The sequence below is a fragment of the Anomaloglossus baeobatrachus genome, chromosome 7, assembly GCF_048569485.1.
Source record: "Anomaloglossus baeobatrachus isolate aAnoBae1 chromosome 7, aAnoBae1.hap1, whole genome shotgun sequence".
NCBI classification, from domain to species: domain Eukaryota; kingdom Metazoa; phylum Chordata; class Amphibia; order Anura; family Aromobatidae; genus Anomaloglossus; species Anomaloglossus baeobatrachus.
Genome location: NC_134359.1, coordinates 107810010 through 108098367, shown reverse-complemented (window position 1 = coordinate 108098367; position 288358 = coordinate 107810010). Strand labels below are relative to the sequence as shown.

The 288358-nt window shown below is 46.0% G+C and overlaps 2 protein-coding genes across 3 annotated transcripts; both read right to left on the bottom strand.

The window, feature by feature from the left end:
• Window positions 1–47081: 47081 nt before the first annotated feature.
• PTTG1IP (PTTG1 interacting protein) lies at window positions 47082–82654 on the bottom strand. Its single transcript, XM_075317576.1, has 7 exons — window positions 82501–82654; window positions 69497–69549; window positions 62554–62662; window positions 58940–59045; window positions 58739–58804; window positions 56567–56613; window positions 47082–49822 (listed from the first exon to the last, which is right to left on the bottom strand). Exons 1-7 carry the CDS (start codon window positions 82568–82570, stop codon window positions 49779–49781), a joined length of 495 nt encoding a protein of 164 aa, XP_075173691.1. The 5' UTR covers window positions 82571–82654; the 3' UTR covers window positions 47082–49778.
• A 19208-nt stretch (window positions 82655–101862) lies between these two features.
• Window positions 101863–280856, bottom strand: ITGB2 (integrin subunit beta 2). Of its 2 annotated transcripts, none has more exons than XM_075317574.1 (16): window positions 280790–280856; window positions 219806–219866; window positions 197462–197553; window positions 184329–184509; window positions 181115–181285; window positions 159218–159459; window positions 158358–158513; window positions 156052–156147; window positions 152027–152116; window positions 134025–134165; window positions 132380–132564; window positions 122798–123042; window positions 113106–113316; window positions 108004–108209; window positions 106421–106587; window positions 101863–103921 (listed from the first exon to the last, which is right to left on the bottom strand). In XM_075317574.1, exons 2-16 carry the CDS (start codon window positions 219861–219863, stop codon window positions 103856–103858), a joined length of 2307 nt encoding a protein of 768 aa, XP_075173689.1. In that variant the 5' UTR covers window positions 219864–219866; window positions 280790–280856; the 3' UTR covers window positions 101863–103855. The 2 variants fall into 2 exon arrangements, with proteins under 2 accessions (XP_075173689.1, XP_075173690.1); XM_075317575.1 differs by lacking the exon at window positions 280790–280856 and adding an exon at window positions 260495–260606.
• Between the last annotated feature and the right edge of the window lie 7502 nt (window positions 280857–288358).

The window sequence follows — 288358 nt, the reverse complement described above, 5'->3', positions numbered from 1 at the left end:
GAAAAAAACGCACTGTGTGAACTTACCCTTATTCTCACCTGTTCTCTGTTCCTGCACTGTCCTTACCTTACCAGTCCGCAGGCTCACAGACCCCTCCATGATCTCGTCCGGTGCACGGAGCCGCCGCTGCAGGATGCCATCGTGGCTTTACTGCAGTTAAATGGCTTTGCGGCGCCGTAAAGCATTTAACTACAGTAAAGCTATGAAGTCACCTGCAGCGGCAGCTCCGTGCAGAGGACGGGATCACTGAGGGGTCTGTGTCCTGCGGTCTGGAAGAAGCGGATGGAGGGAATGAGGAGGAGAGGTGAGAATGTTTTGGGTTTTTTTTTTTTCTTCGGCTCTGCTGAGCGCTTACCTGCAGCTCCCCCACCTCAGTCCTGACACTGGCCGCACTATTCACATGTACGCGCGTCTGACAGATGCGCGTACATTTGAATAGTGGCACGGTCTGCAGGACAGGTATGGGACTTCCGCAGTGCAGGACCTGTGGTGACATCACATCACATCACATGACTGTGATGTCACCATAGGTCCTTCTGCAGCCGAGCAAATTGCAGCGATAGAACAGAACTTGCGCTATCGCTGCAATTTGTGATTGAATAGCTGGGGGGCCCATCACAGCGTGGGGGCCCTGCCCAGTCTGCCCGCACACGCCGCCGGCCAGAAAAAACGGCGGCCGGACGGCGCTATACACTGCCCCACCCCTGCACTATATAAGGCACAGGGGCCCACTGAGGGCCCGGGGCCTGCCGGGGGATTCCCCGGTACCCCGGCGGGCCAGACAGAGCCTGGGATCCCTGTGTAGAGGCTTGTAACTCTGTACCCCAGAACCTCAATGACCTGAGGGCCGTCCTTCATGAAGAGTGGGATGTCACGCCTCAGCAGATAATAACTCCACTTGTGAATAGCATGAGACGTAGTTATCAAGCTGTAGTTGATGCTCAAGGCCACATGATAACTTATTGAGACATTGACTGTTTTTAAGCGGGGGTATATCCACCACTACTGTTGTTTTTTGTTTCAATAAATTGTTTGAGATGAGGAAATCACCATTGCATTCTTCTACCTAAACACCCTATCTTCATGATAGAATATCATTGTAGAGTGAGCTTTTTATGCTTTCCATAAAGTTCACCTAAAAGCCAAATATCCTGACCATGACTTTTTCTGAGTAATATATATTTTTATATATATATGTGCCGCCCCCGCATCAGCAGCCTGGATGCTCGGATCCGTATCTGCGGTTGCTCGAGGGGTCTGAGGACCCGGGGGTTGGGGTCGGGTGTGTGACGGGGTGTACAGCAGAGCAAGGAGAGACAACAGGCCGAGGAACGATCCAACAGGTTTATTCACAAGAACACTGGAACAGCACACGATAAGTCCACGTAAAACAGATTCGGGGGCCCTTCCCGACAATCCTCGGACCGGATTACAAAGCAATCGTCCTTACAGTAGTCCAAAGAGTTCCACACAATCCCACGGGCCGCCACACAGGCCTAGCTCCGTCCGTGTCCACAGCCACACAGGCTGGAGCTCCTGCTCCCTTCAAGTTTCAGCTCACTCTGCCTGAATCTCCCAGGTAAGCAGAGTTTACACTAGTTGGACTCTAGGCCCACCTCCCCCTACTCCCAGGGATGGAAGTGCCTCAAGAGGATATAACCTTGCATTTTAGGGGGTGATTACCTACAACAATAGAAATGTACACAGAAGTAGTTCAAATAAGACAATGAACCCAGCTTGAAATAGGAATCTGTACAGCATATACAGTGAGAGGGTAAATTACATCTTCACAATCCCTCCCCCTCCCAACTTGTGTACGTACTAGGGACCTCTACAGGTCACTGGTTAAGTACACACAGGCAGAGCGTTACTTACATGTGGCTTCATGCAGCCACGAATTGGCATCGTAGCTCTCCCACATCATTGCCCAGGAGAACAGCTGCAGGCAGACCACCCATCACCCCAACCACACATCGCCTGACCCCAAAACCAAAGCTCAGATCCACAGTGGCTGTGGGAATAGTCCTCTATTGTCCACCAGCCAGTTCAATGACAATCCCAGGTCCTCTATGGATTGCCTCAGGCCGAACCACTCGGGGATCAGCCAGTGTGAGGAAAGCACCCGAGTCACAAAATCCAACAAGTCTCTGTCCATCCAGCACAACCTCCTGCAAGTGCTTACCTCGATGAGCAGAAGTCGTCATAACTGCAGGTCGCACCCCGTAAACTCCTGGTGGTGCAACATAGGGGGCTGAGTCACTAGGCCAGTCCTCACATAGCGGTGCCACATCTTCCTCCATGGCGCTGGGCTGTAAATAATTAACAATCCGATTGGGCGCAGGATCAGTCCTCATTTGAACAGCTGGGCAGGAGACTTGCCGATGCCCTGGCTGTCCACATTGATAGCATCTGAGCTGGGTCTCCCTCCATCCAAGGCGTCCTCTTGGGTAAGGGGTAGGGGAACTTGGAGGCCGACTCCCACCTGAAGGTGCTGTAGGGGTTTGAGGATGATTCCTCCATGGGCTGGCTGGGCATGAGGCCTGCAAATGCCCGGGATGCCTACAAACATAACACCTGCGCTCTGTTACTTCCTCTCCCCGGCGTATTCCAGAAAGTGCAGTAGAAGCAACTGAAGGCACATTAACACGGGTATCAACATGTGGTGGCTTAGAGGAACGGGGAACAATGGGGGCAGAATAACTGGGGGCATCCGGTGTTGTGGAGCTGTTAGGCGTCTCTCCATCCTCCAACAAAACCCTCCACTGAGGCTTGATAGTGAGCACCTCATCAGCTAGAGCAGCAGCTTCCTCCACTGTCGCTGGTTTTCTCTCACGCACCCATTCCCGGATCTCAGCGGGGCACTGGGCAAAGAATTGTTCTTTTAGGATGACCTGGAGGAAGGTCTGCCAAGTTAAGGCTCCCTCTCCCTCCAGCCAGCGATGGCACACTTGTTTCAGTCTGTGGGCAAACATCTTGAAAGACACTTCTCCATCACAGGCTAATGTACGGAACTTAGTCCTATAAGTATCTGGGGTCACGGCATAATGTTCCAGAATGGTCTGTTTTATCTCCCCATACTCACAATTCCACTGAGGGTCCATAGCTCTATAGGCGTCGGCAGCTCCACCCTCCAAGAGGCCCACCAGGTGTCTGACTCGCTCTCTTTCTGGGACTTCCATTAATCTACACTGATGCTCAAAGTCCTGGAAGAAGCCCTCAATGTCACCAGCAGCCTCATTAAACTGCTTGAAGTCTTTGCGGGACACTCTGGGAAGTTCCCTCATGATGGGTGCTGGGGTTACAGTCTGTCTGGAACCTCTCGCGGCTTCCACAGCGAGCTGCTTATCCAGCAATGCCATCTCCTCCATCCTGCGCTCCTTCTCTTCAGCTCCACGCATGGCCTCCCTCTTATCTTCTATGGTGGCCTCATCTCCAAGCAGTGCCATCTTTTCCTTGTACCACACAACCCATTGACTTTTTTGGGTATTCACCTCCGGCTCCCGTCTTTGCTCCCCTTGCTGTGGAAATTGTTCCTCGGTGCCATCTTGCAGGCAAGCGTGTTCCAATGCCTCAATTAGTTGCTCCTTAGAGAGTCCTTTGTAGCCGACACCTAATTCACGGGCCTTTGTTTGTAGACTCGCCACAGTCCAGTTCCTGTATCCTGAGGTTCTGGTTTCAGACGTCGATTGGCTGTTGTCCTCCATTTCTTCTGCTCTGATCCCGCCGCTGCCACCAGTTTGTGACGGGGTGTACAGCAGAGCAAGGAGAGACAACAGGCCGAGGAACGATCCAACAGGTTTATTCACAAGAACACTGGAACAGCACACGATAAGTCCACGTAAAACAGATTTGGGGGCCCTTCCCGACAATCCTCGGACCGGATTACAAAGCAATCGTCCTTACAGTAGTCCAAAGAGTTCCACACAATCCCACGGGCCGCCACACAGGCCTAGCTCCGTCCGTGTCCACAGCCACACAGGCTGGAGCTCCTGCTCCCTTCAAGTTTCAGCTCACTCTGCCTGAATCTCCCAGGTAAGCAGAGTTTACACTAGTTGGACTCTAGGCCCACCTCCCCCTACTCCCAGGGATGGAAGTGCCTCAAGAGGATATAACCTTGCATTTTAGGGGGTGATTACCTACAACAATAGAAATGTACACAGAAGTAGTTCAAATAAGACAATGAACCCAGCTTGAAATAGGAATCTGTACAGCATATACAGTGAGAGGGTAAATTACATCTTCACAGGGTGGCCACTCAAATAAAAGGGGAATATTTACATGGGGTTGTTTGGTTAAAGTTCGTGACGCCACCCGTGGTGTGTGGTAAGGGTGAAGTACCACCGCTGCAGCTGGGAGTACCCGGTAGCAATGGAGTGGGCAGCCAGGTGTTTACCCCTCCATGGGTAGGGGGGATGCCCCGAGACTCGGTGATGGTGTCGGGGAGGTGCTATCGGGCCGGTAAGGGTTAATTGCGTACTCAGTCCAATAACGCTGATGCTGACAACCATGGTAAACCAAAGTTCTTGATGCCACTGCAGCAGGGAGGGAGCACGCCTGGATCCCGTGCCCGTTGGTGTTGCTTGTTAGCCTGTGACCTTAACCTTGGCACCTCTTTACTGTAGTTGGTCCTTTTTAGCATGGAACTAAACGGGTGCCGCTCATCAGTGTGGCTAACTGGGTGAGCTTGCTCTCAGGGTTCACGCTTGGGATTTTCTGGACTATGCAGTCGGAAAGTCCTATCTCCCTCGTTTCGCTAGTACCCCGATTTTGGAGCAGGTGGAGAACGGATCTTGAAGGTTCCGTCCTCGTCGGGTAAATTACCAGGACGCCTGAAGCTACTTCCTGGCCTAGGGTCCACTTACCCCATTGTGCCCTGGCCCCTGCCCGGCGATGGCATAAGGCTGCCGGCTGTCCTCCTCGACAGTCCGTGCCCCTTGTCACGATCTCCTGCGACCGGGGTCCAGCTCCTACCAGGCCCAGACCAACGTCTGCCACCTAGTAGTAACAAGGAGCCCAGCTCCTGACCTCCTCTCACTTTCACCTCCAACACTACACTGACTGTCTCCTGACACTCCTGACCCCCCCTTAACCAACCCCCCAAGTGGCCAACCCTATTCCCTTCAGGCTGTCCACTGGTGTGTCTGGTGGGTGTGGTGCAGAGTGTTCCTAGGATTTTGATTAGCTTGTTCTTAGCAACACCAAAGGTCAGGGACCCGTAATCAAGGAGGAGGTGGATACCATGCAGAAGGGCAGATTGCACAATACCCTGTGATGACCTGATAGGCCAGGGCGTCACATATATATATATATATATATATATATATATATGTATATATACACGCAAACATAAATATTATTCTACATACTCTGACATAATTGCTGACGGCACTGTGGCGTTATGATGCTACTATATTAGCTTTACTAAAAAAAAAACAAGGAGAAAAATTGTATGAAAAATACCCTGAATATAAATAAATAAATTGCAAGTGCTTAATAACAGGGTACTTAGTGTATACATTTTTGCAAAAAGGTAAAAAGCTGTCTCACCTCGTCACGGTGTACCCATCTGAGACAGTCCCTAACCTACTGAAGTTAAAAACATTATCAATACCTGACTTGTGTCATGTCAGAACTCCAATATGGATGGTGACAAGTGGTTAGCTGTGTCCCAAATAAAATACACAGCAATGTGAGACGCAATCAGCTGTTCAGTCTCAGTACTAGGAGGGCTGCACCCCCAACTTGCAACCAAGCAAGAAAACATACAAAAAACACAAAAACCTGAGCTGAAACAATGTTCAGTAAACATGCAACATTAAGCATGTGAATTGCAGCCTTAAGACTAGAAAAAACCAAGGAGAAAAATTGTATGAAAAATACCCTGAATATAAATAAATAAATTGCAAGTGCTTAATAACAGGGTACTTAGTGTATACATTTTTGCAAAAAGGTAAAAAGCTGTCTCACCTCGTCACGGTGTACCCATCTGAGACAGTCCCTAACCTACTGAAGTTAAAAACATATATATACACGCAAACATAAATATTATTCTACATACTCTGACATAATTGCTGACGGCACTGTGGCGTTATGATGCTACTATATTAGCTTTACTGTCCATTCTCTATCCCATCTGAAGGGCTGGTTGAGCTGGGACCAATATGCCAGCTCTAACCTGAAGGTAAATTAAAAGTGAGTGACCAATTTGAATAATTAGATTGCTTTGTCTAAAGTTACAACATTATTGTGCAATTCAGGTGGCCACCACAAGAGGGAGCCCATGAAAGGTTGATTCTGATGAAGTGACCATTTTAGAATTATTATTATAATTTTGTCAGCTCTTTATAACAAAGACAAAACTGGCTCTAGCTGTATATTTAGATAAATAATCAATTTTAATATGTCCCTTAAAATGCACATAAAGTTGTTTAGTCCGCTGATTTCAATAAAAGCTGACCTGCTTTATCTTTATTCATGTTTATTTTTCCAGTTATTAAAAACAAGGAATGCACAAATTTAAACATACACGTCATTAAATAAAAAATTGATGCTAGAGGGGAAAGGGTTAAAAAATGCGCTGCTGTGAAAAAGAAACTGAAGTATCTGCAGGATGTGATCTTTATTTCTACGCGTTTCGGAGGCACAACCCTGTCGCGGGCGGGGAGGGCGCTGCGCTCACCACGCTCGGGTCCGGCGCTCCTGCTGCTGCTGCTCGGTGGCTCGAGCGGTGGGCCGGATCCGGGGACTCGAGCGGCGCTCCTCGCCCGTGAGTGAAAAGGGGATGGTTTGGTTTGGGGATGTTGTCCGTGACGCCACCCACGGTTGTGGTGAAGTTGGGACACCACCGCTGCTCTGGACGGGGATCCCGGGAGTGATGGGAGCAGCCGAGATGTTTTTCTCTCCCCTCCGTGGGTAGGGGGATTTGGTGGCCCCGGGGCCCGATGATGGTGACTGAAAGGTGGATAGCGGGGTTTGGTGAGGTGCAGGGTCGCGGGAGGGTAGCGCGGTGCCAGACGGCACGATGGTACTCACTCAGCCAATGACGTAAACGGAGTCTCTGGTAAAACAAACGGCTGGATGGACGGGTCCCGCAGCCGGCTGCGATGGCCACTCCCGGTAGGTTGGCGGGGACTGTCTCTCCCTGCACCTGTGTTGTGTTGTCGGCTTCGATGGCTTCCCACCGGTAACCCGCTCCCCAGCGGTGTATTTGCCAGAGGAGCCCCTTTATGCCCGCAGGCTCTGGCCCTGGGAACTCTAGCTGTGGCGGTAGCTGTATTTCCCTTCACGGTTGAGCGGTTGCCTTCAGTCGGGTCTTTGCTGCTGGGAAACCCCGGAGGTTCCCGTCGCTGATGGATTTGACCGGTTTAACGGCGACTCCAAGCCTGGTCGGGGTCCGTAGGCCCTGCCGAATGGTGCTGGCTTCTCTTCGCTCCCCGGTCCGGTACCGGCAGGCCACCGCCCGTCCCCGGTCCTTACAGTTGTGCGTCAATCGGCCTCGCCTGCAGACGGTCACCACCGTCTGCCAACCTTGCTGTTTGTGCCCGGGCCACGTACCCGGACACAGCCAGTCTGCTCCACTACCACTTCCCTCCACTCTCAAACTGTTCTCTCCAAAAACTCCCTTCCTTTTCCCGCCTCCAGGACTGTGAACTCCTCGGTGGGTGGGGCCAACCGCCTGGCTCCACCCCACCTGGTGTGGACATCAGCCCCTGGAGGGAGGCAACCAGGATTTGTGTGTGTGACTGATGTGCCTATCCGGGGTGTGGGGTGTGTTGTTGTAGTACCTGTGACGTCCTGGCTTGTCCAGGGCGCCACAACCCCTTCATCAGGTGTAAAAAAAAAAACACAGTATGAAAACACACATTGAAATAAATAAAATCATAACAATGTAAAAAGAAATTATAAAATGAAATTCTAAAAAATGAAGGAGAAAAGGAAGTAAAAAGAGAACAAATAAAGAAAGGAAAGATAGAGAAATAAAATGAAGGGATTCAGACCAGCAGAGGTATGATGGTGTCAGAGGTATGATGGGGTGACTCGATGGAGATGTGCTACAGCACAAGTGGAGTAAAGTGAAATTTATAAAGGGTTCAAGAAAAAGGAACCAGGATACAAATGTAATAGTAAGAAAATATAACTCACGAGAGAGAGTTCAAATAGTGTGAAAAGGAAAAGGGGAAAAGGGAGTGACATTAACTATTAACCCCTGGGCGATTTTTTGTTTTTTGTTCCCCTTCTTCTGAAAGCCATAACTTTTTTATTTTTTTATCAATCTTGCCATATGAGGGCTTGTTTTCTGCGGGATGAGTTGTGCTTTTGAATGAAACCATTAGTTTTACCATATCGTGTACTGGAAAATGTGAAAAAACATTCCAAGTGCAGCGAAATTGCAAAAAAAGTGCAATTGCATGATTATTTTTGCGATATTTTATTCACCATATTCACTATATACTAAAACTGATGTGTTGGTGCGATGCGTCAGGTCGGTATGAGTTCGTAGACACCAAACATGTGCAGATTTATTTTTATCTAAGGAGTTGAAAAAATTCTGAAATTTGTCCAAAAAAACAAATGGCACTTTTTGTGCCATTTTCTGAAACCCAGAGCATTTTCATTTTTCGGGATCTGGGACTCAGTGACAGCTTATTTTTTGCGTCTTGAGCTGACGCTTTTAGTTATACCATTTCTGTGCGGATGCTACCTTTTGATCGCCTGTTATTGCATTAAAAAAAATAAAAAATTGGTAACCAAAAAATATAATTTTGGCTTTTGGAATTATTTTCTCGCCACGCCATGTACCGATCAGATTAATTGATTTTATATTTTGATAGATCGGGCATTTCTTAATGCGGCGATATCAAATATGTGTATTTTTATTTTTTTAATTGTTTTATTTTCAATGGGGCAATAGGAAGGTGATTTGAACTTTTAGGGTTTTTTTTATTTTTTCATATTTTTTAAAACTTTTTTTTACATTTTTTATTTATTTTACTAGTCCCCCTAAGGGACTTTATGGATCAGCAGTCTGATCGCTTGTGAATTTCTGTTGATCAGAGATAAGCATACCAAGCTTTAGTGAGAACAATAACCAGGCCATATAATTGCAATACTGAACGACAACAGTGACAATATAATTACAAGTAAGTACATCAGAAAAGCCTGAGGATCAACAGCAGAAAGAGCCGTACGATGAGAACAATCAAACATCCACCATCCCACACAGCCCCTGAAGCTCAAAATATACATTGCCCAAATACACAATGTGTGTCATTAAAGACGTTGGCTCCTACTTTTATATTAATAATCCATCCGTAAGATAGGAAATCTATATCTGATCAGTGAGGGTGATCTAGGTTTTCCAGCACCTACAGGAGAATTCAGTCTGCATAACTCTGGATCTCCATTAAACTGAAGAGGAGCCATGAGACGGAGTCTGGAGACCAAGGCGGGACTGACCACCAGATCTGGAACTACGCCCTGAACGGGAGCTGGGGAGATGGCAGGTTGCAGACTGGTCAGGTGGGTATCCACTGATTTCTTAAAGACTAGCATCCAAGTCTGTGTCTCACGTTGGCGGACAAGCTCCTGTTGTACTCCGATCAATTGCACAGCATTGGAGGCAGCGGGGTTCATGGCCTGGGCAAACTGTTATGTTTGCAAGGTGAGTAAGGGATTAGCGGACCCAATGGGCCACAGCACACAAAGCCCGGAGGGGCTTGACTATGGAAACACACCTGGTTTTCCCCAGAGCCTCTAATGGTGAGGGTGTTTCGCTGCAGGTGTGAGAACTGTTGCCACGTGGGAAGACTGATGCTGCGATGGCGGGACCGACACAGACGGTCTCTGAAGATAGGAACAACACAACTATGGAAGAAAAGAAATGCAAATATGGTCTTACCCGGTATGGGAATTAGTTACAGTGCTAAGTATCGCACTCACCTGATGGAGTTGTGTCAGTCACAACCCCTTTCTGTACATATGCAGGCAGTGGTCAGCAGCGGTCCCGAAGTATAGCAGTTGAGAAAACAGAGGAGAGAAATACGGGTGTAAGCCGCGCTAGAAACCACGAAACCAGATATCTATCTATAAGATAGGAAACACAGCAGCCGTTGTCGTGTATTCGGCTGGTATGGATGGATGCGATAGCAGCAGCCAATGGAGATACTTGTGGCAGCGGGTGTGACGACATGGACTCTTATGGGTTAAAGTTTCTTAAAATCCAGCCAGACAGCATGATAGATTGTCTATAGATGGGGGAGAAGTCCCTCATTGTTTTTACAAGACTCTTGTTGACTCAATGTAATTGTGTTGGCCACTGAAAGCTAGACGTATTGTTCTCCAGACTTTTCCAGTAACCATTGTATTGTAGTTGTGTATTGCTAATGGGATTACCTTAGTAGCCATTGTTGAGTCTGTGACTTGCCGACTCCATGTAGATATACTGAGTCTTTCTATGCACATCATTTAAATGAACATTATCCATGCAGCTTGAAATTCATCCAATGGGAGAAGCAATCTTGTCCAACCAATCGATGAGGGCGCAGTGTATCCTAAGGGAAGGTTATGGCTATAAAAGGGACTTCTTTAAGCCACCAGGGTTGATGAAGGTTGATGGATGCTGATGGATCCAGTCTAAGTTCTTTGGAGCTGACTAGAGGATCAGGATATCTTATGGCTTCAATCTAGGGGCTCTGGTTCCGGTTGGAGACCATATCCACAGCCTAGGGATTTCGACTCCGGCTGCCAGGATTGTAACATCATACCAGGACTACCTAAGGAGGACACTCAGGTTGGGACAGGTCAGTCACCTGTTACAGACATTGCAGACCTCACACAGCTTCCTGAATCTGGCATTATTCCTTTCTCGGTGGGTGCCCGCCAAAAGCAGGGTGCTGCTGGACTGGAGTAAGCGGCCCTGGAAGCTCTGAGACATGGACATTCTAAATCCCTGGTGAGCCAGCGGAAGGGTGAGACTCTGTTGCCTGTTACATTTGTGTGTTTTGCTGGTTATGTGTTATGTGCCGTTAATTGTTTGGGGATCCAATAAAGTCTAATTATTGTGGTTCCCTCACCCTGTGTTGTCTGAGTAGTGTTACGCCCACGGTTAAGGAGGCCGGCGTTCAGTTGGGATGAGCCCTGAGCCACGCTGTCTTTCTAAAGGCGGCGGGTTTTAGTGGACGAGAGCACCCACTGAGCCCCGTGTCTCCACAGTGGGTACTGTGGGAGGAGGCCGGTGTGGATACTTGCAGGAGTGGATATCGTGATAGACGGCTGATGTGAATGGTAGTAGAATCAGCAGTAGATTAGAAGTCCACTGAAACACAAACATGGATCAACAGCAAAATATAGCTCAGTAACAGCAGCAGCGACAGCAGCACTGAAGACCTGAGAACTAGCAACGTAACTCACAGTTGACATGAGAGGCACTTCCAGAACGCACTGGCACTTTAAAAAAAGGGACGTCTGCATGTGCACCCGTCAGGCAGTCTCAGGAGGCCTGTGTAGTGTGTGCAGGCTCTGGGAGACAGAAGCTTGGACCAGGAACAGGGCAGCCATCTCTGGGCGGCTAAGAAGGGGAGACAGCCAGCGTCCAGGCCGGGGAGAGGGGCAGGATACTGTGGGGACACTGGCATGGGCATTACAACTGGGCATGCTACAGGGCTTAATTTTTCTAATTAAAGGGTTTTTTCCAGGTTTGTGGTGAAAGTCTGCAGTCACTCTAGGTCGCAATTCTGAATTTTCACAACTCGCGCACTTAACACTTTTACTATTCTCCCATGCCAGCGGCAAGAGTGGATGGTCATGTGAGTGCAAGTATGAGATTTGCAAAGTTCTGGCCACAGTCTGAGAAGACGTATCCAGGTTCATTAGATTCACCTGTATTGAGCGAGGCCAGGCATGTTTAGTTGGCATGTAATCACATGTATGTAAGTCGCATACTTGCAGTTTTGTGACCTCCCACCCTCACCTTCAGCTCCAGAGAATCCTAACAGCGTGCACCGCACGCGTTGTGAGAATTCAGAAGTTTGCGGTAACATAGAATGACTGCAGAATTTCATCATAAACTTAGACAACTCCTTTAATGCTAACATACAGTGCCTTGCAAAAGTATTCGGCTCCCTTGAATTTTTCAACCTTTCCCACATTTCAAGCTTCAAACATAAAGATAAACATTTTAATGTTATGGTGAAGAATCAACAACAAGTGGGACACAATTGTGAAGTTGAACAAAATTTATTGCTTATTTTCAACTTTTTAAAAAAATAAATAACTGAAAAGTGCGGCGTGCAATATTATTAGTCCCGTTTACTTTCAGTGCAGCAAACTCACTCCAGAAGTTCATTGAGGATCTCTGAATGATCCAATGTTGTCCTAAATGACTGATGATGATAAATATAAGCCACCTGTGTGTAATCAAGTCACCGTATAAATGCACCTGCTCTTTGATAGTCTCAGTGTTGTGTTTAAAGCGCAGATAGCATCTTGAAGACCAAGGAACACAACGGGAAGGTCCATGATACTGTTGTGGAGAAGTTTAAAGCCAGATTTGGTTACAAAAAGATTTCCAAAACTTTATACAACCCAAGAAGCACTGTGCAAGCGATCATATTGAAATGGAAGAAGTATCATACCACTGCAAATCTACCAAGACCCGGCCGTCCATCCAAACTTTCATCTTAAACAAGGAGAAGACTGATCAGAGATGCAGCCAAGAGGTCCATGATCACTTTGGATGAACTGCAGAGATCTACAGCTGAGGTGGGAGAGTCTGTCCATAGAACAACAATCAGTCGTACTCTGTACTAATCTGGCCTTTATGGAAGAGTGGCAAGGAGAAAGCCATTTCTCAAAGATATCCATAAAAAGTGTTGTTTAAAGTTTGCCACAAGCAAATCTGGGAGACACACCAAACATGTGGAAGAAGGTGCTCTGGTCAGATGAAACCAAAATCAAACTATTTGGGCACAATGCCAAACGATATGTTTGGCATATAAGCAACACAGCTCACAGCTCATCACCTTGAACCCACTGTCAAACATGGTGGTGACAGCATCATGGTTTGGGCCTGTTTTTCTTCAGCAGGGGCAGGGAAGATGGTTAAAATTGCAAGGCACTGTAAATAAAACCATAGTAAACCTTGTCTTGTCAGAGGAACAATACTTTATTAATATAGCCATTTATAATGTAATCTTATTGTTACATATATATAGGATCAGAACTAATAATAGCACAAGAATACATCACCAGAACCCCCAGAAGTGCAGAAACATATCACCAGAAACACCAGCAGTATACAAATACATCACAAGAACCAACATCAGTACATAATACATAAATTATAATGTCAGATTTACAATTTATGAACCTACAACTGCAGACCATGCACGAACCACAGTAATGATGAGAATTAGTATCACAAATAATCATTTACATCCAGGTACCTTATAAGTGATCTCTGATGACAATTATTCTTTTTTTCATCTTGTACAACCACTTGTTATGGCTTGGATTTGATCCAGTAGCCTCCTGTGCTGTGGCCAGTTTCCCTCTCAACTGAGCTACAGTCAAGTTCGGTCACTGTCCTGGTTTTTTGATTGATGTTTAAGATCCTCTGTTTGAAATCTCTCTCCAGATAGCATAAAACCGAGTCTTCCTCCTATTCAAAATGTGGCATTATAAGGGGCCATATTTATTGGAAGAATCTGAATTTTAGTTAAAAAGAAGTCCCTTTATACCTCTTTTAGAGAACATGGAATTAATCTGCCCCCAACACACCAATTACATAAATACATAGCTTGAAAAAAGTCCTAGGTCCATCTAAGTTCAATCTTTCTCCACCAATTTTACATTTTGTCACTAAATCATTTGTAACCAACAATGTTGTGTGTACTGAGGAAATCATCCAGTCCTTTTTTAAAATGTTGTTATAGTATCTGCCATTACTACCTCTTGTGGTAGGGCATTCCACAATCTGACTACTCTAACTGTAAAGAACCCTTTCCTACTGTGTTTCCCCAAAAATAAGACACTGTATGATATTAAATTTTTTCCCCCGAAAAATGTGCTAGGGCTTTTTTTTTGGGGTAGGGCTTATTCTCAGGGACACACACGTTGGGGGTAAGTTTAACCCCCCCACATTTTCCCCACAAAAAGGAGACCCCCCTTCAAAGGAGAATCATACTTACCAGACCCCGGGTGTCAGTTTTGCTCCTAGATCCTCTTGCGATCTTCGGCAGACAATCCCAGCAGGTATGCTCCACAGAAGTCCTCCCCTGCTTCTGGCCGGTGCTCACACATATATCAGATCGCATACACACACAATATCCAGTGATATCTATTACTTCCGGCTTGCAGAGGAACCTGGGACACAGTGCAGTGTAGTGCGAGGACTTGTGGTGGAACGCATCGAGGACCTGCGGTGGAATGCATCTGTGCACGATCTGATGTGTGTATGTTCCACCGCAGGTTGTTGATGCGTCCCACTGCAGGTCCTCCCGTTCAGGGTCTGGTGAGTATGATCACTGGGTCTTCTGTCTTCTTTCTTCTCTCTCTTGGGGCTCTCTGCTTTCTATACTGAAGTGTCCTGCAGTATTCTTTAACTTTTTTACCTGCATGGATACTTGAAACTAGGGCTTATTTTCGGGGTAGGGCTTGTTTTTGGGGAAACACAGTAGCTAGCTGCTAGAATCGCCTTTCTGCGAATACCCCCTGGTCCTTAGTGTTGACTTTGGAAGGAATAAGTCATGTACCAGTCCTTTATATTGACCACACATGTATTTATACATATAAATGAGATCTCCTCTGAGACGTCTTTTTTTCTAAGTTAAACATATCTAACTTTTTCAACCACTCATCATATAGGAGGCCTTCCATTCCTTGTAGTAATCTAGTTAGCCGCCTTTGAACTGACTAACTTCTGAATATCATTTTTAAAAAGTGGAGACCAAAACTGTTGTAAGGTCAAATCTATTCTAGATGTGGCCTTACAAGTGATTTATAGAGGGGTAACAATACGTTGAGATCACGGGATCTAATCTCTCTTTTTATACGCCCTAAAATCTTGTTTGCTTTTGCAGCTGCTGCTTGACATTGAGTGCTGCTGCTTAGCTTATTTGTAACCAGAATACCCAATCCTTCTCCTGTTCTGTGGTGTCAAGTTTACTTCCATTTAATGTATACTCAGCAATAGGATTACTCCGTCCTAGGTGCATTACTTTACATTTATCAACATTAAATCTCATTTGCCAAGTATCTGCCCATTCTGACATCTCCAGCTCGTTTTGTAATATTGCACTGTCAAGGTCAGTTTTTAATATCCTACATAGTTTGGTCCCATCCATAAGGTCATTAATAGATTAAAAAGAATCGGTCCTAGTGTGGCGCCCTGGACTAGCCAGGGGCCACAGGTAACAACTCACACACACCCCCACCCCCAGCAGGTCACAGCAGTCATCTCCAGTGAGACCTGATTTCCTTCCTCGGGTTCAAACAGACACACCAGGTGGGCGGAGTCAGGCAGATGGACACGCCCACCGAGGAGTCTAGCTTGTCTCAGGCAGGAAACAACACAGAAAAGTCCAGGCAGAGGAAGGGAGAGGAGGTGTGCAGAGTGGCAGAAGCAGACGGGGGCCTAGGTTGGAGCCTAGGGCCCTCGTGTAGCAGTCAGGCAGACGATAGTGGCCGTCTGCGGGAGCCGGGAAGACAGTCTTGGTGGAACCGTAGGTAGCCGGGGTTGGGCGGTGGCCCACCGGTATCGAACCGGGGAGCCAGCTGGAAACCGGAGCACAGGAGGAGCGTACAAGAAGGTGCATGAAAGGACTTACACTACCAACCTAGGGTCAGGAAAAACACCGCAGCCGTCTGTGGGACTCGTCCATCCAGCCGTTTGTTTTACCAGAGACTCCGTGTACGTTACTGGCTGAGTAAGTACCACCGTGCCGTTTGGCACTGCGCTTCCCCGCGACCCTGCACCTGGCCAAGCCCCGCAACCCACCTCACCGAACCCTGCCATCCACTCTCCAGTTCCCCTCAACCGGGCCCCCCCCGCTCGAGCGTCTTCCCGAGCAGTGGAGGCGCGAAAGCCGAAGCTCCGCCCTTGAAGAGGAGGTGCCGGAGAGACACCAAGGGGGGACGGATGGCGTCTGGCCGCATGTCAACCGCGGCTGTGGAAGCAGGGACGCCAGGACTCTGCAAGTATTTGGTTCCTGGAGCACCGCTGCACGAGATGTCCCGTCCGTCCAGCACCGCTAAAACCTCAGTGCCCATGCCCGCGGCCAACGCCCCGACCGACCCATTACCCCTGTCACTGGTAGCGGAGCTCGCAGCGTCTGCAAGGGAGGGCCCAGACCTGGGGTCCCCAGGCCTTACCTTTGTCACCACCCTGCCACCGGCCCCGGCTTCCATCCCGGCCGCACCGCTGATGACGACGGCCCCGGCAGTCCGCCCGGCCGCAACGGAGATGACAACGGCTCCGGCAGTCCGCCCGGCCGCAACGGCAGCGAAGTACCCATCCCGTTAACAAATCTGGGCCCGTTCCTGGACTGGGGGCAAGGGGTGCTGCCCACTTCTTAGGGGCAGCATCAGGGCCAGGTTGTTTGGGTGGGTGACTGAAGGACCCATTCCGTTGTTATTATTAAAAGTGTTTTATTGTTGTTGCAACGGTTGAAGTGACATGCCTCCCGTAAGGGAAGATTTCTGAACATGCTTGTTTATTTTCTTTTTCAGTTCTGAAAATAAAACCGGTGATGGACGGGCAGCCTGCGGACGGTCTGCATTTAACCAAGGGGGAATGTGGCGCCCTGGACTAGCCAGGGGCCACAGGTAACAACACACACACACACACCCACCCCAAGCAGGTCACAGCAGTCATCTCCAGTGAGACCTGATTTCCTCCCTTGGGTTCAGACAGACACACCAGGTGGGCGGAGTCAGGCAGATGGACACGCCCACCGAGGAGTCTAGCTGGTCTGAGGCAGGAAACAACACAGAAAAGTCCAGGCAGAGGAAGGGAGAGGAGGTGTGCAGAGTGGCAGAAGCAGACGGGGGCCTAGGTTAGAGCCTAGGGCCCTCGTGTAGCAGTCAGGCAGATGATAGTGGCTGTCTGTGGGAGCCGGGAAGACAGTCTTGGTGGAACCGTAGGTAGCCGGGGTTGGGCGGTGGCCCACCGGTACCGAACCGGGGAGCCAGCTGGAAACCGGAGCACAGGAGGAGCGTACAAGAAGGTGCATGAAAGGACTTACACTACCAACCTGGGGTCAGGAAAAACACCGCAGCCGTCTGTGGGACTCGTCCATCCAGCCGTTTGTTTTACCAGAGACTCCGTGTACGTTACTGGCTGAGTAAGTACCACCGTGCCGTCTGGCACTGCGCTTCCCCGCGACCCTGCACCTGGCCAAGCCCCGCAACCCACCTCACAGACAACAACTCCGGGCCCCGGGACTACCAAAATCCCCCTACCCACGGAGGGGAGGAAATCATCCCAGCTGCTCCCCGTCATCACTCCCGGGATCCCCGTACAGAGCAGCGGTGGGGCCCCAACCTCACCACACACCGTGGGTGGCGTCACAAACCGACATCCCAAACACCAACAAACCACCCCTTTCACTCACGGGCGAGGAGTGCCGCTCGAGTCCCCGGATCCGGCCCACTGCTCGAGCCACCGAGTAGCAGCGCCGGACCCGAGTGTGGTGAGCGCAGCGCCCCGCCGCCCGCGACACTAGCACAGATCCCTGCGGTCCCCACTGTTGACTGCTGATGACTCTTTGTTTCCTATCTTTTAGCTAATCCCTTACCCATCTGCTAGTTTCTCCTAGTCTTTTCTTCTTTAGCTTCAGTATAATGCTATTATGTGGTACAATATCAAATGCCTTTGCAAAAATCAAATGAATCTCATCAGCTGCATTACCAATTTCCAGATTTCCACTCTTCTACTGCAATTGAACATTTTCTGAAGAGCGAAAAAAAAAGTGATTTTTTTTTTCTCTTCCTCTTTTATCAAGGTGGTCATCAAGCACTGACCCAAACAATAAGTTTCCTTCACATGGAACTGCAATTTTTTTATTTTTTTTAACCCAGCTCTCTGGGCTGAGCTGGACAGAGCTGCTGACTTGGCAGTAAATCTCCTGTAGAAGCAAACAGCAAGGAACCTGCTTTTTTTTTTTTTTTTTTTAACAGATGTAAGACACTTAAGTAGAGATCGTCAAGAAACTCTTTAATAATTATTATTATGATTAAGCCAAACCAGGAGAGATCTATCCACGCCTGTAGAGGCAATGTTCGGCTTAGACTGCTGCAGACACCTTTATCTTTTTAAATAAACCATCAGCCCTCTCAAGCCTGCTTTACATGTTACAATTAATCGTGCGATTGCATTTGCAATTTTATCGTTTGTGTGGCATGGGCAATTTCTTGCCCGTGTCGCACAATGCTGTAACCCCACGTCACACGTACTTACCTTCCAAATGACCTCGCAGTGGGCGGCGAACATCCACTTCCTGAAGGGGGAGGGACATTCGGCGTCACAGCGACGTCACACAGCGGCCGGCCAATAGAAGCGGAGGGGCGGAGATGAGCGGGACGTAAACATCCCGCCCACCTCCTTCCTTCAGCATTGTTGGCGGCCGCAGGTAAGCTGCAGTTCATCGTTCATGAGGTATCACACGGAGCGATGTGTGCTGCCCCGGGTACGATAAACAACAGGACGTGTGATTTTTAGAAAATGAGCGACGTGTCAGCGATGAACGAGAAGGTGAGTATTTCTGCTCGTTCATAGCTGTCACACGCTACGATATCACTAACGATGCCGGATGTGCGTCACTTACGACGTGACCCCGCCGACATCTCGTTAGAAATATTGTAGCGTGTAAAGCCCGCTTCAGATAACTGTCTTTAAAGAACCACTCCAGCGTTTTTTGTTTTGTTTTTTTTTTATTACACAGCTGGAGTGGTGCTATAAATCTAAGCAGAAATAGGGAGAGACGGCCGGGCTCCGCAGACCCAGGTGCGTACTCACAGGTTTATGGTTGACATAGATGTCAGATCTCCAGCAGACTCCAGTGGTGCTCAGCTAGAACGCAGAAATCCAGTAGTATCTTTAAGGCAGGAAAAGCGGCACGTCACAATGGAGTATTTGCGATATTTTTAATGCGCAATTGTAAGCACAGTTACAGCATTGATGGGTAGGGGGGTGCAGGTACGCCGGACGACGGCTGTTTTGCACTGAAACAGGTGCTTCCACAGGTCCGAATTAGTGATGTCAGCTAACTTCCTTCTTATAAAGGGTGCTGACGAAGTGACTCTAAAAAGCTGAATAGCTGATAACAAATTACAATAGCGTGTCAGGATTGAATACATAGAAAATTATTCACTAAACTTAGAGAAATGGCAAAAGGACATAGTACACACAAATATCAACAGACTTACTGAGCCGCTATACAAGAAATAATATACAACCATGCTCTTTACAATATATTCTGCGCTACCGCATCGAGAAAATGTTTTTCTCTTTATCTATGTGTAGACCCTCAATAGGGAAAACTACGTGTGTGTGTGTGTGTGTGTGTGTGTGTGTGTGTGTGTGTGTGTGTGTGTGTGTGTGATCTATGTCATTGTCCTTGTTTTTCTCTCTCTGGTGAGAAGAGGGAAAGAGACTGCAAAAAGATACAAGTTTTTGCTTTTTTTTTAATTTCTTACTTTTTTTGTTATCAGCTTGTTTTAAAGAGTGGGGTAATGCCAGGTCAGAACGGGGGAGCAAAAAAAAAAAAAAAAAGAGTAACAACAAAAAAACGATAAAGAACGGAAATAAAATGCGTTCAAGAAATTCCAAGTAATTCCAAGAAAAAACTTCAAGAAAGAGCTTTCTTTTGGGAAAGTTTTTTTATATAAACATTTTTTCTTATCCCAAAAGTATAACCAGAGGAGGAATATAATGCACAGGTGACTTTTTTTTTTTTTACACTACTTATACTTCACTTTTTTATTAATTTTTTTAGTTTTTTTTTAGTTTTTTAGGGGCTTATGCTGATAAAAATACGGACATATCGTTACGATCATTGAGTCCTAAAGGACCCAACGCCTTAACGTCCATAATGACGTTAAAGACGCCAGCAAAAGACAAAACATCTAGATTTCCTGCGTGACATTCTCTGATGTGCTTAATAAGCCTTGGTGACCCTTTGCCTGTGTGAATAGAGTTGTAATGCTCGTGAAAACGGATATATAAACATCGTATAGTTTTTCCTATATAAAAAAAGGAGCAGGGACAAAAAAAAAAATCACATACACGACATATTTCGTCTTACATAAAATAAAATGCTTAAAAGAAAAGTCAGTACCACCAATTTTTAAGACTTTGGCCATCAGATGAAAAGAATAAAAATTACAATCACCACATCTGTAATTACACAAGGGTTGGGCCTGATCTAGCCATGTTCTTTTATGGCTGACTAGTCTGTTCTGTATGAGTATGTCACCTAAGTTTTTGCTTCTTCTGTAAGTTATCAAGGGTCCTTTATTGGCCCTTTGAACTAAATCTGTATCTTCTATTATATGCCAGTGTTTTTTTTATGCTGGAACGGATGAAATTATCCATGGGGCCAAATTTAAAACTAAAAAGGAACCTTTTTGTGTTGTCATCTTTAATTTTGTTTTTTTGTTATTATCAAATGAGGACCTAGAATGAGAGCGGAGCCGTGCTGTCTCAATAATTGATTGTGGATAACCTCTATCCTGCAGCCTGACTGCTAAGTCTGCAAATTGATCTTTGCACATTTTTTCATTATTGTTAATTCTTTTTATGCGAAGAAATTGGCTGAAAGGAAGGGACTGCTTGGTGTGGAATGGGTGATAACTGTCATAATGCAATAATGTATTTTTGGATGTAGATTTTCTGAAAACTTCTCGTAACAATTTACCATTTTCTAATGTTAACTTCACATCTAGAAATTCTAGTGTAGACCCTCCGAATACACTAGTAAATTTCATATTATGGTTATTTGACTCATTCAAAAACTGAACAAAATTGTAAAAATCTGTTTCTGACCCATCCCACACCAAGACGATGGCATCCACGTATCTAAGATACTTTTTTATGTGCCTTAAAAAGGGATTAGTGGCACTATAAATAATAGTATCCTCCATTGAAGCCAAAAACAGATTTGCAAAGGAACATGCTATGGGGGTACCCATCGCGGTACCCCCTCATTGATGGATCCTTTGTTCCCCAAATCTAAATGCGTTTTATTCTAGTATGAGGCTCAACGCTTCTTCTATAAAGTTGGCAACACTGTGCTCCATACCCAGGCCTAGAATTAATTGCTTAATAATCTGAACTCCAAGATCCTGGGGAATTCTGGTGTATAGGCTTTCTATATCAATAGAAGCTAAAGCAAAGCCTTCTTGCCATTCAAATGTATCTATTAGTGTCTTTCACGTATGACAGGATTTTATCTAGCAGCGGGTGAAGGATCCAGTCTACATATTCGGATAAAGGCTCGAAAATAGAGCCAATACCCAAAACTATAGGGCATCCGGGAGGTTTCTCACTGTGCTTGTGAATTTTTGGCAAGCAATACCAATGTGGTTTTTGCAGGTGTAGTGGTAGTAGCTTTTCGGCTGTCATATTTGATAGAATACCATCTGAGACCTTTTTATTAAGGAAAGTTTGAAGTTTCTCCTTGTATCGCCATGTGGGGTCAAATGTTAGGTTTTTTATACGTAGAGGAGTCATCCAATTGTCTATTTGCTATCTCTTTGTATAATTTTTTGGGCCAAAGAACCATACCTCCTCCTTTGTCTGGTCTGCGGATGACAATGTCATCCCAAGACTGAATGGTTTTTAAAGCTTTTTCTTCCGAAGGGGTAAGGTTTTTTTGAGCTATAGGATATCTTAGTGCTTCAATATCTTTTTTTTTTGTACTAAATTGTGAAAGAGATCTATTGCATTACCAGGTACTATGGGAGGGAGGAAAGAGGATTTTATACCTCCCTGAAAAGATGGAATAGTACGCTCAGCCATTATGCTGTGTCCAGTAGCCCCAAAATTTTCGTCACTTAATTCCGACAGCAGTAACGTGTCATTTCTAATGTCCCCAAAAGAACTTATTGGACCAAAGAATCCTAATGGACCTATGGTCACAGGATTTTCTCCCGTTTTTTCATTATATGATTGGAGTTTGCCTTTATTGCTGTAAAATTTGGCTAGGTGTAACTTACGACAGCTTTTAAATAAATTGATTTGAAAATCTGAAAAGTTAAAAGTCTCTGGTATGCAATAATTCAGTCCTTTATTTAGTAAGGTAATCGTATTAGTGTCCAAAGTATGAGATGATAGGTTCCAGATGATATTTTCCTTTGGGATATCGATCTCTTTTCTCGCCAAGATACTTGCTTTTTCTTGTCCATGAAGGGACTTTTTCCTACCCCTTCCTCTCCTTGTCCTCTTTCCAAAGGGGCTGATATAGAGGTACTGGCCATAAGGGTTGCATTCATCTTTCTCGTTGGTGGTGGAAGATCCTCTACCCCACTAGAATCCGAATGTCCAAGCATTTTTCCTTTCACTCTGGTTCTGTTTAAATTATCTTTTTTTAGATTTTTTGTTATAATTAAACGAAGATGAAAAGTTTTTGGGCATTTTTTTCCAGGAAAAAATCCGTTGCAATTCGTAATCGGATTTATCTCGTAAAAAAAAAAAATTCCCGCTTCCTCTCTTTTATCTGAGTTTGTAATGGAATTATTTCTTCATCGTTCCTTATGGGAGACCCAGACCATGGGTGTATAGCTTCTGCCTCCGGAGTACACACAAAGTACTACACTCAAACGTGTAGCTCCTCCCTCCTAGCATATACACCCCCTGGTAGCCAGTCCTAGCCAGTTTCAATGCTTTGTGTTCAGGAGGTCACACACACACATGCATTCTCTGATTTTTGATTTTTTTGATTTCAAAGATTTGGAAGAAAAGCGGGTCCAATCTGGACTCCCGGCATGTCCCTTCTCACCCCACTGTGTCGGCGGTGCTGTTAAGGTTGATTTTACAAGGCTGGAGCCTTCACATGCCGTGCTCCTTCACCATCCTCTGAGGCTCTGGCTTGAAGTGGGAGCCATCACGGTTCTCACTGCTTTGCAGGAGACCGGTCTCCATCCGCAGCCCTTTCAGGACCCTGCCGGACGGAGCGATCACTCCTCAGGGACCTGGCCCTGCGTCTCATAAGCTAAGTATTGAGACGTTATTCAGGGGTCCCTTGTACATTTATTGTGGGGAGTTGTGCTATTTCACCTTGTTGTGATTTCCGGCCGGTTCTCTGGTTTTTACCCGAGAACCGCGCCGATGGTGCCTGTTTGCCAGCCGCAGTGTTAAATCTAGGCCCCGGCTTCGCCTGAGGCCTAGTTTCGATTTCACTGCCCCTGCATGTCAGTCATGCAGAGGGACAGTGCGGCTCCGCCCAGCGGCTGTTCGGCACAGGGGAGAGACACTCCTCTCTGAGGAAAGATTCCCTCTCCTGTATCTCTCCTTGGCCCTCCGGATCCCGTTCTTAGAGTAGGCCCCGCCCCCTCTCCTCGCTCCGGCGCCATTTTTTCAGCGTCCTTATGCCATGTCTGTACAGCGATCGGCGCTGACTGCAGCATCTCTCTGGGGCTCCGGGCTGTGGGATCTGGAGGGCACAGAGACAATGTCAAAACAGTCTGGCAAGCCACAACCTCCGGTTGTGGGCCTGCTTATATACTGCTTATATACCGCTTATATACTGCTTATCTACTGCTTATATACTGCAATACTCTGCTGGGGGTCATTCTGGCTCAGAGCCCCCACTTCAGCAGCATGTCTCACACGAGAAGTAAGGCTGCAAGGCTCAATAGGCACTGCATGTAGGCTCGTACTGCCTGTACCGAGCACATAACCACATTGTGATTCCTGCTCTAGCATGGTGGTGCCTCAGCCTGGAGTCTCATCCCCAGTGGTCCCTCCGGCTGCTCCGGCTCCGGTGGCTGAACCCCCGGCTTGGGTAGAATCCCTCTCTCCATGGGACACCTGTCCCGGACTCTGCTGAGCATGCATTAGCCCCCTTCTCAGGGCGCCTCTGCTGCTACAGCTCGCTCAGCGAGGCCCACAGAGGATTCTTCTTCTGGTCTCAGACCCCGTCCTCCTCACAGGAGAAGCAGGGTCCCCTCTCCTTCCTCGTCCCGCGGCTTTGATTCAACGAGCTGACTCGCAGGACGAAGAGGATCCCGTTACTGGGGGCTCGGACGCTTTCCATGTCCCCCATTGATCGGTCCGAGGGTGACGCAGATATTAGTGTTTCGTTTGCGTACATTAATTCTGTACTGGACCTCAATCCGCCAGTATCAGAGGAGCAACCCTCTCTGGCAAAAAGGCACCAGTTTACCTTGCCTAAGAGAACAAGGAGTGTGTTCCTTAACCACTCCAGTTTTCAGGCCACTGTGACCAAGCCCAGGGTCTGCTCTGACAAACGCTTCCCAAAGCGTGGTTCTGATAACCGTTTTCCCTTTCCACCAGAGGTGGTCAAGGAGTGGGCTCATTCACCAAAGGTGGACCCTCCGGTGTTTAGACTCTCAGCCTGGACCGTTGTATCAGTGGCTGATGGCACCTCACTTAAGGTTTTGCTGTCCGCCAGGTTGTCCTTCTGGCCAAATCTGTATGGAGGCGGCAGGGGCCTCGTTCTCCCCATCTTTTGCAGCAGTGCGGGCTTTCAAAGCCATCTCTGCTTCTCTAGAGGAGATGCATTCCCTCACAGGGACTCTATGCCCGAAATGGTTGCCTTAACTTCCAGACTTCAGTCTTTTCATCCTATGCCATGTCTGCCATGCTGGAGACTCTCACCGCTCTGCGGTGGCCTCGGCTAATTCCCTCGTTATCCGCAGGCTCCTGTGGCTTCGAGAGTGGAAGGCAGATGCTTCTAAAGAAGTTCCTTGCTGGGCTCCCTTTTGCTGGGACCAGACTATTCGGGAACAACTGGATGAAATTATTAAGGAAGCTCTTGGCGGGAAGAGTACTTCCATGCCACAAACCTAAACCAGGAAACCTCTCAAGGGCAGGAATCAGTCGAGGTTTCGTTCCTTTCGTTCCTCCATCTGATCGTTCTCTAAGCCCTCGGCCTCGTCCACTAGCTCAGCCAAGGATCGTAAACCCAACTGGCGCACAAAGCCGCGTCCTCAGAAGACCGCAGGAGCTGGTGCCACTAAGTCAGCCTCCTCCTGGCTATCTGGCCATGCCAGCAACGTCCTTGGTCGGTGGCAGGCTCTCCCACCTTGGCGACGTGTGGTTTCAGCACGTCTCCCATCAGTGGGTGCGGGATACCATCTCCCACGACTACAGGATAGAATTCTATCCAGCCCGCCAAACAGATTTTTTCTGTCAACTGCCCCCTGCTCCAAGGCCGCCGCCTTCTCACAGGCCGTGGCATTCTTGCAGGCCAATGGAGTAATTGTACCGGTTCCCGACTGGGAACGGTTCTGAGATTTCTACTTAAATCTATTCCTAGTCCCCGAAAAGGGGCGGTGCCTTCCGACCTGGATCTTAAGCTTCTCATCAAGCATGTTCAGGTGCGGCATTTTCGCATGGAGTCTCTGCGATCAATCAATGACCCAAGGAGATTCCCTAGCATCCATCGACATCAGAGATGCCTATCTGCATGTGCCAATCGCAGTTTCACACCAGCGTTGGCTACGTTTTGCAATCGGAGTGGTCCAATTCGTGGCTCTTCCCTTGGGGTTAGCCACGGCCCCTCGAGTATTCTCAGGGTCGAGGCAGCTGTGATTGCAGTCCTGCACCTCTAGGGGTTGGCAGTGATCCTTTTGTCCTGGACGGCCTTCTAGTCAGGGCTTCATCCAGTGCAGACTGTTAGCGGAGTGCCTCGCTCACTCTCGCCACTCTAGCCAATTCGGGTGGCTTGTCATTCTGTCCAAGTCCACTCTGACTTCGACCCAGAAGTTCACGTACCCAGGGACGCAATTCGAGACTCTGTCGGCACTTGTGAAGCTGCCCTTAGTCAAACAGCAGTCCCTCCTCTGGCGGCCGACGTTGTTCCATCAGGCACCTGATACAGGTGCTGGATCAGATGGTGGTGTCAATGGAAGCGATTCCCTTGCCCAGTTCCATCTGCGTCCTCTGCAGCTGGACATTTTCCGCTGTTGGAACAAGCGGACTTCCTCCTTCCTCGGGGTGGTGGCTTCGCCACAGACCAGGGGCTCGTTTCAGTGGTGGCTTCGGCCCCTCTGTCTCAGGGACGCTCCTTCCTGGCCCCGTCCCGGGTGATCCTCACCAGGATGCTAGTCTATCCGGCTGGGGAGCAGTATATCTCCACCATGGAGCGCAGGGCACTTGGACTCCATCCGAATCAGCCCTCTGGATCAATGTGCTGGAAATCAGAGCTGTGTTTCTAGCTCTCCTAGCCTTTCACCATCTGTTGGCGGCCAGGCACATTCGAGTCCAGTCAGACAACGCAACAGCGTTTGCCTACATCAACCTCCAGGGCGGGACACTCAGCCGCCTGGCAATGTTGAAGGTTCAACGCATTCTTCAGTGGCCGGAGGACTCCTAGTCCACCATATCCGCAGTCCACATCCCAGACGTGGTAAACTGGGAGGCAGATTATCTCAGCCGTCAAACCGTGGACAGCGGCGAGTGGGCTCTGCATCCGGCAGTGTTTCGGTCAATCTGCCGCAAGTAGGGCTCTCCGGACGTGGATCTTCGCTCCACGATCCTCAGGCTTTTGCAGCAGACACACTGGTTCAAGATTGGTCCCAGCTTCGTCTGTCTTACGTGTTTCACCCTCTAGCTCTTGCCCAGAGTCCTGCGCAAGATCAGAATAGAGGGCCGTCGGGTCATTCTCATTGCTCCAGACTGACCCAGGCGAGCTTGGTACCCTGACCTGCTTCATCTGTCCGTAGAGGTGCCATGGCATCTCCCGGACTGTCCAGACCTTCTCTCACGAGGTCCGTCTTTCCGCCAGAATCCTGCGGCTCTCAGGTTGACGGCGTGGCTTTTGAGTCCTGGATCTTGACGACTTCTGGTATCTCTCCTGAAGTCATCTCCACTATGACTCGGGCTCGGAAGTATCCTTTGGCCTTTTTGCCCTGCCGACCCTCCTGTCCCTTCTACAGTCCGGTCTGCAGCTAGGGCTATCCCTCAATTTCCTCAAGGGACAGGTCTCGGCTCTGTCAGTGTTGTGCCAGCGGCGTATCGCCCGGCTGGCTCAGGTGCGCTCCTTCATGCAGGGCGCATCTCACATCATTCCGCCTTACCGGCGGCCTTTGGAGCCCTGGGACCTTAATCCGGTCCTCACGGCTTCCGGAAACCCCCCTTTGAGCCTCTTAGGGAGGTTTCTTTGTTTCGTCTTTCACAGAAAGTGGTCTTTCTAGTGGCCATAACTTCCCTTAAGAGAGTCTCTGTTTTGGCTGCACTCTCTTCAGAGTCACCCCTTTTTTGGTTTTTCATCAAGACAAGGTGGTTCTCCGTCCGACTCCAGACTTCTCCCTAAGGTGGTTGCTGCTTCCACCTTAACCGGGACATTTCCCTGCCTTCCTTTTGTCCGGCTCCTGTTCATCGCTTTGAAAAGGCGTTGCATACTCTGGATCTGGTGCGGGCGCTCCGGATTTATGTGTCTTGCACCGCTGTTCTTAGGCGGTGCACCTTTCTTTTGTGCTGACCACTGGTCAGCGTAAGGGTCTCTCGGCATCTAAGCCGACCCTGGCTCGTTGGATTAGGTCGGCCATTTCCGATACCTACTAGTGTACTCAAGTGCCTCTCCCGCCGGGGATCAAGGCACACTTGACCAGAGCTGTCGGTGCCTCTTAGGTTTTCAGGCCCAGGCTACGGCTCAGCAGGTCTGTCAGACTGCCACTTGGATTAGTCTGCATACCTTTTCGAAGCACTGCCAAGTGCATGCTCATGCTTCGGCAGATGCGAGTTTGGGCAGACGCATCCTTCAGGCGGCTGTCGCCCATTTGTGAAGTTAGGTTTTGCCTACTTCTCAGTTTTTCTGTTTATTCCCACCCATGGACTGCTTTGGAACGTCCCTTGGTCTGGGTCTCCCATAAGGAACGATGAAGAAAAAGAGAATTTTGTTACTTACCGTAAATTCTTTTTCTTATAGTTCCGACATGGGAGACCCAGCACCCTCCCTGTTGCCTGTTGGCAGGTTTCTTGTTCCGTGTGTTTTCACCGGCTGTTGTTGTTGTAGACAGAGGTTCCGGTTGTTCCGGGTTTTGCTCTATCTCTACTTGTGGGTGGATGTCCTCCTTCAGCTTTTGCACTAAACTGGCTAGGACTGGCTACCAGGGGGTGTATATGCTAGGAGGGAGGAGCTACACGTTTGAGTGTAGTACTTTGTGTGACCTCCGGAGGCAGAAGCTATACACCCATGGTTTGGGTCTCCCATGTCAGAACTATAAGAAAAAGAATTTACGGTAAGTAACAAAATTCTCTTTTTTTTTGTCCAATTTGTTCAGAAAAGATGTATATTCTTCTTTGGACAATCTATTTTCTAGCTCTCTGCATAATCTCAGGAGCTCATCTGTGATAAGCATGTGTTCGGATTCATTCTTTTTAAGTACCAGATCCAAAAAACTTAATGAACACTCCTGTTGGACTTGCTCCCATTCAGATTTAAACACTGTGTCATCTTGATAAAATGAGATGTTCTTTAATACACGCAGACCCCTGGGTACTCTATGACAATCTCTATAAGCCCTTAAAGACTGTACTGTCCAAAAAAGCCCCATCTCTCTTTCTGCCAGACTTCCTATTTTCATTTCCAGGCTTTTATTGCCCAAGGTCACTGTATCCTTAGCGCTATTGCAACAAGTAAAGAATGTAGCTGCATCCTCCCCGTAAGTATATTAATATTATCTGAATCCGTTATACAGGTGTCCACAACTTTCATTATGTTTTTTCAAAATACACCTGTTTTTTTGCAGAGGCGAGCTGCATGCTCCACAGCCAGACAAAGTCAATGCAAGCAGAAATAGGGAGAGACGGCCGGGCAACGCAGACTCAGGTGCGTACTCACAATTGTTATCTATGTGTAGACCCTAAATAGGGAAAACTACGTGTGTGTGTGTGTGTGTGTGTGTGTGTGTGTGTGTGTGTGTGTGTGTGTGTGTGTGTGTGTGTGTGTGTGTCATTGTTTTTCTCTCTCTGGTGAGAAGAGGGAAAGAGACCGCAAAAAGATATAATTTTTTGTTTTTTTTTAATTTTTTACTTTTTTTGTTGTCAGATTGTTTTAAAGAGTGGGGTAACTCCAGGTCAGAACGGGGGAGCAAAAAAAAAAAAAAAAAGTAACAACAAAAAGAACGGAAATAAAATGCGTTTAAGAAAGTAATTACAAGAAAAAAACTTCAAGAAAGAGCTTTCTTTTGGGAAAGTTTTTTTTTAATATATATATAAAATTCTAGGTCCTCATTTGATAATAACAAAAACCAGAAAATTAAAGATGACAACACAAAAAGGTTCCTTTTTAGTTTTAAATTTGGCCCCATGGATAATTTCATCCGTTCCAGTATAAAAAAAAAACACTGGCATATAATAGAAGAAGATACAGATTTAGTTCAAAGGGCCAATAAAGGACCCTTGATAACTTACAAAAGAAGCAAAAACTTAGGTGACATACTCATACAGAACAGACTAGTCAGCCATAAAAGAACATGGCTAGATCAGGCCCAACCCTTGGGTAATTACAGATGTGGTGATTGTAATTTTTGTTCTTTTCATCTGACGGCCAAAGTCTTAAAAATTGGTGGTACTGACTTTTCTGTTAAGCATTTTATTTCATGTAAGATGAAATATGTCATGTATGTGATTTTTTTTTGTCCCTGCTCCTTTTTTTTTATAAAGGAAAAACTATACGATGTTTATATATCCGTTTTCGTGAGCATTACAACTCTATTCACACAGGCAAAGGGTCACCAAGGCTTATTAAGAACATCAGAGAATGTCACGCAGGAAATCCAGACGTTTTGTCTTTTGCTGGCGTCTTTAAGCTGAGTTTTTGTCCAAAGTTCTGCCACAAAAAGGCTGCAGTTTGAACTGCATAGTGGGCACAAGAAACCCAAATTCCCATAGACTTTGCTTGAAAAGCAGAACACATCTATTTTGGCATTAAACGCTGCAGTTGAAAAAGCAGCAAAAAAGCAGGTAAAAAGCAACGTGGACACATAGCCTTAAAGTCACTTCGTGTAATAGGGGAGGGGATACTCATAGGCAACTTCTGCAAAAGGAGTTGCGGCTCATTATGGACGTTAAGGCGTTGGGTCCTTTAGGACTCAATGATCGTAACGAAATGTCCGTATTTTTATCAGCAGAAGCCCCTAAAAAACTAAAAAAAAAAATAAAAAAGTGAAGTATAAGTAGTGTAAAAAAAAAAAGTCGCCTGTGCATGATATTCCTCCTCTGGTTATACTTTTGGGATAAGAAAAAATGTTTATATAAAAAAAACTTTCCCAAAAGAAAGCTCTTTCTTGAAGTTTTTTCTTGTAATTACTTGGAATTTCTTGAACGCATTTTATTTCCGTTCTTTTTCGTCTTTTTCATTTTTTTGTTGTTACTCTTTTTTATTTTGCTCCCCCGTTCTGACCTGGAGTTACCCCACTCTTTAAAACAATCTGATAACAAAAAAAGTAAAAAATTAAAAAAAGCAAAACATTATATCTTTTTGCGGTCTCTTTCCCTCTTCTCACCAGAAAGAGAAAAACAAGGACAAAGACATAGATCTCACACACGTAGTTTTCCCTATTTAGGGTCTACACATAGACATATGAATTACAACAATATTTATAGCCACAACAGTTTGCCCCCTTGCCATAGTGATAGTTCTGCTTCACATAACTTTTTTTTTTTTACTGCACTATTCTATGTCCTGTTGTGTATAAATATGTGACTCTTCAGATTTTGTGTTATACCATGCCTGATGAAGAGACCGGAGTAGTCTGGAAAGCTTGCTATTATTACCATCTTTTCAGTTAGCCATTAAAAGGTATCAACCACTGAGGACTCTCTGTTCTTTTGAACAATTTTTTCATCTCTACTGGCTAACACGGTACAAAGATATATTTTACCTGTACACATAAATAAAGAGAAAAAAAAATTCTCGATGCGGTAACGCAGTACATATTGTAAAGAGCACGGTTGTATATTTTTTCTTGTATAACGGCTCAGTAAGTCTGTTGATATTTGTGTGTACTATGTCCTTTTGCCATTTCTCTAAAGGCCACTTTACACACAGAGATAAATCTGTGGCAGATCTGTGGTTGCAGTGAAATTGTGGACAATCAGTGCCAGGTTTGTGGCTGTGTACAAATGGAACAATATGTCAATGATTTCACTGCAACCACAAATCTGCCAAAGATTTATCTCTGCGTGTAAAGTGGCCTTAAGTTTAGTGAATAATTTTCTATGTATTCAATCCTGACACGCGATTGTAATTTGTTATCAGCTTATTCAGCTTTTTAGATTCACTTTGTCAGCACCCTTTATAAGAAGGAAGTTAGCTGACGTCACTAATTCGAACTTGTGGAAGCACCTGTTTCAGTGCGAAACAGCCGTCGTCCGGCGTACCTGCACCCCTCCTCCCGATCAATGCTGTAACTGTGCTTATAATTGCGCATTAAAAATATCGCAAATACTCCATTGTGAAGTGCCGCTTTTCCTGCCTTAAAGATACTAGTGCTTTAAATCTTAAGTCGCTTGCCCACTGTCTTATACTCATCATTCGGCGTCTTCATCTATTTTCACAGACACACTCCCATCGGTACCAGGCAATTTTTGACCTGACGCAGCTCCAGTGTGTCATGGAGTGTACTGGAAGTCCCTCTTTAATACAGAAACCCTCCCTTTTGGCTCTCATAGACTTGCATTGAAAGCTTCTGATGAAACTTCCCACTTCCCGCCTGCCAGAAGTTACAAGCATAAGATGGCGCTGTGGGACTGGAGAGACAGTGAAAAAGAATGAAACCGCTGGAGGGTAAGTATAAGACAGGGAATAGGGGACTAAGGCTGGGTTCACACATAGCGACAGCGACAATGACGTCGCTGTTACGTCACCATTTTCTGTGACATAACAGCGACCTAGTAAGTCGCTGTTATGATCGCTGCTTAGCTGTCAAACACAGCGACGCAGCAGCGATCATAACGTCGCTACATGTGCAGAGAGCAGGGAGCCGCGCACACTGCTTAGCACTGGCTCCCTGCTTTCCTAGCTACAGTACACATCGGGTTAATTACACGATGTGTACTGCAGCTACATGTGCAGAGAGCAGGGAGCTGGCACTGGCAGCGTGAGAGCGGCGGAGGCTGGTAACGAAGGTAAATATCGGGTAACCACCTTGGTTACCCGATGTTTACCCTGGTTACAGCTTACGGCAGCTGCCAGATGCAGACTCCTGCTCTCTGCTTACTTCATTTCGTCGCTCTCCTCGCTGTCACACACAGCGATCTGTGCGTCACAGCGGGAGAGCGACGACCAAAAACAACAAACCAAGGCTGTGTGTAACGAGCAGCGATCTCGCAGCAGGGGCCAGATCGCTGCTCAGTGTCACACACAGAGAGATCGCTAATGAGGTCACTGTTGCTTCACCAAAACCGTGACGTAGCAGCGATTTCGGTAGCGATCTCGCTATGTGTGAAGCACCCCTTAGATTTAAAGCAACACTCCAGGGATGAAAAAAAAACAAAAAACACGTTGCAGTGGTGCTTTAAAATATACTTTTGCTATCAGGAGTTGGACATCAAATTGGTACTTTTTTTTTTATCCGTTGAAAAATTAACTTGTCTATTTTTTGGGAATCTTTATGAATAAAAGACTCAATTATTTTATGTACCAGAATGCGCCTCCAGATAGATCCCTTCAAACATTAGGTCTTGTACTAATCTATCTTCTTCAGATTCTTTAACTTTCATAGTTGTTCTTACAGCTTTTACAAGTTGATCAGTGTCTTCTGGAAAGACTGGTTTACCCACATTGGCGACGCTATCTGAGGGCAAGGAATCTGAATCAAATTCCAATGTCACTTTCTACCAGCAGGTCCTCATCAGATAAAACCTAGATTGAGCAGGGGCCAGCCAGTGGAAAATGATTTTAGAGAGCTACTTCCTTAAAAAGGTTGTGCAGCCATAGGCTACACGTCTGCAGTCCCTCTATGTGTCACTCTACATAACTGCAGACTTGTGAATCCTCACATCTCACCCACTGTGCACTGTGAGGATTATTTGGTGCTGGGAGCGGTTATATGACTGCAGTTTGCATACTTCAGGCCACAATCGGACTAGTCTGTATTGGTCTTGCTCAATATACTTGCATTGAGCGAGGCCTCAACCATGTAATCGGCACAAGATCACATTCATGCAAATCACATATTTGCAGTCACGCGTCGGTGATGGAGAATCCTCACAGTAAATTCGATGTGATGATTCACAAGTCTGTAGTCACAGTGACACAGAGTGACTGCAGACTTAATGTCTAAGGCTGGACAAACCCTTTAATTATGGTTTTCAGACATTCACAGTGTTGGAGATTTCTCGGCAAGTAGTTTTTTTTTTATCCATGAACAAGAGGATTTTTGTACTTACTGTAAAATCCCGTTCTCGCAGCCTTCATTAGGTGACACATGAAAGCCATGGTTTCACGCTGCTGCCACCTGGAGGCTGACACTAAATTACAACTACGAAAAAACGGTTGCTCATCAGCAGGATACACCCACCTACTGACAATCAAGCTATCCAGTTAGTGAAAAAAAGCAGTAGAAGCAGAAAATATTTTATTTTTTTATCAGGCTAATTTGATTGGATGATCTACATATAGAACTACTCTGAAGTTGCAGGAATCAAATATTGTTGGTACATCGATATATTAATTGTACCTAACTGAACTGTCAGTCAACTGAATAGTGGAGAGCTTTAATATAACCCCTGATGAACCTCATATTGTTAGAGGGGAAACGTGTCGGGTATTGTATTCCCCACAGATGTTATCTTTAAGGAAACATCTATTGTTGGGGACTGTTTTCGGTCTTCTTTTTTCCTAAATATTAATATCTCCTCTTGCGACATCAAGAGGTGGAATGTTTTAGGATATTTCTGATTTTCTTTATCCTTTTAGAAAATCATCAACTTTGGAAGGTTTGACCAAATGACCTAACAAAGATAAACACCAGCAAAGACGGACGGTATTGACTGGACTACACAGTATTACACATTTGACAGAATGCACTGGTCATTCTTGCTGAAATAGGGGTTTATAGGGACTACGCTGTGCTTTTTTTGCACTAAGAATTTTGTAGGTTTACATGAGTAAATTGGGAATTTCTCCCAATTGTGTAGATATCCCCTCCCCCCCTCCCTTTTTTTTCATCAGTTTCCTTTTTGGTACCAATACCATTGTTATCTTGTTTGTTAATGCACACATGATTTGTATGGGTTTTAAAAATGTAATAATAAAGGTATTTTTTATGAGTTTTTTGTCAATTCTGTGAGCATCTGCGAGAAGGTTGTCCACTTCCATGTACCATAATTTTCTGGGCCAGTCTAGGTTAGGGTCATAAGGATGAAGAAAATGCCTTCTTACTTGATCTTCTTGAACACTTTGGGTAGCAGAGGTAGAAGCAGAAAGAGATAAGGAAGGGAAAACTGAGATCAATGCCAGATCATCGGATGCGACCACTAAAGGATTACGAGCTCTGGACATGAACCGGGGCATCTTGTGATTGTTTGAGTGCCATCAGATTGATGTCTGGAGTGTAAGGCGGGCTTTGCACGTTGCGACATCGCAAGCCGATGCTGCGATGTCGCACGCGATAGTCCCCGCCCCCGTCGCAGGTACGATATCGTGTGATAGCTGGCGTAGCGAAAATTATTGCTACGCCAGCTTCACACGCACTCACCCGCTCAGGTTGTGGATTTTATGACTATTAATAAAGTACGTGTTTTTAAGGGTTATATATAGTTTGGTATGCAACACCCCCTTTACATATATTTGTATGCACCCTTTTTGTCCAGTACGCCACTGAATTTAGATTGGTTATAAACACATTTGACTGTACGTCTGATCCTCGGTCAAATATGGTGAGGGATCTGTGTGTTGACCCATCTGGCATTTTTGTATTACAGGACACGCAAGCAAAGTAGACAGCCAGTGATGGCTGGCATGAGCGTCTTTTTTTGAGCCAGATATGGTTAAAAGAAGACTACAGAAGTAGGGGTATGCGAGAAGAGGTTAATAGGTGCCAGGAATAAGTAAGTCTTTCTGGGAACCGATGTGTAGGATCCCAGGGCAGGCAGACTACCAGTGCTGCTGACCTCAAGAGCAGAGATAAGGAGTGCTGGAGGAGAGAGCTTAGTAACAGGAGCTGAGAAAACCATGCAACACTGCAGCTTACAGAAATTGATAATGACTCGAAAGGAGGAGGGGCAGAAATACTGCGGTAATCATCAATTCGATTGTCTGATTGGACAAGGAGGGAGGGGGTGTGATGCATCAACTCAACTAAGCCGCAAACTGAAGCTAGGAAATAAATTTGACTACTGACTCCAGAAGGCAACAGGTGACTAGGAGAGGGGTACAGACTGAAGCAAGGAAAGATAAAGATGGGGGGGGGGGGGTGTGTAGAAGATAAAACAGAAGGAAAAAAGGAGAAAAAGGAAGAAACCTGGGAATGTTGCTGGGAAGGTAGGGTAGATAGCGCAACGCAGCGGGATGGTGGGAGAAGATCCACGCGTCAGTCTTGAAGATTGGATCCTGGATTCTTTGCCGTCCATGTTTTGTATCCAAGGAGATAATCTTCGCTCCATAAAAGTGTCTGGATATCGGGATGAGGCAGGCAGGAGAAAAAAGGCTTGTTTGCCAGTATGCAGGTATAGACTGCTGAAGAGGAGCAGACCTTTAGTTGTAATTCTTAGTTTCATCCTCCAGGTGGCAGCTGTAAACCCAATTGTTTTCCTATGTCCCCATTGAAGAGGCCAAGAAATGTGGGTATCTTATATGTGAAAGTCTATATCTCACTGTAAAAATTTCCAGGTGACTGTTTTTGTTATTGGGAAAAAGGTGTAAAACTAACAAAAAAAAAGGTTAAGTATACATTACATGAGTAACAAACAAGTAGCTTGTAATAACTCACCAATCCCTGATGCAGGATCATCCCTTGAGCATTGTACTAGTGGTACAATGATACTGCAAAGTGATCTCAGCGTGGGAATCTGTCTGCTATAGTACCATCTCAAGAAGACTCTATGGCTAAAAGGTAGAGGTACCGGTAATCAAAGTGTCTGAAGGGAGGGGGGAAAAAAAACAACAAAAAAAAAAAACTTACAAGAACACTGGCCAATGATTCTACAATGCAATCTGTTGTTAAATTCAGCGTTACATAATAACCGGTTACATGAGATAACAAGCTTACATCACTTCCAGTCCGGTATCAAAACAAACCTTCCAGACCACAAGTACACTATACATGACTGCAACAGAGCGTAGCCAATGGCTCTGCCACCACTTCTTGTATTGGAGACAACACAAGGACCCGGGTTCCATTCCAATCCAAACCGAAAGTATGTATCACATGGCCACAACAACAACATCCAATGATCAGCCACCAGGACAGGGGGAAGGAAAAGCTTGCTAAATTCTGCAACACATGCTTAGGTCTCTTTCACACATCCGTATATTTTAATGCACGTCTGTGGCGGCCCGTGGGGCAGGTCAGTATGTTTGCCCGTGTGTATGTTCTCCATGACATCCGAAAACCCATTGACTTTAATGTGTCTTCGAGTGTCTGTGTCTCCGGTACTTGTGGAAACAGACACCACGAGTACCAGAAACACGGACATGTGAAGGGGGCCTTAGAAGTAGTAACTCACACAGCTGAGGCAATCAAGAAATGAAGGCAATCCTGGATTCACAGTTATAGAGCATGTCCCCAGACATGTGCTATGTAGCAAGTCTTAGTGTACATTAAGAATATACAGTGGAAATTTCTGCACAAAAAAAAAAAAAAAAAACAAAAACATTTTTTTGACATGAAAACCTAGAAAAAAAAAAGTTTTATTTTTTCTCCCTATTAATTTGAAACTGCTTCAAATCTGCAAAGGAAAAAAAAAAAAAGCACCATGTGCTTGTGATTTTAGAAAGCTCATTCATTTTGCTGGTACTGTAAACTATAGTATTTTGGTGCAGAAATTTCTGCTGCAAATACAGTGGGGAAAAAAGGGAATTTTGTTTACTTACCGTAAATTCCTTTTCTTCTAGCTCCTATTGGGAGACCCAGACAATTAGGGTGTATAGCTTCTGCCTCTGGAGGCCACACAAAGTATTACACTTTTAAAAAAGTGTAACCCCTCCCCTCTGCCTATACACCCTCCCGTGGACCACGGGCTCCTCAGTTTGGTGCAAAAGCAGGAAGGAGAAAACTTATAAATTGGTCTAGGGTAAATTCAATCCGAAGGATGTTCGGAGAACTGAAGACCATGAACCAAAAGAACAAATCAACATCAACAACATGTGTACACAAAAGAACAACCAGCCCGAAGGGCACAGGGGCGGGTGCTGGGTCTCCCAATAGGAGCTAGAAGAAAAGGAATTTACGGTAAGTAAACAAAATTCCCTTTTTCTTTGTCACTCCATTGGGAGACCCAGACAATTGGGACGTCCAAGAGCAGTCCCTGGGTGGGTAAAGCAATATCTCAATAAAAAGAGCCGAAAACGGCCCCCTCTTACAGGTGGGCAACCGCCGCCTGGAGGACTTGCCTACCTAGACTGGCGTCTGCCGAAGCATAGGCATGCACTTGATAGTGCTTCGTGAAAGTGTGCAGACTAGACCACGTAGCTGTCTGACACACCTGCTGAGCCGTCGCCCGGTGCCGCAATGCCCAGGACGCTCCTACGGCTCTGGTAGAATGGGCTTTCAACCCTGAAGGGAGCGGAAGCCCAGAAGTACGGTAGGCCTCGAGAATCGGTTCCTTGATCCACCGAGCCAAGGTTGACTTGGAGGCCTGAGAGCCCTTACGCTGGCCCGCGACAAGGACAAAGAGCGCGTCTGAACGGCGCAGGGGCGCCGTGCGAGACACGTAGAACCGGAGTGCTCTCACTAGATCCAAAGAGTGCAAATCCTTTTCACACTGGTGAATTGGATTAGGGCAAAAGGAAGGCAAGGAGATATCCTGATTTAGATGAAAAGGGGATACCACCTTAGGGAGAAATTCCGGGACAGGACGCAGAACCACCTTATCCTGGTGGAAAACCAGGAAGGGAGCTTTGCATGACAGCGCTGCAAGCTCAGACACTCTCCGAAGTGATGTGACTGCCACCAGGAAGGCCACCTTCTGAGAAAGACGGGAGAGAGAGACATCCCGCAGCGGCTCAAAAGGCGGCTTTTGAAGAGCCGTCAGGACCCTGTTAAGATCCCAAGGTTCCAACGGACGTTTGTAAGGTGGGACCATGTGGCAAACCCCCTGCAGGAACGTGTGGACCTGCGGAAGCCTGGCTAGACGCGTTTGAAAAAACACGGAGAGCGCCGACACTTGGCCCTTGAGAGAGCCGAGGGACAAACCCTTGTCCATTCCAGATTGTAGGAATGAAAGAAATGTGGGTAAGGCAAACGGCCATGGAGGAAAACCGTTATCAGAGCACCAGGATAAGAAGATTTGCCAAGACCTGTAATAGATCTTGGCGGACGTTGGCTTCCTGGCTTGTCTCATGGTGGCAATTACATCCTGAGATAACCCTGAAGACGCTAGGAGCCAGGACTCAATGGCCACACAGTCAGGTTGAGGGCCACAGAATTCAGATGGAAAAACGGGCCTTGTGACAGCAAGTCTGGGCGGTCTGGAAGTGCCCACGGTTGACCCACCGTGAGATGCCACAGATCCGGATACCACGACCGCCTCGGCCAGTCTGGAGCGACGAGAATGGCGCGACGGCAGTCGGACCGGATCTTGCGTAGTACCCTGGGCAGCATCGCCAGAGGGGGAAACACATATGGCAGTCGGAAACTGCGACCAATCCTGGGCCAAAGCGTCCGCTGCCAGAGCTCTGTGATCCTGAGACCGTGCCATGAAGGCCGGGACCTTGTTGTTGTGTCGTGACGCCATGAGATCGACGTCCGGCGTTCCCCAGCGGCGACAGATCTCTCGAAACACGTCTGGGTGAAGAGACCATTCCCCCGCGTCCATGCCCTGACGACTGAGAAAATCTGCTTCCCAGTTTTCTACGCCCGGGATGTGAACTGCGGAGATGGTGGAGTCTGTGACTTCCACCCACTGCAGAATCCGCCGGACTTCCTGGAAGGCTTGACGACTGCGAGTGCCGCCTTGGTGGTTGATGTAGGCGACGGCAGTGGCGTTGTCTGACTGGATTCGGATCTGCCTGCCCTCCAGCCACCGATGGAAAGCCAATAGGGCTAGATATACTGCCCTTATCTCCAGGATATTGATCTGAAGGGACGATTCTATTGGTGTCCAGGTTCCTTGAGCCCTGTGGTGGAGAAAAACCGCTCCCCAACCTGACAGGCTCGCGTCCGTGGTGACCACAGCCCAGGTTGGGGGAAGGAAGGATTTTCCCCGGGACAGGGATGTGGGTAGGAGCCACCACTGAAGTGATGTTTTGGTTGCGAGGGAAAGAGAGATGTTCTTGTCGAGGGAAGCCGAACTCTTGTCCCATTTGCGAAGAATGTCCCATTGGAGTGGCCGTAGATGGAATTGAGCGAACGGCACTGCCTCCATAGCTGCAACGATCTTCCCCAGGAAGTGCATGAGGCGCCTTAAGGGGTGTGATTGACTCCGAAGAAGTGACTGCACTCCCGCCTGCAGAGAAAGCGGTTTGTCCTGCGGTAGCTTGACTAACGCTGGCTGGGTATGAAACTCCATCCCGAGGTAAGTCAGTGATTGGGTCGGCGTCAACTTGGATTTCGGGAAATTGATGATCCACCCGAACTGCTGGAGAGTCGCCAGAGTGACGGTAAGACTTCGTTGACATGCCACCCGAGAAGGGGCCCTGACTAGGAGATCGTCCAAGTAAGAGATCACCAAGTGGCCCTGAGAGTGCAGGACCACCACGACGGATGCCATGACTTTGGTGAAAACCCGTGGGGCTGTCGCCAGGCCGAAAGGCAATGCCATGAACTGGAGGTGTTCGTCCCCGATGGCGAAACGCAGGAAACGTTGATGTTCGGGTGCGATCGGCACATGGAGCTAAGCATCTTTGATGTCGATCGATGCTAGGAAGTCTCCTTGTGACATCGAGGCGATGACCGAGCGGAGAGATTCCATCCGAAACCGTCTGGTTGTCACATGTCTGTTGAGCAGCTTGAGGTCCAGAACGGGACGGAATGACCAGTCCTTTTTTGGCACCACGAACAAGTTGGAGTAAAATCCGCGACCACGTTCCTGAAGGGGAACGGGAATCACAACTCCTATCTTTAGAGCGTCCACTGCCTGAAAAAGTGCGTCGGCCTGTGCGGGGGGTGGGGAGGTTCTGAAGAAACGAGCCGTAGGTCGAGAGCTGAACTCTATCCTGTAACCATGAGACAGAATGTCTCTCACCCATCGGTCTTGAACGTGTGGCCACCAGGCGTCACCAAAGCGGGAGAGCCTGCCACCGACCGAGGATGTGGCTAGATGAGGCCGAGAGTCATGTGGAGGCCGTCTTGGAGGCAGTGTCTCCCGCGGCCTTTTGGGGGCGTGACTTGGACCGCCACGCATAGGAGTTCCTCTGGCCTTTCTCCGGCCGGTTGGACGAAGAGGATTGGGTCTTGGCGGAGGGACGAAAGGACCGAAACCTCGATTGGATTTTCCTCTGCTGAGGTCTCTTAGGTTTGGACTGGGGTAAGGAGGAGTCCTTTCCCGAGGATTCCTTAATAATCTCATCCAACCGTTCGCCAAACAAACGGTCGCCAGAAAAAGGCAAACCAGTTAAGAACCTTTTGGAAGCAGAGTCTGCTTTCCATTCGCGCAGCCACATGGCCCTGCGGACTGCCACGGAGTTAGCGGATGCCACAGCCGTACGGCTAGCGGAGTCCAGGACGTTCATGCCGTAGGACGAAAATGCTGATGCCCGAGAGGTCAAAGGAAGAAACATGCGGAGCAGAATTCCGCGTGACGGCATTAATCTCAGTCAGACATGCCGAGATTGCTTGGAGAGCTTACACGGCCGCAAAGGCCGGGGCGAAAGACGCGCCCGTGGCCTCATAAATAGACTTCACCAAGAGCTCTGTCTGTCAGTGGCATCCTTCAGGGATGAGCCATCGGCAACAGACACAACGGACCTAGCAGCCAATCTAGAGACTGGAGGATCCACCTTGGGGGAGTGTGCCCAGCCCTTAACGACTTCAGGTGGAAAGGGATAATGCGTGTCAGTGTGCCGTTTAGCAAAGCGCTTGTCCGGAACCGCTCTGGGTTTCTGGACAGCGTCCCTGAAATTAGAGTGATCAAAAAACGTATTGCGCGTACGTTTGGGGAATCGAAATTGGTGTTTCTCCTGCTGAGAAGCCAGCTCCTCTGCAGGAGGAGGTGGGGGTGAGAGATCCAACACCTGGTTGATGGACGAGATAAGATCATTTACTAAGGCGTCCCCCTCAGGGGCATCAAGGTTAAGGGTGAAGTCAGGGTCAGAGCCCTGAGCTCCCACGTCCACCTCGTCTTCCTGAGAGTCCTCAAGCTGGGATCCAGAGCAGCGTGAGGAGGCCGGGGAAGAGTCCCAGCGAGGCCGCTTAGCCAGCCTGGGGCTGCGATCCGGGCAGTAGTCCTCCGCCTGGGACCTAGGGGCTATCCTGGGAGCGCGCTGCGGCGCGGACCGAGAAGGGCCTGGAGGAGACAAACTAACAGGGGCCGGGGCCTGTGAAGGGCCCGGTCTGGACTGCAATGCCTCAAGGAGCTTAGATGACCATTTGTCCATAGACTGTGCAATGGATTGAGAAAGTGACTGGGAGAGTGTCTCAGCGAAAGAGGCCAACGACGGTGACTCTGTCCCTGCAGACTGCTCAGGGGGAGCAGGGGGATCTACATGAGCCGAGGGGCCCACAAGTGCCCGAGGCTCCGGCTGAGCAAGCGTGGCAGGAGTCGAGCATTGATCACAGTGAGGGTAGGTGGATCCCGCAGGCAACATAGCCCCACAAGAGGTACAGGCCGCGAAAAAAATCTGTGCCTTAGTAGCTTTGCTCCTTGTGGACGACATGCTGTTGTCTCTTAGGAGAGTGACCACTGAGGGTATATGGGAAAAGGGTATACAGCCTTTCCGAACAGATATATATATATCTATATCTATATATATCCCGGCACCCTAGGGGGACCAGCACCGGGTGACCGGTGTGGCTTACCAACCGCTAACGAGCGGAGTGTGTCCTCCAGATTCCCTGTCGTGGATCCCCCGGAGCTGCAGAGCTTTGCCGCTGAGTAGCATCCACCGGCACCTAATATACACCCTAATTGTCTGGGTCTCCCAATGGAGCGACAAAGAAATAAACATTTGATATAATGCCGATTTTGCCAGTTATCCTACCTACAAAGATTGGAGAGGTCTCTAATTTTTATCACAGGTACACTACAACTGTGACAGACAGAATCCTCTTAAAAAAAAAAAAAATAATAATATCCAGAAAAATCACATTGTATGATTTTTTAAATAATTAATTTGCATGAAATAAGTATTTGATCCCCTACCAACTAGCAAGAATTCTGGCTCCCAAAGACTTTTTTTTTTTCTTTTTCTTTAAGAAGCATTCCTACTCTGCACCATTACCTGTATTAATTCCACTTGTTTGAACTAATTACCTGTATAAAAGACACGAGTCCACACACAATCACAGTGCAATCTCTCCACCATGGTCAAGACCAAACAGGACAAAATTGTAGACCTGCAACCTGCACAGGGCTGGGATGGGCTACAGTACAATAGGCAAGCAGCTTGGTGAGAAAGCAACAACTGTTGGTTATACAACTGTTATTAGAAAATAGAAGAAACACAAGATGACTATCAATCTTACTCAGTCTGGGGCTCCATTCAGGATCTCGCCTAGTGGGGTAAGAATGATTCTGAGAAAGGTCAGGAATCAGCCTAGAATTACACGGGAGAACCTGGACAGACCTGGGAGCAGTTTTAAAGATTACAGTTAGTAACACACTATGCAGTCATGGATTAAAATCCTGCAGGGCAAGCAAGGTCCCCCTGCTCATGCCAGTACAAGTCAAGGCCCGTTTGAAGCTTGCTAATGATCATCAGGATGGTCCAGAGGAGGCATGTGAGAAGGTCATGTGTATAGATGAGACCAAAACAGATCTTTTTGGAATCCACTCCACTCACAGTGTTTGTACTCATCCTTCTTCCTCCAATCCCAAAAATACTGCCCCAACTGTGAAGCATGGGGTGGAAACATCACACTTTGGGGGTGCTTGTCTTCAAACGGGACAGGATTTACTGCACTGTATTGAAGGGAGGATGGAGGGGGTCATGTATTGTGAGATTTTGCCCAACAACCTTCTTCCTTTGGAAAGAGCATTGAAAATGGGTAGTGGCTGGTCTTCCAGCCTAACAATGACCAGAAACACACAGTCAGGGCAACTAAGGAGTGGCTTTGTAAGAAACATTTCAAGGTCCTGGAATAGCCTAGCCAGTCTCCAGACCTGAAACCAATAGAAAATCTTTGGGGGGAGCTGAAACTCAAAGTTGCACAGTGACAGCCCCAAAACCTGAAAAATCTGTATGGAGGAGTGAGCCAAAATCCCTGCTGCAGTGTATGCAAACTTGGTCAAGAACTAAAGGAAACGTTTGACCTCTGTAATTGCAAACAAAGGTTTCTGTACCAAATATTAGGTTCCGTTTTTAGATTGTATCTAATGCTTATTTCATGCAATAAAATGCAATTTAAAATTCATACAATGTGATGATTAACTGGATTTTTTTTTTTTATTGTTGTCACAGTTGCAGTGTACCTATAATAAAAATTACAGGCCTCTCCATTCTTTGTAGGTGGGAAAAATTGCAAGATCAGCAAAGTATCAAATACTTATTTTCCCCACTGTACTTAAAGCACAGCACTCCAGCATATATTTATTTCAGCACTGGAGCAGTGCATAAATTCAAGTACCCTGCCTTAAAGTCACTTTTCACCATCATCTTTTGGGTTTGGTTCCACTTGCGTTTTGCACGGGTGAGTTCAATCCGATAAACCATTGGATTGCTCTCTCTAGTGCAAAACTATGGGGCAGTGTCCATCTGCGATTGATTTATCATGCCATAGTGGCATGTGGAATGGATCACAGCATGCTGCATTTGGCAGCGAGTCTCAGCTCACGCACCCCCATAAGCCTATGGGAGTGTGTGAAACATCGCACTGCACTCGCATGTAATCCGAGTGCAGTGTGATATACACAGAGACAGGCAGCGGAGATGGAGAGAAAGTGCTCCCTCCCTTTTCTCCGCACCAGTGATTTGATCGCAAGATCGCATCACAGTCGCATGACCTCGGCTGACATAACCAGCAGACGGTCATTAGCATACCGCTTCCGATGCACTCACCTCAGAAGCTATACGCTAGTGGAACCGTACTCTTTACCGGAGTTGTTTGCATCAGTCTCCAGCGATCAGAAGTCAATACAAGTCTACGAAAGCCTCATTCTAGCTCTCAGATGCATTGGGAGCTTGTGACGCAACGACTGACTTTCAGCCAGTTGGAATCTACAGGTACAAGATAGCGCTGTAGAACTAGAGCGTTAGTATAATACAGGGAGCAGGGTACTTACAATTAAAGATGCCAGTTCAGAGCTAAAAACAAAAAGAAACACCCAAGTGTTGTTTGTTTTAATGCGTGCACATAGCATTAGTGTAGCCATTCCAGGATTCCTACAGTGACAGTAAACCAGAGGGGAATTGGGAGCTTTATGTTGTCTGTCCCTGTGGCTGATTATACTCTCTGGTGTTGCCAAATTTCTAGCCTAGTGCAGAGTCCACACAAATACTGAATATGTGAATGTGGCCTGGAAAAGAAAAGAAAAAAAAAAAAATATATATATAAAAAAAAAAAATTATATTATAAAATTATATGTATATATTCTCATAGAATGGTAGAGTTGGAAGGGACCTCAAGGGCCATCAGGTCCACCCCCCCTGCGAGTGCAGGCTTTCCTAAATCACCCCAGCTATATGTTTATCCAGTTTCCACTTGAAGATTTCCATTGAGGACGAGCTCACCGCCTCCCGTGGTAGCTTGTACCACTCCGACTACCCTCACTGTCAGAAAGTGAGTGAGTGAGTGAGTGAGTGTGTGTGAGTGTGAGTGTGAGTGTGAGTGTGAGTGTGAGTGTGTGTGTGTGTGTGTGTGTGTGTGTGTGTGTGTGTGTGTGTGTGTGTGTGTGTAAAAATTATATAATAAAGTTTTATTTCCATAGCGCCAACATATTCCTCAGCGCTTTACAATTCAGAGGGGACATGTACAGGCAATTTGAGACAATAGAAGAAAAAACAAAACAAAATTAAGATAGCAGGAGGAGTGAGTGCCCTGCTTGTAAGTTTACAGTCTATGAGGAAATAGAAGAGGCACAAAAGGTGAATGGGAGGGGGGTGGGGGGAGCTTGTTATACATGGTCCAGCCATCGATTTAATAGGGTATTCAAAATCAGCTGCATGAACCAGTCATTGGCCAGAATTTATACAGGTACAGGGGGACAAGAATTGGAAGGAATTTATTTTGTTATGAATAGCAGAAAGGGTCTATATTAGATGAGGGAGGTGAGGTGATAGGCTAGTCTAAAGAAATGTGTTTTTAGGGCCCGCTTAAAAAGGTGTGGCTGTTGGGAATTAAATCGGATTGCTCTTGGTAGTGTGTTCCAGAGCATAGGCGCAGTTCGTGAGAAATCTTGAAGACGGGAGTGGGAGGTTCAAATTGTTGAGGATGTCAGTCTTAGGTCATTAGCAGAGCAGAGGGCACGGGTGGGGTGATAGAGATGAGGGAGGAGATGTAGGGGGGTGCGGAACCGTGGACAGCTTTGTGAGTGAGAGTGATAAGTTTATACTGGATTCTGTAGTGGATAGGCAACTAGTGCAATGACTGGCAAAGAGCAGAGGCATCAGTGAAGCGGTTGCAGAGGAAAATTATCCTGGCTGCGGCATTCAACTATAGAAGTATTGTTTGGTTAAGAAAGACCCGTTTAAAAGACACCTCTAGAATGAGGAAATTGTGTGTGACAAGTCATTATTATAGGTCATTTACAGGAAAAATGCAGAATCACAATGAATTTACAACCATATGTAGGCCCCAGAGAAGTCTATGGGTGCAGTAATACAAATCAGTACAAGGATGTTATGGTGGAAACCTGAAGGGGGCATATGGATAGGTCTGGCCTAAAAACTGAATATCTTTGAGCCAATATTGCTTCCAGAGATCTTTTGAAAAGTGTTGTAGCCAAGCTACATTTTTAGATTATGTGCTCCTCACCAGTTCTAGTTATAAAGGGATGATCAATTTTAGATATATTTAGGAAAAAGATTTAGTATAAGTTATAATTTACAACGCCGCTCATTAACGATTGACAGCTTTGACAGCAGGAGTGTTAAGGAAAAGTGTCAAACCTCATGTATTTAAAAGGGCATCTGTCAGTAGGATTAACCCTCCTAAGCCATCTATATGGGCAGCTAGGTGATAGGAAGCAGAATAAAGGGACACCTTGATATCTGCAATCTGAGGTCTTATTCCAAATTACATATGTAAATGAGTGGTTAAAATCTACAGGTTGTACACAGCTCTCACTGGCAATCTGCCTCCAGAGCTTACTTTAAATGAAAAGGGGTGTTAACAGTACGGGATCTGATTTTTAGAAGAGATACATTACAATTATTTAACAAACTGTATATGATCCTGTAAATGATAGCTTCTGAGTTAAAAAAAAAAACAAACAAAAAACACACGGACCGCAGACAGATGACATGGGAGTGGAAAAAAAAACATTTCTCCCATTTTCCTGGATGAAAATTGGACAGATTTTTTAGATTTCTTATGCGGTTATTTGAGCTTGGCCTAAATATGGATATTTTATAGGTCAACTACTTCGTAACGTACATCGGAGGAGATTCAGTCTGCGATAAATAACAAACTGCACATCGTTTTGTTCTTTTTTATTAGGTTTTAAATTAAAAAAAAAAATATCCATGAAAAATTACAATAAAGGTATTCATAAAAGTAATCAAATCTGCTATATCAAGAAGTGTTAGTGTTACATTAACATTGCAGCACGTTAATGCATTTTGATCAGGTTACTTATCGCACAAGTTATATTTTTTGTTACAGCTCACGTTCAGGATGTGTATAAACCATCAGATCTAAGGTTAGAAAAACACATTACATTCATATTACAGAGTAAAAAGTGGCAAGTGAAGAAAAAGCTTGCAGTATAGACCTTTTCATAAATAGGGCTACATATGGCACTTCTATAATAAGGCACAGCAGTGTACCCACCTAGGAAATCAGAAATAAAGGCAGCATTTATTCAACATCTATGAAACAGTATTTGGCTTAAGTTATATTTCCCTGAACAATGTGTACCTGGGGGTTAGGACTCATCACAAGGTCATGGACATGGCTGCAACCAGTCCATGTGTTTTTGGCCAGGAAACAAAAGATAACAATCAGCAGAGGGAAAGTAGAAAACTATAAGGCACTGATGAGATAGGATATTTGTGTGCATCATCATGCATTACAAGATATTGCAAAATGAGCAAACTTTAGCATTTTACTGACCCTAACTCACCCATAATAAGGTCACTTTTTTGGTGGGGGGGTGGCGTAACATCGCTCTGATTTTTTATTTTTTTTATAAGGACACAGGAGCTAAAGATCATTAATGTCCACAGAACCAAGACATTTTGCTGCAATAGTTGGATTTCTTACCTATACCCATGTGATCTCTACTTAATAGGTCATTTTTGAAAAAGCTGAATCTGTCACAAGTAGTGTTGAGAGAGTAGTTGACCATTTGTACTCTCAGTGCTTTTAGCGAGTACTGTCCACTACTCAAAAAAAAATTTAAGCATAGTGGGCACAATGAAAGACAATGGGAAATACTCACTAAGTAGTGAGTAACCTGAAAGCCATACGTTTTGTGCGAGTAGCGAATAGTACGGCTTTTGGGTTACTCGATACTTAGCGAGTATTTCCCATTGACTTACATTGCGCCCACTAATCGTAATGAATATGCAAGTAGCGGACAGTACTCACTAACAGCATAGCTCGTACGAATAGCTAACTACTCGCAAAACACTAGTCACAAGCTCTCACTTTTTTTTAATAAAGGAGTTGATCGGCGCTAGGAAAGAATTTGCTTAGGCTTGGGCTTCAGTCATCCCCTTGGATCCGGCAAATAGGAACATCAAAGGAGACAGGTTTTCATCGCCGCGCTTGTCACCACTCCTTCACCTCCTCTCCTCCTATTTGGCCTTTCCGTCCACAGGCTCTCCTTTTTATCCCCTTGGATCCAGCACAGGCGGCTGTGGTCAAAAGAAACAGTGTTCCAATATCTGATGTTATGCCGTCCCAGTCTTCTGTGGATCAGTCACATCCGGACGGTGTAGTCACAGCTTCTAGAGTTGGTGTTGACCATCAGAGCAACCTGTATGGATTCATGGGATGGGTGGGATGACAGCAATCAAGTATGCCTCAATTGGTTTCTAAAAACTCATGCCAGAAAAACAAAAACCTCCTTTAATAAAATGACCTTCCTTAATGGGGTATTTTCAGCTATGAACATTAGCCCTCATCAGTAGGATAGGAGATAGCTTCCCAATAGCTGGGGTCCACAGAAATCTGGAAAACGGGGGCTCAAAACAGCTCCAGCCAAATGGAGCGGTGGTTGATCATGTGTGCTGCCACTCCACTCATTCTATTGGTAGTGCCAAAAATCAGCCAAGCGCAGCGGTTAGCCATCACCAGCAGTTCCATTAGAAATGGATGGCGAGGCAGTGCACGCTGACCACCACAGCATTCATCCGGAGCTCTTTTATAGCCTCAGCGGTTAGACCTTCTGCAAAGAGGAAGTCATCCACCATTTCCACACATGGGTTCTAGCTTTCAAAGTGGGAATACCCTTTAAGTTGACCATAAATCGTGGATTTTAGTTGACAATTCAGTGAACTAAGGCCCCATTTCAAAGTGTTTACTTTCTGGTGTTAAACACTTAGTGCAAAATTTTTGCATAACACGGGGTTGCACAATAAATGTGCAACTCACCGATTTCACACCAGTTTCAGTTATCACTGACATAAAAGGGCATAGCTGTGGCATGGAGATGCACGCTCGACTAATTCATGACCAGCTGTTGTGCATCTTATAGCAGAAATCTTACTCCAGTCCCTGACAAATATGCAAGGTTCATATCTCATTCAATTCAACATTTTTCAGGGATTAAGAAGAACAACAACAAAAACAAAAGCGCAGTATATAAGGAATGCGCACAGTGGTTACTAATAAACGAAATGGAGTGTTCAAAGTTAAAAAAAAAAAAAAAAAAAACACAAACCAGAAAACAAAACCCTGAAATATTTAAATCAAGTCAAGGGTGACAAGGATTTGCAAAACTGAAATTGGGTAAGGAACATGCATTTGTAAAGCTGCTGGTAAAGCCAACCTAACATCTCAGCAGGAAAGAAGGGATGGGTGATCTGACGTTAGGGAAGGTGCTTTCACAGTAGGTCCTATCATAAGGGGAGGATTGGTCACAGCTGGAGAAAAAAGTGGGTTCACACAGTATGTAGAAACTGTGGCTTTTACAAAGTGAAATCCTTAAGGCCGGAAATGTTCAGAACTTAACTGTCAAATTTGGAGTAGGGATTATCTTCCTTAAACAAACCTGCAATTAAAAAGGGGAAGAGAAGATAGTTATGGTTCCTCTATAACAAAGTACAGTGAGAATTAGTGCATCGGGAATATCCATGTGCATCTCAAAAAATTAGAACATCAAAAAGTTAATTTCCGTAATTCAATACAAAAAAGGGAAACACTTTAGAGTCATTACAGAGGATCTATTTCAAGTGTTTATTTCTGTTAATGTTGATGATTATGGCTTATAGCCAATGAAAACCCAAAAATAATCTCAGTAAATTTGAATAATTACCAGAAAATACCTGCAAAGGCTTCCTAAGAGTTTAAAATGGTCCCTTAGTAAGGTTCGGTAGGCTACACAATCATAGGGAAGACTGCTGGCTTGACAGATGTGGAATTGGCCAATGACTGCCTTCGGAACAATGAGGGTAAGCTACAAAAGGACATTGCTAAAGAAGCTTGCTGTTCACAGAGTGCTGTATCCAAGCATATTAATGAAAAGTTGAGTGGAAGGAAAAAGTGGGGTAGGAAAAGGTGCACAAGCAACAGGAATAACCGCAGCCTTGATAGGATTGTTAAGAGGAGGCCATTCACAAATTTGAGGGAGATTCACAAGGTGTGGACTGCTGCTGGATTCAGTGCTTCAAGAGCCACCACACAGACGTATCCAGAACATGGCCTACAAATGTCACATTCCTTGTGTCAAACCACTCATGACCAATAGACAACGCCAGAAGCGTCTTACTTGGGCCAAAGAGAAAAAGAACTGGACTGTTGCTCAGTAGTCCAAGGTGTAAATTTTGCATTTCTTTTGGAAATCGCGGTTTCAGTCTAGAGGAAGAGTGGAGAGGCCACAATCCAAGCTGTTTGAGGTCTAGTGGGAAGTTTCAACAATCAGTGATGGTTTCGGGAGCCATGTCATCTGCTTGTGTAGGTCCACTGTTTTATCAAGACCAAAGTCAGCGCAGCCATCTACCAGGAAATTTTAAAGCATGTTATGCTTCCCTCTGCCGACAAGCTTACCAATACCTGGTTTAATAATCACAGCAGCATCACTGTGCTTAATTTGCCAGCAAACTCGCTTGACCTAAACTATCAAAAAGATGAGACACCAGAGCCAACAATGCAGACGAGCTGAAGGCTGCTATCAAAGCAACCTGGGTGTGACGACATGGACTCTCATGGGTTAAAGTTTCTTAAAATCCAGCCAGACAGCATGATAGATTGTCTATAGATGGGGGAGAAGTCCCTCATTGAGTCAACAAGAGTCTTGTAAAAACAATGTAATTGTGTTGGCCACTGAAAGCCAGACGTATTGTTCTCCAGACTTTTTCAGTAATCATTGTATTGTAGTTGTGTATTGATAATGTAATTACCTTAGTAGCCATTGTCTAGTCTGTGACTTGCCGACTCCATGTAGATATACTGAGTCTTTCTATGCACATCATTTAAATGAACATTATCCATGCAGCTTGAAATTCATCCAATGGGAGAAGCAATCTTGTCCAACCAATCGATGAGGGCGCAGTGTATCCTAAGGGAAGGTTATGGCTATAAAAGGGACTTCTTTAAGCCACCAGGGTTGATGAAGGTTGATGGATGCTGATGGATCCAGTCTAAGCTCTTTGGAGCTGACTAGAGGATCAGGATATCTTATGGCTTCAATCTAGGGACTCCGGATCCGGTTGGAGACCATATCCACAGCCTAGGGATTTCGACTCCGGCTGCCAGGATTTTAACATCAAACCAGGACTACCTAAGGAGGACACTCAGGTTGGGACAGTTCAGTCACCTGTTACAGACTTTGCAGACCTCAGACAGCTTGGAACCTGTGAGGCATGGACATTCTAAATCCCTGGTGAGCCAGCGGAAGGGTGAGACTCTGTTGCCTGTTACATTTGTGTGTTTTGCTGGTTATGTGCCGTTAATTGTTTGGGGATCCAATAAAGTCTAATTATTGTGGTTCCCTCACCCTGTGTTGTCTGAGTAGTGTTATGCCCACGGTTAGGGAGGCCGGCGTTCAGTTGGGATGAGTCCTGAGCCACGCTGTCTTTCTAAAGGCGGCGGGTTTTAGTGGACGAGAGCACCCACTGAGCCCCGTGTCTCCACAATTGGTGGCAGCAGTGGGATACTACTCAGCCTGGTTTACCCAGGGGAGCTGCAGTGGACTGGTGTTTTCGGACACCGTCCAGGGCTCAACAACCAGGGAGGCACATAAGCATACCCAGCAGGCCATAGGGGAGGCATTCAGATTTCGGACGCTGCCATGTCCAACCCCACCAGTTCAGCCATGGGACAAGGACCAGAGAGGAGATACGACCGCAGCAGTAAATGGATGCTACAGGATCTGTGCCAGATGCGAAAGATTGACTACAGGAACACTGACACTCTGTCAGACTTGATCCGGAAATTAGTCTGTTGGGATGCCCAGAATGATGCAGAGGATGATGAGGACACTGCCGTTGTGGTATCAGAGGAGGTAAACCCTGTATCTCATCCTAGATCCAGTGACAATCTGGAAACAAACCAAACCTAAGCAGACCGAGTCAAGGAATTGTTTACTGCATTGGGGCCTGAAGCTTCAAGGGAAGAGAGGGCTGGTGTTCTGCAATTTGTGTTTGGATTTCCAATTTCCTCACCATCAGCACCTACCTCCAGGATAGACCACCACCAAGGGAGTCATCTTCGCTACAGGGATGTGCCAGTGTTTAATGATTCCAGCACTGAGATAGATGAACACTTGCAAAACTTTGAGATGCTAATGCGTATGCACAAGGTGCCCACAGATGAGTGGTCCAAATACCTGTGGACAAGCTTGCCGGTCTGGGCCCAGGAGGCTGTCCGATCACTTGGGCCTCAGGACTACTTGGACTACGGAATTATTAAGGACACTTTGTTGGCCCTTTTTACCATAACACCCGAGAGACATCGCACCAAGTTCCGGACTATGTCTCGCCAAGGTGTCTCGTACGTCGAATTTGGCAGTCAACTCCGACGACACTGTAATCGCTGGCTCGATGGTCGGGCTGCCCACTCCGCTGCTGCCCTCCGGGATGTGTTAGTGCTTGAACAGCTGCTGGAGCAGATGGACCCGGAAATCCGAGAATGGGTAGCTGAAAGGAAGCCCGACACCCCAGAGCAAGCAGCGCAATTGGCTGACGAATTTACAGCCAACCGACCCAGCTGGAGGCCCAATAGGCCCACCGATCTGAGGAGGTCCCTCAACCATGGATCCAAGCGACCCCCACTCACGTGCTGGACTAACTCATTACCCCACAGAAGCCCTAACAAGACAAAGGTTTATCAACAGGGTGGGTGACTTGTCTAACCCACGGCGCTGTTATACGTGTGGGTGCCTTGGACACAAGGCCAAAGAGTGTCTACAAAACCGGGGCCCCATGCCTGGAGCCCGTCTACCAGTCAACATATGCCGAGATGAACCAACAAGACCTGAGGAATGCTACTCCCGAGAAACACCAATAGCTGAGGAAGTGGTTTATCCAGTCCACACCCTACGGCAGGCCGGACACCGTACACCAGCTAACCTCCATCCCCACATCCAGACGGTCCAATTGTGGAGACACGGGGCTCAGTGGGTGCTCTCGTCCACTAAAACCCGCCGCCTTTAGAAAGACAGCGTGGCTCAGGACTCATCCCAACTGAACGCCGGCCTCCCTAACCGTGGGCATAACACTACTCAGACAACACAGGATGAGGGAACCACAATAATTAGACTTTATTGGATCCCCAAACAATTAACGGCACATAACACAACCAGCAAAACACACAAATTTAACAGGCAACAGAGTCTCACCCTTCCGCTGGCTCACCAGGGATTTAGAATGTCCATGCCTCACAGGTTCCAAGCTGTCTGAGGTCTGCAAAGTCTGTAACAGGTGACTGAACTGTCCCAACCTGAGTGTCCTCCTTAGGTAGTCCTAGTTTGATGTTAAAATCCTGGCCGCCGGAGTCGAAATCCCTAGGCTGTGGATATGGTCTCTAACCGGATCCGGAGCCCCTAGATCAGGGGTGGGAAATTAATTTTCCCATGGGGCCGCATGAGAAATTGGGATTGGTTTAGAGGGCCGGACTAATATAATTACGTCAGTTCTACCCAATATATTACATCACTACACCCCCTCCATATACTACACCTGTAATAAACTACACCACTACACCCCTATATACTATACCTGTATTATACTACACTCCCTCCATATACCTGTAATATACTACACCCCCATATACACCTGTTATATAATACACCTCCGATATACTACATCATTACACCCCTATATACTACACCTGTAACATACTACATCACTACACCCCATATACTACACCTCCATATAGCACACCTGTAATATACTACATCACTACATCCCATATAGCACACCTGTAATATACTACAACTCCATATAGTACACCTGTAATATACTACATCACTACACCCCTATATACACCTGTAATATACTACATCACTACACCCCTATATACACCTGTAATATACTACATCACTACACCCCATATACTACACCTCAATATAGCACACCTGTAATATACTACACCTCCATATAGCACACCTGTAATATACTACATCACTACACCCCTATATAGCACACCTGTAATATACTACACCTCCATATAGCACACCTGTAATATACTACATCACTACACCCCTATATAGCACACCTGTAATATACTACACCTCCATATAGCACACCTGTAATATACACCTCCATATAGCACACCTGTAATATACTACACCTCCATATAGCACACCTGTAATATACTACACCTCCATATAGCACACCTGTAATATACTACACCTCCATATAGCACACCTGTAATATACTACATCACTACACCCCTATATAGCACACCTGTAATATACTACGCCTCCATATAGCACACCTGTAATATACTACGGCTCCATATAGCACACCTGTAATATACTACATCACTACACCCCTATATAGCACACCTGTAATATACTACGCCTCCATATAGCACACCTGTAATATACTACACCTCCATATAGCACACCTGTAATATACTACACCTCCATATAGCACACCTGTAATATACTACATCACTACACCCCTATATAGCACACCTGTAATATACTACGCCTCCATATAGCACACCTGTAATATACTACACCTCCATATAGCACACCTGTAATATACTACACCTCCATATAGCACACCTGTAATATACTACACCTCCATATAGCACACCTGTAATATACTACATCACCATACCCCCATATACTACACCACTATATACACCTCCATATAGCACACCTGTAATATACTACACCTGCACCCCCATATCACACACACTGCACCCCCATGTCACACACACTACACCCCCATATGTCACACACCCTGCCCACATATCTCACCCTGCCTGTACCCCAACTTACCCCTCTCAAACACTCTGCACCCCTTCACATCCTTCTGTCAGTCTGCAGCCCTCATATGCCACTCACCCTGCAGCTCCATCTTCCCTCATATGCACTCACCCTGCAGCCCCCCTCCCCCTCATGTCCCCTCTTTTCTTATTACCAGTCATCATGTGTCCACATCTCCTTCAGGATTCACTATCTTGCTTTCTGCCCGGCATCCTGTGTCTCCTCCCACACAGTCACATGGGCGTGACATCATCGCAGGTCCTGGAAGATGAATTATTCCGTCTGCTCTGCTGTGCTGCTCCTTCTCCTGCACTGACTGTGCGGACCTGCACAGGATCTCTCCCTGCTCGGCACGCTGCAGCCCGGCTCCACTGCACCGGCTGAAGACGGGCGGGCCGGTCACAGAGAGCAGGCGGGCCGGATGTGGCCCGCGGGCCGCCCCTTGCCCAGGTCTGCCCTAGATTGAAGCCATAAGATATCCTGACCCTCTAGTCAGCTCCAAAGAGCTTAGACTGGATCCATCAGCATCCATCAACCTTCATCAACCCTGGTGGCTTCAAGAAGTCCCTTTTATAGCCATAACCTTCCCTTAGGATACACTGCGTCCTCATCGATTGGTTGGACAAGATTGCTTCTCCCATTGGATGAATTTCAAACTGCATGGATAATGTTCATTTAAATGATGTGCATAGAAAGACTCAGTATATCTACATGGAGTCGGCAAGTCACAGACTAGACAATGGCTACTAAGGTAATTACATTATCAATACACAACTACAATACAATGATTACTGAAAAAGTCTGGAGAACAATACGTCTAGCTTTCAGTGGCCAACACAATTACATTGAGTCAACAACAGTCTTGTAAAAACAATGAGGGACTTCTCCCCCATCTATAGACAATCTATCATGCTGTCTGGCTGGATTTTAAGAAACTTTAACCCATGAGAGTCCATGTCGTCACACTGGGCTTCCATAACACCTCAGCAGTGGCACAGGCTGATCGCTTCCATGCCACGCCGCATTGATGCAAAAATTCATGCAAAAGGAGCCCCGACCAAGTATTGAGGCATTTACTGTACAGACTTTTCAGTAGGTGCCAACATTTCTGAGTTTAAAACCATTTTTCAGTTGGTCTTCTATAATATTCTAATTTTCTGTGATAATGACTTTTGGGTTTTAATTGGCTGTAAGCCATAATCATCAACATTATCAGAAATAAACACTTGAAATAGATCCCTCTGTGTGTAATGACTCTATATGTTTCCCTTTTTGTATTGAATTGAAATAAAGTAACTTTTTGATGATATTCTAATTTATTAAGATGCACTTGAAAAAAAACAAAAAACACCTTACCGTATTTCTTCCTTATTTCATCATGTCGTGACTTCATCTGGACTCTCCTGAGAACAGAAAAATAGATTCACAATATAATTTGAAGCCACAAACCAACTTGACCCCAATTATTTCCTGTACTATTGACAGAATGGGCACCAGTTACCGTATTTATCGTTTTATAGACGCACCGGATTATAAGACACACCCCTGATTCAGAGCACAAAAAAAAAAAAAAAAAGAAGAAGAGGGGAAAAAATAAATAAATGGGGTTTGTCTTGTAATCTGGTGGAGTCTTACCAGAGGGGGCAGTAGTGGTGGTGGAGGAGTCACAGGAGGCAGGGGCGGTGGGTGTCCCAGAAACTGTAGGCTGTGCTGATGGAGCAGAGGAGACTTGGGCTGCGGTTGCTGTGCTGGGGCAGCTGCACGTGGTGAGGGCTTCAAAGAAATGGCGCCCAGAGTCAGCGCAGATTAAGCTCTAGCTCATTGGCAAGCAGAGATCTCATCTGCGCAAGCGCCATCTCCGGGCCCCATTTTTCTGAAGTCCGTTGGAGGAAGATCAATGGGCTGGAGGCGGCGCATGCGCAGATGAGAGCTTGAGCCGAGAGCTTCATCTGCGCACGCATCGACTCCGGGCGGCATTATTTGAAGTCCTCACCGCCTGACCCACAGAGCCAGTCCAGCAGCTGGAGACACCGCACAGCCGCCGCAGACACCACACAGCCGCCGCAGCATTCCCTCGGCATCTTGCGACCCCTCTTCACCACCCTGGTAAGCTACATTCAGATTATAAAATGCACCCCTCACTTTCCTCCCAAAATTTTGGCAGGAAAAAGTGTGTGTCTTATAATCTGAAAAATACAGTAATTCAAGGCAGTTCATGGTATTTATCATATAAGACCCATCATTTATCCTGTCCTCCCAAGCATGAGCACAATAACAGAGACCATTACCTTCCAGTGAACTCAAATGATGTGATAACTGAGGCGCTACAATCAGTTTTAAAAGGTGTTTTCCACTACTTTGACAACCCCTTCTCATTCCCCTCATTCACCCCTGTAAAAATACCTAAGCCTATACTCCCCTCTTGTGTAGCCACGGTTCCAGTGATACCTAAAACCGCAATTCCAGGGACCACATTACATAGTTCTGACACGCGAGCCCCGTGACCCATCAGCACTCAGCATCTATCTCCCCGCATTCAGATATTTAAGCAGGATACGAGCGCTGCTCTCACTTCCTGCTTAAACTTCCGAAGGTGGAGAGACAGATGCCGGGTGCTGACTGGTCGCAAGGCTCACGTGTTAATGTCACGTGGGCCCCGGGAACGCAGCTTCAGACATCGCTGGGACTGTGGCCACCCCAGAGGAGAATATAGCCTTTTTTATTTTTACAGGAGCAAAAAAAGGGGAATGAGGAGGTTGTCCAAGTAGTGGACAACCCCTTTAACAATTACATTGATCTTCCCCTCTCGAAGAGGGCCCTTTGGTGAAACGCGCGCCAAGGCCCCTCCCCACGCCTGGTCTGCCTCACGCTCTCTCTGCTGTTTTAAACATGTCCCAAGGTACTGTGCTACTTTATTTCAGCTACTGCCAGAGGAAGCACTTTAGGGTGATCTAGTCGTCCTTTGTGTGTCAGACACACCTTCTCTCCCATGGTTTTTACTGTCTGCACATTCACATGTACCTTTTTGCAGGCTATGCTGCAATCTTGTGGCAGCTCTAGGCATTTCCTGTGTTTTTTTTCTGGGCAAGTTGTGTTTTATCTTTCCTTCCCACCACTGTGCACTTATTTTACCTTTTTGTACTAATAAAGATACTTTGTATTTGACATCTAATCTCTCCTGGTCCTCTTTGGCTTGTGCACTCCTGGCACTGTCCTATATTTCATAGGGTATCACAACATTTAGGTTGTCCGTTTCGGACCATTCCTTTTAGGAAAATGCTTTGTAAGTTTGTAGCATTAGAAGATTTTTAGCCTATTGAGGGGGTCCGTGTCATAGCTGGTATGGCTCCATCGATCTGTCTGTTCAAAATAATGGAATCCGTTCCACATATCGGCACTGCAATGCAAATCCTAAACATGTAAAATCGGAAGGTGGGTGATAATCAGTTCCTGATTGTTTCTGTGATACCAAAATACATTTCCACATGTGCCCCCATGTTTTCCCCACATCCATTTTACTTGTCTTACCTCTCTTCCTGACGGACTCTTCTCTCCTCCTTCTCTCTCACAGATTTTTCAGTCTCTAAACTTGAGCTGAAGGGGGGAAAAAAAAATAAAATTAAATGAGATCTTGTCCTATAGTTTATTTACTCCTATGAAGCAATAAAACGCCTCGTCTCCCACCCCTTAGTAGGGCCTTGCCCACCACTACCCTCTAAGGAGGCCTACCTTCTGTTTTTCTTTTTCCTACAACAGCAGCAGCAGCAGAGGATCAGGGACAAAATGATGGTTCCTCCGATCACAGAAAGGGTAATAATCAAAGCTTCAAAATTAACTGAAATAAAGAAAAATATACATTGCTATTAGTACAGAAGTGACCAAAATGCACAAATGATGTGTCTTATGTGAGGAGCAAGTCTGGCAATCAGGAGCATTCACTACACAATTATGTATTACTGTCCCTACTAATGATGAGCGGAATCCCGGAAACCTTAAATGGAGCCTTTAAAAAGGTAGACTAAGGTTAATGGAGTTCCGAGCTGTTGGGACACCTAGAGGCTGTGAAAACTGCAAAGGTTCAAAACATTCAGATGTCCGAGCAGCTGATAACTCCAGGAATCTTAAAGGCTCCCTTAAAATGCTCATTTAACGTTTCCGGGCCTCATAGATACCAGACTGTCAGACTACACTGCCACCGTGTCACAAAGTCCAACACGGAGTTCACCTGAGGTCATTTCTGGTGGTTCTCATGGTAACCTCTGTGTAAGCCGCCAGCTCTGACCTCAGTGCCAGACTATCGGCTTGCCTTGCTTCCATATAACGCAGTCAGACACAGTTCACAGCTGGTGGCTCACACAGAAGGTGCAGTGAAAACTACCATAAGTGACCTCAGGTGAACTCAGTGCTGGACTGTCAAACTTCGCAGCCATCATGACACGCAGTCAGACAGTCCGGCATGGAGTTCACCTAAGGTCCATTCTAACAGGTCCCATGCTACTCTGTGTCCCGAAGGCCGCAGTGAGCGGTCACATGTTCTATGGTCACCGCTCTCCATGGCCTCCAGATGTAGCAGAGCCAGACGTCAGTGTTGATTACGTCTGACCTGCAGGGTTGTTTTGGGGGTTAATAAGTTGGTGAAAGAGGGCTGCTATTTTTAGGCTGGGGAGGGCCCAATAACCAAGGACCTTCTCAGCTTGAAAACACCAGTCGCCAACTGTCTGCTTTATCTGCGCTGGTTGTCAAACCTGGGCAGTGGTCCATGTCAATTTTTTCGTTATTTAAATAATATAAAAGGGGGGAAAAAAACAAAACAAAAAACACAAACAGGGTGGAGGGAGCCTCCATTTTTGATAACCAGCCAAGAGAAAACATACAGCTGGAGGCTGCAGCCCGCAGCTGTCTACTTTACCTGCGCCGATTATCACAAAAAGGCAGGGGACCGCACATCCAAGAGGCGTAATACTCTGACATTGTTCCCAGAAGCAACTGGTGTTTCAGAGATGTATATTGCCCATGCAATTCTTAATCCATTTGAATATTTTTCCGTCCATTTCAGCATTTTTACAGCCCCACCAGACATCCTGGGAGAGTCAACTGGAAAATGATTTGAGTTTCCCATTGACTTTCATTAGATTTGTTACGACTACACAAATAGCATTATTTATCTTGAATATTTTGCAGTATTGTTTTCGTAGTCACCCATCACTAGTCCCCACAGATCATCTCACTCATCCCCACTATAAGTAGCTGTAACAGCGTAGAGCTATTTGATGAGATCAGTGCTAAATTGTAAAGACCACCATGACTTCACATTTATAATAGAAATTCAGGGAAATTAACGATGGAAATAGGAGTTAAGGGGAGTCAGTGGCTGCAAATCCAGGTCCTGTGCCTCTTATAACAAGTCACATGAGAGCACATGAACATTCCTGAGCGCTCAGAACAAGACTTATGCAGCCGGAGGGTAGAGGATCCAGATACCAACAGAAGGATAAGAAGATTGTGCCATTATAACAACACAAAGAACTATAAAGTCAGCTGCACACAAGTGGTAAGATTTTATCCTAAAAGGTACCGTCACACATAACAAGATCACTAGCGAGATCGCAGCTGAGTCACGGTTTCTGTGACGCAGTAGTGATCCCGTTAGCGATCTCGTTATGTGTGACACCTACCAGCGATCAGGCCCCTGCTGTGAGATCTCTAGTCGTTGCAGAATGGTCCAGGCCATTTTCTTCAAAGGCGATGTCCTGCTGGGCAGGACCCATCGCTGTGTGACAGGGTCACAGTGACTGCTGAGATCGTTATACAGGTCGCTACTGCGACCTGTATTGTTCCTGCATCGCTGGTAAGGTCTGACTGTGTGACATCTCACCAGCGATCCCTATCAGGTCGCATCGTTTTCGGGATTGCTGGTAAGTCGTTGTGTGTGATTGGGCCTTAACACTGATATTTAAAAAGGGAATCTATCGCTAGATTTTTTTTTTTGGCTACCCAATTTGAGAGCAGCATGATGTAGGAGCAGAGACCCTGATAACAGCTTTCCGCAGTTTTTATTAAAAACTGTTATCTGCTGCAGCTCTACCAATTCTCTGAATGCTGAGCCCTGTATAACCCCACCGACATCACCGATTGGCAGCTTCACTGTACACAGGCAGAAAATGCCCATCAGTGTTGTGGGCAGAATTATATAGCGTACGATACATGTAGTCCAGAAAGATCACAATCAATGTGTGGGTGGAGTTACACTATCTGGCAGCAGCTTTACTAGTCCTCTCATGATAATCTCCTGATAATAAAACAGTGAATTAAAAAAACCAAAACACTAAGCACCTCAATAAGTGATACATTGCTGGAATCAGCATCTCTGCCCCTACGTTATAGTGTGCCCAGATTAAAAAAAAAAAAAAAAAAAAAAAAAAAAAACCCAAAAAACTTATATTCCCATTAAAACCTTAACAACGGGGCCAATCTCCAATTGTTAGATTTTTTGGGATGTTTAAAGTTTTGGAAATCTTTTTGTAACCAAACCCGACTATAAACTTCTCCCCAACTGTATCACGGACCTGCCTATTGTGTTCCTTGGTCTTCATGATGCCATTTGCGCTTTAAACAGAACACAGACTATCACAGAGCAGGTGCATTTATACGGAGACTTTATTACACACAGGTGGCTTATATTTATCATCATCAGTCATTTAGGACAACATTGGATCATTCAGAGATCCTCAAAGAACTTCTGGAGTGAGTTTGCTGCATTGAAAGAAAAATGGGAACAAATAATATTTCACACCCCAATTTCCAGTTTATTCTTTTTAACAAAAGCTTAAAATAAGCAATACATTTCGTTCAACTTCACAATTGTGTCCCACTTGTTGTTGATCCTTCACCATAACATTAACATTTTTATCTTTATGTTTGAAGCCTGAAATGTGGGAAAAAGGTTGAAAAATCCAAGGGGGCCGGATACTTTCGCAAGGCACTGTATGCTAGTGTATATAGGGATGGTTAGGCAGGGATTAGCAATATGCACCCAGAACTACTCATGGTTCTGGGTGCATATTGGACCTGATAGGTTCTCTTTAAAAGCAAAGATTGAGGACGATCCCAACGAGAAGGGAAAAAGATAAATTGATCCAATGAGTGCAGATGAGAAGTTTTAATCTATAGAAGAAAAAAAAAACCAAAACCAACCATATTATCTGACTCCGCTGGGACTCTCAAAGGGAGAATTTCCCACTGAATACCGGGTTGGTTGCAGCACGGGAATCCACATTTTTGTATTTGGAGTCGTGTCTACAGCACAGCTTTGACAGGTGAGAACACTTCAAATATTTACTCACGCCAGCATATCCCCCAGCGGGCATCCTTCAGTTTACACAGTGATGATGGAGGCAGGATGTGTCTAACAGGATAATCCAGACACTTGCTGTCCGTGTTGCACCACAAACACTAAAAAGAAAACATCAACGTGTAAATTACAGAGCAATCCAACACGAGTTCACAGAGCAGCGATCCTGCCACCCAAGAATGTAATACAACCATGAGCAAGAGCCCGAAACCCAGCTCTCTGACTGGCCTGCCGAGAGAGATCGGCCAAGTCTACTTTTGTACGTTGTGTTGTTCACATTCAGCAATTACACAGGATTAGAAAAAAAAAAATCTGTGAGCAACACAAGAGCTCTGTTCACACTGCAGCTGAGCCTCTGGTATGATAAATACCTTCTATGGCATATGGCTTTGACATATGCCACTGACAAACTCCAAGAGCTACAGCAGGTGGCCAGGAGAAAATAGAAATCAAAACAGGCTCTTGAATGTACGGTGTCACATGTAACAGCCCACATTAGAGTGAGCATCCTGGAGAAAAAAAAAAATAAAATAATACCCAAAGCCCTCAACCTATAAAACTACCTGAACTGAAAAATTTACCTCTCCCCAACCCCACATCTACATAGCCATATTGCTTGTTTTATGCAGGATCGGTTGTAGGAGACCATTGACTTTATTAGATCATAAAAATAACAAGAACACAAATCTTGAAACAATCTTTCAAGAAGTAAAAAAAACCAAACAAACAAAAACCTTGCAATTTTGCCCCTTTTTTTGTTGGGGGGAGGGGCTGGGGGTGTTGGGGAAAAGGAGATAAAATATTTCTCCGCCTATTTCTGAACATGTGTTACCTCCCTCTGAGAATCAGCTATGTTCCCGTGTTGTAGTGAATGTATTCCCTGTCTTTCCTCCTCTCCTGCCCAGGCACTGTGGTATGATCCTGTACGGTCAAACACGACCATTACATAGTACATAGCAGGGACGTATTTATGAAATCTCAGCAAAGGAGCATTATTCTTTTTAACAAAAAATAAAACCACATCCAATTATGAACATTATTCTTCCAAGATCTAGTAACTAAAATGTATTTTGTTAAGGAGTTAAAAAACAGCAGTGGTTAGAGCTAGCTCCGTTAAAGACAGATGTATAGCTTATCCCGACTCTCCTCCATGATGGATATGTGTCAAAGGGGTTGTCTCATCTAAAACAGCAAATCTGTCCTCTATGCGACTTCAGGCTTGAGAATCCTCACAATACACTGCACTGTGAGGATTCTCCAGTGTCAGAGCCGGGAACAGCGGTCATAGCTGCGAGTATATAGGTTATGCATACTCCTGATCAGAATCCAACTAGACAGTTTCCGATGCACTCAATGCAAGCGTAGTGCATGAGGCCGGAAGTCTGGATATCACATACTTGCAGTCACATGACCGCCGTTCCCGGCTCTGACATTGAAGATCCTCACAGCGCGATGGGAGAATTCACAAGGCTGCAGATACATAGTGACTACAGATTTACCATTTTAGACCGGAAAAAATCCTTTATTCAAACAGTATATATTTGATCAGTATTTCCATGCCAAAACACAGGTCAATTTTTCAATTATCGTTTTTCTCTTTAAAAGGGAACCTGTCAGGTGCAATATTCACCCAGAACCACGAGCAGTTTTGTGTGCATATTCCTAATCCCTGCATCTAGTAGTAGAGATAGAGATCTTTAGAAAAAAAGTATTTCTAAAGATCCTTTATGATATGCTAATGAGTGAGGGGACTAGTCGCAAGGGCGTTAGTTCCCCCGACTAGTCCGTCCTGTTAGCATGCCCACAGGGGCATACTAACATGCTACTCAATGCAGCATCACCAGTGGTGATGCATGTACCCGTGTTCGCTCTCTTGAATGCTGGGCACTTCTGGTCATGTGCAGTATGAAGCCGGGTGTATGTGTCCTGGCTTCAGAGAGATCTACTGCGCAAAACCAGAAGTGACGAGACTTCGGATCAGCAGTCACAGCAGACATCGCTTCATCACTGGTGATGCTGCATTGAATAGCATGTTAGCACGCCCCGGTGGGCATACTAACATGTTAATAGGGTGGAATGAGCACAGGAACCAACGCCCTTGCGACTAGTCGCTGGCCTCATTAGCATATCATAAAAGATCTTTAGAAATACTTTTTCTAAAGATCTCTTTATCTATGCTATTGGACACAGGGACGGTTAAAGCAGGGATTAGCAATATGCACCCAGAAATGCTCGTGGTTCTGGATGCATATTGCACCTGACTGGTACACTTTAAGGCTATGTGCGCACTTACCGGATTTTTTGCGGTTTTGCTGCATGTTTCGCTGCACAAAATGTTCATAACATCTCTGCAGTGAATCACCAGCAAATCCTATGGAGAAAAAAAATCCTGTGCGCACTGGGCGGAATTTGACAGCTGCATGTTTTGCTGCGGGATTCCCGCAGCAAAAACAAGTGCATGTCAATTCTTTTCCGCACGTCGCTGCAGGATTTCACTCCATTGACTCCAATGTTAATCATGAAATCCTAGCCTAAGTCCTACTACAGGTTTTGTCATATAAATACTGATAGAAAACACCAAATTACTGATGTTTGAATAAGCCCCTAAAACAGGGAAAGTTTTAGTAAAACGTGAAATTTACTGATCTGATTCTGCACACAACTTGTTACAGACCTTCACCATTGTGCATAGATCTGACCATTGCAATGGTGCGGAGGAGGAGACGTCACTGCACAGGAGATATTGGATCAGGAAATGCACATTTACACAAGACATCATTACAAGCGATGATCGAATACCTCGAATATTCGGCTTCGAGAATATTTGCAGAATAGGTAGCCGCTATTCGCGAATATTTGATGCGCAATGCAAGTCTATGGGAAACCCGAATAACAACTATTCGGAACGATTCGGGCTTCACATATATTGCGCATCGAATAGTCGCATAGCGGCGACCTATTCGTCAGATATTCGCGAAGCTGAATATTTGAGGTATTCGATCATCCCTAATCATTACCATTTGATGATTATGTGCAGGGCCTCTGCGATTTAGCACTGTCACATGCAAAAAAAAAATAAATAAAATCAGCTATATGAAGCACTTCAGGAAACAGCTACTCAGAAAACAGAAGTGAATTCATCAGAAACAGAAGCACAGGGGGGTGGAGCGGAGGGTCCCTATACTGTGTAGCCACTCATTTCTAAACTGTGAAGAGGGTTTTTTGTTGTGTATTTTCACTTCTGTGCGCTAGTCTTGCTATTGCGGTTATCTACAATATGTTTCTAAAGAGAAAAAAAAACAAAACCAAAACGATACAGTGAGATTGAAAATTTACAAAAACATCCATAAAGAACAAGTGCGAGATGCTGATTATAAATCCGCAACAAATAAAGTTATGCAGCAGCTTTTACCCATGGAAAATCAGGCAGACACCTATATTTCGCAACATTGTATCTCAAATTGCACAATACCAATGAAATGCTGATACCCTGATCTGTTGGGGCGGTGAGGACTGGAGTTTTGGAAACACTGCCAGATGAGAGAAAAAAATAAATAAATAAATCTAGCCTTACCACATAGAACAATATTTTTTTTTAACACTAATGTAGACGAATAACTACTAATAGCTATAGTGCATAAAAGCCCATTAAAATGCAAGGAGAACAGACTTTGGCTAATACATTTACATAGCAGGCTTTTCAGGCAGTACTTGAGTCATCAGGGCATGACATGGGCTTGTCTATGCAGATTATTATCTGCCCCAGAGCAGTGGGAATGCCGCCCATACTGGAGGGGTTAATAGGGACTTCAAAAGGTGACCAGGTCATGTGCAAAGACTGTAATCTTTTCTCTTCAGTTATGGGGGTGGGAGTTTCAGCTATTGAGCACATTAGGCTGGTTTCACACTACGTCTTTTTAACATCCGTTAAAAACTTTTTTTAACGGAAGTACGGATCCTGTGCAAATCCGTTTTCACTGCAATGCATTTTCAATGGACTCGCGTCCACCTGCGTTTGCATGCGTTTGCGTCCGTTAGACGCAGGATCCGTCCTTTTGCGTTATTTTGACATGTTTCAAAAACGCAACATGTAGCGTTTTTTTGCTTTGTCAAAATAACGCATCTCACAGGATCCTTCACATTGCGCCGCGAGCTGCAATGCATTTCAATGAGTGCTGGATCCTGCCTAGCAGAATGCGTTCAGTTGCGTTGTAACAGGATCCTGCTTTTGTACTGAGCATGCCCAGAAAGTACTGAGCATGCCCAGAACCAGTCTCCAGTGATCTGTCTATCTCTCTACTCCCTCCCTCACCCCCTCTCTCTCTATCTCTGTCTTTCCCCCTTCCTCTCCTGTCGCTCTCTCCCCTGCCTGAGAGCTGCGGACACTCGTAACCAAGGTAAATATCGCGTAACCACTTCTCTTAGTTACCCGATGTTTACGTTGGTTACGCGTGCAGGCAGCCCTGCTCCTAGCAGCTGCAGACACTCGTAACCAAGATAAATATCGGGTATCCAAGGCCGATGTTTACCTTGGTTACCAGCGTCTGCAGCTGTCAGAAGCCTCCTCCCAGTCTAGTTCCCCTCACTCCCGATCACATGACTCCAATGCCCGCCCCTAAATATCCAGTGCAGGATCCTGCAAAATAACATATGCGTTTGCATACGTTATTTGCTGTAAAAGCAGGATCCGTACTTCCGCTAAAAAAACGTTTTCAGCGGATGTTAAAAAGACGTAGTGTGAAACCAGCCTTACATGCACCAGCCCAGATATTGCAGACCTCTGCTCTACACAGATGTGTGCTGATAGACTTTGCATGTCAATTTCCCATTATCATGCACCTTCTGGTGTCCACTGCAGTCTTCTCACAAAGCTCTACAGATCATATCCGGTGACTTTCCACATTGCTGAATCTTGAATACACATGATGAATGGACAATAAAACAATGTAATAACATAAGAAATTACGCGGTATTTGACTAGTAAAATGATGAGCAAATATCTGCATCTCATAAAAGTCACAGACATAACCTGCATCGTGACCTTTGTACGTACATATGTGCATGTGACTCCCCCCACCCCTGTTGCCATGACAGCCCAGCAAGTGTGACACCCCCGCTGCCGTGACGGCCCAGCAAGTGTGCCCCCCCATCGTTGTGACAGCCCAGCAGACAATACAGGTGCCTGAATAAAGTCCCAGGATTGAGACTATTTCATGCCCACAGTAAGACAACAGGACATACCAACCATCAGGTAGATGATATGCTGGTAGGCAGGTGACGGAGCGGGCTTATTGTTATAAAAGATGCCTGGCCACAATACTGACAGTGCGGCATCTTGTGGGTGTCAACTTTATTCCTCACAGAAGCTTTTAATCATGGAGGGTTCCTGGCACGGCTTCAGCCACCACTCTGTATACAATGAGCCAGGGCTACAAGCACGCCCCGGCATTTGGGATGACAGCCGGATCAGCAGCTTCCATGCAGAGCTGTGTTAGACTAAGGGTACCGTCACACTTTAGCGACGCAGCAGCGATCCCACCAGCGATCTGACCTGGTCAGGATCGCTGCTGCGTCGCTACATGGTCGCTGGTGAGCTGTCAAACAGGCAGATCTCACCAGCGACCAGCCCCCAGCCAGCAGCGACGCATGGAAGCGACGCTGCGCTTGCACGGAGCCGGCGTCTGGAAGCTGCGGACACTGGTAACTAAGATAAACATCGGGTATGGTTACCCGATGTTTACCTTAGTTACCAGCGCACACCACTTAGCTTAGCGTGTGCAGGGAGCAGGAGCCGGCACTGGCAGCGTGAGAGCTGCGGAGGCTGGTAATGAAGGTAAATATCGGGTAACCACCTTGGTTACCCGATGTTTACCTTGGTTACAGCTTACCGCAGGCTGTCAGACGCCGGCTCCTGCTCCCTGCACATTCAGGATTGTTGCTCTCTCGCTGTCACACACAGCGATGTGTGCTTATCAGCGGGAGAGCAACAATAAAAAAAACGAGCAGGGCACGAGTGACACTGAGCAGCAGCACAGCAGGGGCCAGATCGCTGCTCAGTGTCACACACAGCGAGATTGCTAATGAGGTCACAAAAAACGTGACTCAGCAGCGATCTCAGCAGCGATCTCGCTGTGTGTGAAGTACCCCTAAGAGTCGGAGTGCACTCATTGTGGTGATTGTAGCCACACAGACACTGACACCCCCTGAAGAAATAAAGTTAATTTCCTCCCAGACCAAGTCCACATCGTATGTCGCACTATTTCATAATAGTGGAGCAAAAAAAAAAAAAAAAAAACTGTAGTTGTGCCATGGATTGAGGGGAAAAAAAAAAAAAAAAAAAGGCTGATTTAAATTGACAAAAATTGAGGAGGGAATGAACAAAAATAAATCAATTAGCAGGGCCCTTGACAAGTGTTCACATCAATAATGCGTGGCCAAAATGAGGAAAGACTCCAAAGTTGCCTGCATCCCCAGTATCTTTTCCGATTAGTGGGCATGGTGCAACGTGACGTGTATGCCATGACACAACACTGGCATTGTGCCAAGCCTCCAAATCAGAAGAGGAGTCAGGGATTCAGACAGATGCAGTGACCGGGCAGAAGCCCTCCGTGCTGAGCTAGTGGCCGATATTCAACTAAACGAGCTCATTCCCGATCAACTGGCCATGTAAAGTTTACGGGCTGATGGCAGGTTTTATGTGGTGAAGGTTAGCTCATTGTGACAGCGGTGCTGTAAAGATGCACTGGAATCAGTCACAGGAGACTTTATAAACCAGTTAAATTCTAGCACCCAGAAATAAGATTGCGCAGACCGACAAAAATAATTCCTTCAAGTCAGCTGCTAAGATGGGCACCACTTAATAGCAACAAAAGTCTGCACAATACAAGACAAAGCAACTCGACCGAATCCTCCGTGTATCTCACAACACAACTTACCGACACATTATTCAGACAGGTCTCACAGGTGGTGTTTGACATTGAGGAGCATTCTGAAAAACATTAATAAACAGAGTGGTAACTTCACAGCATGGACCTACAAAACACTGACAACAAGATACATATGATTACAAAAAGCGTAATGAACCAGAGTTCCTGCCGCTGTCCTCCTAGAAAAGGCTCTATACCTTGATGGATAGGCCTCAGGACAGGCATCACTGCACACTATCGCAGTCAGTGCCCAGCCTGGGCCACTACTTCATTCATTTTCTGCTGGAGAAAACCAAGTCCAGCACAAGGCGATTTCCTGTAGCCCCCATAGACAACGAATGGAACGGCGGTCAAGCATGTACAAGTCTGCTCCATTTAAGATTGGGATATAATAATCCCCTTAGTAAGGGGTGCTTCACACACAGCGAGCTCGCTACCGAAATCGCTGCTACGGCACGGTTTTGGTGACGCAACAGTGACCTCATTAGCGATCTCGCTGTGTGTGACACTGAGCAGCGATCTGGCCCCTGCTGCGAGATCGCTGCTCGTTACACACAGCCCTGGTTCGTTTTCTTCAAAGGCGCTCTCCCGCTGTGACACACAGATCGCTGTGTGTGACAGCGAGAGAGCGACAAATGAAGCGAGCAGGGAGCAGGAGCCGGCGTCTGGCAGCTGCGGTAAGCTGTAACCAGGTTAAACATCGGGTAACCAAGGTGGTTACCCGATATTTACCTTAGTTACCAGCCTCCGCCGCTCTCAAGCTGCCTGTGCTGCCGGCTCCGGCTCTCTGCACATGTAGCTGCATTACACATCGGGTTAATTAACCCGATGTGTACTGTAGCTAGGAGAGCAAGGAGCCAGCGCTAAGCAGTGTGCGCGGCTCCCTGCTCTCGCGGTTATGATCGCTGCTTCGGCTGCTGTGTTTGACAGCTAAGCAGCGATTATAACAGCGACTTACAAGGTCGCTGTTACGTCACAGAAAATGGTGACGTAACAGCGACGTCGCTGTCGCTTAGTGTGACCCAGCTCTAAGGTTCATTGGGTGCCCTTGGGATCAGCAAGTTATGCCCCTATCCTAAAGAAAACTCCCCCACAGTGTTGCAATTAGTAGGAAAATGAATTTTTGACTGTGGTAAAAAAAATTACTGCGGAGAATACAGATGGCTTAGGCTAGTTTCACACATCCAGCTTTTCGCCGTATCCAACGCACTCCAGTACAGTGTATACAGTACAATGGCAGAGCGACAAGCTACGGTCACATGCTGTCATGTGACCGGAGCATGTGACCCAGAAGTTATTGCTCTGCCATTGTACTGTACTGGAGTAAGCCGAATCCGCCAATCCGGAGAAAAGCCGAATGTGTGAAATGGCACAGCACGCCTACAGATGAGCAGCTATGCCTCACTATACCAATATTAAGCATCTCCATTTGGAATCCTTGTGAAACAACTAATGGCTGGAAAATCAGCAGTGATTATCAGCACATTAATAGCTCAATATTAAACTGGAAATAATGAATTGATTTGGAAGGAGAAGAAACGTTTTGTGCTTTGGATGTCATTATTTCTTTACGTTGCACAACTTCCTTGTGAAATATAACGACACTCATATAAACACGCAGCCAATGACAGTCACCAGACAGGTAACTGTTACATGATTAATAGTGATGAGCGAGCATGCTTGTCACTACTCGGTACTCGCACGAGTATCACTGTACTCGGGCTGCTCGGCGGGGAACGAGTAATCTCGCGATACTCGTGCTTTACTCGTGGTCTTCATTTCTGCATGTTGGCGCTCTTTTGAGAGCCAGCCCTCATGCAGGGATTGGCTGGCAGACCACTGCAATGCCACAGCCCTGTTAGTTGTGGAATTGCAGTGATTGGCCGGCCTGCACAGCGTCACCGAGCCTTTATATAGGCCGGCGCGCTGTGCTCTGCTCACAGCTATTCTGACAGTGAGTGTAGGGAGAGTGTCGCTGATTCAGGGAAAGCTTTGCGGCCCTTTATAGCTTTTTCAGTTGCAGGGCTGCAAACAGTGTGACCAAAAGTCCTTCTCAGGACTATTCTAGTTGTATACAGGCAGGCAGGGTATAGCCAGGTCGGCGTACAGTAGCAGAGTCCTTCTCAGGACTATTGTTGCTATATACAGGCAGGGTATAGCCAGGTCTGAATACAGGCTAGTGACCAAAAGAGTCCTTGTCAGGACTATTGTAGCAGTATACAGGCAGGCAGGCAGGCAGGGTAGTGGTGACCGTATACCAGCCTTCATATCTGGGGCTGGTGTACACAGTGTAAAACAGTCCAGATAGTGTCTGACTTGTCTGTACTGTAATTGTCGCTCCCCAAAAAAACCTGTTAGGTTATTATTGCGTCCGTGCTTGGTTTTTAAAACCGCACGTGTGTGCCTGTTGGTGGCAGCGTACAGGTGCACTGGTGTGCGTTTACCAAACTATTATATAACGCACAAGTGTAGTGTATAATACACGTCAGTCAGCAGTGGCTGATAGTGTCAGAGTTCTTAATTTTTGCTCCTAAAACCTGTGTTAGGTTATTATTGCGTCCGTGCTTGGTTTTTAAAACCGCACGTGTGTGCCTGTTGGTGGCAGCGTACAGGTGCACTGGTGTGCGTTTACCAAACTATTATATAACGCACAAGTGTAGTGTATAATACACGTCAGTCAGCAGTGGCTGATAGTGTCAGAGTTCTTAATTTTTGCTCCTAAAACCTGTGTTAGGTTATTATTGCGTCCGTGCTTGGTTTTTAAAACCGCACGTGTGTGCCTGTTGGTGGCAGCGTACAGGTGCACTGGTGTGCGTTTACCAAACTATTATATAACGCACAAGTGTAGTGTATAATACACGTCAGTCAGCAGTGGCTGATAGTGTCAGAGTTCTTAATTTTTGCTCCTAAAACCTGTGTTAGGTTATTATTGCGTCCGTGCTTGGTTTTTAAAACCGCACGTGTGTGCCTGTTGGTGGCAGCGTACAGGTGCACTGGTGTGCGTTTACCAAACTATTATATAACGCACAAGTGTAGTGTATAATACACGTCAGTCAGCAGTGGCTGATAGTGTCAGAGTTCTTAATTTTTGCTCCTAAAACCTGTGTTAGGTTATTATTGCGTCCGTGCTTGCATTTAAAAACCGCACGTGTGTGCCTGTCGGTGGCAGCGTACAGGTGCACTTGTGTGCAATTTCCAGAAACTTTGATATAACGCACAAGTAGTGAATATACACGTCAGCAGTGCACAGCATTGCAAAATGCGCAAGGGCATTGGCAAGGAACAAGGAAGTGGACGTGATGGTGGTGCAGGCAGAGGCCGAGGTCGTGGGCAAGCTCTAATTTCGCCACAACAAAGGGCCACATCTAGTCGCTCGCACGTCCTGTCCCAAATTCTTGGGGACCGCAGCAGTACACCGCTCTTGAACCAAGACCAGTGTCAACAGGTTGTTAGTTGGATAGCGGATAATGCTTCCAGTCAGATTGGCACCACCACAAACACTCTGTCTTCCACACGGTCAAGTGTCAGTAGCCGTGATACTGCACCGCACATTTCTGAACCTGATCCTCCTTCCTACCACCAGGCTGAGTACACGTCCTCCTCGGACATTAATGATCCCACACTTGGACACTCGGAAGAGCTGTTCACGTTTCCATTCACACATTCTGGCCTCTCGCCAGCTCATATTGAAGTGGGTCATGAGGAGATCGTCTGTACAGATGGCCAAATATTTGAGCAGCCACGTTCTCACGAAGTTGGCAACGTGTCTCAACAAGTGGTGGACGATGATGAGACACAATTGTCAGCAAGTCAGGAGGAGGAGCAGGGTGCGGAAGAGGAAGACGACGTGGTGGATGATCCAGTAACTGACCCAACCTGGCAGGAGGATATGCAGAGCGAGGACAGCAGTGCACAGGGGGAGGGAGGCGTAGCATCACAACAGGCAGTAAGAAGCAGGGTGGTGGCCCCAGGCAGAAGTCAGGCAACCGTTCCCCGGAACAACACGACGACACAAGGTGCCTGTACAAATGTTAGGTCTTCACGAGTCTGGCAGTTTTTTAAGTTGGATCCAGATGATTCAAAAAAGGCCATTTGCAACACCTGCCGTGCCAGCATCAGCAGGGGTACCAAAACTAGCAGCCTGACCACCACCAGCATGATCAGGCACATGTCAGCCAAGCACCCGACTTTGTGGGAAGTACAACAGAGTCGAGGAGCAGTGCTTGCTGATGTCACTGCTACGTCTTCGCTGGTTGTGCATGCGAGCCAATCCTCTGTCCATGCTGCCTGCGAACAAGCCTCCTCCACTCCTGCACCTGCAGTTGCCTACGCAGAAAGAACACCATCATCAAGCACGTCCTTGTCCCAGCGCAGCGTTCAGTTATCCATTCAGCAAACCTTTGAACGCAGGCGCAAATACACTGCCAACACCCCACATGCCACAGTTCTAAATGCTAACATTTCGCGACTGCTTGCGCTGGAAATGTTGCCTTTTAGGCTGGTGGAGACAGAAGCATTCCGTGACCTGATGGCGGCAGCTGTCCCACGTTACTCGGTCCCCAGCCGCCACTATTTCTCCCGGTGTGCCGTCCCCGCGTTGCATAACCACGTGTCACAAAACATCACACGTGCCCTGAACAACGCTGTTTCACCCAAGGTCCACCTAACCACAGACACGTGGACAAGTGCTTGTGGGCAAGGCCGCTACATCTCGTTGACGGCACACTGGGTTAATATTGTGGAAGCTGGGACCCAGTCTGAGCGAGGGACGCAACACGTCCTTCCCACACCAAGGTTTGCAGGCCCTACCTCAGTCAGTGTTTCACCCACACTCTACAGCTCCGGAATGTCATGCTCTTCAGCCTCCTCCTCCTCCTGCGCATCCTCATCCACTGTGCCCTCCACACCAGTCACAAGCTGGAAGCACTGCAGCACTGCCTCGGCGAAGCGGCAACAGGCTGTGCTGAAGCTAATCTGCATAGGTGACAAACCCCACAATGCAGAAGAGCTGTGGACAGCTCTGAAACAGCAGGCAGATCACTGGCTCACACCTCTGAACCTAAAGCCAGGAAAGGTCGTTTGTGACAATGGCCGGAACCTGGTGGCGGCTTTGAGGCGAGGCCAGCTGACACATGTTCCATGCGTGGCCCATGTGCTCAACCTCGTGGTTCAGCGGTTTATAAAGTCATACCCAGAGCTGTCTGATCTGCTGGTAAAAGTTCGCCGCCTGTCTGCACATTTTCGAAAGTCACCTACTGCTTCAGCCGGCCTTGCCGGCTTTCAGCGCCGTTTGCATCTTCCGGCTCACAGACTGGTGTGTGATGTCCCCACGCGTTGGAATTCAACTCTGCACATGTTGGTCAGGATATGTGAGCAGAAGAGGGCAGTTGTTGAGTACCTGCATCACCTAAGCCGTCGGGAAATGGGTCAAACTCCACACATAACACCTGAGGAGTGGAGATGGATGTCAGACCTATGTACCATCCTCCAAAACTTTGAGGACTCCACCAAGATGGTGAGTGGTGATGACGCCATTATTAGCGTCACCATACCGCTACTCTGCCTTCTAAAACGGTCCCTGCTGAAAAACAAACATGATGCATTGCAGGCGGAGCGCGATGAGTTGCAGCAAGAAACAGTAGTGGGTGTGGGTGATAACACACAGCCCAGCCTCGTCTCATCACAACGTGCAGTGGAGGACTATGACGAGGAGGAGGATGAAGACATGGAGCAACTCTCCGGCCAAATTGAGGATATGACATGCACACCAGTCATATCCTCGATTCAGCGTGGCTGGCCAGAGGACAGGGTAGATGAGGAGGAGGAGGAGGAGGAGGAGGAGGAGGAGGACAGCATGTTCAGTCATCTTGTTGGTCAGGCTACTGAAGTCCTGGCTGTTAAGAGTCTGGCGCACATGGCTGACTTTATGGTAAGCTGCCTGTCTCGTGACCCTCGCGTTAAGAACATCTTGGCCGACAATCATTACTGGTTGGTAACACTGTTAGACCCACGCTACAAGGAGAACTTTTTGTCTCTTATTCCCGTGGAGGAGAGGTCAACCAAAATGCAGCAGTTTCGGAAGGCCATACTCACGGAAGTAGGCAAAGCATTCCCCTCACAAAACGCTAGCGGCATAGGTCAGGAATCAGTGGACAACCGAGGCGTACAGCCGAGAGAGGCACAAGTCCAATCCGCCAGAGGTAGGGGAACAGTCTTTAAGATGTGGGACAGTTTTCTCAGCCCCTCACGTACCACAGCCCCTGAGGTGCGGGGTAGTGCCACAAGAAATCCTAAGTTTGCCCAGATGCTGAAGGAGTACCTTGCAGATCGAACAACTGTACTCCGACATTCCTCTGTGCCTTACAATTATTGGGTATCCAAGCTGGACACGTGGCATGAATTGGCTCTCTACGCCTTGGAAGTCCTGGCCTGCCCTGCTGCTAGCGTTTTGTCAGAGCGTGTTTTTAGTGCCGCAGGTGGAATCATTACAGATAAACGCACCCGCCTGTCAACTGAAAATGCTGACAGGCTGACTCTGATAAAGATGAACAAGGGTTGGATTGGGCCAGACTTCACCACACCACCAGCAAATGAGAGCGGAGTTTAAAGTTTGCCATGTACCTCCACTCACCCATGGGTACACTTCTCGACTTTGGATAATCGCTGGACTGCTCCTCCTTCTCCTCATGCGCCATCATGATGACCGTTACAATAGTTAGGTCTTTGTTTCAGGTATACCCCCAGTGGTAAATTTTTTCGCCCATTCTTTGCAGAATGGACATTACAACGACAGGAGACCCGCTCCTTTGCAATGGGAACAATGTTTTGAGGCCCTCATGCACGTCTCTACCCAGGGACAACGTGGAGCCTCCCAATTTTTGGCTGCCCTGCCTAAGGGCTATACTGAAATACACCCACTTCCTTACAATGGGCACTTCAGGTTTACAGGCCATCATGCACGTCTCTATCCAGGGACAATGTGGAGCCTCCCAATTTTTGGCTGCCCTGGCAAAGGGCTATACTAAAATAGACCCACTTCCTTACAATGGGCACTTCAGGTTTACAGGCCATCATGCACGTCTCTATCCAGGGACAATGTGGAGCCTCCCAATTTTTGGCTGCCCTGGCAAAGGGCTATACTGAAATAGACCCACTTCCTTAAAATGGACACTTAATGTTTTGAGGCCATCATGCACGTCTCTACCCAGGGACAATGTGGAGCCTCCCAATTTTTGGCTGCCCTGGCAAAGGGCTATACTAAAATAGACCCACTTCCTTACAATGGGCACTTCAGGTTTACAGGCCATCATGCACGTCTCTATCCAGGGACAATGTGGAGCCTCCCAATTTTTGGCTGCCCTGGCAAAGGGCTATACTGAAATAGACCCACTTCCTTACAATGGGCACTTCAGGTTTACAGGCCATCATGCACGTCTCTATCCAGGGACAATGTGGAGCCTCCCAATTTTTGGCTGCCCTGGCAAAGGGCTATACTGAAATAGACCCACTTCCTTACAATGGGCACTTCAGGTTTACAGGCCATCATGCACGTCTCTATCCAGGGACAATGTGGAGCCTCCCAATTTTTGGCTGCCCTGGCAAAGGGCTATACTGAAATAGACCCACTTTCTTACAATGGGCACTTCAGGTTTACAGGCCATCATGCACGTCTCTATCCAGGGACAATGTGGAGCCTCCCAATTTTTGGCTGCCCTGGCAAAGGGCTATACTAAAATAGACCCACTTCCTTACAATGGGCACTTCAGGTTTACAGGCCATCATGCACGTCTCTATCCAGGGACATTGGTGAACCTCACAATTTTGGACTGCCCTGGCAAAGGAAAATACTACAAAGACTCACTTCCTCAAAATGGGCACATTAGACTCAAGAGGCCTTCATGTACGTCTCTTCTCAGGGACATCGGAGTGCCACACAATGTTTTCACGTAAAATCTTTCATGTATTAATCTCAAAAAGTAACATACACCAGCTCTATCTCACTATTGGGTATGTGCCCTTAACATTTCTGCCATGAAAAATCATTTTGGGGTCATTTTGGAAGGTTTTCTGGTGAGTCCGTAAAAATGGCGTAAAACGCGGACAAAATTGTTCACAGCTGTGACTTTTGAGTGATAAATGCTTCAAGGGGTCTTCCCCATGCTGTTGCCATGTCATTTGAGCACTCTTCTGAGACTTTTGTGCCATTTTTAGGGTTTCTCCATGCTGCCGGGAGGTCATTTCACAAAAATACTCGGGTCTCCCATAGGATAACATTGGGCTCGTTGCTCGGGCCGAGTACACGAGTATCTTGGGAGGCTCGGCCCGAGCTTCGAGCACCCGAGCTTTTTAGTACTCGCTCATCACTAATGATTAACACTATCACTTGATAAAACATCAGGCCAACATTTACAAGTGCCAGCGCGCGGCCAATAAACCTCAGGATTACCATCAGACAAGGTGTGTGTGCAGGGGATGTATGGCCGCTTTATACTTTGCACCTCGCTGGCTGAGTACACAGCCAGTTAATAAGATTAGTTATTTCCCAGCTGGTAAATCAGGGCATAGAATAACAATCACAGCAATGTTTGTTTTGCACTGGCACCAAGAGAAACTCTGAAATAAGCTATTCTAGCTGCAGGAAAAATTACAACCCAGGGGAAGTCACATAGTGAATATACGTAATAAAGGCCAGTCATACACCGCTCTCAGCAAAGTCTGCCATCACCCTAGACTTCACCAAATGCTTCCAAAAGCTTAAAAGGTGGTCTGAAGCCAAACTAGACTTCATTCTAAATCCCCATCTACCATATTTAGGGCTGTAATATAAGCTATTTTCTAACATACATTTGTATTAAAAATTCCCTACTGTTCCCTCACTACACTATAATGGCTTTTCTATTTTTTCCCCTTATTTCCTGTGTGATGATATTTCATTTAATAATCCCAGTGAATGCTGGCCTACTGAAACAAAGAGTCATTGGAGGGCAGAGGCTCCGGTCACTGTCACAGCCCTATTCCCTCCCTAAAACCAAGCGTCATCAGTGGCACTTGTTTCAGGTACTACTCTGCTACTTCCTGCGCTGTGCAATCTGCCCAGTGACAGCATCCGCCAAATTGCCTGCTCAGATCAGTAATAATCTGATGGCCTACAGAGCAGTGTCAGAATACTCAGCATACAGCAGAAAAGCGCAGCCCAGCTAGTGACATCACTAGCCACAGGATGTAGTGTTTCTGGCCATTGAATTGCAGTGATTCAACAGCGCTCACAACCCATGGAGCCAATCATTGTGGTCAGCACCTGCGCCGAGGTAGATGGCACACAGCACTGGGCTCAGTGATTGATTTTTAGCAACGATACCAGTTGTCAATGTGATGTCACCACTGCAGTCAGAACACCAAAACCTGAGTAACGTCAATGAGAGAGAGGACACGCTGGTAAGGCCCGTTTCACACGTCAGTGAAAAACACTGACGTTTTTCACTGGCGTGTAAAACATGCACATGTCCCTCCATGTGCCGTGAATCACGGCACACGTGGGTTGTCTAAGTGCAATCCGGGCTCCGTTCTCCGTGATTGCACTTAGAGATCAACTCACCTGTGCGCGCTCCCGCTCTCCATGGTGCTGATCGCTCCCGCTGTGCAGCATCCGGCCAGCGCTGACCTCCGCAGCTGCTGCTTCCGGGTCGGCTGTGTCGTGCATCATGAATATGCGCGACAGTAATGAGCCGGCTCAGAAGCAGCAGGCTGCACGGGCTGCAGAGAGTGCCGCTGAAGCCGGGTGAGTAAAAATGATTTTTATTTTAAAAGCACGTTTTTTTCTGGCATGTGTTTCACGGATCACACCACTGCGTGGTCCGTGGGACATCAGTGATGCCAGAAAAAAATGGACATGTCTCCGTGCGGCAATCACGGACACGTGTGAACGCTGCACGGAGACATGGTCAGTGAAACATCACTGACGTGTGAGCAGACCCATTCATTATAATGGGTCTGTAAGCACAAACGTACCAGAATCACTGACGTGTGAAAGGGGCCTAAGAGTGTTTGGGGTCCAAGTTCTTGAAAGTGGGAAACCTCTTTAAGGCCAAGGTCCCATGTTTGTATAGTCTTCCTGCAAGAGAATTGGGCCGATTATGTAAAAAACATTGATCCAAGGGTCAGCATAGTGTGATCAGATTCTCTCAGATGACACTGTGTGGGAAAGAACATTTCTCCTTGTTCTTCATTCCCTGAGTTTGCAGAAATCAAATTCACCTTGGATGTCACCAGAGTGTAGTCCGATGAATTCCACGCACCTACAGACTTGAATGGGTGTACACTGTCCAATATGCGGAGCCACTCACAGCATGGTGAGCTTATTTTCTCACACCGAATAGGCATAAGTAAAAAAGAAGCGCTGATGGCACTGCTCTGTAGTAGAACAATGGGCCGAGTGGTGTCCGATAAAACATCAAAGAGCCCTTGGACATGATTTACGCTTGGGTGGGTGAGCCCCAAGGCTATGCTCACTTTTGCATTGACACTGTTACAATCAGGAAACATGGCCCATTGCTGTATCTGCTGCAGAGGCCGATACCACAGGAGCTCAATGGACAGCGTGGACTAAGGTTGACAACTTCTGCTCAAAGGAGACTCCAACACAGATGTGAACACAGCCTTTAGATAATCTGAAAATTATCTCATAGGCAAGCTCGCTCAAATTATAGGTTTATATCAAAACCGCCGGCGTTCACCAAAGAGAACAACACTCATCCTATTTATTGATGGCATATTGTGTAAACAAAAGAATGTGCCGCAGAAAATGTGCTGCTGTGTGGGGACAATACACTTGTACTAATGATCATTCTGCCCCATTATTCTTGGCCAGAATGTGTAACTGAGCAGTGAAGATCGGTGCTGAAAGCGGCATCTACATCCTGGGCCCCTGTATGTTCAAGTAAAGGGATATTCTGACACCGGATTCAAGTTAGTCTGCAGTTTGGCTTTAGCAATTAGATTTTCATTCATCTATCGTGCACCAACTGTTCCAAAACCAACTGATCATACATCATTTTTTTTATTTTTTTCTACCCTGGACCACAAGTACTCAAAATGAACATCTCAATGTACTGAATAATATTTGCAAAAAAAAAAAAAAATGTTCAACTATGTATAGTTCAGAAGTTATTCACGTAAATTACTTATTTATGTATGTTAGGCTAGTTTCACACTTGCGTTGAACGCTGCGTTGTGTGATGGATGCAACGGATAGGCTGCATATAGTGGCACAACGGATCATACAAAACAACGGAATCTGCTTTTTTTTTCCTTTACAGTTTAAACTTTTTTTTTTCTAAACAGTTTACACTTTACTGGCGGCAGACTATTGTGAACGATCAGCTGATAGCTCACAGCAGCCGGCCGCCGGGTGATCAGCTGATCGCTCACAGCAGCCGGACGCCGAGAATGTGTGTGGGGGGCGGAGTGCGGGATGGGTGAAGCCGAGCGGGGGCATGGCGCTGAGGACGTCAGTGCCGGGGACTGCATGGCTGGGGACAGGTGAGAGTGTGTGAGTGCGCGCACACAAATGCGGAGTGGAGTGCGGGAGGGGGCAGAGCCAAGGGGGGGAAGTATCGGGCTCCCTGCACACGTAGCCAGGGTAAATATCGGGTAACTAAGCAAAGCACTTTGCTTGGTTACCCAATATATACCTTGGTTACCAGCGTACACCGCTTAGCACTGGCTCCGTGCACACGTAGCCAGGGTAAATTTTGGGTAAGTAAGCAAAGCTCTTTGCTTAGTAACCCGATGTGTACCCTGGTTAATGTGCAGGGAGCCAGAGAGAGCACGCGCAGCAAAATCCTAAGGATTCCGCTGCTCAAAAAAATATTACATGCTGCGTTCCTTCTGCCCGGCGGAAGCAACGCAGCGTCGGCCAGCGGAAGCATCAGTCCGGTCCATCAGTCGTCCATACAAGTCTATGTGAAGCAGCGGAATCCGTTAACGGATTCCGCTGTTTTCCAAAACGGCAGATTGTGACTGAAGGAAAAAAAACGCAAAAGGTGAAACTAGCCTTAACGGATACTTGGAAGAGTTTCACCAGTAACTTACTAGCACTATCATAATGTACTTTATGACCAGAATGTTGTGAACTAAATCCAGCAAGACATTTTGATGATAGTACAAGTTACTGGTGAAACTCTACCAAGTTTGTGTCAACATACATAAATAAGCGATTTACGAGAATAACTTCTGAACTATACATAGTTGATAATTTTTTTTGGCAAATATTATTCAGGACATTGAGATGTTCCATACAGAACCTTGAGACATTCATTTTCAGTACTTGTGACCGGGGTACCTTAATCCAAATAAAAATGATGTATGATCAGTTGGTTTTGGCACAGTTGGTGCATCATAGATGAATGAAAATCTAATCGCTAAAGCTGAACTGCAGACTGACTTTAATACGGTTATTCCCACCTACAGAAGTCATGAGCAGGTCTGACCCCAAGAGCGGAGCTTTATAGTCCGGTCCAGTGCCCGGCCGCCCCGCTCTCAGGATTAGAGGGGCCCAGGAACCCACAGGTGTTACCCTCCGGGTGAGGACAGGTAAAGCTGGCGTACCCCTATGACAGCAGGGATGTACAGGTACAGCTGTGAGCACAAGACACCACTCACGTTACGGGAGCACTTCACTTGGGGTCTCCTAGTGGAGGGACAATCAGAGACCACCCTGGGGTATGCCAGGTATTAGTGAGGGTCTGCTCCAGGGTCCATGAGTGGTGTGTACAGCTGGAGCCCCATACGTCTGTCACCCCGTATCCTCCCACACAACTGAGCACAGGGCGCCCCCTGCACAGCACGGCTGACCGCAGTATTACACCCCACAGTCAGTACACACGCGTCTGCCGTCCCTGAGCCTTCACTACGCATACTGGGAGTAGTCACGGGGCACGTAGCACAGCCGCCAAGTCCTGGGACCTGCGGTACCGCAAGAGGCAGCAGAGGCTCACATTCACACTGACACCCACCTGTTGCGGCGGCAAATGCGGCTGCGGCCAGCAGGACACACAGCACGGGCAGCAGCCGGCGGAGAGACATCCTCAGGCACCAGCAACGTCCTCCTTCTGCCAAACCGACCCGTTTACAACACGTGATCCGACCTCACTGGTGACGTCACCAATGCTTCCACAGCCCCGGCCCCGCCCCCTTACGAGCGCCCATCACTTCCTCCACCACACTGAAGCCGCGGGGAGGTCAGGTGGTCCCTAAGCCCCGCCCACACTGGAAACTCATGAAAACAAAACAAACCATTCCCCGCTGTGCGCGACAAGGGCGTAAAGTGCGAAGGGAAAGTGACAGAAACTCGCGGACAATCCGACCACCGTGTCAGAGCGGGCGGCTCTCACACAAGACGCGCCACCAAATACACTCGGGACAGCTAGTCTGTCAGAAATACGTTGTGGCCTAAGAAACAGAAACTTGCATTGACGTCTATAGCAAGTGGCAGGCTGTAATGCGACACTGTAGGGAATCATTGGTTGCGGTGCAGCAGTGCGGCTCCACAACCGCAGTCACCAAGCACCAGTGGAAGCGTCTATGGCTGACACCTGCAGGACAAATCACCGCTCTGCAGTATGTCAGCACGGACTATTGTCAGCATATTCTCCCCCCACCACTCCAAAAACAATAAAAATAGATCCGGTCAATAGGTCATATCAGCTCCAAAGTGGATCACACCGCGCTCAGGTACTGGAGCCGGCACTATGGCGGAAGAGGACGCAGGGCGATGCTGCCACCTGCCGGCCCCACCGGGTATGCCATCCCCAGATCCCCTGCTCTGCGGCTCCAACAAGGCGGCAGGAATACAGCACAGTCCTAGTGTATGAGCTCATGTTCACATTTGCAGCTTTTTGTTTTTATACAGTACGTGCCTTTTTGCTGTTTTTTTTGTACAACGTTTTTATCCATATATTCATATGGAAAGTTCTGCAATACTACTGAATAAATTGCTATGCTGCTTTCACACATCAGTTTTTTGCCATCAGGCACAATCCGGCAGAAACATGAAAAAACGCATCCGGCGTCTGTTGACGCCGGATGCGTTTTCCCCCTCATAGACTTCCATTAGCGTCGGATGGTCTTGCATTCCATCCGGCTTTCGCCAGATCCAGCAACATTTTCTTGTCCGGCGGCCGGATGGAGCGTTGAGGTGAATGTTTTTTGTCTCCATCAAAAAGCTGCATCGCGCCGCGTGTTTTATAGTGGAATCCTATGGACGCCAGATCTGGCGTAGTACGGCAAAAACGGATTATGGCCGCCGGATCCGTTTTTTTTTAACTGAGCATGCTCTGTATCAAAACGGATCCGTCAAAAAACGGAAGAAACGGATGGATCAGTCGCATCAGTTTTTTCCGTTTTTTCGCCAGATCCGTCGCATCACTTTTTTCACCGGATCATGCCTGATGGCAAAAAACTGATGTGTGAAAGTAGCCTTAGCAAGAATGCAGTAGAGCTCAAAATACGTGCAGAAAAAAAGTGTGCGCATGAGATTTCAGAGATCTGATTCATTTTTATGGTGCTGAAAACGCAGCATACAGTAGAACCTCAGATTATGAGTATCCTAGTGTGCGAGTATTTCGCTATACGAGCAAAGCTTGCTGTAAATTTGTAACTCAATTTGAGCAATGCTTTGCTGTACGAGCAAATACTCACTGCACACACTTCTGGGTCCGTACTTTCACTGCGCTCTGACCCGCTCTTGCAGTCCACACACACACACATATATTATGCTCATCTACCCTCCATTCCGTCGGTGGCCTCTTCCCTGGTTTTTGTAGTCCGCAGGTATGTGGGTCTGTTAACCATTGCGACTGATGCAGGGGCTGGCACCGTCAGTGCTTTCCAAAGGCAGCGCGCTGACCAATCACTGGCAAGCAGCTCATGCATATGACGTCTGCAGCTGAAGTGCTGAAAACGGCAGCTCCTGCATCAGTCGCAATGGTTACCGGATACACATACCTGCGGACTACAAGAACCAGGGAAGAGGCCGCCGAGGGAACGGAGGATAAGTGAGAATAATATGTGTCTGTGCATGTGGGGAATGGCACATTAGGGGACCAGGATGGGACATTGATACATGTTGTGTAACAAATTGTCTGAGTTTCAATTATTTCCTATGGGAAATTTTGCTTTGCTAGATGAGTAACTTGGTTTACATGCACACTCCCAGAATGGATTGTTCTCATAAACCAAGGTTCCACTGTATTCTATGCACTACACCATATGTGAACATAACTTAAAAGTTTCATTTCGCCAGGGCCGATTTTAGACAAAGTGGGACCCTGGGCAAAAATGTAAAGTGTGGCTCTAAATGCTCACATATTGCTCCATCACACTCAAACGTTTAGATTACATGTTATGTGTGCAGACATGAAAATGATTGCGAGCGACAATATTATGTGATTCGTTTCTTGTTTCCGATCTCTTTACACACAATGAAAAAGAATGATGGGCACAAAACAATCACTAGTAGATCACTCTGTCCCCATGGATGTCACATTATCAGCGCTCCTGCAGTCTGCAGCGGGCGATGATGTGCTGCAGAGAAAAGGATTTTTGTTCCACCATAAACAATTCAATGACCTGGTGTATAAGCAGCAATTTACTCGTTCATCGGGCGATTGCTCCCATGTCTACACTCTACACCTATGAACTCTCGTCTGCATTGCCGAGATTTTATAAATGTGGATACTACACACACAGTATGTGACACAAACATTGTATGTTACACACACATGAATACACAGAGCACATACATACATATTTATGCGCGCACACAGACATGTATACACTGAGCATATATATATTTGTGCGTCACATACACATTATACATTGAGCACATACATGCATATTTATGCGCACACACATGAATACACTGACCACATACACACATATTTGTGCGTCACATACACATTATACAATGCAGACATACATGCATATTTATGCACACAGACATATACACTGAGCACGTACACACATATTTGTGCGTCACATACACATTATACATTGCTGACATACATGCATATTTATGCGCACAGACATATACACTGAGCACATACACACATATTTTTGCGCCACATACGTATGTATACATTGAGCACATACACATATTTAAGCGCGCACACACAAGTATACATTGAGCACATACACATATTTATGCGTGCACACACATGTATATACTGAGCACATACACACATTTATGCACACACACGTATACACTGAGCACATACACACATTTATGCTCACAAACATGTATACACTGAGCACATACACACATATCTGTGCGCCAAATACACATATACACTGAGCACATGCACATATATTTGTGCGCCACATACACATATAAACATTGAGCACACACATATTTATGTGTGCACACACACAGGTATACAGCTCTGGCAAAAATTAAGAGACCACTGCAAAATTGTCAGCTTTTCAGATTTTTCTTTTTATAGGTATATTATTTGAGTAAAATGTAAATTGTTCTTTAATTCTATAAACTACTGACGACGTTTACGAATTTCCAAGGAATATATTTTGTATTTATTTTCTGAAAATGAGAAATGGTCAAAATAACAAAAAAAATGCATTGCTTTCAGACCTCAAATAATGCAAAGAAAACAAGTTCATAATCATTTAGAAACAGCAATACTAATGTTTTAACTCAGGAAGAGTTCAGAAATCAATATTTTGTGGAATAACCATGATTGTTAATCACAGCTTTCATGCGTTTTGGCATGCTTTCCACCAGTCTGTCACACTGCTTTTGGGTGACCTTATGCCAGTCCTGGTGCAAAAATGTAAGCATTTTCTTTGTTTGATGGCTTGTGACTATCCATCTTCCTTTTGATTACATTCCAGAGGTTTTCAGGGGGTTCATGTCTGTAGATTGGGCTGGCCATGACAGGGTTTTGATGTGGTGTCCTTCATCTACACATTGGCTGACTTAGCTGTGTGGCATGGCGCATTGTCCTGCTGGAAAAAAACAGTCCTCAGAGTTGAGGAACATTGCCTGAGCAGAAGGAAGCAACTGTTTTTCCAGGATAACCTTGTGTGCGGCTTTATTAATACGTCCTTCGCAAAGTTTAATCTGCCCAATTCCAGCCTTCCTGAAGCATCCGCAGATCATCACCGATCCTCCATCAAATTTTACAGTGGGTGCAAGACACTGTCGTTGATACGCCTCTACAGGTCTCCCTGTAACCATTAGAATGAGGACTGTTTTTTCCAGCAGAACAATGCGCCATGCCACACAGCTAGGTCAATCAATGTGTGCATGAAGGACACCACATCAAAACCCTGATTGTGGCTGGGATCAGGAGTTTAAATGACAGGCATTCAATATGGGTAGATAAAAAATTACATCCGATAGTAAATTGTATGGTGGTTCGTATTAAAGAAACTAAACATTTGTTGTCTAATATCAAGAATGTTACTTGATTGCACGATTATTCATGGATAACATTTGATGTTATTTCTCTCTACTCCTGTATTCTGCATAAATTGGCTGTAGCAGCTATAAGTGAGGCTTTGTTTCAGATCAACTTACTGTATATTCAGCTGACACTAATACATTTATTATCATGGTAGTCCAACATTTACTGATTACAAATTATTGTAAATTTGATGTATCATACTATCTATAGGTGCAAGGTTGTCCAATGGGGCAAAATTTTCGCCCTCATTGGCTAATATTTACATGGCTCAGTGGGAAAACAATTTGTATACAGTCTGATAAATCCATATCTAGAGTATCTGGTGTGGTGGGGGAGATACATCGATGATGTCATTATTATATGACGTGGTTCAATCGATGTGTCCCCCCACACACCTTTGTCTGATTTTATTGATTATTTGAATGAAAATCGGACAAATATTAGATTTACCTTTGAGGTTCATGGTGAGGAAGATCCTTATTTGGATGTTGTCATGACAGGTAATGCAGAGTTAGGCAGTATTCACACTACCCTGTTTCGGAAACCAATTAGTGGCAATTCCGTTGTACACGTGTATAGTTGTCATCCTCCGCATGTGATACGGAATTTGCCCGTAGGGGAGTTGATGCGGGCTAAAAGATTATGTTCCACGGATCAGACACTAACCAAAGAAAATCAAAGGATTGAAAGGGGGTTAAAGAATAGGGGTTATAAGAAACGGATGCTGCAAAGGGTGGATACTTTGGTGAAGGATAGAACTAGGGATTCTTTGCTTGGTCATGAAAATAGAGTAGTTAGGACTAATACACATAATATACCTACATTTTCAACTGCCTATAGTGTGGATTATAATAACATTGTCGTATTCAGGCTATCGTTGTGTTCCCAGACGGGTCAGAACACTAGGGAATACTCTGTCCCCAAGTCTCTTTGTTGGTGCAGAAAGGAGACCCACATGGTTTATACAAAAAGGGTGTTATAAGTGTGAACGGAGAAAGTGCACCTTGTGTGGATATATGGAGAAAAAAAATGAATTTTATAATAATGTCACTAATAAGATATATTTGATTAAAGCATTTGTTAATTGCAACATCACGCATGTTGCTTATATGGAAACGTGTGTGGTGTGCAATAAGTACTACATAGGGTGCACTGTAAGACCCCTTAAGAAGAGGATTGGTGAGCACGGCTGCTAAGCCTGTTAGTGCTGTAAATCAACGAGGATGGTTGGGACTTTCTAGGCATTTTCATGATTTTCATGGAGATGTGAGTTCCCTTAGGGTTAAAGGCATAGAGAAGATTGGAAAGCCGGCCCGTGGTTGGGGCTGGGAGAGCACTGTTAAGTGTCGCGAGGCTTATTAGATAATCAAGTTGGGAGCCAGAGTCCCTACGGGGCTAAATTATCGCAGTGACATTAGCTACTTTTATTAAAAATGTTTTTTTCCCCACAATGAAATACATATAGTGTTTGAACTGGTAATATAGAAATGTCTTTTACAAACTATTTGAGTGGATAAATAGGCGACGGTTTATGTAGGCGTCATGAGTTTTGGTAGGCTGTCTCATATTTAAATTGCAATGAAGGATAATTAACTTTGTCAAGTGACCAGTGTACATGGTTTTACTTAACAGAATGGGTATATAAGGATGGTTTTATGTATTGTTCATATGCCTATGATTAAGAACTTTGGTCGAAACGCATCAGGAATTTAGAGGCTGCGTCCCCACATGAATTTTTATTCTTGACATGGAAATAAAATATTGAATATTTTAATGATGAGACGCCCGGTGCTGGAATTTTCTCCTGTTTCATTATACTCCCTAGAGCTATATGTCCCCTACCTTAGTGCTGTATATCCCACAGAGCTGTATGTCCCCCCAGACCAGTATGTCCCCCACACCAGTGCTGTATACCCGCCGAGAGCTGTATGTCCCCCCATCCCAGTGCTGTTTTCCTCTCCCAGAACTGTATGTCCCCCACCTCTGTGCTGTATAACCCCCAGAGCTGTGTCTCCCCACCCCCAGTATTGTATACCAGTCCCAGAGCTGTATGTCCACCACCCCAGTGCTGTATAACCCCCCAGAGCTGTATGTCTCCCACACGATGCTGCATACCCCCAGAGCTGTATGTCCACCCACACCATTGCGGTATACACCTCCAGAGCTGTATGTACCTCACCCCATTGCTGTATACAGCCCCAGAGCTGTATGTTCTCCCCACCCCAGTGATGTTTACCCCAGAGCTATATGCGCCCTACCCCAGTGTTGAATGTCCCCCAGAGCTGTATGTCCCCGCACGCAAGTGTTGTATACTCGCCAGAGCTCTTTATCCTCCCACCCCCGAGCGAAAGAGTCTTAGTTGGCCCCATGCGCATGCACAAATGCATACTCATACAGGCATACATATACATACTGTATTTAAAGACAAATTCACAAAAATACATATAAACAGGCATAAATATATACACAGTCATACACACATCATACATGCACACATACAGTTAATATAGGGAAGCCAGCAGCAGCCTCACTCACCTCCCCCGCTTGTCTCTGTCCAGCTCCTCCCAGGCATGTGGCTGTGCAGGGACCGCTGCTTGATGGCCTCCACTAACAGACATGGTCATGCACAATTCACACTGACACTGCTGTATATACATCACAGTGGGGCTGGGGACATATACATTACTGGGTAGGGGGCATACAGCTCTGGGGGGGAATTAGCAATGAGGTTGTACACTTGCACCCTTTATTGCCTTTCATGTAGCACGAAAGGGTGTTTTTAGCCTTGTTTATCCTAATAAATAAATAGTAAAAAAAAACAACTGTGTAGCGTCCCACCTATTTTTGATAACCAGACAAGGTAAAGCAGACAGCTGTGGACTTATATTATAAGGCTGTGTCACGCTGGTTTCTTTCCAGTGAGACTCTTCCTCATTTAATTGGACGTTTTTTCCTTTTAGCACCTGAAGGGTTAATGCTTCTTTTGCAAGTATGCTTAGAGGCATTCCCTCAGGTGCTCTAAGTTATTTATTAGGCTGGACCTTTAAAAGGTTCCAGCATCCTTCACACAGGGCTGGTTATTTTCTCTTCACAGTTGATAGAGAAAGCCTGTGTGTTTGGTCATTTTATATCCTAGTTCGTGTAGCCTTCTGCAAACAAGGTGAAGTTTGCAGAAGCGACGTTATTTTGTTGTTTTTCTTTATTTTATTCTTTTTTTGTGCTGTTCCCTGCAGTTGTCCCGTAGAACAGGTAGGGGGACCCTAGACCAGGGTCCGTGTAGGAGACAAGGACAGGTCGGAGGGTAATGCTTCGCTACTTTCAAGTGTACCCGTGGCTTGAGGGCAAGTCAGGCTTCTCCAGCTTACAGGGTCAGAGAAGCCCCTGTTCCTGGGTAGCGGTCAATATGTGTGACAGGCTGGAAATGTCCATGGATATTGGCCTTTTCCCAGCCTAAAAAGACAGCCAGTAACTGCTCCAGAATTGGTGTATCTATTAGATGTCATTTCTGGCACTTTGCCCGGCTCTACTCAATTGCCTTGGTGCGCTGGCGATCTGGGTAATATTTTGGGGGGTTGATGTCAGCTATGTAATGTCAGCTGGCATCAAGCCTATAGATTAGTAATGCAGAGACGTCTATTAGACACCCCTAATACTAACCCAGTAAGTGTAAAATTAAGAAAACACACACAGAAAAAATTGTTTATTTGAAGAAAGATCCTCCCACACCTCCTTGCTCTCCAATTTATTTAAATCCACGGAGATTCAACGTAATTCATGGTGTATTGGTTCCACGAATCGGTACTTCAACATATGGAGCCTCATTCAGAGCCTGCTAGGACATAAGTGTGAGGATTTTGTATACTGGAAGCTGCAATGCAGGCTTTGAATCAAAAGGCAGATTGTACTTAGACATACAGATACATCTGTACATAGCAGCTTATTTCTATGTACCTGTATTCTGGTGGTGATGAAAGTCAGAGGTTTTTGTTCCTATAAGATTACTAAAAAGTAATGAAAATCAATTATAAAAATATAATATATATCACTGAAGGCAGGTGAGGGGGGGCTTTTTACTTCGAGCCACACAATACCCTCCCATATGCCAAGTCATGGACAGAAGCTCTCGACGCATTTCGTCTCAGCTTAAAAAATGTTTGGAGATGATTAAACTTGTTTCTTTCTGTTTTGCTCTTCCAGAGACTTCCAAGATTCATAATGTCTTTCATAAGTCTTTGTTGAAAAAGTATGTTGAACCGGTAGTGCCCATGGCTGCGCCTCCTGATCCAAGAATTATCCTCCTGACCATAACCTTCCCACTTGACCAGGTACTGGTGCTTCCGTCTAGTAAGACGGGAATCCAAAATCTTCTCCACTACATATTCCAGATCCCCTTCGACCAACATAGGATCTCCTCCACTATATCAGTACTCTGGTGTTACTGGAATCCAAGCAAAACACAAATATAGAGGAAGGACTGACATTAATACTAAGCATGACAAAACAAAAATACATTGCAGAATATGGAGCAAGGTACACAGACATTACCAGCAGGGAATGATCCAACTCCACCCCTAACTCCACACAAGCAAAACCAGGAGACAAGCCTTAGTACCACAAAAATAAAACAACAAGAAAATGGAAAGAAACCAGCAAGAGGCGCAAAGACAAAACCTATTTGCAAGGAGTTCAGGTAGAAATAGAAGATAGGGCAGGCTCCAGAATGTCCACAGCACCACAGGAGACAACATTGATCACCGGCCCAGACCATGAGAACACTACTCAGTTATATAGGCCCTGTCTGAGCAGCCTGATTTCCAATCATCATCAGCTGTCTGGCTTCTGTTAAACGGACCAACTCTACTACCAGCACTGGTCACAAGAGGGAGCACCAAACCGGAACCCAGTGCAAATGTGTGTTCACAACAGCTATCTTATACATGGAGGACTATGGGGTGCATTATAATACATGGACGACTATGGGGTGCATTATAATACATGGAGAACTGGGGGGGGGGCATTATAAAACCTGCAGGACTATGGGAGATGCATTATAATATATGGAGGACTATGGGGTTCATTATAATACATTGAGGACTATGAGGGTGCATTCTAATATATGAAGGGTTATGTGGGACCCATTATACTATATGGAAGTATATGTGGGGGCCATTTATAGCATTTGGAGAGCTATATACAAAGGGGGGAGAAAGCTAAAAGCATGGGAAGGGAAAGTTTTGTGCAGAGGAAAAGAGTCTCTTTCCCTCAGCACCCAGCTTTCCCATGCTTTGCTATACATATTTCCCTCAGCACCCAGCTTTCCCATGCTCTATCATGGGAAAGCTGGGTGCTGAGGGAAAGATGTATAGCAGGCCATGGAAAAGCTGTGTGCTGAGGGAACGATGTATAGCAGAGCATGGGTATGGTGCGTGCTGAGGACAAGATGGATATCAGAACAGCTGGGTGCTGATAGAAAGAGGGATTTCAGATCATGGGAAACATTTGTGCTGAGGGAAAGAGCCAAGTGTTAGCGAGACTACCCTGTACCCAGAGTGTCCGCATCATTATCCCGTACCCAGAGTGTCGGTGTACGGTTAAGGGGCCCAGGTCCAAACTTTGCACCGGGGCCCATCAAACACTGGTTACGCCCTGGTAACAGCAAATATAATAAACTTAGCTGGTCTTTATCTGACTGACTTGGCAGTATGGCTTTAACTCCAAGCAGGATCCACATTAGAATATAGTCAGCAGAGAAGACTAGCAAGTGGAATGTATAAATGGCACATCTGCAATGGGATAGAGCAGACTAAATGACAATGGAAAACACCTGCTGACTGAAAAGAATGAAACAAAGGGAAAAGATAATCAGCACACTGACAGAGACTGAATCTGCTGTGGCTCAGCGGAGAAGGAAGCCGATCATGCAACACAGGGTCTGGCCTCCACAGCTCACACATTCAACATTCCCAGTAACTAGGCCTCCAGAGGCTCACCCATTTAACCTCTCTTGTAATTCTGCCTACTTGCCTCTATAGCCCATGCATTCAACCATATCTCTTTAACCATTTACTGAATTGTCCATATCCCTGTAACTGCTCACACAGTTTTCCCTCAGACCGTATCACCAGTGCAGTTATTTTCTTTGTTAATTGAGTTTCTTATTCTGTGTTAGAGATCACATCCTACTGTTCTTCTGTCTCTTAGATGTGGTTGTAAGCCAGGTCAGCTAGCTCTGCACGTCTGACCTGACAAAGGTCCATGCGATGATTCCTCTCCTGTCCTGGCCTCAGGGACTTTTAATTTCTAACTGCAACACAGCTTGTAACATGATGACCTTGTGCCTCTTCCTTCTTCTCCCCACCCCAGGAACTAATTCTCTTTACCACAGTTCCTGCTCTTAAAACTCACAGATGGCGGTGTTTGTTCACACAAGTATCGCTTGTGCCATTTCTAATGTATGAACAATCCACTTCCTTACATTACGTGAGCACTTTATGAATAAAAAAACCCAGTCTGCAATAATTCAGAAAATGTCATAATGCCAAAACACCACTGTATTAATGCATTCTCTTTTAAAGGGGGTATCCAAGCATCGGGTTAAAGTCTGCAGTCAGTCTATGTGATTGCAGACTGGTGAATCCTCAAAGTACTGGTGGGTGCAATTTGCATACATGCGGGCATGTGCCGACTATATGTGCTCAGCCTTGCTCAAAATATGTGAATTGAGACCAAAATAAAATAGCCGGCATCTGTGTTTAACAGTCTTGACTACAGCTGAGCTCCGACCACTACTGTTAACCATTTAGATGCTGCTTTCAATCTCTCATGTACATTTAAATAGCAGGTGTAGTATACCAGCAGGGGGAGCCGGAACTCCTAGTATACGCAGCGTGGTGCTGAATCCACTAGGCATCACTAGCTCCACCTGTGGATCCAACTGGGACAATCGTGCGAAACGAAGTCAGAGCCAGGAGATCACGCTTTACCAGGTAGGAGGCGGAGTCAGAGTAAAGGGAGAGCCAGGTCAGAAGCAGAGAGGTATCGTCAGAGACCGGAGGACAACTATACTGGAGTCAGTAACAAGCTGAAGAGAGCATGTAGTAGTAGGGGAACACAGAGACGGAAGAACAGAAAAAGGGCTGGAGAGGGAGGACGGACACAGTCAGGAGGACGGGCGTCAAGAAAGACGGATGCAGTAAGGAGGCTGGGAGTCAGAGAGTACGGATGCAGTCAAGAGGATTGGAGTCATGGAGGACAGACACAGTAAGGAGGTCGGGAGTCAGGGAGGGTAGACAAGGTATACAAGGTAGACGGGCAGGATCAGGCAAACTTATGGGGACCAGCAAACACACTGCAGAGCAGAACTATAACTGGTGCTGATCCAGTGGGAATGACACCATGATAAGGCACCGTGATCCTGGAAACGAGGCACGATGGGATAGGCTTCTCCCACCGGCCACGCTCCGGAAAACACTAACCGCCAGAACAGACACCAAATGACAACTCTGCAACAGCAGAGATAGACATGAATCGTGACAGCAGGGTTGCTGATCCTTGCTTTGACATTCTCTGCTTTTTCTTCTTTACAATGCAGCATGTTTTTATGGTCGAGCATCATAGGAAAGAGAATGCAAACACCCACAGACAGAGAAAACCTGTGGTATACGCCCAGTTAGTTGAAGGGCAAATTTGCATCTTTGTTACCAGGGGCAATAACTATGGATTTGAGGGATAAAAAAGAAAAACTATTCCGTAATCAGTAGAGAGGCATCAACTTGAGGACGTACTAAATTTAAGTTAAATAATCAAGTGAAAGGTCCTATCTTAAGATCTTGTCTCAACATAATTATTAGTTAAAATCGTAAAGTGCTTGTAAAAAAAACCAACATTCCAATTTAAATCCTATTAAAAATTCTCTCTGTTAACAAGAACAGAGGGCTTTTTCATTTTAATTGTTTATTGCTTGTTGTCTAGGTTACTGGCCGCCGCTGCTGTCATAGAATATCTTGACTTTAAATTACAAATTTTGTCTTCTTGCAGCTTTTGGGCTTCACTTAGGGAGCTTACTGAGTACTACTATAAACAGAGAACATAGTAAGCTTTTAGGATCCCATCACTTATGGCTGCAGGCAACTATATTTTTAACATTTACATCTGTTTGGAAATTTGTAGCAGAAAAATCTATATTCATCATTTATAAACTACTAGCTATAGTACTCGGCGTTGCCAGGGATAGTAACTAAGTATCTCTCTGTCTTTCTCACTCTCCCTCTCTCTCACTCTCCCTCTCCGTCTGTCTCCCTCTCGGTCTGTGTGTGTGTGTGTGTGTGTGTCTATGTGTGTGTCTGTGTATGTCTGTGTCTCTGTCTCGCTCTCTTTGTATTTGTCTCTGTGTGTCTGTGTGTTAGACTGTGTGTCTCTGTGCATGTGTTACTGTGTGTGTGTCTCTGTATCAGTCTGTGTGTTTCTGTCTGTCTGTGTGTGTCTGTGTGCCTAACTGTGCGTCTCTGTGTGTGCATCTGTGTATGCGTCTGTGTGTGCTTCTCTGTATCACTGTGTGTCTGTTTGCCTCTGTGTGTATCTCTCTGTCTCTGTGTGTCTGTATGTATGTGTGTCTCTCTCTGTGTGTGTCTGTCTCTCTTTCTCTGTGTGTGTCTCTGTCTCTGTGTGTATGCCTGTACCGATATATTCCCTCACACATAAGCTGTCTTATACTAAGACTTCTACTTTGTTCCTATAGCAACTAATCAGAGCTCCTATTAATGACCTGTAACTCCCAGCTCCATTGACTTTAATGTAAGCAGTTTTTAGTGAATAACTGTAAAGTGCGGGGTTAAATTTTCCCCTCAAAACATAGTCTATGATGTTCCCTAAGTCAAATCAGGTGGCTGTGCAAAATTATGTGATTGTAAATGCGACGGTGCGGATTCCTTTAGCAGACATACACACATACATACATATATACACTCAGCTTTATATACAGTATTAGACTAGCTGTAGTACCCGATAGTAACTGTCTCTCTGTCTCTCTACTAGTCGCTGTCTGTCTGTCTCTGTCTGTCTGTTTCTGTGTCTGTCTCTGTGTGTCTGTATCAGTCTCTCTGTTTGTATCTCTCTCTCTCTACTCTGTGTCTGTCTGTTTCTCTCTGTCTGTCAATCTCGTTCCAGGTCTGTCTCGTTCCCCGTCTGTCTCGTTCCCCGTCTGTCTCGTTCCCCGTCTGTCTCGTTCCCCGTCTGTCTCGTTCCCCGTCTGTCTCGTTCCCCGTCTGTCTCGTTCCCCGTCTGTCTCGTTCCCCGTCTGTCTCGTTCCCCGTCTGTCTCGTTCCCCGTCTGTCTCGTTCCCCGTCTGTCTCGTTCCCCGTCTGTCTCGTTCCCCGTCTGTCTCGTTCCCCGTCTGTCTCGTTTCCCATCTGTCTCGTTCCCTGTCTGTCTCTGTCTCTTTCCATGACTCTTTACTTGTCTATGTCTTTTTCCCTGTCTCTTCACTTGTATCTGTCTCTTTCCCTGTCTCTTCACTTGTATCTATCTTTTTCCCTGTCTCTTTACTTGTCTCTGTCTCTTTCTCCGTCTGTCTCTTTCCCCAGTCTGTCTCTTTCCCCGTCTGTCTCTGTCTCTTTCCCTGTTTCTTTACTGGTCTCTGTCTCTTTCCCTGTCTCTTTCCTTGTTTCTGTCTCTTTCCCTGTCTGTCTCTGTCTGTCTCTCTGTCTCTTTCCTTGTCTGCCTGACTCTTTCTCTCTGCCTGTCTCTTTCCCTGTCTGTCTGCCTCTGTCTGTCTCTTTGACTGTGTGTCTCTCTCTCTGTCTCTCTCTATCCGTCTCCCCACCGACATCTTATTACCTCACACATAAGCTTCTTATACTAACAATTTATTTTCTTGCTATAGCAACCAATTATAGTTCCTATTAATAACCTAATAGCTTTCAGCTCCATTGACTTTAATGGAGGCAGGTTTTTTGGAGAATAACTGTGAAGCGCGGGGTTAAATTTTCCCATCAAAACAGTCTATGACGTTCCCTGAGTCACGTAGGGTGTCTGTGCAAAATTTTGTGATTGTAAATGTGACGGTGTGGATTCCTTTAGCGGACATACACCCACACATACACACATACATACACTCAGCTTTATATATTAGATTGACACAGAAAGTTAAAAGTTATATTGTGTTAAAAAGTAGACAGTCACTTTAGTATAAAATAAACTTTATTAAAAGAAATTGACATCAATTTCTCACTGGTGGGACTTAAAACGGTTTGGAAATTTGTAACAGAAAAATCTATATCCATCATTTATAAACTACCAGCTGTAGTACTTGGCGTTGCCCGGGATAGTAACTAAGTGTCTCTCTCACTCTCCCTCTCTGTCTGTCTGTCTCTCTGCCTCTGTGTGTGTCTCTGTATGTGCACCCTCTCTGTGTGTCTCTGTCTGCGCGTGTCTCTGTCTGTGCGTGATTCTGTCTGCGCGTGTCTGTCTGCGCGTCTGTGTGTCTGTCTCTCTGTCTCTGTGTGTTTCTCTGTCTGTCTCTGTGTGTGTCTGTCTCTACATATATATTACCTCACACATAAAGCTGTCTTAGGCCCCTTTCATACGCCAGTGTTTAAACAGGTGCAAGTCACATATACCGGTATGGACAACCGTGTGACGTCTGTGTTTGCATACGTGGTACTGTTAAAAAATGCATGATACTGAAATTAATGGTTTTTAATGTGTAAAAGATGGGTAAAGCCTGAAAAATTATAGCTATAGAAAGATAGAACAGATAAAATAGATAGATAGATGGAACAGATAAAAATAGATATAATGAAAGAAAATAAGAAAGAACATATATACAGTGCCTACAAGTAGTATTCAACCCCCTGCAGATTTAGCAGGTTTGATAAGATGCAAATAAGTTAGAGCCTGCAAACTTCAAACAAGAGCAGGATTTATTAACAGATGCATAAATCTTACAAACCAACAAGTTATGTTGCTCAGTTAAATTTTAATACATTTTCAACTTAAAAGTGTGGGTCAATTATTATTCAACCCCTAGGTTTAATATTTTGTGGAATAACCCTTGTTTGCAATTACAGCTAATAATCGTCTTTTATAAGACCTGATCAGGCCAGCACAGGTCTCTGGAGTTATCTTGGCCCACTCCTCCATGCAGATCTTCTCCAAGCTATCTAGGTTCTTTGGGTGTCTCATGTGGACTTTAATCTTGAGCTCCTTTCACAAGTTTTCAATTGGGTTAAGGTCAGGAGACTGACTAGGCCACTGCAACACCTTGATTTTTTCCCTCTTGAACCAGGCCTTGGTTTTCTTGGCTGTGTGCTTTGGGTCGTTGTCTTGTTCGAAGATGAAATGACGACCCATCTTAAGATCCTTGATGGAGGAGCGGAGGTTCTTGGCCAAAATCTCCAGGTAGGCCATGCTATCCATCTTCCCATGGATGCGGACCAGATGGCCAGGCCCCTTGGCTGAGAAACAGCCCCACAGCATGATGCTGCCACCACCATGCTTGACTGTAGGGATGGTATTCTTGGGGTCGTATGCAGTGCCATCCAGTCTCCAAACGTCACGTGTGTGGTTGGCACCAAATATCTCGATCTTGGTCTCATCAGACCAAAGAACCTTGAACCAGTCTGTCTCAGAGTCCTCCAAGTGATCATGAGCAAACTGTAGACGAGCCTTGACATGACGCTTTGAAAGTAAAGGTACCTTACGGGCTCGTCTGGAACGGAGACCATTGCGGTGGAGTACGTTACTTATGGTATTGACTGAAACCAATGTCCCCACTGCCATGAGATCTTCCCGGAGCTCCTTCCTTGTTGTCCTTGGGTTAGCCTTGACTCTTCGGACAAGCCTGGCCTCGGCACGGGTGGAAACTTTCAAAGGCTGTCCAGGCCGTGGAAGGCTAACAGTAGTTCCATAAGCCTTCCACTTCCGGATGATGCTCCCAACAGTGGAGACAGGTAGACCCAACTCCTTGGAAAGGGTTTTGTACCCCTTGCCAGCCTTGTGACCCTCCACGATCTTGTCTCTGATGGCCTTGGAATGCTCCTTTGTCTTTCTCATGTTGACCAAGTATGAGTGCTGTTCACAAGTTTGGGGAGGGTCTTAATTAGTCAGAAAAGGCTGGAAAAAGAGATAATTAATCCAAACATGTGAAGCTCATTGTTCTTTGTGCCTGAAATACTTCTTAATACTTTAGGGGAACCAAACAGAATTCTGGTGGTTTGAGGGGTTGAATAATAAATGACCCTCTGAATAAACTTTTCACAATTTAAAAAAAAAATAAAAAAAGAAATAACATTTTTTTGCTGCAGTGCATTTCACACTTCCAGGCTGATCTACAGTCCAAATGTCACAATGCCAAGTTAATTCCGAATGTGTAAACCTGCTAAATCTGCAGGGGGTTGAATACTACTTGTAGGCACTGTATAGAGATAGCTAGCTTGGCCAGCTGTTTTACAGCATTTTAATTTTTTAATTTAAAAAAAATAAATGACGTGGGGCTCCCCCCAATTTTCATATCCAGCACAGGAACAGCAGGAGTTGCAGGCTGCAACCCTCGGCTCTCTGTTGTACCTTGGCTAGTTATTAAAAATAGAGGAGATCCCACGCTTCTGTTGTAAATCTTTAGATTTCTTTTGTTTAAAAAATGATGTGGGGTCCCCTCCATTTTTCCTTAAACCAGCCAAGGTACAGCAGACAACTCGGGGTTGATATTATGATAGATCCACCAATTTTGGTGCTGGAACCAGCTCTTCCCATTGCCCTGGTGCGGAGGCAAACGGGGTAATATTTGTGGGGTTGATACCAGCTCCAGCCGGCATCAAGCCCTGGTATTGGTAATGGGTGGCGTCTAGCAGACACCACCATTACTAATCCAGTAGTTGAAAGGAGAATGAAGAAGTTTAATTGAACAAAATAAACCCTTGCCTTCAGTCCTCATTCACCAGTTTGTTTCATCAATTTGCTGATGTCTCCAGCACTGCTGCTGCTTCCAGCTCCTCAGTGCAGTGCATATGCAATGAGTGTAATGAGCAGGGGTCGGAAGTAAGTGACAGCAGCACCGAAGACTGCAGCACTGGAGACAAGTGAGTATGGAAAATCATTTTTTTCAAAGACACGTGTTTTCTCCGGTACGTGTCATACTGATGTCACACAGATCACATCAGTGTGCAATCCGTGTGACACCCATGCTGCTGGAGAAAAGAACGGACATGTCTCCATCTGTGCGTGTGGTACCACATGGGGTCACACGGTCCATATGAAAACACGGCCGTGTAACACCATAGAATGACATGAGTACGTGTGGCATCCATGTTAAAAATGGATGTTACACGTACCTGAAACACAAACGTCTGAAACCGGCCTTATACTAAGAATGTCCTTCATTGCCTATAGCAACCAATCACAGCTCCTATTTCTGACCTGTAGCTCCCAGCTCCATTGACTTTAATATAAAGAGTTTTTTGGTGGATAACTGTAAAGCACGGGGTTAAGTTTTCTTCTCAAAATGTAGTCTATGACGTTCCCTGAGTCACATGAAGCGTCTGCGCAAAATTATGTGATTGTAAATATGACGGTGCAGATTCCTTTAGTGGACACACATACTGTCAGTGTTCCGGGGTTCCAGGTTGCTTCTGAATGATCTTGCCCTTTGTTAAAATGGAGTTTCTGTTCTGTGTGTCCTACTTCTGGTTCATCTGCTTAAAAACCCGCCCATAAGCTTAGTCTAGTTGCTTGAGTATACTGCTTCCTGTCTGCTCCTGCTCAGCTGCTCTCGTTACCTGGTTGCCTTTCCGGATCCTTGTGAATTACCTGCGGATTACTTGTAAGGGGTAGTTTGCACGCTGCGACATCGCTAACCGATTGTAGAGATGCCGAGCGTGATAGTCCACGCCCCCGTCGCACATGCGATCTCTTGTGATAGCTGCCATAGCGAACATTTTCGCTACGGCAGCTTCACACGCACTTACCTGCCCCCTCACATGGCAGACGGCCAATAGAAGCGGAGGGGCGGAGATGAGCGGGACGTAAACATCCCGCCCACCTTCTTCCTTCCTCATTGCAGGCAGGACGCAGGTAAGGAGATGTTCCTCGCTCCTGCGGCTTCATACACAGTGATGTGTGCTGCCGCAGGAACGAGGAACAACATCGTACCTGTCGCTGCAGCGAAATTATGAAAATGACCGACACTACACAGATCACCGATTTACAACGCTTTTGCGATCGTTTATCGGTGCATCTAGGCTTTACACGTTGCGACGTCATTACTGGCGCCGGATGTGCGTCATCGCAGTAGCGATGTCGCAACGTGCAAAGTACCCCTAAGGCTGGTCTCAGGTTAACTCCAGGCAGTATTGCTTCTGCTTTTACCAGCGGCTCGGACATCCCAATTGTATGTAAGCGATACTTACCGGTTAGATACATTGTGACTATCTTTCCGAAACTGTACCCATATTTACTCTTTCTGCTAAGAATGTGTTTGGACTTATTGAACTTGGCCAGGACCATTTAATACATTATTCTTGTGGATCAAAACCAGGGACTTATCACCCGGTCACACCGGTGTGAGGACTTGTGCCACAAACTTTGTTCATTCGGATCTACGTTACCTGGACTACTTATTTACTGGACTATATTCGTAAGGACTGTGCTCAGCGGTATATACTGTGCTTGTGTTTGTTTCTGTGTTCTATATAATGTGTACATATTGTTGGCTGTGTATTATAGAAATTCCTTGCACCAAGAACCCGTCTCTGCTCTTCATTGCCCTAAGCGATCAGAATCCTCAAGTTCATACAATAGTATTACACATACACACATACATACGCACATAAACTCAGCTTTATATATTAGATTAACACAGAAAGTTAAAAGTTATATTGTGTAGACATTCACTTTAGTATAAAACAAACTTTATTAAAAAAATTGAAATCAATTTCTCACTGGTGGGACTTAAAACCCATCTTAAAATTCAATGAAATATAGTTAAACAGGTCTGGCTACCGTACATATACAAGGATGTAATAAAACGAATAAGACAGAAGCAATAGCATATTTCACAAAAAATAATAGACATATCCATCACGTCAGATGCTGTATATCCCGGGCATATGGACTAGCCATCCATGGAGCCCACATCTTATTAAAGCAGCCTTAATGGCCTCCAATAAAATTAACCCCAGCCACAACAGTGGCGATATGTGGAGCTAGACTTTTCTAAAAGCTACATGTATTCGAGCAGCTAGCAGTATAAACTGAGCCAATTTAAAGGTTGGATTCTACATATTTCAAGGTTTGCCCCTTTAAATAAATAGCTGGTAACTTAGGAAATTTACCTTCTGTAACTTCCTCTAATACTGTATGTCACTATTCTAGAATAAAAATTAGCTTTTAATCGGGCAGGACCACCATATGTGGTACACTGTACGCCTTTCCAGCCAATCAAGAACATAAGCCCTTTCTAGTAAAGGGAATCTGTCATCAGGTTTTTGCTACCTCATCTGAGAGTAGTATGATGTAGACAAAGAGATCCTGAATCCAACGATGTATCACTTAAATTAGATGGTGCAGCTGTTCTGAAACAATCAGAATTCTTAGGGGTACTTTGCACACTACGATATCGCAGGTGCGATGTCGGTGGGGTCAAATCGAAAGTGACGTACATCCGGCGTCGCTGTCGACATCGCAGTATGTGAATCCTTTTACAGACGATTAACGAGCGCAAAAGCATTGTTATCGTATGATCGGTGTAGGGTCCGACATTTCCATAATTTTGCAGCAGTGACGGTATGATGTTGTTCCTCGTTCCAGCAGGCAGCACACATCGCTGTGTGTGAAGCCGTAGGAGCAAGGAACATCACCTTACCTGTGTCCCGGCTGCTATGCGGAAGGAAGGAGGTGGGTGGGATGTTTACGTCCCGTTCATCTCCGCCCCTCCGCTCCTATTGGCCGCTTGCCTGTGACGTCGCTGTGACGCCGCACGACCCGCCCCCTTAGGAAGGAGGCGGTTCGCCGGCCAGAGCGACGTCGCAGGGCAGGTAAGTGCATGTGAAGCTGCCGTAGCGATAATGTTCGCTACGGCAGCAATCACAAGATATCGCTGCTGCGACGGGGGCGGGGACTATCGCGCTCAGCATCGCAAGCATCATCTTGCGATGTCGTAGTGTGCAAAGTACCCTTTAGATTTGGCCATCTAGCAGAGCTGGGAGAGCTTTCCCACCAACATTAGGCTCCCTATAGAGAGTGTACATTGACAGTGAGGTGTCAATCAGAGAAGGGAGCTTGCCGGACTGCCATGTGCATGACATTGTAGTCAAAGCAATGAGAAGTCCTGCTGCTTAAACAAACATAGAAAATAAACAATAGATTGGACCTCAACAAAACAGGCATCCCTTAATTCTCTGTGTTAAACCTTGCAGCATGCTGTCTTCACCTTACATAGCAAAAACCTGCTGACAGATTTCCTTTAAAGAAGTCAAACAACTACCTTTGGTGAACATCATTTTAAAGGGTTTTTCTAGTTAAAAAAAAAGGATTATGAATATATACTCTAAATACCTTTAATTAGTAAATCACGCACGGTCACATCAATGGAGCTTCCTACTGCACATACTCACAGGCACTTGTTCTATTAACAGTCTACGACATGTGTAACAAATGTCGGCAATGTTAATGTACTCCAGTGATTACCTCCTTAGGAAAAATTAATGTGACTCGCTAATTAAAGGTAGTTAAGAATTTATTCATTATAACATTTTCCTTTTTTTTCTTATTCCCGGAGAACTCCTTTAAATAACAAAAATCCTTCAATAAAATAAAAATATATATATAAATTATATACATATTTAAAGCAAAAAGGCAGTAAAGCATTCTCTTGTGCTTGCTGTTAGATACTGAATCATTCGCCATCGAAGTTCGGATTCTTCACAGTGGTAGTAGCAGTAGTAAAAATGGGATTCACATTCTAAATAAAGAGAAAATAGAAACAAAGTATGAAACAGGCACAGTATATTATAGAGTACCACTGATATGGAGACTCTATACAGTTATTCTTGTTCTTTAAGAAATTCAAAGGGTTGTCTCTAAAATAACATTGACTGATTATTGGGGCCGGCAACAATTACTTGAATGGGGTTCCAACACAAAACTTTGTAGCTTAGGAGATTCCACAATGGATCCAGCATGTGGGGATGTTACGTTGCAGCTACATTGCATATAAGTATTGAGAAATGAAGTATTCTTCTAAAAATATTGTTACACTAATTCTAATAGAACTTTTTACAAGTACTTTTGGGCAAAAAATGGCCAAATATAGCCCAATCACATGGTTAAAAAAAGTACTACTAAGTACTCATTACTTATCAAGGCATCCTTACTTTGTAAAGATTCCCTCCCAGTGATTTTTCCCCCTAAACGTGTAATTGTTAGTGTACTGTAGTGTCAGTATACTTCCTATGTACCATCTTATAAGGTATCCATTACTGTTCCGGTCATCTTCTGAGTTACTTGATGGAAATTCAGACTATCTTGATCACACTGCACTATATGTATGAGCCGGATGTCTTTTTTCCAATGCAAGCCTATGGAACCTTGTTCGACGCTTGTCGTACATTATAAAAGCCACTTTGGGTCACATAGAGCACAGTATGACCTGAAAAGCCTGAAGAGCCATCATGTGACTCAGAAGACAATCGGAACAACGCTGGATGCTGGAGAATACTGACACTACAGTACACACACTTAAACAGGATTAGGGGAAAAAAGTAATGGCAGAGCTTCTTTAATAAAGTAGAGTATTATTATAATACCAGCATAGGTTTTGGAGGGTTAATTGAAAGAAGATGTTTCACTAAGTAAACTTTTATGCATTCATTCTGGAACTGCTATTAATTCCTGTGTATTACTGGATATACAGTTGTTTTTCAAAGAATTTCAACTTTTAGATCTTCCAAGGAGACTTTAAAAGCACTCATACACATTAGATCTCAATCTGGTAAACTTGCTGATATTGTCGGGATCTGCCCACTAGCCAATCTAATGGGTATGGGGGCTTCCCGACTCATCCCTGGCATTATTTCTGGAGAAATACAAATTAATCACTTTAAATCCTTTGTTCTTTCGGATATAAGCTTCTCTCCTTTCCTAAAAACACATGAACACTCAGATAAGCTTGCATGGCTGAGCGCTCCTAAGTATTTGAGTGCTGACTGAGGTAGAGGTCGGCTGATCGGCATAAGCATCGTTTGGCTGAAAGCCATCAAATGTGTATGACCAGCTTAAGTTCCAAGACCATCTAAAAACATGTAAAAACATGTAAGCCACACCTAACTTACACCTTCATTGGATTGCTAATATATTTGAAATAAATGTATTTCATCCTGATACCGGACTGAAACCTTTACCAAGTTCCAAACCAAGAATTGGGCATGGTGAAATCCTTCTGCCATTGTTAGACATGATTTTAGATTTTTGGACAGCAAATTCCAAAAAATCAACCAAGTTTTGTGTACGCTCATGAGACAATTTTCAGGCACAATCTATACATGTATCTTAGGGGCACTTTGCACACTACGACAATCTATACATGTATCTTAGGGGCACTTTGCACACTACGACATCGCAGGTAACACGCATGCCCCATAGTATTGTATATGCCCTGAATAACATGTATGCCCCCCCCCCAGAAAAGTGTATGCACTCCAGTCATGTCTGTGCCCCCCCAGTAATGTCTATGTCCCAAGCCTCTCCTGTGATGTATATACGGCAGTCTTAGGGGTACTTTACACACTACGATATCGCAGGTGCGATGTCGGTGGGGTCAAATCGAAAGTGACGCACATCCGGCGTCGCTGTCCACATCATAGTGTGTAAAGCATTTTTGATACGATTAACGAGCACAAAAGCGCCGTAATCGTATCATCGGAAATTCACATGATTTGGGAAAGACCGATGTTACGATGTTGTTCCTCGTTCCAGCAGGCAGCACACATCGCTGTGTGTGAAGCCACAGGAGCGAGGAACATCTCCTTACCTGCGTCCCGGCTGCAATGAGGTTGGCCGCCTGCCGTGTGACGTCGCTATGACTCCGCACGACCAGGCCAGGGCGACGTCACAGGGCAGGTGAGTGCATGTGAAGCTGCCATAGCGATAATGTTCGCTACAGCAGCTATCACCATGATATCGCAGTTGCGACGGGGGCGGGGACTATCACGCTCGGCATCGCAGCATCAGCTTGCGATGTCATAGTGTGCAAAGGGCCCCTTAGCGTTGGAGCTGATAACATGGGGAAGGCATCAATGTGTTAAATTGTAATATGTAGTAAAATTCAGACTTTTCTGTAGATTAAAGTGGTCCTCTGACACAAAGCAGGCTGCGTCTACACATCCACACGGAGAGTTACAGTATAGCTTTCTCTAATTTTGGTTTATAGTTATTGGCAAATCTAGAAGCTTTTTCACGTTACCTTGTCCCACTTGACTTGCTGCTTTTCTTTTTCGAAGCGCTGCCACTCTTTTCTGTCTTTAACTTCTGTGATCAGTTTCCATATGATAAGACAGACGACTCCAATTAGAATGACACCTGCAATGGTACCCCCTACAATCGCAAAGATGTTGGGTGCTTCGGGACATTCTGTGAATTAATTAAAAATAATAAATTATAGATTATCCAGTTGGTTACTGGAGAATATTTTTCAAACCAAAATTTAGAGTAATGTGAAAAACGGGTTTATGGAAAATCTGCATACTTAGACAATGCATCTCCTGCTCCAGCATCACTATGGATTTCTTCTTTCTAGTCTCAAACTTGTGACTTTGCATGTCAGTGTTTAATCCCTATGCTGTTACCATCCCTCCACTTTAGGAAGTGAAGTTTTCTGGGAGAAAGAACCCACATTTTATAGACTGTGCTGTGGAGGTAAGACAGCATCTTCCATTCCCACATGTGGCTGCACTGCCACGAAATGCAGGGTCAGGCACTGTTATTAGCATGCCAGTAAATGTAAATGTTATAAGCACTTTTTAATGAGGGTTTTGGGAGTATTTGGAACTAAACTTCTTTACTTTTTTATTACTGGATGGTTTGCTCCATTGCACTTTGTTAATTCATCAGCACAAACAGTGGCTAAGAATACTGTTTTCCGCATGAGCCTGAGGCACACACCTGCTGGGACAAAGATTTGAACATGGCCGCCAGCAAGCTACTGTGAACCGTTTCCTTTGTAAGTGTGGTGAGTGGCGCATGAACATGTCAGGATTATCTGAGATTTGGGGGAAGAGTTCGATGTTGTAACTGTGATGTTGGTGATTTTTGTCTCTGTACTGTTACCCATCTAAGAATATAAGAATAACCATTCAATAAATCCCAAGTTGTCAGGGTTCTTAAGGAGTGCTACTATAGTGCCTACTGGTCATCTGTTACATGAACTGAATCAGTGGAGGCAAAAATTAGCCTCCATGAATGCTAGAATTTACTATAGCATGGGAGCATGTAGGGTTTCTTTGATTTTGCGCATTACCACTTCAAGGGAATCTGAGTGCTGATGCCTGAGAATAGTGCTGTAACTTATAGTAGGTATCAAGATCACGTAAATTGTCTGAAAGAACTACTTCAAGATACAAGATAGCTGTCTGTGAGGGGGCATTGAAAGCTACCTTGAGTGTTTACTGTGCTGCATTGTGTAAGACATAGAGGCTTTGTTTAGGTGAAGGAAGTGCAGCTGGGGAGATTGCCAGCAGGCTTCTACAAGTTTCACAAATACAAAGTAAAGTGTGTCAGGTATCATGGTGTCATCCATCAATGTGTACCAACCGTCTACCTTTGTACAAGTCAGTTGCCTCATGTGAACTTCTGTAACTACCATGCATGTTGCCTTCTGAAAAACTCTAACTTGAAACATCTCTATTTAAACAAATAGAAACCTTTATTCCCCAAGAATCCTCTATTGATACGGTAGAAGCAATGACATAACAACACTAAACACATTAAGGGAATAAATAGTTCTGCAATTCTGTTATAGTCTTTACAAGGGTAGAACTTATTGTTTACCTCTTTTTAAAGTGTATCGTATGGAGAAATTGTTTCGACCATCCTCCTCATGTAAGTAATACTGCATCCAACAGTTCTCAGAATCTTTCTCTTTGCAAATTGGTTGTTCAGTGATGTCCTCCACTTGTGAGACTTTGGCTCCAGAACAAATATCTATGCAGTTCTCAGAATTCTTTCCTTTTTGAATATGACATTCAACACAAGGCCTATAATATGAAAAAGGCAAGCTTTTAAAACATGTGATCCTGAAATTATCAAGTTTACTTAAACATATATTAAAAAAAAAATCTATCCTTAAAAGATATATAGATGATTATGATCAACTTTCAACTAATTAAAAGCTATCCCATCAGTAATAATACTTGCTTTATCTCTTTTACATTTTTTACTTCCTGTTTGATATTATCCTTTATAGATGTAATGCAGAATGATGGGACCAGACCCGCTGCACGCTACCAAACGCAATGTATTGGTTGCACTTGGCGCTAGCTGTCGCACTGCCGCACACCTTTAAGGGTCGGGGATATTCTTCACCTGCCTGACGGTCCTGGCGAGGGGGGACTTTAACAGAGCCCTTCCCAGGCAGCAAACAGTGCAGCAGCTGGTGACCGGGCACACAGCGGAAGGTGGGAAAAGCATACCAAGAAAATAACGTAACGGAAAAGGAAACGAAACATAAGGCTGAAACCTCAGCAAAAACAAAAGGGAGCTGAACCCAGCTAACCAAAGTAAGGGCTGAAACACAGCAGGAACTAAAGAGAAAGCTGAACCAGAGCTATAATCAAGGAGAAGCTGTAGCTCACAGCAGGTGAAGCATATTAGGAAAACCACAAAGTACTAGCGCAAGCAAACCAACAACCACCCACAATACTGAATTAATCAGCAACTAAGGGAGGCAGATTGCAGGTTTGTATCTGCCTCCTAGAGCTCATGTGACTCTCTGAGGCAACGTTCATTTCCCAACCTCTATTCACAGAACATCAGAAGGAGAGGAGAAGAGTGGATTGGAGGGAACCTCCCACCATCTGACTGTGTCAGAGAATACAACGTCCCTAATCTGTTAGCAATAGCTCACACCAGGGGATCCATCGTCCCAGGGCCCCTGAGTGACACCATTACTAGAAACAGCTGCGTCCCGCCTCCCAGCGACCCCCAGGCTATGATGTGCTTGGTCAGAGTGGGCACTCATGCAAGCTCCTCCCTGATGGCAACACCCCACCACTCGTAACCAGTGAAGGGTGACGGGTGAACCATCGGGGAGCCAGACCACGTGAAGGAGCGCAGCGGACCCATTCAAGTGCAGAACCACCAGACCTGACAATAGACATGTAAAAGTTGTTTATGGGGTTCTCATTGAAGAGCAATCAGAAAACGAAGTAATCAACAGTAGTGATGAGCGATCACTACCATGCTCTGGTGTTCAGTACTCAAAACTAGCATGTCAGATACTCGGACAGGCTCGACTCGAGTACAGAGTATAATGGAAATCATTGGGAAATGCAAGCATTTTTCTAAAAGATCTTGTGGAAAAATTCTCGAATTTCCCATTGACTTCCATTTATATTTGGTACTGGAGTTGAGCCTGTCCATAAGGCCTCCCTGCTCGTTTTGAGTACAGAGCATGGTAGTGTTCGCTCATAATCAACTTGCTCATAATCAACAGTAGTTGTATCTAAATGAGATAACCAGCTTCAAATGATCACAAATTATCTTCACCTTGTAATATGCAGTGAATGTGTTACACCTTCACTGTACAGACCAGGAGGGTTTTTGTTTTCTATCAACACTTTCACTTGCAGCAGCCCCAGATTTTGTTCCATCAGTCACAGACGGCTCCATTGCTTTCAGTTCTGGAACATATTAAAGCCTTAAAGCCCTGTCACACACAGAGATAAATCTTTGTCAGATCTGTGGTTGCAGTGAAATTGTGGACAATCAGTGCCAGGTTTGTGGCTGTGTACAAATGGAGCAATATATCCATGATTTCAGTGCAACCACAGATCTGACAAAGATTTCTCTCTGTGTGTGACGGGGCCTTTAGTGTCGTCCATCTCTTACAATGTACAGGCATTTTACTTTCAGGACCAAAACTCACGCAACGTCCACTGTGACCTCATCATGACTTCTCAGAGGGCTGAAGATCCTGCATAGCTCACACAACTAAGTGTTGTCTCCACTCAGAAACTGAGATCTTACACAGCCTATACCAGTAGGCACTTATAAAAGCACGCCACTCTGCAATGTCTCAAACTCTGAGTCTATGTCAGAACATCAGTTGACTCAAAGCGCAGCCTTAGTCAGGCACCCTATGATTTGCTCCTGCCTTCAGCCTTTTGAGACTCTCAGAATAGATAAGGCAAAGCCAATGAAAGGTCTTCCAAGTGCCTAATGTAGTGTGGCAAACGTTGGCCTATAACGAATTCTCTGGTGCCTCCTATCAGTGATGTGGTGCACCATATGTCTACATCAACGTCAAGCTCTTAAGCATTTTTTTCAACAAGTTGACAGCAATCAAACTATCCTCTCTGCTATCAGTTACTACGATAGTATCTGATGGTGATACTGCGCACCGCAACCCACCAGCTTATCAAAGCTCAGCACAAAAGTTGCACAGAGAGCGCAGGATAAAGCAGAACATGACCAGACGCAAACCTCACACATCATGTATACAAGGAAGCAACATGACAACACAAACACATGCATCACTCTACCAGCCTCTCAGGCTCCCTTATATCAGGACCTTTTATCAGGGTTGTCTGGGAATAAACAGTTGATTACATAACTCTAGGATAGGTCAACAATAAGTAATCGATGGCGGTTTGAAATCTACTCCAGCAGTGGCTGAAGTTTTTACTGTTCACTGCCGAGTACTGCAGTGTATCCCTCATTCACTCACGGAAGGTGGTTGTCATGCGCTGTCTGGTTCTGCACATGCAAATTATTCCTACACCATCAGACTCTGTTCACATTGCAGAGTCCAATATTCAGCCTGGTTTCTCTTAAGTGCTCAGCTCGACTGGGAGTCAGCTGAGTTGTTTCAATCTTCTCAGCCCATGTAGGAGTTAATCCTTTTTGAGCAGTGTGCAACCCCTCTGAGAACCGGGTTGCTAATTACCATCTTCAGTTGGTCTCTTCCTATTTAAGGCTGAGGTGTGTAGTAAGAGCCTGCCGAAGATAGTATCAGTGATCCCGGTCTTAGTGGTTCTCACTATATGGTGAACAACAGTTGCTTTGTTGCGTGGTGTGAACGTTTCCCTGTTGTGAGTTTTTTCCCTACCCATTTCTTTATTCCCCAAGTACGCATATTGCCTCTCCTTTATATCTGAGTGCAGTGTGTACAAGGTTTCGTTCTCCCTTGTTTGTGTCTTTTCTGTGGGGTTTTGTTGCTGGGTTTCCGACTCGCTCCCATGGCTGGCGGGAGTAAGATCAGGGCTGGACAGGAGACAGGTCCAGGTTGGGGACCTGGGCCGTCCTACCTTCAAAGGTAACCCTGGGGTGAGGGAGAGCATAGGGGGCCCCAGTCTTAGAGCCAGCTTAGGAACCCCTGGTCTGTCAGTACTACCCTGTGACAGTGGTCTTCTGTCTCCCTGCCAGGGCATGTTCAGGGAATCCTGTCACCAGAATTTTCGCTGTTAAACTAAATGAATCCCCTTCTGCAGCTCCTGGGCTGCATTCTATAAAGGTTCATCTTGCTACTGGTCCCCCTTTCAGACCTAAATAACAACTTTATAAAATATTACCTTTTGCTATGATAATGAGGTTTGCTGGCCCCGTGGGCGGGCTGTATTTCGTCAGTTATTCCCCCTCCTGCCGCTATTCGCCGTCCCCCAGTGTTCATTTACATAGATGAGGCAGCCGCCCTCATTTTACGCAGTGCTCCAGAAGTCTCGGGCATGCGCAGTGGCACTATCGCGGGACTGAGAACTGTTTTCAAATCGCGAGCGCCGTTGATGTTATTGCGCAGGCGCGAGATTATGGGCGGCTACTTGGATGATGCTGGTGATTGTCATCATAACTGACGAAATACAACCCGCCCACAGGGTCAGCAAACCTCATTACCATAGAAAAAAGTAATATTTTATAAAGTTGTTATTTAGATCTGAAAGGGGGCCAGTAGTAAGAGGAACCTTTATAGAATGCAGCCCATGAGCTGCAGAAGGGGTTTCTTTTAGTTTAATAGCGAAAATTCTGGTGACAGGTTCCCTTTAAATCTTTGGTGTAATTTTGAGGCAATGTATGGAGCCATGCTCAAGTGTGAATCTATAAAGGATACGCTAAAACATTTTCTTCCTGTAGCAATTGCTTTTGACTTTGGCTTTAAAAACTGCACGAGAAACTGATTAAAAAACTGCGTGCATGATTCAAGCCTAATGATTGGTTAAGATGTTGTTGCAGACAAACTGCAGCAAAATTGATGAAGTTTTTGTAGCGATTTTAGAAAACTGTTGCAAATGAAAAACACACATGTGCACACTAAATGTGAAGCCACCCTTACTGGAGTTCCTCCTTGTACAAGGAGTGATTATGAAAATTATATTATACTGGATAATTACTCAGAACACAATGTCCTAATGTAATATTACATTTCTTCCAAATTGGAGCTTCAGGCTTATTTATCCTTTAAATATGAAAACATATGTTCTGATCTTTACAATTAGTCATATTACTGAATGGTGGTTTAGAGTTCTATGTACGTAACACTAAAGGACCCACATTGTGTTAAAAAATGAATAGGGCACATGATAATAAAGGTGTTTCTCAGAAGAACCAACCAGATCACGGAACTTTTTTATTTGACTGATTATTATGGCCATAGAGTGCACTGTAAGTCAAAATAATGTCTCCTATACATATGGAGCTTAGATATTACAAATTGTATTGTGCATTCTCTTATATCTGTTTCTGGGAAGCATGTGCCTGAAGAAGGTGGATATTACTGCTCGGACATAATGGTTGCCATACCAGTTTTCCCTTATTTTTTCTACAGGAGTATACACTGCATAATGGCTGAAAAGGGATTTCTAAAAATTGATGGAGGTCTAAGGGATTTTAAACACAAAGGATATAAACGTCTCTACAAGGCAGTAATGCTACATGCTTACCCAAAGCGTCGACACTGAGAAGGGCATCCAGGACAAGTCTTGCAGTCTGGTGCTATATAACCTCCATCACATTTACACCTATTGCATTCACACTCCCCGCGGCCACTGCATATGGTTCCATTCTTCATGCAGCTATCTGTAGATTTTTTGCACTGACATCCAGGCCCATCATAGCCAACAAAGCAGGTGCAAACACCACAGTTACAGGTTCCTGGAAAATAAAAAGAAACAGGTACAGACTAAACCAGTTGGCTTTCTTATCTCATTGGGACTGGGTTGAAAATGCGAATACTGCAGACAACATCTAATGATGGAGTTCAGTGACAGAAAAGGCTGAAACATCTTCTTCTGTACATTTCAAAGAGTTCCATGTTTAAATAATTCTTGTATGTCACATTATTATATGGTAGATAAACTAGAAAAGAGAAGCGCTGATAGGGTTTTACCAGATAAAACACACGGTTAGCAAATGGTAAATGCACTCACCGATTGCGGTCGTGAGAGGTCACAACCACCACAGATAGCATGAGATAATGGCAGCTGCAGCGGGCCCACGTGTTTCAGACTTCAAAGTGGAGAGGGAGAAGGGGTTAAACCCGCGCAATCCGCCAGTAATCCAGAAGGAGATGTTGATAAATTAAACAATCTTTTATTCCATGGGTCTACGCGTTTCAAGGTCTAAGACCTCTTCTTCAGGACCAGTAAATCAACACAGTGTTGATTTACTGGTCCTGAAGAAGAGGTCTTAGACCTTGAAACGCGTAGACCCATGGAATAAAAGATTGTTTAATTTATCAACATCTCCTTCTGGATTACTGGCGGATTGCGCAGGTTTAACCCCTTCTCCCTCTCCACTTTGAAGACATTATTATATGGGTGAGGGCTTCTATGCTATGAGGCTCCTTAGTCTCAGCTCTCTACATTGCTGTGATTTGCTATATGCATCTAATTTTTAGGACACCACCACCTCTAGGGGGAAGCAAAGTGAAGACAAATTTGTGGAGGTTAATGAAATTTGTTGAGTGTTTAGTGCACTCAAAATATATGAAATCATATCCTCTGTGAGGTAGCGTGGTCGGATGCGCAGCAGAAGACACGGGATCCAGGCACCAAGGGTCACAGCACACGGTTTAATATCCAAACAAAAGTCCACAACAGTACACATGTGCCTCTCCGGCAGAGAACTCAGGGAGTTGTGTTCACTCCCTCACACCCGGCACACCTGCCCTTGTTCCTGTTTCCTTTTAACCCTTCCTTCAGCCTGTAGGGAAAACAGCATTAACCCTGGAGTGGAGTTACTTTCTATCATGGAGTGAGCACAACCGGGGCAAGACATACCGGCCGTCATAGATAACCCCGGTCACAGTCTCACATACCCCCCCCCTCAGTTCAAGCGTGCGGGGTTGAACTCCCGCCATCAAACACGGGCCGCGGGACAAGGCATCGGCGTTGCCCTGCAACCTACCGGCCCGGTGTTCAACCGTAAACCGGAAGTTCTGCAGAGAAAGGAACCACCGGGTAACCCGGGCATTCCGTTCCTTGGCGGACCTCATCCAGACCAGCGGAGAGTGATCCGTCACCAAGCGAAACTGCCGTCCCAGCAGGTAATAGCGTAGGGACTCCAAGGCCCACTTGATCGCCAGGCACTCCTTCTCCACTACGCTATAATTCCGCTCGGGAGGGGTAAGCTTCCTACTTAAGAAGGTGACGGGGTGTTCCTCCCCCTGAACTACCTGAGACAGCACTGCACCCAGGCCGACCTCCGAGGCGTCAGTCTGTACTATGAACTCCTTCCGGAAATCAGGGTTGACAAGAACGGGCTGTCCGCACAGGACCCCCTTCAAGGCCCGGAAGGAGTCCTCGGCCTGCGGAGTCCAGCGCACCATGACGGACTTCTTGCCTTTGAGAAGGTCCGTCAAGGGGGCTGATAGTCCCGCAAAATCTTTTACAAAACTCCTGTAATACCCCACGATACCCAGGAAGGCCCTAACCTGCTTCGTGGTCAGGGGTCTAGGCCACTTCTGGATCGCCTCAACTTTGTTAATTTGGGGCTTAATCACTCCTTGGCCTATTACGTAGCCCAAGTAGCGGGCTTCCGTGAGCCCCAACACACATTTCTTGGGATTGGCTGTCAATCCGGCTGTTCAGAGCGCGTTCACCACCGCTTGTACCTGTTCCAAGTGGGTCTGCCACTCAGAGCTGTAAATAATGATGTCATCAAGGTATGCTGATGCATACGCCTGGTGGGGTTCCAGCACCAAGTCCATCAACCTCTGGAACGTGGCCGGAGCGCCATGTAACCCAAAAGGCAAGACAACATAGTGGAAGAGACCCTCCGGCGTAACAAAAGCGGTTTTCTCCTTGGCGGACTCCGTCAGTGGCACCTGCCAGTACCCCTTGGTCAGGTCGAGCATGGTGAAATATCGCGCCTGTCCCAGCCTATCAATCAGCTCATCCACCCGGGGCATGGGGTAGAGATCGAACTTGGATATTTCGTTCAATCTCCTAAAGTCATTGCAGAACCTTAAGGAGCCATCAGGTTTTGGTATTAGGACAATGGGACTAGCCCATTCACTCCGGGATTTTTCGATGACCCCCAGGCGTAGCATTGTCTTCACTTCCTCTGATATGGCTTGTCTTTGAGCCTCCAGCACCCGGTATGACTTTAGGCGTACCTTCAGGTGAGGCTCGGTGACAATGTCATGTCGTATCAGACTGGTCCTACCAGGTAGCTCGGAGAAGACATCGGGGTTCTGCTGAACCAGCCGTCTGGCCTCTCGCCTCTGTTGCTTGGTGAGGGCTTCTCCAATCCTTACTTCCGGTTCGTCCTCTCCGGAGGTCGCTGGAGCCGGATGTGAACGACCCGAAGAGGAGGGAGATGGGGAGAAAACAACCATCAGGCTTTCCCGTTCCTGCCAAGGCTTTAATAGGTTGATATGGTATATTTGTTCAGGTTTCCGCCTACCGGGCTGCAATACTTTATAGTTGACCACCCCGACTCTTTCCTTTATCTCGTAGGGGCCTTGCCACTGAGCCAGGAATTTACTCTCCGCCGTGGGGATTAAAACCAACACCCGATCCCCGGGTTTAAAGGTCCGCACGGTGGCTTGTCTATTGTAGCGGCCGCTTTGCGCGGCCTGAGCCTCCTGTAAATGCTCCTTCACAATTGGCATGACCGCGCTTATGCGGTTCTGCATTCCTAAAATGTGTTCAATCACGCTTTTATGGGGGGTGGGCTCTTGCTCCCATGTTTCCTTTGCCAGGTCCAACAATCCCCGGGGATGTCGCCCGTATAACAATTCAAAAGGCGAAAACCCCGTGGATGCCTGTGGCACCTCTCGTATGGCAAACATCAAATAGGGAAGCATCATATCCCAGTCTTTCCCGTCTTTGGAAATCACCCTTTTGAGCATGGTTTTCAGGGTTTTATTGAATCGTTCTACTAACCCATCCGTCTGAGGATGATACACAGACGTACGCAACTGCTTGATCTGGAGTAGCCGGCATAGCTCTTTGGTCACTTTAGACATGAAAGGGGTCCCCTGATCCGTAAGGATCTCCTTGGGCAACCCCACCCGGCAGAACACAGCAAACAACTCCCGAGCTATAAGCTTCGCCGCAGTATGTCTGAGAGGTATCGCCTCTGGATACCGGGTGGCATAGTCAACGATCACCAGGATGTGTTGGTGCCCTCGAGCGGACTTTACGAGGGGCCCCACCAGATCCATCCCTATCCGTTCAAAAGGGACTTCTATAATGGGTAACGGTACCAACGGACTGCGAAAGTGGGTCAGGGGTGTGGTAAGCTGACACTCCGGGCAGGTTTCGCAGAACCGTTTTACCTCCCCAAAGATCCCGGGCCAATAGAACCTTTGCAATATTCGCTCCTGCGTTTTCTTGACCCCTAGGTGGCCACTCATCAGGTGTTTATGAGCCAAGTCGAGGACCCGCCGGCGATATGGCTGGGGCACCACCAACTGTTCTACCCCCACGCCCCGTATTTCATCTACCCGGTAGAGTAAATCCTGCTTAAGAGCGAAATGGGGGTACCTTACCTGGGCACTGGGCAGCTGTGCCACCCCGTCAACTACTGTCACCTGACTCCGGGCATGTATTAATGAAGGGTCCTGGAGTTGGGCTGTCCCAAACGTATCCGGGGACGCCTCCAACTCCGGGATGAGCTCGACCGTCTCAGCCTCTCCTGCCAATACCTCTAGGGGCGACCTATCGGGTTCACATTCTGTCCCTATCATGGGGACGCCTACGGCAGGCGTCCCGGATTCAGGATTGTAGGGCTCAGGTCCCGGACTGATCAATATCTGAGGGGACTTAGGAGGTCCCTTCCATAAAGTCCAAAAATAGGGCAGATCCCTTCCTAGGATCACGTCATAGGGAAGAGTGTTAATAAATCCCACCTCATGTTGCACCTGACCGCAAGGTGCTGTGATGGTGACAATCCCCGTGGGATAGTCTCGGCGGTCCCCATGTATGCAAACCACCCCAATGGTACGTCCTGTGGCCTTTACTTTAGCCCTCAAGGTTGATCGCACAAGGGTCACTAAGCTTCCGGAATCCAACAAGCCTGTAACCGGACATCCATTCACCTCTATTTGGCACAAGTGGGGCTCAGTTTCTGGGGAGACCAGGTCAGCGGTACACACCACCTGAGCATACATTGAACCCCGCCGGGTAACCCCACAATCCATGGGCTCCGTGGTGAGTGGACACTGGGCTTCCATATGTCCCACCCGCTGGCACCGCCAACATCTAATAGGGAAGGAAACCCCCTTGACGAGTTGTCGTTTAGGGTATATAGCCTTCCGGACCTCAGGGACGGAGGGCGCGGCCTCAGACGGGACGGTAGCGGACTCCTGCCCCGGTGTCAGCGGTGGGTCCTTGGCCCTAGGCTTGGAGGGGCCGGACCGACGAGCGGTACGCAAAGTCTCAGTGTCCCGTATCAAGTCCTGCGTAGCCACATGCCGTTCTACCAGGCCCACTAATTGGTCCAGGGTACTTGGGTCGCCCTGTCCTACCCACCGTTGAATGATGACGGGTAAAGTGCATACAAAACGATCAACTACTACCCTTTCCACCATTTGCGCCGGGCTCAGAGTGTCAGGCTGCAACCACTTCTTTACGAGATGCAACAAGTCATAGGCCTGGGAGCGTACGGGTTTGGCTTCCTCATAGAACCACTGATTTACCCGCTGAGCCCGTACATAGGTATTCACCCCCATCCGAGCAAGTATTTCCGCTTTCAGGGTCGCATATTCTAAGGCGTCCTCGGTACAGAGGTCCAGGTACGCTTTTTGGGGCTCCCCCGTCAGATAGGGCGACAATACCTCAGCCCACTGGGGGGTCGGCAGCTTTTCCCGCTCGGCCACCCGCTCAAACACCGCCAGGAACGCTTCCACATCAACCCCCGGGGTCATCTTTTGCAATGCTTGTCTCACCGCTTTCCGGACGCTGCCGTCGTCACCCGGTCCCGGGGTTGTTGCTGCCGGTCCGGCACGGATCGACTTGGCCAGGAGAACCATCTGTTCTTGGTGCCTCTGTTCCTGCAATTTCAAAGAGTGCTGCTGATGATCCAACGACCGGAGCAGGTGTGCATTGATCTGTTGCTGCTGCTTTAGTATTTCCTCCATAGCGTCGCCGGGTTTGAGCTGTAGTATAGCCGCTTGAATCCAGGACATGTGCTACCGGGTCACCAGAAATGGAAGCTACACCTCACCGGGCTGGCATGCCCGCCGATTCTCCACCATACGTGAGGTAGCGTGGTCGGCTGCGCAGCAGAAGACACGGGATCCAGGCACCAAGGGTCACAGCACACGGTTTAATATCCAAATAAAAGTCCACAACAGTACACATGTGCCTCTCCGGCAGAGAACTCAGGGAGTTGTGTTCACTCCCTCACACCCGGCACACCTGCCCTTGTTCCTGTTTCCTTTTAACCCTTCCTTCAGCCTGTAGGGAAAACAGCATTAACCCTGGAGTGGAGTTACTTTCTATCATGGAGTGAGCACAACCGGGGCGAGACATACCGGCCGTCATAGATAACCCCGGTCACAGTCTCACACCTCATAGAACAAGAACTGTTCCAGGTAGTCAAATTTATAGCTGGAGATGGCCACAATGATTATTACATCTCTACTCGGAACTGCGTCCGCAGTCATGTGTTGCTAAACTGATCCTGCAGGAGGCGTTTGAGATATATCAGATTTTATGCCCAATATCGCTGGGCAGCACAAGCTGTTTGCAACCTGGTATACTGCCCAGTCAGGCACAATCGGAATGTGTGCTGTCTAAAAGCTTAGAAAATGCAACCAGCTCCCTCCTGTGGCTAATTGGACGGTACCACACCCTACTTAAACTTCCAACATAGTGCTGGTAGTTGCCAGTTATTTCTATGTTTCATCCTGGTGCCCTGTATACCGTATTTTCCTGTGTTTCTAATCCTTATCCTAATCTTAATCCGACTTGTGATCCATATTTTTCTCTGTAGTACCTCTTTACTAGCTTGAGTTTACTTTGCTTAACCATCAGATTTCTGACCTCATAAACATGACAATGGTTTTCTATTTGGATTCTGTCCCTAGTTCTGTCTCTTCTGTTTTTGACCTGGCTAATTTTGACAATCCTAGGGCTCAGGCTTGCTTCTTCAGTCAGCAGCCACTCCGTGGAATAAACCCAGGGGACCCAACAGTAATTACAAATCCCTAAAGGCCAGGTTTCCTCTGGAAAGTGTTAGGGTACTTTCACACTTGCGTTCAGCGGAGTCCGTCACTATGGAGAATAGCGCAGTCCGTTAACGCACTTGCGCTATTCTCCGTAGACTTGTATGGACGACACACTGTAACGCAAGTGTCAGCGTTGCATCCACTGGACGACGCAGCCTCGTTATGTTGACGCTGCGTCGGGCGGAAGAAACGCAGCATGTAACTTTTTTTGAGCAGCGCAATCCGTAGGATTTTACTGCGCATGCTTTTTTTTTTTTTTTTTTTTTTTTTTAAAAATCACAAACTTTATTTTGTCTCTCGATAGCCGAACGTTCAGTTGAGCGCCCGCCCGCTGGCATGTGAGAGCGCTCAGCTGAGCGCCCGCCCGCCGGCATGTCCGGACGCCAGCATGTGAGAGCGCTCAGCTGAGCGCCCGGCTGCCGGCTATTGAGAGCGATCAGCTGATTGTTCACAATAGTCTGCTGCGAAACTGTAAAGAAAAAAAAAATAATAAAAAAAAGCTTCCGTTGTTTTGTATGATCCGTAGCATCCGTTGTGCCACTATATGCAACGCATCCGTTGCATCCGTCACACAACGCAATGCTACTGAAGCCGTCCAACGCAAGTGTGAAAGTAGCCTTAGAGTCATGTTTGTCCAAGGGAGCCTTTTGGGGCTGATGGCTTCTGACAGATATTACAATTATACAACAATTTTTACAGTCAGTTTTGATGTAAGGCTTGAAGGATAATTCATAACTAAATTTCCTTAAAGAGAACCTATTACCACTATTCTTTCTGTATAATAAATAGTGGACTGTTTCGTTTGTTAAACATTTAATTCCCATCTAAAAGATTTATGGTATATCCATTTGAATTTTAGATACAGCACAGAACCCAATAGGTATATTCGATATCTTAGAAAAACCAAAGAAAATGGGTCTGCACTACTGCAATATAATAGTAGAAGGATAATAAACAGTTCCATGCACCACACAAAGGGCATATATACAAAAACACAGAGGGAATTTTTGTGTCTAAATGGGCACTGGAACCATGTCAATACTCAATATATCAGAAACATGTCCGCATATATTAAAAACAATTTTTATTAAGAGAAAAAGTTTAAAAATGTTGAAAATTATAACACACAATAAAAGGCAGTCCAGACATCCCAAAGGTCTCCCTAAAACAAAGCATAATATGCACATAGGGAACAATCTGTCAAAAATAGCCAGGGTACAAAAAGGGGATACTCAGAGTGGCACAGATCATATAGCTGAATCAGCATAAATTATCACAACACAGATAACATATGTACAAGACACCTAGAGCATGCTCAAATAATATTCATTATTATCAATATAATACTTGTACAAGGAAATATAAAGAGATAAGTAACCCTAGATCACTGTAAAAAAGGGGGTGCTATCGGGAGCCGGCTGCTGGCCCCACGTGTTACGCCAACCAAATTCAAGGCTTCCTCAGGGGTGCAGTCAATTGTTTTTTAATATATGCGGACATGTTTCTGATATAGTGAGTGGTTCCAGTGCCCGTTTAGACACAAAATTTTTTTTGTAGGTATATTCGATAGTCATATAAATTAGAGGAAAATCAGCAAATGACTAAAATATAACTTTTAATAATTACTCATAAAATGTAAAAGTCACAACGGACACACATATACCACAAAGCTCCTAGGGAGGTAATGGTTAAAAAATTGACTATCATAAACCATAAGTCGTTATTTGAGGCCACTCCAAAAACTTGACCAAGACCTACCTAGGACGCCTCTTATTCACAAAACACAACAAACGGAACAAAACAAACAGTAGACAAAATAAAAGTGTTATTTCAGTCTCAGGGGATAGACAGTGGTCCTCCCTCACCCAAACAAAAGGAAAATAAAAAGAGAAAAAACACAATATTCTCAAATGAAATATACTCTTTAGCAGTGACAGTGCTCAACTATAAAAGAATTTGAGTAAAAAATGAAACGATCTCTTCGGGGCCATATGAGTCAGGGTGCATGGATATCTCCACCAGGATAAGGTCCACCAATTACCACAGATGGGAGCTATCCTTAGCCTACCCTGAGGAGTTCAGATGGGACAGATGTAGGGTCGTTGTAGGGGCGTAGATCAGAGAACCAGCTGTGGACCATCCTTGTAAGGACGGGAGTCTATGGGTGCTACTAAAGGGTATAAACTCCTCAGGGTAGGCTAGGGTTAGCTTCATATCTGATAATTGGAGGACCTCGTACTGGTGGAAATATCCATGTACCCTGGCTCATATGGATCCAGTGACACTGTTCCATTTTTTTAATCAAATTCTTTTATAGTTGAGCACTGTCACTGCGTATATTTCATTTGAGTATTTTGTGTTTTTTCTCTTTTTCCTTTTTTTTTGGGTGAGGGAGGACCACTGTCTATCCCCTGAGATTGAAATAACACATTTTTTTGTTTACTTTTGTTTTGTTCCGTTTCTTGTGTTTTGTGAATAAGTGGCATCCTAGGTAGGTCTTGGCCAAGTTTTTGGAGTGGCCTCAAATAATGACTTATGGTTTATGATAGCCAATTTTTCAACCATTACCTCCCTAGGAGCTTTCAGGTATGTGTGTGTCCATTGTCCATCTTCTAGTAGGCAATGTTATAGAATTTGCATGTGTGCACTGAGGCCAGTGTTTGGTTGCAGGTTTAAGGGTGACTGATGGACTGGACATCATTACAGCACTGTTATAGTCAACCAGAGCGGTAGTGCTTGAGATGCATGGCATTAAAGAGTACCTGATGCTTATTTCTTTATTTTATAATATCCCCTACTAAGGAACCAATTTTAAAAAGCACCTATGATTGATGATACAAAATTTGGTTCAGTTGTGATGTGATGTGTGAAGATATTCCCTAACAAACCACTAGGTGGCAGTAGGAAGCTTACAAAGCATGAATACTTTTTCAGCATCTGTTTTCAGGAACTCACCTACTCCTGAGCACAGCTTATCATTGTTCATTTCACAGCTCCAGTTGTTACACTCACAGTGTGTGCCGAATATTTTTTTAGTGGGGTCCTCATTTATGTGACAGATACACTCTCCACATATGCACTCCCCAGCACCGGAGCACAATGCCGAGCTGTTATCTTTCCTGCAGTTTTGTTCCAGTTCTTGGCTCGCTTTACTTCCTGCTGCACATTCACAGTTTTTCCCAAGGTGGCCTTTTTCACAGCTGTGAATTAGACAATTGATACATTTGGACATATTAGATACACTTCATTATGGCCCATAACACATATTTGACAATGTGAGGGCTTATAAAGATCAACTTGAAAGACATATTTGAACAATAAAATTGAAAATATTATATTAATTTGTTAAAATAAGTTTGTGCAGTGGTCCCTGTAGGTAGAAATTTGTGCAGGAACTGTTCTTACAAAAGGAGATTTACATATACAGTCAACTAAACATATGTGTCCACGCCTTGTTACTATAGAACAACCTAACGGGTAATGTTTCTCTGCGTGGAGAGTGGTAAGTTGGTGTTGGTAGTCTTATAGGTCATGATGTACCTTGGGAACCTAAATATGGCTCATAAGTTTCCCTATACCGAATTGGCACTGTCCACAAACAGAATATTTCCCCTTAGACCACCATCAGAGCCCTCTTACTCAGACAAACCAGTTTTCCTGCTGTGTACTGATGAGGCGCATTAAAACACAAATACGTCTGCAAATGGAGTTTATGGTGGTTTGTCTTCTTAGCCTATGTCATTTGGCAAGATCCTTTAAAAGGGTCAATATTGGCTTTTAGGATTGCTACTTTCAATAGGTGGCAATAGAGCAGGGGTCGAGAACCTTTTTGGCTGAGAGAGCCATGAATGCTATATATTTTAAAATATAATTCTATGAGAAATACTCACCAGGGGGAGAGGCTGTGGTGGAGCAGCTCAAAAGGTCCCAGGAGGCAGGGTAGGCGATACTATGGGCACAGAGGAGGGGGATTCGCGACTCAGGAGGGTCAGTGTGTAGATGGTTGGCAATATTGCTGCAGGCCTGTGGGGTGTCACGGCGGCGGGCGCTATTGATCTCCCAGCGTGCTGCTTTGAATCACCCGCAATTGACAAGATTGACTTCAAGAAAATCGCCGTGGTGCGTGTGCCAATCGACGCAATGGACTTCAAGAAAATGGCCGCAGAGTCCTATCTGCGAACGTGCAGCGGCCATTTTCTTGAAGTCGTTCTCGTCAACTGCAAGTGATTCAAAGCAGCCCACAGATCAATGGCGCCCGCCACCACAAAACCCCACAAGCATGCAGTATCGCTGACCCTGCGCCACCACTGCCGCCCCGGTAAGCCATATGCAGTTTGCAAACCCCCCCCCCTATTTTTCCCACATTTTTGGGGGAAAAAAGTGTGTCTTACAAACCAGAAGATTTATCCGCGAGCCAGATGCGGCCATCAAATGAGCCACATCTGGCTTGCGAGACATATGTTTCTGACCCACTGCACTAGAGCTTCAATACTCCTGCTCTATGAAGATTCATTTAGAATAACCTTCACAGATAATGTAACATGGCCATATAGTATGTGTACAGATCCTGATAAGGTGATTATACTTTAAGAAAAAAGTACCCCCTCTGTCTAATTTGTTGCCAGGACAGGGATAGCATAGTTACTTGTTGTGGGGATGAGAGCAGCAAGACCATGCTGTATATTAAAGCCAGAGCACAAAGCTGCAAGACTGCACTAAGTCAGAGTGTAAGTCGCTGTAAGGCTGGATTCAAACGATGGTATTGCTTTCAATGTGGGTGCATTGGATGCTATATGCTACTGACCTTCAGCTCCCGCTGTGCTGCCAGCATGATCCAAGTGTCATGCGACTGTGATCCAATCCTGCAATCGGATCACAGCTGTGGAGGAGAGGGAGGGATTAATCTCCCTATCTCCTCCATTGTTAGCTTGTGCTGCCAGCATGATCCAAGTGTCATGCGACTGTGATCCAATCCTGCAATCGGATCACAGCTGTGGAGGAGAGGGAGGGATTAATCTCCCTATCTCCTCCATTGTTAGCTGATTATCGCACTGCACTTGGATGTCAGCACTCAGATGTTTCACTGGCACTTATACACTTGTATGAGTGCGCGAGTGATACGGCTCTCGCTGATAATTGCATCATGGTGCAACTTTTCTCTCTTCCAGAATCTAGATAAGAAAAAAGCTGACCATCTACTCGCCCTCACTGAATAACATTGGTCTGAGTGCAATGAGAGATTTTCTTGCATTGCACTTGTCCGATTCATACGCTCGTGTGAGCATACCCTAATTCTTAGGGTTTGTATTTAGGTTTCTCATCTGAGACTGTATTAATTTCATATTCTGTATTTAGAGGCTCTGGTGCAGAGCTATATTCATTTAGAAGGTCTGGGCTGGAGTCTGTAGTTAAAGATCTTGCTTTTAGTCTCAGTAAATATTTAGGAAATTTAGATTTGTTTTTAAGGGCTGTAGTCTGTGGTGTGTTTTTATTTAGTGGTCTTGATGTAGGTATATATTTGTTAAGGTGGTCTGGTCTGAATACTCTAAGGCCCTGTGCACACACTGCATTTTTACCCGCTTTTTTTGCTGCAGAAATTTCTTGAGAAAATGGTTGTAACCTTTCTGCAGACATTCCCCAGCAAAACCTATGGAAAAAAAAATAGCTGTGCGCACACTGCGTTTTTTTTCTCAAGAACACTCTTTCTGCAGAATTTCTTGAGAAAAAGAATGTGCATGTCACTTCTTTTCTTCAGGTCAGGTACCTGCTTTTTTTGCCATAGATAATGGTAAAAAAATCCAGCGACTAACCTGCGGAAAAAACGCATCAAAAACGCACAAAAACGTGGTAAAAACGCATGCGTTTTTCGGTGCGTTATTGGTGCGTTTTTTTAACGCAAGTGCGGTAATCTTTTAGACTCTCGAAATTTCTTGAGAAACATCCTTTTTCTAGTGCGCACAGGGCCTAATAGTTAAGGTGGTTGCAGTCTGTTTAGGGGGTTTTGGTCTGGAGTCTGCATTTATTCTGAAATATATATTAATTTAGTACTTTGATTTTAAGATTAATATAGGAGTCTGCTCTGTGGTATACATTTTAGGGGGGTCTGGTCTGTGTTGCTTGCATTACTACAGACCAGTGTTGAGAACGCCAGTCTTCAAGGCCCACTAACAGTGCAGGTTTTCAGGATTTCCTTAGTGTAGCACATAATTCTATCACCTGGGCAATGCTAAGGAAATCCTGAATACACACACTGTTGGTGGCTTTTGAGGACTGGAGTTGTGAACACTGTATAAGGGTGAGAACGCACTTTGCGTCGTCCTACTTGCAGTTCTAAATGCATGTTTTTGGCTTAATTGATTTGTCCAAAGTTGCCTTTTCCAGAAATTTAGCGCTGAAAACGCATGCGTATTTACCGCGTTTTAGATGTGTTTTCAGCGCTTTTTGCATGTTTTTTCACCTGCGTTTTGACAGATGCGTTTTGAACATCAAGACACTGCTAAATAAAGTTGAAACAGTCAAATAAAATGAAGAGAAAAAAAAGGAACAAATCTATATTAATGGGAAAAATAAAGAAAATATAGATATTTCATAAAATTATAGCGGTAATATACATTTTATCGGTAACATTGCATTTAAAGCATAATTTTCAGAATTTTAATTGTCGGATTATGTGTGTGTGTAAAGGGACATAGCAAATCATTATTTTCATGTGCAAAAAGCATGTGTTTTGGTAGTCCAAAACGCATGTTTTCTGCACTAAAAAAGCAGGAATTTGCAGAAATCTTGGTTTTTGCCATTTCTCATTGACTTCAATGTTAGCAAAAACCACCCAAAATGGCAAAAACAATTGACATGCTGCTTCTTTGAATGCATGTTTTTTGCCACACAATATGCAAATTAAGCGCAGCGTTTAGAAACGCAAAGTGGGGTCTGGAAATCATATTAATCCATAGAATATCATGGAAACGCAAAACGCAGGCCATTTGGCATGAAAAAGGTGCGTCTCAAAACGCTGCAGAAACGCAGGTAAAAACGCAAAGTGCGTTCTTACCCTTAGGCCCCTTTCAGACGTCCATGTTCCCAATGAACTCTGATGACATTCTGATGACTCCCCCATGACACCCACGTTACAGCGGGTGTCACCACGGTGACTTCATGGGTTCATCAGAGTTCACTGGGAACTTCAATAACCTCCTGGACATCACTGCACACACATTGCTTGCTGGATAATCATCTGTCACCGGCAATGCAGTGATGCTGTTCCCGGCGCTGTCCGCAGCGATGCTGTCCCCACGATGCTCCAGCTTCCAGGTCTGAGGTGCAGTGAATATTCAATAAATATACTGAGCGGGGTTCAGAAGCAGGAGACAGCAGCGCTGAAGAAAACAGCGCTGGATAAAGGTAAATATAGAAAATCTTTTTATTTCAAAGACCTGTGTTTTCACCGGTACGTGTCACACTGATGTCACACGGATCACATCATTGAGCGAGCCGTGTGACACCTGTCCTGCTGGAGAAAAAACCGACATGTCTGCGTGTGTGAGTGCGGGGCCACGAGGGGTCATACGGTCCGGCCGTGTGAGTAACTCCAGAGAATAACATGGGTACGTGTGGCATCCGTGTTAAAAACGGATGTTACACGTACCTGAAATACAGATGTCTAAAAGGGGCCTTATAGGGACTGGGCATGGTTGCAGAAGTAAGGAAACAAAGAAGTAGAAAAAAGTATACCTTTGCTTTATTTTTCCTCTGGGGCAGCCATATTGGAAACACAATATTATGACCTCTGCTAGTGACAAGGAAAATGTACACAGAGCCAGTGACGTATCTAGAGTCCCATGGGCCCCAATGCATAATTTAAATCTGGGCCCCAACATATTGGTCAGATGTATGGGCCCTTGAAGTGTTCTACATCCTATAAAGGCATACATGTTTTCACCCTTCCCCCAACTTCCTCTAAGTAAATATATTTCCAAAGGTGCTTGTTCACTTCAAATTTCTCACCAGATGTTGCGAACAACCCATCCAATCCACACAGGCAAAGAAATCAAACACTAGATGTCCATGAGTTAAGTTATGTGTAATATTGAGAAATGACACAGGGAAAATGTATTGAATACATGAAGAGAGAGGTGGAAAAAGCCATGGATAGTCATGACATCAGCTTAAATCTATCAGAAATTAGAAAGCAACCCTTCCACTTAGTGACATATAATATCAACTGTTTCAACTGATGGCCTGTAAAAAGATGTCTCGTTACCAAACAAGAAACATCTCATGATGGGTAAAACCAGAGAGCTGTCTCAAGACCTTCACAACCTTATTGTTGCAAAACATACTGATGGCATTGGTTACAGAAGAATTTCTAACTACTGAAGGTTCCAGTGAGCACTGTTGGGGCTATAATCCGGAAGTAGAAAGTACATAATTTCAACATAAATCGGCCATGACCAGGGGTTCCCCACAAGATTTCAGACAAGGGGTAAAAAGGAGTTGTCCAATAGTCAAAGACCAACTGTGGAGAGCTATAAAAAGACCTGAAATCAACAGATACAGTCACCCTCCATGGCCTGTTTGCACGCTCACCACACAAGACTCCATTGCTGAACAAAAATCTTGTTCAAGTACATTTAAAATTTGCTCAACAACATTTAGACAAGCCTGTGAAATACTGAGAGAATATAGTCTGGTCAGATGAGACTAAAATTGAATTCTTTGGATGCCATGATACACACTATGTTAGGAGGCACTGCATATCACCCCCAAAACACCATACCAACAGTTTGTAGGTGGGAACATCATGGTGTGGGGCTATTTTTCAGCATTCGGCACTGGCAAACTTCATGTAATTGAAGGAAGGATGAATGGACAACTGTACAGAGACATTCTTGAAAAAAATCTGCTGCCATCTGCCAGGATGATGAAGATGAAGGAGGGTGGACATTTCAGCAAGACAATGATCCTAAACACACAGCCAAGGAAACACTCAATTGGTGTTAGAGAAAGAAAATAAAGATGCTAGAATGGCCCAGCAATCACCTGACCTGAATCCAATAGAAAATTTATGGAAGGAACTAAAGTTAAGAGTTTATAGAAGGAGCCTTCAGGATTTGAAGAGTGTTTGTATGGAAAAATGACAAAAATCACACCTGAGCTATGCATGCAACTAGTTTCTCCTTGCAGGTGGCATGTTGAAGCTGTTATTACCAACAAAGGCATTTGTCTGAAATATTAAATACATTTCAGTAAGCGTGTTCAGTACTTTTTCCATGTGTTATTTCTCATTACTATACATAACTAAATGTATGGATATCTATGGTTTGATTTCTTTGCCTCTGTGAATTGGACAGGTTGTTAGCAACATTTGTTGAGAAAATCATGTCAATAACACCTTTAAAAATATATTTACTTAGAAAATTAGTGACAGGTTCAATACCTATTTCACCCGCTGTATGTCCCCCATGCTGTTTTAATGTCCCCTATTCTAGTATATGTTTCCCATTCTGAGACCCTTCCTGATAAATATGTCCTTCATCCCGGTATATATGTTCCCCATCCTGGTATATATATCATCTATCCTGGGCCCCATCCTGGTATATATGTCCCCCATCCTCAGGCTGTTCCTGATATATGTGTTCACCATCCTGGTATATATGTCCGTATGTCCGCCATGCTGGTATATACGTCCGCATTTTGCTGCTGTTCCATAATGCATGTGACGTTCACTTTTGTAACCAGCAACAAGAGCCAGCGTTAGCCCTTGGGTATGTGCGGTCACCCTGGGCAAATGTGGGGGCAGTCACTGTCGTCAGGGGCAGGGATCTTTTCTCAAGCCCCGGGGCCTATTCCAGGGACCGCAGTGCTTGGGCCAGAAGCTGCATTTTGCTGGCTGCTGGCACTTTAAAGCCGCAATTGAAATGCATTTAAGAATGCCGAATGCACATGCATTGTAGGACGGCATTAACCTGTGGGCGGAATTACCGTGTGATGCACTCTCATCCCATAGATGAAGAGGAGCCGCAGCACTAGCTTTCCCCAGTGCTGTATGCCCCCCAGCAATGTGTATGCCCCCAAGAGCTATATGCCCCCAAGAGCTATATGCCGTCACCCCAGTAACATGTATCCCCCAGTGCTTTACGCCCCCCACGAACCCCACCCCAGTAATGTGTATACCCCCCAGTGCTGTATGCCCACCCCAGTAACATGTATGCCCTCCTAGTAACATGTATGCCCCAGTAAAGTTTATGTCCCCCCCAGTTAAATGTATGCCCCACCAGTAACACGCATGCCCCATAGTATTGTATATGCCCTGAATAACATGTATGCCCCCCCCAGAAAAGTGTATGCACTCCAGTCATGTCTGTGCCCCCCCAGTAATGTCTATGTCCCAAGCCTCTCCTGTGATGTATATACGGCAGTCTTAGGGGTACTTTACACACTACGATATCGCAGGTGCGATGTCGGTGGGGTCAAATCGAAAGTGACGCACATCCAGCATCGCTGTCGATATCGTAGTGTGTAAATCCTTTATGATACGATTAACGAGCGCAAAAGTGTCGTAATCGTATCATCGGTGTAGTGTCCGACATTTCTATAAAGTAGCTGCAGCGACGGTACGATGTTGTTCCTCGTTCCTGCGGCAGCACACATCGCTGTGTGAGAAGCCGCAGGAGCGAGGAACATCTCCTACCTGCGTCACCGCGGCTCACGCCGGCTATGCGGAAGGACGAAGGTGGGCGGGATGTTTACGTCCCACTCATCACCGCCCCTCCGCTTCTATTGGCCGCCTGCCGTGTGACGTCGCTGTGATGCCGCACGACCCGCCCCCTTAGTAAGGAGGCGGTTTGCCGGCCAGAGCGACATCGCAGGGCAGGTGAGTGCATGTGAAGCTGCCGTAGCGATAATGTTCGCTGCGGCAGCAATCACAAGATATTGCTGCTGCGATGGGGGCGGGGACTATCGCGCTCGGCATCGCAAGCACAGGCTTGCGATGTCGTAGTGTGCAAAGTACCCCTTAGTGTGCACTGTGCGTGGCCATGTCTGTCAAAGTAACGTCCATCAAGCAGCGCACCCTGCACAGGCACATGCTCGGGAGGAGCTCGACGGGAGACAAGCGGGGGAGGTGAGTGAGTCTTGTTGATGGCTTCCCTTTATTAAAAATATCTCTAATGTGTTTGTGATGTGTCTATGTATGTCAATGTATATAACTGTGTATATATTCATTTCTGTTTATATGTATTTTTGTGAATTTGTCTTCAAATATGTATATGTGCATATGCTTGTATGTATACATGTTTGTGTATGTGCTTGTGCATGGGGCCGATTGAGACTCTTTCACCCAGAGCCCACGAAAAGCTGGAGCTAGCCTTGCCTGTAGCTGACATGAGTGTGCCTGCAAGGGCAGTGTATGACATCACTGCCATGCTACGCCTATGCCCAGAACGCCATCATCAGCTGCTGATCTCCGATTAGCCGGTGCTGTGTATTGTAGTGCAAAGACCGGATGCGTTTCTGTGCTGCAATACAACTCAGCTGAATGTGCGTCCTCGGGTACACATCCAGTTGAAGTAGGTGCTGGGGTCGGCAGGCCCCCCTCTGGCATGGACACGGTCACAGTTGCAATCTCTGCAACTGCGATTGTTACGCTTCTGCACAGACCCTTATCTTTCTGTAAAGTTCTGCATCTCACCTAATCTAGGTCTCCATCATAAACCTTCTCCTAATGATGAAATGATTTAATTCAACTCTAAAGGCTTGTTTTACATGCTGCGACATCACTAGCGATGTCGCTAGCGATCGCACCCGCCCCCGTCATTTGTGCATCACGGGCAAATCACTGCCCATGGCGAACAATATCGCTAGTATGCGTCACACGCACATACCTTCCTAACAACGTCGCAGTGGGCGGCGAACAACCTCTTTTTTTAAGGGGGCGGTTCGTGCGGCGTCATGTGTGCGTCATCGTGCGATGTCAATCAGCGGGCCACCAATAGAAGTGGAGGGGCGGAGAGCAGCCGCATTAACGTCACTCCCACCTCTTTGCCGGAGGATGCAGGAACGCTGTTGTTCGTCATTCCCGGGGTGTCACACGTAGCGATATCTGCTGCCTCAGGAACGACGAACAACCTGCGTCCAAAATGACCAACGATATTTGGGAAAGGAACGACGTGTCAACAATCAACGATTTTTGCGTTTTTCGGATCGTTAGTGGTCGCTCGTAGGTGTCACATGAAACAACGTCGCTAACGAGGCCGGATGTGAGTCACGAATTCCGTGACCCCAACGATATCTCGTTAGCGATGTTGTTGCGTGTAGAGCGGCCTTTACTATACACACTATGTTATTGTGAAAAAAGTAATGAGACTTCCAACTATGTTATTGTGCCTGCTCAAATAGCCAATATGAGCTACAATGGTTCACAAAGGGATGACCCAGCTTATCTTTTAAAGGGTTACACAATCCTAAAAATTATTTAGGGCGATAAACATTTTATGACAAATTTCTTATGGTACATGGTGAATGAATGTGCTTTTTTACCTGCAGATTCCACATACAATCCTTCCTTTAGAGTTGCATGCTTTAGGATCAGCGCCATCATCACACTTGCAGTCACATGCCGTTCTCACATTCACTATCACAGAGTCTGTAAATCCCAGGGCCCGGATTGAAAAACTTTGATCTGGAAGGCACCTTTTTGCAGTTACTTTGACTTTAAATGTTATCTGAAAGACACAAAATTTGGGAGATACAAACAAGAATTTGAAAATGTTAACATAAAAATCAAACCTGAATTAAAATGTAATTAGGCACAACAGCAACAACAACAGCACAACAGCTTCGGTTGTAAAATATTCCCTGGTGACATCCATAGTCCAAGTTATTTATTTTTTTGGACATCCAAAATAATTATTGTGCACATGGCATTTTATGGCACATGGGACTGTTTCATGAATATGGTAAAATTTAGGTTAAATTTGTCATTTTTCTAGTAGAAGTAAATTGTGCAAAAGTAAAAAAAAAGCTTTAATTTTTTACTTTTTATATTTTGCAAAGTTAAAGCATAACATAAAACTTCATAACACTACAGTTTGGGCAATAATTCTCTGTAGGAAGAAAAATAAACTAAAAAGTATGGGCATACGGCAACTTTTTTAGTTGGATTCCTCCTGGAAACCCCCTGAAAAAGCACTAAAAAGATGTAAAAAAATGAACATGGGAACAGTAGTCGCAAAACTACTTGCTGTACTTACATTCTATCTCTTGTTATTTTTTGAGTCTGAGTTCACATGTCCTGTAATCATCCTTTAGAACGGATCCTGCAGATCCGTTGGGAAAAAAGTTGTGCACGCATAACTTTCTTGTCCATTGTTAAATAACAGATGTCTGCCGCATTCGTTTTTTTTTTAACATGAGAGTCGATGGAGAATGGATCCGTAAATGGAGAGTATAAACCTCATCCCTTTGCAGTGCAGTTTGTGGAACATTAAAAATGGGAGTGTATGAGAAGGGAACATATAAATTGTATTAATGTAGGTAGCATTTTAGTCTCAAACATTACCCACAGTTGCACCATTATTACTCAAATGCAGGCAAAACCTTATAATTAAACAACTAATCATAAATATTGATTAGTATAGTTTTATATTAGTTATCTTCATTATGTACTGTCTCTATAAAAAGGCACAAAATACAACTAAAAGGGGCTGGAATTTCTTACAATATAAAGAAGCACTCCCATCAAAGTTTTAATCCTCTTAATATATTGCAATCATCATATTATATTGCAATGTATATTTACAATTGCTCATTTTGCCTTTCTACCAGGTAAATTCTTCTCTTTTTTCTCTGAGTAGAACAAGTAATTTTCTTGTCCCTGCTTGAATCATTCCCCCCTTTATCTCCTGACCCAGCTGCTCCCTCCTACCCCCTGAAAGAGACTTTTGCAATGATGACTCATGAAGGGAAAAGAGACTGCCTGTTTCTACATATAGCTTAGAGGGATTCAGCTTGTCAGTTTATAATCACGTGGTGTCATAGACCTAATGGAAAACAGAAGAATTAACTGGGACAAAAGGCAAAATGAGCAAGTGTGAGTACAAAGTGCTATATAATATGATGACTGCAATATATTAAGAGTGAGTGCTTGTTTAAGCCCCGCTCTTGGATATTATTTTTCACTTACCTCTTCATTGATTCGCACATTGCTGCAAGCTCCTCTTAATTTATCTACAGTATTAACACCATTGGAGCAAGTTGAATCATATAGAATTTCCAGAAAGTCTGGCGTAATTCCATGGTCCAGAATGACCTCGGATGACAAGCTCTGTGATCAGATAAAGGAGATGTCTCAGTATTATTAACAACACTCATTTTACAACTCAACACCTTGAAGCCAAACTATATTGGGCCTCCTAGGGCAAATGTTTTTATTTTTTTTTTTTCTCCTCCACATTTTCAACAACTTATTTAAAGACCTATACCTGTTTACATCAACAAAGTTATATTGTAATTTGTCAATTAACTTTTATGATTGTTTTTGGGTAGGGGTGGGAGATTATATTGTAGATTGTAAGCTCTTACGAGCAGGGTTGTCTTTATTTTTCCTTTAATTATTGTATCTTCTATGACTGTTACTTATGTTTGTTTGTATATGAACCTCTGAATTGTAAAGCGCTGTGGAATATGTTGTCGCTATAGAAATAATAATAATTATTATTATTGAACTATATTTCTTTAAAGGGTCAGCACAATTATAGCAATACTAAATGTATTACACAATTAATAGTTTTCATTTTTCCCCTTCATTACAGTCAGTTGGGTCATGTAATCTCCCATCTGATAGTCCAGTATATGCTCCCATGTGTAAACAGGAAGTCAGTATGACATCATCACCTATCAAATCCCTCCCGGCATAAATCTGATTTTTGCTATATATGAGAGACCAGTGACAGGTATATATGAGAGTAAGTGTGACAGGCTGAGGCTGCATCACATAGGATACACTGAGCATACATATCTGCAGTATAGATCAATGAGAAAGATCAGGGATAGCAGTTCCATCGCCATTAGATAAAAACAAAATCCATTGATGAGACTTTACCCCTTCTAAAAAATGGCAGCTTCATGGAAACTGTATGGGGACCTCCTAACTATGCCTTGAATGTTGTTGAAAGAAAGATACAGTAAATAGGATTGCAACTGCTGATGGTTTTCTTTTCTGGGCAATAGGTTGCAGTCAGAAGAGATTGCCAGTGGCTACCTCATCAAGAAAACAAAGAAAACAGGAGCTGTTGGATGAATGATTGGTCTAATTTGTTTTGGGGTTTAAAGGGTGCTTTACACGCTGCGATATTGCTAAGGAGATATCGTCGGGGTCACGGTGGTTGTGACGCACATCCGGCCTCGTTAGCGAGATCGCAGCGTGTGACTCCTCTGAGCGACCGTAAACTATCGCAAAAGAGGGAAAAATCGATGGTCATGGAGAGGTCGTTCTAAAACAAAATATCGTTTTCTGCTCAGTAGCGATGTGGTTCGTTGCTTCTGCGGCACCACACATCGCTGTTTGTGACACTGCAGGAGCGACAACCATCACCTTACCTCCGTCCACCAGAAAATGAGGAAGGAAGGAGGTGGGTGGCATGTTCCGGCCGCTCATTTCCTCCCCTCCTTTTTTATTGGGTGGCGGTTTAGTGATGCTGTGAAGTCGTTGTAACGCTGAACAAACCGCCCCCTTAGAAAGGAGGCGGTTCGCCGGACACAGTGACGACGCAGAGCAGGTATGTGCGTGTGATGCTGCGGTAGCGATAATGTTCGCTACGGCAGCGATCACCACATATCGACAGTACGAGGGAGGCGGGTGCTATCGCGCTTGACATCGCCAGCAAATGCTAGCGATGTTTCAGCGTGTAAAATACCCCCTAGTCTGTGAATGATGTTTATCTAAACTTATCATAGGTGGTTGTTATGGTACCACATAAAAAGCTGGGACATAAAATGAGAACAATGCAGCTAGTGTAAAATATGGGTAAATCGATTAACAAGTAGCTCAATGATAGGAAACAGATGGTGGGATGGCTTTTAATGGACACACTATGATTGAGTCATAGTTAATAGTAAGGTACCACAGGGATCAGTATTGGGCCCTCTTATAAATATGTATATTAATCATCTTGTTGCGGGCATATAGAGTACATGGTGTGCAGAATTATTAGGCAAAAGAGTATTTTGATCACATGATACTTTTTATACATGTTGTCCGACTCCAAGCTGTATAGGCTTGAGAGCCAACTACCAATTAAGTAAATCATCTGATGTGCATCTCTGTAATGAGGAGGGGTGTGGTGTAATGACATCAACACCCTATATAAGGTGTGCTTAATTATTAGGCAACTTCCTTTCCTTTGGAAAAATGGGTCAGAAGAGAGATTTGACGGGCTCTAAAAAGTCCAAAATTGTGAGATGTCTTGCAGAGGGATGCAGCAGTCTTGAAATTGCCAAACTTTTGAAGCGTGATCACCGAACAATCAAGCGTTTCATGGCAAATAGCCAACAGGGTCGCAAGAAGCGTGTTGGGCACAAAAGGTGCAAAATAACTGCCCATGAAGTGAGGAAAATCAAGCGTGAAGCTGCCAAGATGCCATATGCCACCAGTTTGGCCATATTTCAGAGCTGCAACATTACTGGAGTATCAAAAACCACAAGGTGTGCCGTACTCAGGGACATGGCCAAGGTAAGGAAGGCTAAAAAATGACCACCTTTGAAGAAGAAACATAAGATAAAATGTCAAGACTTTGCCAAGAAATATCGTAAGACTGATTTTTCAAAGGTTTTATGGACTGATGAAATGAGAGTGACTCTTGATGGGCCAGATGGATGGGCCAGAGGTTGGATCAGTAAAGAGCAGAGAGTTCCACTCAGATGCCAGCAAGGTGGAGGTAGGGTACTGGTATGGGTTGGTATCATCAAAGATGAACTTGTGGGACCTTTTCGGGTTGAGGATGGAGTGAAGCTCAACTCCCAGACCTACTGCCAGTTTCTGGAAGACAACTTCTTCAAGCAGTGGTACAGGAAGAAGTCGGTATCGTTCAAGAAAAACTTGATTTTCATGCAGGGCAATGATCCATCAAATGCATCCAACTACTCCACAGCGTGGCTGGCCAGTAAAGGTAGTAGTAGTAACAGCAATACCAAATCAGATAAATATATTCAATATAGCATTATAAAATAACCTTTATTAATATATAAATATTAAAATGAAGAGAGGAAATTCTTCCTCTCTTGGACTGACAATAACCCAATAACCTGTCAGGGCTCCTAACCAGTTCGTTATACAAAACTATAACACATGTGTCCTACAGATCACTCATGACACTATGTTGACCCACAACTGGGGACCTCTATAACAGCAACTAATAGTCATACAAAAAAACACAAGAAAAAAAACACAAAAAACAGAAAACAATATGATTACAATTGCTATCAAGCACTGGACAGTGGTCCTAGGTAGAAAAAAAACATAGCAAAAACAACAACATAGAGCTAATTGAATAAATATACTCCTCATAGAATGCTGACAGCAGTCAGACACGCAGGAGAGTATATAGTGCAATAAAAGGACTAGGAAAGATCTCACCGCGTCCTCTCAGGTCTGGGTATACAGATTCTTCCACCATGGTACTGGGTCCAGAGGCTTCCTCCAAGTTCATCTGACCCTAAAACCTCCTAGAGAAAATAAAAAATCTGTCTAATACCCCAAGCTCCCGTCCTAACAAGGACGGTCCACAGCTAGATGTATAATGCTGGACCCCTATATTGACCCTATCTAAAAGATGAAAAAATAATGACATGGCCCCCTTGTTCACCTGATCTGAACCCCATAGAGAACCTGTGGTCCCTCATGGATGAAGTGAAGCTCAAATCCCAGACCTACTGTCAGTTTCTGGATGACAACTTCGTCAAGCAGTGGTACAGGAAGAAGTCGGTATCATTCAAGAAAAACATGATTTTCATGCAGGACAATGCTCCATCACATGCATCCAACTACTCCACAGCGTGGCTGGCCAGTAAAGGTCTAAAAGATGAAAAAATAATGACATGGCCCCCTTGTTCACTTGATCTGAACCTAATAGAGAACCTGTGGTCCCTCATAAAATGTAAGATCTACAGGGAAGGAAAACAGTACACCTCTAGAAACAGTGTCTGGGAGGCTGTGGTGGCTGCTGCACGCAAAGTTGATTGTAAACAGATCAAGCAACTGACAGAATCTATGGATGGTAGACTGTTGAGTGTCATCATAAAGAAATGTGGCTATATTGGTCACTAATTTTTTGGGGTTTTGTTTTTGCATGTCAGAAATGTTTATTTCTAAATTTTGTGCAGTTATATTGGTTTACCTGGTGAAAATAAACAAGTGAGATGGGAATATATTTGGTTTTTATTAAGTTGCCTAATAATTCTGCACAGTAGTAGTTACCTGCACAAACAGATATCTGCCTAAGATAGCCAATTCTAAAAAAATCCCACTCCAACTTCCAAAAATATTAAGCTTTGATATTTATGAGTCTTTTTAGTTGATTGAGAACATAGTTGTTGATCAATAATAAAAAAAATCCTCTAAAATACAACTTGCCTAATAATTCTGCACACGGTGTTACAGATAATATTAAACTTTATAAAATAATCAACACAGAGGAGGATAATTTAATATTACAGATGGATTGAGGGAAGTTGGAGACTTGGCTGGAGAAATGACTAGTGAAGTACTAAATAGTATAACATTGGGTAAAAATGTCACTGAAAAATACTTTGGTGAACAGCAAACTCAACTTTAGTGATCAAAGCTTGACAGCTGTGACCAAAGTAAATAATTTCTACGCATACAATGACACCTTTACGACATGGTCATGTTCCATTTTTGCGCTTTAGTTTTTTCTTTTACTTTCTCCAAGAGCGATAACTTTTTATTTTTCTGTTGATATAGCCATCTAAGTGCTTGTTTTTTGCAGGCCGAGTTGTAATTTAGAATGACACTAAAGATTCATACCATGTGAAGTATTGGAAAATGAAAAATATTAAAGTGTGGCGAAATTGTGAAAAAATTCTGCAATTGTTTCTTTGGGGGTAGGTGGGGTTTATGGTTTTAAATATGCAGTAAAAATGATATGTCAAACTGATTCCCTGGGTCAGTCTGATTACAGCAACACCAAACATGCATATTTTTTTAAGTAGTGAAAAACAATTATGAAATTTGTAAAATAAAACTTTTGCTTGTGTCTCCATTTTCTGAGACCTCATGGTCTTGATAGGAGCACCGCCAAGATAGGCATGGAACTCTTCAGAAGATCTCCAGCTGTCATAGCAATCCATCGGCTTGGTATGGCCATATGATGTTTTCTGGAGATTGTTGATATTTTTCAGCAATTTTAGTTCTCAAGTCCTTAGATATTTATAATAATATTAATAAAAAATCTTTATTTCTATAGCGCCAACATATTCCGCAGTGCTTTGCAATTCAGAGGTTCATATACAAGCAAGTAACAGTTATAGAAAATACAATAATTAGAGCAAAAAATACAACCTTAGACATTTCTCTTCTCGTTCTTTTCTACATGCTTAGTGTGGCACACACCGACATACAATGCAATGGTTGAGTCAACTTCTCCTCTTTTTATCGCTTTTCAGGTGTGATTTTGATATTGCCCACACATGTTACTTGCCACAGGTGAGTTTGACTGAGCATCACATGCTTGAAACCAAGTTGTCTACCTACAGTTTTGGAAAGGTGCCAACAATTTTGGCTGGCCCATTTTTTGGAGTTTTATGTGAAATTATGTCCTATTTGCCTTTTTTTATTGTGTTGTTCCAATACACACAAAGGAAAAAAAAACATTTCTATGACAAAACATGTGTTACTGCAATAATTTTCTGGGATAAATACTTAATTTTCTGTAACAATTTCAAAGGTGCCATTACTTTCAGCCATAACTGTAGTGTACTGGAAAATAGGAACAAAAATTTCAAATTCAGTGAAATTGCAAAAAAAAGTGCAATTCCACAATTTTTTTTTATTTTTAATTAACATGTTCACTATGTGGTAAACAAGATCTAGCATTATGATTCTCTAGTTAAGTATGAGTATGTAAATACCAAACATGTATTGTTATTTTTCAATTTAAGTAGTGAATACAAATTCAGAAGTTTGTAAAATAAATTTTGCTTTTGTCGCCATTTTTCGAGAAGTGTAACATTTTTATTTTTAGGACCTGGGGCTAAATGACAGCTTCTTTTTTGCACCCCAAGCTGACCTATTTACGGACACCATTTTTGGGTAGATACAATGTTGTATTCGCATTTTATTGCAATGTCACACCCAAAAAAAATCGTAATTCTGGTGGCTTGATTTTTTTTTCTTCAATACGCTGTTTACCGATTTGATTAATTTATTTTATATATTAATAGATCGGACATTTCTGAATGGGGCTATACCAAGTATGTGTTTTTTAAATTTTTTATAGTTTTATTTTTATTTGAACTCGGTTTTCTTTTCAGATTTTTTAAACATTTTTTCCCCACTTTATAAAGTTTTTACTAGTTTCCTTAGGGGACTTGAAACTGCAATCATCTGATTGCTTGTGCTATACAGAGAAGAGCACCAGCTTTGCTCTGTACAGCAGAAATACTGACTTCCTATGAACGCCGGTTTGCAGCCGGCGCTCTCAGTGAGATCGTCATCACAGACACAGAGGTCATCAACTGACCCCTGGCTGTCATGGCAACTCATCGGCGCCTCCTGATGACATCACAGGGCTGCCGATGGGAGTGGGGAATGATGCGCTCCCTGCCAGTGTGTGTTAAATCGCTCCATCAGAGATTTAACTGGTTACCAGCCATGGGCAGATCTCTGATCCACCTGTGTCTGTTAGAGGTACACATAGGCTGATTAAATCAGCTGATATGCATGGAAAGATGTGGTATCACCTTGTGAGTCCGCATCAAAAGCAGGGTTATGACCTAGGAAGTACCGATGACCAGAGACCACACCTACAGCCATGTTTCGGGTGACAATAAGGAAGGAGGAGGTCCCCCGAAACTTTGCTGCAGGTGTGGTCCTTGATCGTCGGTGAAGTGCCTCTGCCCCCCTATTAAATTTTCTGCAGCCTTTCTGCACATATGGTCTGGATATCTTCCCTCACAGTGGTGAATATGATGTAACAAAATGTCAAGTTACTGGATATATAATTATGAAATGTGAATTAATAAAGCAGATAAAGAAAATGAAGTGCTATTTTGTATAATGGACTTTTAACGCAGTGTGTGGGAACAGCTGCATCACGGCCATTTAACCCCTTACCTACAGTCATTTACTGTCTATGGCCAGCATTAAACCTTGGGTTTAGACTACTTTCTGAAGACGTATAGAGAAGTGATATGCCATCATTTATCAGCAAGCACCACCTCCATTGCACCACACAGGAAATCCCCTGGTATACCATCAATGGTGAACATTTGTTTTTTTGTTTTTTTTTTAGAAAACCAATAGAAGCTTCAGATATGAATTATTTAATCCTGTCAATTTAAAATGGGACAGCCCCACTTTAAACCCTCAAAGATGACAATTCTTTACATGAACTCTTCACTTTACACTTTTCACTTTCCTTTACCTTTGTCCTCTATCCAAACACCAAAGGCCCGTATTATATTCTAAATATAGTTAAAAGACTAATCACACAAAATTTCAATACAGGCTGATATAATGTTATTTACATAAAACACATAAAACCAAAGATTAGCCAACCTGTTCACAGCGAGTTAGTGTTCAAAGGTACTATGGTTGGTCATTGTGCCCAAGATTTGTAATCTAAAGTATCAGTACACGAAATGTATGCAAATCATGCCCCGGCCAGTGGCACTTTCCACATACATTCCATGGACTTATAACTTGGATTACAAACTTTGGACACCATCACCAATCTTAGTACCTTTGGACACTAACTCGCTGTAAACAGGTTAGCTAATCTTTAATTTTCTGTGTTTATTTTATGTACATAACATTATATTATCCTGTATTGTCATTTTGCGCAAATAGTCTTTTAACTATATTTAATTTTTTTTGCAATTATCTGGTGGATTGGGAATATTATTAACCTACAGGTAATTTAAATAGGTGAATATTGTTAGCAGCACCAGTGGCCAAATTATATATGACCCTATTATATTCTATTTTGATTATGGCTAAACCTAAAGTTTAAGATGATTACTTCTTTTACAGATTGCAATTTTATGGCTATTTACTGTAAGAGGCTGTAAACTTGTAATTATGCTATTTTATGCATACACACGCTTGTGGTTTGTTTCACAATCTAATTTTCTTGTTAAACTATTAAAAATAATTGAAAAATAAAAAAGATATTGTACACGTTACAAGTATAGTGTGGAGTTGTAACATTTGCCCAAGGATTTATTCTCGTTGCCATATTTGAAGTCAAGGAGGAATTCTTACTTTTGGTTTTTGCCTTGGCTTAAATGGGAGCTGAGCTGCATTATCCGAGAATAACTACTACAAAATGTGCTGAGCTAAGCTCTACTAACTCTGCACCAAGTAGCAGCGCAGCAGTGAGTGCGGTGGGTGTTAGAGCCCCACTTATTTGATAGTAAAGGGGTTGTCCACTACCTGTACAACCCTTTCTCATTCCCCTTGACACGCACGTTCCGCAACCAATCAGCGCCAGCTTCCTTCTCAACGTCTTCAGACGTTTGAGCTGTATGTCAGTGCAGCGCTCACATCCTGCTCAAATGTCCAAAGCCGGGGAGACAGACACTGGGTGCTGCTTGGTTGTGGGGCTCACGTGTCATAACAATGTCATGTGGACCCCAGGAACGTGGCTTCAGACACCACTGAAGCCACAGCTGCACCGGAGGGGAGCATAGGCTTATTTATTTTAACGGGAGCGAACAAGGGGAATGCGTAGGGGTAGTCCACTACTTTAATGACCTATCTTGAGAAGTCATTAATATCTCAGCCCTGAGCAACTCCTGTAAGTGTAAGCACAAGAAGCGATCTAAATCTTTGAGTAGTAGCCTCGGATTCTTTTTTATTAGTTTATTATATTAATACATGTACACGGTAAACTCACCCACTCTGCCTTATGGATGTGCTGGTTTTGAAATAAACCAAACACATTTCACCACTTGCTTTTTCTACTGCAAACAACATTTCTACAGTGTCTTTGTGACTTCTGTGGTTACATTTGTAACCACCAACTTTTTTTTTATACCAAGGGATGTGTCTCAATTTCAAAACAAATGTTCACACAATATTCACACAGCTTTAGCTGAACTTTTAGGTCATACCTCAAAATATGTCAAAATGCATGAGCTACAGAGCAAGTACAGCTCTGTGATACTATTCTTATACACAAGTGGACAAATTTGTTGGTACTCTTGTGTTAAAGTACAACAACCCACAATGGTCACTCGAATAACTTGAAACACACAAAAGTAATTTTCAATTTACATTTACTGAATATTAACCAATGAAAATTAGAAATTGCTTTTTGAAGGAAAAAAGTAAAAAACAAAACAAAACAAAGATAGCTTGGACAAAAATGATGGTACCCTAGAAAAGATTGTAAATAATTTGACCATAGGGACATGCTAATATAAGGTGTGCCCTGTAATTAGCATCACAGGTGTCTACAAAAAATCATTCATCTGTAATCAGTCATTCTGCCTATTTAGAGGATAAAAAGTAGTCCCTGTGCTGTTGGATATTATGGTGTGTAGCACAGTGAACTCGAATAAAAGAAAGCTAAGGACAGAGTTGTCGCAGAAGATTATCTATAGGGTTAAGGTCCAGTCACACTAAGCAACTTACCAGCGATCCCAACAACGATAGGGATCGCTGGTAAGTTGCTAGGAGGTTGCTGGTGAGCTGTCACACTGCGACGCTCCAGCGATCCCACCAGCAACCTGACCTGGCAGGGATCGCTGGAGCGTGGCTACACGAGTTGCTGGTGAGCTCACCAGCAACCAGTGACCAGCCCCCAGTCTCCTAGTTACAGCACACATCAGGTTAATTAACCCGATGTGTGCTGCAGCTAAATGTGCACAGAGCAGGGAGCAGCGCACACTGAGCGCTGGCTCCTTGCTCTCCTAGTTACAGCACACATCGGGTTAATTACCTGATGTGTGCTGCAGCTACATGTGCACAGAGCAGGAGCCGGCAGCACAGGCAGTGAGAGCGGAGGAGGCTGGTATCAAAGGTAAATATCGGGTAACCAAGGACAGGGCTTCTTGGTTACCCGATGTTTACATTAGTTACCAGCCTCCGCAGAAGCTGGCTCCCTGCTCACTGCACATTAGTTGTTGCTGTCTCGCTGTCACACACAGCGATCTGTGCTTCACAGCAGGACAGCAACAACTAAAAAATGGCCCAGGACATTCAGCAACAACCAACGACCTCACAGCAGGGGCCAGGTTGTTGCTGGATGTCACACACAGCAACATCGCTAGCAACGTCACAAAAGTTGTTCGTTACCAGCGATGTTGCTAGCGATGTTGCTTAGTGTGACGGGGCCTTTAGGCTAAAGGGTACTTTACACACTGCGACATCGCTAGTGATCTCATTAGCGATGTGAAATTGTAGATCGCAAATGCGATCTTTCGGGATCGCACATAGGTCATTTAACGCATGTGTGATCCCGAAAGATCACACTTGCTATCTAGAATTTCACATCGCTAATGAGATCGCTAGCGATGTTGCAGTGTGTAAAGTACCCTTAAAGGATATAAGCCCATCTCCAAACAGCTTGATGTTCCTACTAATATAGTAGCAAGGTCCACCCTTGCCACCAGAACCAGCCTCATACATCACCAGGTGATGCAATAGCTCTTCTGACTCTAAGCGCATGGTGCTTTCTATTCTCTTGCACACTCCTTCTGCCCTTGGCATTCCTAACTACTCACTGTGTCCATAAAGATTTAAGGCCACTGAGCAGAGTTGTGCTTGCTGAGATTGGGCTTCACTTTGCGTTTTATTTATGTGATGCATCTATGAGGGGCGCATAATTATTCACATGCCTGACTACAGGTATATATATATACATATATTCTTCTAACGTGCACCCTCATAGGTCCACTCCCTCTGAGTTTTTGCATATATCTCATACATGTTTTATCATTACATCGTGACACTGGTGTATGCATAATTTATATACATTTATATATATATATATATATATATATATATATATATATATATATATATTATATAAAAAAACACCTTTATAAAGGAATATATTTTCCTCCCCACACCATTGGCGACCTATTCCATGTTTTGTATGTCTTTTTGTACTGTTTTGTATCTGCCTTTTAATCATCATTAATAAAAATAATATTCCTGAATCATATCTGTGCCTTATCTCCTTTTCTCCTTTTTTTATATACCTTCCGGAGTTGGCACCAATCCCGAGGGATACTACTTTGTTATCTCCTCGGTGTATTAATCATGGCCAAATTTTTGTATCTAATATAAAAAAATTGTTTCAAAGAACAGAGAGTCCTCAGTGGTTGATACCTTTTAATGGCTAACTGAAAAGATGGTAATAATTGCAAGCTTTCGAGACTACTCAGGTCTCTTCATCAGGCATGGTATAACACAAAATCTGAAGAGTCACATATTTATACACAACAGGACTTAGAATAGTGCAGTAAAAAAAAAAAAAGAACAAGTTATATGAAACAGAACTATCTCTATGGCAGGGGGGCAAACTGTTGTGGGGCCATAAATACTGCTGCAGTTCAGTGTGAAAGTTTTATTGTCCTTTGATAAGGGTCTGGTCCAGGCTGTGACACACTCGGATGGTCAGAGGAGCACATCTTTTAACTGATGTAAAAAGACATGAATCCATGAGACACATTCATTCCTTCTCTGAATGTGTCAAAGGTCATCATAAGTTTGTACTCCCATAGTCTCCTATCTCTCTGGGACTTGAAATTTCCTTTCAATACCAGCAATTTCATGTCCATGATGCTGTGGTCTGGGTTACAAAAATGTTTGGCCACAGGTATCTAATATAGTAGCACATATTTTTTAGACCTGCCAGACTTATGCCACTTCTATTTTCTCTCTTGGTTCTTCAGGGGTTAAAGGAAATCTATCACCAGATTTTTGCTATCTAATCTGAGAGCAGCATAATGTAGCACTGTTTCACTTACTGAGCTGGTTAGTGTAGTTTTGATAAAATCACTGTTTAATCAGCATTAGATTATCATTGTAGGACTACTTGACATGCTGCTAAATAGTCCAGCATATTAATGAGCTCTGCATAACTGCTCGATCTGCAGCAGAAAAAACATTGATTTTATCAAAATGACAGCAAACAGCTCAATATGTGACACATCGCTGGAATCAGGGTCTCTGTCTCTACATTATGCTGCTCTCAGATGGGGTAGCAAACTACTGGTGATACATTGCCTCACAGCCATGTTTATGCTTCCCAGTGTTGTCTGTGCCCCAGCCCCTCTTGTGATGTATATGCCCCAGCCCTTCCTGTCATGTATATGCCCCCAGCATTTCCTGTGATGTGTATTCCCCAGCCCCTCCTGTGATGTATATGCCCCAAAGTCTCCTATGATGTGTATGCCCCCAGCATATCCTGTGATGTGTATGCCCCAGCATATACATCAAAGGAAGGACTGGGGGTATATACATCACAGGAGGGGTTTGGGGCATATACATCATAGGAGGGGCTGCGGGATATACATGTCCCTAGCTCTTTATGTGATATATGTTCCCCCAGTGTCTCCTGTGATGTATATACAGCAGTCCCAGCATCTCCTATGTGATGTATATGCCCCAGCCCCTTTAGTGAAGTATGTGCCTCCAGTCTCTCCTGTGATTTATATACAGCAGTCCCAATGTCTCCTATATGATTTATAAACAGGAGTCCCAGCATCTGTTATGTGATGTATATACAGCAGTTTCAGCGTCTCCTATGTGATGTAACTGCCCCCAGCCCCTCCAATGATGTATTTGCCCCATGTCTCCTGTGATGTATATACAGCCTTCTCAGCATCTCCTATGTGATGTATGTGCTTCCAGCATCTCCTATGTGCTGTATGTGGCTCCAGCGTCTACTATGTGATGTATGTGCCTCCAGCGTCTCCTGTGATGTACATACAGCATTTGTTATGTCATGTATATGGTTTACCAATCTTATTATCGCAGAGTTGTCTGCACTCTAGACTGTGAGACAAACCTCAAAAAGCAGTTGTGAGAATCAACATGATCAATATAACCAAACATCACAGCCGCACCAAAGAGAAGCAGCTCCAGTCACCACAATAGGGGTGAGTTAATTAATTGTTTGACCAAATATAGCAGGGTCATTTTCACATTGATAATTTTGTGCAGCCCCCGAAGGTTGGTAGAAATTTCCAAATGGCCCCCGGCAGAAAAAAGATTCCCCACCCCTGCTGTAAAGTCAGACACGGCCATTACACAGTATATAGCAGGGGCACATTTATAAGATTATTTCAGACCAGGAACATTTTTTTTAAACACATCCAATTGTGGAACATATCATTATTCCAAGATCTATTGATTAAAATGAACTTTGTTTGCTGGAGAACTCCTTTAAGTTAAAAGGTACCATAATTTTTTCCTGGTCATTTTCATTTATTTTTTTTATTCTTTTTTGTTGAACCACAATTTTAAAACAATATCTGATTTTCATTAGTTGATATTCAGTAAATTTAAATTCAAAATTACTTTTGTCAGTGTCAATTTATTTTATTGACCACTGTTGATTTTTCTTACTTTAAAGGGAACCTGTTAGGTGCAATATGCACCCAGAGCCACGAGCAGTTCTGGGTGCATATTGCTAATCCTTGCCTAACTGTCCATGTATACACTAGCATAGATAAAGAGATCTTTAGAAAAAGTATTGCTAGAGATCTTTTATCATATGCTAATGAGGCCAGAGACTAGTCGCAAGGGTGTGATTTCCCTTGGCTAGTCGGACCCTTAGCATGTTAGTACGCCCCTGTAGACGTGCTAATATGCAAATGAATATGCAGCGTCACAGGATGATCTCTCAACTCTCCACTGCCATTGCGTCCGAGTCCTTGATTTCGGTTCAGTGTGCATGATTCTGGCTTTTGGTCATGCGCATTATACATGGGTTTGAAGCCAGGACTTGTACACCAGGTGGTCATCACGCTCGTGTTGGAGGAATTGCCACCAGTCCATGCATTGCGGTCTAAGATCAGGCCAAAAACTATGGATGTCTGAATGAGTCCTACTGCAAAGTTGCCAGTTGCTACTCACTCCTATAACTGTCTCAATAAGTAACTCGTCATTAATTCAGTAATGGAAACAGCAGTGGAAAACCACAAAGCCATATAAATGACAATGGAATTTTAACTTTGAAAACAATAGGACACATTTTTTTATACAGATCTTGGAATGGAATATGTACTTTCATATTTTACACTGATTTCTGCAGCAATTTTCTGTTCGGAAAAACTGCTGTACAGATATTCTGTTTAATAATAGTCACAAAGTAGAAGTTCTTTAAAAATAATAATTCTAAACTCTGAGCTACCCTTAAGGCCTGTTTCACACGTCAGTGAAAAACACAGACGTTTTTCACTGACGTGTAAAAAACGCATATGTACCTCCATGTTCTGTGATTCACGGCATACATGGGTTGTCCATGTGCAATCCGTGATACATTATCCGTGATTGCACATGGATGTATACTCACCTGTCCTCGCTCCTGCTGTCCGTGGTGCTGAAGTCTCTAGCTCTATTGCATCTGGCCGCCGCTGTCTCTCACCTCTGCAGCTACTTCCACGTCGGCTCTGGCTGCATTCATGAATATGCATACCATAATGAGCCGGCCAGGAAGAAGCAAAGAGCAGAAGCAGAACACAGATTCGCTGGAGAAGGTGAGTTGAAAATGCTTTTTATTTTCAATGTCCGTGTTTTTCTGGTACGTGTTTCACGGATCACACCATAGTGTGGTCTGTGAGACATCAGTGATGCCAGGAAAAATGGACATGTCTCCATGCGGCAATCACGGACACGCGTGTACGCCGCACAGAGACGGTCAGTGAAAAATCACTGATGTGTGGGCAGACCCATTGTATATAATGGGTCTGCGTATATCCATGATTCTGGTACGTATAAAAACTAGCACATATGTATCAGAATCACTGACGTCTGAAACAGGCCTGATGGTGAGATACACTTAGGAGTACTTTGCACACTGCGACATCGCTAGCCGATTGTAGCGATGCCGAGCATGATAGTCCCCGCCCCCGTCGCAGATGCGATCTCTTCCGTAGCGAATATTATTGCTACGGCAGCTTCACACGCACTTACCTGCCCTGCGACGTCGCTCTGGCCGGCAACCCGCCTCCTTCCTAAGGGGGCGGGTCGTGCGGCGTCACAGGGCAGGCGGCCAATAGAAGTGGAGGGGCGGAGATGAGCTGGACGTAAACATCCCGCCCACCTCCTTCCTTCCTCATTGCAGGCGGGACACAGGTAAGGAGATGTTCCTCGATCCTGCGGCTTCATACACAGCGATGTGTTCTGCCGCAAGAATGAGGAACAACATCGTACCTGTCGCTGCAGCGAAATTATGGAAATGACCGACACTACACAGATCACCGATTTTCTACGCTTTTGCGATCGTTTATCGGTGCATCTAGGCTTTACACGTTGCGACGTCGTTACTGGCGCCGGATGTGCGTCACTTTCGATTTGACCCCGACGATATCGCAGTAGCGATGTCGCAACGTGCAAAGTACCCCTTAGATTGGTAATTTGTCAGCAGTAGTTCATGATTACAGCATTCTCTGCACAGGATTACTCTGATTGTAGCAACCTATGGTTGTGCTCATTTTAAAGGGAATGTGATGTCTACAAATGACCTATTATTTCGATTAGGTTTTCTATGTAATTTTTATGACGTTTTTATTATAAGCTTTTATACTTTATTTTCTCATATCACGAGTTATTAAAATAAATAAATTTCCATACTAACATTATTGCTCTGATATGGGCATGAGAAGAGAGGGGTCGGAGGGAGTGTTAATTTGGCTATCACCTGTTATGAATGGTGGATCCTGCGTTATCTATTGTAAGTAGAGGTGTTCCGCCAGTTTAATCCTGTCTATGATGATAATGAGTCTGCTGAAAAGTCATTTGTACAAAACAGTGTGCAAACTGCAGTTTTTTTTCTTATATGTGGAAATTTGAAAAACAAAACACACAAACGTACATTATCAATACATTTAATATAAAACCTGATTTATACATTAGACCATTTTTTGATGACACATTCACATAAGGACTCATTCAGACATCCATAAATCATAAGAACTCATTCAGACATCCATAAATCATGTACTGTACATGTTCTGTGTTTAGCACAGATAGAATATGTACCCATCAACCATGTGACTGTTCATTTTTCATATTCAGTACAGGAACAGCAGCTGCAGGCTGCAACCCTCAGCTGTCTGCTGTACCTTGGCTGGTTATGAAAAATAGAGGGGATCACACACTTTTTTGTAACTATTTGATTTATTTAAAAAAATAAAATAAATAAAAATGACGTGGGGACCCCCATTTTTCTAAAACCAGCCAAGGTACAGCAGACAACTGGGGGCTGATATTATTAAGGTGGGAAGGGCCATCGTTATTTGGCCCTCTCCAGCCTAACAATAGCAGCCCACAGCCACCCCAGAAGTGGTGCATCCATAAAATTTGCCAATTCTGGTGCTGGACCCAGCTCTTCCCATTGCCTCAATGAGGTGGCAATTGGGGTAATAAAAAGTTAATGGCATCACTAATATGTAAGTGAAAGTAAATACACACAAACCCCCAAAAATCCTTTATTTGGAATAAAATGCAAAAAGCACGGCAATTCCAGGCGTCTGCTGCTGATATTTTTAGGCTGGGGAGAGCCTAATAACCATAGGCCTCCCTAGTCTAAGAATACTAGCCCCCAGCTGTGGGGCTTTATCTTGGCTGGGTATCAAAACTGGGGAAATCATAAGCCGGGTTTTTTTTAAATTATTTATTTATTTTGCTGTATGATATAGACCCGCACACTGGTGTCTGATTGGTTGCAGTCAAACAGCTGTCACTCAGCGTTGGGGCGCGTCTGACTGAAACCAATCACTAACGGGAGAAGCAGTGAATATGTATGAGCTTTTTGAGTGGCTCCGAAATGAAGAATGAGAGGCAGCGGGAGCTGTGGGACAGCCGACGCAGGTGATTGATGAGTATGAGGCGGTTGGAGAGAGACAGAGAGAGAATTAATTTATCCTGGAACGATGTGGTGACCTGCGTTTTTGTTAACAAAAATGGATCCAAAACGCATCAAAAATGCGGTGCAAACACACAGCTACATTTTTATTGCGTTTTGACAGACCTCATTGATTTCAATGGGTGACAAAACGTGACAAAAATGCAAAAAGTAAGAACATGCTGCTTTTATTTTGTCAAAGATTTTGACAAATATTTGACAAATAAAACGCTGACAAAAAACTGCAAAAAACAGTGCAGTTTAAAATGCGACAAAAACGTAAAAAAAAAACGCGACGTGCGTACATGGCGTTAGTAATCTTTAGATAGCAGACATTTCTGTAGCCAGTTTATATTTTCATCAGTGATTTGGATCAAATTTTCATCAGATTTTGGTCAACATGTCAGTTTTTACCATCAGTGATTTTCTTGTATGAAAATAAAAAAAAATGCACAACTTCTTTTATCCACTACAGTATTAAAAATGGACATCACACAGATGGTAATATGTGCAGTCAGTGATTTTTCGCAAACCAATAGAACTTATTTTGGTAATTTTGATCTGAGACTCAAATACAAATTAGATTTTGATTTTTTTGCTGAACGCAGTCTACAAAAACACGGTCATGTGAACAGCTTCATACATTATAATGGGTACGCGTGTTCTTTAAATCTATAATATGGCTAGAACATATGTGAAAGGGTTTGATTGAGGCCGAATTTGGTGTTAATTTCACTTGTTATGAGTTAAATTTCAAGCAGACGTTTTACACACAAAGTTTTTTGACAGTCAATTAGTCGAAATCATCCAAATTTACCACCAAAGTTACTCAATTTTAAGGCCTTTTAATTTGAAAACGTCTTACCTGATAAGCCTCTGTAATCAGCTGGACAACATTACTTGAATCATTGGACAGACTCCCAACTACAGATTTCGGAATTAACTTACTGAGATCCTAAAAATACATTATTTACATTAAGTGGAATATATGTGTGGGGTGACATGCACAAAAACCATAGAGCTTTATACAAACACAGGATTATCAGACATGTATAGTATTATTACTTTTGAACAATAAAAAATAATTTATGGAAAAACAGATATGTAGCCGCGTTCTGAAAGGCAAAACTCTATTAATTTGCTCTGCATTAAATATTATAGTTTTAAATAATGGGGTACATGCAATTATAAAATGTTTGAAAATCGCAACAATACCACAACATAACGCGTGCGGTTTTGATGTGTTTTTTGACAGGAGGTGTAGATTGGGTGCAGGAACATGGTGTAAAAATTTCAGCACCAAATCTGCATCTCATGGCAAAAAATATGTGGTTTTCTGCCAGTAGATGCAGGTCTGTGAACTCAGTGACCTCACTGAGGTCACTGAGTTTAATGAGGTTACCTGAGGCGAGGTTACCTGCGGTCACATTTAGAGGACTATGGAAACCTCCAGCTGTGACCGCAAATAACCTGAGTGATGTCACCACTCATCACTGTGGCTCAGTCTTTGACTGAAGCTCACAGCAGGCAGTCATGTTCTATGCCCATGTGTAGTGCCTTCAGTAATGTAGCAGAGCTGGAATTTTTCGTGGGACCTCGTATGGAATACGTCGGACCCGAGTGTTTTGGGGGTTAATAAATGGGTGAGAGAGGGTGTTTTTATGTATTATTATGCCGTTGAGTGGCCCTGGAAGTAGTGTTAGAGCCGCGCGGGAGACTCAGTAAGTATAACACATTTGCTCCAATCCCCGATACCTTCTACCAGCATTTTAAAGCACCAGATTCTCCTGCCCAGTGACTTATATGGGGACTGGCATATGGCCAGATATCCGGGATCAATTCCCAGCCGGAACTGTTTTTTTTTGTTTTTTGTTTTTTTTTAAAGCCTGTTTGGACTTGCCGATCTCGGGGATCTGTGAGTCCGCCCATCACTATCTGTAACATTAAAGAAAAGAACATATTTCTGAACCTTTCAAGGTTCAAAGGTTTGTACAAGACAGAAAGTAAATAGTTTTTTTATTGCTGGAGTTAAACTGTTCATACCAAAGTTTGAAAATTACTGATTTGTCCATCTACAGCTAAATGGATACATAAAGTTGACCAAGTTTATAGATTCGAAGATCTTACAGCCATTTCCCAGCACAAATTATCATCATTTCATAATACCTGGAATAGTTGGGAGACCTAACAATCTTCGACTTATCTTTTTGAGGGTGTGCTAGCCCCTTTTTTGCTTTATACGAACAATTGATCTTCTTATATATATACTGTATATTGTCATTGACCGATACATCTCACTGTCTCAAGACTACACCTGTTCTCTCCCTCTCACCTTAATTTCCTTCCCATCTCACCTTTATACCATTCAAATATCTGAAATAAGAAATCCTAAAATAATCAGTTGATTTATGATCTTTAGAAGAAATCGCCAACTACATTGGGGTTCACAATTCTTCTTATCATCCAATACTGAAAATAAAAATTGAACATGGACCACTTAATCTCTAGAGGATCCTTATTTAAGAACCATGTTAGAACAACAATTCCCCAAACACCTCTTTAGATTTAGAATTTTACTCTGTATTAATATATGATCTCCATTTCAGCAACCAAAAATAATTATTTTATGCTTGTAGGTAAGAATTCCTCTATTTACGGTGTTGCTAAACGTTTTTAGTAACCATTTTAATTACCTCGTCCAGCTTTCATGTATCACCAACTTTGTTTCAGTATAATAAGTATAGTACAGATGAGAATAAGAAACTTTATAATATATCTTATAAGAAAAATCTTCATCTTTCTCCCCCTGGACTGATCATTCATTCTCAAAATTCTCTAAAATCCTTATTCAGTGAGTACAAACCTTCCCATTACTTAGATAGGAGATGGCAGTTGGAGCTCATAACATTCTATGGAGAAATGTAACCATCGTTTCAGGAATAATTGCAGCAGAATGTCTGTTTCTCCTGCACACTTCCCTTTTCACAGACTTTTAACCAACTAAATTCGCCTATCTCTGTAACTGGAACATCTTTCTTCACTGAATACAGACTACATGATTACCCATGAATTGAGAGTGAATGCTCAATCCAGGAGGTATAAGAAGAAGATTTCTCTCAGAAGATATATTATAAAGTTGCTTGTTTTCACATGTACTATTGATTTATAAAATGTACATTAAAATGACGGCTACTCTTACATCTCCTCCTTGCCTACCTACTTTGCCCCAGCTCCTAGTTTCCTCTCCTGTACTTGATGTGATGACAGGTCTTCAATCATTGTTGTGACCACTGCAGCCAATCACTAATCTTTCCAATGACCAGACAAACTGCAGAACTCATATGTATGATAGATGGGAGGGGATATCATCACTTCTGGTACCAGTGTGGACTATGGGAGCCACACCAGTGGCAGGGGGATTAAAAGGATAAGTAATAGTTATTTCTTTATTTTGTAATATTTCCTATTTTTGAAAAATTCCAAAATTACACATTTGATACAAAACCAGAAAACTACATAAAAGGTTTCAGGTTTGTTTTTTGTTTTTTTGTTTTTTTTTAATGAAAATGTAATATAGGAGTCTCTCCACATATTTATGCGTCAAAATGGGGGAAGTTTGAAAACTAAGTTTTAATTCTTGTTTGTTATTGCAAAACTATTATTATCTGTTTTCCTGCCATTACACATATTCACTTACAGGAACTAAAGTTTTACACAATTTAATATAGTCACTAGGGTGAAGAAGGGGACAGTCACAAATACCAATTAAATTTTTTTTATACTTTTTCCCAAATTCACACGAAATTGGCAAAATTGTGTCAAGAAGTTTTGAATGATTCATTATGCAGCATAACTAAAAATGTAATTTTTTTGTTTAACCTTCTCTTACTCGGTATCCATCAGATGTATAATAAGAGGCCAATCCAAGCATATTTATCTGCTCTAGCTGCATAACACAATACTGTCAACCTAGGGGAGCATGCATCACTGACACAAGTGTCAAATCTATGCAATGCCAGCAGGTGCAAGTGCCCGGGCCTACCGGAGAATCCTCCAGTCTCCTGGTGGGCCAGTCCGACCCTGAATACTGTCTATCCCTCTTAATTCGGGGTGCCATAGTCCTAAGTTGAGAAAAATGCAAGCTCTTTCTGAGATGTTCTGGAAGTAGCCAGCTTCCTCCACACTTTAAGACTTATGAATATGGTAAGCCTATGAAGCTATGTTGTATAGGAACAGAGCATCCATAGAATTTTATGGGCCTATAAACCCCATATTCCCCTTTTCTAATACCTTCATACATTAACTAACCACAAGAATTATTATTTTCTACTGGATGCATTTATTCTATGGAAGAATAATACATAATTGTATAAAGTGATCTGTCACCAGAACGGATTAAACAAACTGCATAAATAATAAATAAATGTGTTAGACCTAACAGGGCTGGTGTGTTTGCTTTCAAAATCCACAAAATAATGGTTGCATAATCCTTTCAAAAGGTTAATCTCAACCCCGATCATCTAGCCTGATTGACAGCTCTTCAGTGTCCCTCCTCCTCTGCTGCTGCTGAGATGTCGCATGGTTCAGTACAAGCTGCAACTGTCGGTCAGGGTTTGGTATGTGGACAGTGAACACACTAGGGCTCAAGCTTTCTCACACATTAGTTGGACTCATTTTCATATCAAGATTATACAGGTATTCTGACAAGGAGTTTCAGAGTAAATATACCAGCCTCATCAGGGCTAAAACATCTATTTCATAATGTATGCAGATACTGTTGTGAAACCTGGTAACACAAATCATTTTTACATGTTACATTTTATAAATTAATCCCAATAATCCACTTGGACCTCTTTGTTTCACAGCTCACATTGTAAAATATTATCTTACCTGATATGTTTTAACCATATTGGATGTAACTGCAAACACAACTTGAATGTTATTTTGTGAAAGCTTCTGTGCCAGATGCCCAACTGATGGGTAATCCTGTTCAAAACAAAAAACACATCCACTTTAGAAACTATCTAATAAAATATAGTCCGTACACGTGAGTCTCTGTCGTATGGCATGGGATCGACCATTAATTTTGCTGAAAGAGATACCTAATTACTAATTTATCACCTTTTATCCTTTGTCTGCAAGGACCACATGAACCTGTTAAATGGCTTTGCCCAATAAGCACAGTTCACTATCAGTAGACGATGAGTTCCTGAGCTTCTGGTGCTTAGTTACATAATAAGCATAGATTTTCATATAATCCTATCTGTATGTGATTAGGAATAGCACTAAATGGTAATGGGTACAAGAAAGCTCCAATAAATTAGATAATTAGATTGTGATGTTTTATGACAACAATGTATTTCTAATGTAGGCAACCCAATTAAGTTACCTTTAGGATCTTTGGGATATTGACATAAATGTCCTATCCAATGGTTAGTGATATCTAATTGTCACAGCGCCCATATCAATACACAATCCCCTTTAATATGTCTATATACACAATGAAGGGGACATGGTGGTGTCCATTCACTGGTGATTAAATCACCCTCCCAAATTAGACATCCAGAATAGGATATCAATGTTAAGTCCTTGAAAACACCTTTATCTAATTGATTATTCATAATTAAAGGGGCTCTCTGAAGGCCAAAGTAATTTTACCTAAAGCCTAAATATTTAATACCAAAATGTTAACTATTTTATAATATCTTCAAATTAAAAATTCCCTAACTTCACTATATAATGTCTTTTCAATGTTTTTTCCATGTCCTTTCTGATGACGTTTTGTTTGAGAATCTCAGTGCATAATGTGATACTCAAACAAAGCGCCATCAGGGGGCAAAGACTGCAGTAACTGTCACAGCCCCTTAAACATGTCATCAGTGACAATCTTCAAGAGCTGGGCTAGTCCCTGTGCGATGCGCATGGTTTGTTGTCAACTCAGATCAGCAGTAACGAGCTAGCACCAGAGCGGTGTCAGTGACGTCACTAGTCTCTGCTTGCGGGGTATTCTGTCACTGCTCTCTTCTGATGACTCATTACTTCTGATCTAAGCCACACCACACAGCACATGGACTAGCCCAGCCCCTTAAATGGTCATTACTGATGGCACTTTGTGTCAGTGAGGGGGCAGAGGATGTGACAGTGACCGTAGCTCCTGCCCCTGATGACGCTTTGGTTGATTATCCCAGCACGCACTGAGATTCTAAAACAAAGCGTCATCAAAAAGGAAGTGAAAAAAATATATAGAACAGCAATAGTGGTTAGGGAAGGATAGGGAATTTTTCATTCAAGTATATTGGACAATAGTTTAGATTATGGCACTAAATATATCGGAATTTAGGAAGAAAGTTACTTTGGACTTCGGATCACCTCTTTAAGGTAAAATGTACAGTACTTATAGATTTTACGCACTTATATAGCCCACTTTACATACACCATCATCACTGTCCCCATTGCGGCTCAATCAAAATTCTCTATCAGTATGACTTTGTAGTGGGGGAGGAAACTGGAGAACCCGAAGGAACCCCACGCAAACACCAGGAGAACATACAAACTCCTTGTAAATGTTGTCATTAGTGGGATTTGAACCCAGGACCCAAGGGATGCAAGCCTACAGTGCAAAACACTCAGCCACCAGGTCCTCGACATCATAAGGTATCTGTCTGTATGTTTTTGCTACCCCATCTGAAAGAGCCATAATGTAGAGGCTGAGATCCAGATTCCAGTAATATGACATTATCTGGGTTGCTTCCTGCACTTTTTATAAAATCAGTTTTCCCTGGAACAGATCTACCGGTTCTATGAATGCTGAGCTCTGTATAACCCATATAACCCACCCACACCACTGATTGGAAGCCAAGCTGCCAATCAGTGGTGGGGGCGTGGTTATACAGAGCTCATGAATATGGAAAAATACCTGGCAGCAGATTTACTAGTCCTCAAGTGATAATCTACTGATGATAAAATTGTGATTTTATCAAACTACAGCAAGCAGCCCAGTAATTGACAAATCACTGGAATCAGGGCCTCTACATTATGCTGTTTTCAGATTAGGTGGCAAAAACCTGGTGAAAGATTCTCTTTAAGGACTTATTATAAACAATCCTGAGCATTTTTTTTTTTAAATGGTCTAATCGCCAAATACACAGTTCATAATGTAAGTTTTGCAAATCAGGGATTATGGTAAATTCACTTACAAACTCATTAGATCTCTTGTACATGTTGTCATCCAAATGACATAATCCATTATTGGGAGTCAGGATAGCTGCAAGTTTCCCATCTCCAGCAATATGAAAGCCATCATCTGTAGCATATACCAAAAGCCTTGTGACATTCCTCCATCCAATCTTGTCCTATGCAAAGTCAAACAGTAAATTACAGTGGGTACGGAAAGTATTCAGACCCCTTTAAATTTTTAATTTTTTGTTTCATTGCAGCCATTTGGTAAATTTAAAAAAAGTACATTTTTTTTTCTCATTAATGTACACTCAACACTAAAATTTTGGCAAATTTGTTAAGAAAAACTGAAATATCCTATGGTCATAAGAATTCAGAAGTGTCACAATCTATGAATGGTGACTCACAGCCGGCATTCACAGGAACTTTATCATGACAGACTTAGGGGTCATCAGCTGACCCTTGGCTATCATGACAACCCATCGGCGCTCTGCGATAACGTCCTATGGGAGCGGGGAAGTACGCTCTCTACACAGACACGTGTTAAGTCCCACAGTTAAAGATTGACAGTGGGATTTTACTAGTTAACAGCTTCAGGCAGATCTCTGATTCACCCCGGCTGTTAGTGGCACAGGTCGGCTGATCAGAGGCACCAGTATGTCCAAGGTCGAGAGAGGGTTAAACCAGAAAGTCTACATATCAATTGAATCTCAGCTGTTTCATTTTGATAAAAAAAATAGTGACATCCAGAGCCCAAAACACAAAGATTCGGCCAGTGTCCAAATATTTCTGGACCTAACTGTATGTCTATAAGTCATAAGACTTGGTTGTGTAATTCATTTATCTTAGTTACGCATCAGAGATAAACTACATCTCTCACCCCACAAACTGCCACTTGCATCATGGCATCCAGACCGCCTTCCGGGGAATCCAAGTTTCCAGATATCAGCTGCATCCCAACTTGATCTCTAAATTTGTCTCCATCTCCCGTGAGGTTGAGGATGTGCTTGAAGGAGAACGGTGGCTGACAAGGTGCACTTTTATTTGTGCAAGGATGCTTCAGTTGCTCTGGATGCGTGCTTACAAATGGAAGTACAGTCTTGTCCACAAAGGAGCCAAAACCTAAATGATTTAAAAGATGGATACAAATAAATATCCTCAGAGATTTATTAATAACAACTCTTTTATGGTAGCTCAGAGGAGTAAAAACTGCAACATTGTATAGATACACTCAACACCAAGTCTCTGGTGAGTTTGATTAGCCCCGGTGCAAAGTTCGGACCTGGGCCCCCTCCTCCACGTACACTGACACTTGGGGTATGGGATAATGGCACTGACACTCAGGGTACAGGATAATAATGCTGACACTTGGCTCTTACCCTCAGCACCCAGATTTCCCATGATCTGAAATCCCTCTATCAGCACCCAGCTTTCCTACGTTCTGATATCCATCTTGTCCTCAGCACCCCGCTTCCCCATGCTCTGCTATACATCTTTCCCTCAGCACCCAGCTTTCCCATATCAGAGCTTGGGAAAGCTGGGTGCTGAGGGAAAGCTGAATAGCAGAGCATGGGAAAGCTGGGTGCTGAGAGAAAGTGCCTCTTTCCCTCAGCACAAAACTGTCCCATCCTGTGCATTATCTTTGTCCCCCCTTATATATAGTTCTCCAAATACTATAATAGCCCCCACATAGCCTTCCATATAGTATAGCGGGTCCCACATAACCCTTCATATATTAGAATGCACCCCCATAGTCCTCCATGTATTATAATGCATTTCCCTTAGTTCTCCATGTATTATATTTCACCCCATAGTACTCCATATATTATATTGCACCACATAGTCCTCCATGTTTTATAATGCACCCTCATAGTCCATGTATAAGGTAGCATCCATAGTCCTCCATATAATATAATGTAGCCCCCATAATCCTATATGTATTAAAATGCAGCCCCATAAACCTTCATATTGTATTATGCAGCCCCATACTCCTCCATGTATAATGCAGACCTATATTCCATGTATAAGGTGTGCTTCATATTGTATTATGCAGCCTCATACTCCATGTATAATGCACCCCTATAGTCCTTGTATAAGGTGTCCTTCATGTTGTATAATGCAACCCCATAGACCTCCATGTATAATGCACCCCTATAGTCTATGTATAAGATGTCCTTCATGTTTATTATGCAGCCCCATAGACCTCCCTGTATAATACAGCCCCATAGGTCTCCATGTATAATGCAGCCCCCTAGACCTCCATGTATAATGCAGCACCCCCTGGCCTCCATGTATAATGCAGCACCCCCAGGCCTCCATGTATAATGCAGCCCCCCAGGCCTCCATGAATAATGCAGCCCCCCAGGCCTCCATGTATAATGCAGCATCCCCAGGCCTACATGTATAATGCAACACTCCCAGGCCTCCATGAATAATGCAGCCCCCCCAGGCCTCCATGTATAATGCAGCTCCCCCAGGTCTCCGTGTATAATGCAGCCCCCCAGGCTTCAATGTTTAATGCAGCTCCCCAGGCCTCCATGTATAATGCAGCCAGCCCCCTAGGCCTCCATGTATAATACAGCCCCCCAGGCCTCTATGTATAATACAGCCCCCCAGACCTCCATGTATAATGGAGCACCCCCAAGCCTCCATGTATAATGCAGCCAGCCCTCCAGGCCTCCATGTATAATGCAGTAGTCCCAGGTCTCCATGTATAATGCAGCCCCTCCAGGTCTCTGACCAAAAAAAAAACAAGTATTCACCTCTCTCCTCGTTCCCCTGCTGCTCCAGTCAGCGTCCTCCCGTCCTGCACTCTGCATGCCTCAGCACAGCAGTCGCACAGGAGTGACGTCACCGCCCAGGCACAGGGGGAGAATGATGAAGCAGCGTGGGTTGCTTGATGCTTTATCATTGCTGTGTGTGATGACAGGGGAGGGGGGCCCTGTGCCTCCGCTAGTGCCGGTGTCAGCGGTGGTGGCACCGGCTCATATAGCAGCCACATGGTATGCGACAGAACAGTGCGGCTCCTCTCTCACAGGAAGGAGCTGGCTGCTGATCTGCAGGACGACCGCGGGCCCCTAACTTGCCGGGTCCGGTCGCAATGGCAATCTCTGCGACCGTGGTAATTACGCCCTGGATATACTATATTTCCTATTAGTGCCCTATTGTCTGCAGGGTCCACACCTCCTAACTCAGGTGGTTTGGACTCCAGCCCTTAGTAGCGCGGTAGTACTTATTTGGTTGTCTTTTTTTCCAATATCTGACAGATCTGGACACAGAATATGTCCTCTACCAGCGGCTTCTTTCATTTGTTTTTTTTGCAATATAAACAAAAGTATAATTACTCTTTACAGCACTTGTGGCATTTATTTATTTAGTGCTTGAAAATAACTGGTAGCCACACATAATATTGACACTTTGGGCACAATTTGGCCATTTTCACATAGGGGTGTACTCACTCTTGTTGCCAGTGGTTTAAACATTATTGGCTGTGTGTTGACTTATTTAGAGGACACCAAATTTACCCTGTTATACAAGCTGTACACTGACTGCTTTACCTTATATCAAAGTGTCCTATCTTCAGTGTAATCCCATGGAAAGATATGACACAATATTTGCAAAAATGTGAGGGGTGTACTCACTTTTGTCACATAAACTATTATAGCCAGGGGGACTGACTGCAGGAGAAAAGCCATAAGGGACCTCAGTGCTCTGCCCCCTGATTGGACCTGAATGGTCTGATTGTTATGGCATCTCCTATCTATATGTAACAATGTTCTGTGATGGAAATACGACAGAAGGTTGATAGGAACACTGAGAAAAAAAATACTTAGATTTGTTCTGAACATAAAACCACAATTTTCGGCCTATTACAGACATTACCAGGCTGTCTTTATACATGTACAATTGGCAACACAAGTAATTATACCCCAGATATCTCTACAGCTCTTCTAAGTGAATTTACATAATATATGAAGAGATACAGGAGCGTCTGCCCACACATTATCTGAGCAGCTCCATGTAATATACAGTGTTATATGAAATCTATGGTAAAATGTACTATAACGCAATGACTGCGTCCTGTCCCTTTAAATCTGCAGATGCCTCTGTGACCATGGTAACTGCATTTATAAACAGCCAATAGAACTGCTCAGTTTGAATTAAAAAAAAAAAAGTTGTTTATCCTCAGTTTGTTACACCTCATCCAAGTGTGAAGACAGACACCAGCGATAAGCGAAAGATTTCAGGTATAAGACGTAATATAAGATACCGGGCGGCGATACATCCATCACCCGCACTCACACTAGATACCGGGCGGCGATACATCCATCACCCGCACTCACACCAGATCCCGGGTGGCGATACATCCATCACCCGCACTCACACCAGATACCGGGCGGCGATACATCCATCACTAGCACTCACACCATATACCGGGCGGCGATACATCCATCACCCGCACTCACACCAGACACCGGGTGGCGATACATCCATCACTAGCACTCACACCAGATACCGGGCGGCGATACATCCATCACCAGACATCACACCTGACACCAGGTGGTGATACATCCATGACCCGCACTCACACCAGTGGGTATCGGCCATCACTTGTCCCATCAGGCAGCCCCTTTAGTGGAATTGATCACATATGTAACAGGAAATATCTTTTCATCTCCCAATCTCGCCTGTCCACAACAGACCCCCTGAATATAGAGACAATGTTCTTCAGTGTTTTCAGGAACTGTCACCCAAGTCATAGAAATATGGATCAAGTCCCTACAACCTCTGCTCCTCTTTTATAGGATTTTGATACATTTCAACAAGCGACTTTGACTTTGTCATCAGAAATCACCTATTATTTAAATCAGGTTTTTGTGCTCAATTTATTATTTAATAATATTTGTCATTGTTTTCTTTTTTTAACCATATGACAATCTTTAATGGAAATAGCAGTTAAAAATCTTGCAGTTCTCACTGAGAAGACTGGCCTATTGTATGAAGCTGCTACCTTCACCGCTCTTCAAGCAGGAGGTTAGTGAGAAAACTAAAGGCAACATTGTTGTTTCTTTTATTATAAGCTGGTTGTGTATTCGGATGTTCCTAATAATCCTTGTAACTTAAAATCTTGTCTTCCCAGCACCTGATGCCAACCAGCCCCGAGGCCCAAAAAATATATGCAGTACGGCGAGAAGAACAGCCTGAGCCATGCAGGATAATTGATGTCAGAGGAAAATGGAAGAGGGAAGAAGAAAAAAAATATTTGGAGAGAATTATGCGACTACCTGGATGAAGAAAAAGAAGAATACATGCCAAAAAAGTCAGTTAAGAAGCTAAAACTGGACATCCACCTCCCTGCAAGGAGGAGACAACAAAAAAGGATCCAGCAGGACAACAACCACCGATACATCAACTGGTTCATCAGAGGAAAGAGAAACATCATATGGACCATTCTGCTAGGGCCTCTAGACTGAAACATCAAAGATGGCGGTGGTATAATAAGAAAGTAGTGAAAATATAAAGAAAATAACAGTAGTAATAGGTAGAACAGCAGTTTGATCCAGGGTTCTAGGACTGATCGCCTTTTCTCTGGGTCGAGAAGGAATTTTTCACCTGTGACACAAATTGTCTGAATGTGTCCTGGGGTTTTTGCCTTCTTCTGGATCAACATTGTAGGGATAATGTAGTACTAATAGTTATAGAAAAGTTAGAATTATACTGTAATAAAATAGCAGGATAATAATAGTAATAAAATAGTTATATCTATTAAAATAAAACACTAACTTAGAAAAAAATATAAAAGTTAGAATAATACTGTAATAAGAGGGCAGGATAAAAATAGTATAACACCTAAAATCTATAAACACTATAGTACTAGTTTAAATAGCACTGCAATATTAATTACTTAGCTAGAAATAACATCATTAGCTTTGATCCAGGGTTCTAGGACTGATCGCATTTCTTGGGGTCGAGAAGGAATTTTTCCCTTGTGACAGAAATTGGCTGAACGTGTCCTGGGGTTTTTGCCTTCTTCTGGATCAAAAAGCATTAGGCATAATTTATTAGGATTTTTTAATACAACAATTTGAATAAAGGTAAGAAAAATTATAAAAAAAAAAAGAAAATTATAATAACAGATGGACATTTAAAAAAGTAATAGTGCAGTAATAGTAAAAATGGTAGTAATTATATCAGATGTGACTTAGTCCCAGTTAGTCAGTAATTTAGTGATAAGTTAGTGTAGGGACCCATCTGAAGAGGTCGCCTTGACGTTGGCAGATGGGCTCACACAATTTGATCACATTGTGTGCTAAGAACCTCACATGCATTTTTAGAGAAAAGATAGTATCTATGTAGTGCTCCTGGCAGCTTAATCCCTCATATGCCTAAAGTTACCGTCACACATAATGAGATCGCTAGCAAAATCGCAGCTGAGTCACGGTTTCCGTGACGCAGTAGCGATCCCGTTAGCGATCTTGTTATGTGTGACACCTACCAGCGATCAGGCCCCTGCTGTGAGATCTCTAGTCGTTGCAGAATGGTCCAGGCCATTTTCTTCAAAGGCGATGTCCTGCTGGTCAGGACACATCGCTGTGTTTGACACTGTGTGACAGGGTCACAGTGACTGCTGAGATTGTTATACAGGTCGCTACTGCGACCTGTATTGTTCCTGCATCGCTGGTAAGATCTGACTGTGTGACATCTCACCTGCGACCTCCCAGCGACTTACCTGCGATCCCTATCAGGTCGCATTCTTTTCGGGATCGCTGATAAGTCGTTGTGTGTGACTGGGCCTTTAGTCCACATCTAGGTGGTTAGTCAGGAGAGGGCTATCTCTACACTCAATGGCTTCCCAGCAATGAGATTGCAGGTGCTGATGGATTGCTAAGCCCCCCATGTCTACCAACTTACTCCTCCTATTTGACCCTGACAGAGACCTAATCGGATACCTGTCAGAGTTATGCCCACTGCTCTGCTGCTTTTAGTTGAACCGCTGCTGCCCACCAGCTCTGACACTGCTGCTACATGCATTGTCATGAAATAATAAAGAAAAAACGCAATTGTGAAACCACTGATACGGCTATCTCGAGGCCGCTCCAGCACGTCCTTACATTGAAGAGGAAAAAATGTGAGCAAATAGGACTCTGTGCCAAATATACGTTCCAACATAATTAGTTTAGCCCAACACCAAGTAATTGCATATAAAAAATATTTTTTATTAAAAACAAAAGGTTGGGATATCATAAATAGAAATACAATACAATGATACATGTGTAGTGCAGGAAGAACAAGGACAGAGGAAGAAATTGGCACAATGAACCCTACATGATTGATAAGGTAGGCAGACCAGTAAAACTAGCTTGACACATAAAATCTGTGTGGCATGTACTAACGTACAAAAAGGATAAGTCAAACACTAGTGTACCACAGGGGGTTAAAATATTCCTAGAGGAATAGTTCTGAAAACACCCATCTAAAAGGTATAAATAGATCCAAATAAGGTAGAAAATAATCAATCAATGTAGTTGGAAGGAAAGGGGTACACTCCATTTAAATTTACATCTGGCGTCACCTCTTCACATGGGTGAGTTATCTATTTTCCTTATTGGACTTTTTCCTTCCAACTACATTGATGTGTCCCCCCATAGTGCATTAAAGAAAAGAGAGAAAAAAACATCATACTCACCTACTCCAGGGTCCTGATGGCTCCATTGCCGGCGGTTCACAGTGCTGTCATCGTGCGCACAAGACATCAGAGTCTTGAGTCTTGCGACTTGTTCACACTATATGGTGTTCCAGACGTCCATTCTTTAATTACTGTGAATGCACTGTCATCAGCAGCAGTGCAGAGAGATCTTGTCTCCCAGCACTACCGCAGAGGTCCGTTTTGTGACTTGTGCGACGTAACCGTCGCAGATTGTGGTAAAACTGATGCGACGGATCCTGTAAAAAAACAAATTCGTTGTACCACTTTTTTTTCTGACCAGAATGGAATTTACACATCTGAGCAAAAGACGGATCCGTCGCTGGAATCTGTCATTTGATGGATTGCGATGGATCCAGCGCCCGTAAGTTTCCATTATAACAAACGACGGACACCGACGAATCCGTCGCTGTCCATGTTTTCGGCTCACACAAAAACGTTCCTGTGGACGTCGGCTCCTTCGGGCAGACAAGCATTTTTCGACGGATCCGTTGCACGAAGGATGAAACGTGAGGTCATCTGTTGCTAATACAAGTTAATAAGGAAAAACGGATCCAGAGCTGGATTTTTTCACAAAACGACAGATTGCGACTGATGGCAAAAAACTGATGTGTGAAAGAGGCCTTTGCGCTGCTCCGGGTGGGCCCCCTCTGAGCACGGGGGGGCCGCATATTCTGCCACCCCTGGAAGCAACGCTACTGATTGTAACTAAAGGAACAGCGTAGCTCCTCTCTCACTGAGAGGAGCCAGCTGTTTCTCTAGAGAGCGGGCACCAGGCCCCCAAAACCTGCCGGGCCCAGTCGCTGTAGCGACCTCTGTGACTGCAGTCGTTACGCCTCTGGCAATCAGTAAACTTCCATATCTTCTATGTGTCCACTAACTGATGCTTTCACTGACAGTTCCTGTATAGAGAAGCCTCTTATTAGGGGATAAACATACCATTACGAGATGTACATAAAGCAAAAGTTCAACTGCAGTGACCGTAAGGAAAATATATACTAACAATTGGGAATTCAGGGAATACTAAAAAAGAATTTATAAACAATACAAAAAGAATAATAGCATTAGTGAATAAATAGAATATTAATGTAAACTGTGAAAATACATTTCCCCCTTATGATATGATATATTTTTAATTTGGAACGGTCTGTTATGTAACAACACTCGCTTAAAGGTCCGTATAGAATATAAAAACAATGTAGATGTATACTTACCTCCCAGATCAGTGCTATTCCAAGGATGTCAGCGCTGCTGTTCCCGACAGGTGACGTGACTTGTTGTGTTACGTGACCACTGCAGCCTCTCATTGAAACAGACGTCCGTGCTGATGAAGTATTGATGAGCTGCATCTGATCAGCAGCTATTGATTGGATGCGACTGTCACGTGACACAACATCAAGTTTCTGGCTGGGAATAGAATTGCTACATCGTAATGAAGCACTGAAGGAGAGAAGTATACAGCTATGGGAGGCGCGCACAATCTCAAAATGCGTTGGAGACCAAATAAAGATTATTCGTTTTCAGAAATCCATACGCCCAGGAGGGATCTTGTTCCGTCACTGTGCTGACCGTAACGCTCTTTTTCTAGACATTATTTTCTGTCTATTGTCCTACAGGTTCAGGAAGCAGGGTCTGTGGTATCACAGCGTGTATTGGGCTTCTCAAGTAAAGCGTCATCAAAAAGGAAAGGAAAAAAATAGAAAAGCAGTAATGATTAGAGAAGGATAGAAAATTATTCATTCAGGTATATTGGAAAATAGTTTAGGTTATGACACTAAATATATAGGGCTTTAGGAGGTGTGAGACTGTGACCGGGGTTATCTATGACGGCCGGTATGTCTCGCCCCGGTTGTGCTCCCTCCATGATAGAAAGTAACTCCACTATAGGGTTAATGCTGTTTCCCTACAGGCTGAAGGAAGGGTTAAATAGAATCAGGAACAAGGGCAGGTGTGCCGGGTGGGAGGGAGTGAACAGAACTCCCTGAGTTTTCTGCTGGAGAGGCACATGTATTGTGTTATGGACTTTTGTTTGGACATTAAAACCGTGTGCTGTGAACCTTAATGCCTGGATCCCGTGTCTTCTGCTGCGCAGTCGACCGTGCTACCTCACATATGGTGGAGAATGCGGGCATGACAGCCGGTGAGGTGTAGCATCCATCCCTGGTGACCCAGCTGCGCATGTCCTGGATTCGAGCGGCTATTCTACAGCCCAAACCCGGCGACGCCATGGAGGACATACTAAAGCATTTGGCTCAGGCTAATGCACAGCAGCAACAGACCAATGCACACCTGCTCCAATCCTTGCAAGTGCAGGAAAAAAAACTCCAAGAACAGATGGATCAGGCCAATGCACGTCAGCAGCAAGCCTTGCAATTGCAGGAAAAAAGGCACCAAGAACAGATGGTTCTCCTGGCCAAGTCGATCCGTGCCGGACCGGCAGCAACAACCCCGGGACCGGGTGACGACGGCAGCGTCCGGAAAGCGGTGAGACAAGCGTTGCAAAAGATGACCCCGGGTGATGATGTGGAAGCGTTCCTGGCGGTGTTTGAGCGGGTGGCCGAGCGGGAAAAGCTGCCGACCCCGCAGTGGGCTGAGGTATTGTCACCCTATCTGACGGGGGAACCCCAAAAAGCGTACCTGGACCTCTGTACCGAGGACGCCATTGACTATGTGACCCTGAAAGCCGAAATACTGGCTCGGTTGGGGGTGAATACCTATGTACGGGCTCAGCGGGTAAATCAGTGGTTCTTTGAGGAAGCCAAACCCGTACGCTCCCAGGCCTATGACTTGTTGCATCTTGTAAAAAAGTGGTTGCAGCCTGACACTCTGAGCCCGGCGCAAATGGTGGAAAGGGTAGTAGTGGATCGTTTTGTGCGCACTTTACCCGTCACCGTTCAACGGTGGGTCGGACAGGGTGACCCGAGTACCCTGGACCAATTAGTGTCCCTGGTAGAGCGGCATGTGGCTACGCAGGACTTGATACGGGACACTGAGACTTTGCGTACCGCCCGTCGGTCCGGCCCCTCCAAGCCTAGGGCCAAGGACCCACCGCTGACAACGGTGCAGAAGTCCCCTACCGTCCCGTCTGAGGCCGCGGCCGCCATTCCTGAGGTCCGGAAGGTTCTGTACCCTAAACGACAACTCGTCAAGGGGGTTTCCGTCCCCATTAGATGTTGGCGGTGCCAGCGGGTGGGACATATGGAAGCCCAGTGTCCACTCACCACGGAGCCCATGGATTGTGGGGTTACCCGGCGGGGTTCGATGAATGCTCAGGTGGTGTGTACCGCTGACCTGGTCTCCCCAGAGACGGAGCCCCACTTGTGCCAAATACAGGTGAATGGATGTCCGGTTACAGGATTGTTGGATTCCGGAAGCTTAGTGACCCTTGTGCGATCCACCTTGAGGGGTAAAGTAAAGGCCACAGGACGCACCGTGGGGGTGGTTTGCATACATGGGGACCGCCGCGACTATCCCACGGGGATTGTCACCATCACAGCACCTTGCGGTCAGGTGCAACATGAGGTGGGACTTCTTAACACTCTTCCTTATGACGTGATCCTAGGAAGGGATCTGCCCTATTTTTGGACTTTATGGAGGGGACCCCCTAAGTCCCCTCAGATATTGGTTGCTCCAGGACCTGAGCCCTACAATCCTGAATCCGGGACACCTGCCGTAGGGGTCACCATGATAGGGACAGAGTGTGAACCCGGTAGGTCGCCCCTAGAGGTATTGGCAGGAGAGGCTGAGACGGTCGAGCCCATCCCGGAGTTGGAGGCGTCCCCGGATACGTTTGGGACAGCCCAACTCCAGGACCCTACGTTGATACATGCCCGGAGTCGGGTGACAGTAGTTGACGGGGTGGCACAGCTGCCCGGTGCCCAGGTAAGGTACCCCCATTTCGCTCTTAAGCAGGATTTACTCTACCGGGTAGATGAAATACGGGGCGTGGGGGTAGAACAGTTGGTGGTGCCCCAGCCGCATCGCCGGCGGGTCCTCGACTTGGCTCATAAACACCTGATGAGTGCCCACCTAGGGGTCAAGAAAACGCAGGAGCGAATATTGCAAAGGTTCTATTGGCCCGGGGTCTTTGGGGAGGTAAAACGGTTCTGCGAAACCTGCCCGGAGTGTCAGCTTACCGCACCCCTGACCCATTTTCGCAGTCCGTTGGTACCGTTACCCATTATAGAAGTCCCTTTTGAACGGATAGGGATGGATCTGGTGGGGCCCCTCGTAAAGTCCGCTCGAGGGCACCAACACATCCTAGTGATCGTTGACTATGCCACCCGGTATCCCGAGGCGATACCTCTCAGACATACTGCAGCAAAGCTTATAGCTCGGGAGTTGTTTGCTGTGTTCTGCCGGGTGGGGTTGCCCAAGGAGATCCTTACGGATCAGGGGACCCCATTCATGTCTAAAGTGACCAAAGAGCTGTGCCGGCTACTCCAGATCAAGCAGTTGCGTACGTCTGTGTATCATCCTCAAACGGACGGTTTAGTCGAGCGTTTCAATAAAACCCTGAAAACCATGCTAAGAAGGGTGATCTCAAAAGACGGGAAAGACTGGGATATGATGCTTCCCTATTTGATGTTTGCCATACGTGAGGTGCCACAGGCATCCACGGGGTTTTCGCCTTTTGAATTGTTATACGGGCGACATTCCCGGGGATTGTTGGACCTGGCAAAAGAAACATGGGAACAAGAGCCCACCCCCCATAAAAGTGTGATCGAACACATTTTAGGTATGCAGAACCGCATAAGCGCGGTCATGCCAATTGTGAAGGAGCATTTACAGGAGGCTCAGGCCGCGCAAAGCGGCCGCTACAATAGACAAGCCACCGTGCGGACCTTTAAACCCGGGGATTGGGTGTTGGTATTAATCCCCACGGCGGAGAGTAAATTCCTGGCTCAGTGGCAAGGCCCCTACGAGATAAAGGAAAGAGTCGGGATGGTTAACTATAAAGTATTGCAGCCCGGTAGGCGAAAACCTGAACAAATATACCATGTCAACCTATTAAAACCTTGGCAGGAACGGGAAAGCCTGATGGCTGTTTTTTCCCCACCTCCCTCCTCTTCGGGTCGTTCACATCCGGCTCCAGCGACCTCCGGAGAGGACGAACCGGAAGTAAGGATTGGAGAAGCCCTCACCAAACAACAGAGGCGAGAGGCCAGACGGTTGGTTCAGCAGAACCCCGATGTCTTCTCCGAGCTGCCCGGTAGGACCAGTCTGATACGACACGATATTGTCACCGAGCCCCACCTGAAGGTACGCCTGAAGTCATACCGGGTACCGGAGGCTCGACGACAAGCCATATCGGAGGAAGTAAAGACAATATTACGCCTGGGGGTCATCGAAAAATCCCGGAGTGAATGGGCTAGTCCGATTGTCCTAATACCAAAACCCGATGGCTCCTTAAGGTTCTGCAATGATTTTAGGAGATTGAACGAAATATCCAAGTTCGATCTCTACCCCATGCCCCGGGTGGATGAGCTGATTGATAGGCTGGGACAGGCGCGATATTTTACCACGCTCGACCTGACCAAGGGGTACTGGCAGGTGCCACTAACGGAGTCCGCCAAGGAGAAAACCGCTTTTGTTACGCCGGAGGGTCTTTCCACTATGTTGTCTTGCCTTTTGGGTTACATGGCGCTCCGGCCACGTTCCAGAGGTTGATGGACTTAGTGCTGGAACCCCACCAGGCGTATGCATCAGCGTACCTGGATGACATCATTATTTACAGCTCCGATTGGCAGACCCACTTGGAACAGGTACAAGCAGTGGTGGACGCGCTTCGAACAGCCGGATTGACAGCCAATCCCAAGAAATGTGCATTGGGACTCACGGAAGCCCGCTACTTGGGCTACGTGATAGGCCAAGGAGTGATTAAGCCCCAAATTAACAAGGTTGAGGCGATCCAGAAGTGGCCTAGACCCCTGACCACGAAGCAGGTTAGGGCCTTCCTGGGTATCGTGGGGTACTACAGGAGGTTTGTAAAGGATTTTGCGGGACTATCAGCCCCCTTGACGGACCTTCTCAAAGGCAAGAAGTCCGTCATGGTGCGCTGGACTCCGCAGGCCGAGGACTCCTTCCGGGCCCTGAAGGAGGTCCTGTGCGGACAGCCCGTTCTGGTCAACCCTGATTTCCGGAAGGAGTTCATTGTACAGACTGACGCCTCGGAGGTTGGCCTGGGGGCAGTGCTGTCTCAGGTGGTTCAGGGGGAGGAACACCCCGTCACCTTCTTGAGTAGGAAGCTCACCCCTCCCGAGCGGAATTATAGCGTAGTGGAGAAGGAGTGCCTGGCGATCAAGTGGGCCTTGGAGTCCCTACGCTATTACCTGCTGGGACGGCAGTTTCGCTTGGTGACGGATCACTCTCCCCTGGTCTGGATGAGGTCCGCCAAGGAACGGAATGCCCGGGTTACCCGGTGGTTCCTTTCTCTGCAGAACTTCCGGTTTACGGTTGAACACCGGGCCGGTAGGTTGCAGGGCAACGCCGATGCCTTGTCCCGCGGCCCATGTTTGATGGCTGGAGTTCAACCCCGCACGCTTGAACTGAGGGGGGGGGGTATGTGAGACTGTGACCGGGGTTATCTATGACGGCCGGTATGTCTCGCCCCGGTTGTGCTCCCTCCATGATAGAAAGTAACTCCACTATAGTGTTAATGCTGTTTCCCTACAGGATGAAGGAAGGGTTAAATAGAATCAGGAACAAGGGCAGGTGTGCCGGGTGGGAGGGAGTGAACAGAACTCCATGAGTTTTCTGCTGGAGAGGCACATGTATTGTGTTATGGACTTTTGTTTGGACATTAAAACCGTGTGCTGTGAACCTTAATGCCTGGATCCCGTGTCTTCTGCTGCGCAGTCGACCGTGCTACCTCACAGAGGAAAGCTACTTTGGATCCCTCCCCTTGAAGGCAAAATGTATTTATTTATTTTAATGACTTATATAGGAGCACTGTACAGACCTCATCATCATCTCTGTACTCATTGGGACTCAATCTTATCAATCTAAATTCCCTATCACTATGTCTTTGCAGTGTGGGAGGATACAACAACATAAGGCGAACAGAAGCAACACAACAAACATTTGTATTTTGCTTTTCTTATAGTGCACTCAAGGTGCTTTGATACTATAGTATACCAGGGAACACTGGCATAACTAGAGTCTGATGGGCCCCAGTGTAAAGCTTGGTCTGACCCCCCACATGGTAGTCAGATGTATGGACCCATCTTGCTTTCTATATCCTATAAAGACATGCGAGTTGCCCCATTTCCTTCATTATGTAGTAATGCTCCCCATCCTGTGCCACTTCTTGGTGAATATGTCCCCCATCCTGATATATTTTTCCGCCTCCTGGTATGTATGTCCCCTATCCTGGTAAAAAAGTTTCCTATCCTGGTATATATGTCCCTTATCCTAGGCCCCTCCTGGTAAATATGTCCACATCCTGGTATATACAGTATGTTCCCATCCTGAAATATAGGTCTCGAACCCTGGTATATACGTCCATATTCTGGTATATATGTCCCCCATCCTGGTATATATGTTCCCATCCTCGGCCCATCCTTGTCTATACTGTATGTTCTCATCCTGGTCCCATCCTGGAATGTATGTCCCCATCCTGGTATAAATGTCCTTATTCCAGGCTCATCCTGGTTATATGTCCCCATCCTGGGCCCACCCTGGTATATATGTCCCCATCATGAGCCCATTCTGGTATATATAAACTAATCCTGGGTCCACCCTTGTATACATATCCCCATCCTGGTATATATGGTCCCCATCCTGGTATACATGTCTTTATTCTGGGCCCCTACCTTGTATATATAGTCCTCGTTCTGTCTCTAACACGTAAAAAAACAACAACAAAATTCTACTCACCTCCCTCGCTCCCACACCGTGCGGCGTCCTCTGTAGCTAGCACGCAGTGGCGAGCAGCTGACATCGGCGTGTGCGCGATGACGCATGATATCAGTGTCATGAACCCCCAGTCACGTGCACGCATACATCAACTGCCGACCAATGTTTGGCCGGTAGCTTGTATCACAGTGCAGGGACCTGACGGGTCTCTGTGCCGTAATGCATTTCAGATGGATGTTCACCCTCGAATGGGTTCATGTCTTATCGGAAATCTGTCAGCATGTTTTTGCTATGGAATCTGCTTCATGATTAAAGTGATGTGTAACTTACTGGGCTGTGTGGTGCACTTTTGGTAGAATCCCTGTTTTCTCTGTTGAAGATGTTGCAGTGGTCTGAATGCTGAGCTTCCTGTGTACACTGTGTATTCTACTTAGGATAAAAATTTTGAAGAATACTTATGTTGAAATCTAAATTGTGACAATTTTTGTTCCTACACGCTTCAATTCTGTCAGTTCTGGACAGTATCAGTGTCTCATTATTCCTCCGCCCCAACTGGCAACACCTAACAACCGAACAACAGAGGAACAGCGCAATATTGAGTTCTTAGGAAAAGTACTTTGGAATTGTTATTTAATGAGAAATACAATTACTTATTAAAACAGATATATTAGGAGATATGACAGTTTCCTCTTAAATAAAAAAAATCAAGTCATAATGAGTAATAGATACATTTGTCAGAAGTCTGTAACCGAAAACCACCACTGATTTCCTGAATGAAAGGGCTAAAGCTAATTAGCACTGCTTACAAATTGCTGTTACTGGAAATATGGCAAAATAGTATAAGCACATTGTCATTGATTTAAATGGCTCTTTGAGTGTCAAGGAAATTCTATCTGCAATGGCATATGGGTTTTAATGCTTTATAAAGTCATTTCTTGATGGACACTTCACACATCTATTATATTTTAGAAAATAATTTATTCTCTGGCACAAGCGCATTTTGCATTGCTCTGCACAGTGGAACCTTCTCAGCAATGTACATGTGCTTCACTTAAAGGGAATCTGTCAGCAGGTTTTGCTATGTAAGCTGAAGACAGCATGCTGCAGTGGTTAACACAGAGAATTCAGGGATGCCTGTCTTATCAAGGTCCGATCTGCTGTTTATATGCCATGTTTGTTTAAGCAAGCAGGACTTATAATTGCACAGACTACAATGTCACGCAGTCTGGCACTCCCCCTCCTCTGACACCTCACTGTCAATGTACAATTTTTATTGAGAGCCTGGTGTGGGCGGGAGAGCTCTCTCAGCTCTGCTACAGTTTCTAAAAAGGGAAGATTAGGTAGGGTATTTAGCAACAATACAGTGTGTCCACGAATAGCCTATCCACCGCCATTAACTTGAGAACGGTGACAGCTATAGGCATAGAAGTGGTGTCTAGGTATAGTAAAGTAGCCATGCGCTACGCAATGAAACCACCTATAGTGCCACCTGGTGGAAAACAAAATTGTAGGGCGTCATCAATTCAATACGAATCGACACCTTGCATACAGAAATGCTATGATATGAAACCCATGACCCCTCCCCCCAAAACATTGAATGCTGGTCACGCATATGGTGCTCATTTAACTTTGATGCTCAAAGTAGCCACCGTCACCTACAATGCACATCTGGACTCTGGACAGCATACTGTATTTTGCTGCACAATGTGCAATATGGTAGGTGACACGTTTGCACAAGCATCTGTGATACGTCGTCATAGGTCCTGCAATGTTGGTGGAGGGGTCGCATACATCTGCTGCTTGATGTGACCTCACAGAAAGAAGTCCAATGGGGTCAGGTCAGGTGAGCGTGGAGGCCACTCTACACAGCCACCATACCCAATAACTTGTAGGAAGATCTCCATGAGGTATCGCTTCACATCCGCAGCCTTGTGAGTTTTACACGTTCTAATCATAGCATTTCTGTATGCAAGGTGTCGATTCGTATTGAATTGATGATGCCCTACAATTTTGTTTTCCACCAGGTGGTGCTATAGGTGGTTTCATTGCGTAGCGCATGGCTACTTTACTATACCTAGACACCACTTCTATCCTTATAGCTGCCGCCGTTCTCAAGTTAATGGCGGTGGACAGGATATGGGTGGACACACTGTATACAAGTGTTATTGGGTTGGAGGGCATGGGAATCTGTCAAGTTCCCTTTAAAAATAAAAAAAAAAAAATCAGACACATCTAATGTTTTTGTAGTGTGGTGTCTGTCTGTGTCAACATATTCCCCTGCCTCCATCTTATCCCAGATCCAGCACCCTTCTGCTCCTCTTCTCTGTGATGTCATCACTCTTCAGGCTCTCTGGCTCACATTGAGCTCAGCGTGAGTTGGAATTGGCTTTTTATGGAGCTTCAGAATGAGGCTCAGAACGAGGCTCCATAGAATGACATGATAATAGAGACTTCCGCCTCACACATAGAGCATAAAGTGAGCTTTTTAGTCTGAGGAGCGGTGACGTTGTGACGCCCTGGGCAAGCCAGGGGTCACAGGTCATTACACCACCACACCCTACACCCCAGTTAGGAACACCAAAGCTAACCAGAAATCCTTGTTGCCTTCCTCCAGGAGCTGGTGTCCACATCAGGGGGTGGGCCAGGCGGTTGGCTTCACCCACTGAGGAGTTCACAGCTCTGGAGGCGGGAAAACCAGGCAGTTGAAGTCTAGCTGAGAGCTAGAGAGGAGTCCAGCTAGGGACGTGGAGGAGTAAACAAGCAGTTGAGTTAAGGAAGTGAAAGTAGAAGGAAGTGAAGTGGTAGTGGAGCTAAAAAGAAAAGCTGAAGTGACAGAGAAGTGAGAGTAGTAAAGCCTGAAGTTAGTCCGGGTGTGTGCCCCGGACTGAGACAGCAAGGTCAGCAGACGGCGGTGATAGTCCACAGGGGTGACTGCTCGGAGGTTGCTGGAAGTTCCGCGGACGGGTGGTGACCTGGCGGTCTGGAGCAGTATACGAAGAACAGCCAGCACCAGGGCAGGGGCCTTTCGGATCCCGGCAAGGCTAGGAGTCGCCATAATTTGCCAAATCCGTCAGTGAAGGGGACATCTGTCTCCAAACAACCAAGTCCCGATTGAAGGCAACAGTCCAACCGTTACAGAGAGACACCGCCACCGCCAGGGCACCAGTTTCTCAGGGCCAGCGCCTGCGGGCAAAGTAGGGCTCCTCCGGCCCATATCCAAGCCGGGGAGCGGGTTACCGGTGGGAACCCATCGCAACCATCATCAACTTAGGTGCAGGACAGAGGGACCGTCACCGTCACCTACTGGGGAAAGCAAGTGCAGCCGTCCGTGGGAACCGTCTTTCCAGCCGTGTGTTTTACCGAGAACTGTGTCATCGTCTCAGGCTGAGTGAGAACCACAGTGCCGCAAGGCACAGCGCTGCCCCCGCGTCCCTGCGCCCACCAAGCCCTGCATCTCCCACCTCATCACTGGGCCCCGGGATCACCAACCCCTACCCACGGAGGGGCAACACAACAACTGGCTGCTCCATACCATCCCTCCCGGGATCCCCATACAGAGTAGCGGTGGTGTCAACAAATCACCACAACCGTGGGTGGCGTCACGGACAATAAACTATATCCCAACACCCAATCCCCTTTCACTCACGGGCGAGGAGCGCCGCTAGAGTCCCCGGGATCCGGCCCATCGCTCGAGCCACCGAGCAGCAGCAGGCCGCAGCAGCCGCGGCAGCCGGACCGAGCAGTAGGGAGAGCGCGGCGTCCCCTCCTCCGCCCGCGACAACGTCACTAAGAAGAGGAGCATAACAACAGTGGATCCGGAGTAACGCTGGTGGGTGTGGACTCATTGTACCATGAACCAGGTGTTCACTATAGTCTTTGATGGTGAGGATAGGCTGGGCCATCAGTAGTGATGAGTAAACCCGAGGTTCTGTGTTCAGTGTTATTAACGAACATAGACTTTGCAAAAAAAAATGAGTTTGAGTTCAGAGATTGTGTGATTTACATGTGCAAACCACTCAGTCAAGCATCACTATGTTCGGGTATGCTCGGTGCTCAGCCCAGTATGAACCGCTTGCACTGCTTGAATGGCTCTAACTGGGGGTAACAACAGAGTGATCGGCTGTAGTGTGCATCAAAAAAATATGGAAAAACCCTGCCCACCTGCCCAAGTAAGTATTATGTTTATGGTTGGCTGCATGTGGGCGGAAAACTGAACTACCCAATTAGTGACTTCCATTGGGATTCAGGCCAAATCCATGTCCCAAACCAAACTTTTTCAAAAGTTCGACTGAACCTGATGAACCAAACTTCCACAAGTCTGCTCATCTCAAGTCACCAGTAGTCACCAGGTACCACTCCAGGACTGCAGCAGATGACTGGAGAGTCAGAGACATAGACGCAAGGTATAGGCAGACTTAGGCAAAAAGGTGAGGTCAGGCAATCTGAAATCAGTGCTGGCAGCACAGGTTCAGTAGACGTAGCAGAGGTCAAGAGCAGAGAATGGAATAATTGAGTAGGCAAGCAGAGTCGGAAAACAGATGAGACAATACAGGAAGCATCCTGCTGGAATGTAGACTGGAACAGCACTACAACCAAGATCAGATGAGGAGTGAAGGGAGGAGCTGCCTTATAAACACGGCGCTACATGGTGATAGGTCAGGGAATTAAAACTCTGCTGGACACAGGGGGATTAAACACCAGCAGGACCTGGCCGCGGTTTCCTATAGCCAGGTGGAATTCACCAGCAGCAGGAGGATTCAGCAGTATGGCAGTGCTACAGGGGGCAGCTCACAGAGGCAATCTGAAGCTGAGAAGAGCAGAGCGGTGACCGCAGGGAGTTGAACAGCACTTACCACCTGTGCGAGTCACCACCAGTGACATCTGGGAGAAGATCGAGAAAGGTAAGTATATTAAAGGGAACCAATCACCAGGATTTTCGTATATAACCTAAAGCCAGTGCTACACTGGCACTATCAGGCTGAGTCTATACTTACCTGTAGTGGTCAGCTCGGATGAATAGGTTTTGAAATCCAAAAAAGTAAAGTTTATAAAATCAGCAGCTACTTGAGTGACAGCTGCATAAGTATTATACAATCGATGTAACTTTTCACTTCCAGGAGCTGTTGTGAGGTCATACCCATGTGACCAGACGGGGCAAGGCCTAAGCCAACAGTAAAATATTGCTTTCTGATATCAGCTTTGTTGGCTGAGGCCCCGCCCCTTCTGGTCCCATGGGTATGACCTCACACAGGTCCTGCAAGTGAAAAGTTACATCGATTGTATAATACTTATGCTAATTCTAACAGTGAGATGGGATAACTATAAATACACCCCCCCCCCAGCTATTATCTGATCCTCAGTTGCTGTCACTCAAGTAGCAGCAAATTTTATAAACTTTACTTTCTTGGATTTCAAACCTAAACATCTGAGCTGACCACTACAGGTATGTAGAGAATCAGCCTGATAGTGCCAGTATAGCGCTGGCTTTAGGTTATATATGAAAATCCTGGTGATTGGTTCCCTTTAAACCACACACACTACATTACATATTGGAAGAAAAACTTTATGGAAGTGCTTCTTTAACCAGAAGGCACATGCAAAAAATTTGACTTGTCCTTGCATTGCTGGCAGAGTGGATCTCTCATACACAAAGGGGATGTGTATCCTGTATAACATTTTAAACTTATAAAGCCTATAATTGATAAACTAGTGTCACATAACTGGGCTTCACAGAATATAACTACCATTGAACAGAACCACAAAAGAGAGGAATAACACACAATCTCAGTCTGTTATATTGTCTCATCATTTGATCAGCTTTTTCTACACTACCTCCAATATTCATTTTCAAAAATATGACCAAATTTCAGAAAAACATCTCAGGCGAAAATAAAATCAGCAATCCATGTAATCCTGTCAAATACATTTGTCACCAGGTTTTTGCTGTTTGTAGCCATGTGTCACTTACAGGGCTGCTTACTGCAGTTTTAATAAAATCCCTGTTTTACCTGCTGCAGATCAACCAGTTCTCTGAATCCTGAGCTCTGTATAACTCCACCCCACCACTGATTGGCAGCTTATTGTGTACATTGACAGAAAACTGCCAATCAGTTGTGTGGGTGGGATTATAGAGTAGGAGGACTGCACGGCAAGAGACAACTAGTCCCCCTAATAATAATTTTCACCTGATAAAACAGTGATTTTATTGAAACTACAACCAGCAGCTTAGTAAGTGATACATAGCTAGAATTAGGGTCTCTGCTGCTACATCCTGCTACTCTCAGATTAAATATAAAAAACCTGCTGGCAGATTATCTTTAAATTTTCCTCTTCTATTAAAAATGCTATTTGATTATCTCTTAAGGCCACTTTTCACGCTGCTACATCGCTAGTGATGTCGCTAGCGATCGCACCCGCCCCCGTCGTGCGTGTGTCACAGGCAAATCGCTGCCGAACAATACCGCAGGTACGCGTCACACATACTTACCTTCCGATCGATGTCGCTGTGACCGGCGAACAGCTTCTTTTTTAAGGGGGCGGTTCGTGCGGCGTCACAGCGACGTCACACGGCAGGCGTCCAATAGAAGCGGAGGGGCGGAGAGCAGCCGCATGAACGTCACTCCCACCTCATTGCCGGAGGACGCAGGTACGGTGTTGTTCGTCGTTCCTGGGGTGTCACACGTAGCGATGTGTGCTGCCTCTGGAACGACCAACAACCTGCGTCCAGAACGAGCAACGATATTTGGACAATGAATGACATGCCAACAATCAGCGATTTTGTGAGTATTTGGGATCGTTAGCGGTCGCTCGTACGTGTCACACGCAACGACATCGCTAATGAGGCCGGATGTGCGTCACGAATTCCGTGACCCCAGCGATATCTCATTAGTGATGTCGTTGCGTATAAAGCAGCCTTTAGTTACATTTGCTTGAAAGCAAAGCTGAGAAACAGTCAAAATAACTCCCATAATATCGCCCACTGAAACTGTCATCCAGTTTCCTAAAATTCCCTAGAGAAATAGAAGCACACTTCCATATTACTGCATATACTGTACAGGCAGATTTTCCTGGGCAACCATATATGCATGAGCTTTAAAAGGAGGCCGGAATGACATTAGTTGATAGATACATTAAGCTCAATAGCATAATTCTTTGCTCAATTCATGCTCCTAAACTGTAACTTTGATGAAAACTCGGCATACAAATGATTCTTACCTATCTGGGCAGACTTGGTGATTTTATTCAAGGCTGTAAGTAACTGAGTCCCCAACTTCTTTACATTCTCCAGATCATCAAACATTGAGTAAGAAAGGTCCATGAGGTAATAGAGGTCCACAGGATACCCTTCTGCTCTTCTAAATTTTACAACAAACTCTCCGGTCTCATCTGATGATGTAACGAATCAATATTACTTTACATACATAAAGTATACAGTGATAATCTAGGCTGAATGTATTGGCCAAAAGAATAGTTTGGGAAAGTAAGGGCTATCAGAGAAATATTTGATGTGGCAAGTGTTTCTTTAAATAAAGAGTTAAAATGAAAGAACATTTCATTTAAAGCCCGCTTACATGCTGCAATGTATCTTACAATGTGTCGGCGGGGTCACGTCGTAAGTGACGCACATCCGGCATTGTAAGGTACATTGCAGTGTGTGACAGGTACGTGCGATTGCGATTGAACGGTAAAACGTTCATCGCATACACATCGTACCTGTCTCTACAATTGAACGTCAGATTGTTCATCGTACCCGGGGTAGCACACATCACAGTGTGTGACACCCCGGGAACGATGAACAGATCTTACCTGCGTCCCGCGGCTCCCGGCCGGTAATGCGGAAGGAAGGAGGTGTGGGCGGGATGTTTACGTCCCACTCATCTCCGCCCCTCCGCTTCTATTGGCCGGCTGCCGCGTGATGTCGATGTGACGCCGAACATCCCTCCCACTCCAGGAAGTGGACGTTCGCCGCCCACATCGAGGTCGTATGGAAGGTAAGTACATGTGACGAGGGGTTAATCGTTTGTGTGGCACGTTCAACAAATTGAACGTGCCACACATACGATGGGGGCGTTGCCAATCGCATACGATATCGTATGCGAAATTGCAACGTGTAAAGCAGGCTTAAGGCTACGTTCCCATGATGAGCTTTTGTTGAGTTTTTTGATATTGCAGAATTTCTTTGTAAATTAGGCTAGTTGCATTTTCTACGTTTTTGTGTGCATTTTTACATGCTTTTTTAGTCTTTTGTTGGTGTGTCATGCTTTAAATAAAGCTGCTTTGTTTTTGATAATTAAAGGGGTGGTTCACTACTTATTTTCCAGGCCACATCAATATAATGTTGAGAAACAAGGCTTCTCTCAAATACCTTGTGTTGGTAATAGTGCCTGTGAGTGTCACCCTCATCCCCATCGTGTGACCCCCGGGCTCCATGACCTCTGATGTCCGGTGATGTTGTGAAGCCCCTGGACTATCAGGTCGTCACAGGGTACTGCACAAACTGCCCTCCCGTGCAGTATTCCAAGTCCCTCATGGTTCTGGGTCCCTATCTAGTAGTGTTGCCTCCAACAGCAAATCAAATCCTAGATACACACTGCACCACACCCACCCGGCACACCAGTAGACGGCTTGAGTGGAATAGAGTCGCCCACCTGGGGGGTCAGGGAGGGGAGGTGAGTAGTGTAGTCTGTAGTCAGTGAGTAAGGAACCCTCGAGCTGTGAGGAGCTCAGAGGAGGTTGGGAGTGGTGGCTCCCAAGTGAAGCTGTCTAGGTTGCAGACGGTGGTCTGGACCTAGAGGAGTCGGACCCCCGGTCGCAGGGGATTGCAGCTAGGTGCCTGGACCTGTCGAGGAGGATGGACAGCAGCCTGGCACTGTCACCGGTTCGGGCCCGAAGGGGTACACAGACCCTAGGTCAGGGAGAAGCTTCTGGCAACTGACAATTTACCTGAGGCGAACGGAGCCTTTATGATCTGTTCCCACCCGCTCCAGAATCGGGGCACTAGCACAACGAGGGGGATAGGGCCTTCCAAACAAGTGGCCCAAGAAAATCCCAAGCGTGAGCCCTGACAGCAGACTCCCACACTTAGCCACAGTGGGGAACTTAGTGCCAGGAGGCAGGTCACGGATCACCAGGCAACACTATAGGGGACGGGACCCGGACGAGCTCCCCTCAAGCGGCAGCGATACCCCGAGATTTGGTTTACCCGGTTGTCAGTGTCTGCTTATTGACTGGGTGAGTACCTGAGTGACCCTGCATCCCCTCTATCCAGAGCCCCGGGGCCTTCCCCTACCCATGGAGGGTGACGACATCTAGCTGCCCCACTCCATCTCCCCGGGTACTCCCAATGGCAGCGGCTGTACTCCCAATTACCGTACACCACGGGTAGTGTCATGAACTATATCTCCCCTGTAAATAGTCCCTTTCTTCATTCGAGTGTGGTCCCTAGCCCCCAGGTCCGGAGACCCTCTTGCTACGAATAATCGCCCCCGGATCCGAGCGGTTCGGACCACTGCAGGGGCGGCACAATGTCACATCAACTTCCAGTTGACCTGACATCACCGCAGCCGGCCCCAGTCTCCCTGAGTGCCTGGGCTGTGGGCGGCATTTCAACGCTCGTCATAACCCAGCATTGCTCTTACTTGCGGCACTCTACACTGAAAGGAAAGAGTGCGCGACATGCTGGACTGTGTCGCTGGGCTGTGACAAGTAGTGAAACGCCACCCACAGCACAGTCACTCAGGAAGACTGAGGCTAGCTGCGGTGATGTCGGGTCCACAGAGGTTACGGAGTTCGGGGGGTCATGAGAAGGGGATGAGCAGGATAGCAATAGCGCCACTCACAGGTGCTATTGGCAACACAAGGTATTTGAGAGAAGCCTTGTTTCTCAATGTTATATCAACATGGCTTGGAAAAATAAGTAGTGAACCACCCCTTTAATGGTATGTAGGTTTGTGAAAACTTTATTAATATACTTATATGTGAATTACATGCTTTTTTTATGCGTTTCTGCTGCGGAAGTGCACTGAAAATGAACGTGCACTTTTTACTTGCAGATTTTCCAAATCTAATGCTAGTCTATGAGGAAAATCTGCACCGAAAACTCAGCGTACCTGCAAGAGAAATTGACGGATTTGAAACACTGTAGTTCAGTTTACCCTGAGTAAAAAAGAAGCCCAGGGGGCAGGAGATTTCAATAAATCCCTTCCACTTTGCTGGAATTGTAAGACGCTGAAACTATGAAAATACACAGTGTCAAAAACTCAATAAAAACACATTGTGGTCTTAAAGGTCACTGGAATGATAGGATCCAGCAGCATGTATCAGTTGTCAAGTTTCCTGTAACATGTAACTTTCTGAGAACACATTCCTTTTAATAATCTAAGTAAAAATAATTTCTATTTTATTTCATTTTTTTTGTGGGTTGTTTTACCTGGACGCAATTGCAAGTCAATTTCTGTAGGTGTTAGTTGTACATTGTCGTCGAGACGTGGCTTCCTAGTAAACAGAGATTGGCTTCTAGGTTCAATGATATTTCCTCTACAACCTAAAGAGAGAAGTTTCTCACTGGTGTCACATCGCACTGAGTCGGGTTCCCCTGGTTTGGTGAAGTTCTAAAAATCAGACATTAAAGAAGATAGGCAACATTACAAATACAGAGTTATGTAAAACAGAGGAAAACTCCCTAAGGCCTCTTTCACACGTCCGTGAAAATCACGCACATTTATGACACATGTGTGTTCTCCGTGTGCTATCCGTGATAACATACGGAGAACGGGAACTTTCTGCTTACCTGTCCCTGGCGTTGCTGTCCATGGTGCTGATCTGCGGTCTCCCGCCCTGCTGACTCCCCGCTGCTGCTGCTTCCGGCCCGCAGTGGAGTGAATATTCATGAGCATAATGAGCAGGGGTCGGAAGCAAGTGCCAGCAGCAGCAGAGACAGCAGTGCTGGAGAAGGTGAGTATAGAAATTCTTTTTATTTCACAGGCACGTGTGTTTTCTCTGGTGCATATCACATGGATCACATCCGTGCGGTACGTGTGCGGTCCGTGTGCCACCCGTTATGCCCGAGAAAAACGTACATGTCTACGTGTGGCACACACGGGCACATGTATGCTCCACACGGACACACGGTCCATGGCAAAACAAGGACGTGAGTGCAGACCCAATGATTTTAATGGGTCTACGTGTGCCTATGTCTCCGGCACGTGAGGAAACGGACCAAACACGTACCAGAGACACGGACGTGTGAAGGGGGCCTAACAAGGATAAGAATATCAAGCAGATCATTACAGTAAATATCTCACAATGTTCAGTTCGCTAGATGTGAATCAAAACATCTTTACAATATTATTATGTTTTCTGAAATTAGGGATTTACAGTATACACCAGAGGTGCCCAACCTTTCTGACCAGGAGAGCCACATTCAGCTGTGAAAGTGGGTCGTGAGCTACTTTCAGCTCTGAAAGAGGGTTGCGAGCCATATTCAGCTCTCAGACATGGTCACGAGCCACATCCAGCTGCCACCCTCTCAAGGCAGCGACACCCATAGATCCCATTACCGGTATAATGACAGCCAAAGCTTTTCCACTGAAATCACACTGAGGCAGTATAACAAGATTCAGAGGTTCCAACCTTAACCCCATTCAGTTCCGCACTTCTGTGTGGGGTTGCTCACAAAAGCCACCATCTGAAGACCTGCCCTTCATAGCTGTTTGCTTGAACTGGTGCTTACGCACAAAGCTTGAAGATAGCCGCGAGTCACATATCACAGGCTCACGAACCACAGGTTGGGGACCCCTGGTATACACAGTGCCTTAAGGCCGCTTTACACCCTGCAATATCGTTACTGATATCACTAGCGTGTGTACCCGCCCCATCGGTTGTGCGACATGGGCAAATCGCTGCCCGTGGTGCACAACATTGCTCAGACCCGTCACACTACTTACCTGCCTAGCGACGTCGCTGTGACCAGCAAACCGCCTTCTTTCTAAGGGGGCGGTTCGTTCGGCGTCACAGCGACGTCACTAAGCGGCCGCCCAATAGAAGCGGAGGGGCGGAGATGAGCGGGACATAACATCCCGCCCACCTCCTTCCTTCCCCATTTCCGGCGGCTGCAGGTAAGGTGAGGTTCCTTGTTCCTGCATTGTCACACATAGCTGCTCGGGAACGACGAACTCCATCGTACACACAGCAGCAACAATAATTGGGAATAGGGGGGCATGTCACCGATTAGCGATTTTGAACGTTTTTGCGTTCATAGGTGTCAAAATCACTCATGGGTGTCACACGCAACAACATCGCTAAAGCGGCCGGATGTGCGTCACAAATTCCATGACCCCAACGAGATCGCTTGAGCGATGTTGTAGCGTGTAAAGCGGCCTTTAATCTCCTTTTCCGTGCCATTGTACTTAGAAATGTTGATCTAGGTTACTGTCTGAAACTTGTTGCAAACTTGCGGCATATGACAAACTCCACCCTCAATGGCATAAGGACAACCTGAGATCATTGAGAAACTTGGGTTCGGACAAGTGTCCTCAGCTGCAGGTATTAAAATGTTTCTCATATCCTCAAGGAGGAACTGAAATTCTCCAACATTTTTATTTTCTGCTCCATGTGAGATTTGGATTTCATTGTCAATTTTAAAAATTTCCTCCATCTCTTGGTGACTTCCTAGTCTCCAGATAAATATTAGTCTCCCTTCATCTGGCATTATCTCACATTTTCACAAGAATCACACCTGCTCATATGATATGAATATTAAATGTAGATGGGATGCAGAAGAAAAAGCTGGTAAATAGTGGAGCATAGCCATTTAGATGACCAAATTAGTCTGCCCTAACTACTATGAATGGGTAAAATATTTTACACCACATTTACACTAAATTTATTTACATAAATTTCAATCTTGGACCCTGGTCTTTACCACAAGTCTTATGCGGGCGTCACACGGTACGATATATCGGGCGAGATGTCGGCGGGGTCACGTCGTAAGTGACGTACATCCGGCATCGTTTGATATATCGTAGCGTATGACAGCTGCGAGCGACGGTGAACGAGCAAAAATACTCACCTTATCGTTGCTCGTTGACACGTCGCTCATTTTCAAAAAATCGTTTCTTTTTCTGTGCTCCGGTTGTTCATCGTTCCCGTGGCAGCACACGTCGCTCCGTGTGACACCCCAGGAACAATGAACACAGCTTACCTGCGTCCCGCCGGCAATGCGGAAGGAAGGAGGTGGGTGGGATGTTTACGTCCCGCTCATCTCCGCCCCTCCGCTTCTATTGGCCGGACGCTGTGTGACGTCACTGTGACGCCGAACGTCCCTCCCCCTTCAGGAAGAGGATGTTCGCCGCCCACAGCGACGTCGTCCAGCAGGTAAGTGCGTTTGACAGGGGGTTAACAACTTTGTGCGCCACGGGCAACTAATTGCCCGTGACGCACAAACGACGGCGGCGGATGCGATCGCTCGTGCGATCGTACGATAGATCGTCCCGTGTGACGCCCGCATTACAGGTCTCCAGGCACTATTTGTTTTCACCCCATATCCTCTGGGACAGCCTGGAGCTACTGGGCTCAAACTGTTAAACTTCTCCACGGCATGGGAATACCAGTCACAGAAGACTGTACACCTGCCTCCTCCTAAACCTAGAATGCTGATCCTCTACTACAGATAGAGTAGCTTGCATTCAGTGCTAGGTGTATGTGCCTTTAGCTATAGACTCTTGTAATACACAGGTCCTAATTTACCAACACTGTTCAAAAGAAAAACTGGACTTCATCACGATTTTGTAAAAAATCCTGCTCTGTCGATACAGCTGGCGAGTATGGGACTAGGAGGTCACAACACTTTATTGTTCACAGGTCTACAACTTGTATTTGAATTAATCTATTTTCTTTTATTGCTGTAGGGGTTAAGGACTCTTTCCTATGTGACATTTGTACCCTTAAATGCAGGTGCAGCTCTTTTGTGATCACTCCCCTTCGCTATAAAAACTCATTTGTCTTACCATCTGACGCTGGTTATAGATTCTCATTCTATGCTGACCACTTTGGAAGGAGCCTGTCTCTGGGAGAAACTGAGGAGTTGTGACTATTGCAGCTGTGGTGCTTAGCGACATTGAAGGAGCTTGGAGTGTTTTCCTTTTTGTGTCTGTTTTCCCTCTGTTTGTCTCTGTTAGGCTAGGTTCACATCTCCGTTAGGGTACTTTCACACTTGTGTTTATTTCCTTCCGTTACAATCCGCCCTTTCGGGAAACAGCGGAATCCGTTAACGGATTCCGCTGTTTCCCATAGACTTGTATGGGTGACGGATTGCATCAAAAGGACCTGCGTTGCTTCCGCTGGGCAACGCTCCGTTGCTTCCGCCCAGCGGGAGGAACGCAGCATGTAACGTTATTTTGAGCAGCGGAATCCTCTGGATTCCACTGCGCATGCTTTTTTTTTTTTTTTTTTTAGTCAAACTTTATTTTGGCTCGCGGTGGCCGAACGTTCAGCTGAGCGCCCAAGCGCCCAGCCGTCGGCAAGCGACAGCGCTCAGCTGAGCGACCGGCCACCGGCATGCCCGGCCGCCGGCAAGTCACAGCGCTCAGCTGAGCGCCCGCCGGCATGCCCGGCCACCGGCATGCCCGGCCGCCGGCAAGTGGCAGCGCTCAGCTGAGCGCCCGCCCACCGGCATGCCCGGGCGCCGGCAAGTGACAGCGCTCAGCTGATCACCCGGCGGCCGGCTGCAGGGAGCGATCAGCTGATCACCCGGTGGCCGGCTGCAGGGAGCGATCAGCTGATCACCCGGCGGCCGGCTGCAGGGAGCGATCAGCTGATCACCCGGCGGCCGGCTGCAGGGAGCGATCAGCTGATCACCCGGCGGCCGGCTGCAGGGAGCGATCAGCTGATCACCCGGCGGCCGGCTACTGGGAGCGATCAGCTGATCGTTTACAATAGTCTGCCGCTGGTAAAACTGTAAAAAAAAAAAATAAATAAAAACGAATTGCGTTGTTTTGCAGCATCCGTTGCATCCGTTGTGCCACTATATGCAACACATCCGTTGCATTCGTTACACAACGCAATGCAACGGATACCGTTCAACGCAAGTGTGAAAGTACCCTTATTTAAATCCGTCAGGTCTGTCAGCAATGGATCAGTCATTTTTTAGATGTCAACTGACGCAACGGACGTGTTTTTCACAGGATTCCTTTCACAGGAATCCTGTGAAAAAACTGATCCGTCGCATCCGTTACATCCGCTGTACAACAAAAGGAGAACAATCGAGTGTATATGCAAATGGTAATTTATTATCAAAAAGACAAACGCAAAACAGCAATAAGGAGAGAGTTAAAAACAACTACCACTGAATCAAGGGGGGCATACACTGTGATACAATAGTACAATATATAGGCTGCCAGTAGCCGTGGGAGAGGTGAACATATGATGGTATTATATTAAAACAACCAAAATAGGTGTGAAATGGTAATAGAATCTAATGTTCACAGTCTCTAGTAGTCGTGGGAGAGGCATGCAGTTGAGGCAATAAATGGTAACAATTAGCCGTGGAGGAGAGGAGTACTGGCTATAGTATGATCCTCTAGTCGTGGGAGAGAGAGGCAATAAAGGCCTAATGAGGAATAACCAACACGCCGGGGTAGGTGGACATTACCGGTACTCTATTCAACTGACAGTTGCAGTGTATAAAAAAGTGGAGTCCGACCATAACCCAGGCATGTGGAGGACCATATAAACAAATTCTAACCAGAGGCTATCAGTTACCAAAGATTACTCAAGCAAGTGCCAAAAAGTTCCTTAGCAGCATATTGCCAAAAAATATAAAGTGCAAGTGCATACCAATAACAGATGTCAATGTCAAGGGAAAAACCACATGCCCACAAATGAAAACCAGCCACTGGCGTCAAGTATATATAAAAATTCACATAATGCACATACCCAGGAAAGAAAGGGATCACCACCAACACGCGTTTCGCGAGGTGTTGTTGCTTCTTCAAGGAGGAGACCCTACTGGCATTGTAAACCTGATGGGTATAAATAGCCTACTGGATAATTCCTATCGCCGTCAGGTGTTGGCTTTCCAGACAGGAAGTATGTGGGAGGGCTGATCCCACAGCCCATCTATGATCTGATAGGCTAATAGCCCACTGTGGCCGCTTGTCAATCATATGGCTCTTTCATGCAGCTCAGAAATGGCAATCTGCCCAGATAGGGTACATCCTCATTAATCTGTCCAAAGTACTACATCAAAATATAAAGAACTATAACGGGTGTTATTATGGAGGAAATACCTCTGTCTTTTTTGGAAAGCAGAGGCCGCTGGAATGTGTGAGTGGTGTTGTACACGGAGATCCAGGAAGTCTCAACATATGAAACGTCCCTCCCCCCAACCAGACTGGGAACGAGCGCTTGACGCCATGGACGCGTAACCATGGCGATCACGCGCTTCGGCCCAGCCATAGGCTGACAAGGGCAAAGGATGCCACGTACGGAGACATTCCCGGAGATCCCGCCCACCACAACACATCATACGATGACGCGTGCCACGTGAGGCCAAGCCATTGGATACTAGGATTTTACCAATTGTAAGGGCGTGTATAATAGTGAAAAGACCCCGTAGCTATGAATGGGACACATCCGCTGCGCTTCCTTTTTTTGACGGATCAGTCATGACCGGTGGTGTTTGGGACAGCCCAGTGGGTGTGCCAAACATGCTGGTCATGCTCAGTAGAGCATGATGGAATCCAGCACTGGATTCCGTTGTAAGACGGATTACGTCGGAATCCAGCAACATAGACATACATTGCAAGCTTGACGGATGGCAACGGATTCCTGAGCGGTGCGTTAATTTTGACGGCCCGAAAAACGTTACATTTTGCGTTGTCCCCGCCTGGCGGTCAGTCCAAATTTACTGACCATGGCGCAGCGGATGCAACGCAAGTTAATCAGTCGCAATCCGCCACTAATACAAGTCTATGGGAAACAACGGCATCCGCCAAACGGATTGCGTTGTTTACCAGAGCTGCGATTGTGACTGATACATTTTAACAGAAATGTGAACCTAGCCTAACCGTGTGCTGTATTATTGCAGTGGTGAGACTGGTGTTCTCGCCGGCCTTCTCACAGGATGAGTTTAGGTCAAGTGAAGGACCTAATGACCTAGGCAAATGAGGATGAAGGGGTGGGGCGGGAGGACGACCTGTATAGGACATTAGGGAGCAAAGGGTACAGACTCCGGTAAATTTTGGAAGGTGCCTTTATTCCATATAACGTGCAGGTAAAATAGCGGGAAGGAGAGAGCCGGGTGCAGGCCCCCCAAGGACGACGGCTGTTTCGCACCTTGTGTGCAGCCCGGCGTCACAACTCAGCATCTTGCGTGCGCTCTGCTTCACTGGCGCAAACAGGAGTGATGCTGGGTTGTGGTGCTGGGCTGTGATGAGCGGTGAAACACCGCCCACAGCCCAGTCACTCAGGGTGAATGGGGCCGACCGCGGTGATGTCAGGGTAAACTGGAAGTTGACGTGACATTATCGGATCCCATAGGTCATGGAGCCTGGGGGGGGGTCTCTGGATGGGGTATAGCGGACCGCAGTAGCCACTCAGAGGGAAAATTAGCAATACCAAGTATTTAGAAAAAGCCTCCCCTATCAGTTGTACAGAGATGTGGTCATTACTGCAGAGTAGTGTCACGCTCCCCGGGTCCTCTGCCCGGCTCCCCGGCTCCCCTGCCACGCTCCCCGGCTTCCCTGGCTCGCCTCCTGGCTCCTCTGTCCGGCGTCCCCCGCTCCACAGCCTCCAGGCCTCCTCACCTATGATCCCCAGGCGTCCCGGTCCCCGCTCCCAGCGTCCGCCGGCAGCTTCGCTCCAGCCCGGCTCCCCTGCCTCCTGTTCGCCGCTCCCTGCCCTGGCTTCTGGGACCCGGGCCTCGCGCATGCGCATTAGGGCGCGCGCGGGGTCATTGACCCTTTCTTAAAGGGCCAGCGTCCACAGACAGGATATTGAACACACAGGTACAGGGTATAAAGGGGTTTAATGTCCAAGTGGGCGGGGCCTGTTCTTCGTGTTTCCTAAGCTAGGAGTCAGGTCTCCTTGTCTCTGCTGGTATACTTACCTATCTCTCTTCTAGAGCCGCTCCTGCCTCGCCATCCGGTCCTGCCGATTCCCGAACCCCGAACGCTGACTATCTGCCATCCCGTCAGTCCGTACCATCTCTGATCCCTGTGGTGATCCGTCCTCTAGCTCCATTGGTTCCGGACTCCGCCTGACAAATCTCGGCCTCCGAACCTGAGCTCCGTCACCCAGACTACCATCAGTGACTCCGTGGTCCCAGGGACTTCTACATTCCACTCTTTCTAACGGACTGTCCTGCTACCTGTTGTGCTCCGGCTACCGGACCCCTTGCCTTCAGTAAGGTGTTCGGCCCAGTGGATCCACCTCCTGGGTCCGCCCGTCCACCTGGCCCTAACAGTAAGAACAGGCCATGGATCCCGCCGAAGCACTAGCAGCCTTGCAGGAGGAACTCACACGCCAGCGTGAGACCCAGACCCGCATGCTAAACTTCATGTCTTCTGTGGACGCCCGCCTGAACACGCTACAAGCGTCGGTCACATCTTCAGCATCTCGAGCTTCCACTGTACAATCCACGGCCACAGCTCCCGTGGCAGCCTCCTCGAATGCTTCCAGACTTCGTTTGGCCTCACCGCCCCGGTACGCCGGAGATCCCAAGACCTGCAGGGGATTCATCAATCAGTGCTCTCTCCATTTCAAGCAGCTGCCGCACTTGTTTGCCTCCGACCAAGCCAAGGTCGCGTTCATGATGTCCCATCTAGAGGGTGAGGCACTGGCCTGGATGAACCCCTTGTGGGAGAAGGAGGACCCTGTGACCACTAATATCCAGGACTTCCTGCAGGCATTTCGTGGCACCTTTGACGAGCCCGGACGCGCCTCCGCGTCTGCCTCATCTCTCCTCCGGCTACGTCAGGGGACTCTGACGGTGGGCCAATATGCCATCCGTTTTCGCACCTTGGCTTTGGAACTCGGGTGGAACAATGAGGCTCTAACTGCCGCCTTCTGGGAAGGTCTCTCGAGTCGAATTAAAGATGAGCTGGCTGGTCGTGACGTGCTGTCCACCCTGGATGCCCTGATTGCCCTAGCGACTCGAGTGGATCTTCGCTTTCAGGAACGATCCAAAGAGGTGTCCCGTGAGAGACGTCCGATACGGCATTCATCTCCTCCGCAGAAGCCCGCCGTACTTCAGTCAACGTCATCTGGTGTCTCCGTCCACGAGCCCATGCAGATCGACCGTGTGCGGCAGTCCGAACAACGCCGAGCAGAACGGCTCGCCAAGGGTCTCTGCTTCTACTGCGGAGAGGGCACACACCTGCTACGCTCCTGTCCAGAGAGGCCGGGAAACTCCAAAGCCTAGGGTTGGTAGGAGAGGCCACCCTAGGTGCTGGGACTCTCTCTGACCCGGTTACGTGGACTGTTCAAGTGACAACGGGAGAGACGCGGTTCACGGCCGAGGCGTACCTCGATTCCGGGGCAGCAGGCAATTTCATCCAGCAGGCCACGGTGGATAAGTACCAGGTGCCTGTTACTCCACTCGACAAACCCCTCGTGATTGCCTCTGTGGATGGGAGACCCCTCTCTGACACCATCTCGTGGATCACCAAGCCGGTGGAACTGCGTATCGGTGCCCTGCACACCGAGAACATCGCTCTCTATGTCCTCCCACACATGTCTCACCAAATCCTGCTGGGACTCCCCTGGTTACGGACACACGAACCGTCAGTCAGCTGGGGTACTGGTGAAATCACCCGATGGGGCTCCTCTTGCCACGAGAACTGTCTGAAGACTATACAGCCCATCCGACGACCTCCGGTTCCTGAGTCCCTACCGGGACTGCCCTCTGCCTATTGGTCCTTCGCGGACGTCTTTGATAAAAAGGAGTCAGAGGTACTGCCGCCACATCGTCCTTACGATTGTGCCATCGACCTGCTCCCGGGAACTACACCACCTCGAGGACGGATATATCCGCTGTCTCCTGCCGAAACAAGGGCCATGTCTACCTACATCACAGAGAACCTGGCAAGGGGATTCATTCGGAGATCCTCCTCTCCTGCTGGAGCAGGCTTCTTCTTCGTTAAGAAGAAAGAGGGCGACTTACGCCCATGCATTGACTACCGGGGATTGAACCAAATCACCGTGAAAAATAAATACCCCCTGCCGCTCATCCCCGAATTGTTTGATCGGCTTAGAGGAGCTCGTGTGTTTACCAAGTTGGATCTTCGGGGTGCCTACAACCTGGTCCGCATCCGCTCTGGGGACGAATGGAAGACCGCGTTCAATACTCGCGATGGGCACTATGAATACTGTGTGATGCCCTTCGGCCTGTGTAACGCACCAGCAGTGTTTCAGGAATTGGTGAACGACGTGTTCCGGGATCTTCTCTACGTCTGTGTGGTGGTGTATCTTGATGACATCCTGGTCTTTTCTCCGGACCTCCAGACCCACAGAGAGAACGTGCAGCTGGTTCTACAAAGACTGAGGGAGAATCGTCTGTACGCCAAGTACGAGAAGTGTGTCTTCGAGCAGTCTTCTCTTCCCTTCCTGGGTTACGTGATCTCCGATACCGGCCTGCAGATGGATCCGGAGAAGGTCTCTTCCATTATCAACTGGCCCCCTCCTTCTGGACTGAAGGCAATCCAACGCTTTCTGGGATTCGCAAACTATTACCGTCAGTTCATCCCTCACTTCTCTGCTCTGACTGCACCTCTCTCCGCCTTGACCAAGAAGGGGGCTAATCCAAAGGACTGGTCACCTGCGGCCGACGCCGCGTTTGGCTCCCTGAAGCGGGCATTTGCTTCCTCCCCTGTGCTCCACTGTCCAGAGTTAAACCGACAGTTCACCTTGGAGGTGGATGCCTCCTCCTCGGGAGCCGGAGCAGTGCTCATGCAGAAGTCCTCCTCCGGGAAGATGGTGACTTGCGGTTTCTTCTCCAAGAGCTTCTCAGCGCCTGAACGCAACTACACCATCGGTGACCGAGAGCTATTGGCAGTCAAACTGGCTCTGGAGGAATGGCGCTACCTTCTGGAGGGAGCAGTGTACCCCGTGATCATTTATACGGACCACAAGAACCTGGAATACCTGCGGTCCGCTCAGCGGCTGAACCCACGGCAAGCCAGGTGGTCCTTGTTCTTTGCCAGGTTCGATTTCCAGCTCCATTTCCGACCCGCGGACAAGAATGTGCGAGCAGATGCCTTGTCCAGGTCATTCATGCCCATGGAACAGGAGGAGGAGACATCCCAACCCATCATCTGTCCTAGTAAAATCATTCCGGTGGCCCCTGTCACCCTGGCCCAGATACCGCCCGGGAAGACCTATGTCTCTGAGACCGACAGGCAAAAAGTGCTGCACTGGGGCCATTCCTCGAAAACAGCCGGCCATGCTGGTCAGAAGAGAACATGGAGTACAATTGTACGTCACTACTGGTGGCCATCCCTCCGCACGGACGTCGCTTCTTTTGTCTCAGCCTGCTCCTCTTGTGCCAGGAACAAGACGCCCAAACACCTGCCATATGGTCGTCTTCTGCCTCTGCCTATACCCTCCGTTCCGTGGCAACACATTGCAATGGACTTTATTACGGACTTGCCCCTGTCCTCCGGACACACAGTCATATGGGTCGTGGTGGATCGGTTCTCCAAAATGGCTCATTTTGTCCCTATGGCTGGACTGCCCTCAGCCCAGGAACTCGCTGACGCCTACATACAGCACATCTTCCGGTTGCATGGCTTTCCATCACACATTGTGTCCGACAGAGGAACTCAGTTCACCTCCCGCTTCTGGAGGGCTCTCTGCGGACATCTGGGAGTGACTCTGGACTTTTCTTCAGCCTACCATCCTCAGTCGAATGGCCAAGTGGAACGAGTCAATCAGATCTTGACCTCCTTCTTACGTCACTACGTCAACGCCCATCACGACGACTGGTCCACGCTTCTTCCTTGGGCTGAATTCTCCCATAACCACCACGTCAGTGAGTCCTCCTCCAGCTCTCCCTTCCATGTCGTTTACGGACTTCAGCCTTCCATCCCATTACCTGTATCCTCTTCCTCGGATGTCCCTGCTGCTGATGCTGTAGCCCGTGACTTTGCAACAATTTGGGACTCTGTCAAGACGTCCCTTGGACGTGCTTCCCTGCAGATGAAGAGACACGCAGACAAGAGGCGTCTGGATCCCCCGTGTTTCTCTCCAGGAGATCTCATCTGGCTTGCTTCCAAGTACGTCCGATTGAAGCTACCGTCATACAAGCTGGGTCCTCGCTACATCGGGCCGTTTAAAATCCTCAGCAAGATCAATGAGGTCTCCTACAAGCTGCAGCTCCCGGCCACGATGAGGATACCCAACTCCTTCCACGTCTCCCTGCTCAAACCGGTTGTCCTTGGTCCCTTCTCCGCTGCTGCCAGTTCTGCTCCTCCTCCTATTGCTGATGATGACATCTATGCGGTAATGGATATCGTGGCCATGAAAACTGTACGAGGCCGACAGTTCTTCTTGGTGGACTGGGCGGGGTATGGTCCTGAGGATAGGTCCTGGGAACCCCGGGAGAATGTGGGTACTCCTCTGATTCGTGCCTTCCTGTCCCGGTTGCGGGGAGGAGGCGTGGGGGGGAGGCGTGGGAGGGGGTACTGTCACGCTCCCCGGGTCCTCAGCCCAGCTCCCCGGCTCCCCTGCCACGCTCCCCGGCTTCCCTGGCTCGCCTCCCGGCTCCTCTGTCCGGCGTCCCCCGCTCCACAGCCTCCAGGCCTCCTCACCTATGATCCCCAGGCGTCCCGGTCCCCGCTCCCAGCGTCCGCCGGCAGCTTCGCTCCAGCCCGGCTCCCCTGCCTCCTGTTCGCCGCTCCCTGCCCTGGCTTCTGGCACCCGGGCCTCGCGCATGCGCATTAGGGCGCGCGCGCGGTCATTGACCCTTTCTTAAAGGGCCAGCGTCCACGGACAGGATATTGAACACACAGGTACAGGGTATAAAGGGGTTTAATGTCCAAGTGGGCGGGGCCTGTTCTTCGTGTTTCCTAAGCTAGGAGTCAGGTCTCCTTGTCTCTGCTGGTATACTTACCTATCTCTCTTCTAGAGCCGCTCCTGCCTCGCCATCCGGTCCTGCCGATTCCCGAACCCCGAACGCTGACTATCTGCCATCCCGTCAGTCCGTACCATCTCTGATCCCTGTGGTGATCCGTCCTCTAGCTCCATCGGTTCCGGACTCCGCCTGACAACATCTCGGCCTCCGAACCTGAGCTCCGTCACCCGGACTACCATCAGTGACTCCGTGGTCCCAGGGACTTCTACATTCCACTCTTTCTAACGGACTGTCCTGCTACCTGTTGTGCTCCGGCTACCGGACCCCTTGCCTTCAGTAAGGTGTTCGGCCCAGTGGATCCACCTCCTGGGTCCGCCCGTCCACCTGGCCCTAACAAGTAGTGAATCACTTCTTTAATAAGTTTGTTACAGATGTACTGTATATGTTTGCTTTTATGTATAATTTTTGATAAATGTGCATCCTATTAAACTTACCACTTTCTTGCACCAGGAGCAGTGGGGACCTGACTGGATACATTCCTGACAGGTGTTTGCTTTAATCTTCGTACATACTTTAGTCGTAGAGACTGTAAAGAAATGTAATACATCGGCATCATTATACCACATCATGTTATATTTATACGCATAAAGAGAGGATTTTGCATCTTTTTTTACATTTTATTTTTAAACTGCATTTACTTTAAATACTTATTTCTGAAAATTGGTCCTAATTACAGTTTATAAAATGATCCAAACAGGGGCGGACACAGACTGCAGGGGGCCCCTGTGCAAGAAATCTTTCTGGCCCCCACCTTCATACTGCAATAAAATGATGTAAACATATAGACTGCACTGTTTATTACTAGTTTAGGACACAACTACCAAATCTAAACAATAAATAAGTTATACTAATCTGAATATGACACAGCACAGTCCTGCCTCCCTCCTATCTGCTGCAGCTTCAGCGCTGTCTCCAAAGCTACTATTTACATTAGCTGGAGATGGTACAACCCGGATACCCTGTGTTTTGCACCTTGTCAGTAGTATACAGCTCAAGTCTGAAACCAGTGATTGTCTGCAGCGGTCACATGGGGCACCTGGGCTGTGATATCTGCAGCAATTGTAAACAGAAGCATCAGGGAATGCAATACTAGAGCTGTCAGGTGCAAGAATGATGAGGATTTATAGTTTATTAAAGCTCATTACCTGGAGGCCAGATTCTGTAAATATAACAAAATAAATTGTATTCACTTGCTGTCACCATCCTGGATCCAGCACAGGCCGTCTTGTGCTCTGTGCCAACATTAATTATGTCACCGTTCTATGGAAGACAGGACCACTGCACCTTGTGATGCATGCAGTTCAAGTTACCTGACCGCTGCAGCCGATCACAAACTGCAGCGGTCCTGTGTCTGGGAAAATGGTGACATAATTAATGCTGCACAAACCACAGGACAGCCTGCGCTGGATGCAGGAGGTGACAGCAGGTGTGAATAATTATTTTGTTAGTCTTACAAAATGTAACACCCATTAGTTCCTTTACAGTACATGTATCATTTCACACAACTCCTTTAAAAGGAACCTGACAGCTGAGACTCATTAGCCATGGGCAGCCTGTACCAGGCAGTGGCTGTATGATCACAGCCAGGTGTGTACCAGGAAGTGGCTGTATGATCACAGCCAGGTATGTACCAGGCAGAGCCTGTATGATCACAGTCAGGTGTGTACCAGGCAGAGCCTGTATGATCACAGCCAGGTATGTACCAGGCAGTGGCTGTATGATCACAGCCAGGTATGTACCAGGCAGAGCCTGTATGATCACAGCCAGGTGTGTACCAGGCAGTGGCTGTATGATCACAGCCAGGTGGGTACCAGGCAGTGGCTGTATGATCACAGCCAGGTATGTACCAGGCAGAGCCTGTATGATCACAGCCAGGTGTGTACCAGGCAGTGGCTGTATGATCACAGTCAGGTGTGTACCAGGCAGTGGCTGTATGATCACAGTCAGGTGTGTACCAGGCAGTGGCTGTATGATCACAGCCAGGTGTGTACCAGGCAGTGGCTGTATGATCACTGTCAGATGTGTACCAGACAGTGGCTGTATGATCACAGTCAGGTGTGTACCAGGCAGAGCCTGTATGATCACAGCCAGGTGTGTACCAGGCAGAGCCTGTATGATCACAGCCAGGTGTGTACCAGGCAGTGGCTGTATGATCACAGCCAGGTGGGTACCAGGCAGTGGCTGTATGATCACAGCCAGGTATGTACCAGGCAGAGCCTGTATGATCACAGCCAGGTGTGTACCAGGCAGTGGCTGTATGATCACAGCCAGGTATGTACCAGGCAGTGGCTGTATGATCACAGTCAGGTGTGTACCAGGCAGTGGCTGTATGATCACAGTCAGGTGTGTACCAGGCAGTGGCTGTATGATCACAGTCAGGTGTGTATCAGGCAGTGGCTGTATGATCACAGTCAGGTGTGTACCAGGCAGTGGCTGTATGATCACAATCAGGTGTGTACCAGGCAGTGGCTGTATGATCACAGTCAGGTGTGTACCAGGCAGTGGCTGTATGATCACAGTCAGGTGTGTACCAGGCAGTGGCTGTATGATCACAGTCAGGTGTGTACCAGGCAGTGGCTGTATGATCACTGTCAGGTGTGTACCAGGCAGTGGCTGTATGATCACAGCCAGGTGTGTACCAGGCAGTGGCTGTATGATCACAGCCAGGTGTGTACCAGGCAGTGGCTGTATGATCACAGTCAGGTGTGTACCAGGCAGAGCCTGTATGATCACTGTCAGGTGTGTACCAGGCAGTGGCTGTATGATCACAGTCAGGTGTGTACCAGGCAGAGCCTGTATGATCACTGTCAGGTGTGTACCAGGCAGAGCCTGTATGATCACAGCCAGGTGTGTACCAGGCAGAGCCTGTATGATCACAGTCAGGTGTGTACCAGGCAGTGGCTGTATGATCACAGCCAGGTGTGTACCAGGCAGTGGCTGTATGATCACAGTCAGGTGTGTACCAGGCAGTGGCTGTATGATCACAGTCAGGTGTGTACCAGGCAGTGGCTGTATGATCACTGTCAGGTGTGTACCAGGCAGTGGCTGTATGATCACAGCCAGGTGTGTACCAGGCAGTGGCTGTATGATCACAGCCAGGTGTGTACCAGGCAGTGGCTGTATGATCACTGTCAGGTGTGTACCAGGCAGTGGCTGTATGATCACAGCCAGGTGTGTACCAGGCAGTGGCTGTATGATCACAGTCAGGTGTGTACCAGGCAGTGGCTGTATGATCACTGTCAGGTGTGTACCAGGCAGAGCCTGTATGATCACAGCCAGGTGTGTACCAGGCAGTGGCTGTATGATCACTGTCAGGTGTGTACCAGGCAGTGGCTGTATGATCACTGTCAGGTGTGTACCAGGCAGTGGCTGTATGATCACAGTCAGGTGTGTACCAGGCAGTGGCTGTATGATCACAGTCAGGTGTGTACCAGGCAGAGCCTGTATGATCACACCCAGGTGTGTACCAGGCAGTGGCTGTATGATCACAGTCAGGTGTGTACCAGGCAGAGCCTGTATGATCACAGCCAGGTGTGTATCAGGCAGTGGCTGTATGATCACAGCCAGGTGGGTACCAGGCAGAGCCTGTATGATCACAGCCAGGTATGTACCAGGCAGTGGCTGTATGATCACAGCCAGGTGTGTACCAGGCAGTGGCTGTATGATCACTGTCAGATGTGTACCAGACAGTGGCTGTATGATCACAGTCAGGTGTGTACCAGGCAGAGCCTGTATGATCACAGCCAGGTGTGTACCAGGCAGAGCCTGTATGATCACAGCCAGGTGTGTACCAGGCAGTGGCTGTATGATCACAGTCAGGTGTGTACCAGGCAGTGGCTGTATGATCACAGCCAGGTGTGTACCAGGCAGAGCCTGTATGATCACAGTCAGGTGTGTACTAGGCAGAGCCTGTATGATCACAGCCAGGTGTGTACCAGGCAGAGCCTGTATGATCACAGCCAGGTGGGTACCAGGCAGAGCCTGTATGATCACAGCCAGGTGGGTACCAGGCAGAGCCTGTATGATCACAGCCAGGTGTGTACCAGGCAGTGGCTGTATGATCACAGCCAGGTGTGTACCAGGCAGTGGCTGTATGATCACAGCCAGGTGTGTACCAGGCAGTGGCTGTATGATCACTGTCAGGTGTGTACCAGGCAGTGGCTGTATGATCACAGCCAGGTGTGTACCAGGCAGTGGCTGTATGATCACAGTCAGGTGTGTACCAGGCAGTGGCTGTATGATCACTGTCAGGTGTGTACCAGGCAGAGCCTGTATGATCACAGCAAGGTGTGTACCAGGCAGTGGCTGTATGATCACTGTCAGGTGTGTACCAGGCAGTGGCTGTATGATCACTGTCAGGTGTGTACCAGGCAGTGGCTGTATGATCACAGTCAGGTGTGTACCAGGCAGTGGCTGTATGATCACAGTCAGGTGTGTACCAGGCAGAGCCTGTATGATCACAGCCAGGTGTGTACCAGGCAGTGGCTGTATGATCACAGTCAGGTGTGTACCAGGCAGAGCCTGTATGATCACAGCCAGGTGGGTACCAGGCAGAGCCTGTATGATCACAGCCAGGTGTGTATCAGGCAGTGGCTGTATGATCACAGCCAGGTGGGTACCAGGCAGAGCCTGTATAATCACAGCCAGGTATGTACCAGGCAGTGGCTGTATGATCACAGCCAGGTGTGTACCAGGCAGTGGCTGTATGATCACTGTCAGATGTGTACCAGACAGTGGCTGTATGATCACAGTCAGGTGTGTACCAGGCAGAGCCTGTATGATCACAGCCAGGTGTGTACCAGGCAGAGCCTGTATGATCACAGCCAGGTGTGTACCAGGCAGTGGCTGTATGATCACAGTCAGGTGTGTACCAGGCAGTGGCTGTATGATCACAGCCAGGTGTGTACCAGGCAGAGCTTGTATGATCACAGTCAGGTGTGTACCAGGCAGAGCCTGTATGATCACAGCCAGGTGTGTACCAGGCAGAGCCTGTATGATCACAGCCAGGTGGGTACCAGGCAGAGCCTGTATGATCACAGCCAGGTGGGTACCAGGCAGAGCCTGTATGATCACAGCCAGGTGTGTACCAGGCAGAGCCTGTATGATCACAGTCAGGTGTGTACCAGGCAGTGGCTGTATGATCACAGCCAGGTGTGTACCAGGCAGTGGCTGTATGATCACAGTCAGGTGTGTACCAGGCAGTGGCTGTATGATCACAGTCAGGTGTGTACCAGGCAGTGGCTGTATGATCACTGTCAGGTGTGTACCAGGCAGTGGCTGTATGATCACAGCCAGGTGTGTACCAGGCAGTGGCTGTATGATCACAGCCAGGTGTGTACCAGGCAGTGGCTGTATGATCACTGTCAGGTGTGTACCAGGCAGTGGCTGTATGATCACAGCCAGGTGTGTACCAGGCAGTGGCTGTATGATCACAGTCAGGTGTGTACCAGGCAGTGGCTGTATGATCACTGTCAGGTGTGTACCAGGCAGAGCCTGTATGATCACAGCCAGGTGTGTACCAGGCAGTGGCTGTATGATCACTGTCAGGTGTGTACCAGGCAGTGGCTGTATGATCACTGTCAGGTGTGTACCAGGCAGTGGCTGTATGATCACAGTCAGGTGTGTACCAGGCAGTGGCTGTATGATCACAGTCAGGTGTGTACCAGGCAGAGCCTGTATGATCACACCCAGGTGTGTACCAGGCAGTGGCTGTATGATCACAGTCAGGTGTGTACCAGGCAGAGCCTGTATGATCACAGCCAGGTGTGTATCAGGCAGTGGCTGTATGATCACAGCCAGGTGGGTACCAGGCAGAGCCTGTATGATCACAGCCAGGTATGTACCAGGCAGTGGCTGTATGATCACAGCCAGGTGTGTACCAGGCAGTGGCTGTATGATCACTGTCAGATGTGTACCAGACAGTGGCTGTATGATCACAGTCAGGTGTGTACCAGGCAGAGCCTGTATGATCACAGCCAGGTGTGTACCAGGCAGAGCCTGTATGATCACAGCCAGGTGTGTACCAGGCAGTGGCTGTATGATCACAGTCAGGTGTGTACCAGGCAGTGGCTGTATGATCACAGCCAGGTGTGTACCAGGCAGAGCCTGTATGATCACAGTCAGGTGTGTACTAGGCAGAGCCTGTATGATCACAGCCAGGTGTGTACCAGGCAGAGCCTGTATGATCACAGCCAGGTGGGTACCAGGCAGAGCCTGTATGATCACAGCCAGGTGGGTACCAGGCAGAGCCTGTATGATCACAGCCAGGTGTGTACCAGGCAGTGGCTGTATGATCACAGCCAGGTGTGTACCAGGCAGTGGCTGTATGATCACAGCCAGGTGTGTACCAGGCAGTGGCTGTATGATCACTGTCAGGTGTGTACCAGGCAGTGGCTGTATGATCACAGCCAGGTGTGTACCAGGCAGTGGCTGTATGATCACAGTCAGGTGTGTACCAGGCAGTGGCTGTATGATCACTGTCAGGTGTGTACCAGGCAGAGCCTGTATGATCACAGCAAAGTGTGTACCAGGCAGTGGCTGTATGATCACTGTCAGGTGTGTACCAGGCAGTGGCTGTATGATCACTGTCAGGTGTGTACCAGGCAGTGGCTGTATGATCACAGTCAGGTGTGTACCAGGCAGTGGCTGTATGATCACAGTCAGGTGTGTACCAGGCAGAGCCTGTATGATCACAGCCAGGTGTGTACCAGGCAGTGGCTGTATGATCACAGTCAGGTGTGTACCAGGCAGAGCCTGTATGATCACAGCCAGGTGGGTACCAGGCAGAGCCTGTATGATCACAGCCAGGTGTGTATCAGGCAGTGGCTGTATGATCACAGCCAGGTGGGTACCAGGCAGAGCCTGTATAATCACAGCCAGGTATGTACCAGGCAGTGGCTGTATGATCACAGCCAGGTGTGTACCAGGCAGTGGCTGTATGATCACTGTCAGATGTGTACCAGACAGTGGCTGTATGATCACAGTCAGGTGTGTACCAGGCAGAGCCTGTATGATCACAGCCAGGTGTGTACCAGGCAGAGCCTGTATGATCACAGCCAGGTGTGTACCAGGCAGTGGCTGTATGATCACAGTCAGGTGTGTACCAGGCAGTGGCTGTATGATCACAGCCAGGTGTGTACCAGGCAGAGCTTGTATGATCACAGTCAGGTGTGTACCAGGCAGAGCCTGTATGATCACAGCCAGGTGTGTACCAGGCAGAGCCTGTATGATCACAGCCAGGTGGGTACCAGGCAGAGCCTGTATGATCACAGCCAGGTGGGTACCAGGCAGAGCCTGTATGATCACAGCCAGGTGTGTACCAGGCAGTGGCTGTATGATCACAGTCAGGTGTGTACCAGGCAGTGGCTGTATGATCACAGCCAGGTGTGTACCAGGCAGTGGCTGTATGATCACAGCCAGGTGGGTACCAGGCAGAGCCTGTATGATCACAGCCAGGTGGGTACCAGGCAGTGGCTGTATGATCACTGGCAAGTGTGTACCAGGCAGTGGCTGTATGATCACAGTCAGGTGTGTACCAGGCAGTGGCTGTATGATCACAGCCAGGTGTGTACCAGGCAGTGGCTGTATGATCACAGTCAGGTGTGTACCAGGCAGTGGCTGTATGATCACAGTCAGGTGTGTACCAGGCAGTGGCTGTATGATCACAGTCAGGTGTGTACCAGGCAGTGGCTGTATGATCACAGCCAGGTGGGTACCAGGCAGTGGCTGTATGATCACAGCCAGGTGGGTAGCAGGCAGAGCCTGTATGATCACAGCCAGGTATGTACCAGGCAGTGGCTGTATGATCACAGCCAGGTGTGTACCAGGCAGTGGCTGTATGATCACAGTCAGGTGTGTACCAGGCAGTGGCTGTATGATCACAGTCAGGTGTGTACCAGGCAGTGGCTGTATGATCACAGTCAGGTATGTACCAGGCAGTGGCTGTATGATCACAGCCAGGTGTGTACCAGGCAGTGGCTGTATGATCACAGCCAGGTGTGTACCAGGCAGTGGCTGTATGATCACAGCCAGGTGTGTACCAGGCAGTGGCTGTATGATCACAGCCAGGTGTGTACCAGGCAGTGGCTGTATGATCACAGCCAGGTATGTTTGACCCTAAAACGCTGCGGAAATTCAGAGAAAGACATTAATAGATGTCAGGGACAGTCGGACAGATGTGATGTTTGATACAGGCTGCTCAATCAATGGGTAACATGTATCCACTGGCAGGATCCTTGTAAGCAGCGTTCTATACCACAGGTGGGTACAGATGCGAAACAGAGGAAATACAACAAAACACAGCCGCACCATAGACATCATTAAAGAAGGTCTCATTAATTTGTTTACTGATGGAATATGTGTATATACATGTAGTGTCATAATATACTCACCTACCGCAGCTCTCTCTGGTGACCAGAGCTGTTCTGCTCCTCTTCTCACTGACGTCATCACTCTCCAGTATCTCCAGTGTCCAGCACTGTTCTGCTCCTCTTCTCACTGATGTCACTGCTCTCCAGTATCCCTAGTGTCCAGCGCTGTTCTGCTCCTCTTCTCACTGATGTCACTGCTCTCCAGTATCCCCAGTGTCCAGCGCTGTTCTGCTCCTCTTCTCACTGATGTCACTGCTCTCCAGTATCCCCAGTGTCCAGCGCTGTTCTGCTCCTTTCTCAGTGACATGCCCACCACTCTGTCTGGTGTCCAGCACTGTTCTGCTCCTCTTCTCACTGATGTCACTGCTCTCCAGTATCCCCAGTGTCCAGCGCTGTTCTGCTTTTTTTCTCAGTGACATGCCCACCACTCTGTCTGGTGACCAGAGCTGTTCTGCTCCTCTTCTCACTGATGTCACTGCTCTCCAGTATCCCCAGTGTCCAGCGCTGTTCTGCTCCTTTTCTCAGTGACATGCCCACCACTCTGTCTGGTGTCCAGCACTGTTCTGCTCCTCTTCTCACTGATGTCACTGCTCTCCAGTATCCCCAGTGTCCAGCGCTGTTCTGCTCCTTTTCTCAGTGACATGACCACCACTCTGTCTGGTGACCAGCGCTGTTCTGCTCCTCTTCTCACTGATGTCACTGCTCTCCAGTATCCCCAGTGTCCAGCGCTGTTCTGCTCCTTTTCTCAGTGACATGACCACCACTCTGTCTGGTGTCCAGCGCTGTTCTGCTCCTCTTCTCACTGATGTCACTGCTCTCCAGTATCCCCAGTGTCCAGCGCTGTTCTGCTCCTTTTCTCAGTGACATGACCACCACTCTGTCTGGTGACCAGCGCTGTTCTGCTCCTCTTCTCACTGATGTCACTGCTCTCCAGTATATCCAGTGTCCAGCGCTGTTCTGCTCCTCTTCAGTGATTCAACCGCTCTCCAGTATCTAGCGCTGTTCTGCTCCTCTTCTCAGTGACGTCCCTGCTCTCAAGCATCTCTGGGTCACACTGCTCTGCAGGACCTGAAAGTGACTTACAATGTAAGTCTATGGAACGTCAGAAAGAGGCTCTATAGGCTGTAATTGTAAAAGACTTCTGTCTCAGAGTGTAGTGTGACCCGAGATACTGGAGAGCGGTGACTGCACTCAGGACAGTAGAAGAGCGGCAGTAGGTGAGTATATAAATACACTCACACTACATTACTTGCACAGACACACTCCATCAGTAAAAAAAGTGAGCAGAAGGCATCTTGATATGACTGTATTCACCTATTTGCTCACATGCGACTTCACCACATCAGGCCGTTCTCACACTTGTAGTGGAGCTGAAATAATATGAGCATATAGGAGAATACAAGGATGTATACAGATAAATACATGTACAACATATACACATATGCAGAAATACATAGACATGACACATATACAAATATATTAGACTAGAAGGTGGCCCGATTCTACGCATCGGGTATTCTAGAATTTACGTATTGTGTAGTTTATGTATGATTTTTGTTATATATATGTGCGGTATGTGCGTATATTTGTGTGTGCAGCGTTGTCTGTGTGTGGGTGTCTGTGTAGGGCAGTTGTTTGTGGTTTCCAGTGTGTGTGTGTGGTGTGTTGTGCAGTGCGCGCGCGCGCGTGTGTGTGTGTTGGGGGGAGGTGTGCACTCTCTATCGTGCTCCATCCCCTATGCTGCGCACCCCCCATCGTGCTACATCTCCCATCCTGCGCACTCCCAAACGTGCTCCATCCGCCATGCTGCGCACTCCCAAACGTGCTCCATCCGCCATGCTGCGCACTCCCCATCGTGCTCCATTCCCCATGCTGCGCACTCCCCATCGTGCTCCATCCGCCACGCTGCGCACTCCCCATCGTGCTCCATCTCCCATGCTGCGCACTCCTAAACGTGCTCCATCCGCCATGCTGCGCACTCCCAAATGTGCTCCATCCACCATGCTGCGCACTCCCAAACGTGCTCCATCCGCCATACTCCACACTCCCCATCGTGCTCCATGCCCCATGCAGCGCACTCCCCATCGTGCTCTATCCCCTATGCTGCGCACCCCCCATCGTGCTCCATCATCCATGCTGCGCACTCCCAAACGTGCTCCATCCGCCATGCCGCGCACTCCCAAACGTGCTCCATCCGCCATGCTGCGCACTCCCAAACGTGCTCCATCCGCCATGCTGGGCACTCCCCATCGTGCTCCATCCCCCATGCAGTGCACTCCCTATCGTGCTCCATCCCCTATGCTGCGCACCCCCCATCGTGCTCCATCTCCCATGCTGCGCACTCTCAAACGTGCTCCATCCGCCATGCTGCGCACTCCCAAACGTGGTCCATCCGCCATGCTGCGCACTCCCAAACATGCTCCATCCGCCATACTCCGCACTCGCCATCGTGCTGCATCCGCCATGCTGCGCACTCCCAAACGTGCTCCATCCGCCATGCTGCGCACTCCCAAACGTGCTCCATCCGCCATGCTGCGCACTCCCAAACGTACTCCATCCGCCATGCTGCGCACTCCCAAACGTGCTCCATCCGCCATGCTGCGCATTACCAAACGTGCTCCATCCGCCATGCTGCGCCAGCATCAGCCTCTCTACCCGCATCATCAGCCTCTCTGCCCGCAGCATCAGCCTCTCTCCTCCCAGCATCAGCGTCTCTGTCCCTAGCATCAGGCTCTCTCCTTCCAGCCTCCCTCAGCATCAGCCTCCCTTTCCCAGCCTTCCCAAGGATCAGCCTCTCTCCTCCCAGCCTCCTTCCTCCCAGCCTCCCCCTCCCAGCCTCCCTCAGCATCAGCCTTCGTCTCCCAGTCTCCCCCAGCATCAGCCTCCCCAAGCATCAGCCTCCACCAGCATCAGCCTCTGTTCTTCCAGCCTCCTCCAGCATCAGCTTCCCTAAGCATCAGCCTCCCTCGTCCCAGCCTCCCTCAGCATCAGCCTCTCTCCTTCCAGCCTCCCTCAGCATCAGCCTCCTCTCCCCAGCCTTCCCTAGGATCAGCCTCTCTCCTCCCAGCCTCCTTCTTCCCAGCCTTCCCATCCCAGCCTCCTTCAGCATCAGCATTTCCCTCTTCCCCATGATCAGCCTCTCTGCTCCCAGCCTCCTTCAGCACGCCCTGCTCCTCTGCCGACACTCACACACCCGATCGCATGCACTCACACACACACCCGATCGCATCCACTCACACACACACCCGATCGCATCCACTCACACACACACCCGATCGCATCCACTCACACACACACCCGATCGCATCCACTCACACACACACCCGATCGCATCCACTCACACACACACCCGATCGCATCCACTCACACACACCCGATCGCATCCACTCACACACACCCGATCGCATCCACTCACACACACCCGATCGCATCCACTCACACACACCCGATCGCATCCACTCACACACACAGACACTGACGATATCGCACTTACGCGCTCATACTCACAACATCCGGGGATATCACATGCTTCTGGCCATGTGATCCTCCGTCAGGTCCTGGAAGATCACAACAGCACATTTTCGCCGCCGAGAAGCAAGCGATATCCCAGGATGTTGTGAGTATGTGGATGCGATGTGAGGTGTGTATGAGAGTGAGTGTGAGTGTGATCTGATGTGTGTGTATGTTTGTGTGTGTGCGTGTGGACCTTCCGGCGCAGCAGGACCTTGATGGGCTTGTAACCATGCGAGCATGGTTACCAACGTATCCACACCACTCCCACCACTGCCGTGGGAGCGGGGGCCGGGGGAGGGGGAGGGAGTACAGTACTCACCTCCGTGACAGCGCTTGTAACCATGCGAGTATCCACACCACCCCTTTGGGAGCGGGGGCCGGGGGGGGGGTTGGGGGGGGATAGGGAGTACCGTACTCACCTCCGTGACAGCCGTGTCAGTTAGAGAAATGCGCGGGGGGAGGGAGGGGGTGGGGCCAGAGCTAACGTGCATTGCGTGAGGGGGGCGGGGCGTGGCGTGGCTGAATTGCCAATGCCTGCAGGGTGCCGGGGCGAGAGGCCAATCTGTGGGGGGGGCGGAGCCTGGGCGAGCGGCTGGCCAATCCGTGTGGGGGCGCAGCCTGGGCGAGCGGCCAATCCGTGTGGGGGGGCGGGGCCATGGCGAGCCCAGCGGCCAATCAGCTTTGTGTCACCGTAAGGACACAATTTTGGAGCATGACAGACAGACAGACAGATAGACAGACAGACAGACAGACAGACAGAATAAGGCAATTATATATATAGATATATAGATGAATGGATGGAGAGATAGATTAGATAAACAGATAATAGATAAATGGATAGATAATGAATGGATAGATAGATAGATTAGGTACACAGATAATATATAAATAGACAGATATGTGATAAATGGATAGAGGAATAGATAATAGATAGAGGGATGGATAGATAGATTAGATACGCTGATAATTTATAGATAGATTAGATACACAGATAATATATAGATAGATTAGATACACAGATAATATATAGATAGATTGACAGACAGCGGGATATATAGATAATAGATAGTTTAGATACACAGATAACAGATTAGATACACAGATAATAGATTGACAGACAGATAGATAGATAATAGATAGATGGATAGACAATGGATAGATAGATAGATAATAGATAGATGGATAGATAGAATATACACAGATAATAAATAGATTAGATACACAGATAATATATAGATAGACATATAGATTAGATACACAGATAAAAGATAATTAGATACACAGATACTAGATAGATTAGATACTCATAATGTATAGCTAGACAGATAGATTAGATACACAGATAATAGACAGATAATTAGATACACAGATAATAGATAGATAGATTAGATACACATAATATATAGACAGACAGATAGATAGAGAGATACAGTTAGGTCCAGAAATATTTGGACAGTGACACAAGTTTTGTTATTTTAGCTGTTTACAAAAACATGTTCAGAAATACAATTATATATATAATACGGGCTGAAAGTGCACACTCCCAGCTGCAATATGAGAGTTTTCACATCCAAATCGGAGAAAGGGTTTAGGAATCATAGCTCTGTAATGCATAGCCTCCTCTTTTTCAAGGGACCAAAAGTAATTGGACAAGGGACTCTAAGGGCTACAATTAACTCTGAAGGCGTCTCCCTCGTTAACCTGTAATCAATGAAGTAGTTAAAAGGTCTGGGGTTGATTACATGTGTGTGGTTTTGCATTTGGAAGCTGTTGCTGTGACCAGACAACATGCGGTCTAAGGAACTCTCAATTGAGGTGAAGCAGAACATCCTGAGGCTGAAAAAAAAGAAAAAATCCATCAGAGAGATAGCAGACATGCTTGGAGTAGCAAAATCAACAGTCGGGTACATTCTGAGAAAAAAGGAATTGACTGGTGAGCTTGGGAACTCAAAAAGGCCTGGGCGTCCACAGATGACAACAGTGGTGGATGATCGCCGCATACTTTCTTTGGTGAAGAAGAACCCGTTCACAACATCAACTGAAGTCCAGAACACTCTCAGAGAAGTAGGTGTATCTGTCTCTAAGTCAACAGTAAAGAGAAGACTCCATGAAAGTAAATACAAAGGGTTCACATCTAGATGCAAACCATTCATCAATTCCAAAAATAGACAGGCCAGAGTTAAATTTGCTGAAAAACACCTCATGAAGCCAGCTCAGTTCTGGAAAAGTATTCTATGGACAAATGAGACAAAGATCAACCTGTACCAGAATGATGGGAAGAAAAAAGTTTGGAGAAGAAAGGGAACGGCACATGATCCAAGGCACACCACATCCTCTGTAAAACATGGTGGAGGCAATGTGATGGCATGGGCAAGCATGGCTTTCAATGGCACTGGGTCACTTGTGTTTATTGATGACATAACAGCAGACAAGAGTAGCCAGATGAATTCTGAAGTGTACCGGGATATACTTTCAGCCCAGATTCAGCCAAATCCCACAAAGTTGATCGGACGGCGCTTCATAGTACAGATGGACAATGACCCCAAGCATACAGCCAAAGCTACTCAGGAGTTCATGAGTGCAAAAAAGTGGAACATTCTGCAATGGCCAAGTCAATCACCAGATCTTAACCCAATTGAGCATGCATTTCACTTGCTCAAATCCAGACTTAAGACGGAAAGACCCACAAACAAGCAAGACCTGAAGGCTGCGGCTGTAAAGGCCTGGCAAAGCATTAAGAAGGAGGAAACCCAGCGTTTGGTGATGTCCATGGGTTCCAGACTTAAGGCAGTGATTGCCTCCAAAGGATTCGCAACAAAATATTGAAAATAAAAATATTTTGTTTGGGTTTGGTTTATTTGTCCAATTACTTTTGACCTCCTAAAATGTGGAGTGTTTGTAAAGAAATGTGTACAATTCCTACAATTTCTATCAGATATTTTTGTTCAAACCTTCAAATTAAACGTTACAATCTGCACTTGAATTCTGTTGTAGAGGTTTCATTTCAAATCCAATGTGGTGGCATGCAGAGCCCAACTCGCGAAAATTGTGTCACTGTCCAAATATTTCTGGACCTAACTGTAGATAGAGTAGATACACAGATACATAGATAGATAGATAGATAGATGTGCACACATTACACATGGACTCACCCTCTCTGCAGATGATGGTGTAGCACCCCTGATCTGGTCAGGCACCACTGAGTACTGCACCCATGCTGGGGGCAGTACAATACAGGTAATCCAGAAGGCTGACCGAGGTGTGACTACACAGGCGCATAGTAATTAGGTCTCACACATCTACCTTTGGGAGGACCCCTGAGAGATTCCAGGAGGGGGCATGGCCTCCATGTCCACTCAAGATGTGTGGTAGAGAGCCTGGTTGCTAGGTGGCGTAGGCAAGAACAGGAGAGGAGGAGCAGTGAGCCAGTTTAGTGTGCAGCTCAGGGAGAGCGGACGTGAGGAGCAGACCCTGGAGCTGTTGCAGTCTAACAGCGTCCGCGCAGTGACTACCGACGGGGGAGATCGGTCACCTGGTAGTGCTGCCCGAAATCCACCCAAGGCTAGAGAGAGCAAAGGGGTGGCAGAGTAAGGGGTCTGCCAGGGAGGTACCAGGCCCGCAAGAGTAACAGGTCCCAGTGCAGAGATAGATTCACCTTTCTTCTGCCAAACCTGCCTGAGGGGGCACTTCAGACCTCCAAGACAACACCACAGAGTCCGCAGCCACGTAGCAAAGAGAGGGCCCATAGTTCACAGGAGGCAAGCAGCTGGAGTGACCTGGTCCAGGCTACAAGCAAACGGGTCGAAACGAGGGGAGAACAGGCAGCAGCAACTTCTCTGGGTGACCCCCGTAGGGACTTCAAGTCGGGGACACCACAAAAACACAAAGGGCTAAGGAAGGCGAGTTGGTAGTCACCCTCATCAGCCAGCTGGAAGGATTCCTGGTTCCAGCCTGGTTCATCCCAGCTACGCCCGGGTTACTCACCATGCCATCTACTGGGAGTAAAACCCCTGAAAGACATTCTGCTTGTGCGTGTGAGTCATTCTGCGACTTGTAGTGCCACACACTTACACAGGGCCCTGGGGCTTGCCTCACTCTCGGGAGGCCACTACAACTGACTGCACCCACCATCATCCCCAGGCACCCCTTAATCTGCAGTGGCGGTCACCCTGACCGCAATACCGAGAGTGGCGTCACGACAATCCAAAAGAAGGTTCCCTACCTGTGACCAGACTGTTCCATCCACGTGGAGTCCCTGAAGGTAATGCACCGACACAACACCAGCGGGGCTTCACAATGGCACATGGGGGCCAGGATGGCAGGCTCTTCTTTGGAGCGTGTACTTCACCATCTTCTCTTCTGGTGCAGCCTCAGCCTCTCCTCCTCTTGGGGCCCGACTGCTGTATTTTCTTTAATTAATTCCAGTGCTGGAGGGGGAGAGCAGCTCAGGGATGAGGGGGGCAGGGAGCCATGTTTGCATACAGAGGCCCCTGCTCTGCTGGAGACGGATGTGGTGGGCGGAGCCTCCTCTGGGCTCTGAGAAATTACGTCATCCTCTGCGCGGCCGGCAGCTTCTGCAGAGATGAATCCTCACTCCTGCAGCCCCTAACAGGTGAGGATGGAGCCCTTATCAGCTCAGCATAATCATATGTGGTCAGCTGATCGGGCCCTGCTTCTCCTGCTAGTATTCAAGCTTCCGCAGGCAAAGGAAATCCCCATATGTTTTCAGGCCTTAGGGGCCTCCTCCCGCTCTGGGCCCCTGTGCGACTGCACATGATCCATTGGTATGACTGCCAGTGGATCCAAATCAGAGGTGGGAGAAAAAGATTCCATTTAAATGCAATCTGTCACCAGATTTTTTCCAAATAAACTGAGAGCAGCACGATGTAGGTGAAAGACCTTGTTTCCAACAACAGATGACTTACTGTGGAAGTTTTGTTTTTGTATTTTTTTAAATCACTGTTTTATCAGCAGCAGATTATCACTAGAGGACTAGTAAGTCTGCTTCAATGCAGTCCTGGATATTCATGAGCTTTGTGGAACCTCACTGCCACCGCCGATTGCCAGTTTTCTGCCTCTGAACAGTGTACACAGAAAGCTGCTTGCCAAGGACACAAACTAGGAAATCACACAGATATCCCACAGTTGCAACTAATTTGTCACAAACAGCTCCACTGCCTTTCATTTGACCTGGGCCTCTTGCTCGGCCTGGGTTGCCGTCTGCAAACGCATGTTCTGCGTTCCTGTAGCCCAAATTGCATCCATATTTGAGGGTCACATCCTCCCACTGACAACAGAATGAGTGACAAACAAGAGTCCATTCCACTTTGGGAGCTTTAGTTGCTGCTAGCGCCCACTGAGTCAAACAATTCTAGAACCAGATCCATAACTTGGTCTCCTGGTGCTCCACTGGTCCTAGGCTCTGGTGGCACATTGTGCTAGTCCTTGGCTTCATCCTCCACCAAGGCACAAAATCTCTTTGGTCTTGTTGGACCCAACAAGACCTTGCTCTGCACACATACAGATCAGCGCCACATTCTCATGCTTCTTATAAGCAGCTGCCATCTTAGCAGTCACTCACAAAATAAAAAATACAACAAGAAAACAAACAAGGTGGAAGGGGTGTAATTGCTACACATAGAGAAATGTTCCATGTATAATTAAAAACAGAGTTCGATCCTCAAAACAGGACAGAATCCTTGCAAGGACTGAAAGTTTCTACTGCAGTCGTAATGCGAGCTACAACTACACTAGATTTTCATGGCAAATTTCAGCAGCTGCTCCCCCTAGTGTTAAAAAGTGTGTTAACCCTCGACTCTGCTCTAGCCTTCAAGCCGCACATCCAAGCCCTCTTCACCTCATGCTGACTACAACTGAAAAATATCTCCCGCATCCGTGCTTTCCTTAACCAAGAATCAGCAAAAACATTAGTACATGCCCTCATCATCTCCCGCCTCGACTACTGCAACCTCCTGCTCTCTGGCCTACCTTCCAACACTCTTGCACCTCTCTAATCTATCCTTAACTCTGCAGCCCGCTTAATGCACCTCTCCCCTCACTATTCCCCAGCCTTGCCACTCTGCCAATCTCTTCACTGGCTTCCCATTGCCCAAAGACTCCAGTTCAAAACATTAACTATGACATACAAAGCCATCCACAACCCATCTCCTCCTTACATCTGTGACCTAGTCTCGCAGTACCTACCTGCGCGCAACCTCAGATCCTCACAAGATCTCCTTCTCTACTCCTCTCTTTTCTCCTCTTTCCACAATCGCATACAAGATTTCTTCCGTGCCTCCCCCATACTCTGGAATGCTCTACCCCAGCATATCAGACTCTCTCCTACCGTGGAAAGCTTAAAGAGCAACCTGAAGACCCACCTCTTCCAACAAGCCTACAACCTGCCGTAACCCCCAGTGCAGTACACCACTGCGCAACCAGCTCTGTCCTCACCTACTGTACCATCACCCATTCCCTGTAGACTGTGAGCCCACACGGACAGGGTCCTCTCTCATCCTGTACCAGTCTGTTTTGTACTGTTAATAGTTGTTCTTGGTTTTTATATATACCCTTTTCAGTTGTAAAGCGCCATGAAATAAATGGTGCTATAATAATAATAAAAAATAATATTAATAATAATAATAATAATATGCAACCCTTCTAAATTATTTTTCACATTTTATATCATTACAAAAATGATATATATATATATATATATATATATATTTATTTTTTTTTAAAAAGAAAAACATTACTACTGCTCATTTCTTCAATTGTTGATTTTTTTTTATCAGCACATTCCCATTATTTATCTAAAGAGTATGTGCACTTTTGGGGTATATTCACATGATGTTGCCTAGAAGTTTGCTAAGGCCCGTTTCACACGTCAGTGAAAAACACAGACGTTTTTCACTGGCGTGTAAAACACGTACATGTCCCTGCTTGTGCCGTGAATCACGGCACACGTGGGTTGTCTAAGTGCAATCCGGGCTCCGTTCTCCGTGGCCTGTGATTGCACTTAGAGATTAACTCACCTGTGCGCGCTCTCGCTCTCCATGGTGCTGATCGCTCTCGCGGTGCAGCATCCGGCCGGCGCTGACCCCCGCAGCAGCTGCTTCCGGGTCGGCTGTGTCGTGCATCATGAATATGCGCGACAGTAATGAGCCGGCTTAGAAGCAGCAGGCTGCACGGGCTGCAGAGGACATCGCTGGACGCCGGGTGAGTAAAAATGCTTTTTATTTTAAAAGCACGTTTTTTTCTGGCACGTGTTTCACGGACCACACCACTGCGTGGTCCGAGGGACATCAGTGATGCCAGAAAAAAATGGACATGTCTCCGTGCGGCAATCACGCACACGCGGGTACGCCGCACGGAGACACGTGCAGTGAAAAATCACTGATGTGTGAGCAGACCCATTCATTATAATGGGTCTGCGTATGTCCGTGATTCTGGTACGTTTAAAAAAAAGCACAAACGTCCCAGAATCACTGACGTGTGAAAGGAGCCTTACCCTGCATATTTTTCAGGGGGAAAATGCTTCAGGACACACCAAGTTTCTTGTCCTGAAGCAATTTTTTTTTGCATCTTTTCAAAGATCTTTTGGCCACAGTTTTCTTCCAAATTATATTGAATAAATTAGTGAGCGGCTTCCATGTGGAAACTGTCCAAAGAATGTCCACTTTGGATATTTACAAGCCTGAAGCTCTTAAAAGATTCGATACAAAATTGAACATATGAACAGCAAGTTGTTTGTATATTGCAGTGTATATGTTCATTCTTTCACTTTTAAGATGGGTTATGAAGTGGATCCACTTGAAAAAGACATTGTGTCTACATAGCCTTATGCGGGCGTCCCACGGTATGATCTATTGTGCGATCGCACGAGCGATCGTACCCGCCCCTGTCGTTTGTGCGTCATGGGCAAATCACTGCCCAAAGTCGTTAAACCCCCGTCACACGTACTTACCTGCTGAGCGACCTCGTTGTGGGCGGCGAACATCCTCACACAGCCGCCGGCCAATAGAAGCGAAGGGTCAGAGATGAGCGGGACGTAAACATCCCGCCCACCTCCTTCCTTCCGCATAGCCGGCGGGTGCCGCGGGACGCAGGTAAGCTGTGTTCATCGTTCCCGGGGTGTCACACGGAGCGATGTGTGCTGCCCTGGGTACATGAACAACTGGCGCCATGAAAAATAAACAATTTTTTAAAAATAAGCGACGTGTACACGACTCACGATTTGTGACCGATTCAGCGTCGCTCGGAGGTATCACAAAAAACAAAATCGCAAACTATGCCGGATGTGCGTCACGAAAACCGTGACCCCGACGATGCATCGCACGATAGCTCGTCTCGTGTGACACCCACATTAGTCTGATATATCGGTAGAGGGCGTGAACTCTTAAAGGGAATCTGTCAGTAGGTTTTTGCTATGAAATCTTAGTACAGCATGATGTAGAGGTTAAGAAAAACAAAAAATTAACTATACCTCTCTTATTATGCTGTTGTTATACTTAAACTAAAGGCTTTATCACCTATTGATTATCATTGCTGGACTACAATGTCACACTCAGGGCAGTCTGGCTCGGCCCCTCCTGTGATTGGCACCTCCATGTCAAAGTACAATCTCTATTGAGAGCCTGGTGTGGGCAGAGGCAGCTTTTTAATCTCTGCTGCTTTGCTAAATATAAAATCTTTGATTGTGTCAGAACGGCTTCAACCAATAATCTAAGTGATACATTGTTGGATTCAGAATCTTTTTGCCTATATCATGCTGCTCTCAGATGAGGTAGTAAAAACCTGCGGACAGATCCCTATAAAGTGCCTAGGAGAACATGAATGTCACATATGACCTTGATTATAACAAGATCATGTGTGCCGCTCCAGCAGCGGATCGAACCTCTTGGTTCCAGGATGGTGTCAGTCCGTGGCTCGAGCGTCTCTGGACCCGGGGGCTTAGCGGCCACACTCTAAAGTAAAAGAGGATATTTACAGGGAAGTTGTCGTTCGTGACGCCACCCGTGGTGTGCGTAAATTGGGAGTACCGCCGCTGCCGTTGTTGGGAGTACACGGGGTGATGAATTGGGGCAGCCAGGTGTTATTACCCTCCACGGGTAGGGGTAGGCCCCGGGACTCTGGATGGTGATGCGGGGACACACTTCAGAAGGTCACTCATGTACTCACTCACCAGTAAGCAGATGCTGACAACCGGGTAAACCAAATCTCTAGGTGCCGCTGCCTCTCTTGGGGAGCTCGTCCAGGTCCCGTCCCCTGCAGTGCTGCCTGGTGATCTGTGACCTGCCTCCTGGCACAAAGTTTAGATTTTTACTGAAGTGGCCTGGTAGTTTAGAACTTGCCGGGCTCCGCTCCCCACTGTGGCTAAGTATAGGAGCCTGCTCTCAGGGCTCACGCTTGGGATCTTGTGGGCTGCGTATGTCAAAGGCCCTATCCACTTCATTGCGCTAATGCCCCGATTCTGGAGCTAGTGGGAACAGTCCATAAAGGTGCTGCTCTCCGCAGGTTAATTGCCGGATTGACTGAAGCTTCTCCCCGACCTAGGATCCGTGTACCCCGCTGTACCTTCGGTCCCGGACCGGAGATAGGACCAGGCTGCTGACCGTCCTCTTGATAGGTCCTGGGCACCTCATCTCAATCCCCTGTGACCAGGGGTCCAACTCCTCTAGGACCAGACACCACCTGCAACCTAGACAGCTACTCTCGGGAGCCACCGCTCCCTGCTTCCTCCACTTCACTCCACTTCCTTCAGTTCACTTCACTTCATTGATACTCTCCTGACCCACCCTTCCTGACCCCTAGGTGGGCAACCCTATTCCGCTCAAGCCGCCCACTGGTGTGCCTGGTGGGTGTGGTGCAGGCAGGGTGTTCATAGGATTTGATTTGCTGTTGGAGGCAACACCACAAGATGTGGACCCAGAACCATGAGGAATTTGAAAACTGCACTAAGGTAACAGAGCATGCAGTACCCTGTGACGATCTGATAGTCCAGGGGCGTCACACATGTCATCATTATTATCCCCTCTTGCATGTGATTTTCAAACATGCGCATTGTTTTACAAGATTAGGGAAGGGAGAGCAGTGAGGTATTCCAGTAGTCCTTGTCTATTTGCCTGTAAGAGGTCCACATAATCCAAATGGCATCCCCGACTTGGATAATACAACAATACTTGTTTAAAGGGATTGTCCAGGATAATAAACGCATGGCAGCTTTAGTGCAAATTAAAAGGCAAACCTTTCCATGGGTTAGGTCTGGTATTCCAGTTCAGCTCCAAATTTTTAACATTCAGTACTTTACAAGCAGTAAATATCAGACAGTATGATAAAGTTACATAGGTCAACATAGCAAGTGCTGACCAAATTAACTATTTTTACATTAGGTACATTGGAGCAATAAAACTAAATCACCTAGGTCATAATAGCGTTTAAAATGTAAATGTCAACAAATTTCGGGTTGCCTTTTATTTAATAGGCTGTTGATTTTATTAAATGCAAGTTATTGTCCAAAGTGTATATAAGTGACGCTAATGCTGCACGAAAGAGCCCAACTTTGAAAAGTTGGGCCTGAACTTCCAGGTTATGGGGCCCAGCATGTAGACCTTGATCACACAACCCTCCATGGCCCCTCTAACTGTGAAAAAGCAAAATCTCACCATTTCCTCTTTTAGCTGCTACCGCTTATTTTACTAGACTGTGACTGATTGGTAACGTAATTGCAGTGGTTAACATTTGATAACAACTTTGCAAAATGTGCGGCAGCGCTGGGTTATTGCAGAAAGTGAGATCTTGCTTTATCACTGTGAGATGGGCTCTGCGCGCTAAGGTCCCAAACCTTAAAATGTTTGGGTGTGATTTTGCCATTAAGGCTAAAAAAAATATACTCACCAAATTTGGAACTGAGTATTTCAGCCTGAATTAACAGGAATACAGTGCACCACAACATTTCCTGAAATAAACAAATAATTTGTTATACAAACAGACAAGTGGATGTGGAATCCCAATAACTAAAGGGTACTTTACATGCTACAACATCGCTAGCGATCTCATTAGCGATGTGAAATTCTAGATCGCAAGTGAGATCTTACAATACCCTATGTGTGATCTCTAAAGATCGCACTTGCGATCTAGAATTTCACATCGCTAATGAGATCGCTAGCGATGTCGCAGCATGTAAAGTAGCCTTAAGTTCTATTCAACATGAGAATATTGAACATTAATACAGAGGATTTTGCAAGGATAGTAAAACATTTTTTTTTTATTAGAGATATTATTATTGCATTGGACACCAAACAAGGTAATAGGAAAATACTAATCAAAAATGATAGATATATAAACACATTCTGTATTGAACTTTTCTCTAATGAAACCTTTCAGAACCCAGTTTAGTTATATGGGATGTAAAAACTGTATTTGCCCAAACATTTCCCCTGGAAAACATGGCTGTCAACAGTAGCTTCCTATTATAGCTAATAGAGAGCAACCTTGACCAATGAAGTCCATATTGTCACGTGCGTCTCCCGTCTTTGGGAGACCTTTGACAAGTCTGGGACCTGAGGTTCACATTGCCTTGTGAATCTGTTTTTTAAATGTAGATTCTTTCTTTTGGGTCTGCAAAGGTTAAAGACTCTTTCCTTGCTGGTAGTTCCTTGTTAGTCCAATCTCAGGTGCAGCCAGTTTGTGACTACTCTTCTCCACCTTACATAGTCACTTGTTCCATCACCTGATGCCGGTTATAGAATGTATTTCTAAACTGATCACAGTGGAAGGCGCAAGTCTCTGGAAGTTGTTGAAGTTGTGTCACCTGCAGCCCTGGTGTATGGTTGCAATTGTGGAGTTGGTGTACATCCTTTTTGTCTATGTCCCCCCCTGTTTCTTCCCTTGTGTCTTATTATTGCAGTGGTGAGTTCTAGCGCACTTACCACTCTTTGCACTATCCAGGTTGAGTGGAGGGATAGCCACAGACTGGGCATGTGATGGTTATGAGGGGGAGGAGCCATTTAGGGACATTAGGAGCTGCTCAGGGTTCAGATACAGGTTACTGTCAGGAGGTGACCCATCTCTCCTCTCCCTAATGCTAGGGCCTTCTTTTGCTTTCCATCATTGTTGTTATACCTCTGTGTTGCACTGTGTGCTGGGCATCCCCTTGCCTGTGCGCAACACAGTATACAGGACATATGGACAGGGATAGTTCTTATAAGACAATTTCCTTTTTAAAAGAAGTCTATGCTTACTTCATTGAACCTGATCATATGTCGACTAAATACATGACCACTGCAGCCAATAACTGGCCTTATATAGAGCCATCACCTCTGAATTCATGTAGTCAGTTGCAGTAGACTAAACAGACCCTGTAGGACCATAGAATTAAATAGGCGACCAATGTTTGTTTTGCTCTTTTCTAAACTTCCCCTCTATATATATTACATATTCCGGGCTGTATTTACTTGGTTATATTGAATAGTTGTGACAGTGGCTTGCACCTGTTCACACTTGTCTTATTCTGTTTGGAGGCGCTAGTCAGATTTTGATATTTATAAAAAAAAAAAAATCAAGACAAAAAAATATTCTGGATAACCTTTTGTCACGTCCCCACCGGAGCCCGCTCCTGCGACTTCTGCTCCGATCGCCAGACGACGGCATGTTCCCACCATGGATAGTGCTGGTGATGGGAGAGGAGTCGGTGCCTGTGGCTCTGCGGAGCACAGGCTCCGCTCATCCACTAGGCTGGGTTTCCCTGGAACCTGCAGTACCACTGGCTGACTGTAGGTGGCGTGTGTGTCTTCCAGCTGACGTTGCCAACATTCACCTGCAGCCAATGGGAAGACACCACACCCTTCTTATTCCCCCTCCTGTCACATGACCACTGCCAGAGATAGTTCTGTACTCCTGGCTCATGTGCTGTTTGTATGTTGATTCCTGTGCACTGACCTTTGCTTGTTTTTTGACTACCCTCCTGCCTGTCATTTTTGTACCTTGCTGCCAGTTCCGGATTTTGACCCCTGCTTTGTCTCCTCACTACGCCCTTGCCTGCCGATTCGGTTCCTGTTTTGCATCTCCTGGTTTTTGACCCTGCCTGACAACCACGGACTACAGCCTACCACAGGTAGTGATCTCTGGAGCTCTGTGTAATTCCAAATCCCTGTATAGGGGTTAAAGGGTTGCAGAGTTCTTGGGGTCCTGCTTTGTGAGCGGCTTTTCTCTAGACTCCCCTTACAGCCAGTCTGAGTCTGTGGCTCCAATCAGGCATTACACTTTTTTAATTTAAAACAGGAACAACACACAAATCGAAATTTTGCCCACGGTGATGTCAGCATAGCAGTATTTCACATAAGTGTCAGGGTATAAGGATAATTTACTCAGGATGAAATTAGCAGTGATGTCACAGTATAGAGATAATACACACAATAATGTCACAGCACAAGAATAATACAAAAACGTGTATTAAAAGTAAAATGTTGGCATCGCAGCACAAATAGCACGGATGGTTCCAGGTTATTCTGCCATTTGTTTCCTTCATAGGTCATTTGCTAACCTGTCTTTGTATACCTCGTTTCTAGCCCATACTATATTCCGTTCCCCCCTTACTACAGACCCCAAGAAGCTTTATTCCATCACAAGTCATCTAGTTGGTCTCAGAACAGACTTCTCACTTTTCAATTTTGAGCAGCAAAAAAAATGATAGCCCATCAATGGAGAAAAGAAAACAGACATCCAAGTCTCAGAATTTCTCGCGTGTGTAGATAACTTTATGATAAATATACATCTTACAAGTTTCCTGAATGATACGCAAGCTAAATTGTTCAAGATCTGAAATGAAACTTATGGCTCACATATGCTCAGCTACATGTCAGGCACCAGTCTGTCCATCAGCTAATTACGTAACATAACAGATAATAGCATCAACTACTGATTCTCCTTTTCCCATGTTCCTTGTACCCTCACTATCCACCTTACCGCTCTCCTTCCTTTTTTTTTTTTCGTTCTTGTTTCTATACTACTATACTAAGGTTAGAGGTCAATTTTTCCTCTTTTATTTTGTTCCCTGAAACAAATTACTGAAGTTATATGCTGGACTTTAGAATTGGTTATATTGGTGAAAACAGCAAAATATTTGAAGGAGAAAAGCACTATACAGCAGCAAAAGGAAAACTCTGATATAGAAACAAAAGACAACTACAAATCTTCATTGTTAGATTTGATTCAGGAGGTCAAAATTATTAAAAAATGGCTGATTTCATAACTGAATCTGATAACTTTGGAAATATATAGATCAGGGCAATTCAGACCATTTTTCTTCCACGTACAGTATATCTTCATAGCCTCTGTTTTGTATCATCCATTTCTTTCTCATCCATTTTTTTTGTTTTGAACTGAAGGAGATAAACTGACATTTTATTTATCCATTAACCCTAAACAATGAATCAGTGAAAAACTGATAAAACACAAATTGGAAAACTGAATTAAAAGGAGGTCTACAATTTTTCATCTGCTTTTAAGGGATTCCTATTGACTTTAGTGGCCAATGAATGAGATAGGATATACTCTGTGTAAGGTCCAGGGTTTCCATGGAACTTATTGCGTTTTCTTGCCCTTGTCCAAGATGGAGTCTGTTGCCTTTTCTTGCCCTTGAGCTTCCTGTCTGCCCTGCTTATAAGTCCTGTTCTGGGATTTATTCCTTGCCTGAGTATTTTGTACTGCTGGCTCCTGAATCTCTTCTGGCTTGCTGCTGGACTTTTTGCTGCACTTGTTAGTTCTGTGCTCTACCTCATTACTGCTCAGCTGCCTGCAGTCTACAGTGTATTATCCTGATCCAGGCTGTGGTTCCCCCCTTCAGGCTTCTAGGAGAAGAGCTCTATACTGCTGGACTACCTAGATCTGTAAGAACTAGATTCTCTGTTTGTTATCAGTATACTTAATTCTGGACTCTATCTGAACAGGCTGTGTACTGACTTGTGTGGGACTTGTCAGCCCTGGAAGTACACTGGTAACCATTTGTTTACTGTGCGCACTCCTGCACAGGATTCTGGACATTCACTTGTTTGTTTGCTCTTTGCACTCCTGCATACTATACTGGACATAACTTCTGGACTTTCATGCATTAGTGCTGTGCGCACACCTGCATATAACTTCTGGACATTCACTACTTGTTTGCTATGCTCATAACTTCAGGACATTCACCCCTTACTCGCTGTGCATATTATTCTGGACATTCATCACTTGTTTTCTGTGCGCAATACTGCATATGCTGTCAGGACATTCACAGATTAGTGCCGTTGTACCTACATATAATTTGTAGTTGCCTTCTGTTATTCTCTGCTATTTGCACTGTTTATTATTTGTTAATCCAGAGTATTTACCCAACCCTTGTCTCAGTTTCTTTATATTCAATGCTATCAGATTCTACAGTATCTACATAATTGTTACACTCTGAGTCTCACGGATCGGATGCACTTTTTAAATTCAAATGTGTTTCAGTAATGGTATAGTAGGTATCAAATTAAATACTTCTGCAGCGTTAGGCCAGGAGCTCATAGGCTGTTACAGAGAGGGGAGCGCTTCAGAATTGTTTAATTCTCACACTGTAAGCAAGAATGACAGAATTTTTAGGAAGCGGATGTGGTGACCAGAGGATTAGCACAGTGAACCCGTTAAAATGGTCAAAATGTGCACAAAAGTAATCAATTTTAATGTCAGAACAAAAAAAAATATTCTCGTTATGTTTTGTTTTAATTTCTGGATATATTTGTTTGTTAACCTAAAAATGCTAAATATGACATTTAGTTGCCATGAAGCTTTTAAACTTCCTTTTCACTTGTTTGTTACACAGATAGTGGTTAATGTGAAAACACAAGAATATATGTTTTTCTCGACTGATCACTTGAGCTAACTGCAAAGAATATGTACAATTAACATCCATCTCTGAAAGGGGAACAATGAGGCTTAACCTTGAATTTAAATGTTAAATGCTTAAGGCTGAGTTCATCCACAGAGGTCATGCTGTGGCATTTAACTGCTGCAGCCCTATGAAACAGCGATCTTTCCCATGTTTCCCTACACAATCACTTAAACCTGCAGATATGGGTTTAATCTCAGGTTAAAAGCTGCCTGGCCGCTGCAATGAAAGCCCAGGTACCAGGAGGAAATTAACTTTATTCCTCCCAGCAGCCTCTGACTTTCAGTCATAGAGGCGCAATCGGCGCGGCTTCAGTCACTACTCAGTACATAGTGAGTGGCGACTGTACGCGTGCCACTGCACTGACTCACAGCCAGCTCTGTATTAATGCATTGCTAAGTCGGCTGTCAGTCAGAAGGGGGCATGGTTACAGTCGCTGCTCACTATGCACTGAGCGGTGACTGTAGCCGTGCCTCCATGACTGAAAGCTGGAGGCTGACAGGAGGAATACATTTTATATTATATTACATTTTTTTAGCCATGCTTTCAGTGCAGCGATTGGTCAGTTTTGCAATGCTATTAACCTGCAGATTAACCTTATATCTGCAGATTAGCATTTTGGAACATGACAGGTTCCCTTTACTACTTCAGGGAAAGAGGTGTTTCACATGAAAAACTGAACAGCTGATCAAAATGATCATATGGTTTTACATGTGAAAGAACTGGTTCCCTGCAAGAGAAAGTGAGTTTGCAGGGAAACAGTGCAAAGACTGCAAGGTGACTGATGCATGTGAACACAGACTTTAATAAGATGTTTAATCACATAGGGAAAAAAAAATGTGTTAGAATAAATGTAAAAACGTAAGTGTGCCACCCCCGTGTCAGCAGCCGGGCTGCTCGGATCCGGATCCGCGGTGGCTCGAGGGATCTCCGGACCCGGGGGTCAGGGTCGCACGGCCACTCGGAATAAAGGGGGGATATTTACACGGGATGTTTTTGTTTGAAGTTCGTGACGCCAACCGTGGTGTGTGGTAAGGTGGAGTACCACCGCTGCGATTGGGAGTACCCGGTGGCGATGGTGTGGGCAGCCAGGTGTTTAACCCCTCCACGGGTAGGGGGGATGCCCAGGGACTCGATGAGGGCAACGGGAAGGTGCCGTTGGGACGGTAAGGGTTGCTTATGTACTCACTCAGTCCAATACCGCTGACACTGACAACTGTGGTAAACCAAAGTTCTTGACACTGCTGCGGCTGGCAGGCAGCACACCTGGATCCCGTGCCCATTGGTGTTGCCTGTTAGTCTGTGACCTTTACCTTGGCACCTAGTGTTTTCTGGTTGGTCCCTTGAGTATAAAATTGGTCGGGTCCCGCTCACTAGTATGGCTAACTGGGTGAGCTTGCTCTCAGGGTTCACGCTTGGGATTTTCTGAACCGTATAGTGGGAAAGTCCTATCCCCCTCGTTGGGTTAGTATCCCGATTTTGGAGCAGGTGGAGAACGGATCTTGAAGGCTCCGTCCTTGTTGGGTAAATTGCCAGGACGCCTGAAGCTACTTCCTGACCTAGGGTCCACGTACCCCGTCGTGCCCTGGCCCCTGCCCGGTGATGGCACAAGGCCGCCAGCTGTCCTCCTCTACTGTCCGTGCCCCTTGTCACGATTCCCTGTGACCGGGGTCCAGCTCCTACCAGGCCCAGACCAACGTCTGCCACCTACTAGTTCCAACACAACACTGCTCGCTCCTCAGTCCTGACACTCCTTACCTCCCCTTAACCAACCCCCCAAGTGGGCAACCCTATTCCACTCAGGCCATCCACTGGTGTGTCTGGTGGGTGTGGTGCAGAGTGTTCCTAGGATTTTGATTAGCTTGTTCTTGGCAACACCAAAGGTCAGGGACCCGTAACCAAGGAGGAGGTGGATACTGTGCAGAAGGGCAGATTGCACAATACCCTGTGACGACATGATAAGCCAAGGTGTCACATAAGAGCAATCCTTGGTGATGAATAAAGACAGTTTGAAATTATGTGTGATGCCTATGATTAGATATAGTTTGCAGTCGTTCACTGTTCAGCTTGTCATTACAGTCACTGCCTATGTAGAGCATAGCAAATGAGATGAGTTTGTCAGTTGAATACTACATTCTGCATAGCCAGTGACTGAGATAACAAAGCTCATCTCATATAACTGAAAGTTTTGTTAAATCAGATGCTGTATATGCAGAGCACAGCAACCAAAGGCAAACAGATCTTGACTACTTCACTCACCAGGCAGTTACTCACTGTACTGCTCTAAGAAGAGGAGGTACACACCTTTACCTATTATTTGACACTAGAGTAGGGAAATGGCAACATTTTGCGCACCTGTAGGCTTTGGTGCCCAGGGTGTCTTCCACTTTGGCCCTCCCATTGTATGCCACTGCCACTGAAGGGTTGAAGAATGATGCTCTGGATCCTAAAAATCATGATCTGCAGAAGCCTCATCTTCAGCGGAACAGATGAACTCATCTTCAATGGAACAGAGTATGTTCAACTTCTGCTTGATTAATATTTTATGCGACCTCTAGAAATAGGCAAGTTCTGTACTTGGCTTTCGCTGAGAGTCCTATAGACACTTAGTGGATCCATGGTTAAAAATCAGACTCTGCAGTGCCTAATTGCAGTGTTCCACTGCCCCTGTCACACTTGGTATGGTGGAATACCAGATGAACAGCGAAGAGGGGGGGACTGTGCCTGTAGGGAAAGGAAAGATGGTGACCTCTTGTATAACTATCACTGGCCCCTTGCTCCCCTGACATCCCTAGACAGGTTTTACGCCTATGTACCAAGCAGGATACCTAGGCCCTGGCTGACCTTCAACTGGGCCCTAGGTAATGATAGGATGGGATGAGTACTAGTCAACCCACTAAGATCTAAAGAACACACAAGGAAAAAACAAACAGGGAAATGGAAAGGGACAACTTATTTGCAAGAAAACTTTGGGAGAATGACTACAACATACAACATACAACATAATTCCAGGAGCATACAAGCTGACTGCTTGCAATCTGGAAGGCTCAGGAGTAAAAACTATATCAATGGTAACAAACCAAGGGAAAATGCAAGAATATAAACAAACAGGGAGTGGGGATAAGGATTTGCAGCTGAAAAGGTCAAGATGTAAGCAGGGTTCTAAAGGGAAAGTGTTAACCCTAACAGAGAATATAAACAGAACTCCATTCATACCAAAGAAGAAAGAATGCAATATCAAACAGCAGTTTTTGCAGCCACACGTAGCGACCTTCTGCAACTGGACACCACAGGGTTGTCTGTCAATTGTGATACACCCGTGAGAGTCTCATTCTTTAGCTTTATAGGGACCCCAAAGGTCCATCCTTTAAATAAGGAATAACTTTGGATTGTGGCAAGAACTGTTTAATACTTCCAAGTAGGGGAATACATAGAAATCACAGGCCCCCCCCCAAAAAAATATTATTTTTTGTACTGATATAATATATTTATATCCATAACGATTAGGCTCTGCTGGCTCCAGACAAGTCAGGCATGCAGTCAAGTGACAATTAGAGTGTCAGTTACGTCTGTGAGTAGAATATTGACCCTTGTGGCACATATTTCCCCTCTAAGATGTGTCCAGCTGCCATCTTACAACAAACTTTTTATAAAAAGTTAGGGATATATGGCTTTCAGGGGAAATTTATGAAAAATGTAAAAAGTTCACGCTACAGTGAGATTTTATCATGAAAGTAGGGCATTGAGCCAAAAGCCAACAACAGTGGTGGGTATACCCCCAAAAGTGTCAATGTCTCAATAACTGTCATGTGGCCTTGATCGTCAATTACAGACAGCTTGACAATAAGGTCTCATGCGGTTTATAAGTGGAGTTATTTTCTGCTGAGGCATGGCTTCCCACTCTTCTTGAAGGGTGGCCCTCAGGTCATTGAGGTTCTGAGGTATAGAGTTAAGGCCGCTTTACACGCTACGATTTATCTGGTGATATGTCGTCAGGGTCACGCACTTCCGTCATCGTTAGCGACGTCGTTGCGTGTGACACCTACGTGCGACTCCGAACGATCGCAAATAGGGTGAAAATCGTTGATCGTTGACACGTCGTTCAGTTTCAAAATATTGTTCGTCGTTTGGAACGCAGCAGACATATTGCTACGTTTGACACCCTGCCAACGACGAACAACATCCACACGACTGCCTTGGTCAAGCAATATATCGCTGAACGATGTAGCGTCGTTTGTGAGATGTGTACGTGTGACCGCTACAAAATGACCTATGAGCGATATCGGCAAATCGTAACAACGATCTGGGCGTGTCACATCGCTAACGAGATCACAAGCGATATCGTTGTGTGTAAAGCAGCCTTTATGAGCCTCTACATGGCGAATCAGCTGATCCCAAAAGTTTTCAATGGGATTCAGGTCTGGAGAAAGTGAAGGCCGCTCCACTTGAGGTACTCCAGTCTCCAGCATTCGTTCCCTAATGATGTGACCTTGATGTGCTGGAGCAATGTCGCCCATGGCGATGGACTACTGTGACGCCCTGGCCTATCAGGTCGTCGCAGGGAATTGTGCAATCTGCCCTTCTGCACAGTATCCACCCTCCTTGGTTACGGTCCTGGTCCTTTGGTGTTGCTAACAGCAGAGCCAATCAAAACCCTAGGAACAATTTACACTGTACCCACCAGACACACCATTGGGGGGACTGAAGGGAATAGGGCCGCCCACATGGGGGGTTGGTAGGGGAGAGTGAGAAAGGGAGGAGAAGTCGTAGTGGAAGGAGAAGGCGGTGAAGTGACTCTGGCGAGCAGAGGTCACGGAGCAGGGCTCCCGAGTACTAGGTGGCAGACGTTGGTCTGGGCCTGGTAGGAGCTGGAACCCCGGTCGCACCAGGGGCCCCAGCTATCACCGGGCAGGGGCCAGGGCAAAACGAGGTACGTGGACCCTAGGCCAGGATGTAGCTTCACGCGTCCTGGCAATTTACCCAACGGGGGTGAAGACTTCAAGTGTCATCCCCAACCCGCTCCAAAATCGGGGTACTAGCGCACTGATGGGATAGGACTTTCCCAATACAATCCAAAGACATCCTATGCGTGAACCCTGAGAGCAAGCTCACTCCGTTAGCCATACGGGTGAGCGGGACCTGAAATGTTTCAGGCTTGAGGGTCCAAAGAAGAAAACACAGGTGCCAAGGAAAGGGTCACAGACTAACCACAACACCAAGGGCACGGACCCAAGTGTGCTCCCTCCCAGCCTCATTGGTGCTCAGAACTCTGGTTTACAAGCTGTTGGTGTGGTTATTTCTGGACTGAGTGAGTACACTGAAAAAAAAACCCTTTTCCTACCCCAATGGCACCCCTACCATGACCGGGCTTCCGGGGCAAAAAAACCCTACCCACGGAGGGGTTAAAAAACCTTGCTGCCATACCACCGCCACTGGGCATCCCCAACAGCAGCGGTGGTACCCTATATTACCACGCACCGTGGGTGGCGTCACGAACTTTCCTAATCCCGTGTATATACTTCCCCACTCCTTTTTAATTAGAGTGTCCGCGCGGACCCCCCGGGTCCGGAGACCCCTCGAACCACCGCGACTCTGGATCCGAGCGGCTCGCCTGCTGCTACGGGAGCGGTACACTACCACTACCACTAAAGGGGACAATGGTGGCTGATGTATAACACTCTCCTTGATGTATTCAGTATCGCTGTTGACCATCATTTCTGCTCAGCATAAAATAACTTTCCTCAGTGAACAGAACTGATGCCACTGGTCACTTTTCCAGTGTAGATGCTCCCTGGCCCATGCGGGTCATCTAGCACACACACCACGTTGAAGTAAATGGTTTCAAATGATCTAACGTGACACTTGTGCCGCTTGCCTCCATTAAATGTGCCTGGAGTTGTGTGGCATTCATCATCAGGTTTCCGAAGGGCAATGTTCACAATGAAACGGTCATCAGTGTGGGATGTGACACTCTATAGCTCAGTGGCCACTTCCTTCTGAGAACATCCTGCTTGAAGCCTCACAATGGTGCGGTATGGTTGATTGTTAGGTGTCATCTTGGGCTCATGATGTTAAACTGTGAACAGCATGATGAGGAGGACTGTTTAAACACCATTTTTAATTGAACCCTGAAATTTATTGAGTGATTCATGAATACAACACCTGTTTGGAATTTTGCCATTAAGATCCTTGTTAGAGAACAGCAAGTTCTGCAAAAAGTACAGAAACATTGATCAATTGGAGATATGCATCCAAACGTTTACAGAAGGTCACATTAGGTTCACCTGAAAAGGTTAGAGCGCATTTTGATATCTGGAAATTTCACCAGAAAACCAAATATCTCTAACTTTTTGTGAGTAGTGCATAGATACTCACATATACAACACATACAAAGACACATGACTCGCCCACCCCAGGGCTATGGGACACCCGGTGCCGGGCCGGACTAGTCCGGTGGTAGTCAGTGGTGGCTGGGCCCGGCTCCGTGGCCCTGGTGGGTGTCAGTTGAATATGTGGCTGATGACTTTAATGTTTGTGTTCGTGACGCCACCTGTGGTATGCGGCTATTAAGCCGCCGCTGCGGTATGAGGCCTCCGGGATAGTGTTATGGCAGCAATGGTGGTACTGCTCCCCACAGGTGGAGCAATGCCCGGGGCACAGTTGGTGTTTGTGGAAGTCTATGGTGCTGCGTGACTAACACGGTGCAGGGCCGACAAGCAATGAAAGAAACAGGCACAAACAGTAGTCTCTTTACCTTCTCCTCTTTTACTCGGCAGAAACTTAGTCCAGGGAGACCGTCACAGATGGTAAAGATGATCCGGCCGGCCTGGAAGTGCCTGGGGTGATCTTTGGCCAGTTGAGTATGAGGCCTACTCCTTAATCTTTCTCTGCTGTTTTAGGACACTGCACTTTGGGTTCGCAATTGCCCTCTTGCTGCTGGGACTTGTTGTTCGTCCCCTTTTCTGTGTGGTAGACTGCGCAGGCCCTCTCTGGTGCTTCTCTGCTGGAGCCCACACCAGGCCCTTGGGATGCAGTTGTACCTTCAGATTGCTTCTGGGACAGGGGGCTTACAGCTCTCCTGCCCTCCGGATTCAGCTACCAGGGATGGATTTTATGCCCTGGCAACTACAGACTCCGATGTCCGAGTCCCTGCTGTGCCTCTCTGCTCCCCTTGCTTCACTGGGCCAAGCTATCCCAGCTCTAGGCCCCAGTTTACAAGGCAGCACTACTCTGCGTCTGCACTCTTTCACTCCTGTGTCCAGACTAACTACCACTTCCTCCTTCCAGCCAGACTTAAGGAATGCTCCCTGAAGTTCCAGGTTCAGAGCTCCCCCTGCTGGCCGGAGGGAGAACTGTGTTGAGTGTTAACTTACTGGCCAATAGATCTCCCAATTACCTCCAGGCTCAGCATTAACCCTTCTGGGAGGGCAATGCTGTTGTGGCGACCAGGTCCTGGGGCGCCACACTCCCCCTTAGTTAAATTCAGTACTCCCGGACTGTAGAGACAAACATGACATGTTAGAACATTTCATCCCATTATGGGAGGCGCAATTACTTTAACGTTACAACCTTAAACATTACTATAAGAGTCCAGTGTGGCTCCCTGCCGGGTGTCCATTACACTGCTCCATGGGGGACCCGCCGCGTTCAAACCCCCAACGTAGGCTCTGGGCGTGCGTCAGAGCATTGATGACCCCACTCTATGCACGCCGGACGGGTTTTTCTTCAGGGGTGTTGAGCACACTGGTGCTAACTATGAACAATTTAGGTGTTGGCCACCCATAGTCCAGTGGCCCAATTGTCCATTTTCGCAATCAAAGAAAAAGAAAACATTTTGTACACAACATGACAGACATTTTGCATAACTATTTACATCCTAATAAGTACTCTTTCCCTTATACAGTTGACTCCCTATACCTTAGAGGGGGTTGTCCCCGAGTGCTGCGCTGGGACCTACGTAGCTCTGGTGTTTGCCCCTGACTACGTGGTGCGTCTTCTATCTCAGCACTACAGGTGGGCCTAACCCCCATAGGTAAGCGTGATGGTTGCCTTTGTGATCTAAGAGTCGCCAAGGGTATGACAGGTTCACCACTGACAGGGGGTTGATCCTCCTGTTCCACTGCTGGCGTGTCATCTCGTGCTGGAGCGGACGATTCTTTAGGTGGATCCGGAACCTTTTCTGTTTCTGGCTCGACCAACTGCGGAAACGTCAAAACTGGTACCACTATGGCATTGTTTATTCGGGTCCAAGTTTTGGGGAACTTTCCAAGGATGGTTTGAATCATCTCCCCTTCTTTCTCTTGACTTTGGGGACTTCCTTGTACTCCTTCCATTTCTCTTTGGATTCTGCACCGTTCAGGGCACGCTTTCAGGCGGTCTCGGGAAATCGCTTGATAGGTCTTGCCTTCATCTTTGCTTATGAGGCATACCTTACTATTGTCAAAGTTGGAGGGGATAATGGTGTAGGGCTCGTTTTCCCACTGATCATCCAATTTATGCGTCTTCCGCTTCTTCTTGAGGACTTGTCCTCCAGGTGCTAAGGGAGTTGCTGGGGCTGTTTGATTGTAATGCTGTTCTTGTCTCGTTCTTGCTTGAGACAGGCTCCTCTCTACGCACTCCTGGACCTTACGGTACCGCTGCTGCCGTTCTGTATCCCAATCCTCTATTTCTTGAACCGCCTCAGGCGACACAGTCCCCATCTCAAAGTCTACAGGCAACTTGCCTGGTCTGGCTCGCATCAGGTAAGCGGGGCTGCAGTTGGTCGAATTCACTGGGATGTGGTTGTACAGGTCTACCAGATCTGGCAACTTTTCTGGCCATTGGTTCCTTTCCTCCAGCGGTAGGGTCTTCAGCATATCAATAACCACATGGTTCATTTTCTCGCACAGTCCATTGGTTTGGGGGTGGTACGGTGTGGTTCGGATTTTCTTACAACCGTACATGTTACAGAACTCTTGGAACACTTCAGCCTCGAATGCAGGACCCTGATCAGTCAGTACCCTTTCCGGATAGCCGTGAGGTCGACAGAAGGATGCCTGGAACGCTCTAGCTGCTGTCCTGGCTGTCTGGTCCTTCACAGGCACTACTACCAGGAAACGAGAGTAATGGTCCACAATGGTGAGGGCGTACACATAGCCTGACCGGCTTGGTGTTAACTTCACGTGGTCCAGGGCCACCAACTCCAGGGGCTGCTTTGTGACAATTGGCTGTAGGGGAGACCTTTGGCTGGCATCGTCTTTCCGCCTCAGGTTACACGGGCCACAGTCTCGGCACCACTTCTCGATCATCTTCCTCATGTGCACCCAATAGAACCGATCACGGAGTAGGGCCTCCAACTTCTTCCACCCGAAGTGTCCTGCGTTATCATGATACGCTGCTAGGACCATTGGAGCATCTCTCTGCGGAACCACTATCTGCCAGACAAGTTCATTTGTTCGATAGTTGACATATCTCTTGCAGAGCTTGCCTTGGTAGGTGAACAGTCGTCCCCTCTCCTTCCACAGCTGCTGGGCTTCCTCTGGAGCGTCTGGGCCAAGATGGGTCTCAGCTTGCGCTAGCTTCTCTTTGACCAATCGCACGGCCGGGTCACCGTTCTGTGTTTCTTCCCAATTATGGTGGAGTAAGGGGTTGACCGACACCCCGTGCTGGCTTGAGCGCTTCACTCCCACAGCATGCTCACACTGGGACACACCTTGGTGATGGAAAGCCGGTAACTCTATCTCTTCGAGTTCATCCATGTCTTCTCCAGACTCGGGCAAGTGAGGCATTCTGGACAGCGCATCAGCATTGTTATTCTTCTTGCCAGCCCGATACTTGATGGTAAAGTCAAAGTTAGACAGCCGGGCCATCCATCGCTGTTCCATCGCACCTAACTTGGCTGTTGCCAGGTGTGTCAACGGATTGTTGTCCGTGAAGATGGTGAACTTGGCCGATGCCAGATAGTGCTTGAAGCGTTCAGTCACTGCCCAAACAATAGCGAGGAACTCCAGCTTGAAGGAACTGTAGTTTTCTGGATTCCTTTCTGTGGGCCGAAGCTTCCTACTGGCGTACGCTATCACCCTCTCTCTGCCTCCCTGTAACTGGGACAGAACTGCTCCCAGTCCCACGTTGCTGGCGTCTGTATACAGTACAAACGGTTGGCTGTAGTCAGGGTAGGCCAGAATTTCTTCTCCCGTGAGAGCCCCTTTCAGCCGGACAAAGGATGTTTCCAGTTGGCTGCTCCATTCAAATGGAGGGCTCTGCTTCTTAGCCTGCTTTGGCTGGCCCACCAGGAGATCTTGAAGGGGCGCTGCTATCTTGGTGAAACCATCAATGAACCTTCGGTAGTAGCCCACCAGTCCAAGGAACTGCCGCACCTCCTTCACTGTGGTGGGTCTTGGCCAGTCCTTGATTACAGTGACTTTCTCCGGATCAGGTGCCACACCTTCTGCGCTGACCACATGACCCAGGTACTGTACCTTTGGCTTCAAGAGGTGACATTTGGACGGCTTGATCTTCAGGCCATATTTCGACAAGGATTCAAACACTTCTGCTAAGTGCTTTAGGTGGTCCTCATAAGTCTTGGAGTAGACTATTACGTCATCCAGGTACAACAGCACGGTTTCAAAGTTGTGGTGGCCCAAGCAGCACTCCATCAACCTTTGGAATGTCCCTGGGGCGTTGCAGAGCCCGAATGGCATACAATTGAACTCACAGAGGCCCATTGGTGTCGTGAATGCAGTCTTCTCCTTGTCCGCCTCTGCCACGGGAACCTGCCAATACCCACTGGTGAGATCCAAGGTGGAGAAATAGTTAGCTGACTTTAAGGCTGTTAGTGACTCCTCTATTCTGGGCAGTGGATAAGCATCTTTATGTGTAATGCGGTTAATTTGCCTGTAATCTACACACATTCTCATTGTACCATCTTTTTTCTTTACGAGCACTAGTGGAGCTGCCCAGGGGCTACAACTATCTCTGATAACCCCAGCCTCCTTCATTTCCCGTAACATTTCCTTGGCACACTGATACTGTGCGGGGGGTACAGGGCGGTATCTCTCTTTAATGGGATGATGATCACCCGTGGGGATTTGATGTTTAACCCCTTTCACCTGCCCAAAATCTAGGGGGTGTTTGCTGAAGACCCGCTCGTACTCCTGTACCACCCGGTAAACCCCATGCTTTTGGTGCGAGGGGGTGGAGTCGGTGCCTACATGTAATTTTTGGCACCAGTCTTCCGGCTGCCCCTTGGAGCCATTGTCTTCCGCCTGGTCGGACGGGATCAAGGGTTCCACTGCTTTAATGGTATTGTTACTGACAGTGTACAGTTTTGCTACAGTGGCGTACCGGGGCAATTTGGCCTCCTCCTCCCCACAATTCAGGACACGGACGGGCACTCTCCCCTTGCGGACGTCCGCTACCCCTCTGGCTATCAGGACTCCAGGCCTACTGTCTGAATACACTGGTTCTACCAAGGCATGGTAATCCTGACCCTTGAGGCCTATTGCTGCCCGACACCATATCAACATTTCACTTCTTGGGGGTATTACAATGGGGAGGGGTTCACTTACCCTCACACTGCCAATTTCTCCTCCGGCTAGCTCTACTTGCTGCCTCCTCATCAGGGCTCTGATCTCCCTCTGTAGGGCACGCTGCTGCCCGGAGCTGGCAGTTTCAGACGCCTGTTGCAACAAAATTATCACTTCGGCAATACAATTTTCTATCACATTTGTACCAAGGGTTAGCAGTGGGTCAGATTCTTTGCGATCAATATCTACAATTATCATCCCCTGACATGGCAATTCCACCCGCCCCACTTTAATGGTTACTTCTTTGTACCCAATTTGAGGTAAGGGCTGACCATTACTGGCCACAATCGTTAAATCATCATCTGGGCCATGGTCAATGTCTGAATCAGCCCAATATCTTTTGTACAGTTTGTGGGGGATGGTTGTTACCTGGGACCCCGTATCCAGGAGGGCATTCAAAGGGATCCCATCCAGCACAATGGGAAGGACCGGTCGTCCTCCCACATACTTGCTGCGGCTGGGGTTTGAGCCGGGCTTCCTCACACCTGGGGGTTGGCTCCTGGCCCCAGGCTCAGCCCGTTTAAAGGACAGCGTCGTGCAATGTGGCCCGCCTGGTTGCAGTGGCGGCAGATCGGTTGTCCTGTTGAATCATACCGGTCTGTGTCTCTGCCTCGGGTCGGCGGAATCCTCCTCTGTCGCATCCATGGGACGTCTTCTGGGCTGGAGGCCAACTCGATTTTTGCAGGCGAGGGGGTCATTTGTAGAGACTGCACGGTCTTGGCAAGGGCAGCCACAGTCTTGGTCAGCTCCTGGAACTGCTGTCTGAGCTCCGCAGTGGGATCCTTATCCAGGGACTGCGCCTCAGCCCCTGCAGTGGCTCGTGTTGCAGGCACCACCCCGGGGTACGTGATAGCAAGAGGCCGGAGGGGTACTGGGTCATTCGGTGTAGATTCTCTCAGTACCCTGATGGCCTGGTCCTTAAACTTGGCAAAGTCCAGAGCAGGGTTCTGCAGGACCAGGATACGCAGCTGGGTCCTGTGGGCATCTGACAGGAGCCCCTCTATGAACTGCTCAGTTAGGAGTTTGTCTTCTTCACGTACACTCTCTGGGTCCACCTGTTTAACTGCTTTCAGGGCCTCCTGCAAGTTTAAGGCATAGTCCCTTAGGCTGTCTGTGGCCCGTTGCTTGCACCCAAAGAATCTCATCTTTATCTCTGCTGCGGTGCGGGTGTCAAAAGTACTCTTTAGCTTGGCCAGTATCTGGGCTGCTGTCCCTTTATCTGTATCAGGCCAGGACTTCGCTTCACGCTGGGCTGCGCCGGCTAGCTGTCCCATTAATATGCCCACCTTCTGGCTCTCAGTCAGAGGATACACCCGGAACAAGCTGTGCAGGCTTTCTCTGAAGTCACTCAAGGTATGGGACTCCCCGGAGTACTGCGGCAGCCATTCTGCTCCTGGTATGTACGGCATGGTGATCGGCATTACCGGCGCTACAGTGGGGGCTGGGGCGACGGCGACTGGGACTACTTCGGCCGGTGCTGCGGCGCCCTGGGCGATGGCAGCCACCTGCTCTCCCTCGGAGTCGGACATCTTCCTCCCCCTTAGTGAACCTTACCAGGCTCCGTTCACTTTTCAAATTTTCTTCCGGGTCGCGCGGGGTTAACAGCGCTCTGCTCTGATGGCGCGCTCCCTTCGCGCTCTTTGTCAGGCACGCCCCCCTTCTTCCTGCGCTCGGCGCGGCTAATGGCGGCGGCAATTTACAACCAGTACACAGTCTTTTACACAGTTCTTCAGGCGCACAGTACCCGGTGTGACCGGGCACGAAATCCTGTTCGTGACGCCAAAAGTTGACTCGCCCACCCCAGGGCTATGGGACACCCGGTGCCGGGCCGGACTAGTCCGGTGGTAGTCAGTGGTGGCTGGGCCCGGCTCCGTGGCCCTGGTGGGTGTCAGTTGAATATGTGGCTGATGACTTTAATGTTTGTGTTCGTGACGCCACCTGTGGTATGCGGCTATTAAGCCGCCGCTGCGGTATGAGGCCTCCGGGATAGTGTTATGGCAGCAATGGTGGTACTGCTCCCCACAGGTGGAGCAATGCCCGGGGCACAGTTGGTGTTTGTGGAAGTCTATGGTGCTGCGTGACTAACACGGTGCAGGGCCGACAAGCAATGAAAGAAACAGGCACAAACAGTAGTCTCTTTACCTTCTCCTCTTTTACTCGGCAGAAACTTAGTCCAGGGAGACCGTCACAGATGGTAAAGATGATCCGGCCGGCCTGGAAGTGCCTGGGGTGATCTTTGGCCAGTTGAGTATGAGGCCTACTCCTTAATCTTTCTCTGCTGTTTTAGGACACTGCACTTTGGGTTCGCAATTGCCCTCTTGCTGCTGGGACTTGTTGTTCGTCCCCTTTTCTGTGTGGTAGACTGCGCAGGCCCTCTCTGGTGCTTCTCTGCTGGAGCCCACACCAGGCCCTTGGGATGCAGTTGTACCTTCAGATTGCTTCTGGGACAGGGGGCTTACAGCTCTCCTGCCCTCCGGATTCAGCTACCAGGGATGGATTTTATGCCCTGGCAACTACAGACTCCGATGTCCGAGTCTCTGCTGTGCCTCTCTGCTCCCCTTGCTTCACTGGGCCAAGCTATCCCAGCTCTAGGCCCCAGTTTACAAGGCAGCACTACTCTGCGTCTGCACTCTTTCACTCCTGTGTCCAGACTAACTACCACTTCCTCCTTCAAGCCAGACTTAAGGAATGCTCCCTGAAGTTCCAGGTTCAGAGCTCCCCCTGCTGGCCGGAGGGAGAACTGTGTTGAGTGTTAACTTACTGGCCAATAGATCTCCCAATTACCTCCAGGCTCAGCATTAACCCTTCTGGGAGGGCAATGCTGTTGTGGCGACCAGGTCCTGGGGCGCCACACACACACATATACATACATAAACATGGAGACCCACACAGACACTAATCCATGATAGAAATATCATGCAGTCCCTTTACCCTGCAGGTTCTATGCGTAGCTCTCCCCCATCTCAGGCTAGAGGTAGAGGAGGTCAGAAACACAGTTCAGAAATCAGCTAAAAAAGGGCTGCAGAAACCAATGAGGAGGAGGACACAGCACAGACAAGACTGATAAAAGGCCTCTGTTCCTGCTGTCCTCTACTTTTTCACATGATGCTGCTGGGATTCCCAGAGTTAGAATGGAACAGTGCAGGAAGCAGAAGACACCCTGTCATTCTTCGCTACCTCCACTCTTGTCCCTGGTGTGCTGTGTGGCCGGGCCCCTTAAAGGGAATCTGTCACCAGGTTTTTGCTCTTCCATCTGAGAGTAGCATAGTGTAAAGACAGAAACCCTGATTTCACCAATATGTCACTTACTGACATTTTGATAAAATCAATGTTTTCTCTGCTGCAGATCTAGCAGTTAGGCCTAAGCCACACGGCGAGAAAATCGGTGCTAGTGGAGTGCGATAAAAAAAATCGCATTCCGCTTGGACCAATATTAACCTGTGTGCCAGCACACATGAGCGATTATTTTCTCAGCCCTAATCTGACCGAGAAAACAATCGCAGCATGCTGCAGGTGTAATGCGAGACTCTTCTCTCTCGCACCCATTCAAGTGAATGGGGCGAGAGAAAAATCACACTGCACTTGCGGTACACCGGTGTACTGCCAGTGCAGTGCGAGAATGGCAATAGCCGGCTACAGAGGAGAGAGGGAGTTAAATCCCTCCCTCACATCCTCAGTGTCAGCCCGCCCCTCCTCAGCGCTGGCCCGCCCCTCCGCAGAGCTGGCCAGCCCCCCGCAGCTGAGGTCCGATCGCACAGTCGGACCTCAGTTGCAGGGATACAAGCATGACACTCGGCTCCTGCTGTGCTGCCAGCGTGAGCTGAGTGTCATGCGAGCATCGCACCAGTGCCCTGTGTGGCCCCGGCCTTATACAGAGCTCAGGAATATGCTGGACTACCTAGCAGCATGCCAAGTAGTCCTCTAACGATAATCTACTGCTGATGGAAGAGTGATTTTATCAAAAGTACACTAAGCAGCTCAGTAAGTGACACATCGCTGAAATCAGGGTCTCTGCTTCTACATTATGCTGCTCTCAGATTAGGTGGCAAAAACTTGGGGACAGATTCCCTTTAACTTTACAGATGACCACTCACCATTGGGGCACACCATGCAGGAGGACAGTGACACCAGCCAGTAAGCCCACTCATCAGTCTGATGGGAGAAGTGTTAATTGGCCACGTTCCTCTCTTCCTGCATGACATGCCCCATTTTTGAGTGCCAGCCCCACATTCAACTGTTTACTGTATCGACACGATGACAGGCAGGGGGAGGGTTCCCATAGCGGTCGCGTGGTCTACCGCTATGGCTGGTACGCCCTTGCCACCAAGTCATAGCTGCCTTTAATTGCAATACTTTATATTTTTTACCTCAACAACCTATTTGTGGTTTTGCAGGCTGAACAATACTTGAGTCATATTCACACTCGTGCTGATTCCATGAATACTTTGCACAATTGATAAAATCTAAGCCATTTCCACCAACACAGAGCTAACTAACAGCATAGTATATATTTTGCATGTAATCGGTCAGATCATGGAGCTTTGCAGAAGTTCACTTGATCCATCTCATCTACAAGACCTGTTAGCAGTATGTGCAGCACGCGTATCAGTACTCAGAATATGAGGTGAGAAAAACGTAGACTCTATTTTCTCAGACACTGGGGTATTGCGAGTCTGATTCATGTGGAGCCTAACAAAAATCACACCATCTTGTGGTTTCCATACTAATATATGTCGTCTCATTCAGGCCTGTGCTTAGTACATGCCTTGCCGTACCCACGCACAACATTTTCATTTTTGCTCAGTTTCTCTCTATACTTAAATTTACTGTTTAAGCACGACATTTTTATTTTTTAGGCAAGCCAGAATTATGCAAAGAGGATACTCAATCCCTATTGCTGACTTGAGGATATGTTGGCCTATGGGCAACAGACACCCTTGTCCATTGTTAACAAGCAGATAGCATGTTTTTCCAGATCACCAAGAGCCCTGACCCTTCCCCGGGTTTTTTCAAGCCAATAATGGTCTCATGTCCTACCATGATAACAGATCCCTTATCCAAAACACTTTTCTCAAAGGTCCATGTAGTATACCTGTTTGGGTACGGTTCCACTTGCGTTTTGCATGGACGAGTACAATCCGATAAAACATCGAATTGCACTTGCACCAATGCAAAACTATGGGTCAGCGTCCATCTGCGACTGATTTCTCTTGCATATCGGCCTGAGAAATGAATCGCAGCATGCTACATTTGGCAGCGATTCTCGGCTCACACACCCCCATACATATCTATGGGAGCGTATGAAACATTGCACTGCACTCACATGTCATCTGACCACAGTGCGATGTATGCAGAGACAGGCAGCGGAGGAGATGGGGAGAAAGTGCTCCCACCCTCTTCTCGCAAGATCGCATCACAGTCGCATGACCCTGAGCTGACATTCGCAGCAGAGGGTCATTAGCATATCGCTTCCGATGCTGTCACTTTGGAAGCTATGCACAAATGGAACTGTACCCTTTGAATGTAACTTGTTTCCCTGTAATCACTCAGCTTTGTTTACCCCAAATATTTTGTAGCATACAGTACAGACCAAAAGTTTGGACACACTTTCTCATCTCTAGAACAACTATTAAGAGGAGACTTTGTGCAGCAGGTCTTCATGGTAAAATAGCTGCTACGAAACCACTGCTAAGGACAGGCAACAAGCAGAAGAGACTTGTTTGGGCTAAAGAACACAAGGAATGGACATTAGACCAGTGGAAATCTGTGCTTTGGTCTGATGAGTCCAAATTTGACATCTTTGCATCCAACCACCTTGTCTTTGTAGAAAAGGTGAACGGATGGACTCTGCAAGCCTGGTTCCCACCGTGAAGCATGGAGGAGAAGGTGTGATGGTGTGGGGGTGCTTTGCTGGTGACACTGTTGGGGATTTATTCAAAATTGAAGGCATACAGAACCAGCATGGCTACCACAGCATCTTGCAGCGGCATGCTATTCCATCTGGTTTGCGTTTAGTTAGACCATCATTTATTTTTCAACAGGACAATGACCCCAAACACACCTCCAGGCTGTGTAAGGGCTATTTGACTAAGAAGGAGAGTGATGGGGTGCTACGCCAGATGACCTGGTCTCCACAGTCATCAGACCTGAACCCAATCGAGATGGTTTGGGGTGAGCTGGACCGCAGAGTGAAGGCAAAAGGGCCAACAAGTGCTAAGCATCTCTGGGAACTCCTTCAAGACTGTTGGAAGACCATTTCCGGTGACTACCTCTTGAAGCTCATCAAGAGAATGCCAAGAGTGTGCAAAGCAGTAATCAAAGCAAAAGGTGGCTACTTTGAAGAACCTAGAATATAAGACATATTTTCAGATGTTTCACACTTTTTTGTTATGTATTTCATTCCACATGTGTTAATTCATAGTTTTGATGTCTTCAATGTGAATGTACAATTTTTAGAGTCATGAAAATAAAGAAAACTCTTTGAATGAGAAGGTGTGTCCAAACTTATGGTCTGTACTGTAAATTTGAGAGTGCATTAGAGTATACGACAATAAGACCTAATATTATGTCATATGTAGAGAAGGGGTAAATCCGTCAAACAGTTCCAAAAACAACTGCCTTATAATTTACTGCAAAATTTTTAGGATCTTTCCAAAGGAGTGTGTCCCACAGGGTAATAATATAGTTCAGCCAAAAGACACACCTCCAGAAAATCCTGTGAGCCACACCCCATTGGATAAAGTTTATAAAAAGTAGTAGTAACTAAAAAGGCACTTATCTCTGACACCATAGGGTGGATAAATCAAAATGAAAAAAAACCCCAAACAGTACTCAGGGGAGCCACAGAAATAAAATGAAAGCAAAAAGTGGCCACTTGAATTGGTGAAAAGTCCTTTTTAAGCCGGTTTCACACATTCGGCTTTTCGCCGGTTTGCCGGATTCGGCGCACGCCAGTACAGTGTATACAGTACAATGACAGCGCTGCAACCTCTGGGTCACATGCTCCAGTCACATGACAGCATGTGACCAGAGCTTGTCACGCTGCCATTGTACTGTATACACTGTACTGGCGTGCGCCGAATCCGGCAAACCGGCGAAAAGCCGAATGTGTTGAACTAGTCTTAGCAAGCTGGCTAATAATGTGATCTATACACGCTGTGTATAACAAAAGACTGAACATGTGCACAGCAATATTGTTTTGACATTGCTGTGCATTGTGTTAAATTTTTGAAACACTCTTTCTGCGCTATGCACAATAAAACCCACACGCAGGATCCTATACACACAGGGATGGACATATCATTGGTGCAGCCTGTGCAGCCGCACGCTTGCCCAAGAGGTAACGGGGGTCCATTTCTACCTCCACAGCAGATGGATTTATGCATTTTAATGAGCTGCTGGACTGCAAAGGGCCCATATACTGTTCTTGCACACAGGCCCTTTTCTGTCTATGTCCACCAGTGTATACACAGGTACATGAAACTGTAAAGTAAGCTAACAGGAGAACCACACATTTACCATCATAGTTCAATTCTTTAGAGCAGAGTTGTAGATAATCTCTACTTTATCTGGGGCAGAAATTAATATAACTGCTTACACACTGCATTTTAATACCATGTCTAAGGCCAGATTTTGATTATCTATATATATAATTGCCTTATTCTGTCTGTCTGTCTTGCTCCAAAATGACGTAATTACAGTGACAACCATCGCCACAGCGCGTGCGCTAAAGAGCCTGCAACCAACGGCTCAGCTAAGTGAACAGCACGAACTACGGCGTGACAGGACGACGCCCGACACCTTTCCCCGCACCCGCACGGAGCCCTGACTCCCAGGTGACTGCTGCACTCCCGGGAGCCCACACCGGCTACCCAGCCGAGACTTACCCTTGCGTTGCTGGGATCGTGCTGGGAGACGGCGTATGCTGGTAACCATGGTGCACATCGGGGAACTAAGCAAAGCGCTTTGCATAGTTACCCAATTGTGTACCATGGTTACCGGCGTAACTCGGCTCCACCCCCCCTGCACTCCGCCCTCCGCATGTATACTGTACACTTAACACACACACACACACAGTCACCTGTCCCCAGCCATGCAGTCCCCAGCACTGACGTCCTCAGCGCCATGGCCAGGCTCGGCTCCTCCTCGCCCCGCACTCCGTCCCCCGCATGTATACACTGAACACACACCCCGGCACTACTGCACTCATCATCCCCACACACACGCAGGCACCACTGCTCCTATCATCCCCGCACACACGCAGGCACTACCGCTCTATCTCGGGGAGACGCCTGCCATGATTAACCTAGGACTTAGTGGCAGCTATAAGCTGCCATTTAACTCCTTATTACCCTGATTGCCATCGCACCAGGGCAATTCAGGATGAGCCGGGTAGAGTCCCGGGACTGTCGCATCTAATGGATGCGGCAATTTCGGGCGGCTGCTGGCTGACATTGTTAGGCTGGCGGGCTCCCCATAACGTGGCGCTCCTCATCCTGACAATACCAGCTTTCAGCCGTGTGGCTTTATCTTGGCTGGTATCAAAATTGGGGGGGACCGCAGGTTTTTTTTAAATGATTTATTTATTGTACCGCACGATATAGACCCGCCCACCGGCGGCTATGATTGGTTGCAGTGAGACAGCTGTCACTCAGCGTGGGGGCAAGACTGACTGCAACCAATCATAGGTGCCGGTGGGCAGGGGAAGCAGGGAATACAAGATTGAATAATGAGCGGCTGGCATTTTCAAAAGCAGGAGAAGCCGCCAGAGCAGTGTGACAGCCATGCAGCGCCGCGCCGGTGATCGGTGAGTATGAGAGAGGGGTGGAGGGAGGGGGGGGGGAGACCAGGAGTAATTTTAAAGGATTTACATCATTCTGCTGGACATGCTGAGCATGCGCAGTAGAACGTGACGGGATCCGTCAGCGTATTTCGCCGCTTAGTGCATTGCGGCAGAATTCGCCCCCATAGACAATCATTAGACACCTTGGCGGATTCTAACAGAATCTGTCAAGGTGCGATATTTTAACGACCCAAAAAACGCTACATGCAGTGTTCCCTCCGCCCGACGCTGCATCAAATTAACAACGCAGCGTCCTCTAGAGGATGCAACGCAGACACTTGCGTTACAGTGCGTCGTCAATACAAGTCTATGGAGAATAGCACAGTGCGTTAACGGACTGTGCTATTCTCCATAGCGGCGGATTGCGCTGAACGCAAGTGTGAAAGCGCCTGAACACACACATACACACACACACACACACACACACACACCTGGATAGTTACCTGTCCCTAGCCATGCCGTCCCCGGCACTGACGTCCTCAGCGCCATGGCCCCGCTCGGCTCCACCCACCCCGCACTCTGCCCCCCGCACACATTACCCCGCAGGATGGGGGCACATGTCAGGATGGTGGCTGCACCACGATGGGGGCACATACCAGCATTGGGCCACATCACAGCATCAGCATATTTTTACTTAACTTTACACTGTTCATGGCCTTCTTTCATTACAAGCCATGGACATCATTAAACATTAGACTCATCTATTAAAACTGTTCCTTCTGTTGTTTGTCATTTTAAAACCAATAAATTAAAAGAATACTAAATTACACCAAACCCATCCAGTCTATTCATTACCTTATTATTCAGTCTGCTAACCTACATACACATTCTAGACTACCCGATACGTTAGAATCGGGACACCTTCTAGTTGTATACATAATCATCTATTTTTCATCCAGTAAAAAGAGAGTATTTTTTTTCATCCATATAGTCATTTGCATGGCATCTCCATGTCCGTTTTATACAGCTGTATAACATCAATATGGCATCTGCATGTCTGTTTTTTACATCTGTATAACATTAATATGGCATCTGCAGCACCCACAGGGCAAAGGGTTAACCGTTACTCGTCGCCAGGCCGGTGACGTCGGCTCTGGGGATGTCACGGGTGGCATTGTCTGGCTTCGTGGCCCTGAGGCGTACAGTAAAGGGGATGATGAAGAAGGATGTTTGTTTCTTGACGCCACCTGTGGTATGTGGCCAGGAATTAGCCTCTGCTGCTGTCGCTGTCCTCCAGGGCTGATGTTTCTAGCAGCAAAGATGGATCTGCTCCCCACAGGTGGAGCAGGCCCCGGGGAGGATGAAGAGGGGAGTATTAATGGCTGGCGCCAAAGCGTAGGGCGCCGGCAAGGGCAGACGGACACAGTCTCTGCGGTTTCAAGATTTCTTTACTCACAGTTCTAGTTCGCGGGAGATACCGGTCACTGCTGTGATGGGCCCCAGTCAATCCCGGATCCGTTGGAGGTCAGAACCGGTACAGTGGATGGTGGGCCCTTCCTCCTTGCGCCTTTAGAGATGGATCCCCGTGGCCTGAAGCTGCTTGGGAACCCCGGTTCTTGAAAAGTGTTTGTTTCCGTCCCGTATGCAGGTGCTGCGGGCCCGTGGTGGGGCCTGACTTAGATCACAACTCTAGAGTCTATGTAGCACTGTGCTCTGGGCACTGTGGTGGCCAGAGGGACATACAATCCCCCTTTCCTGAAGATATTGGTGATACAACGTGAAGTCTGTTCCACCCTAGGATTCTGCACCCTGCTTTGTGCCGGTCCCGAGAGAGCAATGAAGCTCTCCCCTCGATGACCGTATTGACTCCTGCGTCCCACCAGAACCACTGGTAAAATTGTTCGCTCCCTTCTTCTCCTGCTGGAGAACTCCCTAACTGTTGTGTTGCTCCTAACTCCTCCTGGTGGCTGCTCCTCCCCCTGTTCCCTGTCACTAGTGGGTGGCAGCCCCCCATGTTTGGTGACTGTCTTAAGACCTGACTCTAGCCGGTCCCCAGTGGGGAGGCCAACCTGGTGTGTATGAGTTTATGTGGTGTGGAACCGGTACCGACCTTCTCTGGATCCAGGACGAGTACCGCACTTTAAGTGAGGTGCAGTATCCTGTGGTGACTGAAGCCTCAAGTGCGCCACACATCCACATGTCCATTTTATAGAGCTGTATAACATCAATATGGCATCCGCATGTCCGTTTTATACAGCTGTGTAACCTCAATATGGCATCCGCATGTCCATTTTATACACCTGTGTAACATCAATATAGCATGCAAATTTTACAAGAACAATTTAAGAAATAAAAAGCCAAATACAGTTTCCTATGTTAATATTTAAAATGTGTTTGAAAAACGCAATACATCCGGATGGTGACCGATACGTGATCTGTTTTTTGCGCATCTATTGACTTAAAATGGGTGAGTCTGATTCAAAATATGGATCAAAGTATCGTATGCTGCAATTTTTTTACATGCAGACCATCTGCTCTAAGGCAGATTGACTTGTTGGTAACCTATATCAGGTCATATGCCTTTCCTGCCCCCTAAACAGGCAAGATTCTGCTGCAATGGCTTCTGTCCAAGCCATCTCTTAGGCTACGTTCCAGTGATCGGCTTTTGAGGTTACAGAATTTCTGCACCATTAGGTAAATTAGGTTACTTTTCTATCATTGCGTTTTTTTATTATGAATTTTTATTGCCTTTTTGACTCTTTTTTTTGGTATGTCTTTTTTAAAATAAAGCTAATTTGTTGATACTTCCTGGAATTGGGCTTTTAATGAGGTCTAATGGTCTGTGCACCCAATGCCTTTTCAACTGTGCAGAACTCACTGAGTTTTCAAGAAGAAAACACTTAAGGGAAACTACAGTAGTATTTTTACTGAAACGTTTTTGGGGCATTAGTCACGTTCTGCAGCAACTTTGCTGCCAGCAATTTTGTTTTACTTGTATGTATAAAATAGTGATTGGCTTCAAGCAGAAGCCGCCTGAAGAATGGTCTGGTCACTCATAACTGCTTTGAAACTTTGGAAACCTGAAGTGATATAAAGAAGCTCCAAAGAATAAAAAACAACTTGCTGTGCATATGCTCAATCTTTAAAAAAAAAATTTGAGCACAATTGACGTGTTACAGAGCATACCCACCTGAAAAATATATAATTTGCACATACAGTGGAACCTTGCTTAACGAGTAACCCAGTTAGCGACTATTTCGCCTAACGAGCAAAGCTTTCTGTAAATTTGTAACTTGGTTTACGAGAAAGCTTTGCTGTACGAGCAAAATACTCACCGCACACACTTCCGGTTCCATACATCCACTGCCCTCTATCCCGCTCTTGCAGTCCACACAAACAAACACGCACGCACGCACGCACACATATTATCCTTACCTTACCTTCCGTTCCCTCACCGGCTTCCTGGAACTTGCATGTATCAGGTAACCATCGCGACCGATGCCGGACCTTCCGCTCCCAGTGCGCTGACGTCAAAGGCAGGATCCGCTTGCCTCTGATTGGCCAGCGCGCTGCCTTTGAGTAGCGGCTGACAGGGGAAGGTCCTCCCTCCACAGGGTGTGTATCCGGTAACCATAGCGATGAGGGAGGAACTTCCCCTGTCAGGCGCTACTCAAAGGCAGTTCGCTGGCCAATCAGAGGCAAGCAGCTCCTGCCTTTGACGTCAGCGCGCTGGGTGCGGAAGGTCCGGCATCGGTCGCATTGGTTATCCGATACACATCTTGTACCGGCGAACTGCAAGTTCCAGGAGATAGGCGAGGGAACGAAAGGTAAGGTGAGCATAATCTATGTTTGTGCATGTGTGTTTGTGCGTGCTTGTGTGTGTTTGTGCGTGTTTGTACGTGTGTGGAATGGCACAATAGGGCACCAGTATGGGACATTTAACGAATTGTCTGCATTGCAATTATTTCCTATGGGAAATCTTGCTTTGCTGAACGAGTAACTTGGTTAACAAGCACAGTCCCAGAATGGATTGTTCTCGTTACCCTAGCCCAAAGTACAGTGGAACCTTGGTTATCATTCAAAATAGAAAAATTGACGGCACTTCCTAATCTTATAGTCTGAACTGGTGCATACCGAACATGACATACAATATCTAAAATAGCAGTTGCACTCAAGTAAAGGGAAGGAGAAAAAACATGTAGATGGTTGTGAACATTGGACTATGAATATGCATTACTGCCAAGAAAACATGAAATTTCTTGGGTGAAAAATATGAGTTACCTAGCAAATAAAGGTGGACAAATTTACTTGTGCCCAGACCCAACGTCAAGGTGTAACTCTCATTTCTCCTTCCCTTTGAGTGCAACTGCTATTTTAGATATATCATGTTCATTATGCACCAGTCAGACTATGAGATTAGGAAGTGCCAGCAATTTTTTTAGTTTGTATTATGGAGTCATGTCCTTTGTCTGCATACTGCTCCCGGTTATTTCAGGTGTTTTTAATTTTCATTTTGCAGGTTCTATTCTAGCCCAGATAAAAGTTCAGTTTCGACAAGAGAGGCATAGCAATTAGAGTAGGACCCAGATGAGAGCTACACCTTGATGTGGTATCTAGGGGCACAAGTAAATTTGGGTCTGCGTATGTCCATGATTCCAGTGCATATGAAAACGGCGTCATCCGTACCCGAAGCACTGACATCTGAAGAGGGCCTAATACTGCTTTTCCAGGTTTGCATCAGTCCAGTTTTTGCAATGGTAAGTTTTGAAAAGAGCTTCTCGAAGCAACAGGTTGTTCTGAACACAAATGCATGTCTCCTCAAAGTGGGAAGGTCATCACTGGTCACATAATGTTTATAAAACTCAACAGTGGGAGGTCTGCTGTACACATTATATAGGAGACACCATGACTACTGTATAAACATCACATAGGATACACTGAGACTGCTGTACTTACACCACATAGAAGACATCGAAACTGCTTTATAAACCTCACATAGTAGATACTACTATATACACACACACACACACACATCACAAATGAGACATCAAGGCTGCTGTGTACATTACATAGTAGACACAGATTGCTGTATATACATCATAGGAGACATTGTGACTTCTGTATACATCACAGTCAGAAGTAGGACAAGAGGGCAAAACGCATTATCTCTGCCCTTGTAGAATATCTTGACAAGGGCACTGGCCAGTGTCGGACATAATCCAGCATTGTGTCTGATACGGCAGGGTTCAGTAGTTAATACTGCATGCATAAACGCTACAAAAGCATAAAAGGGCCAGCGGCAGAAATAACAGGACAATTACTGCAGCCCATTTACCAGAATGCAGCCCATTGGGAATCTGTGAGAAAGCTGGACCAAATGACGTTTATGACCAGTTGGCCGGAAGATCACAACACTTGCTTTATATATTTCTTGTGGAATCCACTTCTCGCTTTGGCTCAATAAACTATTCCATAAAGTGCAGCAAAACATTTTGCAGCCTTAATGTTTTGGTATGTTTGAAACAAATTGACAAACAACCTGCACCAAAACAACCACATCACACAGGCATTGATGTTTTTGTTATTTTGGGCAAGCCACAATTTAAACTAAATGCTATTATGATCAAAAATGACAAATGAGCACAAACTGATATGATTTGAATGGAGGGCTTTATATTTACAGTACCTTTTGATTTTCAACATATTTTCTTAATACAACCCCCAAAATAATGCTATTAAAAACCATTATTTCTTCATCACAGATGTGCCCTTTCTGCCTTGTGCTGCTTTGAACAAATTTAAAGGGAATATGTCAGCAGGTATTTGTTACCACATGATCATGATTTTGGCAAAGAGATCCTGAATCCAATGATGTATCAGTTATCACTTACACCATGTACAGAATTATTAGGCAAGTTGTATTTTAGAGGATTTCTTTTTATTTTTGATCAAGAACTATGTTCTCAATCAACCCAAAAGACTCATAAATATTAAAGCTTAATATTTTTGGAAGTTGGAGTGGGGTTTTTTTTTTTAGATTTGGCTTAGGAGGATATCTGTTTGTGCAGGTAACTATTACTGTGCAGAATTATTAGGCAACTTAAAAACCAAATATATTCCCATCTCACTTGTTTATTAGCACAAGGTAAACCAATATAACTGCACAAAATTTAGAAATAAACATTTCTGACATGCAAAAACAAAACCCCAAAAAATTAGTGACCGATATAACTGTGACGCCCTGGACTAGCCAGGTAGTCACAGACAGGCCCTTGCACAAACACCCGTCCCCTAACAAGGTAACAGTAGCCAACCTAAAAACCCTGAGTCACCCCTCTCAGGTCTTGACATTCACACCAGGGGGCGAAGCCAGGCGGTTGGCCACACCCACCAAGGAGTTCGGATAGCCTGAGGCGGGAAAACACAACAGAGATCCGTTAGGAGGGAGAGGAGTGAGGAGTAGTAAACGTCTGTCAGGGATCTGGGTCGTAGCCCGGATACCCTGTGGCCAGGAGGCAGACGGTGGTTGCCGCCTGCAGGAGTCGGGAAGACGGCTGGTGGAACTGTAAGGGACCGGGACAGGGTAGTGGCCCACCGGTACCGAACCGGGGAACCGACTGGAAACCGGGGCACCAGGAGGGGTACTCAGACCCAGAACGAGGCCCAGAAGCCACTGGACTGAGTCGAATTCACTGATTGGGGTCTGGACCTTAGGTTCTTTCCCATCCAAGTCCCGACTGAAGACAACATCCCAACAAGGGGGATAGAAAGCCACCGCTCAGGCAGAGAGATCCCACGGGCCAGCGTCTGCGGGCAAACAGGCTCTCCCGGCACACACAAAGCCGGGGAGCGGACTACCATCGCTGAAGCATAGGCAGTCAAAATCTACAAAACAAGGTGCAGGAGAAAGGTGGGAACCACCGAACCGGGTGGGGGACCAGACGCAGCCGGCTACGGGCACCAACCACCATCTTTTTAGTTTACCAGAGACTCCGGTGTATCTGTCATAGTGAGTACAATAGTACCCTTGTGTCGCGCACCGCACTAACACGCCCGCACCTCGCAACCACCGGGCCCCGGGACCATCACCCCATGCCCACGAAGGGGTCAACACCAGGCTGCACAACACCGTCCCCGGGAGCCTAGTTAATGGTAGTGGTGGTGTCTACACTCACTACAACCTGTGGGTGGCGTCACGAACTTAAACCCCTAAACACCACGGCCCCAGCCGTGAACCTCCCCACCGAAGACCAACCCCCCTCACGTAGCGCCAGCTTCCCTTCAGAGCGACGTGACCCCCGGGTCCGGAGGCGCTCGAGCCACCCACCGACGAGCCCGGATCCGAGCGGCTCGGCTGCAGCCGAGCGCGGGGCGGTACAGTTGTAGTGCATTTGTTCTGAGCTAGCACTACGCCCTATACACAGTGTGCAGACTTATTAGGCAAATGAAGAAAGGAATTTCCAGCATCCAGGTTCCAGATTATTTTAAAAAACGAATTTCTTTATTCCAAAATGATTTAAAAGGTCATTCCATATGTATAAAAACAAGTGGCAATTATCAAACAGGTACGCGTTTCGGAGGATCACCTCCTTAGTCTGAGACAACACCATTCAAATGAAAAGCCCTTAAAAAAGGTCAAGGGGGAGGGGAAAATCACAGAGAAATGACATCACATGTGTAGAAACACGACTGAGTAGGTAGCACATGGGATAGACTTTTTACAATACATTTGAAATTTAATTTTTCACATTGAGCCCATACGGCATTCTGCTATTAAGTAAAATTATCCATTTTGCTTCGCAGCGGTGTAACAATTTTGTCAAATCGCCACCCCTTTTAGGGAGGATCACTTTTTCTGCAGCATTCACTTTGAGCGATGTCAGATTGCCAGCATGCACATTTAAAAAATGTTTAGATGCGGCAGACAAGCTCCGTGTAGTGGTATGGTTTACATCATAGACATGCTCTGAGATGCGACGGCGTAATGTACGGAAGATATTTCCCACATACTGGACGTGGCAGCTCGTGCAGGTGATGATGTAGACCACCGCAGCGGTACCGCAATTAATAAAGGACTTAATGGTAAATTCTCGATTATTAGCACAAGATGTAAATTTAGTGGTATTAAACATGAACCTACATAAACCACAATTTTTTTGAGCACATTTGTAGGAGCCCAATGTGGGTAACCAATTATGTGAACAGTGACTTATATTCTTATTGAGCATTGTGGTCACTAGGTGAGATGCGATTTACTATTGTAGTATTACGCTTAGACACAAATCTCACGCCATTAGCCAAAATATTTTTTAAGGTGTTGTCAACCTGCAAGATAGGTAAAAATTTCTTGACAATATCAATGACATGATAATAATCACTACTAAAACAGGTTGAAAAAACTACCTGGGGAGAGGTTTGTGCAGACACAGAAAAAGAAGTGGATTTTTGTTCCAAATATTGTGCTCTGTTTTTATTTTCAGATTTTAGCTTTGCTTGGTCAATAACCTTTGGGGAATAACCCCTGTTTTTTAATCTGTTTTTAACAATATCACATTGTTTCTGGTAAGAGCTTTCAGAAGTGCATGTGCGTCTGGCTCTAATGAATTCTCCCACAGGTATATTATTGATGACATGGCGTGGATGGCAACGAAAGGCAAATAATAGGGAGTTGCCTGCAGTTGCCTTTCTGAATAGGTCACAATCCACACTATCAGTACCAGCATTAGCTGTCAATTGAAGGTCCAGAAAGGAAATTGAAGTGGGATCAGTTTGATGGGTAAAAAAAATATTACAGGGATTATTGTTCATGTAATAAATAAATCTTTTCATTCTTATGGAACTCCAAGTGGGTGAGCTGGTGTTTTTCTTCTACTGCTATATTATTAGGCAAATGAGTATTTTGATCACATGATAATTTTTATACATGTTGTCCTACTCCAAGCTGTATAGGCTTGAGAGCCAACTACCAATTAAGTAAATCAGGTGATGTGCATCTTTGTAATGAGGAAGGGTGTGGTGTGGCAGCTGAGCCCCGAGGCGGTACATAACCACCTTCCTTTATGATGATGACACTCAAGAGCCTACCATCCATAGATTCTGTCAGTTGCTTGATCTGTTTACGATCAACATTGCGTGCAGCAGCCACTACAGCCTCCAGACACTATTCCGAGAGGTGGACTGTTTTCCCTCCCTGTAGATCTCACATTTTATGAGTGACCACAGGTTCTCTATGGAGTTCAGATCAGGCGAACAAGGGGGCCATGTCATTATTTTTTCATCTTTTAGACCTTTACTGGCCAGCCACGCTATGGAGTAGTTGGATGCATGTGATGGAGCATTGTGCTGCATGAAAATCATGTTTTTCTTGAACGATACCGACTTCTTCCTGTACCACTGCTTGAAGATGTTGTCTTCCAGAAATTGGCAGTAGGTCTGGGAGCTGAGCTTCACTCCATCCTCAACCCGAAAAGGTCCCACAAGTTCATCTTTGATGATACCAGCCCATACCAGTACCCCACCTCCACCTTGCTGGCGTCTGAGTCGGAGTGGAGCTCTCTGCCCTTTACTGATCCAGCCTCTGGCCCATCCATCTGGCCCATCAAGAGTCACTCTCATTTCATCAGTCCATAAAACCTTTGAAAAATCAGTCTTAAGATATTTCTTGGCCCAGTCTTGATGTTTTATCTTATGTTTCTTGTTCAAAGGTGGTCGTTTTTCAGCCTTCTTTACCTTGGCCATGTCCCTGAGTATGGCACACCTTGGGTTTTTTGATACTCCAGTAACGTTGCAGCTCTGAAATATGGCCAAACTGGTGGCAAATGGCATATTGGCAGCTTCACGCTTGATTTTCCTCAATTCATGGGCAGTTATTTTGCGCCTTTTTTGCCCAACACGCTTCTTGCGACACTGTTGGCTATTTGCCATGAAACGCTTGATTGTTCGGTGATCACGCTTCAAAAGTTTGGCAATTTCAAGACTGCTGCATCCCTCTGCAAGACATCTCCCAATTTTGGACTTTTCAGAGCCTGTCAAAGCTCTCTTCTGACCCATTTTGCCAAAGGAAAGGAAGTTGCCTAATTAGGCACACCTTATATAGGGTGTTGATGTCATTACACCACACCCTCCTCATTACAGAGATGCACATCACCTGATTTACTTAATTGGCCCTAATCACATGCAGCATGCCGGGCAGGGAGTGATACTGCAACTCCGCAAAGTGTAGGCTGCAGAACGCAGGAATTCGTCCTCTGTTCCCTGCCCGTGACTTTCTCTGTGACACACACGCGCCCTGATGTCGTCAGTATGGCGCAGGCGCCTGTGTCATTTGAAAAGTTCCCTAGGTGAAAAAGTAGTACTGCCGGTGCCGGTATGGAAATGTGCAGCTGTGGGGCCCCGTGCAGAGAGAAGCAGCGACGTGGGCCCCATGCGGAAAGAAGCAGTGACGGGGGCCCCGTGTGGAGAGAAGCTGCGATGGGGGCCCCGTGCGGAGGGAAGCAGCAGCACAAGAGGAGAGGAGAACAAGCAGCACAGCGGGGGCCTGCACGGAGAGGCCTGAGGAGGGGACAATGAGGGAGAGGCGAGTGGTGACTAATATTACCGGTGCAGTATATGGGGGGTGTAGTGATGTAGTATATGGGGGTGTAGTGATGTAGTATATTACATGTGTAGTATATGGGGGGTGTAGTGATGTAGTATATTACATGTGTAGTATATGGGGGATGTAGTGATGTAGTATATTACAGGTGTAGTATATGGGGGTTCTAGTGATGTAGTATATTACATGTGTAGCATATGGGGGTGTAGTGATGTAGTATATTACAGGTGTAGTATATGGGGTGTGGTGATGTTGTATAATACAGGTGTAGTGATGTAGTATATTATATGTGTAGTATATGGGGGTGTAGTGATGTAGTATAATACAAGTGTAGTATATGGGGGTGTAGTGATATAGTATAATATAGGTGTATATGGGGGGTGTAGTTATGTAGTATATTACATGTGTAGTATATGGGGGTTGTAGGGATGTAGTATATTACAGGTGTAGTATATGGGGGTTCTAGTGATGTAGTATATTACAGGTGTAGCATATGGGGGTGTAGTGATGTAGTATATTACAGGTGTAGTATATGGGGGTGTAGTGATGTAGTATATTACAGGTGTAGCATATGGGGGTGTAGTGATGTAGTATAATACAAGTGTAGTATATGGGGGTGTAGTGATATAGTATAATATAGGTGTATATGGGGGGTGTAGTTATGTAGTATATTACATGTGTAGTATATGGGGGTTGTAGGGATGTAGTATATTACAGGTGTAGTATATGGGGGTTCTAGTGATGTAGTATATTACAGGTGTAGCATATGGGGGTGTAGTGATGTAGTATATTACAGGTGTAGTATATGGGGGTGTAGTGATGTAGTATATTACAGGTGTAGTATATGGGGTGTGGTGATGTTGTATAATACAGGTGTAGTGATGTAGTATATTATATGTGTAGTATATGGGGGTGTAGTGATGTAGTATAATACAAGTGTAGTATATGGGGGTGTAGTGATATAGTATAATATAGGTGTATATGGGGGGTGTAGTTATGTAGTATATTACATGTGTAGTATATGGGGGTTGTAGAGATGTAGTATATTACAGGTGTAGTATATGGGGGTTCTAGTGATGTAGTATATTACATGTGTAGCATATGGGGGTGTAGTGATGTAGTATATTACAGGTGTAGTATATGGGGTGTGGTGATGTTGTATAATACAGGTGTAGTGATGTAGTATATTATATGTGTAGTATATGGGGGTGTAGTGATGTAGTATAATACAGGTGTAGCATATGGGGGTGTAGTGATGTAGTATATTACAGGTGTAGTATATGGGGTGTGTTGATGTTGTATAATACAGGTGTAGTGATGTAGTATATTATATGTGTATTATATGGGGGTGTAGTGATGTAGTATAATACAGGTGTAGTATATGGGAGTGTAGTGATATAGTATAATATAGGTGTATATGGGGGGTGTAGTTATGTAGTATATTACATGTGTAATATATGGGGGGTGTAGTGATGTAGTATATTATAGGTGTAGTATATGGATGGTGTAGTGATGTAGTATATTATAGGTGTAGTTTTTTGGGTTGGTAGTGATGTAGTATATTACACATGTAGTGTATGGGGAGTGTAGTGATGTAGTATAATATAGGTGTAGTATATGAGGGGTGTAGTAATGTAGTATGTTACAGTGTTACAGGTGTAGTATATGGGGGGGTCTAGTGATGTAGCATATTATAGGTGTAGTATATGGGGGTGTAGTGATGTAGTGTATTACATGTGTAGTATATGAGAGTGTAGCGATGTAGTATAATACAGGAGTGGCGGGTGTAGTGAGATGTATATCTGCAGCTTTGTCGCCACAGAAGAAGGGGTCAGCCCAAGCACAATTTTCTGCACGGGGGCCCCAAGCTCTAAGTGTCCACAACTGCATACAGCAGAGCTGAGAGAGCTGTCTCCCCCCCACACCAGGCACTCTATAAATATTGTACATTAACAGTGATCTGCTAATCACAGAAGGGGGGGTACCAGACAATATGGTAGGAGCCAGCTAGTCACAGCAAAGATAAGCTCCTGCTGCTAAAACAAACATTACAAATAAACAAAACCACAAACCTTGATAAGAGAGGCATCACTGAATTCTCTGTGTTAACCCTTACTGCATACTGTCTTGAGATTACATAGCGACATAGCGAAAACCTGCTGACAGATTCCTTTTAAGTTGTCCTAGTATATAACATTGATTACCTATTCTATCAATGACTTATCTAGCGAGTGCCATTTAGGCATGATAACATGATTTACAAGTGCCATCGTCATTGACAGTGTTCTACAAATCGCACACATGTGCACCGCTTTGTTCCCTTACATCATTCAGCCTTTGAAGCAGGTGTATGTGTCCCGGCTTCAGAGAGGTACACTGCGCGTGATCAGAAGTGCAGAGGTCCACTGTTCTTCTGCTCTTCTGTTGACTTGAGACATCTTCTGCACATCTTCTGTCCTTGTTCTACCAGTACTGTGGGAGCCCCCTATATTTCCAGTGACAGATGAAGAGCTTTTTTTTGTGTGAGATAAGTTGCAGGTTTTATTGGTAATATTTTGGGGTACAGAACATTTTTGGATCGTTTTTAGCGTGTTCTACACTGACCTATTATGTAGGGTTCCCATGCAAATCCCCCAAAAATGTGATTCAGAAGAAACCACTGATAGAGCTGCTCATTATAATGTGGCAGATGGAGACACTTAGGACTAATTTCGGCATCTGTTCCAGTCATCCAAACTCGTGCGCTAAAAAGATGCCTATAATGATGGGACACCACCGGAACAGAGACCAGAAGAAGTCCAAAGTGACTGCATCTGCCTAATTACATTGATTTGTTCCGTCAGGAATTTTATCTGAATCATCGTTTGTGGAATTTACACAGAAACCCTGAAGCAAGTGCTCAGCGGAGAGCACAGGATAAATGTGAATAGGGCCTTAGGCTACTTTCACACATCAGTTTTCTGTATTCAGGCACAGTCCTTTTTTTTCCTGATCCAACGGATCCTGAAAGAAAAGTGAAAACCGTATCCACCGGATCCGTTTTTTAACGGATCCGTTATGCCGGATCCATTAAAAAACGGATCCGGTGGATACGGTTTGCATCCGTTTTTGCATCCTTTTCGTCCGTTTTTTGGCGGGATCCGTTTTGTTAATTACATTGGAGCATGCTCAGTTTAGAAAAACGGATCCGGCGGCCGCATCCGTTTTTTACCGCATTACGCCGGATCCGGCGTCCATAGGCTTCTATTGTAAAACACGCCGTATCGCGCCGGATCCGGCGCGATGCGTTTTTTTTGCCGGACAAAAAAACGTTGCAAGCTACGTTGCCTCCGGCCGCCGCTTTAACTAATTTTGCCGCATCCGGAAAAAAACGGATGCAACGCAAAGCCATCCGGTACAATCCGGTACCAATGCAAGTCTATGGGGAAAAAACGGATGCGGTACCGGATCCGTTTTACCCGTTTTTTTCCGGATTGAACCTGATGGCAAAAAACTGATGTGTGAAAGTAGCCTTATTCTGATTTTTGGGAGGTAGAATGATCAAATAGAGAGCAGTACAAGATTTTTTGGTACCATTTAATTTTTTTTTAACTTTTCTACTTAGCTCCACTGTGGTACATGAGTATTTTTGTACTCCAATCACTGGCCTCATGCACAGCTGATTCACTTACTGTGCCTGTTAGACTTTGCTTATATAGCTGGATCTTACAGGCCAGGGTACAATTTCAACAATCGGCATTCGTGATTACAATCGCGGGGGAGGGGGCGATACAGCCAGAAGGGGGTCCCCCCCCTTTTAACCTTTTACATACCGCTGTGGTGATTTACAGCAGTATTTAAAGTGTTAATTGATCCCAATCGGTCCCAAAACCAGGTGGGGGCGATGCCCGTAATTGTCAGCTGTTATGTACAGTGGGATTTTTGACCGCAGGGGGATTGGGCACTATTACCTTATTTAAAACTGCGATAACAACAGAATAAGGTCTTATGACTGAATAAGTCCCCTTAATGGCCACCATTTTTATGCATTTTGGCAGTTGTTAAGGAGCTATATGAGGGAAATAAAAATAGAAAATGCTGAATATTTTACTGATGGAATAGTAGGACAGAAAGACTGTGTGCTCAAGGTGAGTTTTTGATGCTGCACATTTTTGCTGCGTGAAAAATGCAGTGTCTTACAATGTCAGCAAAGTAGATGTAATTTATAAAAATTTCATGACTACTGTACTTTTTTGTTTAACTCAGCGTAATCTAGCCTGCGGTGTGCGTTTGATATCCGCAGCATCTCAACCTCTATTGCGGGTACGTTGAGTTTTATATGCAGATCTTCCCTATAGACTTGCAATTAGATGCAGAAAATTAGCAGGCAAAGGCACAATTGTCAAAGCCAAATACCAGCAAGAATTAAAACAAAGCAGCTTTAAAATCTAATATACCAAAAAGAGACAAAAACCCCCACAAGTAGCCTAATTTACATAACAGGTGCCAAAATGCTGCAGAAATTTTACAACATCATAGGCTCACCAAAAGCTCATGGTGGGAACATGGCATAAAAGAGACTTAACTTTCCGCTCTTTAATCTGACAACATATATATATATATATAAAAGTAAAACCAGTGCACTTCCTAGTCTTAAGATCCATATACTCATCTGAATAAATCTGCATTTCTAGAGCAGTATTTTCTTTTCCGTTCATGCAATGGTTTCAGTAAGGCTAATAAACGTATGAAATACTCTTACCTTTATTTTGAATTCCCATCTGACATCTGACCTTAGAAACACGTTGAGTTCATCTTAATAAATGTCTTGGAAATGTTTTGAAGTTACATACAGAGTGATTAACGTTGTAACTAAAATGTGGTGTGTGACGTCTTCCTCTTTCTGATTTCCTCTACTTGAGGTTGTTGTGGGAGTGAAGCAATAACCTCTACGTATCGGCAAGCTCCCTACAACCTACGTACTGTAAAATGTAGTAAGAAAAATGGCTACAGTCTTAGAGGAAATAAAGAAGAAAAAAAAGGAGCAGCGGTTCGCCTGATGTTATCTTCTTCCTGCAGTTTTGTTTCAGATTGAAATCCAGTGCATAAGCCTGAGTGTAGTCCCAGCTGTAGCCATGGGGCTCAGAGGCTGGAAGGCCAGATCAGGTGTAAGAATAAAACCAACCATCCTAAGGGGTCCTGAAGAAGGATCTTGAAACTCTGTCCAAGCACAGACTATATCTGAGTCTCCTGACCCAAATGTGTCTGTTTCATTGGCAAATCTTGCACTGCAGGTGGATGTGGTTTCCCCTTGTTCTTTTTTTTTCTTTTAATAACACAAATATGCAAAATTTGGTTTTATGAAAATTGTTTCAAATCCATTGACTAAAGGCCCATTTACACACAGCGACATCGCTAGCGATGTCGCTGCTGATCGCACTTGCCCCCGTCGTTTGTGCGTCACGGGCAAATCGCTGCCCGTGGCACACAATATCGTTAGTCCCCGTGACACATACTTACCTGCTTAGCGACGTCGCTGTGGCCGGCGAACTGCCTCTTTTCTAAGGGGGTGGTTCGTGTGGCATCACAGCGACGTCACACGGCAGGCGGCCAATAGAAGTGGAGGGGCGGAGAGCAGCCGAAGGAAAGACACGCTCACCTCGTTGCCGGAGGACGCAGGTACGGTGTTGTTCCCCGTTCCTGGAGTGTCACACGTAGCGATGCGTGCTGCCTCAGGAACGACGAACAACCTGCGTCCAGTACGAGCAACGATGTTATGAAAATGAACGACGTGTCAACGATCAGCGATTAGGTGAGTAATTTTGATCGTTAGCGGTCTTTTGTACGTTTCACACGCAACGACGTTGCTAACGAGGCCGGATGTGCGTCATGAATTCCGTGACCCCAGCTATATCTCGTTAGTGATGTCGTTGCGTGTAAATGGGCCTTTATTCTTATGTTTTCTTACGCCCAGATTTAAAAATAAGCAAAAACCAAACAAACACTTTTTAAAGGGAATCTGTCACCAGGTTTTAGCTACTCAATCTGAGAGCAGCATAATATAGGGGCAGATATCCTAGTGATATGTCACTTGCTGACAGGTTTGCTCCATCGACAAGGTAGATGCTGGCAGCATTACATTGTTGATATAAATGTCTATCAGCAGCGACCAGAGCTGAGCTTCAATCTTTGCTGTTATCAATTTAAAGGGAACCAACCATCAGAATTTTCATCTATAAAGTAAAGCCAGTGCTGTACTGGCGCTAGGATGCTGAATGTAAGCATAGCTTTGTTCAGAGATTGGATGTTTAATTTTAGAAATATGTGCAAGTAAAGTTCCAGCAATGCACTGCTATTTGATTGACAGGTGCAACAGGAAGGGACTATAGTGAAGGGTTTTCTGCAATACTTACAAATATTAGTGCGCAGGCGCTGGAATGAACGTCTATTGCAGCAACAGGAAGAGGAAGGCCAGGCAGGCAGACAGGGGCAGGAACAGATAGCAAGACCTACATATTCCTGCCCTTGTTGCACCTGTCAGTCAAATAGCAGTGCCTTGCTGGAACTTTACTTACACATTTCTGAAACAAAACTGCCAATATAGCACTGGCTTTACTTTATATATGAAAATCCTGCTGCCGCTGGTTCCCGTTAAATGCCACTGTCAAGCATTTAAATAGAACTATTGGTAGTCAAATGTTGGTTAATCATGATGTGTAAATATATTAAAAAAATGATAACATCAAGAATAATCATGTCCTTACTAGCAATTGGAAATGATAATCTATATTGTATATCTTAATATTTTCATGACATATAACGTATATTTATGTCATATGTCCTGTCCCTGCTTCTGACAGTGGGTGTTAACAACTTTATGATCCCTGTGTCTGTCATTACGATTTTACTGTAAATGCCGGCCGTGGGCCGACATCCATAGGAGATCGTAATTTATGCTATAGAGAGCTGTGTTGGTGCTGATGTTGATGCTCTGTTCTGCATAGCACAAGCAATCAGATGATCGCAGCTTCAGGTCTTGTAAGGAAACTAGTAAAAACAGTAAAAAGTAAAAAAAAAAAAAAAATACAAGTTCAAATCATCCTCTTTTTGCCCCACCTATTATATAAAGCTGAGTGTATGTATGTTTGTATGTATGTACTGTATATGCGTGTGTGTGTGTGTGTGCGCATGTCCACTAAAGGAATCCGCACCATCGTATTTAAAATCACGACATTTTGCACAGCCACCTCATTAGACTCAGTGATCGTCATAGACTATTTTTTGAGGGAAAATTTTAACCCCGCGCTTTACAGTTATTTACTAAAAAATGTGCTTACAATAAAGTCAATGGAGCTGGGAAAGGATCTGTTATTATAGACGCAGGCTCGAGATTATGGGCGGGTACTACAATGACGCTGGTGAGCTCATGCACAGCGCCGCCCATAATCTCAAGCCTGCGCAAATTCATCACCAGCGCGCGAGAGGGATAGTTTCTGCTCAGGCCCGTAATAGTGGCCTCTGCAACTGCGCCTGCGTGAGACTTCGGCATCAGCGTGGAGGATGACGGGGCTGTCGTCATCCATGCAAATCAAAATGGGGGACAGCGAACAGCGGCAGGACGGGGGGACAGAACTAGGTGGCAGACGTTGGTCTGGGCCTGGTAGGAGCTGGACCCCAGTCGCAGGGGATCGTGACAAGGGGCACAAACGGTCAAGAAGGACAGCCGGCTGCCTTGTGCTATCAGAGGGCAGGGGCCAGGGCACAATGGGGTACGTGAACCCTAGGTCAGGAAGTAGCTTCAGGCGTCCTGACAATTTACCCGACGAGGATGGAGCCTTCAAGATCAGTTCTCCACTCGCTCCAAAATCGGGGTACTAGCGCAACGAGGGGGATAAGATATTCCCACTACATGGTCCAGAAAATCCCAAGTGTGAACCCTGAGAGCAAGCTCACCCAGTTAGCCATACTGGGGAGTGGGACCCAGGCCAGGGGAGTTTCAGGCTAAAGGGACAAACTAGAAGACAAGGTGCCACGGGAAAAGGTCACAGACTAACAGGTAACACCAACGGGCACGGGACCCAGGCGTGCTTCTTCTCAGCGGCAGCGGTGTCCAGAACTTTGGTTTACTACAGTTGTCGGTGTCAGCGTTATTGGACTGAGTGAGTACGCAAGTGACCCGTACCGTCCCAACGGCACACCCCCGTCATCATTACCGAGTCCCCGGGGCATTCCCCTTACCCGTGGAGGAGTGAAACACCTAGCTGCCCACACCATTGCCACCGGGTACTCCCAATCGCAGCGGTGGAACTCAGTGGCGTAACTAGAGTTTGATGGGCCCCGGTGCAAAGTTCAGACCTGGGCCCCCCCTCCACATACACCGACACCTGGGGTACGGGATAATGATACTGACCCAGCTTTCCTATGTTCTGATATCCATCTTGTCCTCGGCACTCAGCTTCCCCATGTTCTGCTATACATCTTTCCCTCAGCACCCAGCTTTCCCATATCAGAGCATGGGAAAGCTGGGTGCTGAGAAAAGATGTATAGCAGAGCATGGGAAAGCTGGGTGCTGAGGGAAAGAGCATTTTTCCCTCAGCACAAATCATTCCCATCCTCTGCTTGTATCTTTGTCCCCCCTTGTATATAGTTCTCCAAATACAATAATGGCCCCAACATAGCCTTCCATATAGTATAAAGGGTCCCACATAACCCTTCATATATTAGAATACACTTCCATAGTCCTCCATGTATTATAATGCATTTCCCATAGTTCTCCATGCATTATAATTCACCCCATAGTACTCAATATATAATACTGCACCACATAGTCCTCCATATATAATAATGCACCCCCATAATCCTCCATGTATAAAGTAGCCCTTCAATTATGATCATGAATTTCCCATAGTTCTCCATATATTATACTGCACCACAGTCCTCCATATATTATAATGCAGCCCTATAGTCCTCCATGTATAAAGTAGCCCTCATAGCCCTCCAATTATTATAATGAATTTCTCATAGTTCTCTATATATTATAATTCATCCTATAGTACTCCATATATTATACTGCACCACATGTATAAGGTAGGCTCCATAGTCCTCCATATATTATAATGTAGCCCCCATAGTCCTATATGTATTATAATGCAACCCTATAAAACTTCATATTGTATTATGCAGCCCCATCCTCCCCATGCATAATGCACCCCTATATTCCATATATAAGGTGTCCTTCATTTTGTATTATGCAGCCCCCCCAGACCTCCATATATAATAACGCAGCCAGCCTCCCCAGGCCTCCATGTATAATATAGCAGCCAGATTCTCCAGACATCCGTCTATAATAATGCAGCCAGCCTCCCCAGTCCTCCATGTATAATAATGCATCCAGCCTCCCCAGTCCTTCATGTATAATAATACAGCCAGCCTCCCCAGGCCTCCATGTATAATGCAGCCTCTCCAGGACTCCATGTATAATATAGCAGCCAGCCTCTCCTGGCCTCCATGTATAGTATAGCAGCCAGCCTCTCCAGGCCTCCATGTATAACATAGCAGCCAGCCTCCCCAGGCCTCCATGTATAATGCAGCCTCTCCAGGCCTCCATGTATAATGCAGCCTCTCCAGGCCTCCATGTATAATATAGCAGCCAGTCTCCCCAGGCCTCCATGTATAATGCAGCCTCCCCAGGCCTCCAGGTATAATGCAGCCTCTCCAGGCCTCCATTTATAATATAGCAGCCAGCCTCTCCAGGCCTCCATGTTTAATATAGCAGCCATCCTCTCCAGGCCTCTAAGTGCAATATAGCAGCCAGCCTCCCCAGGCCTCCATGTTTAATATAGCAGCCAGCCTCTCCAAGCCTCCATATATAATATAGCAGCCAGCCTCCCCAGGCCTCCATGTATAATACAGCCAGCCTCTCCAGAACTCCATGTATAATACAGCCAGCCTCTCCAGAACTCCATGTATAATATAGCAGCCAGCCTCTCCAGGCCTCCATGTATAATATAGCAGCCAGCCTCTACAGGCCTCCATGTAGAATATAGCAGCCAGCCCCCCCAGGCCTCCATGTATAATGCAGCCTCCCCAGGCCTCCATGTATAATGCAGCCTCTCCAGGCCTCCATGTATAATAATGCAGCATCCCCAGACCTCCATGTATAATGCAGCCTCCCCAGGCCTCCATGTATAATATTGCAGCCTCCCCAGACTTCCATGTATAATGCAGCCTCTCCAGGCCTCCATGTATAATGCAGCCTCTCCAGGCCTCCATGTATAATAATTCAGCCTCTCCAGGCCTCCATGTATAATGCAGCCTCTCCAGGCCTCCATGTATAATGCATCCTCTCCAGGCCTCTATGTATAATGCAGCCTCTCCAGGCCTCCATGTATAATGCAGCCTCCCCAGGCCTCTATGTATAATGCAGACTCTCCAGGCCTCCATGTATAATGCAGCCTCCCCAGGCCTCTATGTATAATGCAGCCTCTCCAGGCCTCCATGTATAATGCAGCCTCTCCAGACTTCCATGTATAATGCAGCCTCCCAAGGCCTCCATGTATAATAATGCAGCCTCCCCAGACCTCCATGTATAATGCAGCCTCTCCAGACCTCCATGTATAATGCAGCCTTCCCAAGCCTCTGGCCACTGTGTACTCACTAATTTATATAAAAAACAAAACAAAATAAAAAAGTACTCACCCTCTCTCTTCCTTCCACCCCTGCTGTCCTCACCTCTCTCCTCGTTCTCTAGCCGCTGCTCTGTCCTCACCGCTTTCCTCTTCCACCGCTGCTCTGTCCTCACCGCTTTCCTCTTCCACCGCTGCTTATCCTCCCCTCTCCTCGTTCTCCCGGTGCTGTGGTCGGCGTCCTCCCGTCCTGCGCTCTGTACACTTAGCACAGCAGTCGCGCGGGAGTGACGTCACTGCGCAGGCACAGAGGGAGAATGATGATGCATAGCATGGCACTGGCCGCGCTATGCTTCATCATTACTGTGCGCGGTGACGGGGAGCAGGGGTCCCCGGTGCCGGCCCCGATGTCGCCGCTGACACCAGGCAGGGGGGCCCAGTGTCGGCGGCGGCAGTGGGTCATATAGCCGCATGGTCCGTGACAGATCAGCGCAGCTCCTCTCTCACTGACAGGAGCTGGCTGCTGATCTGCCTGGTGGCCGCCGGGCCCCTAGCCTCCCGGGCCCAGTCGCAATGGTGACCGCTGCGACCGCGGTAGTTACGCCCCTGGTGGTACACAATCTTACCACGCACCACGGGTGGCGTCACGAACTTTTCGCACCATCCCCTGTACATATCCCCCCTTAGTTTGAGGTGCCGTGCGACCCCCGGGTCCGGAGCCCTCTCGAGCCACCGCGGATCCGGATCCGAGCAGCACGGCTGCAGACGCAGGGGCGACACACACCTTCATAGAATGCAGCCCAGGAGCTGCAGAAGGTGATATTTTTGGTTTAATAGGGAAAAATCTGGTTACAGGTTCCCTTTTAAACAGCTACTACACTACAGAAATCGTCAGAGAAGATGCTTGGTTTTCTGCTGCTTTTTGGCAAAATCATCAGTTTGCTGGGGAAGTTGTGAATTGTCACTAATGAGGCAGCCTTTGTAATCAGAAAGCTGCTTTTCCCCTGTTGTGGCAATTTATGTGCTTGTAGAGTAAATGTATTATATAGGAGCCTATCAGCCGATCTCCACTTTTGTTCCCCAAATTCGATATCCATATGCCCTAAAAGAGTATAGGGGTTGTCGTTAAAGGGAACTATCAGCATAGAATGACCGATCAAACCCAGTACAGGTGCTCAGTGCATCATGGTGGGGTTAAGTTCACCTTCCCACCTGCTTGCTTTCCTTATCTCCTCACTCCCTTCTTTGATTGATGGCCATGGCTTCACAGAGCAAGAGAAGGGCAGAGATAGGGGGGAAAACAAGGTGGAGGATTGATGGATTTTAATTGTAAAAAATGTTTAGTTTGATGAAAAAAAAATATAAAATTCAATTGACATACATTTGGTATTGCCATTTGTAACACCCATACAATAAAACTATGTTATTATTCATCTTACATCATGAAAACTGTTAAAAAAGGAAAAACTATGCCATAATTTCTGTTTTTGTTAATTGTATTAACAAAAATGGATCAAAGTCTCCCAAAATGGTACCAATGAAAAGTACAAATCATTATGCAAAAAAGCCCCCCATCCACTTTTTTTGCCTCCCCTATTTCTTCATAGACTGTAAGCTTGCGACCAGGGCCCTTACTTCTCTTGGTATCTGAATTTTGTTAATTTGTATTGTCTCATTGTCTGTACATTGTATGAATTGTAAAGCGCTGCGGAATATGTTGGCGCTATATAAATAAAAAATATTATTATTATTATTATTATTATAAAGCCCTGATACAGTTCTGTAAACAAAAAATAAAAAAAGTTTAAGACTCTTGCAATAAAATGACCAAAAAAACCCAAATATCGAAATCGAGTATTGTTGTGATCATATCTACCCACAGAATAAAAATAGATGACAAGTATACCTAACGATGAATGAGGTTTAGAAAGAGTATCTAGAATAAAGAATTGATTTTTTTTGTCCGTTCCAGAGTGCAATAAAAAGTCATCAAGAAGTTGCATCTCCCTCAAAATGTCACCAATGAAAACAACAGATTCTCACCCAAAAAGAAGAACTTCGTACAGTTCCGCAAATTGAAAGATTTTGTAACTTCTGGTTCTCAGGATATGGCGACACGAGAGTAAAATTATTTTTTAGATAATGTATTCATTATAGAAAAGTAATAAAAATAAAACTATATAAATCGATATATATATATTCCCATATCTGTACTGACACAGAATAACTAACACTTTATATGCGCAGCATGGCAACTAGGGCAAGGCTATGTGCACACACGGTGTATTTTTTTTGCATTTTTTCATAATTCTTTAAATAAATAAAAGCAAGGAAAAAGCATCCCAGCAAAGTCTATGAGAATCGTGACTTGCTGTGCACATGCTGCTTCTTTTTTCCTTGCAGATTTTGTTGCTGAAAAAAGAAGCAGCATGTCAATTGTTTCTGAGTTTATTTTCTGATTCTATAATCCCCTGCAATGCTTTATATCACCACAGGGGATTATATTGCAGCACTTTGCCTCACACACTAGGCATACAGCATGGTCTGATAGGTGATCTGTAGCTCAGTAACTCGGGGTCGTAATGGTGACGACCCAGGATTATTATGGCAGTGATTGGGTCCCTGTGAACACATTACAGGGACCCGATTGCCAGGGAGAGGTAAGTGATTCCTCTCCCTGCCTCTTAACCCTAGAACGCGCAAACATAGAAATCTACAATAGTAAACAAGTAATCAAGCAGGCCTGCGAGGCCCCAGGTATGCGTTCTTCTATGAGAAGAGGTTGACCACTGGTTTCTGCAACTTACACAGAACATCTAGCATGAGTCACCACATACAGGAAGCCAGACTGCAGGGGTAATTCCTCAGCACTACTGAGTCATTCCAGAGGGTGGGGGCTGCTCTCAGTGAGCGAGTAGAAAGAGACAAACAGTTTCACTTTAGTGGGAGAACAGTTTGAGACAGCGAAGAGAGAACAGGTCCCCTGGGTGTAGCGTTACACCAAGCTCCCCTCAGGGGGGCTACCCAGGATGCATGCCTAGCTTAACCGCTTCCAGAGTGGCAGCACAGTCGGGGTGCAGAACCCTCGGTTGGGGAAACCTTCATGAACTCTAACAAATCTGCAGGGGTTGGGCATTTCATGTCCCATCGCCCAGCACCCAGTTTCTTGTAGCACAGTGACATATAGGATCTGGGGTCGGGATTACAGCCACGCCCCACGGCGAGGACCCGCATCACCTGCATACTTGACGGGACACTTAATGCAGACAACGGAGTCCCCAAATTGCTTCAAGCCACGGGGAGCCGCGAGTCAGTGTGACGCCCTGGCAAAACCATGTAGACACGTATAGGCCCCTGCATAACACCTTCCCTCACTAGGAAACACACAGCCAACCTAAACCCTAGTCACCCCCCCTTTAGGGAAAGATAGACACACCAGTGGGCGGGACCAGGCAGTTGGACACGCCCACCCAAGGGTCTAGACAGCCCGGGGTGGGAAAGCAAGTAGATTAAGCTTAGAGTTCAGTTTGGAGAGGAGTGTGGGCTGGAGCTAAGTGTAGTTCCAGCAGGAAAGTTCAAGTTGAATGGTACCAGGGTAGGAGCCCTGGTGCCTCTGGCTAAGAGGCAGACGGTGGTCTCCGTCAGTAGGAGACGGGAAGACGGCTCGGCAGAACCGAGGTGGACCGGGACAGGGTTGTAGCCCGCCGGTACCGACACGGGGAACCAACCTGCAAACCGTAGCAAAAAGGGGGGTACTCGGACCCTGAAGCCAGAACTGGAAACAAGCGGACTGGTTAATTCACCGATTGAGGCCGGAACTAGAGGTCCTGTCCCACCCAAAGTCCCTCATAGAAGAAAACAGCCCACTGATAGGGATAGGAGGTCACCGCCAGGGCCCATAGATCCCATGGGCCAGCGTCTGCGGGCATGGCTCCTTAGGCCACATCCAGATGGGAGCGGACTCCTGAGTTTCACGCTAGGAAGTCCACCTTACACACAACAGTGCAGATGAAAAGGATAGAGACCACCAGCCGGGTGGGGGACCCGAATGCAACCGGCTGCGGCACCGGCCACCAGCACCTTGGTTTACCAGAGACTTGTGTGGTTTATTAACTGTGAGTAAACAAACACTCCCTGCGGTCGCTATACCCTGCACAGAGACACCGGGTCCCGGGGCAACCATCCCTACCCACGGAGGGGTAAACAACTAGCTGCCACAACATCTCCCTCGGGTGCCCCACAACTGCAGCGGTGGTGTCCTATCTTACCACACACCGTGGGTGGCGTCACAAACTTAATACGGCCTAGCCCGTACATCTACGTTCCCCTTTTTATTCGGCGTGTCTGCGAGACCCCCGGGTCCGGAGACCCTCGAGCTACCACCCCTGAAGGCCCGGATCCGAGCAGCGCCGGCTGCTGGCACGGGGGCGGCACATCAGCACAAGGAGGAAGATCTCATGCATTTCCACAGACACTGGTGAATGCCTCCAATTCACCCAGGACTGGCTGGAGTCCATCCATGGCGGCGGAAAGCGGCACCTCAGGGGAGCTTTAAGAACTGTGAGTAAACAGAACTTTGAACCGCAGCCCCCTGTGTCGTCCTTGTCATTGCCGCCGTCCCGCACTTCCGTGCCATCAGCCGTCCCCATCATCCTCATCCTCCCTGGGGCTCGCTGCACCTGTGGGGAGCTGGACTATCTGTGTTGCGTTAACATCAGCCCCAGAAGAGAGCAACACCTCGCAGCGGTGGCTAATCCCTGGCCGCACACCACGGGTGGCGCTGAAAAGCATCCTCCATTCCCATCCAACACTGCCCCTGGGAGAGGAAAAGTCGCAGGAGGGGTCGGTGGCCGAGACCCCAGTCACCACTGCAACCGGTGACGCTTCCCAGGGACTCTTCGCCCTCTTTCTATCCCCCTCTACACTGGACATCCGTTCGTTTGTCCTTAACATGTAGCCAACGGGGCCACGGAGCTGGGTCAGGCCAGTCAAAGCAACCCCACAAAATAACTGGCCCGGTGAAGAGTAATCCCTGAGGCCCCTTGGGGTGCTACATTAGGAGAGCGTGCGGCCGTGCCTGGTGATGCAATGTGAGTCGCTCTTAAGTGTGACTCCGGCCTAAAGCAGGAGCACTATATAGGTGAATGCGGTAAATAACAGTGATGAAAACGTACAGCATGGAAGGAGGACAGGTCATCTTTACCCCACTAATCATGATGAGTGAACCAAACTGATGTCAGATTGACAAAATTTAAAAAAAATACATGTAACAAAAATCTGATTTAAACTATAGGAGCAATAATTGTCCCTCATTTCCTTCTTCAATAGTTGGGAGGTATGTGCACAATTTATCTTCCCTATTGAGGTTATACAGTGCTGGCCAAAAGTATTGGCACCCCTGCAATTCTGTCAGATAATACTCAGTTTCTTCTTGAAAATGATTGCAATCACAAGTTCTTTGGGATTATTATCTTCATTTATTTTGCTTGCAATAAAAAAAACACAAAAGAGAATGAAACAAAAATCAAATCATTGATCATTTCACACAAAACTCCAAAATTGGGCCAGACAAAAGTATTGGTACCCTTTGCCTAATACTTGGTTGCACAACCTTTAGCCAAAATAACTGCGAACAACCGCTTCCGGTAACCATCAATGCGTTTCTTACAATGTTCTGCTGGAATTTTAGACCATTCTTCTTTGGCAAACTGCTCCAGGTCCCTGAGATTTGAAGGGTGCCTTCTCCAAACTGCCATTTTGAGATCTCTCCACAGGTGTTCTATGGGATTCAGGTCTGGACTCATTGCTGGCCACTTTAGTAGTCTCCAGTACTTTCTATCAAACCATTTTCTAGTGTTTTTTGAAGTGTGTTTTGGGTCATTGTCCTGCTGGAAGACCCATGACCTCTGAGGAAGACCCAGCTTTCTCACACTGGGCCCTACATTATGCTAAAAATTTGTTGGTAGTCTTCAGACTTCATAATGCCATGCACACGGTCAAGCAGTCCAGTGCCAGAGGCAGCAAAGCAACCCCAAAACATGAGGGAACCTCCGCCATGTTTGACTGTAGGGACCGTGTTCTTTTCTTTGAATGCCTCTTTTTTTTCCTGTAAACTCTATGTTGATGGCTTTTCCCAAAAAGCTTTACTTTTGTCTCATCTGACCAGAGAACATTCTTCCAAAACGTTTTAGGCTTTCTCAGGTAAGTCTTGGCAAACTCCAGCCTGGCTTTTTTATGTCTCGGAATAAGAAGTGGGGTCTTCCTGGGTATCCGACCATACAGTCCCTTTTCATTCAGGCGCCGACGGATAGCACGGGTTGACACTGTTGTACCCTCAGACTGCAGGGCAGCTTGAACTTGTTTGGATGTTAGTCGAGGTTCTTTATCCACCATCCGCACAATCTTGCGTTGAAATCTCTCGTCAATTGTTCTTTTCCTTCCACATCTAGGGAGGTTAGCCACAGTGCCATGGGCTTTAAACTTCTTGATGACACTGTGCAGCGTAGACACAGGAACTTTCAGGTCTTTGGAGATGGACTTGTAGCCTTGGGATTGCTCATGCTTCCTCACAATTTGGATTCTCAAGTCCTCAGACAGTTCTTTGGTCTTCTTTCTTTTCTCCATGCTCAATGTGGTACACATAAGGACACAGGACAGAGGTTGAGTCTACTTTAATCCATGTCAACTCAACTGGCTGCAAGTGTGATTTAGTTATTGCCAACACCTGTTAGGTGGCACAGGTAAGTTACAGGTGCTGTTAATTACACAAATTAGAGAAGCATCACATGATTTTTCAAACAGTGCCAATACTTTTGTCCACCCCTTTTTTATGTTTGGTGTGGAATTATATCCAATTTGGCTTTATGACAATTTTTTTTTTTTTTCATTGAAGACAAATTATATGAAGATAATAATACCAAAGAATTTGTGATTGCAATCATTTTCAAGAATAAACTGAGTATTATCTGACAGAATTGCAGGGGTGCCAATACTTTTGGCCAGCACTGTATAATTCTGCTTAATCAGGGAGACACGTTAGATGTGATCTGTGCTTCTTTTCTGGATTTCTAATTTATACAAGACTGATTAAGGTGCTTACACATGTTGCTATAGCCTCACGTGTTTTTATTGTGTTTTTTCTTTTTTTTTCCACTCTCCTCTTGGTTTCGTGTATGAAATTACAGATTTAAAGGAAATGTAATATTTTTAAACTGAGTCACTTAATTTTGAGAATTCTTCAATAATTAATGGATGAAGCTCAGCACCCCCTGGTGGTAAAGTTTCTTCTCACATCCAAGTTTATAAATTAATAATTTAAAAAGTGTAAATAAATGATAAAAAAAATACAATAAACAGAGCTTGAAAAAAGTATGTTGAAACAACAAATAATTAGAAAACATAATAGAAATAAAGTTCCTAAGCCTGATTATTTACATCTTCTAGTGAGAGAACTTGGCCCAGTAATTGCAAAACAATTATCTTTGGTATTCAGAGGATTCCCTGTATAAGGATTAAATAATGGACTGATTAAAAGCTCATTTTGTTAGTTTAGGCAGTCACTGAGTTAGGAATTAGATGCGTTCTGAGTGATTATGTGTAAACCAAATATGTATTTAAGTTGGAACAGAGCGAAGAAAAGAAATATATAACACATCTCAATGCTGACCACTACGGCTAACCACTGCTTGACGCCCACCATCCGGTCCTTATTTTTCCACCGTCACACACTGCATTTCCAGCCTCTTCACCATAGACCAGGACTAAAGCCCGTTTTACACACTACAATATATCTTACGATGTGTCGGCGGGGTCACGTCGTAAGTGATGCACATCCGGCATCGTAAGGTACATTGTAGTGTGTAACAGCTACATGCGATTGCGAATGAACGGTAAAACGTTCATCGCACGCACGTCGTTCATTCCTCATGAATTGAACGTCATATTGTTCATCGTACCCGGGGTAGCACACATCGCAGCGTGTGACACCACAGAAACGATGAACAGATCTTACCTGCGTCCTGCGGCTCTCAGCCAGCAATGCGGAAGGAAGGAGGTGGGCGGGATGTTTACGTCCCGCTCATCTCCGCTCCTCTGCTTCTAATGGCCGGCTGCCGCGTGACGTCGATGTGACGCTGAACGTCCCTCCCACTCTAGGAAGTTGATGTTCGCCACCCACATCGAGGTCGTATAGTCGGGTAAGTACGTGTGACGGGGGTTAATCGTTTGTGCGGCACATTCAACAAAATTGAACATGCCGCACATATGATGGGGGCGGTTACGATCGCATACGATATCGTATGCAGAATCGTAACATGTAAAGCAGGCTTTAAAGGGGTAGTTCACTACTCTGCAGTAGTGACAATATCTCTGCAAAACTGAAAGTGAAGGCTTTTTGTAAACACATTGTGTTGCCAATTCAGCCTCTGAGTGGTGCTATCGCGGTCCGCTCTTCCCATCACATGACCCCCCGGGCTCCGTGACCTCTGTGATCCGGTGGTGTCACGTCAACTTCCAGTTGACCTGACATCACCGAGGCTGACACCAGTCATCCTGAGTGACTGAGCTGTGGGTTGCGTTTCGCCACTCGTCACAGCTCAGAATTACAGCCCAGCATCCTTACTGCTTGCGGCGCTCTGCAGTGAAGGAGAGCACACGTGAGATGCTGGGCTGTGATGCTGGGCTGTGACGAGTAGTGAAAGTCCACATACAGCCCAGTCACGCAGGAACACTGGGGCCAACCGCAGTGGTGTCAGGTCAACTGGAAGTTGACCTGACATCACCGCATCTCAGATGTCATGGAGCTCGGGGGGGTCACTTAATGGGGATGAGTGGACCACAATAGCGCCACTCACAGGCAGAATTACCTGATCAAGGTATTTAGAAAATGCCTTCCCTATCAGTTTCACAGGGATGTGATCATTATTGCAGAGCAGTGAACCACCCCTTTTGGTTGGAACAGGGCCAAGAAAAGAAATATAACACCTCAATACTGACCATTACAGCTGCCCCGCTGCTTGCCCCCCACCATCCGGTCCTTGTTTTTCCACCGTCACACACTGCATTTCCGGCCTCTTCACTATAGACAAGAACTTCAGGCTGTGTCCAGATATCGAAGGTTGCTGTGCATCATATGATGATGAACAGTGACCTCTGGGGTCAGGACAATGACATTAAGAAGAGGACTAGACAATGAGTAATGCGGAAACTGGAAAGGTGAATATTTGGAATTGTTTTAATAACAATACTCACCTATCCGGCTGCCCCACTGCTCTCCGTCCTGTCCTTTTCTTTCCATTGTCGCGTGCCACATCTCCGGCTTCTTCACTATAGGCCAGTACTTCCAGGTCAGAGTTCACGGCCCATCGTAAGACTGCAATGATTACATGACCTTGTGATGCACAGTGACCTCTGACTTGAAGCTGCCAGAAGTCTTGGCCTATAGTGAAGAGGCCAGAGATGCGGCACATGGAAAGAAGAGGACCGGATGGTGACCAGGGAGGTCACTGATGAGGTATTCAGTTTTTTTTATTTTAACCTCTGATGTTCATAACTTGGAGGTTTGTAGGTCAGAGGCTGCCAGATTATTTAAATAAATAAATAAATAAATAAAAAGAAATCAAGATCGTACTGGTACTATAAAGCAAAGAAAAAACCAAGGAGGAAAAATTGTATGAAAAATACCCTGAATATAAATAAATAAATTGCAAGTGCTTAATAACAGGGTACTTAGTGTATACATTTTTGCAAAAAGGTAAAAAGCTGTCTCACCTCGTCACGGTGTACCCATCTGAGACAGTCCCTAACCTACTGAAGTTAAAAACATTATCAATACCTGACTTGTGTCATGTCAGAACTCCAATATGGATGGTGGCAAGTGGTTAGCTGTGTCCCAGATAAAATACACAGCAAAGTGAGACGCAATCAGCTGTTCAGTCTCAGTACTATGAGGTTTTTTCTAGTCTTAAGGCTGCAATTCACATGCTTAATGTTGCATGTTTACTGAACATTGTTTCAGCTCAGGTTTTTGTGTTTTTTGTATGTTTTCTTGCTTGGTTGCAAGTTGGGGGCGCAGCCCTCCTAGTACTGAGACTGAACAGCTGATTGCGTCTCACTTTGCTGTGTATTTTATCTGGGACACAGCTAACCACTTGCCACCATCCATATTGGAGTTCTGACATGACACAAGTCAGGTATTGATAATGTTTTTAACTTCAGTAGGTTAGGGACTGTCTCAGATGGGTACACCGTGACGAGGTGAGACAGCTTTTTACCTTTTTGCAAAAATGTATACACTAAGTACCCTGTTATTAAGCACTTGCAATTTATTTATTTATATTCAGGGTATTTTTCATACAATTTTTCCTCCTTGGTTTTTTCTAGTCTTAAGGCTGCAATTCACATGCTTAATGTTGCATGTTTACTGAACATTGTTTCAGCTCAGGTTTTTGTGTTTTTTGGTACTATAAAGCAGCAGCTTCATATCTCCAGTATCCATAGATTTGAAATGGATCCAATAAGCAAAACAAAATCCATTTCAAATGGAAGAAAATCAGATGTCTATTTAACAGATCCGTTTTCCATGGACTTCAATGTTGAAAACTAAAAAAAACGGATCCACTTTCAATTTTTTGCTTTTTTTTTAGCAGACTAAAAATTTTTTACTGCTAAAATTACTGACTGCTGCTGGAACCATGTCACACAGATGATTACTGGACATATTATCACAGTCTTAGGCCTCTTTCACACGTCCGTGGAAAACACATAAGTTTTTCATAGACGTGTTGAAGGTGTGTATAGCCCTCTGTGTGCTGTGATTTTGGCACACGTGTACTTCGTGTGCTATCCGTGATCAGGAACTTTTTACTCACCTGTCCCATGAGATGTCCATGGTACAGATGTCTCCTCTGGTGCTGCGGTCACACTTGCTCCCGGGTCCGCAGTGCAGTGAATATGCAATGAGCATAAATAGCGGCCCTGAAGCAAGTGACAGCAGCGCTGAAGACAATAGTGCTGGAGACAGGTGACTATAGAAAAGCATTTTATTTCAAAGATATGTGTTTTCTTCGGAACGTGTCACACTGATCACACCACTGTGTGGTCCATGTGACATCAGTGCTGCTGGAGAAAAACGGACAAGTTTCCATGCAGAACATACAGACACGCGTGTGCTCCACACGGACACATGGTCCTTCTGAAAACACTGATTTGTTCGCAAGCCCATTGATTTTAATGGTTTTGCGTATGTCCGTGATTCCGGTATGTATGAAAACGGCATTATACGTACCGGAATCACTGATGTGTGAAGAGGGCCTTAGGACTCGCTCACACTGGAAGAGATATATCCAATATTTTATTGGATAGCCCTCGGCCCAATGTTATAGTATGGGACAGTGCTGATTAGCCCTTTTTTTCTCATACCAATTTGGCCTGAAAAAAGAAAAAAAATTCTGCACGCTGTGATTGGCAGCATATACATCGGACGGCGCACACCCATACAAGTCTATAGGTGCGAGCAAAACATCGGACTGCACTGATGTCATTCAAGTGCAGTCCAATATACGCCGATAGAAGCAAGGGAGAAGATGAAGAAACTACCTTGTCTGTCTGCTCCACCCCTATGCAAGAGAACTGGATCACTGTAAAATAATACTCTGATTAGAGATTGAGCTGAGTGCCATTTGCATAATTGGCCTGATTCCCTCACATGAGATAATATGCGCTAGATAAATGTCGTCTCACGAAATACACTTGCATTGAGAGATGCCGTGCCCAACTAGTCGGATTCCAGCCGGGAGTATAGATATTAGATATTCGCAGCCACATGACCATCGTTTCCGGTTTCTGACATCGGAGAATCCTCACAGTGCACAGTGTGCGCGATTATTTAGACTGGACAATACTCTTAATTTAACGTCAAGCTTACAGCTAAGAGCTGAGATAAGTATCTCATTAGGCTGTTTCCATATCTTTCTTTAATGAAGTGAAACTGGCATATAGGTAAAAATAAGTGCACATTTGTTCTCAATTCACTATTGGGGGATCCAGGAGTCAGACCTTCACTATTCAGATTTCATTGCATATCCAATATCTGTGCACTGAAGATCTTTAGCAGAAAATCCCTTACACAATGTTCATGAATGATGTGAAATATTGTTACCATATAAGGGAAGTTTACAGGGGCCTTGGTGTTAAAAATAAATAGGCATTTCTGTTTATTTTTGACACTTCTTCATATTACTCAGTTTGCTAAATTTATCTTCATATCAACTTTGACATCTTCTACATCTAGAGTCACAGACGTTGTGCATTAATCTCACGAGTGTATAATATAATTTCCATGGGTGTAACAATTGCACTCACAGGGTTGTCCTCCCCAACTGAGGCTGAGAGGGTAAGGGCAAGTCTCTTACAAGCAAAAGTTACAATATTCTAGCCTTGCTAGTATGCACCATGCATGCAACTAAGGGCCCTTTCATACTGGGTTTTGTTCCCTGTTCAGTAGTCCCGTCAGGGCTTACGTCTAAAGTACCCCACCCCGCAAAACAAGATTTAAACATATGCGCCGATGGGGCAAATGACAATAATGGTGCAAATTGAGTCACTGATTGCAAGCACTAGTGGAGAAATGAACTGGCACCAATTCACACATATATGTCATATGTGGTAGGGGCATAATCTAGCAGAGGAACTACAATATGTTCAACTTTATAAAAACGTTCGTGCATACAAACAGTTCAAGAAAAAATGGTGGCACGCACAGCTCCAATTAAAACCTACTTTATTTCATATAGTTAAAAACCTGTATACAGAAGGATGCAAGCAGAACGTGGATGACAGCTGTTTCGCACTACGTGCTTCAACAGGTCCCTGGAACCTGTTGAAGTATTAGTTAGTGCGAAACAGCCATCGTATAGGCGCTGCCCGCATCCCTCTGCATACAGGTTTTTAACTATATGAAATAAAGAAGGATTTAATTGGAATGGTGAGTGCCAACTTTTTAACTTGAACTGTTTGGAGTGCTTGTTTCGTGCATCATTTTCGGACATATAAGCCTATGGGAGGCGGTCACTCAGACACAGTCTGCTACATCTGGATTACTGCCTCCAGTAGGTATATACACCTGAAAATGGTGCACATCAGAGCACACGGTTACACTGTCTGCACCATTATAGTCAATGATCCCGTCAATACATACGCTGGATTCCCATTTTGTGGAGGGTCTCTGAACGTGGAGAAGAACGCAGTGTGAGAAGACCCTAAGGAAGCTTTACAGTTTGTGGTGATGGTAAGTAGCTGGCAAGAGAGTACCTTATAAAATACATGCTGGATTACAGTGCGCTGATAGCATCAATGTAATTGTACATAGATAAAGCACGCTGGCTGCTTGTTGTCTATGCTTCCACCAGTAATGTGTTACTGGCACTCTGAGGATAGCTTCAGAAATGCCAGAGACTATCCTATGAAACAGCTCATGCACATCAGGTAAGGGAGGATTGCACATTTCAAACATGGAGAAAATGATTCACAGACAAGTGACATATTAGTTACAGTATTAAGCTTCAAAACATGATTGACACCGGCCAAGTTATTATAAGAAACTGATGCACAGCATCTCTCAGTACATGAATTACAAGGAAATTAAGCAAGTTATTAGCCATCACCAGCATGTCCATGCTACTTTGTCTTTTGAGCCCTTTATTCAGTTGCTTGTCCCATAGAATTTTTAAGTTGTTATCCTTCGCATTTAGTTAAACACCCTGGAAAAGCTTAGAAAAAGTCAGGTATTTTATTGTTGTATTGCCATAACTAAGGGTATTCACTATAAAAAAAAAGCAGTTTAATTTTATTTTCAAAATGGACAATGTGTAATTAAACAATATTTAAAACAGATATCAAAAAATTGCAGGGGAGCTGGAATATTAGTCATATAAAGTAAAATAACTTGCTACTGGCAAATAAACATTGAGCCCAAATAAAACCCCAGGCTTTGTTCATTGCCTCGACTCAGTACCTGTGAATAAGATCTCTACACATCCATTTATTTATACTGCCCATTTTCTTATCTAATTCCAGGTCACATTAGAAAACAATGCAACAATCCTAAAGCCCGCCATACATATTAGCGGCTGTCGGCCAAACAATGGTTTGACCGAATTTTGGGAGGCAGTTATCTTGGCCGGCTCTCAATACACTGGAGCGTTTGTAAGTTCATGGACTCCTGTGCTCTATATCAGAGAGTTTTATTGTCATGTCTGGCTGGCAATTCGATCAGCAGTCTGATATCAGACATGCCATATTGATATTTCCCACCACAAGAATAAGGCGTCTAAAGCCCCCACACATTAGACTGTTGGCCTAAACTCGTTGAGAATTGACCGACGTGTATGGGCTTATCACAGACAGGCTAACAGGAAAGACTAGTATTCATTTACCTTATTAGATGGCCTTCAGGATCTGGAGTGCTACTTTTTGTGTCGTCTTATTCCAAATGCTTCTTATGAAAACAGGAAGGCTCAAAAGAGGAAACCAAGTCTTAGTAATGATGAAAGAACTGTTTCTCTACTTTACACTAAGTATGGGGCATAACTTTTAAGGGCAATTAAAACACATTGTAATTACTGTGAAAGTTGACATTTGTGCACAATATATATCACCAGACAATTCTGCCTCAACTCCTTTATCATCACTCATGAACAAGATTCTTCTGTTCCATGATAGTAGGAACTCCTTTCTGATCAATCGTAGCGTTCTCCTGGGTGAAATAAACAGACAATGTGTGAAGATCCTCTTAGCATTATTATATGGTTTGCCCCATGTGGATTGCCTCATATGACAGCCATTGGTCTGGCCAGGGTTGCCATCAGTGCAGTTCAGGTGGTCTTTCAGGCAGGGTCAAAGACAAACTATTAACAAAAAGGGTTAATCCACGCTGCCAGAATAAGATCACTGAAGATCAATGAGGATTAAGACATCGGATTTTATTCTTCTACGCGTTTCGGAGCTGTATAACCCCTTCTTCAGGAACAAAAATCAATAATGTACATTACATGTGATTTTTGTTCCTGAAGAAGGGGTTATACACCTCCGAAAAATGTAGAATAATAAAATCCGATGTCTTAATCCCCATTGATCTTCAGTGATCTTCTTATGGCAGCGCGTATTAACCCTTTTCTCCCAATTCCTCCAACGTTATCTTCCTGGGTTCTGTAGCAGCCTTCCTCAACACGTGGTTATAGTGGTTGTGTCTATAACACAACCACACCAGGTTAATGCACCTAATTAAAGTCTTTCTGGTACCACCGGATAAGACACCATTTGCGCCCCCCCTCTATGTCATTTTAGTTTCACGACATAAACTATTAACAAAGGGATATTGTAACGGCAGTCCGGACCACAGACACAAAATGGTTAACCCGAACCGACTAGAGCAAGCCGTCCACTAAGCACAATCCTGAGGTACCCTGAAACCCTCTAACTCCAATACAGGGATCTGGATTTACTGCAAGGTCCAGAACTTCGCTGCCTAAGGAAAGGCTGTAGTCCAGAGACTGGGATAGTCGTCAGGCAGGGTCAAAACCAGGAAGTCAGCAAGGTACAAATCGGAAGGCAGGAGGAATGTCCAAAAGACAGGCCAAGGTGAAAACCAAGATTTCAGGCAAGGTGCAGAATCAGCAGGCAGGAGGATCGTCAGGAAAACAGGCCGAGGTAAAAAAAGGTTGACAAAACAGCAAGGTGTGCACAGTACCAGTAAAGGGTGTCGCTCTAGCGAAACACAAGGCTATATATGGCAAAGAACAGCAGACCACTGAAGATATAATAAGGGTGTGGTGCCTTCCAATTGGCTGGAGTGGGAGTTGATAACTTCAGCTGGAAGGCACACACCCCTACAGTCAGCCATTGGTACTGCAAGTCCCAACCAGACCAAGCTTCGTGGAAGGGCGGCGACTGCGCCCACCAGAGCTGCCTACCCTCACCTGTCTGCACTCATCTGTCACTCAAGAATCATCTCATGGGACCAATTAATAATGTTACTAATACATTGATGTCCACGATGAGAGATGTAGAGTAGATCCATTATCCATTTGAATCTGTATAGGACACAAATACCTTTATGACAGCCTTGTGTCTGGTGAACAGAGGGAAACAGCGGCTATCCATTTTTGTAAATGTTATTCAATGTGTATGAAAAATTCAGTATTACTACTTAAAGGAGTTCTCCACTACTTTGACAACCTCTTTTCAAATGCTCCCCCATATATAATAACAAAACCGTGTTCTTATCTCCAGCAAAATTGGTGCTTGGCATCCCGGGCTCGCATTGCTATCTCATATGAGCCCTGCAGCCAATGAGCAGCTGCTAATTCCTTAGGATGTTCCTTCAGATGTAACTGACATCTGGAGGAAGTCAGAGGGCAGCAGCAGCTCTCACACCTTCCAGATGTCAGTTATGTCCAAAGGAAGTGAGAAAGAAGCAGATCATTAGCAGCCACTGATTGGCTGCAGGGTTCACATGATATAACAATGTGACGTTAGCCCCAGGAGAGCTAGTGCTGACATCTCTGTCAGGCTCTGTTCACATTGCAGTGCATCTGCAATGGTTTCTCTTGTGTTTCTGATCAATTCAGGCAAACCCAGGCGTTGACCTGCTGTCTGCTCATTCATAGACAGGCTAGCAAGAGTTAACCTCTACTAGTCTGCTCGTTAGGCTTCTTTGATCACATGTTGTAAGGAAGCCAATCACTTCTGCTCCTATCATTTTTAGGCTGGAGAAAATATTCTACCTATGTCAACTATAGTTTATTCTGTGTTGGTCTGTGAGTTGTGGTGTCCCAGACTTGCAGGAGAAAGAGTTGCTTTGTGCTTGGTGTTGTTGTGGAGTTAACCGTCATCTTTTGGTTTCCACCCTGCTCTTCTTTCCCTCATAAACTTATATTGTCTTATACCTTTGTGAGCGCATGCTGTGTGACAGAGTTCTGCTTTCCACTGTTTTCCTATTTCTGTGAGTTAAATTACACTCCTGTCCTGGCCCCCTGTGGGAGGGGACATAAGATCAGGGCTGGTCAGGAGCAGGGCCAGGAAGGAGACTCAGACATCCCCTCTATTAGGGGTATCTTTGAAAATAGGGATAGCACAGGGCCCCTTAGTCTGAGGGTCAGCTTAGGGGTCCCAGTTTCCCGCTATCCCTTTTGTCCTTAGGGACAATGATGTTTATCTTTCGAAGACCTTTTGATCTACTTCACTTTGTCAGGCAGGTCCTATTTAAGTGATTTCTTGATTGAGAAAAGGTGTTGCAGTAATCAGACCTGGGTGTGGCTACAGAAATTGAACTCAGCTTCCTAAAGATGTCATAAATCACAGTTAATTTGTCTTAAGAGGGGGCAATCACTTTTTCACACAAGGGCCTGTAGGTTTGGATTTATTTTTCCTTTAATAATAAAGACCTTCATTTATAAACTGCATTTTGTGTTTACTTTAATTATCATTGTCTAATATTTACATTTGTTTGGTGATCTGAAACATTTAAGTGTGACAATCATGCAAAAGAATAAGAAATCAGGAAGTGGATAAAAATCAACTTTTTAGCACCCCTGTGTTAGATGTATTGCTGATTGTCAGCAGCCTTTTAATTATCTTGGACATCTCCTTTAAATGTAGATACAAAATCTTGATCTATTATATCAGCAATATAGGTTATAAAAAGTGATACCATCAGCAATTATAATGCCAGATCAGGAGGGCTTAATGCCAGCAAAAACATGCTATAATATACGGAGGATTGTTTATAGTGTACAATTAATAGCTCCAGCAAAGGCAAATAAAGCAATATTCTCTCGTGATGCGAAGAAGGCATTTGACAGGGTTGAATGGATATTTTAATGAGAAGTTTTATATTCCTATCTGAAGGTAAGAAAAAAGGTGTGTGTTTATCAGAAACATTTCCTCTGCCATGAGAAAAAAAAAGTCAAGGCTGCAAAGACATCAAAGTATCATTATTAGAGATGGGTGAATAGTGAAATATTCAGGTTTGGATTATTAAAGGTGAATATTTTCTATCATTTGTGTATTCATCACGAATGACAAACCCAATGCAAGTTATTAGGAAACTCAAATAATATTAGGAGGACCTTGGAAGTCGGCCTGGAAGGGCTGTAAAAATGCTGAAATGGATGGAAAAGTGTTGAAACTGAATGGGAATAGCATGGGGAAGATGCCTGTATACATTTCTGACTCACATTTGATTTCTGGGAATAATATTCTCAGAGTATTACATGGATTAAAAGCATGAAAATAACACTTATTGAGATTCCCCACTGCTGTCACATTACTTTCGAGTCCGATCATTAGATCTCTTCCATAAGCACTACTTCCCCCGCCCACCCTCTCTGCTGGCGTCTGTGATTGGCTGCAGTCAGACAGCCAGCGTTGCAGCGTCTCTGATTGGCTGCCCTCACAGTAACTGTCAGAATCCCAGGATGGAGTGTAAAAATTAATAAATATAAAAATTTCACATGGTTCCCTGTATAAAGATACCCAACACAGATAAAGCATATGCTACAGGCTGAAGTCCCCAGCCATGCACGTTATCTTGAATGTGTATCACAAAAAGAGCTTAAATTTCATACCTAGCCAAGATAAAGCCAACACCTGGGGGCTGGTATTCTTAGGCTGGTGATACCCAAGATTATTGGGGCCCCCCAGGGTATAAGTAGCAGCCTGCAGTCACTCAGAATTGTCATATTCATAAAATGCAACAATTTATGCACTTTACCCAGCTCATCCCAGTTACCCAGTTAGTGGTGGCAATCGGGGTAGTAGAAGGGGTTAATGACAGCTGTATTTTGTAAAAAATCACACCTGCCACTAAGCTACGAATTAGTATTAGAAATACTCGGGAAGTAACAGTTATCTCGAATACCTATTCGTGCGAGTAACGTATACTGCCAAGTATATTCACTCATCACAACTAATTATATCATCCTTATGGTCCCCACATAGGGAATAGATAAAAATATAGCTAGCTGTATTTGTGCAGCCAGGCTCTGATTTGGGAAAAATAAGTCAACTGGCAGGTTCCCTTTAATAAAGTATATACAGTAGGATCTATAACACTTACTATGTCTTAGACCCGCAACACACATCCGTTTAATTTGTACGTGTGCGGTACGTATTTGCACGTACCGGAGACACGTACACACAAAGATCCATGTTGTTCTATGGTAGATGGCACACACACGTAAAATCGCACGGAACGTGTGTCCGTGAGGTAAGTACGTGTGTGCGCTTTTCTACACGGACAACATGTGACCCGCTTTAGTCTATGGGTCCGTGCCTGCACATACCGCACACGGAGTATGTCCGTGTTCAGCACGTTTCGTGCGTGTGCGTTTTTACACTAGCGATCTTATTTATTTATTTTTTTTAATTAAATTCAGTATACTTACCTTTTTTTCTGCTGTTCTCAGTCATACTTACATTGGCGCTCGGTTTTTTTGTTCCCCCGGCTTATACCGCTCCCCGATCACCAGCGCGGCAAGGAACAGCTGTGCAGAGAATGCGCGGCAACAATTACTTTGAATATGCCGGCCACTCATTAATCAATCTCGTATTCCCTGCTTTCCCCACCCACAGACGCCTGTGATTGGTTGCAGTCAGACACGCCCCCCACGCTGAGTGACAGCTGTCTCACTGCACCCAATCACAGCAGCCGGTGGGCGTGTCTATACTGTGCAGTAAAATAAATAAATAAATAATTAAAAAAAACAGCGTGCGGTCCCCCCCCATTTTAATACCAGCCAGATAAAGCCATACGGCTGAAGGCTGGTATTCTCAGGATGGGGAGCCCCCCAGCCTAACGATATCAGTCAGCAGCCGCCCAGAATTGCCGCATACATTAAATGCGACAGTTCTGGGACTGTACCCAGCTCTTCCCGATTTGGCCTGGTGCGTTGGCAAATCGGGGTAATAAGGAGTTATTGGCAGCCCATAGCTGCCAATAAGTCCTAGATTAATCATGTCAGGCGTCTCCCCGAGATACCTTCCATGATTAATCTGTAAGTGACAGTAAATAAACATACACACACCCGAAAAAATCCTTTATTAGAAATATAAAACACAAACATATACCCTGGTTCACACTTTAATAAGCCCGAAAAAGCCCTCCATGTCCGGCGTAATCCAGGATGCTCCAGCGTCGCATCCAGCTCTGCTGCATGGAGGTGACCGGAGCTGCAGAAGACACCGCCGCTCCTGTCACCTCCACGCAGCTAATGAAGGTAATAGCGCGATCAGCTTAGCTGTCACTGAGGTTACTCGCGGCCAACGCTGAATACAGCTGATCGCGCTATTGCCTTCATTAGCTGCGTGGATCTTATACTAGGCATTGCCCCCACTAGCCAGATTCCTACTCCACACTGATGAGGGGCAAATACCCCGAAACGGCTGTCTGTGGATGGATACCATGTTTGGTATAGGTGGTCTCCTTGACTGGAGACTGCCCTTCCCGTGGTTGTTCCTTCCCGGTGAAAGACCTGGCTAGTTTCCTGCCAGCGTTGAGAAACACGTGATGGTGTCTCCGCGGCTTTCTTATTTGCATACTTCCCAGGGGGCAATGCTCTAGAATCACTGCGTTGAGAAACACGTGATGGTGTCTCCGCAATGGATATGTTGATCTCCCTAAGGTCAACAATGCTTGCTTAAGTAGTCTTATACTAGGCATTGCCCCCACTAGCCAGATTCCTACTCCACACTGATGAGGGGCAAATACCCCGAAACGGCTGTCTGTGGATGGATACCATGTTTGGTATAGGTGGTCTCCTTGACTGGAGACTGCCCTTCCCGTGGTTGTTCCTTCCCGGTGAAAGACCTGGCTAGTTTCCTGCCAGCGTTGAGAAACACGTGATGGTGTCTCCGCGGCTTTCTTATTTGCTTATTAGCCGGAAGTGGCATCATCTTCTTGTGTCCACAGCCTAAAGTTACTGAGTAAATTTCACAATGTGCCTTTGAAACAGCACGGTGTGAGGTGTTAAAGGAATAAATAGGAAGATGCTTAAGAGCAACAATCGACAGAGAATACATCACGTTCACAAAGCGTGGAAAAAAGAATATATTTGCAGTTACTAAAAAAACCCCAAACATATAAAAGAAAAATATTCAGGTTAGAAGCAAAAGGGGGAATTTACGTAAGTCTCCGACACACGCTACGATATATCTAATGATATGTCGGCGGGGTCACGGAATTTGTGACGCACATCCGGCATCGTTAGAGATGTCGTAGCGTGTGACAGCTCCTAACGACTGTCAACGAGCAAAAATACTCACCTTATCGTTGCTCGTTGACACATCGTTCATTTTCAAAATGTCGGTTCTCCTTCTGTGCTCCGGTTGTTCATCGTTCCCGAGGCAGCACACATCGCTACGTGTGACACCCCGGGAACGACGAACACAGCTTACTTGCGTCCCGCCGGCAATGCGGAAGGAAGGAGGTGGGCGGGATGTTACGTCCCGCTCATCTCCGCCCCTCCGCTTCTATTGGCCGGCCGCTGTGTGACGTCGCTGTGACGCCGAACGTCCCTCCCCCTTCAGGAAGAGGATGTTCGCTGCCCACAGCGACGTCATCCGGGAGGTAAGTACTTGTGACAGGGGGTTAACAACTTTGTGCACCACGGGCAACTAATTGCCCATGACGCACAAACGACGGGGGCAGGTACGATCGCACGTGCGATTGCACAATAGATCTTACCGTGTGACGCCGCCTTAAGAGTGGTGATTCATAGACCAGTCATAATATGCCTAGCTTTGTATAAGATGCGCCTATTTTATTTAGAGTTTGTGTATGTAGCGCCCCACGGGGCACGTGCGTTTAACCTACTCGTCGCCAGGCCATCGACTGTCGTGGTCATGGGCGGCCTTAGCCCGGCTCCATTGCCCCGAGGCGTACAGAAAATGGCACGGGAGAGATGTTGGGGGTAGTAGTGAGGTGTTTGTCGTGACACCACCTGTGG

Excerpts from the sequence above, each read along its gene's own strand:
- ITGB2 (XM_075317574.1), bottom strand. The coding sequence starts at position 219,863 with ATGTTGTGGTGCACTGTATTCCTGTTAATTCAGGCTGAAATACTCAGT. Across the intron at positions 184,510-197,461 it reads GCTCCTGGTGCAAGAAAGTG|AACTTCACCAAACCAGGGGA; the intron begins GTAAGTTTAATA and ends TCTGATTTTTAG. Across the intron at positions 134,166-152,026 it reads TGATTACAGAGGCTTATCAG|AGCTTGTCATCCGAGGTCAT; the intron begins GTAAGACGTTTT and ends ATCTGATCACAG.
- PTTG1IP (XM_075317576.1), bottom strand. The coding sequence starts at position 82,570 with ATGTCTCTCCGCCGGCTGCTGCCCGTGCTGTGTGTCCTGCTGGCCGCA. Across the intron at positions 58,805-58,939 it reads AGGAAAAAGAAAAACAGAAG|CTCAAGTTTAGAGACTGAAA; the intron begins GTAGGCCTCCTT and ends TCCCCCCTTCAG. Across the intron at positions 49,823-56,566 it reads TGAAATAAGGAAGAAATACG|GTTTGTTTAAGGAAGATAAT; the intron begins GTAAGGTGTTTT and ends TTTTAATTGCAG.